The following is a 288,358-nucleotide window of genomic DNA, read 5'->3' as shown; positions in this document are numbered from 1 at the left end:
GGGATGTCGTATGTGTGCAGATTGTAAAGCCCTCTGAGGAAAATTTGTAATTTGTGATTTTAGGCTATACAAAATGAACTGAATTAATTGAATTGAATATAAATAGTATGCACACCTGGGATCAAATCTTAATACATAATACGATTTGATCAATGTTGCGTTTGCGTTCTCATGATCTCAGAGCACTGACGCCTGAGCATCACAAGTCTCTGTGTGTGTGTGTGTGTGATATGAGTGTGGTATCATCAAGTGTTCAGGTTCAGGTGTTCGCTGTACATTTATGGTTGCCTTGTAAGGCGCGTAAAAGCCTCGGTTGAACCAAACCCCACAGTGTTCACCCCTCTTAATGCGGTTCATTTGGTTTGGTGTAAACCATGCGGCAACCTCCGGTTCTGTCAAGTGAAGCCAATACTCTTGTATTAAAGCCTGCATTCTCTCTTCTGACCAGCAGGGTCAACTCCTCTGGTTGCAAAAATAAGTCTGATTCTATGGAAGTCTATGGAAAAATTATCCTACTGCTCACTTGATTTATTCCATTAGTAAACATTGTAAACATGAGTTTATGGTCTCACAATAGTTGTAATTCTTCTTCAATACAGCATGATGTTCATTTACTAAATTATATATTTAGAGTCAAATAAGAGAATGCTTTATGGTCTATTTATTATACATCACTCCTCCACATTCCATATATGGTCACTTACATTTATCGGTTACAAAAAACAAGGTGGTGAAGTACAAAGTCGTACCGTTTTAACCGAGCACTGGCCTGTTTGGCAGTTTATCTAGAACTGGTGTAGCTAGAAAGCTAGCTTTCATGCAAGCCTCTTAATAGAAATTTAACAACTTTCCTTTTACCCTTGTCACAGCAGAGATCATCCAGCTCGAGGCAACTGTTGAGTTGTACGAGCAGCAAACTTCATCACCAATAATCAAACAATATTTCCACCACATGATGCTCCATACTGAGCATTGTGACATAAGTTACAGACATATTGGATTGTGATCAATGATAAACAAATGACTGACAATTAAAGGGGGTGGCCACATCAAATGAGGTGTGTGTGTATGTGTGTGTGTGTGTGTGGGGGGGGGGGGGGCTTGATATTCAGGTCACGGTTGTGTGTGCATGGATGCCAGGGCCATATGGAGGGCACGGGCCATGTGGTTTCGGTGCAGGGCGCCAAAAAGGAAACCATAAACCATCATTGTTATGTCCAAAGGCCAGGGAGTCATGGATGGGTGAAGGGTATTATGGAGGTTATGAGGATCCAATGCGGTTCCACAATGTCATTTATAAATAAAATGACTGAAATGTTCTCACAAACAAGGAACTTGTCATAGCAGCATTGGACAATAACAGTAAACAATCAACAACAATCAACACAGTGCAAGAATTGAAACATTACATTAAAATTAGAATATAAAATCTACAATAAAGTGCACAGACAAACAGTACTTTCAACAGTGTAATGTAAGTGTAAGTTTAAGGTGACAAGTCTATTCACAATTAAGAATTAAGGGGTGCAGGTGAATGTAAACAAGGCTTTATATGCTGACTTAATTTGAGCACTTTCCAAATGTTTATCGCTTCAACATTTCATCTACCTTAATCGATACAGGCTGGAATACAATGTATCATCATAAAATGTGAATGAGTTTATAGCTAACGCTTGAACAGAAAAGTTATACTGTCCCTGTCAAATAATTAAATTAAGTCAAACAATTTAAACATTTTTGTAGAGATTAAACATTATAACATTAGGGAGCTTAAAGTGTTACCTATGGCAGGAGGCTAGCTGTCGGCCCTGAGTCTGAACACAAAGCTATAAAATTAGGGCAACGGTCACGTTTTCAAACACACAATGTAGGCATTTGCCTTGCAAGTCACAAGCATCTCTGATGGCCAATTATTGAATTATTTTCACATTGTTGCCACACGATCGTCAACCTCATTTTTGGACTTGCTCCGATGCTTAATTATGAGGTTTGGCGCCGTGCCAAATAACACGGCAGCTTGGCCCGCAGTGCGTTTTCTCCCATCAATCACTCTAGCCTCCCCACCTGATCGGCCTCCAGCAGTCTTGGTGTACACACACACACACACACACACACACACACACACACACACACACTGCAGTACCGCTTGAACAATGCCCCCCTTGTTTGTTAACAGTTGCCCATTGGAGCTGATTAAACTTTTGAAATATCATTTAATGGAAGCGTAATGTTGCTTCGATGCGTCCGTCATCAGCCTGACTGGGTGGGGGGGGTAAAGGGATACCTGGTAATCCTCCCGGTGTGTCACTCTGCCCGCTAAATTCTTCAGCTGCCTCGTCATCGCCCAGCGTGGGATGTGGTGATAAGAGTGAATATGACCTGGACTTAAAGGGGGCAGAGGGAACAGCTCCTCTGAACCTTTGTTTGACCCTCTCTCTGCTGCCAGAAGCCTCTCAAAGTGCTCGAGTAATAAAGCAAGGGAGGAACGGGGGACAGCCTGCAACACTGGGAGACCATTTCAGTTGAGCACAATGTCAGTGGCAGACAATGGCTCCTCTGTTTGCTTGTTTGTTAGGCGACCTTTAGCTGGGACTTAGCAACTGATAATGGTATTTGTCCCACACCAGTATTGGATTATGGGTATTCGTGTTGGGCAACATCCCATTCTTTAGAAAATTCCAGCAATCTGCCTTCGTCATGACTCTGAGAGCAGGGTCACATTTGCTCAGCATGTTGCCCCGAGTTCATTTGACGTCCTCTCGACACGCCGCTGAGTAGCAGAGTCACCTTCTGTCGTAAGCTGCCAGAAACACAGGTTTACTTCAGACCCTCCTGATGTGTAACACACTGCTTCCTGAAAGACAACTGAAAAACCAAAGTTGATATTTGAGTGCTGCCACCATATGTTCTCGTGACCTTTGAACTATGCAACTCCACTGTGCCAGCATCTCAAATCGCACTGAAACCGACTTCTCGCAACAGGACACACTATCACAGATAAAGGGACATTGTGTGTGTGGTAGGCTGTGTGCATTGCCATCCTGATCATTTTCTCTCCGCAGAGGGATGATCCACTCTCATCTTGTGGTGACTGTGGCTCAGTGGTGAGCAGGTTCGTCCTTCAATCAGAGGAACGGCGGTTCGCTCTATGCCGATGTCCTTGGGCAAGACATTTAGCACAAAATATATCTCGTAGCTGTGCCGAATGTGTGTATGAATGTTAGTTACTCCTGATGGGCAGGGGGAACCTTCGCCACTGCCATCAGTGTACGAATGTGTGTGAATGGTTGAATGATGACAAGTAGTGTTAAAGCGCTTTGAGTGGTGGGAAGACGAGATAATACAAGTACATGTACATTTACCACAACCATTTATCATCTTTCAGCAGAGGTTTGATTTACTACTTTTTAGATATCAAAAAGCAAGTAGTAGTTTTGTCGTATCAGTCCATTGATGTTTTAAACAAAGCAAAAGGTATCACATATGTGTGTGCGCATTCATCGCATTGTGCGTATTCTTCTAAAGCCAATGTGTGTCGACATGTGCGTGTGTGTGTGTGGGGGGGTCTTGATTGACAGCGAAAGAGCGGGTGCCTAGCTGTGCCTGTGGCTGAGGCAGGCTGCAGGAGACGGGAGGTGTTAAGTCGTCAGTATGAGGCATATGTCAGAGATCAGTGCTGGACCGTGGAGATCACTGCAATGAGAATGGAGAACGAGAGATAGAGATTACTGGCGGCTTGGTAGCTTGGCCATCGGCAGAATGGCTGCTCATCACACAAGCACACTTTCCCATCACCCTCATTGCATCTCCCTCAGAAGTAGTAGAAACACCTCTAGAGGGTGCATGAAAAGCCCCATGTTAAGAAGATTGTCTTCCTCTCCAGGTGGAAGTGTGCGACTCCTTTGTCTCCAGAATAATGACAGGTTCTTGAACTTCCTCAAGCTCTCAAGTGTCAGCGACTGAAGGGAAAAAGAGTGGTGGGGATTAGAGTCGGACCAAGGAGATGAGCCTGCGATAACATCCGTGCGGCTCAAACAAAAGCAGTGCTGAGGTCAATACGTGGGGAGAGGAGCGAATGTTTGATGCAAATGTGCACCCTGCTGAAATGCTTTTGAGCAAGGGACGAGAAGAAGCACCAAACGGAAGAACTTTAAGCGTTGACTCGCCTTTTAGCACTTTTTTGGTCTCCACCAATGCCGACTCTGTCTCTTTAGCTGCTAAATGCAATGTTCAAAAGACTTGCCAACTTTCAGTGTCTGCCGCTTGGTGCATTAGTTGGTTCGAGTACTCTGTGTTTAAACAGAGCTTTTTCAAAAACAAGCTGCATGCAACAAGGGCCGATAAGAACGGTGAGACTGAACAATCAAAACGAGAAGATAAAGCTTAAGAAATTGGGCTCTATTTATTATTGTACACATTATCTGATAACAGAATCTGGGTGGGCAGAATGGATGAAGATAAAGCCACTCCCTTAGCAGCTGTCCAATAGGCGCAAATCTATGAGTATAAAACAGTGCTGACAAAGTGCATGCATGCTCAAGAAAACAATGATCATTTTTATGAGTCAATACATGATAAACATTGCCCAGGATCACACCAGCAACCAATGTGTTTTTTGATCTAATCCGCTGTTGGATGGTGATTCCTATCGTCACTGCTCTCTTGTGTCTCGACATCACTGGGGGCGTTTGTTTGTTTCGTCCACACAAAAAAGAACGAGTAGGTAGCGATAAGAATAGCTGTTTTATTGTGTGCCACTGACTTGGCCCCGAATGCTGAATGTGTTATCTGAGGGTGCAACATGCCACACTAAGCTATGTGCACGTGACGCATGGCTGAGCAGCATTTCTCCTCCTGAGTGCATCGCAGGACAGGGATAGTAAAGCAGCCCGACTGCCAATGGAAATGGGAGAGGAGAGATGAAGGGAGGGAGCAGTAGCCTACCAGGAACATCTAGTGAAGTGGAATGAAGTACCTTTTGTTGCAGATAAGATCATTCTGCTTCCCTGGCCGGCGTCTCGAAAGTGATTTGAGCGCAACAAATGTGGTTTATTATGTTGTTGGCAGACCACAAAATCCCTTGCTGACATACAGATAGACATTTGTCCAAGGAAAAAGGGACTGGGATATTGCTTTTTTTTTTTACATTTTACTTTTATTTAAAAAAATAACACAGGGTCACTGTGTGTGCTCTGCTATTTGGGCTGAAAAGATCTAGGCCCCATGGGAATTGAATTCCAAAGAGAATGTCGCAGAAGAAGAGGCTAAATGACAGGTCTGTGGCCTCTGTCTTCAGGCGATGGCCCAACTTCCAGCAAGGTTTGTAGGCCCCTGGGCCTGGGGTCTTCTGTGGAATTAACATACAATGCACACACACAACATAGAAATATGTACAAAAAAAGGCAGGCCATTAGAGAAACATGGTATTTTCTTCACTTAATGTTGTAAACTTTAAATTGTAATCCAATATAAAGTAGGCTATTCAGAATATATGTTCTGAGGTGTTTTCTTTAATGCATTCTATTTTGTAATTAATAGTGTAATGTTTCAATTTACTTACAGGCTCTAATAAAATCATAATTTATCTCTTTAAAAGTTCACAAAATCCGTAATCCTTAAAATCCTTAATGAATTCAATTGAAACATGACTGAATTCACATTTTTACTCGCTCATCAAGAAATGTGGCTGCCATAATGCAGCTGAGAGGGTATGGAGCTAAATCTAAAGTACCGGACTTGTGGATTTAAAGCAGGAAGTGATGCCTTTTCCTGGTGTGGTATGTGGATTATAGTGGCCTTCCTCCTTCTAGAGATGGGAGCTATTATTGATTAACAGATTGAAGGATGGATTTTGTGATCAAGCCTCAATATGCTGTAAACCCAGTTCAGCAGGTAATCATTAGTATGTGTGTTTTGTAGTTATTTTTCAATTTGCTTTTTTTTTTTTAAACAAGAATATCTTTATACATTTATCAGTAGCATATAGCAAATAGTTTGGTTATTGAACAGAGCTTTGGTAAACCAACAAGTTAAAACCAACCCATGTGTAGCAGACAAAGCTTGGCATACAATCCCTTTTTGTATTTTTAAGTAGCTAGTTCGTTTCTCCTTCAGCATTATCTTCATTGAAAACCTCTGTTAGCACTTTTAGCTTTTAGCAAGTAGCTAATTTATTGGACAGATGTTTGGTGTTTAAAAACCACTGGATTGTAGCATGTAAACATGAGCACATAAACACAAATGTGATTTCCTCCCTTTAGTCAGGAAAGAAACAAGGAGATGCTTTCTTCTGTATTTGGGCAGTCAATTTTGTTCCCCCATCTAGTTGTTTTCTCAACATTTTCTTTATTAAATATGTCAGTCGATTGTAGCAATTAGCTTTTTTTCAATAACCCAGCTCCTTTGATTTAACAGTTAACGTGTGTACAATCTTAGTAATTTAGTGAAGGACACACGGAGAAAGAAGTGAGCAGAATGTCATGATTTTACCAGGTAACTTCATCACGTTATTTCGGATTAGTACAAGTAGCCTACCTTTGAAGAAAAAGGTATTGCTCTTCCAGAATAGAACATTGATACATTTATGTCCGTTGCAACTGCATTGAGAGCACGCTATCTTTGTCTTAAGTAACTTTTATTTTCCTGGGTGAGACCAAAGACCGTTTTCCTGCCTCTGCTGGACAATATACTGAGTCATACTGGACAGTATTCTATGAGGGATCCAATCAGATTAAACCCAATGATGATACAAAAATTATAATCACATACTACATTGTGACCTCTAACATTTTTAAAGCTGAATGAGAGTTAGATTCTTTTACCTTTGGACCTCATTCACTGAAACCCAAGTCATGTGAAAGATCCAGTGACAATATACAGCGGATCTATTTTTAGGCACCTAAGACCTTTGACATATCAATCATCTTCAAAGGCTTTTGCCTCTGTGTTTACCGGTTAGTCTCTGTCAGAACGTATCCTTCGCTCTCTCTCCTGGCCTTTTATGTCTCCTTTCCTCTTACCCACTAACACATGAACTGGTCTTAACCAGCAGCGTGCCACGTAGAAATAGCATCACCCCTCCTTATACCATCCTCCTCGGACTGTTTCACTGTCCCTGGACACAGCACTTCATTGTTTTAGCTGCTCTTTGATTTTGACAGAGGGAGGCAGGAAAATGTATTTCCCCTCTCCTCTGCTCCTTGGAAGGATGGCTGCTCCCGCTAATGCCATTTGATCCCTATCGGCAGTTATTCTCAATCCTTTGCAAACTGGCCTGTCGGGCCTCAGTGCGCTTGCCTAATGCTCCCAGAGGTGCTGATGCAGGTGTATTTCACGGGATAGTAAAACTCTCTCTTATACACAAGTGTGTGTGTGTGTGTGTGTGTGTGAGTTGGAGCCCAAAGCACCTGGCCTACTTTCCCAAAGTGGCGCGCAGCATGTTAGAAACGTTCTCCTGTGCGGCAGCGGAGCAGAGGTAACTGGCACATGCTGTGAATGTCTGTGAAAATTGACAACGTTGACCCGTTTTTGACTGGTGCGTCCAAGACATTAACGTCTTTAGGAATTATCCTCTGGGGACCATGGGGGGCCTGCTTTAAAGTTTTGTGGCAATCCATCCAATAGTTGTTGAGATATGTCTGGACCAAAGGGATGGGCTGACTAACAGTTTCTATCGTGTTGCAAATAGAAACGCCCAAATTTACTTAAAGGTTGAATCCCTTTGTGCTACAGCAAACAGAGAGGATATATAAATATCTGGGAAAATGACTGAATTCAAACAGACTTGAAGAGATGATTTGTTCCTTCCGAGCAGCATGTGCAGTCGATATGACAAAAAAGCTAACCGTGTAAATCTAGGACACACAGTGGCCCTGGATAGAGAAATGAAGTCACTTCAGAAAAACTAAAAATCTTTTTTTGTGTGTGTTCCCCAAACAGCTTAAGCTCACTGAAGGTAGCTTTTTTGGGGGGGGTGGGACTGTAAATCATTTTATTTCGGGGCTCAAACCTGAAATGATTTTCGTTTTCTGTCTGGGTGGAACAAGGGTTACCGGTCCAAGCCATTGGTTCAATTTCCACTTGATTATGATATGCGAATGTCTGCCCGCCCACAGGTCAGCTGTCTGAATTATCTGGGCTTTCGGTTGACTTCGATGCAGGATTTGTGTAGGTGCTTAACCTTTGACAATAAACTTGTCTAAGAGTCTGTGACACCACTAACAGCAGAAAAACTGCTCAACACTCAGCAGCTGCCAGCACGGCTCAAATATCCATCAGCTACCAGCATGAACACATGGCCGAGGCTGCAATGCTGCAATATGAACCAAAGCTGACTGGTCAGCCAGTGCGGTGCCATGCCGGCTCTCCGAAAGGGGCAAATGATACAATCGGACAGTCGGCGGGATCGGTTTTTCTTTGACCCTTGTGGTAGCTCGTGTTGAGCACCACATTCACATTCGGGTCACGGCTAAAAACCTAATGAAATGTATTGTATAATGAAGCCATTTTCTGGCGCCCTGGTGTTACACCCCCTAAATCCACCCTCTTTCCAAAAGAAGTCTATCTGTTTCAGGCCTGGAGCACCTTCACCTGAGAGACATCGCTCAATCAGTTTACTTCCAGATCCAGTGCTCCTTCTCTCTCTTTTCCTCGGAGCTGGGAACGGTTGGACCTGCATGTATGATGCAGGCTACCATTTGCAGCATTTCGGGGGAAGCTGTGTCGGGGTTCTCTGCCATTTGTGTTGTTTCTGTTTTCTCCGGTTTCTGGCTAGACTGGGAGCTCAGTATTGTTTTCTTTTTGTTCTTCTTTTTATGTTCTAGTTTGTGTGTTTTTTATTATTTATTGTGTTTTATACCTTGTTATATACCTTATTGTTAATCCATAAGTCTCAATAAATCATAATTATTGTTGCTTAAGTATTTCACCCAACTTATTGTTTTCCTCCTTTGTTCAACCCTTGCCAAGGCCGTATCTTTTATACATGTATGTTACACCCTGTATACTTCAAGGCACCCTGGATAGGCCATAACACATGGCGAGACTGAATGGTCAGAATAGCCTTGGTGACAAGATACTTACGGCAGGAAAGCTGATCCGCTGCACGCTGGACCGAAACATCACATGCCTGCAAGAAGAGGAGAGAAGTGAGAAAGCAAGGGGAGCAAGGGGGTGCTATCAAAATAAAAATAAAAGAAAGAACAGTGAGAAAAGAATAAGGCCATGCATGATCAGAGGCAGAGAAAATGCGCAAGCAGGTCGGTGATTGCTTCTCCATCTTTGATTCAGATGAGAGAGGGAAGTAGAAATAGTTAGGGGGGGGGAGGATTCAGCAATCAAGGGATGAATCATGGGTTGTTGGCTCCGCTATGATCTGAGAGTTTAAGAGAGACTGTTTGTCGAGTGCTTACTTGCAGGGAATCTTCTCCACCGGCTTCTTTGTCACACCGTAGTCGCACGTTGAAGTGTTTATATGCTGGGACAAGGTATACAGATAGAGAGGTGTTTAAATAGCTATGACATTATCAGCGTGAGTTTGTATGTGTGTTTTCTCTTGTCTTTTGTGAACACCAAACAGCTGGCTTGTGTTTCCAACACGTCTTCTGTTTTCAGTTAGTCCACTGCACGTGCGTTTTTAAGACTAACTGCTCTGTCATGCTGTGTCGATAAGTAAACACCCGAAGCTAAGGATCAAAGTGAATTGAGGTGGTGTAGAGGGCTATAAGTTAAGAGCACTTCATGCGATAGTCACTTGTACTATGGTTGCTTACCTTTTTGGGGCAAGTTATGGCACCAACTACAAGTGAGACCAACATACCAGGGCTCTCAAGTGTCACGCATTGAGCGTGACAGTCACGCATTTCGGTCTTTAGTCACGCACTCCCGCCACACATCGTATTTATCACGCTGAAAAAAAACTCTCGGCTATTTAATGTTTTAATGTGCCGCAGCGCGCAAACATGAGCTGGCCGCGCTGCCCTCACCGTGGAGGAATCAAGCGCTCCCCTGGAGTTCTGCTGTGAGGTGCCACTTATCAGCCAATCAAAAAAAAGAAATGGGCTACACAATAGCCAGTCAGAAAAAAACGTATCTGTTGTATCTGGGTAAGATTTAATCCGGCAACCAATGAAAATAAAGCATCCTGGAATTGCGCGCGACTGATATCCGAAAGTTTCGTTCTGGGGGTGATGATGGATATGTCACTCTTGCCTGTCTTCAAAACTTGAGAGCCCTGACATACAAATGGAGCAAATGTTTTGCAATTATGGGCTTATTACATTATCGTTTATGACATTATTGGATTTCGCCATCCTGTATGTTAGTTAAGAGGAATAGTTCAGTAATAGAAAGAACGGATGAGCTGTTTTCCCGCTGTTCGGCTCGTTTAAAATGGTGTACCCAGCTGTCCGGAAGTTGGCTTTGGTAGCTTTATTTCACCATGCAGCGGTTAGAGCAGGCAGCGCTGGGTCACTCCCCGATGCTACCGAGAAGGGCAAGCTACCTAGTTTACTTGTCGTTTAGTCGTTACTGCAAAACCTCAACCCAGTTGCTGTAAGTTGGTTTAATTTATATGGAAGTTTATATTAGTCTCCTTGTACTTTATCTGTGCTGGCTCAATGCTACATTACCACCAAACCCCTGAAGTTTAATTCCCAACACGATCAGTGCACAATAGTTATTTTGAAAAAAAAAAATTCAATGTATCTGAATAGTTTGGTGATTCCACATAAGGGTAGCATCTTTCTTCACATACGATTTATTGTGTAAATGTACAACAAACACACACACACGTACACACATGTCCCAGTTGTTCAGAGCGTGTTGATGCATCTCCACGTTTCACACAGAGTTGTTACCTTAATATATAAATCTGTTCTATCGCCACCAGCATGTGACCAGCTTTTTTCTTCTTTTTCTGGTGGCCCCATCCTGCACAGTACTCCTATCACTCGCTATCTGCTCCACCGAAAACCCAGTGACACCTGACCACCATTAGGACTGCGACTGTTACTATAGCAGCGACTATCGATACATTTTTCAACAAGCTGGCCTGGTAGAGGGCTGAATTTAGACATGCCGACTAGTTTGACAGAGTAAGACACAATGGGGTACACGTGGTACATATTGCAGTTAGTTTAGTTAGTTAGTCCTCCATTATCATCACGGAGGGGATACTGTGCATCATTTCTACCAAATATCAGGCGCTAGTGTCCGAACGAGCACCACCGATAAAAAGTCTGAAGTCCGGTTAAGGAAGCACATTAATTTGTCTCGTCCTGTAACCGGTGTAGCATGGTGGAATTAGCGCACAGCCGCCCTCTAGTTGGCGAGCTAGCGTATGCCCACCAAGCTGTAATGCTACACTGGTTACAGAACATAAGCCAAACAGTGGGCTGGTGTCACTCATACTTACCCTTGGAAACCCATTCAACTCAATCATCTACTTCTTTTGACTTACCTAGGCTGGAGTATGATGCACAAGCGCTCAAGGGTACTTAGTAAACCACCACTTTGTGTCGTCAGCTTTGGTGTACAAGCTGTTACTTAAGTGCATTTTGTAATGCTATGAATGTTTCAATGATCCACAGGGACCGCTGAACATGAATGGACAGCAAGCCACAAAACACTGCATCCCTTACTACTTCCAGTCAGACAGAAAAGTCACTTTAGAAAACACATTTTTTGTAGTTTAAACATTACAAAAGTGGAAGTTCTAACCCGCTGCATAGGATCAATGGCAGAATAAAAAGCAGCTAGCATAGAATTAACACAAGGCAGATCTGAGGTCCACAATAGAGCTTTATTTAGTCATTCAACAAAATAACAAACTTAGTATCTCTGCAAGCTACTGTAACAAACTCAATAATCAGAATAACAAAAACAATTCAACTAAAACAGGTACACCTCTATTTACACCATGGTTTCTGATCAATCCCCTGCACCTTGTAATTGGGGGCAAATGCCAAGTAAGACATGAGGCAGACAAGCTTCTACATGGCGCTGCACTAACAGTAGTAGACAACACATGGCCTATGCAGTCAGTAAGGGATCTGAACAGTAAATGCTAATTCAATGTCAAGTACCATTGTGTTCACTTAAAAATAGAGGCCGTTGATCCCACTCAGTGCTTTTTATTTTAATGACAATACAGATTTGATGAGCTTATCTGAACATTAAGAGGCATTGGCTGATGCTCCTCAGTGCTTTTGGAAATTAACAGGGGACAATTAAAAAAACAAGGTAAACATTTCATATGTATTATAAACAAGAAAAAAAGAGATCCTATCAAAAACGGAGCATCCTGTCCTCAATACAAAAATGGGAATTATTACAGGGTATACAAACTCAAGGATCCATTAGAACTTAGAAAACAAGACAATTTTCAAAACCGGGTAGATTGTAATTTTTATTGGAAAACAAAAATATACAACTTGGAATGGATTATTTGAGGCATGACCAGAAGTCATTAAAAAAAAAGAGTTGGTGAGTAAAACATTAAAAAGCATGGTAAGATTAGTCATTTTCTGGAATATAGAACAGCAGATACAAAAAGAGTTTGTACGAGTACCGAGGAGATACACCCGTGTCATTCTTTGCAGTAGTGCAATGCTGAGAGATTTCCATATATACTTTGTCCATAGTCCATGCAGAGTTTGAACTCCTCTACATTGTTTCCATGCCAACAGTGTTGCCAAGTGACAACTTGCTGACAAGTTTCCAATGTCGCCATGCGTGGACGGGCCCTGAGCACATAAGACGGGAAGATTTAAAGTTCTCCGACTCCCAGGGGCTTCCACAGGCATCTGGTTGTATGACCATTCTGTCACTCCAAAACACCATGACAGCAAAAGAAAAGGACATGGGACAAGAGCCTATGCAGTTTACATGCAGTTCCTTTGGACAGCAGAGGGGGCTATTAAGATTTTACAGATAAATTACACACAAAAAAAAAAAAAAAGGCAAATTATTTATATACGAAATTTGTACAAGACCTTCACTTTGCCGTCATCATTTGTACGAACTCTGCAGGGGCGAAAAAAGAAAATGGTGCGACTCAGTATCAGAAGATTGACCCCAATAAACTCATAATATGGAGCAATCACATATCAACTGACCTTCATAGTTGACCTGTCCATCTCCGTCAATGTCTGCTTCTCTGATCATCTCATCTACTTCTTCATCAGTCAGCTTCTCTCCAAGGTTTGTCATCACATGGCGCAGCTCAGCAGCACTGATGTATCCATTGCCATCCTGAAAGTGACAAGAAATTTTAGAACGTCTGTGACTTTTGTATAGATGTGCACCTGAGTGCAACAGCATTTACCTTGTCAAAGACACGAAATGCTTCTCTGATCTCCTCCTCGCTGTCTGTGTCCTTCATCTTCCTGGCCATCATAGTCAGGAACTCTGGAAAGTCTATCGTTCCATTTCCTGTAGACAAAAATAAATATAAATTGATGAGGGATTGCCATCTATATCATCAACTGTATTGTGTGCGTGTATGGTGTTTAGGCTCTCACCATCAGCATCCACTTCATTGATCATGTCTTGCAACTCTGCCTCTGTGGGGTTCTGGCCCAAAGAGCGCATGACTGTGCCCAGCTCTTTGGTGGTGATGGTGCCGTCTCCATCCTTGTCAAAGAGCGAAAATGCCTCCTTGAACTCTAAAAAAGTAGAGGGGCTTCTTCAGTTAGGCAGCAGTGATGCACCTACAGCTAGATATACAGACTGGCATTATAATAATGGCTGTGGCAATATAAAAACCTAGCAAGTCAGAATCTATGATAACAAGCATCGATTAAAAAGCCAGATGAATGCTGTTGGCCCAAACTGCATTAAAAACTTGTCCATATGTCTGTAAATCACATCGACCCAAACCCAGAATTGGCTCAAGACTAAAAGGGCATTGCAACACTTTTGTTTCAGTTATAAACTTGTTAGTTTTACAACTGAAACAAAGCTAAACAAGGGCAGCGATCATGAGGTTAGGCTACATCAGCAGCAAATTACATCCTGTGTGGTTTGGTAGAGCCGTGAGGGACGAGCAACCATCACACTCTAAAAGAATCATAATGCCGATGTGCGGAGTCATGCAGCAGCTCATCGTCATCATAAATCTACAACACATTCTACCACTTGGCGGGTCAATCATACAGGAGAACACCCTTTTTGTTATGAGAAACACTGGCTGTCTGCAGCAACTGTAGGAAATGCCGGGGTGGAGGTTCCTAAATCATTCGATACGGGCCATGAAAATGCCACATTACTGCAGTCGCTCACTGTGCTTTAAATTACTCTACATTTCCCAAGTCAGCAGAACATGATAGGGCCTGCTCATGTCATGTTGTTCATACAAACCGGCACTCAAAACACCGGTACCCTCAGCAAAACAGCAAGCAACTAAAAGTGGAAGCCATGTAATGTATAGCAAGAGAATGATCAGCAAATTGTGAAACCTGAGATCCAAGTAAACGGAGGCCAGAAATATATATATAATCAGGTAACCTGCTACAACTGTGCCACATTTTATACAGGCATGCGCACTACAGCAAGTGTGCCTACTGGCTGCAATGCCCTGACGCACACTCCTGCATGATTTAGATTACAGCATCTAGGTCTCATCTTACATCAGTATATTAGTTACACATTTCCATTGTTCCTGGATCAGTCCATCTAATAAACACACCCAGGGCAAAGGACACATTTGTGCACAATGTGTAAAATGTGACTGCCAACACCTCACCAGAATAAACAGTACTTCCAGATTACATCATTATATTCCATGGCAACCATGAAAATGCAAAGTTTTCCAGTCCTTCTGCACTCCAGAGCCAGCAAGCAACAGCAGTTTCATTCATTCCCGTTTTATGATCAGTGGGCTGCCCTGTGGAACGGAAGGCCTTAAAAGGAAAACATAAATCCACTGCAGGAGATGCAAGAATCCATAAAGCAGGCCACTCTACGGACTATGAGGTAAGACACAGCGATGTCTTACCAGCAATCTGCTCTTCTGTAAGCTGATCAGCCTGTAAAATACGAGGAAAAAATAAAGAGTTAGCGTTTCCATCACTGAACAACCTTGCCTCAAAGTAAGGACCGCCCATTAATGTCTAAATGGTGCAGGGACATCCTTATGCACTTTAAATTATACTCTAATTTACAATAGCTGTGTAACACCACGACTAACCTAAGAGGCGCTTGTGTCGGTGAGCAATCACACTTGTTAATTTAGAAGTCCGGAAGGGAAAAGAAAGTCAAGACGTGCCCGTACTTACATTTGTATGTTCGATGACGCCAACTTAAACACTGACAATGGACGACATACAATTCGGCGGTAAATGCTAGCTAGGAAGCGCCAAACTTAGCTAGCTACTCAACACCGGCACCTAGTCAGACCTGTACAGTTCAAGCAAAAAACACTGACGAATTCTGCAGTCGTTACAAGTAAGGCATCGGTTGTCGAATCGTCATTTTAACGACACCTAGTGTTTAGCATTAAGCTGGATAAATATTTCACATCGCGGGGACAACTGGTGGGCCACCGATCACAATTTAGTGACGCGAACATTGACATTAAAAGGATTGTGGATAGACTGGTATAAAAGTAACACTGCAAGGGTACGCAACTAACGTCAATAGCGCTGCATTGTTTCAAGTGTGACTGCAATAACAGTAGGAACACGGGTTGTATCGTACTAAAGCTATGTATTTATGCAGACCAACGAGTCATTAGCTAACGTTAGCTTTTCCAAACTAAAGCTAGCTAGCATCACCTAGCCACTAGCAAGCTGTCATTTATTCTGCCAGCACTGCGGTAACTTAGGGCACATGGATTCAGTTCAGGCACTGGTGACGTTACGTTTTTATTAACATTGATTTAGCACATAAAAACAACTACAACAGGAGGTTTGACTAACTGAAAACTGGAGTAAAAAAGGTGTTCTTACCATTTCGATGTAGATGGAGCCGCTGGTTCAGAGAAAATCCGTAACTAACCAAAGCCAACACAAAGACTGCACAGACTGAGAATCTCTATGAACACAATGAGGAGTCGGCAACTGGACTCGCCTTTAACGGCTATCCTAAACTCCTCCTCTTTTCAATATCACTCCGCCAACTTCCCTTTTCCTCAGTTATCAAATTAATCAAAAACGGTTTTGAATTCATTAATAGCTGCAAAAGTAAATCAAGAAACGTTCGCAACACAAATTAGGTACTACTGCGAATGTTTTTATGTCGATATCAAAATATTTATGATGTATTGCTGGGGGTCTACATCGCGGAGTATGAATACTTATTGCTAGTCTGTGATGGGGTTAGACATTGCTAAAAGAAATCGCGCTCTCTGATTGGTGGTTTTGTACCTGCAATGCGTCACTCCCATCGTCTGCGCTGCCGCTGCATCATGTCCGTAGACATCCCAGTCAGTGCCTCAAGCATCGCATATATGCTTCTTGCACAGTGTGTCTTTAGTGAGCTAGTAAGCTAGTTTTGAAGATATATTAGCTAAAAAAGAGCATAGTTTGTTACGTTTAACTGCTACATTACTGATCCAGTTTGTGCTTACATGGGTTTCTGTATTTGCTGTTGCTTCACATTTTTTACAACATTACTTGTTTTTTTATTAGCATATTTTTTTCGTTTTTCTTCAAATTGCTGTGACAAGGTTAACACAGGCCGTTCGAGAGTTCAGTGTGGCTCTGGACTTTCTTCCTCATCACTTGAATGTGCATAATATAATGCAGTGTCAGGGCCAAAGTGCTTGAATGGTATAGTTTGCAATAAGTAGCAGCCTGTGAATATGTTGTCTTGTGCGCAATGCCTGCCGAGCAGGGATGGATTAACCAATGGGCCTACCGGGCCCAGGCCCAGGGGCCCATGAGCTCAGGGGGCCCCTGGGCCTGAGCCTCCGCGCGTGACGTCGCTGTTATTAACATTGTATTGATATGAATATGATGATATGACACGATGCGCCGTAGCCGGTATATGCTAGGCTTAAGTCATTCATGTCAGTAACAGGGGCCCAATAGTCCTACTGAGGGATGGATTACCGAACGAGCCTACCGGCACCAGGGGCCCATGAGCTCAGGGGGCCTCTAAGCCAGAGCCTCTGCGTGAAGTCGCTGTTATTACCTTTGCATTGAAAATGCGGAAGGTTATGTTTTGATCGCCGTGGATTTATTTATTTATTTATTTGTATGCGTGTTACTCGCATAACACAAAAAGTATTAAACCGAATCGCATGAAATTCGGTGGGATGATTGGTTATTATCCGGGGACCATTTGATTAGATTTTGGGATCAATCGGGTCAAAGGTCAAGGTCATGAAAAGGTCAAGATCTTCTTTTTACCATAGCACGGTCAATTTCTATCCAATTGGCATGCAACTAATGCCAACATGTTCATAATTCAATGCCCAATCTAGTGATATGCGAAGGTATGCGCTCTACCGAGTGCCCATTCTAGTTAACTTTATATTGATATGATGATATGACACGATGCGCCATAGCCGGTATATGCTAGGCTTAAGTCATTCATGTCATGGTCATATAATTCGCGTTATGTTGTCTGCTCAGCTCCGGTATGTTATTTTTTATTTTGTAACTTTTTTTTTTAAGTCAAATTTTTATTTTATTTATTTTTTGCGCGGGGGGGCCTTGACACGTCCAGGCCCAGGGGCCCGTGGTTTCTTAATCCGTCCATGCTGCCGAGATGTGTGACTGTGTCTGGGGCGGGCGTTGCTGTCAGGTAACCGTGGACTCTCAGGTCGAGCCGGGATTGTGAGAAGCGCAACATCTCACACGTAGATGTAAGAAACGAGGATCCAAAGTGGATCCCACTTCCATCTGGGCTGTTTGCAGAGGTAACGCTGCCTGTGCCATGTGACCTGCTGAGCAGCTTTTGAATCAGTCAGGCCCCGGCCTAATCTGAAGCATATTGGATTATTTTCATATAAATCTGTTTTTCTGCAACAGGGTTTTTGTCTCTGTGTAATTATGTAATGCCAACCTGATAAGCTGGAGCATGTGGGACAGGGATGTCTATATGTAGCCTACAGATTGTAAAGCACTCTGAGACAAATTTCTAATTTGTGAAAATGGAATATACAAATAAACTGAATTGAATTGAATGGCATGAACAGGCATGTTGAGGTGTGTTTATTTGCCTTTTTTCCTCCCTGAAAGTACTTGGCAACGTAGTCACTGTAAGCACTTAACTGCATTTCTTCTGATATTTTAAATGTTTTGGACATTGTGATAGAACGTCTGGGGCGAACTGCTTACAATAAAAAAGGTTGTTGAGACACTGGTGTCGCCCTCCATCCAATTTGCACAATCAGCTGTTTGGTTGGTCGATGACATGCCCTTCAGCAGTCGTCAGGTTGCGTCGGACCTGCTTCAGGTCAAAGGTGATTTTAGGTTGGAGGATAATACGGATAGGGAATATTGAAGCCCATGAGACGTGACTTAATGAACTATAAAAACCTCAAACTAAACCCCATGACGTGAGACACAATGTGGAGTACAGTATGTGTTACAGTGTTTGTTTGTTTTTTGCTTTATCGATTTTGCATTATCGATGTTAGGAGTTGTGTTAACACATTTTTTACTACATTTTTTTAAAATTCTGATTAAAACATGTATGCATGCAGATGCCCACCACCCTCACCTCCTCTTTATCAGCTCTGTGAATGTGTAACTATCTCACATAATGCGTCCTTATCGGACAAACAGCCCAGCCCAGAGCGTTCTTTATAAGGAGGCAGCTTTCATATCTGTACCTGGGGTGAGGGAGGGATCAAAGGCCACCGTAGTTCAGCAATGGAAAGGCTGAAGTCACCTCTGTCTTCATTAACATCACCTCCCAATGGCCGATAACATCGCTCCTCCGCTGATAGCAGTTAGCATTGTTCACTTATGTGGAAAAAAACTAAACAAACCCTAGCATGTGGATCAGTTATATTTTTGGCAGTTTTGGAGGGGGCGGGTTGGCACAACGACAAGTGAGGCGAATTGCTGTGGTGGTACTGTGCATTGTAGCGGTAACGCACCATCACTCTCGAGAAATCAAGTCGCTTTCAGGCAAAAATTAAATGAAAAAGAGGCTAATTTGTTCTGGCTAAGCGGGGGCTTCGGAGGACTTTTGATGATAATGGGGTGGGGGGGCAACAAATATGAGATGTTTACCCGTTGTAACTGAAACACACGGACAACATCACTAATGAATGAGGGTTTTGTAATGCACCTGCTAGTCCCCTGCCAAGGGAATGGATCGCCTTTCATAGGAGAGGCCTGCGTGTTGTTTGGACGTGGAGACCAGGTGTGTGTGAAAAGGAGGCCTGCGTGTGTGTTTGCCTTTGTGTGTGTGAGATTAGCCTCTGTGCTAATGCATACCCTGCACTAATGGTAAACACTACATGGGGAAGGGTTCCTGTGCGCATATGTATTTTTTATGAATTAAGGGCTGCATCTGACTTCATGATTAATGCCTCCTAGCACGCATCGACCAAAGGTCCGCGCAAACGTTGACGTGAACATGAATGCTTTCTGTTTTTTTTTTCAGGGGTCCGACCGCAGGCTATGATCCAATCCAATTCTGGCCTACCTGTGGCTGAGAAAAGGACATGTTTCGCCAAAATTACATCACGAGGCAGAAATGATTAATGGCCTCAAATCGGATAAGAGGATTTGGTTGAGCCCCAGCTATTTCCAGCCTATTTCAGTCATGTCATGATGAAATGGATATGGTGTTAAGCATGCACTTTAGTTTGCCGTTTGCTCCTGTGGCGTGTTTCAGCGCGTGTCTGCCGGCACAAGATCACCAAGCATCTCCAAAAAATCTGCACGCCAGTTGTTTTATTTGAGGGGATCAAAATAGCTTACTGGCTGTCAAATAGATTCCCTGCTGTTGATTCTCTCTCTCTCTCTCTGTGTGTGTGTGTGTGTGTGTATGTGATGTGTGTGTGTGTGTGTGTGTGTGTGTGTGCGTGCATGATGATGATCTAACTCTCTCCTCTCCCTTACTGGCTTGCTTCGAGGGCGTCTGCTGCAGTCAACATAGAGTTGGAGTTCAAACGCCGCAGCCTTTAGCAACACATGAGTCGGGAGCGTTGTGCTTAATCTGTGGTAGTTTCCTCCTCAAGTCCTGTGCGTAGTGTTTGTGGTGTGATCCTGTGGGTCAAATCCTGTGGAAAGTGAAACCGCTGGAATGGAGAAGCGCCTCACAGGCTCTTTAGTGCTTAACTGCAATGAGGAAGTGACAGGGTGTGCTTTAGTGGCACCCCGTCCTTGACCACCCCCACCCCCACCCGGATGTAGCATAGGCCAGGTCTGTCTCTGCAGTGGCGGGGACCTGCAGCGCTGCCTCTCTCTGTGCGCCAACCCCCTCCTCTAAGATGATCTCATTCTGCAGTGGGGGCGGGGCCCCACCACGCGCCGCGGCCACTTCCATACGAAGGCTGCAGAGCAGGTGTCTGGTCGTCTGTGCAATGTGATTGGGGCTGTGAGAGTGCTGCGTTTCTGCTTTAACTCTGCTCATAAACAAATATGATTGATCTGGATTTTATGCGGGAGACTCAGCTGGGACACCTGGTGGCTGGAGAAGAAACCGCAGGGAGCCTTCAGAACAGTAGAACTGGAACGATGTGCTAAAAATAATGCTAATCACCGTGGATTTCCTCTTTAATAGTGCACACAGTTAGGGCTGAATCAGGGTTGACCTGGTCCAGCCCCTAGATATGCTTTGTAACTCCACGTCTCATAGGGTCCATTGGACCGGGCTATATCTGATGCCTCCTGCCTTCTCTCTCTACTTATGGATGAATTTGCATCTCTCCATTGCACATTACTAACTCTGCTTCTTCTCCGGAGTCCTTGTGACTTCACGTCTCATAGGATCCATTGGACCTGGCTGGGTCTGATGCCATGGCCGCTGATGCTCCGCCCACTCCTCCTCTCTACCTCCATCTGCCTGATGGATCACGGAGGTTTGGATCGTGGTCCATGCCTAGTACCAACTATTCATACACTCTGTCATCTGCATTAAATGTGTTGTTACCCTGTAGTGATTCCTGTTGTACATATGACATCTATTCTTCTGTCCATCTGGGGAGAGGGATCCTCATCTGTTGCTCTCCTGAAGGTTTCTTCCCTTTTTCTTTCCCCGTGAAAGGATTTTTTCGATCCGATGAGAGGTCTTTGGACAAGGATGCCGTATGTGTACAGATTGTAAAGCCCTTTAAGGTCTCCTCTCGACCTCCATCTGCCTGATTGATCATGGAGGTCTGGATCGTGGAATATGCATACTACCAACTATTCATACACTCTGTCATATTCATTGATTGTGTTGTTACTGTGTTTTAATTTGTGTATAACGATTCCTTCTGTACACATGGCATCTATTGCACATGTCCATCCTGGAGAGGGATCCTCCTCTGTTGCTCTCCTGAAGGTTTCTTCCCTTTTTTCCCTGTGAAGGGTTGTTTGGGAGTTTTTCCTGATCCGATGTGAGGTTCTGGGACAGGGATGTCTATATGTACAGATTGTAAAGCACTCTAAGACAAATTTGTAATTTGTGAAAATGGGCTATACAAATAAACTGAATTGAAAAATTTAATTAAGGCACATTTTCTGGATCGTGGACCATGCCTACGAACTAATCATACACTGTCATACTCATGGAATATGTTTATATAACTATGTAATGCTTCCTTCTATACATATGACATATATTGCTTGTGTCCATCCGGGGAGAGGAATCCTCCTCTATTGCTCTCCTTACAGTTTCTTCCCTTTTTTCCCCATTTTCTATTTTTTGGGGAGTTTTTCCTGATCCGATGTGAGGTCCTGGGACCGGGATATCGTATGAGTACAGATCTGTTATGTAGGACAAGGTGTAAATATCCCTTTCTGCATACTCGAGACTCCGTGGGCTGGTCGAATGATTGATGGCATCCTATGGGTTATCAAGTGGGCGCCCTACTTCTTCAATGTTTCGCTGATTGACCCACAACATCTTCAGAGGGTTCAGCAGTGAGGAGATCCGGCGTCCCGGGCTCACTCCCTAGATGTCATCACTCATCCGACAGCCCATGTGGAGTCCTTCCTCTTCGTCCACTGCCACTGACTTCCCTTTTCAGCAGCCCTAGAAAGGTCTTTGACTGCCTGCCTGTGGGCCTTCCCCTGCACTCCCATCTCTCGAAGAAGCCTGGATGTCGAGGTGGCTACAAATCCTCTGCAGCCTACTACAACTGGGCAGACCCTAGCTTTCAAGCCTTGTTGTTGTGCGTCTGCTGCAAGGTCCGCATACCTTATCTTCTTGCGCTCGTAGGCCTCCTCCACCGCACTCTCCCAGGGCACCGTGAGCTCGATGATATAAACTTGCTTGAGTGAGGCCGACCAAAGCACAAGGATGTGCTTTAGTGCAGCTGGAGTCGGGCAGAGGGAGCATGTGGGGTCTTCTCCCTACCACTGGCTAAGATTCTTGGGAGACGGCAGTACATCATAAGCGGCCCTGATGGTGAAGCTAGCCTTAAATGCCTCCATCTCCCACAGCTCTTGCCAGGAGATCTTCCTCTTCTCCACTCCCTCCCAATTCATCCATTGCCCCTGCCTTGCCTGTGAAACAGCTTTTGCACACCTTGCTGCCTCCTCTTGCTGACGTACCTCCTGGACCACCAGCTTGCGTCTCTGGAACGGAGTAGCCTTGTTCCAGGCCGGTGTACTGGCTCCGGCTCCAAGACCACTCCTCCCGTGCTGCACTCGGCCCACAATGTCCCTGTGCTTGAGTGCTGCCTTTGCCTGCTTGGTTGCTTCCAGTGGGGTCCACTTCCTCCCAGTAGCCAGGATGGGTGCAGCTTGGGCTACAAATGCATCACTCGAATCCAATAGCATCATTTCCAGTCTAACTTTGGCACGTTTATACTCCTCTGCTAGACTGGAAATGAGCAGTTCTAATACTCCTTTGCCATAGAGCCCTATACTGCAGAGGCACCTGGGAAGCCCAAGCCACTTCCTTGCATATGTGCTGACGAGTCTCTCCAGCTTTTCCACGTTTGAGATCGGGACTTCGTACATGGTAAGTGGCCATAAGAGGCGTGGAAGGAGCCCGAACTGCATACACCAGAGCTTCAACTTGCCAGGTAGTGCATTTCTGTCGATGTTCTCCCGGCCGCTGGCTACATCCTTCCTGAGCTGATCTACATCTTTCCTGAGCTGATCTACTTGCTCTTTGTCCTTAAGGGAGGCATCATACCATCGGCCAAGGCTCTTCACAGGTTTCTCAGAGACAGTTGGAATGGGCTCATCGCCAATGAGAAAGCGTTGGTCTGACAGCTTCCCCTTGACGATGGAGATGCTTCTGGACTTGCTTGGCTTGATCTTCATCCGAGCCAGCTCGATGTTATCTTGCAGCTTTCTCAGCAGCCGTACAGTGCAAGCCTTGGTTGTAGTGAGGGTGGTAAGGTCGTCCATGTAAGCTTTTACAGGCGGCAGCCTCAGGCCAGGTCTTATAAGCTGTCCTCCAACCACCCACCGAGATGCTCGAATTATCATCTCCATGGCCATTGTGAAGGCTAGCGGGGAGATGGTGCAGCCGGCCATAATTCCCACTTCTAGATGCTGCCATGCTGTGGTGTACTCTGCTGTTGACAAGCACACCTGCACGTCCTGGAAGTTGGCCTTGACAAGGCCTGTTAGGGCTGCAGTGACCCTGAAGAAGTCAAAGGCGGTCCAAAGGAGGTTGTGAGGGACTGAGCCAAAGGCGTTGGCGAGATCCAGGAACACCACGTAAAGATCTGTTCCCTCTCTCTTGGCAACTTTGATCTGATGCCAGATGATACTCGCATGTTCCAGACAACCGGATAAGCCAGAGATGCCTGCTTTCTGGATTGATGTGTCAATCAGATGGTTTCTTTGCAGGTATCCTGCCAGCCTGTGAGCAACCACACTGAAGAATATCTTCCACTCGACGTTTAGGAGGCTGATCTGGCAGAATTGGCCGATTTCTGAAGAGTCCTTTTCCTTTAGGATAAGGATTCCTCCAGCTCTCTGCCAGGATGCTGGTATCTCCTTTTGCCAGACAACCCTCATGAGCAGATTGTAAATCCCGCTGAGGCACATCGTAATTTGTGATATTGGGCTATATAAAATAAACTGAATTGAAAAAGATACAAGACATCTGATCAACAGAAAAAAAGTGTGTCTATATATAGAATTCAATGGCGTGCCGTGGGCCTGGGGCCTGGGCCTTCAGTGAGGTCCTACACAGTCCCACCCGAATTAATCCACCTCTTATTACTATCATTATGATGCCTTGGCTCTAGACACTATACAGTTAGACAGAGATGCAGTATAACCAGGCGTTGCGTCACCTTGAAATTGACATTTTTATTCAGAGAATTGCAGGGGAAGAGTATAATAAAGTACAGTTCAACTAATAGGCAAGAACATACTCGAGTGCAACAGAGTTATATTAATATTCTTCTTCTATCCATTTCTGGTCCACAAACTTTGAGCTTTAAGTCCAACTTTTTTTTACAGTGTGTTCACTAAACAGCGCATTGTCGCACCCAAAGCAGTTTCACCGTGATGATGAAGATGAAAGTTCCTGTTTACCCAAACACATGACACAATTAATGAGTCTTTTCAATATTTCCCTATTTTTCTTCACCTTTTCATTGTGCAGATCGGTTGCCCTGCCGCGTGTTCGTTGATCTGTAGATCCGCTCGGATGTCCCCAAAAGTTTTCAAAAGCACCGATGCTTGTAAGTGCCGAGCCGTACTTTGGTGTCTCGTTGCTGCCTCGGTTAGACAACTCAAGTTTGCAAAGCCAGTGTGGCTCCAAACACCAAATCGATCACTTGCAAATAATAGGCATTCCCAGCAGTCCGGTGTGCAGAGTTTCTCGGAGCCTGTGAGCCATTGATATCGCTCGTAGTTGGAACTTTGAAAGTGGCGAACGAACCCCTTCCCCGCCTGTGACGGGCTTTGTAGCGTCGGCGTCGGTCTTAAAGTTCGTCTTGAGAATGGCGTCATAATTATATCCTCGACCAAATCGATATCTTCTCCTCCTTCCGCCATTGTGGGTTGAAAAAATAGCTTAGTAGTACGCAAATTAATTCGTTTATCAAATTCAGTTTCCTAGTTCTGAGGTTCTGCATATACCTGCCCATAGGCCCCGCCTCTCAATATTGGTAATCCAATCAAAAGACGTGCAGCACTACGCCTGCTAGCTGGCTCCTGTGCCGGTTCCGGGGCCTTCTCGAAGGCCTAGAGGAGCCAACTCTAAAGCTGATTGGTTGACACAACATTTTCATTCCCATTCACTTTAAGCTACCAGCGCCCGCAATGTTGATTCTGAAGGCCTAAGGGCAGATTTTAGCCCCCTGGCAACACACGATGGCTGAATATGATTGGATAAAAGATATAACATAAAGACCAGCCCTCCAAATCTAAACCTGGGGCTGGAAGCAGTGCAACCAAGAGGAAAGCTATGAAATGAAGAGTATAACTCTTATTCTGGGGAATAATTGAATACATATTTGTGGGAACATCTATTTAAAAAAAAAATTATATTCTGATGATGTTTAGGCCAGCAGAGAAGGCCTTGCTGGCCCTGACGGCCCGCCACTGATAGAATTAGACCCACCTCTACAAGATGCACTATTAAAATGCTGCTTGTTAATGCATCAGTAAAAATCGTGCATCGTGATGTCATTTGATACTGAATGATTTTTGCTGATAATACTTCAGATATTTTACTGTGAGTAGAAGTTTATAATTGAATAGGGTAAATGATCTGAATACTTCTTTCAACAAGACTTGATTAAAAAAACACTGATTATCTTTAAAGATGATGAAGCATTTCGGTTGAAATATGCAAGATCACAATACAGTGTTAACGCTTTTCCACCCCTAAAATGGCACGATCACTTTAAATATATCAAGTCCTTACGTAATTTACGGAGACAGTCCCTAAAGAGGATGAGTTGGACACATTACTAACACCCAAGAAGCTAATGTTCACCACAGAACAGCGTGAACCTATTAATGATTTACATTACAAATTCATTTTGGGGGTGATTATGAGGGATGCATATATGAATGCATTATTGCGCATTTTGCCCTTGAACCACAACAAACTCCATGGCAGGAGCCCAACACCACATACTCTCACATATTCTGGCAGGAGATAATGTTGCTATAAAGGAGGCTTGTTGGCCTGGCATCAGCTGGAAACTGAAGACCGCTGCAGTGGTCTACTTTTCATCGGATTGTTGAGTTCTGCTGGGTCAGACTGTAAACTGTCGTCCTGGCAAAAAAAACTTGGAGCTCATACTTGGCAGGTCCATCGTTCCACAGAGAGGATTGGAAACGATTTACTTTAAAAGTCTCTCAGGTTTAATTACTTTCTGTTGTTGTTGTTGTTGTTGTTTTTTAACGATATAAATTAGTCATTTATCTTGTCTTCATAAAACATCGACAGTGGCTCAAAAATTGCTTGCACCACGCAAGCCTGTGCATTTCTGTTAGCACTTTTCTGTTTCTATTTAAAGGATTACTTTGACATTTTTCAATCTTTCCCATGTTTCTTTATCCAAGTGAATAATCCAGCAGTGAGGAAGAACACTGCAGAGGGCAGTTACTGAAAGGGCTGCAAAATGGCACAACTCTATTCGCTACTCACAAACTCAGATTGTTATTACCTTCGCATTGAAAATGCCGGAAGGTTATGTTTTGATCGCCGTGTATTTATTTATTTATTTATTTGTATGCGTGTTATTCGCAAAACTCAAAAAGTATTGAACCGAATCGCATGCAATTTGGTGGGATGATTGATTATTATCCGGGGACCAGTTGATTAGATTTTGGGATCGATCGGGTCAAAGGTCAAGGTCAAAGGTCATGAACAGGTCAAAATCTTTCGCAGAACTCAAAAAGTATTGAACCGAATCGCATGAAATTTGGTGGGATGATTGTTTATTATCCGGGGACCAGTTGATTAGATTTTGGGATCAATCGGGTCAAAGGTCAAGGTCAAAGGTCATGAACAGGTCAAATCTTCTTGAATCACATGGAATTTGGTGGGATGATTGGTTATTATCCGGGGACCATTTGATTAGATTTTGGGATCAATCGGGTCAAAGGTCAAGGTCATGGAAAGGTCAAAATCTTTTTTTTTTACCATAGCATGATAAATTTTTGTCCAATTGGCATGCAACTAATGCCAAACTGTTCATAATTCAATGCCCAATCTTGTGATATGCGAAGGTATGCGCTCTACCGAGTGCCCATTCTAGTTGTTATTAGTGTCCTTCAGACAAGTATATAGATTAAGTGGATTTCAACAATGTGGATGCAATGTGAGATTTCAGAACGAGTCTTCTCATAAAAGGTAAAGAAAAAGATTTGATATATTTGTAGAGTCCTATCTATAATTGACTCTATAAAGAAAACAATAATAATAAGCTAGGTCTGTCAGTGGCGAAAATATGCACATTTAGTGAAAGAACAATGAGGGTGAGGAGTTGCTGCGGGCACGCATCCTGTTTTGGCCAATTTCAAAAGTCAGTGTCCCGTTTGATCAGTAAGACACACAAAAATAAATGAATGGGTAAAAAAACACTGTGTTTAAATAACCTTTAAGTGATTTGTAATAATAATAATCCATTTCATTTATATAGCGCTTTTTAAGGTACTCAAAGACACTTTACATCAGGGCTATTAGTGGGCGAATAAGAAAAAAATAAGGGGTGTGTCACAGGTGAGGAATATTGAGTTGTTGTTGGGGGGGGGGGGGGGGGGGTGGGAGGCGCGCGAGAGAGCGCGCGATTAATGACGGGGGTGGCGGGTGAGGCGCGCGCGCGGAGAAGGATTTGTGACGGGACGGGACGGGGGTGCTAGTCGTCGGGCGGGAGTTAGTTTAAAAGCGGGCCGCTAGTTGAAGAGGCCTGCTTTACATCTTACATTTATACAGCATAGACACAGCTACAGGGATGAATTCAGGGTTAAGTGTCTTGCTTAAGGACACATCGAATAGGACAGGGATTGAACTGTTGATCCTCTGATTGAAAGACGGACCTGCTTACCACTGAACCACAGTTGCCCCGACCTATGTACTATTTGTAGCGTTGCCTGGGTGTGTAGTTGTCTAGGATCCGTGGGCTGCAGTGGGTCACGTAGTGCAGCGCAGGGTCGGAGTAGTTGAAGGGCGGAGGGTTGTACTGTTCCTGGATGTAGACTGGATGCAACGTGTGGGGCAGGCTGGAAGAAAACATAGAAGCCAATCAGAATGGAGGAGTGAACGAGAAATCACGACAGTCGACCTTTTTGGAGATGCTGTTAAGTGGCAAAAAAAATTGCCGTCCCTTGCACAGGAGTTACTGTCTCCATCTTGCACCGTTGGGTTTCATGTGTAAAACTGTATACTGGTGGTGATTTATCTCCATCAATGCCAGGAGTACCATTACAGCACATTTTGTACCTTTTGCAGTGAATCCCTGGCTCTGATAAGTGCTGCACACTCCGTCTTCTAGACAATCATTTTAGGCAATTTATGGACATTTCTGGATGGGCAGAGCACTCAGTGACTCATGAATATTCATGATAGCTCTAGCTTAGATATTCAGAGTGTTGAAAGATGCTGAACTCTGGAGGCTAAAGCTGATTAAAAACAGAAAACATACATCCCCAATGCGTCTCCAGACTTTGCATTTCAGATTTTTCGGATTGTATATCATTGTAGCTGCAAATATGTACTCTCAGACAATGAGGTACATATTGTGCAACTTGGTCTACCAGAAATCATTCTGTGAATAACCGAACACAGGCGGAAAAAATATACAATGACACCCTTCAAACCTTTGGTTTATGTGTGTTCTATGTTTTTGGTATCTAGCTCTGTTATGATGATTTTAATGTTTGTAAAGGGTCTTTGATCATTTTGAAAAGCGCTATATAGATGAAATGTATTATTAATATTGATTACAGTTAAGGTAGATTTTGTGTTAAATTTGTAAGCAATCAATTAATAAAATGCTTTGACAAAGAAGAAAGAAAACAATTCGGTACCTGTGGCTGTCGCATGACCTTTTAATTGGACTGAATGTAATAATTTGACGGGCTTCTTGCTTGTCTACCTACGCGCTTTGCGCATCTTCCACAAGCTGCTAGCTTTCAGCCGTGACCATGTGACAAAGTTAACCACTACCATGTCACAACGTTAACCAAGTGTTACAAAGTTAATCATCACCGTGTCACAAGGTTAACCTCGTGGTACAAAGTTAACCGAGTGTAACAAAGTTAACCACTACCTGTCACAATGTTAACCAAGTGTTACAAAGTTAACCACCACCGTCACAACATTAAAAGAGTGTTACAAAGTTAACCACCACCATGTCACAACGTCAACTCTGCTCCCTGTAGCTGCGTCTACGGTGTATGAATGTAACATAACTGTAAGTCGCTTTGGATAAAAGCATCAACTAAACTAGAATGGGCACTCGGTAGAGCGCATACCTTCGCATATCACAAGATTGGGCATTGAATTATGAACATTTTGGCATTAGTTGCATGCCAATTGGACAAAAATGTATCGTGCTATGGTAAAAAAAGAGTTTGACCTTTCCATGACCTTGACCTTGACCTTTGACCCGATTGATCCCAAAATCTAATCAAATGGTCCCCGGATAATAACCAATCATCCCACTAAATTTCAGGCGATTCAAGAACATTTTGACCTGTTCATGACCTTTGACCTTGACCTTTGACCCGATCGATCCCAAAATCTAGTCAACTGGTCCGGGATAATAAACAATCATCCCACCAAATTTCATGCGATTCGGTTCAATACTTTGAGTTCTGCGAAAGATTTTGACCTGTTCATGACCTTTGACCTTTGACCCGATCGATCCCAAAATCTAATCAACTGGTCCCCGGATAATAAACAATGATCCCACCAAATTTCATGCGATTCGGTTCAATACTTTTTGAGTTCTGCGAAAGATTTTGACCTGTTCATGACCTTTGACCTTTGACCTTTGACCCGATCGATCCCAAAATCTAATCAACTGGTCCCCGGATAATAAACAATCATCCCACCAAATTTCATGCGATTCGGTTCAATACTTTTTGAGATTTGCGAATAACACGCATACAAATAAATAAATAAATAAATAAATAAATACACGGCGATCAAAACATAACCTTCCGGCATTTTCAATGCGAAGGTAATGACATGTAATGTAATGGTCTGATTCTAAACATGACAAATACGTGTATTTTCAAACTATTCCTTGAATTTTTTTTTCATTGGATGATTTTATTGCTCTTTGATGCCTCCCCGCCTGGAGGGAATTTCTTCATATTTGGCACAAGCGTCAACCTTGACTCAATGATTAACATTTGGATTTCTAAGGTCAAAGATCAAGGTTACTGTGATATCACATTCGTCCCATTCTCATAAATGTGATAACCCTGGAATGCCTGGGGGGAATTTCTTCAACATTTGGATTCAAGGATGAACTGATTAGAATTTGGTGGTCAAAGGTCAAATGTTAATGTGGCCTCACAAAACACATTTAACCAAATAAATGATACGCTAATTGTGACAATTTCACGCAAATGTCAAATAGGATCAAATGAAGTGATGACATTTTAGACAGACATGGAGGTAAACTGCAACTTCACTTGTTGGCGGAGGCATATACAAGCTTGAGCCAGTAATTACCTTCGCATTGAAAATGCGGAAGGTAATGTTTTGATCGCCGTGTATTTATTTATTTATTTGTATGCGTGTTATTTGCAGAACTCAAAAAGTATTGAACCGAATCGCATGAACTTTGGTGGGATGATTGGTTATTATCCGGGGACCAGTTGATTAGATTTTGGGATCGATCGGGTCAAAGGTCAAGGTCAAAGGTCATGAACAGTTCAAAATCTTCTTGAATCGCATGAAATTTGGTGGGATGATTGGTTATTATTCGGGGACCATTTGATTAGATTTTGGGATCAATCAGGTCAAAGGTCAAGGTCAAGGTCATGGAAAGGTCAACATCTTTTTTATTTATTTACCATAGCCCGATACATTTTGGTCCAATTGGCATGCATCCAACACCACTGTAAAGAATCTTGGCGTTATCTTTGATCGGGACTTGTCCTTTAACTCCCACGTAAAGCAAATCTCAAGGACTGCATTCTTTCATCTACGTAATATTTCAAAAATCAGGCACATCTTGTCTCAAAAAGATGCAGAAAAATTGGTTCACGCGTTCGTTACTTCGAGACTGGATTACTGCAACTCCTTATTATCAGGCTGCTCTAATAAATCTCTTAGGTCCCTCCAGTTGATCCAGAATGCTGCAGCTCGTGTTCTCACTAAAACTAAGAAAAGAGATCACATCACTCCTGCACTAGCTGCTCTGCACTGGCTTCCAGTAAAATCAAGAATCACTTTTTAAATTCTTCTCTTAACGTACAAAGCCTTGATTGGTGATGCACCATCATATCTTAAGGAGCTTGTAGTACCATATTGCCCCACTAGAGAGCTACGCTCACTAAATGCGGGACTACTTGTAGTTCCTAGAGTCTTAAAAAGTAGAATGGGAGCCAGAGCCTTTAGTTATCAAGCTCCTCTTCTTTGGAACCAGCTTCCAATTTCAGTCCGGGAGGCAGACACAGCCACCTCGTTTAAGAGTAGACTGAAGACTTTCCTCTTTGACAGAGCTTATAGTTAGCGCTGAATCAGGTTCACCTGGTCCAGCCCCTTGATATGCTGCTTTAGGCTTATAGCTGCCGGGGGACGTTTTAGGATGCACTGAGTACCTATCTCCTCTTTTTTCTCTCCTTAAGGATGAATTTTCATCTCTCAATCACACGTTACTAACTCTGCTTTCTCCCCGGAGTCCTTGTGACTTCACGTCTCATGGGGTCATCGGACCCTATGAGACGGCATAGATCCTATCTGCCTGATGGATCGTCTGGGTCGTGGAATTCCTGCTCATGACTACGCCACTGTCCTGTTGAGACTCCGCCCACTGTTGAGACTCTGCCCACTCCTCCTCCCCACCGCCATCTGCCTGATGGATCGTGGAGGTCTCCATCGTGGAATATGCCTACTATGAACTATTCATACACTCTGTCATATTCATTGAATGTATTTAAACTCTAAATCTGTCCTTCTGTACACATTACATCTATTGCACCTGTCCATCCTGGAGAGGGATCCTCCTCTGTTGCTCTCCTGAAGGTTTCTTCCCTTTTTTTCCCCCTGAAGGGTTATTTGGGAGTTTTTCCTGGTCCGATGTGAGGTTTTGGGGCAGGGATGTCAATGTGTACAGATTGTAAAGCACTCCGAGACAAATTTGTAATTTGTGAAATTGGGCTATACAAATAAACTGAATTGAATTGAATTGAATTGAAATTGAATTGAACTAATGCCAAAATGTTCATAATTCAATGCCCAGTCTTGTGATATGCGAAGGTATGCACTCTACCGAGTGCCCATTCTAGTTTGGTGTGTGTTTATAACACTTTAGAAACAACGTTCTCAACTTCTTTTTTTTTAGAGATGTTTTCCGCACAACTTTCGTGCCTCCGGCAGCCGGTCCGGTTCCCAGCTGAATATACAACAGCCCGGGTAGAAATGGCACCGATAAAAGGCTGCAGTGTGGGAGTGTGTGGCACACTTGCCTCATTGAGGAACAATCACCGACACAATGTGATAGACACTGTCGTAAAAAGAAAGAAAAAAAGGGGTATTCCGCTGTGGGTTGAGTTTGAATGATTTTGGCAGCGTATTATGACTGAGCTGTTTGTGAGTGCTCCTGTTGGGTTTGTCTCACTTTTTTTAAAAAGTATTATTGCAATGCACCAGGATCAAGAACCACTTCTGCAGTATAATAGTCGTATTCAGCGTCAGAAATACCAGAGGGCAAAAGGTAAAACTGCCCTAAAGAAATATAATTTTGCTGATATCGGTAGGAGAGGGGCACAACATGCCCACGTAACTTCGATAAATTAAAAGTGTTTTGTTTTTGTTTTGTGTGTCCTATATGTATTGCCTGTACTAGATAGGTAGACAAAAAAAATTATAAATATAATTTTGAATTCTAAAAAAACTAATAAATAAGTTATAATTGTTTATAGTTGTTTAAAAAAAATTAATAACAACAAATAACCACAAAGAAATAAAAATACAATTGAAATATGATTGTCTAATTTATGTTTTCTGTTTGTTTTTTGTTCAAGAAATCTAAAAAAAAGACTTTGAATTTGTAGACTACAAAAAATAATAAATATACTTATTTAGGCTTACAGTATATGAGCAATTGTCATAAAAATGGCAATAAAAAGACTATTGCAATTTGTATGACAATTGCTCATATACTTTAAGCCTAAATAAGTATATTTATTATTTTTGATGAAAGGTTAAAGGTTATTTCACAAGTTTCAAAAATTGCCCCCAATTTATTTTTAAATGCCCCTGTATTTCAGTCAGTGGGGGACAAAATTACCCCCTAAAAAATATGTAAATGTCCTACCCTGGTCTTATTGGCAATAGAAGAAGCCGGTGTGTGAACACATGGGCCGGACCAGAGGAGGATCTGAATCAGCTGTTACTCAGTGCAGAAGGGTGGCAGTGTTTTACATTATTATTCTCACTTTAAATGAAAAACATATTGAAGTGATTATGGTGATATTTGTGCGTGGATCTGTACCAAACAAAGGCCAGTACTCTGCAGCACAACAATATGTATAATATAAACTGGTGTTTTGACACATTTCACAAATAATGCACCTCCTGCAATGAAGAAAATGCTGTAGGCCTTATTGTGTTTTAAATAAAATGTTGATTCATTTTTTTAGCCTTAATACCTTGCCAACATAGTGATATATTAATAACTTCCCTCTTTTATGGGATGGTTATTCTCTCTTGTCCTTCGTGTTGCATAATATATTGTCAAACATCCATGCAGCTGTAAACTTCTCCAGAGATGTCCACTTTGCAATCCCAGCTCTAGCTTTAGTGTTGAATACTGTATGTGTATTTTTAATTTTTATATACAGATATTTTTTTTTTTCTTAAACAAAAGACAATACATAGTCATAACAACTAGAGGACGATGAAACAGTGGACAAAAGTATTGAGAAAAATTAATTTAAATAAATAAATAAAAATGCATGTGCATGTGCGAGCTATTTAACATTTTTTAAAATTATTTAATTAAATTTTTTATTTAAAGAAACAAAATACATTGATGATGGCAGATGTGTATGCATGTACGTGGAATTGAATTGGCTTCCAGGCAAGGGGGAAGAAGAAGAAAAAAAGATGAATTAACTAATCAATAAGATGAGTGGTGTCATGCGAGTAAAAATATAGTGAATGATGACCAGGTGTATTGTGTATTTGTATATTTTCTTTGAAGTAAGGATGTTCAACAGGAGATAAACGTGAGGCAGCCATGCTTCCTTCTTTCTTCACATCTGAAAGAAAAGTGTTTTAGTTTTCTTTCTCAAACAATAAGTTCACGTGAACATTGGCGTGAGGCCATTCGACTTTTCACCTTTCATGTGAAAGGAAGCCGAGAACCAGACCCAAACCTACACTCTAAAAAGCCCAACTTCAAATTTGTTGTCCTAACACATTTTTTTAAGTTGAGTCAACAAATGCCTTTGAAAAAAGTTGAACAAACTCAAAATGTCAATTTCATTAATAAAGAGTGGAATCCACTTAACATGTTAAGTTGAGAAAACTTAATATAGTGGTTTGGGCATCTGCTGAGGTAACTAAGGCCACTGCGCATGTATGTCAGTAAACACACACACATATGTATATATATATATATATATATATATATATATACAAATACATATATAAATACATATATATGTAAATACATATGTATAAATACATATATATATACTACTTTAATCTTATATTTTAAATAATAAAATAATATAAAAATATTTTCTTTAGCCCCTGTTTAAAATACATTGGTTTTTGATACCATTGTTTGTTTATTATATTTAGATACCTTAGTTTTTCAGATTTCATTTGATTGACGTCTACTTTTTATACCTAAATCTTAATCTTAACCTGCTGAATGTCTGTCTGTTCACAATAAATGTTCAATAAAGAGAGAGAGAGAGAGAAAAAACCGCCAACCGCCGTAAAAGCAGAAGAAGAAGAAGAAGAAGAGAAGAATATCCGTCTACCACTGCGCATGTGCACTTCTGCATGAGATTTTTCGTGCCGGTCCACGCCACCTTAAGTGTTTCTGCAGAATGCCGTATACGTCCAGCACAACTTTTTAACATTTTAAGTTAAAAGTAAGTTCTCTCAACAAAACATTTTAAGTTAAAAGTAAGTTCTCTCAACAAAACATTTTAAGTTAAAAGTAAGTTCTCTCAACAAAACATTTCTCAACAAAAAATGTTAAGTGCTGTTGATGTATGTTTTGCATCTACAAGAACACACAATTTAAAGGGCGGCTGTAGCTCAGTGGGGTAAGAGGGCCGTCCTGCAACCCCAAGGTTGTAGGTTCGATCCCCGCTCTCCCCATTAGTTGCAAGTCGAAGTGTCCTTGAGCAAGGCACTGAACCCCCAGCTGCTTCCCGGGCGCATCACTGCAGACCACTGCTCCTTAATAACTAAGGATGGGTTAAATGCAGAGAACTAATTTCCCCTTGGGGATTAATAAAAGTGTATATATATATTTTTTTTTAAAGTTTCTCCAATTTAATATTTTAAGTGTTCTGAACTTAAGTACATGAGTAGATGTAACTATCAAATGCAATATTTTAAGTCGTGTTAACTTTAATACATAAGTACGTCTGAATAGTAATGTTACGTTTGACAAACTTAAGATATCACTTTGAGTGAACTTCTTATCATAAGTTGACATAACACATTAGCCCTTAGTTGAGTGAACTCAAAAAGGCTTTGCAGCTGGTTGCCTCACTTTTTAAAGTTGACTCAACTTTTTTTAATTTAGAGTGTAGCAATCTAACAGGGGTCGGCCATTGCCCCTGTAGTTGTACTACGGTTTGTGAATGTAGTCCTGATAGGCAGGTGCTGCGCTGATGGAGGTAGATCCTCCATCAGTGTGTAAGTGACGGTGTGTGAAACAAAGCGCTGTTCATGGGAAGACTCCCGGGCTCTGGTAGCCAATGTTGATGTGTCCTTGGGCAAGACACTCGACTCCAAATTGCCCCCGGCGCTGCGGCCGACTCCCTTTCCCCGTCGGGAGCCGGCCGCAACGCCGACGGGTCACGGGAGTCGGTCCCAGTGCCGACTCGTTCCCCGTAACCCGTCGGTCATCCGTCAGCGCGAAGGCCGACTCCCTTTCCCTCCCCGTGACCCGTCGGCGATGCGGCCGACTCCCTTTTCCCGTGACCTGTCGGCACTGCGGCCGACTCCCGTTCCCCGTCGAGAGCCGGTCCCAGTGCCGACTCGTTATAGTTGTTTTGCCTGTGAGCAAACAGCACCTCAAATCTGTGGATGCGGTACCCTCATCATTACTTTAGTTTATTGTTCATTCTATCTGCAAACATTCCTCTGTGTTACCCAACTGCAGTTTTGTAACTCGGTCCAAAGCTGTTAGTAGGAAGTGTTTTTGTTTAATATAGTAAGAGAGTGGGCAGTCTGTCCCCAAACCAAAAAACATAAAGAATAGCAGGCGAATGGTGCCAAAAGAAAAAAAGCCATGTTGAGAGGTAAAGTCTGTTTCTGGTATTTTTGGAGTCTCTACGTGTGTCCTCTGAGGACCCCATAGCCATTGTTTTACTGGGGTACCTCTAAGCATAGACAAACAGATGGCTTGTATTTAGCATGTCCTAGCAAAAATGTTGCTTATGGAAACAAAGGTTATGTTTTCACTGAAGAGAAATATGTGATTCTACTGGACTGGTTTAATAATGTATCTTTTATATTTCATCTCCAAAACTGGGGCATCGTGAAACCACCATTTCTTTTGAAAATCTAAGGTGTCCAAAGCTATTGATGTTTCAGAAACACCTTTCAAGCTTACAAGGATCGTTTGGTATTTCAAATGTAGTTTTCTGGGGTATTGCTTTACATTCCTTATCAGCCCAAAAAAGAAGAAGAATATCGTCACCGGGAGCTTCGATCAAACATAATATTGTATCAGCTAAACCATTAGTAGGTAAATACCCTAATCTTACAGTATTATGTCATTTCTGTCATGCACTAATGTCCACCACATTGTAGTAACCAAATAATGACCTTTCAAGTTAGTTTGGTTACCGGCATGTTTTTTAAATGTATTTCTATTTTTGGTTCTGCTTATCTTTTTTCCTGTTCTGTTTGTGAATATTACTATACAACTTGATATTACAAAATACAAAAAAACCTGCTAATCTTTAGAATTAAGCAGCCATGCATGTGGTAGTACGTTAAGTAAAAACTTAATATGCCCGTGATTTAACTCACTCTCGAATGACAGTCTTCTTGCAGCAGAAGAAGCAGGCCAGGATAGCCAGGAGCAGCAGCAAAAGCAGAGGGATGCCGATGCCCAGCACCAGGCCCAGAACAAGGTCTAGTTCAATATCATTCCCCTCGTCTCTGTCTGCAAAGGGTCAAGTCAAACCCAGTCACAGGATGTTTCACAGTGCGATAAAGTTTTAAATGAATATATATATAAAGTAATGATCTACAAGATGACGACAGTATTAAAAGACACATAAGGCCTTAATTTAATTACATGTTTCCCCCACAGGATGGATGTAAAGTGACGCTCGGATTCTCACTTAGTATGCAGGACTGGGTTTCATCCACGTCAGTTGTGCCATGACAAACACACCTGTAGCCCCCGTAAGTGTTGGAGCAGAGGGCGGGATGGACGCACATCGCCTCTTTGGCCTTACACTCATCCAGATCTGTCGGTGTGGACAGCCAAGTGGGAGAGATAAGTAGTCTTACCAACATGCGTAGCCTACCACCACATCACTTTGGCAAACTGAAATGTTCCAGTATATTACATTAGTTAGTTGATGTGCTGAAGTTGAACAAAAGTTTAAAGTATTGGTCGTTTACCTTCAACTTCTACGGTGCTGATGGAGTAGAGGCTGCTGACTCTAGCCAGGTAGTCTCTGACGTACCAGTGGGGTGTGTCGCTGGACACGTTGATGCGATACTCTGTCACACCTGAACCAGAGTCCTGCACACCATTCTTCTTGCTCGCGTTGTAGAATTTGTTTTGGAAGCCTATCGACAGAATGTCCACCAGCTGAGAGAAAATAGATTATCATGCGGTAGGAAAGAAAAAAAGAAAAAAAGATTTACTTTTATTTTTCCGAATACATGTTACCAATGAATGTGTCACCTGCCATCGCTGGCATACTCACATACTCATACACACCTGTTTCAGTCCATCAGATCTGCTCTTTGTCCAGTCCACAGAGACGTTGAACACGTTGCACCCTGCGGGTGCAGAACAGCAGCAACAGCTATGAGCTGACCTCTCATTACCATATATGGGCATGTTCATCACGCTGGCCACCGGAGGAAGATGCAAAGCTACGATAAAGCTAGTGGAGCCAAAGAGGGGGCCGCAGGAAGGGCTTACCTGAAGGATTGTCCGAATCCCCTGCAGAGAAACACATTCAGAACTGCATTTAATATACGGGTGACACATTGGACCAATCAAGGACCCACTAATATGTCCTCACCAATCACAGTCGTGTCATGTGGGAGTACCAGCAAGTACCCATTTTTTTACTGTTTTGTAGGTGGAGGGATTACTTAAAAAATAAATGTTGCACTGTTGTCCTTTGAGGACAAACGTGTCTGCGTCACAAAAATTCCTTGAATTATATATAAATATTATTTTTCACGTTCCAGTTAAAGAGATCCAGAGATCATAAATCTAACTTCAATCCTGATCCTGACTGATTAAATATTCATTTGTTTAAAAAAAGTTAACCCTTTAAATTGTATTATTACATAAAACCATTGTTGCTATGAAAAGGAAAGTGCAAATAATTCATTACTTTCAGTATACTAAATGCTTATGGTTGTTTGTTTATGCTTATTTGGTTTTCAGTTCTGACCAGAATGTAACCCCTCAAATGCCCTTTTTTGTAACCTAGTGTGTGCGATTAAAAGTTTGGGATTTGTTAGGTTGTCATAGTTTATTTTGATTCTGTAGTCTTGAGCTTTAAATTAATACATATAGAAAGATATTATAATAGGAAATATTAGGGAGAATATTGATATGAGTATTAACCCTTGTGTTGCCTTCGGGTCATTTTGACCCGATTCAATGTTTAATGTCGGTGTTCTTTCGGGAGTCAACAAACAAACATAAAGTACCTCACACTTAAACTTGGAAAACAATATTAATTCTAATAATTTTCTGGAGATTTTAATAGCTGGGGTCATATTGACCTCAAGGGTAAAATATGTTAGTAAATATAAAGGTAACAGGAGGGTGAAACATTGAATCGGGTCAAATTGACCCGAAGGCGACACAAGGGTTAATGTATTGCGAAGCATAGGGGTACTGTTTACTCTATGCAAATGTAAATGGCAAGAATGAATGTATGTTGCATGAGAGTGAATGTTTAGTTAGTATTTCAGAATTGTCGAAGCCGGTTGAAACCCGGACAATAACAGACGGGACTTTAATTGTGAAAATACTTGTCTAGCGACTTGACCGGAAGTGACGTTTTGACCCGGGGTTCATGACATTTGACCCCTCCATTTTGATAGCGGGACTTTGAGCCAACAGGAAGGTGTTAGAGGCTGAACTAAACCTTTGAGAGTGAGTGATTGGCTGATTTTGCGACTAATACTCTGTACTGGGAAAATATCTTTCTCTTTCGTCTTGACCCGTGTGCTTCGAGCTGGTTCCCGTGGCGCCCGTATCACCACGAAACCCACGATCGTGAGCCTTAATTGTTCGTTTACACTTCTTGCCATTAAATATTGTTAAAGTTAATTCACGCGCATCCAAAGCCTGATTTCCATCATCTGCGAAGTGCCCAGTTTCAGTTACTCTTATAGATTCAATGGGAAAAGTTTTGTCCTTATAGGTCTGGTGGTCTATTTTTTGCTCCACAATTTATTATAGACTGATTTACTATACGAACCGAGTTGTCTTTTTAATATTTGTGACCAATTTTGCAATCAAGCAGCCAACTTAATCAAGTGGTCCAATGACATGGAGTCTGACACTGTACGTAAATGCGGTATGTCCAGTACATTTTAGTCATACAGAGCCTCCAGATGGGTGGAGCCTAGTGTCTAAAGTAAATTAATATAACACAATCTAAATGTTTTGGAATATATTCTGTGTCTTTTGGACTTCTAGAACCTGTGAGCATATGTCAGCTGTTATGTTTAATAGCGAACGTGTAAGATTGTGCACATACCACATCTGTCCGTGTCCTTGGTCTTAATATATCTGCAAAAGCAGTCGACAGAGCCGGGCTTGTTCTTACACTCAAACTTGGCATTGGGGCAGGTTGTGAGCTCTGCACACTCGTCTATATCTACAATACAGACAAAGACCATTACAACTTTGTAACTTTTCATTCATCCTGAAGTCTTGAGTGTTCAGCACCTGTGCAGTTGCGTCCGTCCCCCGCGAAGCCCGGCTTACACGTGCAGGTGAAGTTTTGTCTCGTGCTGAGGCAGTCGGCATCTTTGTGGCAGGGGAAGGGGAAAGGAAGGTTGCACATGTCTGAGAAAAGAAGGAGATCAATTATATTGCGTGGCGGTTGATTTTTTGTTGTTGCTCCAAACCTGATCGTGGATTCGCATAAAAGCACTACGGACCGTGCTCAAAGCACTTGTATCCTGGTTTTCCTCCAGAGATGGCATTATCGGGACACTCCCCACAGGTGAACTGGCCGGGATCGGATGCTGACTGGCATCGCACTCCTCGGAAACAGACTTTGCCTCGACATATGTCTGCGGTGTCTCCACAGAACTTTCCACTGAATTCTTTGGGGCACAGGCACGCCACCACCTGGGAGGGACACATGACGAAGAGTACGGAAGAGGGACAAGATCAAAAACCTTTTAAAAAGACAGAAAATGTCCCAAGTTAGAAATCCTCCTTACAACAACTTGTGTCTGCTTATTCCACTCTATAGAAAGGGGAATTGTTGCAGTGAATAGGAGAGACAACATCAACAAAAAAGGCACCTGGAACATTCCCTGGTGGTGATTTTCAGTGATGCTGTCATACTGGCAGGAGCCTCCGTTGAGGCAGTTGCAGATGCGAAGGATGGGGGTGAATAAGGAGCTGGAGAGCTCGTCACTGACCCTGATGGTCAGCTGGACAGGCTGCGTGGTCAGGGGGGTCCACGTCAGGAAGCCATCGCCTGGGGCGGAAAGGGTCAGATCTCAGCACGGTGACGGATGCTTAAGAGGCCGTACTGTCTTTCTTCGTTTTAAATAAAAACAACTATTATACCAAAGAGATTTGAGAGAAAAGTGTACAAGTGTCTCACTGCTGCCTATGGATGACCGTGCAGGCCTGGGGTGGAGCAGTGAGTAGGTGACAAGGTCTCCATTTGGGTCCTGAGCGAGAATCTGAATGCTGACTTTCGAGTTGACCTGGCAGCGGATCAATGTGGGCTCTGTCACTATGGGAGGCATGTTACCTAGCAGACCACATCAAATAAATAAAATATAGTCAATAATGAAAACATGAAGACATTTCTTTTTTACCAAAACAAAATTGCCTTCTTACCAAAGATCAGAGAAATTTTTTCATATTGCTTCTCGGCCTCCAGACTCTGGAGGCCCAGGTCAGAGCTGCCAGTGGCTACAGTGTCGTGGATGCACTGCATGCTGCCTTTACAGGTTCTTCTCAGCTCCTCCAACTCAGCAGGACTGACATTGTCCAGCAGGCGCTCAGAGAGGGCCGGCTCCAGTGGAAACAATGGAGGTGAAGAGAACAACAGGCTCTCTGGGAGGGGGACTGTCCCTAGAAAACACACACACACACACAATCATACACACACACACATACACAATCACACACACAAATGAGGATGTTAGGCACAGGTGTAGCTGTGCAAAACACCTCAAAGATCATCTATTTCAGACTGGATTCAGGGAGCTGACTTACAACTTACACATTGTTTTGTATTAAAAGATAAAGTGTGTAGCATTTCGGAGAATCTATTGGCAGAATTTTAAAATAATAATTTTTAGTATGTGTTTTATATGATGATCTAAACATTTATTTTTTAGAATTAACCATTTACATACAGAGCGGGTCCTATCTCACCAAGTTTCTACAGAAAACAAGAAAAGACAATCCAAACTCTAGCGCTGGCCACTGATACCAAGCGCTAAAACTTTAAACAACTACACTACTTCTACACGCTTGTCACCTGAGAGTTTCACTTATTTGAAATCTGCTTCTCTACCGCTATATGTGGTCAACTCCTCGTGGAATGGGAAGAGGCCAAACGTTGTAGGCCTACAGTCATTGCCAATAAAACCCACATTTTTATAATAATAACAATGTACATTTTTATTTAGAATTTTAAAGCTGAAGAAAGCCCAGGGAGAAAACTCCTGAACTTGTCCTGCAAACTGACGGACTAAAGTCCACTCACAGGAGAGGCCAAAGGGGTGCAGTGTCTCCTCAGAGGGGGGGTTGAGGTCCGCTGAGAGGAGGAGCCGGCCGTCGGACATGAGGAAGTCGTCAGAGCGGTTGGAGCTCCAGAGACCCATGAGGCCAACAGTTCGGTTGAAGAAGATCTGTGGAACCTCCACCATGGCCGCAAGATGATTGTGGCCGACGACCCGCCACGCTACCAGGTGGAGACCACCGGCATACACCGCCGCGCAGCGATTCACTGACATACAGCGCACTGCAAAGCCCTCCCCCATGTGCACGACACCTGAAAGGAAATTCAAAGACACATTTGTCAAACATCTCCACATGCTTTTGTCTCATACAGCTTTTAGATTTTGAATACATGCTTCGGCACCATGGAGTCTCATCCGAAAAATAAAAATGTGTTATTGTATCTCAGAGGTGATTATTACCAACTGTGACTGGGACCTCAACATTGTCCACAAGAACCTGCAGCCCATCTCCATTTTCCACACATCTCCACTCAATCTGAAAATAAAAGATAGGTTAAAGAAGGATTGATACATTTGATCTAATATTTGTATTACTACTAATTTAGCTGCATGGCTTTAGAAACTAGATGGAAATCTTGTGTCATGCCAACTCATCTTGTAGGTTAAAAGAAATAGTCCAAAATATGAGTTCATTTAAGTCAATGGTCAACTTTCCATCCCAACTCACTTATTCCCCCAACACAAACATATACGATTATTGATGCAGTAATTTGCTCTCCTTCCCAGAGTTAGGTGAGAAGATTGATTTAAAGTGGGAGGCGATGAGCTTAGCCTTGCTTAGCATAAATAACCCCTAAAACCACAAGTAGCTGTTTTTATATTTCTGTTTGTGATAGATAAATCAATTGTTGTGTATCTTTGGAAAGAATCAGCCTAGCTATTTCTCCCTGCTTCTTTATGCCAAGTTAGACTTAATGCACAAACATGAGAGTCCCATTAATCTACTCCGGAAGCCCTGTGAGGCAAGTTAGGAAGGTTAGAAATGATCTGATCAAAAAAGGAACATGTTATTCCATATGTGAAAACATTTGGCAGGTGAAGAATATGTATTTTTGTCAGGAACACTTTTTGGTAGCCTACTAATGAAGCTTGATTCTATTTATTCCCCGGACTAATTATGGGCGATACTAATCTGAATTAAACTGTCAGTGGAGTCATAGACTCTATCAGCTGTTTAAAAAGCTGGACGTCAATAGCGCTGAGTCACACCCTCTTCGTTAGCCTATTAGCTGTCGTTGTCTCCTCTAAATGTGCTCTATTCCCGCCTCTAGTGTCTGTTGCTGTTCATGCGACCCTCCACACGAATCAACACTCCATCTGCATCTCCAGCCACCACAACCAGTGTCTGGACTCCTTCTGGGGATTTATATAATACAGGGAAAACACATCTCCTCATTAAGTTCAAGCGCCAAATAATTTCTTACATCTGGCATAACAAATGTTGACTAATCATTCACTTGTAGCTCCTGATTGAACTGATTTTGGCCACAAGAGGCCACAAAAGTTAATTATTTAATTTCTCCATGCACTTTAAACATAAGTACATTCTCTGTTAGTAAGTTATGTAAATACAAGCAGGTTTTACCTGGTAAAACCTTTTTTCACCCCTTTATCAAGTTAGATGAAACTTAGGAAAGGATCTCATAATTAGTTTTTCCTCACTTGCCTCTCAGGGCTTCCATAATATCCTCCTCTACCTCTAAAGAAGGTGAATAAGCTCTTTTCCAAAATGCACACTTGTAAGACACACACACATTATCTTGTCTCTCTCTGTGAAATACACCCACAGTCTCTACACAAACACACAAACACACACACACACAACCTGACCTTGCCAATGCCCTGGTGGAAGGCGGCCATGCGCACCACCACTGGGACCTCAACGATTCCCTTTGCGTCCGTGTGCAGCTTGTCAGTCTGTCCTTGCAGGGTGAAGATATTAGAGCCGGTGACGGAGGAGAGGCGCAATATCACAAATTCTCCCAGGGCCTTGAAGGAGTACTCGGTCCCGTCGAAGGTGATGAAATGGAGACTGCCGTACACTATCGCTGCAAAGGAAATTGGTAAGACAGGTTTTCTGGAAGATTCACCCTAATATAGTCCTCTTTGATTCAAGGCTTTCTGCATTTACTGGAAAGAATCACTCACCGACACCCTGCGTCGCCTTCTCGCCCTGAGTGTAGCCATAAGGGCTGTCCCAGCTGTAACCCTGGCAGCGGTCCACTGGTCTCATGTTGAGATAAAGGTGGCAGAGAGGGGACTCGACACAACACCACTGGAACGGCAGAAGATCGTCATCTGGAGAGAGAGCTTTGATTCAATAGTTAAACTTCACTTGGCACAGATTACTAGTCAATGAGCAGAAGGTTGCTTTGACGTGTTTTTTACTTACCTTGAGCAAGGCACGAACTTTTCGGACATATTTAAAACAACATTTATTGGTATTGGTATTACTGAATCCCCGTGCATCAATCACTAATCTGATGAGGGGTACAGTGAAAAGCTCTTTTCATGTTGCATTTGACCAAAAATAGAAAACCATGTGTATTACCGATATGTTTCTGCATGCTGCTTCCGGAGAAGTAGCGTTCGCTGTACCCTGCCAGCAGGGGACCATCTGGTTCGTACACGCATCTCTTCCCTGAACCATGCCTATTGGAGAGAATGGACTGGAAGATGTGCCCCCCCGGAACCCCCCACCGCTGACCCCTCAGTGTCTTCACCCTGGAACCCGCATCGGTAATGTCTTGCAGGAACGACAGGTCCTCCTGAGCCTGGGTGCGGGTGCAGGGACACGGAGACAGCTCCTTTGTCCACTCAGTGGGGTCAGGCTCCTTGGTCGCCCACGCCTGGCACCTGATGCCCGGATCCACATCCGACCCCGCCCGTCCCGCCAAGTCGTACACCAGCTGTCCTGGCTTTCCCATGACCCCTTTCACCTGCTGGGGCCTGTATCTGCCCCCAGGCCCGAAGAGGTTTCCTGGGGGCACGGTGGGTTCCCTGTGGGAGGAACTACCATCTGTGTAACCGATGAGAGCGTCGTGGTGCAGCCTGTGGCCTGGACCCCAGAGCATCTCCCCGTATCGCAGGAGGGCAAAAGAGCGCACTCCGTCCGTGGTCAGGACACACTGGAAAGTGTTAGTCTGAAAATGACAGTTATCGAGTTCAGTGAAAGCCCATATAAGCTCTCTTTAAAGAAATCTTGACATTAATTCTTTCATGAATTAAAATAATGATTTAAGGGGTCTATTAAGAGTCGTAAATGGAAATAATTAATCCTCAGTGTATTATCAAGAGCTCATACAATGCAAAAAACCGGACATTGCCTAGAGAAGACAGGTGGCTGCAGAGCTCATACACTCAAGCCCTGTAAGCGAAACAGCCCCAAGGTGGCACCAGAGTTAAACAAAAGAAAACTGACAGGTGAAGGATTCACATCACAGCGTAGCAATTAAAGCTTGTAAAGTCAGACAAGCATGCAAGCAAACAGCAACACTGCCTGCCATATCACATCTTCCACTGTGGCCGCTACTTCAATATTTAAGGGTTAGGTCGAGCTTAAGTCAGACTGAGTTTGATAAAACAATGATCTTTTTATATTCTTAATGATGTGTTTTAACCTTCTTATATACAGTCCATGGTTTTATCATATAGAGACTGCATGGGAATATGTATTATTCCATGCATGATATTTAGTAAGCTACTTTGTTCTTTCCAATTCATCCTCAATATGTACTATAGGATTGCACAAATACAATTGTGAGAGATAAGCCTCAAAATGAAGACAGAAAAACAAATAATTGCAAAAAGCATTCTTGTTAGGCATCGCATTGGTGTATATGGTTTAACATTTTTTTTTAAAGAAAGGTTTGAACCTCTGAGTAGTTGATCTTCTGGAAGGAGACGGGTACCACATGGTCCCAGGTGATCTTGAGAATCCACGCAGGCGTGAAGGCCAGCTTGCTTCTCCCCTCTTCAAACTTTGACACCTCGTCTGCCGTACGGTTGAACACTATCTGGGAGTAGACATCCGACATATCCAGCTCATGGTATTCCTGAAAGATTAGGAAAAAAAGTTCAGCAGGAATAATATAAGGCATATGTTGCTAAATAAAGCTCCAAAATGATAGTTAGAACAGCCTTGTTTGGAAATTGCATCTCTATGAAACAAAGACTTTTTCTTCTTCTTAATTTTTACAACTGTACAGAAATGGAAAAGCTAACTACGGCCAGACCATGACATCAAACCTGATAGAACAGCCGTCCATCCCCATCGGTGAGGTCAGCATCATCCCAAAACGCTGCCAAAAGAGACACATTCATGTTGTCGGGGAAACCGGTGGTGAAAGGCGCTGGGAGCAGGTGCTGCTCATTCTCAATGAGAGATTGAAACTGGACAAGGCCATTGTCAGAAAACTGAGAAAGGGAAAAGAAACACCATCATGATATCAGACTAAATGTCCCTTTTCTCTCTTTTAAATCTTGTGTTGTCATTTATTCTGTCCGGATCTGTATGAATTATTGCTAAATTATTTCATTGCTGGAAACACTCAAGCTAAACCTGTAAGCCGCACAGGGATCAGATATTGTATGGGCATTAGAAACTCACATAAATCCTGTCATACATTTTTCCCATGAAAGGGAAACCCATTGGTGGAATGATGTATGGAGAATTTCCATCTTCAGTGTCCATTCTCAATCCTTTATCACCAACCTCTACTCCAAAGGGGTAAAGACTGCTCTCTATTGTGGAGAAACAGACAGTTAAACTATAGCTACATTATATTGTCATTAACCAAACTAATCAGCTCACTTGTTACCAACATATGACCTGACGTTTTAAACTCTCACTTCCTCTTCAAAGTATTGAAAAAACTTTAAACTTTGGAATTGTTTTTATACTTAAAGTGTTGTCATCAGTTTAAATTCACAAACCTCAACAGGCCGGGTCGTTTGCACTGTGTATTTTCTACGTTATTTTGACCACAAATGGGACACACAACCAAAAACCAAGGCCATTTGTAGACCATTAAAACATTGATATCTTTTAAATACATGTTTTTCACTTAACAGTGATGTAACATTTCAAGAATGCATGAAACATTCAAAGAAAAAAGTAATAAGACATGCAACGAATTAAGAAAAAAAACATGATTAACAAAGGCATAACCAACCCTTCTGAGTCATCATTCTGCACACTGTGCTGTTTTTGAGACAGGAACAGTTGTAAGACCCCGGCAGATTGGTGCAGATCGTTTGCCCAGGACATGCCATGGGTGACACGCACTCATCCAAGTCCACACATCCGTTTTCCCCTCGACCGTTGTCTTTTGTAGCTTTCCAGCCCTGCCTACAAGAGCATTTGAAGCCTCCTGCATGGTTGGAGCAGGTTGCTGCAGGGTGGCATTGACCATTAGCCTGTTGGCACTCTTCAAAGTCTACACACAGAGGCCCGATACTCACAAAGCCGGGCTTACACACACATATAAATGACCCTGGGGTGTTGTGGCAACTAGCCAGAAGGTGGCACGGTTTGGTCAAGGCAATGCACTCATCCACGTCTTTGCACCAGGAGCCATTTCCGGCAAAGCCTAGAGAACAGTGGCATGAAAAGGAGCCAAGGGTGTTCCAACACCGCGCAAAGGGGTGGCACAGTGAATTCTTACATTCGTTGGTGTCAACACATGCCTGTTTCTTCTCTTGATACCCCAACGGACAAGAGCAGTTGTATGCTCCAGGGAGGTTGATGCACATCTGGTCAATGCGGCAGGTGGTGTTGTCCTTGCACTCGTCAATATCCTCACACCCCCCGCCAATGGATTTGTACCCAGGAGAACACAAGCAAAAGAAGGATCCTGCTGTGTTGTTGCACAATGAGTGCTCAGGACAAGGGGTGCCATCAGTGATGTTACACTCATCCTCATCCTGACACTCAGCGCCACTTAGAACAAACCCCTGATTGCAGGGGCAACGGTAAGACCCAGGTGTGTTGACACATGTTGAATGGTGCCTACACACTGAAGAGTTAAGGGAAACAGAGCATTCATCCACATCCACACACTCTGTCCCATTACTCCAGAATCCTTTGATGCATTCACAGTAATATGAGCCAATAGCGTTCATACAAGTGCCATTGGTGCAAAACTCGACCAGCTCTGCGTCACTGCATTCATCAATGTCCACACACAAGTCATCCACATGGGAGAATCCAATTTCGCAACGACATAAGTGGCTTCCATTCGTGTTGATGCATGTGCTATGTTCAGGGCATGTAGAATTGTCTCGGCACTCATCGATATCCCCGCAGTTAGTGTTGTTGCCTTGGTAACCTTCCCAGCACTCGCAGACCAAAGATCCAACTGTGTTGAGGCAGTTGGAGAATTTAGGGCACTGGATGAAGCCAAGGGAACACTCGTCGACATCCAAACACAAGGAGCCGTTGCCTGAGAAGCCTGGGTTACATGTACATGTGTAGCTCCCCTCTATGTTAGTACAAGTGTTGTTGTCAGGGCAGGTGAAGTTCCCCATCACACATTCATTCATGTCCTGACAATGTGTCCCATTGTTTTGAAACCCTTCCCAGCAGTCACAGATGTAGGAGCCAAAAGTGTTGATGCAGGAGGAGAAGGAAGGGCAGACTTGCAATTTGTCGCATTCATCCACATCCCAGCATTCGGTGCCATTTCCTTTATAACCATCTTTGCACTGGCAGTAGAAGGACCCCCGATGTTGGTGGCACTCAGCCAGTGGGCTGCAGCCGCTACTAGCATTCAGGCAGGTGTCCCCACTCACGCATGTGCCCTCGTCATACACCAAGCCAATGACACACCAACATGTGTAGGAACCAGGGGCGTTGTTGCATGTCATGTTCTCACTACAAGCCGTGCTTGCCTGCTGACATTCGTCGACATCCACACAAATAAAGCCGTCACCCTGGTATCCATCTTGGCACTGACAGATGTAGGACCCGTTTGTGTTGCGGCACAAAGCCTTGGCGCTACAGTTGTGTGGCAGGATGGAATTGTGCTCACATTCATTCACGTCCTGGCAGTGAAAGCCATTGCCCGCCATGCCAGGTGGGCAGGCACAGTAGAAAGATCCAGGCGTGTTAGTGCAACTGGCAACTGGATGGCATCCTCCATTTTGGACTTGGCATTCATCAAAGTCTATAATTTATCCAAAATGGGACAGTGTCAGGGAAACAGCCCCAAATGGTGCTCAAGGGGATTCAATTTATTGGGGCAAAAGAACCAACTGGTGCAATGGACATCAAATTATGAGGAATTGATACTTACCAGAGCAGTTCTTCCCGGCACCTGTGAAGCCGCTGAGACAGAAGCACAAATAGTTGCCCATTGTGTTGACACACCGTGCAAATTCACTACACTCCTGCTGTCCTGTTTCACACTCGTTCACATCTGTGGAGGGAGGTTGGTAGAAAGAGAGGGGGGGACATTTTAGAGGGCAATCCATTATCAGAGGGAATAATGTGTGTGTGTTGTTAAAGTTCTACACATCAACTTTTATTTTGAAGTAAAGGTACAACAAATGGCTTAGTTAGGTCTAGACGGACCAAAAGGAAACCATGTCAGAATTTGAGAAAAAGAGATACAACTCATTATTCTGATGTGTGTTAAATTGAAATGTGTAGAAACTCATCTGACTATTGTTCATTGATAGGATTATATACAGATGTACAGATGCAAACATGATAATATGTCAAAATGTGCTTTTACAATATTTTAAGTGTAATGTGACAGAACCTAATCCTTGTTTCATGGTTTATGTCACTTTTAATGCAATATTTTCAATTGTTTCCTGAACTTGCTTTTTGTTCAAAACTAGAATGAGCATTAACACTAAATGTTACAGACACAAGGGATAAACTAGTTTGTTTACCTAACAATGTTCTCAAATCTGTCTTCTGTTTGTCTTCATTGTCTGCTTTTTGATGTATGTGTATTGTAAAAGTGAAAACAATAAAAGATAATATAAGACAATAAAAGATAATATAATATATCAGTAGTATTTTTTAAATTCACATTGCCATTTTTGTTTCACTTACTTTACCTTAGTTATGATTGACTTATTCACTTAACATATCAAAGATGTCTACAGCAATTTGGAGGCTTGAAAACACTGTACACTCAATAGATTCATTTTAAAACAACGATAAAACAATCTTACCAAGACACAGTGTTCCATTGAGAGTGTAGCCTTTTTTGCAGACACAGGAAAACGATCCAGGGATATTAACACACTCCGTTTTATTTTGAGGACAAATGTTTTCACTCTGGCACTCATCTATGTCAGAGCAAGCCAGTCCGTCGCCCACATAACCCAGGTCACATACACACTGGTATCCGGCAGGTGATTGGTGGCACAGGCCGTGATTGTGGCAGGCAGGGTCACACAACAGACTGGGTGGCACACAGGTGCCAATAAAGGCAACTGTGCCATTCAAACATGAACAAACATGACTACCAGGGGAATTGATACACTTTGAGAAGGCCGGGCAAATGGTATCGGAGAGGGCGCATTCATCCACATCCTGACAGGAGAAGCCGTCACCTTTGAAACCTTGCTGACAGGAGCAGAAGAAGGCCCCAATGAAGTTGGTGCATAGCGCCCGTGGGTGACATGTGTCTCTCGCAGAACACTCATTTATATCGTCACACTGGGTGCCATTTGCTGAAAAGCCTCGCTTACAGGTGCAAGTGTGGGACCCAATGGTGTTGAGGCATGTGGCGTTGACATGGCACGAGTTGTCTTTACACTCGTCCATATCAATACAGTCCATGTTGCTGGCTGGGCGGTAGTAACCGACCCGACACGGGCATTCGTAAGATCCGTCGACGTTCTTGCACTCTTCATTCACTCGACATGGGTCGTTCTGCTCCTTACACTCATCTATATCTTGACAAAGAGTCCGGTTCACCAAGATGAAGCCTGACTGGCACAGGCAAGAGAAGGAACCCTGGTTGTTGACGCACAACGCTTTGTTTCTGCAACCTCCCCTATCCACCAGACACTCGTTCACATCTTTACACTGGATCACCCCATCTCCAGAATAACCAACCTGACAGGTGCAGTTGTAAGAGCCAGGGAGGTTCATGCAAAGGGCATTGAAATGGCACTGCGTAGCCAGTGAGCACTCATCCACATCCGCGCAAGCGAAGCCATCTCCCCTGTATCCTGATGTGCACTGACAAGAGAAGGAGCCAGGTGAGTTTGTGCAGGTTGCGTACGGGCTGCAGCGGCCTTCCATACATTCGTCCTGGTCATCGCACTTGGAGATGTTGAAGATGAAGCCGCTGCCACAGTCGCAGTCATACGACCCCGCAGAGTTGACGCAGGTCGTGGTTGCGGGGCAGACGTTGGGATCTGCACACTCGTCAATGTCTTCACACAGTCGACCGTCTCCTATGAAACCTCCCAAACATGAACACTCGTAGCTGCCGAGCCTGTTGATACAAGCGGCGATGGGGTCGCATCGATTGTTTCCGTTGCATTCATTTACATCTGCGCACGTGAGTCCATTTCCATCGAAACCGCTGTTGCAGGTACACTGGTATGACCCCATGGTGTTGATGCAGTCCGCATAAAGACTGCAGGTGTTGCTCGCACACTCGTCGATGTCCACACAGCTCTGCCCGTTACTCTCAAAGCCATTGTTGCACGTGCAGCTGTAGGTGCCGGGCAGGTTTTGACAGCCTTTGTAGCCGAGTGAAGAAGAACACACACGGGGAGTCTCTGAACATTCATCGATGTCAAGACACAGGTAGTTCCCGTTGCCCTTATAGCCAGCATTACAGATACACATGTAGGACCCTGGGTTGTTGGTGCAGGTGGCGTTCCAGTGGCAGATCCTTTGATCAGTGCATTCGTTAACATCCTTACACTGAAAGCCGTTGCCCGTGAAGCCATCTTGACACTTGCACTGTCGCCCACCCTCTGAGTTCGTGCAGAGGGCATTTGCATGGCAACCCCCATTGTCTTCTTGGCACTGGTTGATGTCCTTGCAGGTGGTGCCATCTCCGACAAATCCACTGAGGCAGACACAGCTGTAGCTGCCCACGGTGTTGTTGCAGCGGGCCTGCGAGTGACAGCCGTACAGGCCACTGAGGCATTCGTCAATGTCGTTGCACAGCAGCCCATCGCCCTGGTAGCCCATGCGGCACACGCAGGCGAAGTTGTTTCTGACTTTCAAACACTCGGCCTGAGTGTGGCACTCAAGGCCCGCTGCTGCACATTCCTTCGGGTCGGCAACTGAAAAGAACAAAAGGAAACACTGAATGTGATTATGTGCCAACACAATTTGAAAATATGTCTTGGGAGCATTTGTGGTGTCCTGCTGTCAATATGTCGAGTAAAGAATGCAGGTGACGGTAAGATACCTGCACAGCAGTATTCCAGCCCTGTCAGTAGATTTACAAGCAACAGGAGTGGAATCCTATGTGGGCAAAGAGAAGAATCATGAGAATGGTTGTTTTGTTTTTCAGAAACCTAGTGACCATAGAGTTAGTATTATTGAATCTGATCTTAATAAGCACAAGTGACATATGGGTAAAGAATAAAAAATGTTACATGCTATGTTTAAGAAAATAAAAAACACATCATGTAATTTTAAACAAATGAACTCTGAAATATCATCCAGCTCTGTTCGAGAAATAGGAATTAAAGTATTGATTTGACCAAAATGTAAAGTACTGTATACAGGCACGTGCACAGATAGACCCCTAGTGGTGCTCAAGCACCAGCCCTTTTGCCCTGGATGAGAAAAGTGCCCTTTTTGCTGGAGACACTTTTTTTTCATTTATCAGTATTAAAGAATAAAAGTTACTCTCTCTGTCATCAACTCCCCCCAAATGTTTTTAATATCTGACGGGGCATTTATTTGAGTTATTGTGAGAATTTCGCCCTGACATGCTCCGCGGCCCTCACGAACAATAAAAAACAAAAACTCAGAAATCCATGATTTCAAAGCCTTGCAGCTGTTTACTGACGTCATGTTTGAGATAGAGAGAGAGAGAGAATCTTTTTTGTGTTGTATAAATGCTGTTTAGACAATTTTGAAAGGATGTTTATAAATGTCACGAGAATCCACAGCTAGAAAATAGCAGCTAGACTATTCTAACTAGAACGGGCACTCGGGAGAGCGCATACCTTCGTTGCAGACACCTTTTTGGTACTTGACATGAGAGTGTGGGGAGCTTGATGTCATGTGAACATTTTGGCATTAGTTACATGCCAATTGGATAAAAAATTGACCTCGCTATGGTAAAAAGAAGATTTTGACCTTTTCATGACCTTGACCTTGATCTTTGACCCGATCAAAATCTAATCAAATGGTCCCCGGATAAGAACCAATCATCCCACCAAATTTCATGCGATTCGGTTTAATACTTTTTGAGATATGCGAATAACACACAAGCACACACACACACATACAAATAAATAAATAAATACACAGCGATCAAAACATAACCTTCCGCAGAATGCGAAGGTAACAATGCTAGCTCTCTGTGTCATGCCATCCTTGTGCCTCATTGTTTTATGTGTTATCTCTTTTTTTGTCTGTTCCAGTCTTACAACGATCAATCTTGTAGAAAACGGACAACACGGTTCAGCTAAAATAGTTTTAATTTACAGTAGAGTAACAACACAAGTGATTCAAACTATGGTTTTTAGCCTTCTTCACTTTCAAAAACACATTTTCGCTGCTTCTGAATTTCCTCTTGGCTGTTGATGTCTATCAATATCGCTCATTTTGAAAATGAGGTCAGAGGGCAATACGGATCTCTATCAGACCAGCGAGGAGGGCAATACGTGGCTGGCATGACGACCCATTATCCAATCAGAACACTTGTACTGTTGTTGCTATATAATAATTCATCTTTATTCATAAAGAGAATGTAAACTACCTGTCTAAACCTGCCCAGAGGAAACGCAGGTCGAGGACAGCATCATTGGTGTATTGCTGCTTATGCTTTTTTGGCAATGGGTGCCCTTTTTTTTAGGATTGAGCACCTGCCCCCCGAAATGTCTGTGCACGTGCCTGACTGTATATGTTAACTGTCTTACTGCACAGCCAGCTGTAATCCCACTGAACATACCCAACTGAACTGTTGGGTATATTGTCACAGTTGTTGTCTTATCTTGACTTACCACCAAAAGAGGTAATTTCCTGTCATTCTGCTCTTAAGTCAGAGCATGATAAGTATCCAACATTACAAGCTATTTGTACAAGATGAAGTATGCTGATTTCATATATATGTATACATTTTACAAGGTTTCAATTGTTTTGTCATTTATGAAATACCTGTTATTCATCAACCATATTATTTCACTGATTTGTTAGAGGCTCAATTAACACAGTCTGTAAAATATGCATATTTTCTTTAATGCCGGAAAATGTTTTATTATAAGCCACTACGGGAAAAACAGTGTCAATATTGAAATGTTGGGGCTATTTTTCTTCAATAAGATTGCGACTTTCAGACTAGTGGAAATAAAACATAAACGTTTACATCCATCCAATACACATTTAGGTATAAAATTAAAAAAAGTAAGTCTTTAGAATTCAGGAAAAGTCACCAAAGCATAGTCTTAGAAAATGCTTAATTTGCATATTTTAACGAAACATTTTAGAAAACTTCTTCATGTGAGTAATCAACTGTGAAGTTTTGTGGTGATAATATCAAAGCCTATATGTTTGGTTCTTTCTGATTGGGAATTGGGGATTAATTTTGGTCGGCTGTAGCTCATGTGGTCATCCCATAACAACAAGGTACCCGGTTCGATCCCCGCTTTCCCCATAGTTGCATGTTGAAGTGTCCTTGAGCAAGACACTGAACCCCCAGTTGCTGTTGGCATATCTCCCTCAAAAGCTATCTGTTTGTCGTGGCTTTTGATTTCTCATCTTTGTTTTTACAACACAACACCAAACACGCAATCCATATCCACATCCATGTTTTAAAGTTTTGAGCCAGAAATGTCCATTTCAGTAGTGCTCATTCAACAAACATTCCAGTTCCATCTCTAATCTAAAGGTCAACAAATCTGAGAAACAATCATTTTGAACCATATCCAATGTTCAGATTTCTGTTTTGGAAATCAATGCAAATTAGCACACATTTAATAAAATATTGTCAAATTTGCATAATGCAATTTCAGAAAAGGTTGCTGAACAAAAAGCGTTGAAGTTCTCGACTGAGGGAGTGTCATTGTGATATATAGTAATTAATATGTTTAGTCTATTTGCCTTGTGTTTTCCCCAAAATATTTAACATTTCCCATAGTTTCTAGGAAAAAAAAAAGAGTCAACATGCTCGAAACTTAACATGGTCCAAATTGTACAGTTTTGAAAGCCAAATGATTCAAAAGTCCAATATGAACAGTTCAATGGTAAATTCTCAAGGACTTTTGTGAAGTGTCCACAGCTTTTTTTGGGGAAAGAGCACAGCATGGGACTTTTTGGATCCAAGGTCTCATTATATAATTTAAGAACATGGGAAATAAAGCATGAATTGATTTTAACCCAGCTCAGTTCAACCCTTTTTGTATAAGTCATACCTTTCAAGACACTCCCTGCCACTACAATTTCTTCTGAGAAGACTGAAACAAAGCTGTTTTCAAGTTGTTGTTAAGTTGTAATAGTTTATTTTGATTTTGCACATGTACAGAGGAAGTCTTATGCTTTAAATTAATACATATAGAAAGATATTATAATAGGAAATATTAGGGAGAATATTATTCTGACTGTATAATGTGATTTATTGTAGAGCATAGGGAAAGACACTGCATTGACTGTATGTGATGTTCAAATGTGAATGGCAAGAGGTACTGTTTATATGTATGTGCATGGAATGAATGTTAGTTAGTATTTCAGAATTGTCGGAGCCGGTCAAAACCCGTGAAGTGATTCTTATCTGGAGAATAAAAGACATGGCTTTTATTGTGAAAATACTTTTAGAAGCTTGACCGAAAGTGATGTGTTGACCCAGGGTTCGTGATGTTTGACCCCTCCATTTTGATAGCGGACTTTGAGCCAACAGGAAGGTTTTAAAGGCTGAACTAACCTTTGAAGAGTAGGTTATTGTCTGGTTTTGCGACTAATACTCTTTGTACTGGGGGAAATCGCTCTTTCGTCTTGACCCGGGTTAGACAGCAACACTTGCTTCCTTCAAGCTTGTACCTGTGGAGCCTGGATCACCACGGAACCCACGGTCATGAGCTTTTGGTTATTTGTTCAACATTTGTTTATACTTCTTGCCATTAAATATCGTTAAATTGATTCATCGCATTCCAGTCCTGATTTCCATCGAGCGCGAGGGGCCTCATCATAACTCACTCTTTAGTGTTCAGTTTAGTTCAGTTTATTTTATATAGCCCAATATCACAAATTAACAATTGGCCTCGGTGGGCTTTACAATTTGTACACATATGACATCCCTGACTTTTGACCTCACATCGGATCAGGAAAAAAGACCCTTTACAGGGGAAAAAGGGAAGAAACCTTCAGCAGAGCAACAGAGGGTGATCCCTCTCCCCGGATGGACAAAATAAATGGATGTCATGTGTACAGAAGGAAGCATTACAGAGTTACATAAACACATTCAATGAGTATGTTAAAGGTTATCTGGTCACCAACCAGACACATCACAGAGATGTGTTATTTTTTTTTAAATCCCCAAAAGGCTCAAGGGAATAGTTGAGCGGGAAATATGAGAATAATGACACTCCCTAATCTGAACTCATCTATTATATGTTCTCTACCTGTGAGTGTAAATATCTTTTATGCAGTTTATTCTGTGTGAACATAGATAACTCTTTGCTGAAATCAGGACACCCAGCCCTGCATCTCTGTTTAGTTTATGAATTAAAAGAGCAAGATATAATGTGTTAATAAGTGAGCTTGAAAAATGCTTGTGTGTGTATTTTGTTTGGACAGATGATAGTTTTTTCCCAGAGTATATGCTAAGCTTAGCTAATCAACTTCTGGCTGCAGAATGTCTTTAGCCTATGACATGTTTTTGTTGAAACATCTGTCTAAGTATTCTTTTGATATTCAAGAACGATCCTGCTCCTATTTCATAAAAATAATCTCTAAATAACTGAGCAATTTTTCATGAGAATAAGACCGTAATGACAAAAAAGCAAATGTTTTAAATAATGACGATAACAAACATTGAACAACAACAAATAATACACAAGTTTCGAAGGGTTATTCTGACAAATAATATAGCAATGAATGCGCCGTAATAATTCGCTTCCAAATGAAGCTTTTATGTTTTAATCATGTTAAAATTGAAGTATGAAACAAAGATGAATACAAATACAAAGAAATATGTAAATTGGATCAGGGTCACATGTGTTGGATGAATGATAACTTCACAAAAGAATCTTGTTAAGTGTAAGGAGCCACTATTAAAAGGACACCCAAACAAGAAAAACATAATACAGAGATTAGCGCTCACCGCATATTTCCAAGTCTCCCGGTGGTCTTTGAGTCTTTTTTGGGGCAGAAAGTGCAAATTCCCTTTTCATGGATCTCTCTCCTTCTCTACGTCTTTCTCCGCAGAGTCGAACGCCCTCTCGCCCAAGTGGTTTCTTCCGCCTCCCTCTCTTCCACGTCTGTCGTGATACCTCCACCCCTGGGACACGCAACAATGGCCCCAGCCACACCATACAATGCACTGCCCTGACATCTTAAACCACTGGGAAGAGGAACACCCATATTCTCCTGCTTGTGTGTCAGCCCTCGCACAATAAGTGGACCAGTCCCCCGCGGCACTCGTTTTTGTCCTCCTCGCTGTAAGAAGACAGGACGCCAGAATGACTTCTCGTCACCCGTTCAACAAGGATTACTGATATTTCACTGCATGATTTCTCCAGTCTTTGTTGGTGTTTGTATTAAAGCTGCTTGTTTTGAGTTTAATCAAACCATTGAGATGTCATACCACTTGCAGCTTGCTTCTGGTGCAACCTCTACTTGGTAAAACATAACTGGGATATCTTCACATCAGTAAATCCTATAAACGTGTCATAAATTAACTTGCACATTCTTTGCAATCACTGCATTGTTCAGTGTGGCAAATCCCAATAATATGGTATGAGCATAAGACAACAGCGCTGCTATCCAGCCCTGTGTACAATACCCGACACACAGAGTCATAAATCCTTTTCAGAAGCTACTGCGGCGATAAGATGATACTGAGCTGGTTTATGAGTTACGTCCACAGGTGAGAGGGAGCATTTGTTTGTGACCTATTGTAAAGATTTCAGTATCTGATCACTCGGGGCCTGTGCAATTGCTTATCCTTGTTACACTTGACATTTAAGTCATACTCTCGACGGTCTGGGTTTTGTGTTGCTTATCAGTCTGTGGGCTGATTCTCCACTTTTTAAAGAAATGATAACAATGAACCCTATATGTCAAACAAATTCTCTCCCAGTGACACCTCTCTCTGGCAGACGAAAAGTAGCGGTTGGTGGTCATTCACCAACCGTTAATTTTCATCTGCCAGAGAGAGGCGTCACTGGGAGAGCATTTTCTTCACAGCGTCATGGAGTTTCCAAACTTCCACCTAGCTAACACCAGAGTATGGTAGTGACAAGGACTCTACAGCTATGCTCGTGGTCTATCGGGTACAGCAAAGCTTTAGCTAACATGCTCACAATAGATAGGTGAATTCCCTCCCTTTCCCGTGGACACCTATGGGACCCTATTTCGTAAAAAGAAAGAAATTTATGGTAGTCAGCGGCTAGAGGCATAATTGTCTCATCTCATTACCTTTGCATTGAAAATGCGGAAGGTAATGTTTTGATCGCCGTGTATTTATTTATTTATTTATTTGTATGCGTGTTATTCGCATAAGTCAAAAAGTATTAAACCGAATCGCATGAAATTTGGTGGGATGATTGGTTATTATCCGGGGACCATTTGATTAGATTTTGGGATCGATCGGGTCAAAGGTCATGGTCAAGGTCATGAAAAGGTCAACATCTTCTTTTTACCATAGCACGGTCAATTTATATCCAATTGGCATGCAAATAATGCCAAAATGTTCATAATTCAATGCCCAATCTTGTGATATGCGAAGGTATGCATTCTACCGAGTGCCCATTCTAGTTTTGTTATGTCATGAAAGTCTCATTTTGTTATAAAGCTGTTGGTGTTATAAAAAAAGGCTTAACACCCAAAAGCCACGGTCACGGATATCATAGCTTCAGTGAGAGACGCGTAAGCAATGTCTGAAAAGCTGCGATACCCGTGTGCACAACTGGTTCAATGGTCGAGCAGGCTCATCCTTCAATCAGAGAATCGTCAGTTAGATACCCGGCTCGTAACGTGCTCGTAATGTGTATGTATGTAATCCACTGTGCCAGCATCTTAAATCACACTGTTGGCATTGGCGACGTACGCTGTGCAAGACAGGAGCTGTAGTTACCTGAGCGGTTTCACACAAAACAAATGTTACTATGCGACAAACTACAACTTAAAATTGACAAACATCCTATGTGTACATGGCACAATTCTAACTCTGCCTTTTTTTCCCTCCTAAACAAGATCCAATGGGGGACACCGAAAGGGGCGGGACTTTGCCACTCTATGACAATAGGCTTGTTTGAGATAAGCCAGTCCTGCGCAGAATCAGTCACCGCCGATCCGATCTTGCTTGTTCTGACGTCATGCACACGTGGTTAACAATGATCTCATGAGAGCGAGGTGACCGCAGATTTTAGAGCCAGGCCCCTGCAGCTCTCCACCAACTGGGTGGCCCAGTGTATGATGGGAAAATGCCTGGCTGTCGCCACATCAAAGAACTGATTGGCTCTTAGATTTGACAGCAATTTATATATTGTTGTAATATTTAATGCTCAATTGTTGACAATGAGTCTAGGTTTAATCTTAAAAACATGTGGTTGATAATAATAAAAGCTTATTTATACAACACATATCCAAACAAGTTGCAATGTATTTCACAAGCTGACATAAACAGAACAAAGGATAGCATAAAATGCAAGTACACGCACATTTCTACACATAAATCTATTTATAAACAAATGTTTATAAATACAAACAAGGTCTGTGAACTACAATGAGCCGAAAGATCACAACTAACAGGAAGTAACCTTTTCTGTGACTTTCTGTGTGTTCTTTGAAGGAAGCTGAAAACTGTTTGACTTGACCGCAATTTTTTGTTTACACCCCCTGCTGCTACCGCCTGCTCTCGTCTACATTCAAGGCGAGGCTAGGTTTTCATGTTGATGTTTAGCAGGCATAAAGTTTGAATGCAAACATTTGATAACAAGCATAAAGAATAGCATGAGGCTGATGGGAATGTCATTAGTTCTGCATGTGTTAAATCATAGGTACTCTTACATTTGACCTGATGATAAACACCACCGTTATTGGATTCATCCTGAGGGTGACATGAATGTCGGAACCAACATTCAGTGGCTGTTTAAATGTTCAAGAAGAGCTCACTAAAAACCGAATGGCCTTTTGTCTTTCAGATGTATAAAGTGACAACATCAAGTATGTTTATATTTCAGTCTGTGCATTAAATCTACAAAAAAGAGAGAAGAAAAAAAACACCTGTTACTCTGGGTGTTTGTGCATTATTTTAAAATGGTTTCGGACTCTGCTGGCATGTATAGTCACAGGATTGCCTAAATTGACTCATTTTGCTAAAGTGGTGGTTGAGGTATGCAGACAGATTTAAATAAAGGCTGTCCCTGAAACATTTGTGGTAAGTGGGGGCAAGTGTGGTTCAGTCGTGAGCACTGACCGTGTTTACATGCATTCGAATAACTGGCTTAGTCGGACTGAAATCGAATTATCCGTTTGATGTAAACACCTTTGTTCGACTATGTGCGGTCCGACTACGATCCGATTAACACCCCTGGATAACTCGATCCAATCCGGTTGATAATTCGACTATCGCGGCATGTAACGGTGAATTGGATTAGGAACTGGACTTTGCGTCTTTGCGCATGCTTGAGATCCCGACGCCCTCCTCCCCCCTCCCTCCCATGTCGTGACCCGGAAGTCGGAAGAGACGATAAATTGTCACTGCCGGGAGCCTGGCCGGCAGAAAACAAACAAACAACGCCAATAGCGCCATTTGCATTCGCTGTACTCCTATTAATATCATGCAAGAATAGTAGAGGGATGTAGCTTCGCCTTGCTCTCTGTTCGCCATCTTTCTCGAAATGTTGATTTTGTTGTTGTTGGTTGTTGTTGGTAGTGGTGAAGAGGTCAAGCGGAAATGGCTGTATCACCACGAGTTGTAATGAAAACAGCGCCACCTATCGGATAGGACATGCTTTCGGCCAATGTTTCGAATTACTCACTGCCATGTATATTGGGATAACAGCAGATCCCCCAAAAGATAGCAGAGTCCGACTAAAGCAAGATTCTAATTATACCATCATGTAAACGCACTGAGTGTCATTCTTCAATCATCGGCAGTTCAATCCCCGGCTCCAAACCATGTCGATGTTTCCTTGGGCAAGACACTTGAAGCCCAATTACTCCTGTAACTATGCCAACTGTATTATAATTATTATTGTTAGCTACCTGATGGGCAGGTGGCACTTTGGCCACAGCCATCAGTATATGAATGGGGGTAAACGGGTGAATAAGTCGTGTTAACGCGCTATGAGTGGACGGGAAACTAGAAAAGCACAATATAAGTACAAGTCCATTTACCATTTACATGGAAGAACTCGCGAGGAAGAGTATACTACGCCTTGATGGGGTCAATTCTGAAAAAGATGTGCATGTACTTTAGTGTAAACAGATATGAATTATTTCCAGCAACCACAGAAAAGGTTTCGTAATACAACCGGTTTGGCCATCGGGGCACGGTGTATCATTTGTCATGTGTCACCATGAATTCTAATATTTTTTCAAAATCTGAATCATGTCTGGCCATAAAATGTGAGGTGAAGTATTATTTAAAGCTACACTGAAGAACTGTATTACAATGTTCAGTTGAATTTGCGGTCCCTGTCAACGCGAACGGTAATGTTTCCAAGCAGCATAATCCTTTTTAGGGAAACCATTTGCAGCAGGGAAACATTACCGCAGTCCATTTTGGGTTTTATGTACCTCTTTGCTCTTGAACGAGCCCAGCAATAAAAAAAAACATTGGTCTTTTTTTGTCGAAACTATTACTTACTTACCTGAGGCTGTGTCATCTGACAGAGCGTGACTCACAACCTGGGAAATGTTTTTCTTGCCTCTGGTTTCTGTCAGCTGAAGATACTTGCCTCGGATAGTTGACGATGTCACTGTGTCACAACATTTTGTATGCATATTCCTTTAAAGTTGTGCATTTTGCCCAGATATTGGGAGAGTTTAGGTGTAGGATATGAAATATGAAGTACATGAACACACAACTCTTAACATGGCTAAATGCTTAGAGTGCAGCACACATTTGGTAAATATGATGATTTAATAGCTGAGGGAACGCAGATTACGACGTGATAAGAATACACAGTGATATTATAATAGTACAGTATGACATAATGGGGATATATGAGTATCATCACAAGAGTGTAGTGTAAAACTATGGTTTAAACTGTCTAAAGTGATATCTGCATAATAACCCTACATTGAAACAATGAAGACCTTTACATGTAAAGAAAAATATGTTTTACATAATTGATGTAAACTTTTTTCGTTGTTGGTAGAGAGAGAGAGAGAGAGAGAGAGAGAGAGAGAGAGAGAGAGAGAGAGAGCGAGCGAGAGCGAGAGAGAGAGAGAGCGAGAGCGAGAGACCAAATATGGTCACGCCACACCGGAAGAAAGGTGCGCTTGACGAACCCCTCCTCCCCCTATCTTAATCGACGATGCAAATTGGAGTGACGTCGACAGACTACTTGTCTTATAAATGTACTTCATAACAGCTCGTCAGTCAGTTGGACAATAACCATCAACATCGGACATAATCAACAACCAGCTCTGTTGCGTCACTTTGGTGGTGCTCGTACTTTTGAATCGTTACCTTTTGTGTGCGCGTGCGCGTCGAGTTTCTCCCTCAAACAGGTTCGACCGCCGGGACACACCTGCAAGGAGAAAAAGAAGCACGCCTTGTTGTCCCCCGAACGCCATTCTTTAATCTCTCTCTGACCTCTGTGGAAGACGGAGGAACCGAACAGCGATTTGTTTTACAACAATAAGTCTTATTTGGGCTCGTTTTCATCATGACAATGTGGATTGTTCTCGTTCTCGTTGCCTTTGCGGCGAAAGCTGCGGCTGCCCCCTGTAAGTAGTTTGATTTATTCAGTCATTTAAATTAGAAAAAGTATTGTAACGCAGTTTAGGCTAACGCGTCTCCTAAATGTCACTGGCTGTTTTCTATTTCAAGTGTACTTTCTCTCCCCCTTTTTTCATCTTTTATTTCTAAAATGTGAAATGTTTGTTTTATTTGTAGTAGAAGTAGTGAGGAAACTCTGAAGTAGGCCTACGACCTGTTTTTTCGTCAAAACGCAGGCAGTTTAGTTGTCGAGTGGGGGTTGGGAGGATCTGTTCCGCTCTCCGGGGACTTGTCTTGTTTGGAGGAACCAACGCCCAGGTGTAAACCTGTTCGTCCACCTGCGCTCTGTTTATGGGGCTGTATAACCGCCAATGCAATAAGCCCTTCACGGGCCAGACTTTCACCCAGCCTATATGATACGTTTCGGGGGAGGTGGGGTTCGCTTCTGTCTACTTATGTTGCATATTGTAAAACGCAATACGCACTATAGAGGTGTTCAAAGTTGAGCCACAAATTGATATTTAACTTGCCGTGCACTTCTGGTACTTAAAGTTCTTGTATGGGGTTGCGTACATAATTTAATATTGATGGTATAACTTGTGTTGCTGACCTCCTTTTAAACGAATGTTTTTATTTATATAGGTGCTTGTGAAACTTTGAAGTGGGCCACCTGTGAAGAGCCATGCGATTGCACCGTTATGGTCGGCGTCAACCAGAAACAAAAGCTGAACTGCAAAGCATGTAAGTAAACATCATGAGGAAGTTATCACATCTGTTTTTCTGGCCTTTCGCAGGTGTTTGTTCTGTTGCCTGATCACAATTTACTTCCCCCTCCAACCCCATTCAGTGATCCCCAAGTGCTTCTTGATGAAGGCCGAGATGCACCTAATTAAAACGGGCAAGGACTCTCGCTCAATCGGTGGAAAGCCGACAGACACGGCCATTGTCGACAACGATGGCATCTACGACCCGGATTGCGAGACCGACGGCAAGTTCAGGGCCAAGCAGTGCAACAACACGGAGGAGTGCTGGTGCGTCAACAGTGCTGGCGTCCGTCGTTCCGACAAGGAAGACAAGAACATCAAGTGTGAGAAGCTCGTCGAGACCAAGTAAGTGTCGTCATCCTCATCGGCCCATCTGAATCGTGTCGGTGTCCGAGCGCTAAATGTCAACTTTCTTTCCCTCCAGCTGGGTCCGTCTTCAGCTGACCCACAAACCAGTGACCACTCTGTTGACCGCCAACAATCTGAAGGCGTGAGTACATTTAACAGCCCCTATTTCAAATTAATTAATAAACGAAACTACATTGTTGACATCAGTTTCGATGTTCCACAATTGTAATTCCTTTCGAAATGGTTTGTTTCCCCCTTAACGCAGTGCCTTTTCCGAAGCCATGAACAAACGTTACATGAACTTTAACAAGGACTTGGTGAAGAATGTTGAGGTGCGTGTCCAGTCTTTTGAAAACTCCAAAAACAAGATTTGTATTTCTTAAAATGGCATCACAAAAGAACCTGACTAACGATGCTTCCTGACTGTCGTGCTGCAGTACGACGCAGATGCCCGCATGATCGTAGTGGATGTGAAGAAGCCAAAGGGAGACCGCCAGAATGACCTGACCCAGATGGCCTACTATATGGAGAAAGATGTAATCTTATATTCAATTTTTATTTTATTTCTGGTGTTTAAATTGTTTGCATTTGGCTTAAAGAGGCCCCGGAGACTGACTCGTGTGTTTGCTCCCCTGCAGGTGAAGGTACTGCCCCTGTTCAAGAACCCGCTCAAGTTCGCACCCACTGTGAACGGCCAGAATGTGGAAATGGAGACCATCTTGGTGTACTACGTTGATGAGGAGCCGCCGACTTTCACCATGAAGCACCTGTCGGGCGGCATCATCGCCGTCATCGTGGTGGTGGTGCTGGCCGTGGTCGCCGGCCTGCTGGTCCTGGTGAGTGCGCGTTTACTTGAATGGCTGTCTGTCTATATTTTTTTTCATTCGCCCTAAATGCAGATTTTAGAGTACGATTATGTGTTCTAATATTCTTTTGTTGATGCAGTTCTTTGCCAGAAAGCGCCAGAATCAGAAATACAACAAAGCCCAGGTGAACTGCCTTTAACTATATAAAATAAATTTGAACTTTTTGCACAATATAATGTGTTTCTAACAACCTGTGTTTTATTTGATCTCATTCAGCAAAGAGAATTGGACCCGATGTAAAGTCTTCACTGCAACGGGACAAAGCATCTGCTTGTACATCACTTTTTGGACGTTCTTTGTGTTTAAAACTTTTTTTTTTTTTTTTTTACGATTTAATTGAGGAATACATATTGTAACAATCAATGTGGGGTTTTTTTCTCTTTTTTTCATGTTGCCAAAGCTGGTACCGCCATTTATTTATAAATCGTGTAAAGTCTTAATGCATTGTCCATCTATATGCCATAATGACCTGGGCTTTAAGCGTGCCTGGCACATGCTGCATTTTTAATGTTGGAACGCGTTGAGTGGCCTAAAATCTGTGTTGTAGATTGTACAGTTTCCTACCTAGTGTGTATCTGAATATTTTTAATAAAATCTTTTTAAAGACACTTTGTAGTGCAGGTTTCGTTTCTTCTGTGTTTTGTCTGGCCGCAGTGGGTTGGAGGAGGGGGTGAATGTATGAGGAAGGGGAACTACAGGTGCTTCTCTATTCCTAAATATAAAATGGTTCCTCTGATACTTAAAGTCGACCCAAACGCATGGTTACAGTGAGTGGCGTGTCCCTCTCGCATTCTTCTGACCTTCCTTTCTGTCTCTCACGGACAAGATGGCCGCTTTGCTTGTAAATGAGCCAGTTTGCATGGAGCAGGTTTCTTACTCGGATGAGTTTGACTGGGTGTGGAAGCTTTGTTTTGCATGTTTCACTATCCTGGTATGCTTTTTGTTTCTTTAAAGGAAACTTAATCTCATGGTTCCACCTGTTCACATTTGTTCAGCGTGTTTCAGGTGGTCAAATTTTTGTTTTTGTTTAAAGCTGTACATCCTGAAACTGTTCAACCGGTCAGTCTGGTTCCGGCTCATGCTAAGTCCAAATACTGGGTTTAAATGCAGGGTTTTATTCTAACTGAGCAATGACTGCTGCGATATAGGCAGTTGAACAATCTGTCAGTGAAATCGTAGTTTAAAAGAATAACGTGACACTGGGGCTTTCTGTCGGCTGAAGACCACGCCTTGTTGTCCCCGTTTAAAACCCTTTGTCAACGCTAAGGCCAACTGGAGGTCTTTATTTTTCGCAAGCGATACAAAGGCATCGCAGGGACAAAATGGACGCGAATGTAAAATGTTGCTTTACTTTGAAAGCGTATCCATGGGATTCAGACTTCCTGTTTCATTCTTCATTTACGGTTTCGATCAGCCACTTCTATTGGCCAGTTAATCATTTGTCAACATGTCGAGGTTCTCTTGCCTCACCCAGTTCCCCCTCCCCCACACACACACACACACACCTTTGTCTCCACAGAAACAAAAGCATGTCTCTAACTAGTTCAGACAGGTTGGGCATTGTATGTCCTCCCCCTCTTGTGAGACTGCAGGAATGAGGCGTGTCAGGCACCTGCTGCAGGTATCAACGCGTCAGTCCCATCCTCGCCAATGACGAGGCCAGAACGAATGTTTTTGTGGGGGGAAGGGAAGAAACTGCGGGAAGTGGGAAAATGTAAGTCTCTGACTGTTGTGGTTTCTATGGACTTCGGCAACATGGATTGCTTTCATTTATAAACATTCTACACTGAAACTAGCAGTTCCTGTAATTTACTTTATTCGAGCAGTTGACTGTAATTATAAGACTTATTCCAATGTATAACATAGCACAGGCTGGAGATAACACTAGGATGAGATATCACTCTTTTAACCAAAGTACCTTATGTAAAACAACCAAATAAGGCCGGTTCTTCCAGTTTGTCCTTTGATGACTGTATCTGATCCTTTAAAACTTCACATTATGTGTCACGCCAGGTAACAGACAGAACAGAGAACCCCCAGCAACTGAAATGCCCATCCGCCCACCTCAAACTTCTGTCCCATCCTCTTACTGCCTTCCTCTAAATCAATTTCTGCCGAAGCGTTTCATGTGGAAAACAGAGGAGTGGCTTCTCGCTGGGTCTCAGTCCACCAAAAAAAGACTTCCGGTATTTATGTGCATGATTGAAGTTTCACCGCTCTCCTGGCTATTCAGTAACTAAAGAGCACATGGGGTCCAAACTGGTGCCCTCTTACAACCTAGTTTCTATGTCTATTGCATTGTGCACCCAAGACGCAAGAATTGTCACTGCACTTCTTGAATGTTCTTCAGCTGCAGTTTTGCCTCTTGCTTTTTTCCTATCGATCCGTATCCTTCATGATACAACAAAGAAACACTGTGAGGCTTTTTTCATAATTATTCCTTAAAGTGTCATCGTCTCTTCTTCATTGTGCATGATGGTGCGTTCCTTTTTTTAAGAAGAGGAAAATAAATATTTTACTTCAAAGGGCATCTCTAAAAAATGGAAAAAAGTAACTGCACAGCCTGGATAGATTAATGAGATATTAGTGGGACATAAATGCACAAGCTCAGTCTTTCAATAAATAGTGTCTTTCAGGAGATGTCAGATGTGAACTGCTGCGACCTCAGCATAAAAAGTCTAAACTAAATCTAAACTCTTTTGGGAGACAGTGCTAATAACTTCCAGCAGGCATTGAAGTGACCCTCGCCCATGTGAGACATAACTATCGGATCGTAGTGACTAGAAAGAGGAGCTTGTGAATGAGTCTTGTATCTTCAAATGTATATGAGGCAAAAGGCAGGTCCGCTTCTGGAACCATTTCCAATTTGAGTCCAGGCAGACACAGTCACCTGGTTTAAGAGTTCCAGCCCCTTGATATAGGTCCATCGTGGAATATGCCTACTATTGAATATTTTAACTCTAAATCTGTCCTTCTGTACACATTACTCTCCCTCCAGGTTTCTTCCTTTTTTCCCCTGAAGGGTTATTTGGGAGTTTTCCTCCGATGTGAGGTTTTGGGGCAGGGATGTCTTGTACAGATAAAAAAAGCCGAGAGTAATTGTAATTTGTGAAATTGGGCTATACAAATAAACTGAATTGAATTGAATATGAGGCAAAAGGCAGGTCCGCTTCTGCGAAGATTTCCCAGAGTTTGAGTTTCCATGCTGTCACAGCAGCGTGGGGGTCTTGCTGGGGCGTCCCAGCGCTGGCGGGGATTTGCTCCTCAGCTCTTTGCTCTTCAGACTGATGGGATGCGCCGCCATCAGGGCCGGTGCTGAGAGGTGGTGGGCGGCGGCCTTCTGCTGATGGGCACTATTGACGTAATTGGAGACGAGAAGGGTGATCTCCCTTATCTGTTGACGAAACACGAGACAAAGGATGGGAGACTGTGACTTCGCTAAGACATCCCTAATGCGGTTCGTTTTAGCCAAAGATTGGCAATATAATTATGGCAGGAAATACCATTTTAATTTGAAAAAATGACCTTTAAGTCACCATCTATCAACGGAGGAGATGACACAGTGGTGATTGAGCCTGTGGCCCGCTGATATTATCTGTCTATAATATAATATTTATATTTTAGCAGTGCTATGAATTGGGTTTCTATAGCGACATGAGAGAGGAGAAAAGGCCGTTTTACAGTTCACTCCATTGAATGCACACAACCATACAAACACTTCTGAAAACTTGAAGCCAACCAAGGTTAAAAAATATGACAATCTATATCACTGTCTATTGTACAGAGAGTAACTCATTTATAAAATGTAAACTCATGTTTACAATGTTTACTGAGGGAATAAATGAGAAGTTGAGGCATTTTCTCATAGACTTCTATACAATCAGACCTCTTTTTGCAACCGGAGGAGCCCCCCCTGCTGGTCAGTAGAGAAGAATAGGCTGATAGACGTGTTTGTAATATTTTGTTATATTTAAAGTTAAACGTTTTCATGTTTTTGATGATTTCATTCACGCAAAACGGATCCAGCAAAACTGTTTTAAACCAGTAAGAAGAGGGTGGATAAAAAAAGGTCCATCTCTTACTAACCTTGGAGGCGTCTGTTGCAAACAGGTGTTTCTCTGTGGGTTTGTCTTTGCTGGTGTTGCCACCGATGTTTTGTCCGACGACCAGCATGAAGTCCTGCTTGCAGCCCCCGAACGTCATCAGGTTCTTGAACGAGTGGGATGCCAGCGGCTTCTGAACACACAGATCCACAGACATGTGACAATATTCTAATGAAGAAGGTAGAGCACAAACATGGAAACTAAATTCACGTGGCGGTTTTGAGTGTCAATTTAATTAAACTGGATCCGTTCAAGGGTCACAGAGTTTCCTAAATAAAACATTGCTATGCTTGCACAGCATTCAATGAGTCAGTTTGATATCCCGAACATTTCCCTCTCTGCTATTTGTGTGACTTGTGCTATAAATATGATCTCTGTAACGGTATCAGGTAATTATGCCTGGATAGTTGCAGGGAGGTCGAACACCAGAGATGCTTACAACAGAGTTGTGCTCCAGTACGCTGATACCATCTTCGTGCACAGCCAGCCAAACGCGTGCACCATGCTCTGGAGAGGGAGTGATGGTCTGAAAAAGGGCAGAGAGAGAGAGATCAATCTCTCGTTACATTTCTTAATATACTACAATATGATACAATGAGAGCAGTATGCTACACAACTATATTATAATGTTCTTGTTCCTCACCAAACGGGAGACACATGAAGTGGATGCATTGTATGCTGCATGAATGTTAGTGGAGCACAACAATGACTGACATTGAATCCTCCTGCAGCCGGTACTTAACACCGCTATGAACACACCACAGTCGCCGCTGCAACATCACTGTATGTTTTGTCAGCAACCAAAACAGAAATGGAAGCTCCGTGCATGAGCATAGTACAAACTGTTTTTGTCGACGCTGTGTCAGCGAGCTGCTAATTACAGTCCTATACGATGGTGTTTTCAACCCTGTGAGTAAAATGTGATCCTGGAGAAACCCATTGTAGCGGGGACTACAACAGAGGAGGTTTTGTACTATATATTTTAATATATTGTAATATACAGCTGTCACCAAACTTTAAAGTGTCATAAAAAATGAAGGAAAAGCACAATCGTGGTCACACTGTGGAATAACCACCTCAGTGTCCGTCACATGCTGCAACAGGGCTAAAAAAGACTTTTTCCCAAGAGACATCAATGGGAAAAAGATGTCTGTACCTCAGCGGATGAAGAAGACATAAATATTGTTGAAATCATTAGGTCAAAAAGTTGTAAAATTAACTAACAGGCAATTCCTTGTGAATGAGCCCGAGAATGAGCATGGACCAAGGGCCGGGAGGCGGGGTTAAAGGAAATGATAGTGTGCCTGCTCTATCATTTCCTATCATCTCTGTTAGAGCTTTCTATTTACTCTCTTTTATATGCTTTTAGTATCTCGGCTGATGATAAAATCCCCCCCCCCCCCCCCCCCCCCCACACACACACACACACACAAACTTACCTCTGTTTCAAATAATTTGGCACCAAAGAAAGGCCACTTTCTGGCAACGGTCAGGTAGATCCTCACACACTCGGAGGAACTTCGACCTCTCAGGGAGGCCCAGCGGGCGGAGAGGCGCTGCAGCAGTTGCCTAAGATTGAGGGTGGGGACACACATTTAATTGCTCCAGTAAATTATGCAACCGAGTTAATTTTGAAATTTGAAACTTCAGAGCATAATTTGCAATACTTTCTAATCAGACTGGATTTGTTTGAATGATGGAAAAACTGATAAGAGTTACTGTGTGATCAGAAGTATGACAGGAAATGAAACGATTAACTGCCACGAAACGACTTCCTGTGATGGAAACCTACACTTTATGACAGTGACAACATTTGATGACGTTATAACTGAGTTTACAGACAACATCACATTTAAATAAATAAAAAAATCCAAAAACAAAAGAAACACACACACACACACATACATAAGGGGGAAACGTGTGTAGACTGAGCCAGTCTTCAGTGTGTTCTGGTACCTGAGCTGCTCCTCAGACGTTGTCCTGCGGTAATGTTTCGGGTAGAATCTGTCCAGGACCTGCTTCAGGGTTAGGTTAGACTTGGTCTGGGCGGGTCCAGGGGCAGAGAAGGGGCGCTCAAAGTCCCCAAACTCGACCTGAACACAGACACAGTAACTGCATTCTTTGTTTTTTCCAGATGGGGTCTGGTCTAACAAACAATAATATGGGAAATATTTGTTTGTTTAAATGATGTATCCCATCCAAGCCAGGACATATTGTAAACATTTAAAAAAGCTAACAAAAAAGTCCATTTCAGACCTGGGCCAGCAGGGCAGCCATCTCCAGAGCCAGCTCCTTGTTCACAGGGAAGTGTCCCGCGGCGATGGCCTCATTCGTCTGATAAGCCAGCAGCAACCTCTCCCTATCGGACTCCCCCCTGACTTGGAGAGAGAAATACAGCCTATGGATGGAGAAAGAGGTCGTACAAAAGTCAAAAAGAGATGGAGATGATGAGGGAGGGAGGGAAATGGCTATGTCCTTCTCCACCTGTTTTTGTAGGTGAGGCGGACCGTCCTGGTGTTTTCAGACTTGCCAGTGTGCTGCTCCTTAGAGGCCTGCTCCCATTTGGAGATGATGTCACAAATCTGCGGGCGGTATGAAGATGACAGATTTACGCGTCAGTTAAATGGAACACAGTCTTTTTTTTTTTTAAATAAGCGTTGCGTGAATAGAAGGTGCACTTTGATGCTTCCTTGGAGGAAGTGTTCCAGCTCTCGTCCGGTGGGGTCATCGCTGTACAAGCTGAAACCTGATAATCCGGTTTTCCTTATGCCGGTGTCCTGGTTTAGGCGACACTGGAACTCGTCCACTGTGGTCGAAGCATCGAAGCTCACCACCTGAGGGAATGCAATGCAATTTATGACAATGACCGTGACAGTTAAGCTCCATGCTAACATGTTTACCATTTTAACCATTTTGAAAACTAATCGTGAACTAAACATTTATCCGACAGATCTAGAAAACTACACAACGAATCACACAAAAGCATCACGTTGATTTGTGTGTTTACCAGATATTTATATGTAAGTTCCTTTTAAGTAAATCATTCAGGATTAAAAAGGATAAAAAAGGACTAATCGAACTAAATATATCTCAGCCGAGTAACACAAGTCACTAAATCGACTCAGAAGGGCAGCCCTAATGCTAACGTGTGCTACACCAAACACAACGTACAGCTAAGTCTAATTGAAATCTTCGGAGGTTTAGAGCCCAAAGTATGAAAGGTGAATGACATGGTGGCATTTGAAGAGCTGTTTAGGGAACAACAGCATAATAACAATTCATCCTGAGGGACACTACTACATTGTATAGCAATCATGGAGCAATATAATATTTTATGCAGATTTACATCAGTCCAGAGCTGATACTATGATGTCATTGATTCCAGCAAGTATACACTGAGAGAGAGAGCAACAGGGAGTGACAAAAACAAACACTCCCTCAAGAGAAACCGTGACTCAGAGCATACAAGCAAAAGTGGTAAAGGGACTCTATCTTCCAGTGTTGTGTATACCTGGTAGGTGTTATTGAGGAAGTGGACAGGGACACTGAATGGCAGGGAGTGATGATAAGGGTTCCTCAGTAGGATCGACAGGATCTCCATACGGGACAGCCTGGCCTGCCTCTCGCCCTTCTGCTGGGTCCGCTCCATGGAGCGCTGGCAGTAGATGGCATACTTGCCCCCCTCCGTCCTGAGGACACAGTGGTATAAGAGTGGTACGCACAATGTTCACTGAATGATTACGATCAATCCAGTTCGTAATCCCCAAATAATACACTGATAAATGTTTGGAGATTAGTGCTAATGTATGCTCTTAAATGGGCACTTCAGTGATATGCTGCAGCGATAACAACGGATGGTTAAATGGCAGCAGCAGAAGTAGAGATATCCTGACTTTTATTCGCCAGTATGAGGTCAAGCTCCCGAACGGCTGAATCCTACTTTTCACGAAATGCAATTTAATAGCACCTTTAGTTCGGCCTCATCTGACTGGTAAACTCCCATGTTTTTTAAAGCTCTAATAGAAGTAGTAAAACATTTCTTAATCAGCATTAGAATGTATTTAGTTCCACCCTCTTGTATCCCTTCTAGTTGCAAAAAGCCAAAACGGCGCCGGACAAAAACAAGACGGCGATGGCCAAAATGTCAAAACGCAGTCAACAAACAAATGGCTGATGTCACAGTGACGATGTCCACTTCTTATACTGTGTATATTAACAAATCTCCTCCACTCTGTGGGAGATTTGTTACTGTATAGAGAGGACATTATTATATAGGGGACATTATACTTGTACTTTATATATGCTGAGTAGCTGTCCTTGTGATGAGGAAACGAATGTGTTCATATGTGTCAATGTAGTGCCCCTTTATTTGGATGGAATTTAAGTGATAATAATGGTACATAAAGAGCTATATTGCATATACCTGAGGCATATAAACTGGCTTCAAGTTGATGTATTCTTCACTATATCCCTGGAGGGAAGCTACCACAGATGTTTGTATAGCAAGATTTACTAACTGACTGTAAAAGGGCGGCTCCCATAATAAATTTCAGTCAACCGACAGAATATAAACTGACAATTTGTTAGCTCATCGATTTAATTCGTCTTCGGTCATTTTTCAAGGAAAAAACTCGAAACATTTGAGTTTTTTCCGCTCTGTGAAAATTAAATCAAAATCAAAAAAAGGCATTGGTTCTGGGAAACTACTTACATTTCTTTAGATAAAATTGACTAATGAGAAAATAATGGGGACATTAAGTACAAACAACATTTCCAGACTTGATCATGTTTTTTGTTTTGTTTGCGGTGCTTCTACGTGGTGCTTGCAAAAGTCCTGCTGCATGCTGACGTTCGTGGCCTGTAACAGGTTCTAGACGAGCACACTGAGTCACAGTCTGTAATGTACTTTATTTGGCTGCAGACTGTGCCTCTGCTCTCCACTCTCGTGCCTCCATCTCTATGCCACCTCATATCGGGTAGAGACACTAATCAGCTGATACTCTGCAGGTGAGGCCAATTAGGGCTACTCCGGGCACCTGTTCCCTGAGCCACTCCCCACATACATCCACAGCTGATCCGAACTCCACCCAGCCACCTCGGGGCCCCTGGGGTTTTCTCACCTGGAGTCTCCGTGTCTTTTGAGGTGAACCTGGAGCAGCCAGAGGAACGGATGCTGAGGCAGAAACAGTCCGACACACAGGGCTAGAAACTGCCAACCCTAAAGGATGACGCACAGCGTCAGAACAAACAGTCACAAATATGAGACAGAGAATCTGCAAAGAGCCTCAGTGCAACGTGTGATAGGTGCACTGGAAAACGGACACTTCTCCTTGTTGCATTTTTGGTTCTACTGTAAAACAGTTGTCGCTGGTTTTGATCCTGTTGATCCGACACTGAGTTCATTCATGTACGAGCTCACAAAGGAGCCACCAGATCCTGCTTGACATCTTTCTTTTTTTTCAAACAGGTAGTGCTTCCATTTCTGCCTTCTCGCTGGTGTTACTGGTATATCTGGTTATAGAGGCTATCGTAGATTACAGGAGGGCCATGGTCTTTTTCTTTTGAGCGATATAGCCTGAAATTGTTTGGATCTATGATTTTTCCACGCGCTTAAAGAAAACAAAACCCTTGAAGATTAAAAACGTTTTCAGACTTTCAAAGGTCTGTTTTTTTTACAGTAAATAACACAAGCCACGGCTGCCACCATGTGGTGAGTGTGCAAACCTGCAGGGGGGCCGGATGGCCGTGCGGCTGCCTCCTCTGAGTCTGCTTGATGAGCTGGCAGAAGAACTCGTTCTGAAGCTCTGGGTGGGCCAGACACACCTGCAAGGCACTCTGGGCCAGCGAGACGTGGTAGTCGATGGCTGGAGCGTCGATGGCCACGTTGATGAAAAGCTGACAAGTCTGAAGAAGGGTGAGTGTTAGAGTTTGAAAAGACAGACGCAGGAGGAGATATCACTTTTTGACTGGAAAAAAATAGCATAACAATGTTTGGTGTGTGTGTGTGTGTGTGTACCTTAAAGAGCTTAACGGCCTCGGTCTGCAGAGCTTGTGATGGCAGGGTGGTGAGAGGAGACAACAGGGCTTCCTTACTGAAACACAACATGGGATGTCTCCAGAACTGGGAGTCTGAGAGAGATAATAATGAGAACATGTCAATCATATACAATGTGCTCCATTCAAGAGGCAAAACATATTTAGAATCACTATGAATGAACAACAGTTAAGTGACAAAGTGGAGAAGACTTACTGCATGTACCCCCTAAACTCAATTCAATTCAGTTTATTTGTATAGCCCATATTCACAAATTTGAAATTTGTCTCAGATTATTTTATGGATTATTTTCTTTTACCAATACACTTTTCACCACATCTTGTTTTGACTGTTAAATTTGAAACAAAGTAAAAGAAAAAATTAAGTCACTGATTTGTATCTTAAAACTGTGGTTCACTCACAATCTCATCTAGTTTAGGGAGACAAAAGTCACTTTTGTATCAGGAAAACAAGCATGTTTACAAAGTGATTATTAACGCCCGTATGAATGTATTTTTTTCAAAATATATTTAATTCAGTCTACCGCATTTTATGTTTAAGTATGACATTTATTTTTTAAGTAAATCCAAAATGCAATCAGCTATTTATGGAAGACCATTTTCATGGGATAACTTTAAAAAATAGGTTTTTAAGATACTAAGTCGTAATTTCGAGACAGGTAATTATTTTAGTTATTTGGGTTTACTCATTGTTTTGTGATACTTAGTCATTTTTGCAATACCAAGTCATTACTTTGAGATACTAGTTATTATTTTGAAAATATTAAGACCCTTTTAAGATTTTAAGTTACTATATTGCGGTGTTAGATCATTAATATATTACTCTACACTTTTTATCAGAAGGCTGTTATAGGCTGTGAAGTTTTATCTTTTATTTTTGTGATGCTACAAAATGGGCTTCCACAGGCTATTAGCCAATGAAAGAAACAAAAAATAAATTCATTTTGCAAAAGATACTTACCTGGATCTCCATCCAGTTGGAAGAGTTTTCCCACCAGTTGTTCAAACTCAGTGCCAACTTTGCCCACTCTGGTGCCTGCTGCCAGAGACAGATGGTAGAGCCACGCATCCTACAGAGCCACAAACAATAACACAGGTGATATGAGAGGCACATTTTCATATTCTTATGAGAACAGATTCAGGTCAGGTTATATCACTTCTCAGTTGCAACTTATAAAGAGTCAAATTCTTTTCATTGGTTCTATAAATGAAATTGCCTTCACCCGACATGAGAGTGCAGAAAAAAACTTGGAGGAAAAAAAAGAAGAGGATATACAATGTTCTTCCGGAGCGACGCTGACCTTTTCGTGGAAGGACTCAATGAGCAGGTAGGTGGGCTCTTTCTCCTGTGGATGGAGAGCGATGGTGAAGGATGCCGCCTGTAAGCCCCGCCCACACGCCTTTGGGTCGTCCCTGGAGTCCCTCGAACGGTCCACCTCCTCAATCCGGGCCTCCCACAGCTTAATCTGACCTAGGGGGAACTGAGAGCACACACATGAAATAAAAGTATTTTGCATCGCACCTCTTTGAACCTTTTTTTAATTTTACAGATTTCTCACTGCGTTGCTGCATGTAAAACATCCGAAGAATTTACCCGACCAGTTCGTGACAGTTCTGTCATTCGAACACGCAAATTCCATGTTGAATCTCACCTTATCCTCCTCCTTGCTGCGGAAATAGTACAAGGTTTTGCCAATCAGAGCGCACCAAACCCGCTTGGAGTAGCCGTGCTTCACCTGCCATGGAGCAAAGACACAGTTCACTGAAGATGTAGAAATGTTTGTGAAAGTCATCTTCTGAGATGAGACTTGAAGGTTGGCAGACCTTGACGAGCAATCCCTTCATGCCTGGGCGAATATCCGGCTGGGTGAAGAGTGGACTGGCGGCCTTTACCCTGAGCACGCTCTGCAGCACCCGAAGCCACTCCTCCAGCAGGTTGGGGGAGTCGGCTTTTAGGTAATAGACACGCTTCCCTGTCACTACCTGTGGTGCACACAGCGACAAACAAAAAAAACACACCAGCCAAAGGTTGGTGAAGGATAGGTAATTTCTGTGGGAGTATATATTTGAGGATGGACAACAACAGAAAAGACTAGAATGGGCACTCGGTAGAGCACATACCTTCGCATATCACAAGATTGGGCATTGAATTATGAACATTTAGGCATTAGTTGCATGCCAATTGGATATAAATTGACCGAGCTATGGTAAAAAGAAGATTTTGACCTTTTCATGACCTTGACCTTGACCTTTGACCCGATCGATCCCAAAATCTAATCAAATGGTCCCCGGATAATAACCAATCATCCCACCAAATTTCATGCGATTCGGTTTAAAACTTTTTTTGTTACGCGAATAACACGCATACAAATAAATAAATACACGGCGATCAAAACATAACCTTCCGCATTTTCAATGCGAAGGTAAAAATACCTGCAAGACTTGTTTTCCCTCTTCACGGGCAATGCTGCTGGTCGCGTTGACCTCGATCTGACCCTGAGGTTTCCTGATCACGTCACTCTGTGAAAGGATAAGAAAGTCAACAGAATGGAAGATAAATACCACTTGTACCACATTTAATAGTGAGACACTAAAGATGTCAGAGACACAAATATATGAAAGATATAAAATGTTGTAAATGTAAAAAAAAAAGAAAAAGCACAAAATTGAATGATGTGACTTTCATAAAGTTTATGAAACCCACGGGCGAGTTGTAGTAGAGCAGCTCTCCGTCTTTGAGGATGAACCAGCGTCTCTTCCAAGTTTTTTTCCAAGTCTTCACCATTTTCAACAGGTAGCCTGACTTCTCCATTGGTTCCTGCAAGGACACAACACGGTTCAGTTCTATGTACGACGCCCCCATGACTCACTGAGATATCCAAATATCTCAAATATTACCATCTAGACGAGTCATTGTACTACTTTATTTTACGTTATGTTTAAATTACAGTATCTGTAGTTCTGTGATATGTAAAAAACTAAACAATGCCAAGCATAAAAAAGAATGTAAAGACAGAAAGGTACATCTGTATTGAGACAAGATGAGGGAACTGTTGTTTTATGCCTGAGAGGAGAAGGAGATAGATTAGTGGGGGTCAAGAAGTCACCACAATTTATTTTTTTGCCTTTAACTTTTAATGGCGGAAGGAGGAGAAGCGGACATGGTGGCGGATTCAATCTCGAAGCTTTTCGAGATTGAATTTTTTTTTTACAATCAAACACTTGAAATGATGAAGGCACTTGCAAATGACACGGTAGTACAACATGTAAACCATACTTTGGACGTAAAACGGAGGACGATTCAGGAAAAGAAGGACATTATATCCTACGGCCGCCCGACCCCACAGCTAGCTAGCTTGGACCAGCAATGTTCAGCCCTGAAACGGATTAAGCCATATTCCAGAAATGCAACTGGGGAGGTTCAACTTTCATCACTGGCATCCATGACCATCGAGAAGGAGCTGTTAGTGGACTTAAAACTCAACGACAAACTCTACGATCGCGTCATTGAGTTGAGTGTTGGCAAAGAGAGGAGGATGGACTTTAACTTTATGTGAACGTGAGTTGGTGGGTTGTGTTCTGCAGTAGCATTGTGTTCATTTGTCTCTGTTGATTTTATTATATGGTTATTTCTGATTCTATTGAGTATGAGGTGTTTTAGTGCCACAGTTCTGTCTGATTGTTTTGTCATGTTTTTAAATGTGACTGTCATTGTGTTTTATTTATTGTTTTTGTAGGTGTTGCCCTTTATGTAACTTTTTATTTCACTTGTGTCATGTGAATACGACTCACAACTCCTTTATTTCTGTCTCCTTCACAATAAAAGCCCTGCACTGGAACACTGGTGAACTAATATCTTACATTAGGTTGTTCAGCTGTAGTAAGACGGCATTGAGGGCCTAGGTAGAAAATGCACAGCGCGCCACTGGAACTCACCCAACATAAAACAATATCTGTGAGATAGAAAATGTTTCTTTCCGAATTTTTTTGTTTTAATGCTGAAAGAGCATTTCCCAGTCTATCTAATAAAATAATGCTTTGAAGGATACATCTGGTGGAACTACCGCCGTTCTGTTGGTGCGTCCAGCTAAGACCATAGACTCTATATAAGAAGTGAATGTAGTCATCGTCATGTCATCCACAGATTTGTGAATCGAGTTTGGCCATTCGTCGCCATCTTGGCTTTTTGCAACGTGAACGGAAGTGACCGTATTTGGATGTAGAGAGACGTACTAAGCTCTGGTAAGGTAGCGACCTGTCAAATGAACATCGTGCTGTCTTGAAGATGACTTACAATTAGAGATTAAGACCATAAACTCATGTTTACAATGTTTACTGAGGGAATAAATCGAGACAGAAGTAGAGTCATTTTCTCAGAGACTTCTATATGATCTGACTTCTTCTGGCAATCAAGAGAGTCGTCCCCTGCTGGCCAGTTGAGAGAATGCATGTTTAAGACACTTCGACTCAGTCAGAACTGGAGTTTGCCGCCTGGTTGAGTCGGTCAAGAGACCAGTCTCTCAAAGAACAACATTCAGGGATGTCAACTTGCTCACTCACGCTCTTGCCGTTGTCTCCGGCCGAAGAGCAGGTTTTTGAGAGCTTCTGGTCCGGTTCAGAGCACTCCGTATCGGTGGAGTAGGCATCGGGGGGGATGGCGTAGTCGCTCTCTGATGTCATCGAGGAAATGGACACAGCTGGAGAAGGAGGAAGAGCAAAGTTGATGAGGGAGCATGGGCCTTCGTTTTCAGCCTCACATGTCGCTAAACATCCTGGGACGTGCTGTAACCTCTCTTGAGGGAGCGTGGGCTTCCATCCTTGTGGGAGCTGGAGGAGGCACGGGAGCTGCAGAGGGAGCCGTCCTCCTCGCCCGAGCTGGACGACTCCTCGGAGCTGGACGACTCGTCCGAGAACGGGCTGCTGCTCAGCAGGGTGGCTTTCTGCGAGACGAGGGGGGGGGGGGTTCACAAACAGAACAGCAAACTGGTAGTGGCGTGTAAGCTGTACTCACCCCCTTCAGAGTGGTGTAAACTGGAGCGGTCATGTTCTTATAGACGAGGGACGTGTACATCACAAAGGCGGGGTAGGAGGACTGGAGGGAGTGGTCTGCAACGCACAGATCACAGGTCAGTTACTCAATGCTGTGAAAGGATTGCCTTCTCGCCCTTACCCGTCTCACCTTTGCTAGCAGGGTCCGTGCAGGACGTCTCAGACAGCCGGATTCCCGATTTCGCCACAGCATAGATGCGACTCTCCTGTGGGGAAAGAGAACAAATGATTTCTGAACTGTCCCCCAATAAGTTCTTCCAGTAGGAAAATATCCTCTGACTTATTGTGCTTTGTAACCTGCAGCTGGCCTTATTCTGTGATGTCGAAATCTTATGTCAAAAACAATATTTTCTGACAAACTAAAGTCATGAACTGACCTGTAAAACGTCCTCCAAGTCAAATTACGGATTACTTTTTTCAATGGAGTCTGGTGTGTTTGGAGAAGAGTGAAGATGGACAACACTTCAGTTTTAAAGGCAAACTAAATTTTCTATTCAATTCAGTTTATTTGTATAGCCCATTTTCACAAATTACAATTTGTCTTAGAGGGCTTTACAATCTGTACATATAGACATCCCTGTCTCAAAACCTCACATCGGATCAGGAAAAACTCCTCCTATTTGTACTAAATGAGTACAAATATTCTAAATAAAGCTCAAACTCAAATTATATTGATTTCTCTTTGGGGTCAAAAATAGGTTTTGATGCTGCCCCCATCCACAGCAGTACATTACTTTGCTTCCAGTTTTGGTACTATTGTTTCTCCACATTGGGGTCGTGCAAACAGTAGCCCATTTCACAGCGAGGAAATTATATACTGGAGGAAAACGTGTTGCTAAGAATTAGATCTGTATACAATTCAGTGGAGAGCTTCATGATGGTCTCAGTTTAGATAGATTGTCTTACCCAGGAGGGCAGCCTGTGTAACGGGGGTGTCGGGGGAGCTGAGATGTCAAAACAGATCTCCGGACTGGATTCCTGTGGACCAGGTACGGTCTGCAAGGCTGGAAACGCAGGCCCCGCTGTCCGTGAGCCTCGAGGAGGCGCGTCCCTGCCCATCTCCATGCCAACCTGCTGCTCCTGGTCCAGGTCCGTTTCCTGTGGCCGGAGCGGCCGCAGCATGCTGAGGGCGTTGCGCGTTCGCCCGCGCGCGGCCTCTGTGCTGACCGGAGGCTGGCTCAGATGTCTCTTGGCCCGAGCCGCATTCGTCGAGCCGAAGCTCATCGGGGTCCGCAGCCGGGGCTGTTTGGGCGAGGCGGGGTTATCTCTGGGGTCCTGGGGCAGGTTGGGTCGTTTCGGGGTGAGTGCTGATGCGAGGATGGGGCTGGGGGTGGTGGCTTCGCCCGACGAGGATGAGGAGTCGAGTCTCTGGGACTGGAAACGTTTGTTGAGCTCCTCTGAGGTTTGGTCCTCCTGCTTGGTCCTGGGTGCCCCCTCCTCCTCCTCCTCCTCCTCCTTACACCCTCCCAGCGACCCATCTGGTGACCCCAGCAGGCCGAAGCCGGGTTGCTCGGCACGCTGCATGTCGTCGTCGAACAGAGAGCTGCTGTCGTCTGAAGCAGTCAGGTAGTTCTCACTGCTGGGGCGGCTGAACTCCTGACCCCCAGCACCTCCTCCTTTTCCTCCTCCTCCTTCTCCGTCTGACGCAGCACTGGAAAGCACGGAGGAGACACCACACGACTCGGATCCGCACACACTCTCATCCAGGCTTTCAGATGCACTGTCGTCCTCCAGAGGTCCAGTCTGGTCCCGTCTCTGGACGTCACCGTTTGTCCCTGAGGAGGCTGTCTGCTTGTTGCCCTTCTCTGTCAAAGCAAACATGAAAATACATATCCAAAAGGTGTACCAAAAAAATGTCTTTCTTTTTTAGGAAACATTTTCCGTTTGTTGTTGTAATACTCAGTTTGTCCACAAGAGGCAAGTCCACAAGTGTACTGCCACCAGGTGAGTTTAATTTACATAACTTGCTGACTCACAATGCATGTAGCTTGTGTTTCAAGTGCATAGAGAAATTAAAACTCACTGAATCCTGTCAGTCCTGTTCAAAACACAGGAAAAAGAAAAGAAGAAAAAAACAGCCCAAACCTTATTTTTCTCAACGTTACAGACATAAACATTTTTTTTTACGGAAGTTAATAAATAATATCCTCGTCATAATCACAGGAGAGGAAACAATTGGAAGGTCAGACTTCACAAGAATCGCTAGAATGGTATATCAGGGCTTCTGTACTCTTACGTGAAATAAAAATAACTTTAACATTTCATTGAGTGGGACTACACCGATATGACCTCATGGCTAAAAAGGTATTCTGAGTCACTTTCCAGCGTCCTGTTTCGCCCACAATCCGTTTTCGAATCCAAAGCTTTGAATCTGTGGTGACTCACTGGTTGCGTCTCTGCCCTCCGCCCCCCCCTGGTTGCTGAGGGTCCTCTGGCAGGGTGCTGGTCCAGTCAGCACCTGGGGGCTCTTGCCCCTCACCTGGAAGCAGCCGAATGTCAGGCTGCTGAGGCGATGGGCCTCACCTGGTCGGCACAGGACGCCTCTCCCACCGCCACACTTCTGCTCAAAGGCTGCGGACAAACAAACAATAAAACAAATGAACTTTATTTTCATAATAATAATATCAAACCAGTTTGGACATTCAAAAAGACTGAAAACTCACACTGAACTTGTTTCTGCAACTCCCCAAGCTGAACCTCCTGCTGCTCGTTGGCTTCTCTCAACTCCGCGTTCTCCACCTCAAACTGAAAGAGAAACGTGTTTCAAAATAAATGCCCCTGCCTTGGTCTCAGAGATTTATCGAACAAATACCCGTGACACTAACTCCCCGCCGAGCTCACATTTGAGCCACATTTCTAACTGATAGAAGAAGCTTGTGAAACTTGAAATCTAACGGAGTCGTTTAATAATACCTCGGACAACTTCAGCATCACCCATTCCTTGATCTTAACTGCTTTCTCCTCCACTGTTTTGGCATCCTGAAGTCGACTCTGTTTCTGGTGAGAGAGGACGTAATGTAACAATCTGTCTGTGTGTGGCTTCGTGTCTGCCGACCAACCAACCTGTGTGCCGCATCTCCCTCTGCATTCTTTTGCATCTCGGCGTCCGCCAGCTTCGATGAAATTCCTGAAATTCCTGAAATTACCTGCTCCTCCAGCTGCTGCTCCAGCTGTGCGATGACGTTCTCCTTCTCTTGCACCACGGCCCGCAGCTCCTGGCACCGCCGGAACAGACGCACCTCCGAGTCTCCCGACTGACTGTCGGGCGCTTTCAGCTTCTCCTCCATCCACTGCACCTGGAAATCATACAAACACGCCGCAAATATAACACAAACACACACACACACACACACACAAAGTGAACGCGAACAAGTGAACAGACTGGAGTTTGGGTTCTGACCTGCTGGTGAGCGGTGAAGGCACGTTTTTCGGCATCGTTCGCCTGTGTCTCCAATTGTTGAATCTGGGAAACGAAGAACACCATTTTATTCTTTGTTTATTTGACAAATTTGTTTCATCTCAGCTTATGTTCACTCTCCATATTTTACGATCACTGAAATATCAAATCCACTTTAGTCCCCGAGCCAAACAGCAACAGATAAAGACAGATGCATTGCAGCTGGACTTCAGAAAGTTTATAATACAATTAGGATACTAAAAGTTATGCATCTGAAATGTGCATTGACACATTAGGCATTTCTTTTAACAACTTCCTCCTCATACGAAATCTCTTGCGAATAATTGCTCTCGTTAATAGTACAATCCACACATTTCTTTCAAGACAAACTCATAATGGCGTATTTCTGCTAAGGTTTGTGTTGTCCATGAGAGATCGTAGCGCAGGCCTTTTGATTTCTCATTATTTGTCACCACTGTACCATTTATATAAACTTTCATTATATGTACTTTCTTTACATAGAATAGGTAGTGTATGTCACATAAGTGGAGAACCCATTGAGTCGTGTTCATTGACATTCTGTGAAAAAGCACAGAAGGGAGGCAAACAGTACCTCTGCCTCAATGAAGATGTCCGAGATGTGCGAGAGCTCACAGGTCGGGTTTATGCTTGTTCTGCCGTTGCTTTTCTTCTACACTTTTAAAACTAAAAGAATATAAGGAGGACTTTTACTACAAAGTTACTGAGATGTTTGTCCAGAAGGATAGACGAAGGGACTTCATTTAGTGAAGATAAGACCATGCATGCATTGCGGTAGGCAATATAGCATATTTATTGTTTATTGAATGAGTATGAATTGTGCAATGTTGATTGCAGAGGAAATTAATTCTTTCTCTGAGCCGCTATAAATTAGTGGAATCAAATCCTCTCGCAAGGGCCTCTCCGCTGTAAACTGTTTCCTCGTCTAATACAGCCACATATTTTGAGATGACATTTTCACTCTCGGAAAAGTTTTTAAAAATGAGTGATGAAATATTTTCTCTAAACTTTATTTACACAATGGGCTTTACAGGAGGTTACGGAGGTGCTGTCTTTGAGCGCCACTTCCAATTTCTGTAAAAGTGCTGCACAGCGCCTTTAACCAGTTTCATAATAATGACGTAGGCATCAAATCTGTAAAGGCACAACCGGCTCTTTGTGTGCTCAGATCAGAGCCGAGCATGTGGAATGTGGTAGGAGTGTGTTAAAACTGCAGCAACACTTAAAAGGTCACACACACGTGGATGGACACTTGCGCGCAACAGGACTAACAGCTCAGAGGGAATTGAGGAGAGAGACGACTTCCTGAGCAGCATTCCTCTGAAATTCTTCAGCTCGGGAAAAGTCTCTCAACCCTCAGCGGCTTCATGGAGGCAACATGTGCGGGAATGACATTAAATAGCATTGACTCACATTGTGTTTTGTATTTGGACATATTTTTTGAGCTGCAGCATATAACAATAATTCCTGATTATGTAATCAATCATATTAACAAAACCTGTAGCTAAAAAACAATGAATACATGAATTAGTAAGAAAATGGATGCATGGCCTAACGAATAGAAAATATACTAAACCTCAAAAATATTGGGCTAACATCAACACATGATCCATAATGATTATCTTTTCATGTGGAAGGCCACATCATCAGGCAAAAATGTTGTCAAACAAAATGTAACAAATAAGTACAGAGACTGAAACACTGAAATGTTATTTATTGGAACAATAATAAATTGTACAAACATCAAGATCAACAATAATAAAAAATAATAAATTGACATAGAAACATTTTTAATGCAGCAACACTTCATTTTTATAAAATTTGATGTTAAACTTTAGTATAAAATAATGTCGGGCTGCAACCAACAATTGTTTTCATCATCGACTATTCTGCCAATTAGTTGTACAGATTAATCGCCACGGTCAATAAAATGTATATTTCAGCATATTTTATTGAAATCAAAAGTCTTTCAAATTTAAACATTTAAAGTTTAAATGTCTTATTTTCAGTCCAAACCCCAAAGAAATTCAGTTAAATGAAATCTAAAACATATAATATTGTTAAATATAATATAGGTAAATATAATAAAAAACATTATATATATATATATATATATAGATATAGATACATACACAACCATTATTGTTTGGTTGTGTAATTAATTAATTACATTTTAAGTTAATTTAAATTTATTAAAGAATACATCGTTTTTTTGCAGTTCCTCCATCCAACATTTCCTTAGAAATATGACTTGCTACAACGTTTTAAAAGTAGAATGGGACTTGCAGCCAGCATACAAATGTCAGCTGCCAGCTGCTTGGAGTCCAGGTGGTTCTGTTAAATGAACTGTAGAAAGTGTTCGGATTTACATAAGTGTGGAGCTGGAGCTGTGTTTTAGCTGCAGCCATGTTGCTCCAGCTTTTCCTCTGTGTCAATTTACTCCTGGAGAACCAGACCGGGAAAGCGTGGTCAAAAAAAGAAGCCACACCCTACCGCTCAGTGTTTCCACTGAACAGCGTTCTCTGGATCAAAGTGGAAGCGACGCCTTTACTGTTTCTCACTGTGATTTTTTTGTTCTACGGACAATGTGATATTTCCAGTCCAAGCACTTCAACACTAGTCACCCATTCTTACGGATTCAGACTGATTGGAGAAACTAACATTCACACATATTCACACACACCTTCTACGGGAGCAATTTTAGCCTCAAGTGTCTAGCCCAAGGACACACCGACATGGGCTAGCAGAACCGGGGATCGAACCGCCGATCCTCTGATTGAAGGACGACTCTGCTCACCACTGAGCCACAGGTTGCCCCTATGTCTCTGCATGTCCACGGAGATTCTTCACATGTGGTTTTGGCGATACTGTGTCCCAATTTACTCTTCTGTGCTGATGATAAAAAAGGTTGTACTCAACAGCTTAAAAACCAAGTGGTATTGAAACGTCTCCAGTCAAATGCCAAACAGAAATGTATCCTTTTTATACCCACAAGGTTGAGCTTGACGTATTTGACGGAGTCAGCGTGCCGCGATGACATCAAAGCCATCTGCACCGCAACATGATCAAAATGAGTTTGGCGGTGGCATGTCAAAAGCTCACGTTCACAAAGAGGAACGAAAAAAGGTATGAAATGAAGTTCTCTGGGAATTCTCCTGATCTGAATCACTCTCCGCTGAGTCTACTCCCATGGTGATCAAAAGCGGCAGTGGAGACGGTTTATATTACACAAGCACACTCCATTCTATCTTGATCCTCCACTGGGCCGCAAACGGGAAACCACGTCTCAACAGATATAGCATGTGGCGGAGAATAGCGCATTAATTATAAGGCTTTTTTGGAGCTGGAGACGACGCACACACAAACATACACCCACATACACGCGCACACACAAACTCATAAACTCATGTCTGATGATGATGATGATGATGATGGCCTGGGCCACACCCACGCAAGCACGCACCCACGTACGCACGCACGCACACACACGCACATTGAATATGCGGAAGGTTATGTTTTGATCGCCGTGTATTTATTTATTTATTTATTTGTATGCGTGTTATTCGCATAACAAAAACAGTTTTAAACCGAATCGCATGAAATTTGGTGGGATAATTGGTTATTATCCGGGGACCATTTGATTAGATTTTGGGATCGATCGGGTCAAAGTTCAAGGTCATGAAAAGGTCAACATCCTCTTGAATCGCATGACATTTGGTGGGATGATTGGTTATTATCCGGGACCATTTGATTAGATTTTGGGATTGATCGGGTCAAAGGTCAAGGTCATGAAAAGGTCAACATCCTCTTGAATCGCATGACATTTGGTGGGATGATTGGTTATTATCCGGGGACCATTTGATTCGATTTTGGGATCAATCGGGTCAAAGGTCAAGGTCAAGGATAGGTCAAAATCTTCTTTTTACCATAGCACGGTCAATTCTTATCCAATTGGCATGCAACTAATGCCAACATTTTCATAATTCAATGTCCAATCTTGTGATATGCGAAGGTATGCGCTCTACCGAGTGCCCATTCTAGTTCTCTATGTAACCTCCCAACGATGCTCTCTCTATCACATCCGCGTCGTATATTCCCTCGACTTCAGACTCAAACTCCAGCTCAACCTCCATTCCTGGAATTCCACAACTGGCGCTCTGTGGCCGACCTCCATCCCTCCTCCCTCCCTCCTCCTCCTCCATCGCTCCATCCGCAGCCAGCTCACAAAGCCTCCCTCTGTAGATGCTGCGAGTCACACTGTTGACCTGCAGGTTTTTATACCAAGAGGTATTACCGAATATAGTCGCAGTGTTTCTCAAGAGAACATGCTCAACAACACTGTAAAGCTCTAGTTCAGATGTATTCATTGTCAAAATGTGTCCAACAGAATTAAAACTGAGGCCAAACAGAGAGACAAACTCACCGAAAAGCAAGTCTCCTTTGTCACACAGGACACACTGTGCTTAGAGCAAGAAAAAGTCAGAATAGCTCAAGGTCGGTCGTAGGCATCTATGTGGTGGTGACTTGGCAGCTCTTGAGGTGTACATTTAAAGCAGATGTTTGTGTGGCTCGAACATATAGAAATGTCTTTATTTTTCAAAGAAAAGCACTGTTTTTCAATAAAGATAACATTAATCCAAATATTAATCATTATTTCTAACCTTGTCAATGTCTTGACTATATTTTCTATTCAATTTTCAATTCATTTGATAAATAAAAGTGAGTTTTCATGGAAGACAAACTTTTGAACGGTAGTGTATACTGTATATATATACCAAACATTATTAATAAATTGCATTGTATGTACATTGCACATTGTAGTTCAAGCACTAGATTTAGAAAAATATTTCTGTTTTTGTTTTGTTCGTTCCATCTTAATAGAAGGACTTACAGATTTACATCTTACATTTACATTGTAATCTTTGAAGTGGCTCCTTATAGGCCATAAATAGAAACCACATATTTGTCGATTTATGTCTGTTTTAATGTAACCTAACCAGATTTACACAGGACATCTTCATATTTTAAGTGGACACTAAGGTCACACACTGTATTGAAGTTTAAAAGTACTGAATTAATTTAAACTACATCAGAGAGTAGCATATATAAAATACTTACACCAATAAACACACCAATAAACCTTTGTAATGTCAAACGTTGTTTAACTGTTAGAAAATTAATGTTCTATGCCACTTGTTATATATTTATTGAAAACTACACATTCACTACAGGCTGACCTTTTAACTCCTAACATCTTTCTGTATTTCTGCCCCACCTCATACCCCCTGGTTTAATGTGTTTAATGACATTCATATTGACTGTGACTGAAACATGATTGATCCATATGGCCAGCAAACCCCACCTCCCACATCGGAGGATGTTTTGCAAATGTGGAATCAATCAGAATGGAGGCCCAAACTTGAATATAACACTCCACTCACTTGTAATGTCGGTGTGTGTGTCTGCTCTATGTACAGTATGGTTATGTGTGTGTGTGTGTGTGTGTGTGTTGTCGTCTGGTGGGTGTTTCCAAAGGATAAATATACATACTTTCTTTTTTTTCACTTATTGCCACCAAATTCCGTTAAAAGAGGCATATGAAGATAGCTGCAGCTAAAAATATTCCCCAACCAAAGGACCACTTCCTCTTTTTGAGTAATGTTTGCTAAAAACCCATAGTGCCCACCCGTTTAAAGAAATTATTTTATCTTTAAAAAAATTTAACTATATATTTGTTCCTCCTCATACACTATGCAGATGATACATAATTTATAGGGATGAGGTTCACTGTGTTTCTAAGGGAGATGGAATGAAAATGACCAGCGAGTGTGTTATGTTGAAAGGGAGGAGGGGATGGACTGACAGAAGATGTAACACACACGGCCTCTTTGTCTCTGTCGTGAGATGTGTAGCCGACTGTGACAGCAGACGACACATGTCCCTCTCAAATAGCTGCGTCCACACACGCAACGCAATTTTTACTCTCTGTAAAACACTTTTCATGAAGGACTTTGAATTGACCTTCTTGCATACATGGCACACAGAATATCTAGACTGCTTCAACTTGCATTCTCAGTTCTCGTGGAACACACACACACACACACACACACACACAAAACACACGCGTATTTACAAAAAGATTGAGCCTTGAATGGCTCAATCTTTTCCACAATGCCTCTCGTTCAGGCTTTCTAGGACTCCAGCAATTTTGTAGTGACGTACATGCGCCCCCGCACTGCTTTTAAAAACAACAAGCCCTGGCTCAGGAGGTGGGAGCCACAGTGGAGAGAAAAACACATCAGCAGGGCATGTTAACATGATGAGCTCACAGCATCGGCGGGTCAGGGAGCACAAAGTGATGGGTCATTCTACGACAAAACAAGTGAGTTAAATAGCCACATTGTGATCCATGATTCTGCATAACTTGGAAATATGTGTCTAAAAGTCTGATAGTGGACTGTCTTTTTCATTACCTTCGCATTGAAAATGCCGGAAGGTTATGTTTTGATCGCCGTGTATTTATTTATTTGTATGCGTGTTATTCGCAAAACTCAAAAAGTATTGAACCGAATCGCATGAAATTTGGTGGGATGATTGTTTATTATCCGGGGACCAGTTGATTAGATTTTGGGATCGATCGGGTCAAAGGTCAAGGTCAAAGGTCATGAACAGGTCAAAATCTTTCGCAGAACTCAAAAAGTATTGAACCGAATCGCATGAAATTTGGTGGGATGATTGTTTATTATCCGGGGACCAGTTGATTAGATTTTGGGATGGATCGGGTCAAAGGTCAAGGTCATGAACAGGTCAAATCTTCTTGAATCACATGGAATTTGGTGGGATGATTGGTTATTATCCGGGGACCATTTGATTAGATCTTGGGATCAATCGGGGCAAAGGTCAAGGTCAAGGTCATGGAAAGGTCAACATCTTTTTTTTACCATAGCACGATACATTTTTGTCCAATTGGCATGCAACTAATGCCAAAATGTTCATAATTCAATGCCCAATCTTGTGATATGCGAAGGTATGCGCTCTACCGAGTGCCCGTTCTAGTTCATCTCTGTTATAATGCAACTAGTTTGGGTTTACTGGAGAATTTACAGATGTATTGTTTTCATTCTAAAGTTATGCCATGCAGTTTAACTGCATTTTGGAATATTTTCAATTAATGGAAAGGAATCACTCTTAAAAATAAGATTGTTTTGAAAGTATAAAATGAAAGGAATGACGCTATTCTCTGTCAGATTTACGACAAACTCACAGGCCTCCTGTTACAGTGTACAGAAACCCAAAGTAGCATGAGAACTGGCACACGTTACTGAGTGCAAACCTGCTCAACTAACAGTCAACATAACTCAAGGAGAAGAAGTAAACTGGTGAAGCCAAGCTGAACTATAGAACAATTTGTGTGTGTAATGGTGGGTTTAATGGCATTGAGTAGAAAAGCCCTATAAACCGAGCTAAATTTGAAGCTGTCGAATAGGATGGATAAGAATAAAAAACATGCACGTGTGCTATGTGGGCTGCTAAAAACCCACCAGGGCCGATCTTTCTCCCAAGCCTCCACGGGAGTTTTGTTTTGCTTTCCGGCTGAGCTTACTTTAGACTCTGTAATCAATTGGAGCGGGTTCAGTCCCATCATGCAGTGCGTGGCGGAGCCATGTGGTCAGACTGCTGTTTACATTAGAGCTCTAATCAGCCTCCCTGGAGAGCGGCTTCAGATCTAGGCCACTGAGTGGTTTGGGCCGGCCCAGTTCAGGGAGGGACGGCCAGCCACACCACCACAACTCCCTATTTGAGGGTGGAGGACGATATTTTGGCAATATTTCTTAAAAAAATGCAGGATCCCTAAAGTTTCCATCTCAATGAGGACAAATTTATACCAGGAATCGCATGTTATTAAGAATCTGATGCGAAACAAAAAAACTGGTTCAGTATTTAAAATGTCTCTTATGGCTGCAGAAGATGCTTTACATTCAAATACTTATGGCTCCTCCTGTCCTCGCGCCCGTCTCCATGACTAAGGAGGTCCCGACCCCTGAAATGCATCTCGGAAGGAGACGAGGGCTGCGTTAAAAACCACATAGTAACATACTATTCACACTAAGTGTGACGTGAAATGTAGTCGGTTCCAACTGCGTAGTATCCAAGTTTTGTGGACGCATGACCCAGATTCGACTTCACTGCACCCTTTTGACCTGCAGTTAGCAGCTCCAGCGGGAAAAGGAGAGCTCAGGGCTCCTCAGAAGCATCTCCTTCTCGGGCCAGGAGCAGAGCCTCGCTGCTCGCCTGTCCTCTCCCAGAACCAACACCTACACCACGATGCTTGAGGCCCAGGCCGTATTATTGAGCCTGCTGGAGGAAAGGGAGGCACGGGAGAACCAGAACCAGGACTGCACGTAGCAAGCAGACTGTCAGACCCCTGCTGCAGTCAAATTAACTTTTTGAAAAGGGAGTCTGCTCCTCGGAAACACCACAGGGACCGTCAAAATCAACACAAAAAGAAAGTTCCTTGTTCCTTAAGGTACAAGTAGACGTTGTCATCGTTCAAAAGATTTGATTTGGATTTGATTTATTTCCACTCCATCAGTAAAACACGTTTGAATCGTCCGTTCCGCTAGCACTAAGACGATGAATAGATGATGAATACGTGAGCAGCTCTGCATCTCATTCCTCCTATCCCTGTACTTTTTTCATCACTCAAACGGGCGCCATGTGAATCAGCGACCACTTTCAGCAACAGGTTTACAGAATGACGTGTGCTCGAACCCACCTTGTCGCCGGTGAGCTCTCGAATCTTGATGATCTGCACTCTGAACTTCATGAGCAGTGCCTCCAGGACCACGCACTTCTCCTTCCAGTCCTCCTGGCTCATGGCCTCCTCGCCCTCTGCCATGCCCGGTCGACCCTGAGGAAGACCGACGTGCAGCTGTGACCTGTGATCAGCTGTGTGTCTTCAGTGGGAAATATATTTGACTATTTTATCGATTTGAGTCTGAGGATTTCTACTAAATTCACCAAAAGTCAGCATTAGATGAGGCCTCATTTGCATATTTAAACATAACATTTCAGAAAACACGTCATACAAAAAATTATTGTTAATGTCATGGTGATGTCTTATTAGTTGTTGTTTTTAGCGTGAATGGTTGTCTGTCTCCATGTGTGTGTTTCAAGGCTGTTTTCTGATCAAATTTGTTTTTTCTCCACAAGAAATCTTTAAAATGTTCTGTTTTATATCTCACTATTTTCTGAAGGGGGTTTGTTCCTATTTCATTCCTAAAAAAGAAAATCCCAAACTTTTTTTTCCTTCTGTTTGTTGACATGATGATACAAAGAGACATCCAAAATCCAATTGGCTCTAATATGTCAAGAACATTACATTAAGATGTTGAACCTGGCTTTATCTAATGTTCACATTTCTGTAAATGTATGCAAATCCTTTAATAGAAAATCATTTACAAATACATTTTCCAAAAACACAATTGTCAGTCCTCAACTGTGGAGGTTTCACGGCGGTTGTCATTAGTTATTCTTTTCAGCCTATTCACTTGGGGTGTCTCGCTTTAACAATTTGCATACCTAAGTTACTTATTGTTTTTCTCCAGAACACTTCTTGGAAACAGACCTGAAACTTATAAGTGCTTACTTTTGTCAATATTTAATTAGGGCAACAAGCATGTTGCATTTATTCTTTAAATAACATGAAATCAATTAAACATATCTGATTTGCTGGTGGAAGGCCAATGACGAAACAAATATATCTAGACTAGAACCGCCCCCTCCCACAAAAACAAAACAGACAGAGAGTTTGTTGTTCTTGTGCAGATGTTTTGCCACCAGCCAGCACCTGAAATATTCCATGGGTCGAGTCCAGCTGGACCAATGGGCGTATAGCTTTTAGGCAAGCAGAAAAAACAGGCGTTAAAATACGTAACATACACACAGAGAGAGAGAGAGAGAGAGAGAGCAATGAGATGAGAGGAGATGAGAGAAGAGGAGATGAGATGAGAGAAGAGGAGACGCAATTAGATTAGAGGAGAGGAGATCAGAGGAGGATATTTTGGAGGAGAAAGACGTTTTTTTACTGCTCCACCAAGTAGTAATCTATCATTACTGGCCTGGTTTGCTTGCAAAAAGACTGCAAACATGTATGGAAAAAAAGAAGCTTTCCACAAGCTTATTTCTGTTGCCTGTTTTGCTGCGGTGAACACTGAAGGCAAAGAGGACGGGAGTGGGCTCTCATCCCACAAAACCAAACAACATAAAGTCATCCACATGCAATATGTCATGTTAAAACATGACTAATTGCATGTGAATGCCAATTAAAGCGTTGTTAAGGAACCTGTTCTTACATTATAGCTATCTACTAAAAAAATAAAATTAAAATGATATTGTATTGTCATCTACCAACACTTTATATGACAGTTACACTTTAAACATTACAGTTTTTACTGGGAAGCCCAATTAAGTTATATTGGAAATTATAGGGAAGACCGCCCTCTTCATAATCTAGTTTATTGTTCAGGTTTTAGTTGAATGAGATATTTTTTTCTGATACAAATATGATATTGTGATAGTGCCTTTGTGTTGACTTTATTCACACCTCCTTGTGTGTCCCTGTTTTTGAGAATTTTATGAGATCCTGTAAGAATATTAGTAAATTGTCTGTCATGGAGGATGACACATGCACTTTTATTTTTCAAGCATCATTCCACAGCGATGATGAAAGGATGTGCCCAGTGGAAAACACTGAAGGCCATTTGACCCCTTAACCCTGACTCTGAGTTTCTTTTTGTCTCTGTGTCTCACTTCCTGTCGTGTAAAGTTGGCCTCGGTGTAAAGAGACAGTGGGCCCAGAATCTGCTGTCTACGCACTTCACTGTGATGTTGGGGTCTAGACTGGTGATGTAGTAGTGAGCTGTTAGAATTAACTGGAAGTAAAGCATCCTTATCACTGAATTATTATAAGATGCGTTTTACATTTTTTACATTTAAAAAAAATCCCCCCAAAAAAGGTCAAACTTGAAATAGTTTGTATTACTTAAATTGAATCGACTAATTCATTTATGCTTGTGGATTTTTGTTTCCTGTAAAGTCAAAGAAATATTTAGACATTTAAAAAACAAAAACAGTATATTTCATTTTATATAACACGAGTCAGCAAAAGACACAAATAGCAACACATATTTATCTAGCTTTAACAGTGGGTTTATGAGTAATGGCAACCAGTAAAGACTGCTGCATCCACATTCATGAGTGTCTTCGACTAAATCCCCAATTGTCCATCACTTGTTCTGCCAGATATAGCAGCGATCTGAGAAACCTGTCACGTTTTTCCTGCTAATTTGGTCTTTGTTGAGCTATAACAGTTCCATTAAAATAGAGAACTCTGTCGTTTCCTATTTCATAAAAAAGTGTACCTTTTAATCAAAATTTCTGGACTTACCCCTCGAGATTATCTGATGGATCGAAACTATGCGGCGAACTTCAGTCCGTGTCGACTCCAGCGTCTATACATTTTCTTGTTGATCCTGTGGAGAAAAATCCTGAATCATGAGTAAAACAGTGAATTTCTCTCTTGCCCCAGAGGATTTCATTATAGCTCTCGGGGAAAAAGTTGGAGACGGGTTGGATTTTTAAGAGGGTGTGGTTTAACACGACACGGCCAATCACGTCTTCGGTGGTCGTGCCTCGGTGCTGCAGAACCGCGACGCCCAGTGTTTGACCAGCAAGTGTTGTCGGCGAATGAGAATCCGAAGCGCTACTTCATGGACAGACCAACTTCTGAGGGCGGTGTGTGACAATTTGTCGGAAGTGACGTGTCTACATGTGCAGCATGGACCATAGGTATGTCAAACTTGCGGGAACGATACAGGAACAATGAATGTGTGTGGCGTTAGATAGATAGATAGATAGATAGATGTATACTTTATTAATCCCCAAGGGGAAATTTGTCGTCACAGTAGCAGCACCAATAAACTAAACACACAAGAATAAAGTCTAAAGTTGCACAACAGATATGTTTGGAGAAGTTGTTCAACATCACAGTTCGCAAAAAATATATATATTTTCAACAACATTAAATAAAATAAAGCACAAATATATCAACACAAAGTAGAAATAAATTGCATTTATTTTGTTTTGGACATCATATTTAAAGTTCGTTTTATTTTGAAAATATATAGCGGAAATGAGAGCTTTTTTCTATTCTCGAGCTTGACACGATTTACAGCTAACGTTAACAGCCGAAACAGAAGAGCTCCAAATACGAATCTCATGCTGAATTGAGGTGAATGCTAGCTACTGTTATTCAACTTTTAACTTGTTTAGCTGCTCTAACTCTTTGTGAGCTTTGCGTCGGTCTACTGCGTCAGTTGGTGTATCCCATTTGTGCTTTCCTTTTTCATATTGGACGCAAAGTCGGCTAATTTAGCAATAGTTGGCGAACAGTTGTGTCCGTGTGTGTGCGCGTGCGTGTGTATATATACACACATATATACAGCTATATATATATATATATATATATAAGTGTGTATGTGTATATATACACACGTACATTTATATCTATATATAAACATATATACACATGGTTATGTGTCATGAATAAAGACTATTTTGTTTTCATTTAGGAAGCGGTATTAAGATGACATTCGGTTAACATCACTGCATTTCAACCCTGTGGATGGGATACTTTGTATGCGAAGATCAGGTCAAGTCATGGTGGTGAAGAAGAAGACGACAGCCAAAGTGGAGGCTGTGGTTTTGGATCAGGAGAAACTACACATGCTGTTAGGTAATGTGACCACACTGCTATGATTGATTTCAAAACAAAGTAATTCATCCTTTTGTCTGTCATCCTGTCATCCATCCTATCAACCAATTGGGGACCCAGGGACAAAATCAAATGGGGGTCTGTTGACTAATTTGTGAGTTCAGAGTCCTTGGCTTGACAAAGTCTGGGAACCTATCTGCACTGCTGCATTGTATGTGTTTATATATCATACTGATTAATGTCTATTATTGTGTGATCTTTCCTAGTGTCCCTCTCTGTGGATGGAGGAGAGGATAGAGTTCGGCAGATCGCCCAGACTCTGCAGTCCTGCTTGGAGCTGTCCGAGCCGCTGCAGCAGATCCAGCTTGTTAAAAAGGTTGTTTGTGAGCAATGCAATATGTTATGAAAGAGTACATTCTAAAATGTCAACATGCAACATTATTTTGACTTTCTAGACGATGATACATTTATGATGGTTTGTCCTCCTCAAACAAGTGTAGAACATAATAATAGATAATATAAAAAAAGGCTTGATCAAAGATGTAGTGTAACACCAGGTTTAGTGCGTATTTACTTTCAATTATTTTACAAACTGTGTGGATGGAATGCAGTAGATGACCATTGTGTGTCCGTTCTGCACCAGGCAAGGTCCCAGCTGGAGGCGCTGGGTGAAGAGAACCCCGATGGAGCCCTTCTACAGGCCTGTCTACACACCCTGTCTCTGGTCTACACCTCCCTGCAGGCCAAGAACCAGGCCCTGCGACGAGCCATTGCCAGGTACACAGCTATCTATCTGTTCGAGTCGAAGAGATGGAAGACGATAAGATGGCCAGTTTAGCAGCGTCAATTTTAATTCTGTCTTCATATGGCAAACTGCAAGAATTGTTCCTTCTCTGTGGTGTGTGTGATCCTAGTCACACATGTAAATGCTGTATCAGAGTTCAAGTCGTAATTGTTGGGCAAATTGTCATCGCCTCTGAATTGTTCTAATATCGATAAACGTAAGGGTCCTCAACTAATTATTAGGATCTTCAAACTCTGTCAGTTAAAGGGACAGTGTGTGGGATTTGCTGGCATCTAGCTTTTGTTCTCTCTGTCTGTCTTGAAGGGCTTATTCTGTCACTAAAACACGTGATTCTACCTCATGAAAACATAGTTATGAATACTCTATTCCATTTCTGCTTCTGGATCCACCGAAATACTACATGTTGTGTCTGTTTAAGAGTTTAGGCCCCCCCCTCAAAATAAAACATCTCTGTGTTGCTTTCCTCAGTACCTTATCTTCAGTACCAGTCTGGCTGCAGGAGCACACTTTAAGCAATTTGTCTACCTGCTTGTCCGACTGTCTGTCCAACCCGACTTCAGAGCAGTACCCACATGTCATAGACACCGTCGCTGCCTGTCTGGACGGCTTCCCTCTTGGTGAGTGGGTGTATGCCTTATTCTACTTTTCATCACCACAGTTATCATACAAATGAGATTTGTTATTGAAGGATAACTACTATTTTACAATTGTCCTTTTCTCAAGGTGAGAAATGCATCAACAAACTGCTGCCTGAAGGTAAATATCCTGCTAACTTGTTTATAAAATAAAAAAACTAAGTGAGAAAAGCCTCTCATTGACTCTTCTCCTTCTCTTCTCTATGTAGTGTTGCAGTTTCTTCACAAGGGTTTGAGTGAATACCTGCACCAGAACAGGTAAACTAGTTGTGTCCCATATCTGCCTGTCAGTATCTGTTTATTACTCTAATTGTGTCTCAGTATCATACATTGAAAGTACATTTTAATAAAGTACAGTTCCACCAGCAAATTCACATTTTGATGAGACACATGATGGATTCTGGGAACACTGTAATAGTTCGTCATTGATCCGTGTGTCTCTGTCGCCCCCTGCTGTTTGGCCAAGTGGCCTGACAGGACGTCACATTGCCCAGGCCCAGTTGATGCAGTCATGCCTGGCTGCGGTGAAGACGTCCATGGTGGTGATCCAGAGGTCCCAGCAGACGATCAGCGCCGCCCTGAATCGCTGTGAGCTGGAGGACACACTGAGCGGCCTGCTGGGCTGCTACACGCACATCCTCACCGATGGTACAAAACACGACCAACACATTTAGAAACGACCCGGCATACAGAGCTGCTGGATGTAATCCTGTCGGCTCTGCCCTCGTTTGAATGCAGAAACATCCAGCAATAGCCATCCTGTGTCACTTACTCTGACAAGAAGTGTTCCATTTCAGGAACAAATGACACGCTGTTCCCGATGTCGCCAATAGTGTTAATGCTTTTCTTTACCCAAGAGTCTGTTTCATCATACCTAGACATAACCTTGAGATCATAGGTAAGAGATAATATATCATATGAGTCAGAGCTACACGTAGACATTGTGTATTTCTTTTTTTGTTGTAAAAAGGTTACCACGTTTTTACAGGATGTTGATGACTGATGAACACATTGTAAAGCCCTCTGAGGCAAATTTGTGATTTTGGGCCAAACAAAATATATTTAATTGAAGTTCCCAAATTGCTCCAGCACTTTGAACGAGGGCCATTTCTACTTTCTAATAGGACACCAATAACTGTGTCCACACTTTCCTCTCGCTCCTCTCCTCTCGTGTTTTCTTTTTACACTAGAGGAGTTTGTCCAGTCGGTCCAGAGCACAGCCGCCATGGCTGTAGTGTTATTGATCAGGTCCGTCATGGGTTGTGGGGATGGAGTTGCCGCCGTGGTGAGTAGGGAATTAAGAACTCCGTATTGTGCATATTACGCATGCATTTTTTATAACGTTTGACACGATTTGTAAACGAGACGGACTCTGGAAATGTTCTTGTTATTTGCAACAGGTGTGCAGTTTGCTGCGTAGTTCGGCGCCGGGTTTGGACTCGGCCCCTCGGTGGCTAAAGCAGCGGTGTGAGGGCCTGTGTCCCAGCGGTCGCCCACTGGGTGTATCCCTGTATCTGTGTCATGGGGCTCTGGCGATGCTGAGCTGGAAGGGCGCTCTTCCAGGGCCACAGTGGGAAAAGTTGCTGCTCTTGGTTCCGAACACTCTGCTGGATCTAGATGTCAGGTCAGTCTGCGGAACAAATCCCCATTCAGTTTGTACGACTCTAGGTAGCAATCCTGTCATTGTCGAAGAGTTCTCACAATTAGAAGTTGTCTCAGAAGTCCTTCATAAGCACAATACGTGATTCATAATCTCGGCATGTTGACGGCATGTCTGTTTTTTCTTCTTTGCCGCAGTATAAAGGAGTCCAGTACAGCGATGGTGGTGGCTCGTGTGCTGACCCTGTGGAGCAGCGCTGCCCTGGATTGCTTGCAGGCGGGGGGTCAGCCCTGCCCTCCCCGCCTTCAACGGTCCCTTCGTGGAGACTCTGAGCTACAGCGACATCTGCTGGAGCACATCTACTCCCACTGGGAGCACCCACTGGACGGGGTCCGCCACCAGACCCGCTCCCTGTTCCGCAACCTCCTCCTCCTCAATCAGCAGACCGGCCCGTCTGCCTACGAGCCGACCGAGGACCCCTACGTCGCAGGACTCACCCGCAGCCTGCTGGGGCTGGAGTGGCACATGCGGGGGAAATACGGCTCCTTGGGCTGCCTTGTGGAGCTCTACGGGGCGGGCCACCTGCTGGACATCCAGCCCCAGCTGCCCTCGTGCCTCCTGGGCCTGATGAACGACCAGACCCTGGCTCCTTACGCCAGCGACCTCTTGGAGAGGTTGTTTGTGAGCCACAAGGCGCAGCTGGTCAGTGAGGCGGGCGCAGCCGACGAGACAGCCACTCGAGACTGGATGGAGTGCTGGCACCAAACGTGGGTCAGCCCCCTGCTGCAGGTGCTGTGTCGCGCCAGGCTGGACCAGACCACGTACATCCTGGACTATTTCCTGCCCAAGCTGCTCCGCTGTAGCCCCTCCAGTCTGGCGCACATGGTGTGGGCCTTGCAGAACACAACGCCGCTGTGCAGCACAGGTAGAGGCTCAAACACACCCGACGTCTGCATATCAAACACACTTTTGAATGAATCGACAAGTCCCTTCTGGTTATTCTCATGATATCAATTCAATTCAATTCAGTTTATTTGTATAGCCCAATTTCACAAATTACAAATTTGTCTCGGAGTGCTTTACAATCTGTACACATAGACATCCCTGCCCCAAAACCTCACATCGGACCAGGAAAAACTCCCAAATAACCCTTCAGGGGGAAAAAAAGGGAAGAAACCTGGAGGAGAGCAACAGAGGAGGATCCCTCTCCTAGGATGGACAGATGCAATAGATGTAATGTGTACAGAAGGACAGATTTAGAGTTAAAATACATTCAATGAATATGACAGAGTGTATGAATAGTTCATAGTAGGCATATTCCACGATGGAGACCTCCACGATCCATCAGGCAGATGGCGGTGGGGAGGAGGAGGGCGGAGTCTCAACAGGACAGTGGCGTAGTCATGAGCAGGAATTCCACGACCCAGACGATCCATCAGGCAGATAGGATCTATGCCGTCTCATAGGGTCCGATGACCCCATGAGACGGAAAGTCAAAAGGACTTCCGGGAGAAAGCAGAGTTAGTAACGTGTGATTGAGAGATGAAAATTCATCCTTATGGAGAGAAAAAAGAGGAGATAGGTACTCAGTGCATCCTAAAACGTCCCTGGCAGCTATAAGCCTATAGCAGCATATCAAGGGGCTGGACCAGGGCAAACCTGATTCAGCCCTAACTATAAGCTCTGTCAAAGAGGAAGGTCTTAAGTCTACTCTTAAACGAGGTGACTGTGTCTGCCTCCCGGACTGAAATTGGAAGCTGGTTCCATAAAAGAGGAGCTTGATAACTAAAGGCTCTGGCTCCCATTCTACTTTTTAAGACTCTAGGAACTACAAGTAGTCCGCATTTAGTGAGCGTAGCTCTCTAGTGGGGCAATATGGTACGACAAGCTCCTTAAGATATGATGGAGCATCACCAATCAAGGCTTTGTAGGTTAAGAGAAGAATTTTAAAAGTGATTCTTGATTTTACTGGGAGCCAGTGCAGAGCAGCTAGTGCAGGAGTGATGTGATCTCTTTTCTTAGTTTTAGTGAGAACACGAGCTGCAGCATTCTGGATCAACTGGAGGGACCTAAGAGATTTATTAGAGCAGCCTGCTAATAAGGAGTTGCAGTAATCCAGTCTCAAGTAACGAACGTGAACCAATTTTTCTGCATCTTTTGAGACAAGATGTGCCTGATTTTTGAAATATTACGTAGATGAAAGAATGCAGTCCTTGAGATTTGCTTTACGTGGGAGTTAAAGGACAAGTCCCGATCAAAGATAACGCCAAGATTCTTTACAGTGGTGTTGGATGCCAGGGCAATGCCGTCTACAGAATCCACATCACCAGATAATTGATCTCTGAGGTGCTCAGGGCCGATTAAAATTACTTCGGTTTTGTCTGAGTTTAACATCAAGAAGTTGCAGGTCATCCATGTTTTATGTCTTTAAGACATGCTTGAATTTTACAGAGTTGGTTGCTCTCCTCTGGTTTTATCGATAAATATAGTTGAGTGTCATCTGCATAACAATGAAAGTTTATGGAGTGTTTCCTGATAATATTGCCCAAAGGAAGCATGTATAAGGTAAATAAAATTGGTCCAAGCACAGAACCTTGTGGAACTCCGTGATTAACGTTGGTGGTTATCGAGGCGTCATCGTTTACAAATACAAACTGAGATCGATCTGATAAATAGGATTTAAACCAAATTAGTGCCGTGCCTGAAATGCCAATCGACTGCTCCAGTCTCTGTAACAGGATGTCATGGTCAATGGTGTCGAATGCAGCACTAAGGTCTAACAAGACCAGGACAGAGAGGAGTCCTTTATCTGCTGCCATTAAGAGGTCATTTGTAATTTTCACCAGTGCCGTCTCGGTGCTGTGGTGTTTTCTAAATCCTGATTGAAATTTCTCAAATAAACTATTATGATGTAGAAAGTCGCACAACTGATTTGCGACCACTTTCTCAAGGATCTTGGAGAGGAAGGGAGGTTAGAGATCGGTCTGTAGTTAGCCAATACCTCTGGATCCAGAGTGGGCTTCTTCAGGAGAGGTTTAATAACAGCCACCTTGAAGGAGTGTGGTACGTGGCCTGTTAGCAGAGACACATTGATAATATCTAATAGAGAGCCGCCAATTAAAGGCAAAACGTCTTTAAGCAGCCTCGTCGGGATGGGGTCCAAGAGACAGGTAGGCGTGTTCAAGTAGAAACCGTTGAAAATAATTGGTCACGGTTGATAGGAGAAAACCCTCCAAATATACAAAAGGACATACAGCGGTTTACAAGGGCATTCCACTTGAGGACAGATTGGCACTGGTTATGGGCAAGAGATTATTAATCTTGTCCCTAATAGTTAAAATCTTTTCATTAAAGAAGTTCATAAAGTCATTACCACTAAGGTTTATAGGAATGCTCGGCTCCACAGAGCTGTGACTCTCTGTCAGCCTGGCTACAGTGCTGAAGAGAAACCTGGGGTTGTGTTTATTTTTCTATTATTGATGAGTAATAGGCTGCTCTGGCATTACGGAGGGCCTTCTTATATGTTTTAAGACTATCTCGCCAAACTAAGCGGGATTCTTCGAGATTAGTTGAACGCCATATGCGTTCAAGCTTTCGTGACGTGTGCTTCAGTTTGCGGGTCTGAGGGTTATACCAGGGAGCAAACCTCCTCTTCCTCACTGTCTTCTTCTTCAGAGGGGCTATCGAGTCCAGTGTCATTCTCAGAGAGCCTATGGTACTGTCAACAAGATGATCAATCTGGGACGGACTAAAGTTAGACCAGGAGTCCTCTGTTATATTGAGACGTGGTATCGAATCAAATACAGAAGGAATCGCTTCTTTAAATTTAGCTACAGCACTATCAGTTAGACATCTAGTGTAGAAACTTTTGACTAACGGAGTACACTCCGGTAGTATAAATTCAAAAGTTATGAGGTTGTGGTCTGACAGAAGAGGATTCTGTGGGAAGACGTTCAAATGCTCAATGTCAACGCCATAAGTAAGAACAAGATCAAGCGTGTGGCCAAAGCTGTGAGTGGGTTTCTGTACTCTCTGACAGAAGCCAATCGAGTCCAACAAGGAGATGAATGCAGCACTAAGGCAATCATTATCAACATCCACATGGATATTAAAATCTCCAACAATAATAACTTTATCGGTTTTAAGAACCAAACTTGATATAAATTCTGAGAATTCAGATATAAACTCTGAATATGGACCTGGTGGCCGGTACAGAATCACAAATCGAATTGGCTGTAGTGTTTTCCAGGTTGGATGTGAAAGACTAAGAACAAGGCTTTCAAATGAGGTGTAGTGTAATTTTGGTTGAGGATTAATTAATAGGCTCGATTCAAAGATGGCTGCTACTCCACCTCCTCGACCGGTGCCTCGAGGAATGTGAGTATTAATATGACTTGGAGGAGTCGATTCATTCAGGCAGACATATTCTTCATGGCTCAGCCAGGTTTCAGTTAGGCAACATAAATCAATGTGATTATCTGATATTAAATCATTCAGTAACACAGCTTTAGATGACAGAGATCGAATATTTAGGAGACCACATTTAATAGACCTATTTTGTTGCACTGCTGAAATAATTGTGTTAACTTGTATAAGGTTATTGTGTACGACTCCTCTTCTGCTTACTTTTGATTTATTTAATTGAAGTGGCCGTGGGACAGACACAGTCTCTACTCTAAAGTCAAGGGTGGGTAACTGCTCGAATGGAAGAGCAGAGAAGGGTGTTAAACTACAACTCTGCTCCCGGTTCCTGATCTGAACCCTGGGTTGTCATAGATTAAGTCCGGTGATCAACTTGGTCATATTCGCAGAAATGAGACGCGCTCCGTCCAACGTGGGATGAATGCCGTCTCTCCTCATCAGATCAGGTTTTCCCCAGAAAGTCTTCCAGTTGTCTACGTAGCCCACATTATTCGCTGGGCACCACCTCGACAGCCAGCGGTTGAAAGACGACATTCGGCTATACAATTCGTCTGTCTGCAAATTTCACTGCTGCACATTAATATCTCTCCACTCAACAAAGCATTCTGTTGTGGGAAGAAATCCTGTTAAAACATCTCCACAGTTTACAGACATAACGACATTTACAACCGCTCTATAAATGCTCTTGTTCGGTCCTCGTTAGGTCCTTCGGGCAGCAGGGGTGCACTGGGAGCTCTCATGACGTGCCTGCGGGCAGCGAGGGCACAGGGTGTTGTTCCATCCTCAAAGGAGGGTCTGTGGGGAGGACTGGTGCCCCTCTCACTGCTCCAACAAGCACTGGTTCACAAACACGATCAAGTGAGTGTCTGTGCCCTTGTGTTGTTTTCAGAATTGTTTGTGTTTTTATTCGGGCTGTCAGCGTTAACGCGTTAATCTATGCGATTAATTTGGCCGCGATTAACGCACTAAAATATTTTAACGCAATTAACGCAACTTTGTTTACTTCCGGTGTCGTTGAAGTTGTTGCACTCCTCTGAGTGTCAAGCCGCGGCAGTCCGCCTCCTTCCTCCCATCTGCTGCTCGATATTCACAGAGAAGCAGAGGGCGACGTGTCGGTGACGCGGGGCGGAAGGTGCAGGTGACTTTTTTTTTGTTGCTCCGCCCCGATGCGCGCGCAGACACGTCGGCATGGAGCTCTGCGGCGCGCGAGACGGAGAGCGGAGAAGAGTGACCGACACGTGGAGACAGAATGACATGCTGCTGTAGAGACGACCAACAACAGACGTTTAGTTTAATAAAAGAACAAAGACGTCTTTCAGGAAATAACCGTACATTACTTCTGCTGTGATCTGGCGCTATAGAGAACATTTCAGGGGGGCGGGGCCTCACCCTGATAGAATGGTGGGGGAAACACTGGGATGTGTCATATGCAAAAGCCTTTAAAAGGTGAATTTACATTTTTTTGTAAAATCGAGAAAATGAGCCCAGCCTCCAGAGGGTTAACATTACATATTTGTCAGTTTACCAAGGCCACTGGTTCTGCTATTGTTCAATGTTAAAGATGACAGGACCAATGGGGTCTCTAATACACCTTTTCTTACTAATCTGGATGTTTCACTGAAGAAACAATTTATCATCCACGATATTAAATACCTCGCTGGCACTTTATAGGTAGGAGCCTCTTTGAAAACACAGCTCTGTGTGAAGTTTTGTCTTTAAAAAAGAATACAATTAAACAAGTGTCTAAAATACACGCTGTCTGAAGTGATTAGTCGTTCATTTAGAAGATTTAGTCTTTAGAAGAAAAAAAAACTTTTAATCGCGATTAATGAATTTCAAAATGTGCGATTAATTATTAAATTTTTTTAATCGATTGACAGCCCTAGTTTTTATGTTTCCATACGATTTGATGTAGCATGACTTCCAATGTATCATCCAACCCTACCCACCAGGTGAGGATGGACGCTCTGGGGTTAGTGTGCGAGAGCCACCGCAGCACAGAGGCCGTGACCTCCCAGGAAATGGACCTGATCCGCCACTTCCTGCCGCCCAATCTCAACAGCCAGGCACCAGGTGTCAGACAGCAGACAGTCAGCTTGCTAAAAAAGGTCAGCCGTTTATCGCACATTGCTTTTTGGTGTCTAAAAAACGTTTTTTTATGCTTACTGTGCCAGCAACATTCTTTCTTTTTTTTTCTTCTCCTTTTCTGGATTTTATTTTCCAACTGAATTTGAAATGTTAAGTTGGTAAAAGTAGGCTTGTTGGCCTCGTAACAGTTTATACAAGGATTGGAACTAATTATCTTTGCCGGGTATCAGCCTGTTGGAAGATAATGCGGCCGTTTGTTTGTGTGTGTCTGTCCACGGCTAATCTAAACCATCAGCCTGATTTTTGTTTTTGTTTTACTCCTTTACAACCGTATGCTCAAGGACCTCTCTGGCTGCTGTGATTCATAATTTAAGAACAAATTATTTTATTGACTACTGTCTCGCTTCACTTAATCAGCTGTCAGGGGCCATCAACTCCGATGATCATCAACTGCTTTAGTAGCAAAAGGCATTTTGGGTAACTGGCTAGGTTACAAACAAACTTCACCTAAGTAACATCCTTGGATTCATTCCTTGAAATCCACTTCTATGCAGCTGCTTTGCAGAATGAAGGACAGCACTCTGCTGCTGCAGAAGAGACTGACCCAGGAGAGGGAGCAGGAGCAGAGGGAAGGGGACCAACACACACTCCATCTGTACAAGGTATACCACACTCACTGCAACGCAGAGTTCCTCCTCTGTCCTTTTGGGTTATACAACTGAACTGAAAGACTTGGTGTGTGTCTGTTTGTGATGTAGGAGTTCCTGTGCTGGCTGTGTGAGAAGCTGCTGGAGGTTTTGCTTCCCGGATCGTCTTTCTCCAAATGCATCATGTCTCTCCACCTGCTGTGTCTACTGGGCGAGCTCTTTACCTTTAGCACTGGTACACCTTCTGCTCATTCTTAAACTTAACAAACAGTACAGAATACAATATTTGATGTCACAATAAAAGCAGCTGAATCATTTTATCATTTTAATAATACCAGACATTTAAAATGTCTCTTCCAGGTAAAACAATATGCATAGTACATATACATGTTTCTAAAGTGGACCGAAGAGCTCAGAAGATGGTGTTGTTTTTGGGACTGTATCAAATGCGTGCAGTTGGCATTCTGTCATTCAGAGGATCAGGTTACACGAACATTATTAGTATTATACTATTTCGAGAATTATATTCGAGTGGTGGCTGCATGTAATCATATGCTGCTGCCTAAAAGCTATTTTCTCTCTTGCTGACTTCACACACTGAAAAGTTATATTCATTAAATACATGTTTTTTTTAAATTCAGGATTTAGTTTTTACGAATCTTTAATTTCTTTTTTCGGGTGATGACATAAAAAAAATATGACGACAGACATTCCAAACTACAGAATGAGTTCTGAATTTAAAACGATGACATTCGTTGCAGTCCTAGTCCAACACGCTCAGAGCAGTTTGGAGTTTGATGCTGTACTCGAGGACACCTCAGTGGCGACGCTTAGCACGTTCCATGTATCTCTCCATCACTGCCTGAACTAGCAAACCTGCGGCTGGCTCTGCGGTCACTCCCGTCCCTTACTGTCTCTTCGCTGTGTTTTCTTAACCTCCACTTCTCTGTCCTCCTCAGGGCCCGATGTGTTTTCCCTCGGCGAGGCCGTGACCTCTGCCCACGCTCAGAATGTCCTCTACTGCATTGCCAACAACTTTCTGGAAGTCAAACAGCTGACCTCCACATTGCTACGGCAAATCCCACCATCGGCCGTGGGACTTCAGGTTAATATAAAAAGTGATATTCTTTAGATGTGGCATCTTTTTGATTTTGTTTGATGCCACCACCATTGGTTTTTTATAGCAATAGATTAATGCTTTAGTATAATTTACGTTTATTTCATAATTAAAATGTTGTTTACATTACATGTTTTCATTTCTGTCATTTAAATCATCTTCTATTTCGAGCCATATCTCAGTCAGTCGCGTGTGTTCCAAGTTTTACTGACCTCACCGTGGGCCTTTATGGCGTTAGGTCCAGGAGAGGATGTGCGTTGTCCTTCAGGCTGCTCTGGACCTCAGCACCAGCACCAAGCCCTTTGACAGCGTCACGGCAGCCCACCTTCTTAACCTGCTTCTCCACCATTCGGACCTGCACCCAAACATGTTCCCTGCACTGCTGCACTGTGCTCAGGAGCGGGGCCTCGACTTTCGGCCTCCCTCCTCTTCACCAACGACCCAGCCCTCTGAAGCGGTCATCTTGGAGCTCAACGCGCTGGCTGGTAAGATCCAGACGCATAGCCTTAACTAGAATGGGCACTCGGTAGAGCGCATACCTTCGCATATCACAAGATTGGGCATTGAATTATGAACATTTTGGCATTAGTTGCATGCCAATTGGATAGAAATTGACCGCGCTATGGTAAAAAGAAGATTTTGACCTTTTCATGACATTGACCGTTGACCCGATCGATCCCAAAATCTAATCAAATGGTCCCCGGATAATAACCAATCATCCCACCAAATTTCATGCGATTCGGTATAATACTTTTTGAGTTAGGCGAATAACACGCATACAAATAAATACACGGCGATCAAAACATAACCTTCCGCATTTTCAATGCGAAGGTAATAAGTGTATGCGTCTGTCGGCACTGGATAAATTGGAAGAAATGCTTGCGTTTCTTTTCTCCTCAGTGGTTCAGTTCTTACTGCGCCTTCTGCAGCCGGAGGTGGCGAGGTCAAAGTCGTCTCTTTTGCAGGCAGCTGCTTCCTATCCGCTCTATGGCAGAGTCTACTGCATCACTGCTGTGCTGCAGCATCTAAACACGGAGTGAGCACATGAACGCATGCACATCGACTTCCATTTGAATCTGCTGCTTTCGCTGTTGTGTGTATTCAAACTGCAAACTCAGCCATGACCTTAGTTATAAACAGACTTGTTGACAGTACGTTTTGTGTGTTTAGGAGTTTGAGTCAGACGCTCCAGTGGCGACGAGTGGTGTCAGAGCTGGTTGCTGTGTGCTACAGTATATCTGACGTGGTTTCCCCTGTGGTCCAGAGCTCCTCCCCAGAAGGACTCATCCCAATGGACACTGGCTCAGGTATCAGACTTTTCAGCCTGGCCTGAGATCGAGGGCCGGGGAATTCTTTTTCCTGGGGAGCGACACATGAGAAACCCGGATTGCTGCTTGGGGCCAAACATTTTGTTATCAGTAACACCTTCACCTTCACTCCAAAACGGCATCGTATTAATACAATTACATTATCTGCAGCAGTTTTTGAACCTACAGTACTTGCTGTTATAGGTAAAAGTGTGTGCATTAATAAAACTAAACAACACTCTCCAAATTTTTTTCGCATGCAAACAAACAAATATACATGCTGGTAACCAAAATTACAATTAAGTACATCCCATGTACTCTCTACTGACCTATACACACATGCACATGTTATTTCCCCTGTCAATGCCAACATTTGTGGGGAGAAAAATGGACAACATTTTTTTTTATACACACGGCCAATTCAAACATGTAATATACATATACTTTCAAGGACACAATCATCATGTATTCCTGTTAATATCTTTGAAGAATAATCTGCTCACAAAACCCCCCCCACTAAAATGTATGTATATTTATTTCAGGGAAGATGGTGCTCCTCCCATGAGGAGATATTTTGAATATGAAGTGTTGTTTCTTGTGTTTGGACAGAGACGTCTGCAGGTCTGCAGAGGATCCTGCAGGAGATCCAGCCCAGAGACACCAATGACTTCTTCACAAGTGCCAGAGAGCTGGACACACACTGCGTTGATGACCGCACACCAACCCAGACCACACACATGCCCTCAGTGAACACAGGCAAGTCGGAGGTCGATGTGCTGATGTCATTACACAGAAGGATAGCTTTCCCAGCTCATTAGTCGAAACAGTCCAATGTTACAGTTGTGTGTGTGTGTGTGTGTGTGTGTGTGTGTGTGTGTGTGTGTGTGTCAGAGGAAGTAACATGAGGCAAAGATGCTGCGTGTGGTGACGAGAACATATTCCTTCTCATCACAACTCAGTCAAATTTGGACCAACAGATATGATGAAATGCACAAGTCACACAAAATCTACCAAAAGTAGTTGAAAACGGAAGTAAATGTTCATACTTTTAGTTTTTACTCGCAATCAAAGTATTCTATTGATGGTTGTACATCACACACAGAGATGGCTAATGGCACAGCAACATAATCTGTGATAAATTTATAGATTATTCGGATTAAAAAAAACCCCCATTAATTTCCAATCCTTTATTCCAAAACATTAACAGAGATAAGCCCCGCCCCCTCACCAACGTCATTCGCGTGGCTTTCCCAACGCAGCATTAAGATCTTTCCGCTCCGTGCTCAACTCAACTTTTTTAATACTCAAACATCTCCGCGACTTATTGAGTGACATAATAATTGTCCGACACAACCCATCGATAATGTATTTCATGATCGATTCATGCCAACTATTTTAATAATCGATTTTTTGTGATTTTATCGATTCATTGTTGCAGCCCTAATTAAATGATTACATTACTGTAACTTTATAGTGATACAAAAAATAAAATAGCTCTGTGCAATGTGTGTGTTGTATATGTAATATGAGTGACCCAAGGCAAAACGTCAACAGCAGGGACATGATATGGATTTCGAGGTCTCTTTGTTTCCATTGAGTGCAAACCTGTGTGATGCATGACACAACAAGACAAACCAATATTCAAGTTGTTGGGTAATAAACCCAAACATGAGCAACCTTTTTTTCCATGTCACTCTTTACACACGAGTCACTGTATCTGTGTGTTTGCTCCAGGGGATGAGGGCTACAGGGTGACAGCCCAGATGGTGCTGGTATGTTGCTGGCGAAGCATGAAGGAAGTGGCCATGCTGCTTGGACAGCTGTGTCAGAGCATGGCTTTGTGCAGCACCGCTGACCCACACTCCGGACTCATCACAGAAGAACAGGTGAGATCCCGACGGCATCGCATAGAGCTGCACTCGTGTGTGTGTGTGTGTGTGTGTGAGAAAACCAGAGTGATTATTACATTTAGTGAAACAGTCTGTCTGCTTTGTGTCATGCTGGTGAAGAATGTATGAACAGGATAGCATGTAAAGGCAAGAGGCTGGGTAAATAATGCTTCATTAAACATAGTCTTGTTTGGTCTGAGGCTATAAATATTGGAAGGACAAATGTAACCCCAACAAATAACGGCGACAGATAATTTGAAGGTTAGTTCGTTCGTGTGTGTCCGCGTCCGTCCTTTCGAGTTTCACGTTCTGGCGTCCGTCAATGGGACCATCAAGGTGGGACGAGTCTCTCCGTGTTCACATATGACCGTGCGTTGGTCCGTCCTTGTGTGAGTGACTGTGTGTCTGCATCAGAGTGTACAAACTAAATGTTTGGTCAAAAAAATTTGATGCGCTACGAGCATAATGCAGTAGTCCAAAACCTTGTATCTCATATACATAGACTACTTTATTGTCTTAATACAAGCCCTGTAAACTGAAGTGTCTGTCTCAGTCCGCTGAGATCTAGAAAGCTTTTTTACATTCGTAAGCACAAAAAAAAGAATTCTTTTAAAAATTGTATTGCATAATATAATGTGTGTATACGTACTGTAGCGCGGTAATCGTGTGTGTGCGGATATGCGTGTGTGTGTGTTGTGTTTGTGACACCACCCTGGCATGGTCCTCAATTAGCATCCGCCCTCGTTAGCGCCGCACTTTCATTTGAGGCTCGACCCCGCTGTTTTAACAGCCCCTTCCTTTCCACCGCATCCTTTGCAAATCACTTCCACCAGCAGCAGCAGGAAAATACTGAGTGTTTCAAACAACACACACACACACACGCACACGCACACACAAGACCAGGCTCTCACACACACACACAGGAATAGTTGTCTGAGCGGTTCAGCATGTAAACATCCATAATAACAAGGGTACCAGACATGGGGTTGTTTGTCTGCGTGAGGGTACAAAGTGTGTGTGCATGTTTTTTGGCCTGTATTTACCATCCTGAGAGAGAGAAAGGAGGAATTAACGTATTTTTGTTTTTGTTTTTTGTGATTTAGAGTATCGGGTATGTGTTTATCAGTCCGTTTACCACATTGTACCGTGTTATGTTTTGGCAAATGGCTTTTTACCTTCGCATTGAAAATGCGGAAGGTTATGTTTTGATTGCCGTGTATTTATTTATTTATTTGTATGCGTGTTATTCGCAAAACTAAAAAAGCATTGAACCGAATCGCATGAAATTTGGTGGGATGATTGTTTATTATCCGGGGACCAGTTGATTAGATTTTGGGATCGATCAGGTCAAAGGTCAAGGTCAAAGGTCATGAACAGGTCAAAATCTTTCGCAGAACTCAAAAAGTATTGAACCGAATCGCATGAAATTTGGTGGGTGGGATGATTGTTTATTATCCGGGGACCAGTTGATTAGATTTTGGGATCGATCGGGTCAAGGTCAAAGGTCATGAACAGGTCAAATCTTCTTGAATCACATGGAATTTGGTGGGATGATTGGTTATTATCCGGGGACCATTTGATTAGATTTTGGGATTAATTGGGTCAAAGGTCAAGGTCAAGGTCATGTATAGGTCAACATCTTCTTTTGACCATAGCACGGTCAATTTGTATCCAATTGGCATGCAACCAATGCCAAAATGTTCATAATTCAATGCCCAATGTTGTGATATGCGAAGGTATGCGCTCTACCGAGTGCACGTTCTAGTTCATTGATGTTTCCTGTAACTCACTCGGTAAACGTGAGTTCATGGTCTCACTCTCTAGTTTCAAGGCTTCTTCAATACAGCATGATGGGTATGATTCACAGTGGGGCTTCTTTGTGATTGACAGGTTGCTACCAGAACCGTAGAGGCTATCTTTCTGTCACTCCTTCGCAGTACAAACATGGCCACTTCCAATCACCGGTTGGAAGAAAAAGAAATGTTGCGACAGACAACATCCAAGACTGCAACGGCCGAAAGAACTTGAGGTTTCAACGACGTATGACTTAACATCAACTATGTCCATTTCTTATACACAATTTATGGTAATCTAGAAAAAGAGCTTAATCAGGTCAGAGGAATAGTTAAACATTTTGGGAAATGCACTTTCTTTCTCGATGGGAAGGTTCATATGTCTTTGTCTTTAAAGCTGCAGCTAGTTAGCTTAGCATAGCTCGTTAAGTGAGCTTTAGAGGTGCTGATTGGCAGGTTTTGTTTCCTTTTGAAGAGAGCAAGTCTCACGTTTCTAGTTTCAGTTCTAAGCGCCGCTATGTTAGTCGGCTGCTCATGGCAGCCCTGTGTATGCACGGTAAATACGAGGCGGAGTGGTATTGACCCTCAATCAGGGCCAGCATAGCTTACATGCTTCCAGCTAACGTAGAAAGGTATTCAACCCATGACGTAAAAATGGTTTTGACCTCCGTGTAAAGGCCTCAGTTTGGCACATGACAGTTGATCAACGACTTTTTCAATCATTCGTTGATGATCAGTTCCCGCAATATCTTGAGCACAATATTTAGCAAAGTGAAGTGAAGAAAGGAAGACAGAATGATGACGTTGGCTGATTGTAAATACAAATGGAGGAGGCGCATGTTGACATGCTGAAGCAAGCACACTTTACGAGTGGGGCGGACCACCAGAGTCGCTGGTCAGCTGGAGTTTGACAGCTCGGGTTGTTTATATGGCGTAACTCAGCCTGGAGCGGTCAGAGCCTTGGTTACTCGGAGGAGACAGACCATTTGTCTGGCCCCGCCGAAGCCAAGGGAGTGACACACACACACACACACACACACACACTACTCTCTGACCACAATAAGAATGCTTTGTCCCACATTTCTCTCTAGTGCACAATATTTTCTTCTCATCATTTTTTTTTCATTTATAAAAACTTGTATTGCCTCCAAAGATCTTCAAAGTGGCGGGGAAAAAAATGCAGTTTTATCAAAGAAAACTGCAAGGTGATGATGAATTAGTTCCCTCAGATCCAAATGAAGTCCCAACAATTACAGCTCGACTCGGGTGTCTGAGAATGCTGTGCGCTTATTGTTTAATCCCAAAAGATCTGAATCCTAACTTTGTATTGTCGGTACCATTTTTACAACCGGTGCTTCACGATGTTCTCCTGCATCCAACATCATCAGAGGGCTGTCTAGCCAACGGCCGTCAGGGGAAGAAGTCTGCTATTTGGGTCACTGTCCCGACCCATACGTGTAATTAGGCTTTGGGAAACTTCTCTCTCTCCAGACGCTTTTTCTGGGAAACGGGCACTTTGGCAAAACAGGAAGTTGACGTCTAAATGAAGGCCCCCCCCCCCCTCCCTCCTCGCACTCTCCAGGAAGCTCGCTTGTCCCTTTTTAACCAGTTACACAGCCGGGGAACCTCAGGGAGGGACACTTTAAGTAGGTGAAGCCGCGGCCCAGTTCGGCACCGCCGTGGTCTGGGCCCGGCAGCCACGAGGCCATCTAACGAGCGACTGCCATTTTTACCCTGGTGAGGTCAGGCCTTGTCCTTGGAGTCCACTCTGGCCAGCGATGTGATAAGTCACGGGGCTCGGCACCGTTGTGGTCGACTCAGTCCATACTTTTGGTGTTTTAAGTGGAGTCCACTTCAGGTCTGCACCATCAGATGAGTTTATTGTCCAGTTGTGGGGCCACAACAAAGGCTGAATAAACCTTTCATTTGTGTTGCGTTTATTCCTTTTACACATTTTTAAGCCATTCATCTTTTCTCTGTTCCAGCACGTTCTCCTGCTGCTTTTTTCCCGTGAACCCGTCCCTACGTGGCTTTCCGTAACACCAGGGTCCGTTGCACTCTTTTCGTCTGCGTCTGTGTTCGTTTCTCCCTATTCACACTCCCTATTTTCTTTTTTTTTGCATTGGTCCCAGTCCCGGTCAACCCCCCCCCCACCACCCCCACCCCGTGCCCTCTTTGCCACCCCTGACTAAGCCAAGGCCCGGGCCGCCTCTGCGGTGTCCGGGACACCACAGCCTAAATGACAGGGCACTGAAAGCTCCGTGTCCGCCTCGCCCTGCCGCCTCACCTGCAGCACACTCACCAGTTGTGTGTGTGTGTGTGTGTGTGTGTAATATTGTCGCAAACACTGTTACTAACTGGATGGTTTTACCAACAGTGGCCATTATGTGGAAGTTTCAGCATCCTTATTTGAACGCACTTGTTACGCCACTGACATGCTGCTCTCACGCTTGACATGCCCAATGCTGACTGGCTGAAAACTTAAGTGGCGTCTCTAAAAACAAGAGCGAGAGAGAAAGCTCGAGTGGAGCCAGCTTCTCTCTTCTTGCCAAGTAGAGAAAAGGCCATCGTGGGATCAGATGACGCAGTTCATCTCTAAACCTTTTCTTCACCCCTACTGCTTTGCTTTTAGTCAGATTTAACTTGAGGTTTGGGCCGGGGGAACGACAAGAGCATTTAATTTAGATCTCAGTGGAAGAATTCTCACCAAACTATTGTTTAGGCCAGTGGTTTTCAAACAAGTGGGGCGCCTAGGTATTACAGGGGGGGCAGTGTGAAGAACTTCACATATTACAAAAGTATGTGTAACTAGAACGGGCACTCGGTAGAGCGCATACCTTCGCATATCACAAGATTGGGCATTAAATTATGAACATGTTGGCATTAGTTGCATGCCAATTGGACAAAAATGTATCGTGCTATGGTAAAAAAAAGATTTTGACCTTTTCATGACCTTGACCTTTGACCCGATTGATCCCAAAATCTAATCAAATGGTCCCCGGATAATAACCAATCATCCCACCAAATTTCATGCGATTCAAGAAGATTTTGACCTATTCATGACCTTTGACCTTGACCTTTGACCCAATCGATCCCAAAATCTAATCAACTGGTCCTCGGATAATAACCAATCATCCCACCAAATTTCATGCGATTCGGTTCAATACTTTTTGAGTTTTGTGAATAACACGCATACAAATAAATAAATACACGGCGATCAAAACATAACCTTCCGCATTTTCAATGCAAAGGTAATAAATAAATAAATAAATAAATAAATACACGGCGATCAAAACATAACCGTCCGCATTTTCAATGCGAAGGTAAATATGTACATTACGGTTACGGCGTTAACGGCTTGCGCGACGTCCAAGCTCCTTTGCAACTCGCATGGAGCTCAGTAGTGTGACAACGAAGAGACGTTTGGTAGGAGGGAAAATAAAATAAACCGAGGCGATGCAGATGAGAGACCAGTCTGTTTTATGTCTGAACACTCAGTGGACAGTCAGAAAAGACATTTGGAGACGTTACACCCCACTCACGTAAACAAGCCACGGGAGTTCTTTCAGAGGAAACTTGGTAAATACGGCATGCAGGCAAATCGCTTTGTAAAAGTCGCATCAGCTGATCAGTTACATGACAGAACACGGGCTGATATGGAGAGTTGTGTGACTTTCTGCACAGATGGTGCAGTCGCTAATCAAGAGGGTCTCCAAATTTGGACACACTGTGTCATACAAAGAGAAGCGCTAGATGTGCCGTGAACGACACAAGGTTTTGACCGATGCTATCAGCGTGGTCAATTTCATAAAAACTAGGTCTCTGAAAGCACCACTGTTTTCACTCTGAGCCTTTAGCTGTTTCACATGAAGCTTGGTGGCTCGGAGACATTAAACATCCGTCATATGCTGACATGTCATACAATACAATAAAAATTGTACACATATTAACCCTTGTGTTGCCTTCGGGTCAATTTGACCCGATTCAATGTTTCACCCTCCTGTCGCCTTCGGGTCAATATGACCCGATTCAATGTTTAACCCTCCTGTTACCTTTATATTTACTAACATATTTTACCCTTGAGGTCAATATGACCTCAGCTATTAAAATCTCCAGAAAATTATTAGAATTAATATTGTTTTCCAAGTTTAAGTGTGAGGTACTTTATGTTTGTTTGTTGACTCCCGAAAGAACACCGACATTAAACATTGAATCGGGTCAAAATGACCCGAAGGCAACACAAGGGTTAACCATACACATATTATTCTTCAAAGATTAGGTGGACTCAGCTTATCATTTATTTTATCTTTAATATACTTTTTGGAGTTACATTTATTCATTCAATTATAATGATTAATTTGCATGCTCTCGATCAAGGGAATATTGATTCCTTTGAGAATCTGAAGAGAGAGTACATTTTAACTAATACTGATACAGCTCTTTATTAACAATTATTTGAACTTGGTTTTATTTTATTTTCACAGGTTGCACTAATTGTTATTATCTTTAAAGGATATCCAATGCCAAACATGTTAATTGCAGCCACAAAAAGCTTTTTGCCAAATATTAGTTATTTTTGTGATTACAATTTTCATTTAATTTTTTTCTGTTGGAGCAATCTGGTTTAATTAAAAGTGATTGCAATTTTCTTTCTTCTATTATTTGAAAAAGCACAGTCACAGGAGTCACACAAAGTTGTTTTTTAAAATACAAATTCAGCATTAATTACAATTTTGTATGTGTGGTGGGGCATGAACATTTGTCTTCCTCCAAAGTGGGGCGCAATAGAAAAAGTTTGAGAACCACTGTTTTTGGCTTTGGACCGATTTTGCAACAACAGAGTCTAGATGTGCTTTTCTTGTGAGGATTTTCCACCGTTAATTCGTTACGTGTCCACAGTAGCGCTTTGACACGTCACCCAATCGATTTCCAAGCTCAGCAATTCACATGTACATATTAGTTCTGACGCTTCACTCGGTAAAACATTGAAATAACTCTGCTCATATCACTAGTTATTAGGGCTGCAACACCGAATCGATACAAATTGATTATTAGAATAGTTGTCAACGATTTTCAATATCGATTCGTTGTGTCGCACGATTATTACGCCACTCAATAAGTCGCAAATATGTTTGAGTATTAAAAAAGAAAAGAAAATTGAGCGCAGAGCGGAGCAACACAAAAAAGAGCAGAGCGGAGGTAGAGGAAAGAACATAACGCTGGGAAAGCGAAAGACGCTCTGCCCGTCATCACTGACGTCATGACGTCGGTGAATCTAACTGGCTGCTGCTACTCTGGTAGCGGAAGTTATTCAGACATAGTCGCTGAAAGTTACTGAGCTGTTTGAAATTACGGGTGAAGTTATACTGTGTATATATACATAAATATATTTATTACCTTCGCATTAAAAATGCAGAAGGTTATGTTTTGATCGCCGTGTATTTATTTATTTGTATGCGTGTTATTCGCAGAACAAAAAGTTTTAAACCGAATCGCATGAAATTTGGTGGGATGATTGGTTATTATCCGGGGACCATTTGATTAGATTTTGGGATCAATCGGGTCAAAGGTCAAGGTCATGGATAGGTCAAAATCTTCTTTTTACCATAGCACGGTCAATTTTTATCCAATTGGCATGCAACTAATGCCAACATGTTCATAATTCAATGCCCAATCTTGTGATATGCGAAGGTATGCGCTCTACCGAGTGCCCATTCTAGTGATATTAATGTTATGAACCCGAACACGAGGGCGTTAGGTTTTCCAATATTTTCCACAACAAGTATAAAGCAGAAATAGTGGTTAATTCTTCCGTGGTGGATGGTGGAAATAGTAACCGTTTCCACGTAGCAAAGCAACAGAGATGAGCCACACCCCCTCTCAGGTGAGAATGAACCACAACGCGAGTAAAGCGCTGTCAGTTCTGTTATTGAATAAAGGGTTGGACTTTTTCCTTTTTTAAAATCAGATTCATCGATTAGAGTAGCAGCAGCCAGTTAGATTCACCGACGTCATGACGTCAGTGATGACGGGCTTTCCCAGCGTTATGTTCTTTCCTCTACCTCCACTCTGCTCTTTCTTTTTGACAGACTACACTATTAAAAATTTTTAAGTTGCTGCAGCCCTACTAGTTATATAGTTCTTCTAAAAAAAGGATTCGCTTCAAGGACGCCAACGAACGTTTCCGTATGACATTGGTACTAAATGGTTTGCTCGATGGTCTCTATGAAGGCCGAACAGAGGAGCCAATCGGATGGCGAAAAACACGCAAGATCGTTTCTGTCCACGCCGTGTTTCCACTACAGATGGTATGTCCTCAAACAGTGGGTTTGTGCAGGGTACCCCGCGTTGCGCCCTTGACACATCTCTCTGCGGTCTTTTTTTATAGTATCGGCTGAGCTCAGTTGGAATGTTGACTGAGGCGGTGCCAAGACTGGAGCAGTTCTGTTGGTACAATCCACAACTTTTTTCCCAATGGAAAATTAGAAATAACCGTTGGACTGGACTAGTTGGTGGAAACACGCAGAGAGAGAGGAATATGTTGTCTGCCAATAAGAAAACAAGTCGATTCATGATACTTACTTTACTTGTGCTTTTACTAATTACTAATAAACAATGTTGTCAAGACTAGATAATAATATGTAATTGAATGAGGTTAAAAATATCTTTAGATTTATGTTCGCTATCAGGAAGTAATTTGTAGATATCACCCTGGGCTCTGGGAAAATGTGTATTATTGTCCTATTTCTGACATTTTAAAGACTAAAGCTCATATACTTAATCAATGAAAGCAAGATATGTTATATAACTTCTGCAATTTGTCCGTCGCCATCTTAATTTTTTTTTTTTTTAAACGACTGAACAGAAGTTACCAAATTTGGACTGCAAGGGAGGGACTTAGAGAAGCCGTATATGGCTCTGGTAGAGGTGTCGCCACGTCAATCACAAGGTTGCCCCACCCTAAAAAATACTCTGCTTGATGCTCTATTTGTCTCAATGGATTTACATGGTATTGAAGAAGACTTGAAACTAGAGCTTGAGACCATCAACTCATGTTTACTCTAATAGACTTCCATACAATCAGATACTTTTTAGACACTTCCGCAATGGCTTTGCATGTCAGAACCGGAGGTTGTCTCCTGTGTGCAAACTTCCATGTGACATGATCATTTTCACTGCCATTAAGTCATTTAACTGGAACCGATTACATCAATTTCTGTTGGAGGCTGAAGCAACAGGTTTTACGGTCATGCATACATACCACACTGGCACACATATACACATGTCCAGGAAACCTAGACAGCAGTAGTGTCTTGTTATCGGTCTTTTTCTCTGTTTCAGGTGGAGGGTGTAGGCCTGTACTTCCGTCAGCAGCTCCTGCAGTCCCGTCACCGTGGCGCCTTTGAACTGGCTTATGTGGGCTTTGTACGCCTTACCGACATGCTCTGCAGGTGTGTAGGTGTGTGTGTGTGTGTGTGTGCGCCACACAAACCCGTCGCAGCGGGGTTGACTTTGAACCGCAGAGCATTTGAAACAAAACTCCCTTGTTTTGTTCTCGTGCAGAAACCAGTTGCGTTAACGCGGGCCAAAATCCTCGCGTTTGTGTGGAGGTGCGCGTGTGTTTTCAGAAGAGGAAGAGCAGTGTGTGGGCTGTATGCAGGCCGGGCGCTGGGTGATGGGGTGTTGATTACGGAGTGCTTCACCGCGGCCTTTTGATGCTCCGCCTCGGGATCTTGTGTGTTCTCATGTGTTTGCACTCTTCCTCTCTGTCTCTCCAGTTTTTTTTATTTGAAGTTTATTTTACATCTCTCTTCACTTTCTCTTTTTACCTTCGCATTGAAAATGCGGAAGGTTATGTTTTGATCGCCGTGTATTTATTTAGTTATTTATTTATTTGTATGCGAATTGCATGAAATTTGGTGGGATGATTGGTTATTATCCGGGGACCATTTGATTTGATTTTCGGGTCAAAGGTCAAGGTCATGGAAAGGTCACAATCTTCTTTTTACCATAGCACGGTCAATTTTTATCCAATTGGCATGCAACTAATGCCAAAATGTTCATAATTCAATGCCCAATCTTGTGATATGCGAAGGTATGCGCTCTACCGAGTGCCCGTTCTAGTTTGTCTCTTTTTTGTCTCTTTTTAACTGCGTTAAACATGAGCGTTTATATGAGTTGTTTACAGTGTTTCCCCAAATTTTTTTTAAGACAACCCCCTCACAGCTCCGATAAACTCAAGTCCCCCTTTATCAACACCAGCACCATGTTTCAAATGTATTGACTGCAATCTATCTTAACTAGCAATGACATTAAAGTGGAAATTGGAATGTTTTTTTAGTGCAATTTAACTCGTGTTTTGTAAAGTTTAGTACAACAGAGTTGCAGTAGCTGAACGCTGCAACATTTAATCCTTTATTTGAGCTATCTTTTTTTATCCATTACTTCATGCTAACTATGTAAACCATTTTATCCATTACTTTGAGATTTGATAACTATTTAAACCATTAATTAATTAATTTTAGCTTTTAATTTGAACTCTTCATCTGTTACTTTTTGAAAACTATTCTAATTAACAATTTAAACCCTTAATAAATGACTTTAAGATTGCTATTTATAACATTTATTCTGTGACTTAATAGGAATCAAGTCTTGACCGTGGATGAGGTGATAAAATATCTTTACAACTTCTAGTTTGTAGTATTTGAAAGGTAATCAAGTGCATTAAAGTTTGATCCTCATGTCATCCATTTCTGAACAATCGTTCCTTTTCAAGTAGAAAATATAAACATTTACAGTCGCATCTTAATTTGATGGTTCAGAGGATTGTTTCTTTGGGGTAGGACTCACCCTTTGTGTGTAAGATAAAATTCAACAAAATATGCAGCATAACTTTCCATCTTGAAAACAAGCTTACAAAAACAGCCAATGGGGATATTTGATATCACAACTGATAACTGTGTTGTGTATAGAACCTGGTAAATTAGAAATGGTGCACTATTGCTTTTCACAAAAGAAAAGTGTTAGCTGCTATCATGTCTCAAAACGAGTGAAAACTCGTATTACATAAGTAGATATGTAACTTGAACCAATGTTTGTAATGTAATCGTGATTCAGATGTAATCATTCTTAAAAAATGCATCCGTGTACAATTACTTAATCAAAAAGGTAAACCCCCTATTAATGCTATGTGTTTTTTTGTGTTTGTGCAAGGAGTGGAAGTCCGGCCCTGCAGCAGCTTCCGGCCCGCTGGCTGTCTGAGGTTCTGGAGGAGGTCAAATCCAGTGACCCGTCGTCCAAGCTGTGTGCCACACGACGCAGCGCTGGGATACCCTTCTACATCCAGGTGTGTAAGGACGGGTTTCAAACTAAGCACACCAACCAGGCTATTTGGTATATGTAATCAAAACATTATTGCACAAAGAGCAGTCAAAAGTCTGGGCAGAAGAAAGACAGAAGCTAAAAGTTGGAAATAAATAAGATATCGAAAATATGGACAATTTGGCAAAAATCCAAGTTCTACTCAACTCTGACGAGGTCATGTGACGGTTGAGGTTAAAAGTGGGTCAAAATGATATGGAATGTGCATGGAAGGTAATGGTTAGTGAATGAATGTTTGACAGTTCTCAGAGGTTTGGTAATAGTATATCTTGTGTGTAGGATTGTTTCGTTGGGCTGTTTACTCCTCAAAGTAGTGCAATCGGCAGTTCTTGGCATGCCACTGGAGCACTTCTGCTGGAATCCATCTGCCTATTTTTTTTTTTCTCACACACTAGTATAGTGTGTGTGTGTGTGTTAGGATTGTTCCTAACACACTCACACACGCACACATTGTCCTCTTGTCGACCCCTTGTAGTGGCCACTGGTCCTGCACAACTCTAACAGTGTGTCGTAATCTTCGCCTAACCTCCCTCAACACTTGACTGACTCGAACTCTGTTATTCAGCCGTGCCTCACTTCCGCTTGATTACTGATATTAAAACGAGACATGACAGAGTTCATGTTTTTATCCCAGAGGCGAGTTCTCTGTGGGGCCGCTCTTTGTGGATACGGGTGCGAGGCGCACCGCTGCACCGCCAATATCCCTGGTGCCCGACTTGATTTCTAAATTTTGAAAAGATAATTCACTCTCTCGCACGTTAAATACCGGGATAGCTTATGGTGAAGATACAGGGAGAGTGCAAGAAGACAGGAAGAGTTCAAGTAGAACATGCGTGGTCTAAGATGATGATGAGGAAGGGAGAAGACGAGATGAAGGAGGAAAAAGAGAGCTGAGGAGGTCCCGGGAGGAGCAGAATTCAACACCTTGGGAGAGCGGCGCTGGGCTGCATTCCTTTCACACGAAAAGACGGAGTCCGATACGGGGAGGCTCGCCCTCATGCTGGTCGGCATCAACCGGGACAGACTTCACAGGAACCAGACTAGCCCTCCTCTTCCTCTCCATATTCCCTTCATCCCCCCAAGAGTTCATAAGAGCCAGACTGTGCCTCCTTCCTCCATCTCTCCATCCCGCAGAGGCCTTACTCCTAACCAGAACCCAGGCCAGACACACAGCTGGCTCCCATCAGCTCCCACAGCAAGATAACTCCTTCCTCACGCAGCAGCCAATTGCTGTGTCACCTCCCAGCTCCCACATTCCCGACCTCCTCTCCCGGCACATGCACATGATGTCACTCAGTGAAGCCATCAGTATATTGTCAAACTGGTGTTAAGACATAGCCATGTCTTAATGTGATTTAGTGCCGCTGTATACAGTGATGGGCATCATTAAGTTAGTTATAAAAGGGTTTTCTGCGATAAGTTTTGACCACAAAACAAGTAGATGTAATTTTATCCAATTGATTTGAGCTGTGGCTCGCAGAAAGTTATATTATATTTCTTCTGCAGTCTTTTATTACATTTACATTAGATATACATTTCTATCTGCAATTCACGTTTGAGCCACATGGGGAAGCTATGTGTTCAAAGTCCCTCCCCTTCTGGTAGACAACCAAGGACCTTATTTTGGGAAGCAACATGCAGAGCAGCCGGCGGGGTAGGGACAAAAAGTGGAATAAGTGACTAATCTTGCTAAAGCTGTGATGCCCGGTACTGTAAATATTCTTTCCTTAATAAGGTCACATGGAGGCCACCGGAAGGGGTGGGACTTTGCCCCTCGATACAAAATGATGATAATAGGATTGAAATGGCATTAAAGATGTCGAGGAAGGTTCATTTACTCTTCTCATGATTTATAGATCAGGCCTCTTGGGAATTGGGTCCACAATGGTTTGTCTTAAAAAAAAGGCCCAAGTATGTCCAGAGGAAAAACATTTTTGCAAACACTGCCGACAGTGTAATTTAATGGCTACTTAACAGAGGGTATATGATATACAGTAAATTATCTTTGTTGTCTTTTTAAAAGAATAAATATAACATTGGTAAATAACATTGCGTCATTATATTGATTTTATATAAACAGTGTAGTTTTTAGGCTCTTTTTGCATTCGCCTGGGGAAAAAAAAGAGTATCTGAGCAAAAGTACATAATCTTACAATATGAATCCAATGTCAACACTTCATTTCTGCTGAAAACTATCATGCATAGTTCTTACTGCAGCTCTGATTCGAGGCAGCAGCGGTTGTGACTTGAGAATACGAATTTGGAAATGACAAAAAATGACACAAAGCTACATTGGAGGTGTCAACAGTCAGGATGCAGCGTGGGTAACGCAGGTACCAGATAAGGAAGCAGGAGACCTGGGTGGAAAATATTTTGGTTTTCTTTGAACAAAATTCTAAATCCACATGATGTAAAGATGTCGGTATCTCTGTTGTGCTGTTTTTACTCAGGCTCTGCTTTCCTCCGAGCCCAAGTCGTCCAGTTGCCGTCTGCTGAAAATGACCATGAGAGAGCTGATCGCTTTGGCCGTGCCCTCCGCCAACAGGACCATTGACAGCTTCAGCGTCCCTCAGGTTTGACCACTCGACAGCTTCACACACAGGTCCTGGTGACATCCAACCTGAGAGAGCACTTCACATTCCTGAGCTCTTTTATTCCAAAAGTTTAATGTTGGCAGAAAAAACTGATCATAAATCTCGGATCAATTGGAGGTAATCAAAGCTGTAGGCTGTCGGTGTATACCAATAGCCGCCAAATGGTGCTTTACTTGTGATGCTGCTGCTGCAGGTGAGTCTTTGTCATCTTTAGAAGGTCAATTTACATTCTAAAAATCCTATCAAGTTGTGCCTCTTTGAAGACGTTGTGTTCTCAAACATTCTCGTTCACGTTTTGGAGGAAGAGATTGTCCCCTTCTTTTGTCATTGTGGCATTTGCCGCGCAATGAGCTTTTAATGTGACCCCGCCGGATGGTTATACGTTGCCTGTTCTGTGTCGCCGCAGGTCCATGCTCTGAACATCCTCAGGGCTCTGTACAGGGACACGCGTCTGGGGGAAAACATCATTCCCTTCGTCTCGGATGGAATGCAGGCTGCCGTGCTGGGCTTCACTTCTCCTGTTTGGGCTGTGAGTTTCTACCTTTTTATTGTTGTCTGACTGATTGACAGTGCAGCGCACCAATGAGGGTTTGACCAAAAGGACAAAACACATCGTCTCTTGCTCACGGCCTTTTGTCCTCCTTCTGTTTTTGGTTTCCCAGGTTAGAAACTCCTCCACTCTTCTCTTCAGCACTCTGATCACAAGGATCTTTGGGGTGAAGAAGGGGAAAGACGAGCACTCGAAGAAGAACAGGTTGGCTGCTTCTCCCTCTCTCTAATGTTGTCCACCAAATCAGGTTCACTCTCATGTGCCTCGGGGCAGAATGAGATACTTCCATTTGAATGGAAAGTATCTATATAAGCTATATATATATATATATAAGTTTTGAAAGTGTCAAAGGGCGTAGAACATTATTGAAGTATATGATTATTCCCGGGCTCACTTTTTTCTCATCATTTGCTACCCAGAATTTACCACTAGAGAATTGACAAAAGAAAAAGAATCAACAAAACCGTGATACCTGAAGGATGACCGTAGAAAAAAAATCAATGCTGTGATTTGGGATAAAAAGCCTTTTGCATTTTTAGATTTCTGCCCGTCACTCTGGCAATGGCACATAAAAACATGTTTTTGTAGTACATCCCAACTCGTGTCCCCATACGCGAAATTACCAAGAAATCAAACAATTGAGGGGAATTAAAGCCAAAGTAAAAGGAGCATTTGTATGAAAGTGGTTGTTTCACAACAGCAGGGGTCACTGTCGCTACACCTGTCCGGCTAAAACACAGGTTACCCTTAAACCCACTGCTGGTCGGTACTTGTGGGGATGCAGGGCTCCACTGCTGCTGTTCCCGCAATAATGAATGAACACTGGAAATATGGAAATATATATATATGAGTCTCTTTCACATGGAGAAATTAAATAAAAACCTTTCAATGCTCATTATTGAAACACCTGGGACCATCCCATGGGTGCTGTATTTGGAAGGCTGTGTCTCGACCTTGAATCAGAGGGTCTGTGGAGAGGGTGTGTCCTTGGGCCCGTTGCTCTCATATCAAAAACACAGACAAACAATACTGTGCATGTTCGGATTATAGTCCATGCCTCATAACTATTCTACATATTCATTGGATGTGTTGTAACTCTGTAACACTGTCCATCTGTACACATGACATCTTTAGCTCCTGTCCATCTGGGGAGAGGGATCCTCCTCTGTTGCTCTCCTAAAGGGTTCTTCCTTTTTTTTTCCCTGTGAATTTTTTTTCTTCTTTTTCTTTGGGAGTTTTTCCTAATACGATGTGAGGTCCTGGGACAGGGATGTCGTATGTGTACAGATTTTACGTTTGTGATTTTGGACGATACAAAATCAACAAAATGTAATTGAATAGTTGCAATGAGGTCTACATTGAACCCAGAGGTGATTTGGTAAAGTTTTCACAGGGCGTGGCCCTTGTTCCAGGAAGCTCTGCTTGGCCCCCGTTACTGTATTTCTATTGGCTGCTTCTCTGAAGGCCCCCCAAATACTCGTTACCAAGCCAAGGCTGATCCTGTTTATCTGGTCTGTTTTCACTTGTTTTTTCAGTCTGCCATCTCTCCTTTTTGTATCGCCATCGGCAGCATTGTGCGTGTGTATTGTGTGTGTTTTAGGAAGACTGGTCTTCTCGCTGTCTGTGGAAACTTTAGCTGTGTAATTTTTACATATGTTACTTTAGACTCCAGACTTATTGTTTTCTTGTGGATTCGTCATCCCGTTGGGCTCAGGCTCCTCCGCTCTGGGATGGCGTATCGATGTCGATCCGACATGGTCACCGAGATAATTTTGCATCCGTAAACAAAGCTGACAGAGAGAAGATTGCTCCCTGCATTCCGGCCTCCACTCCTCCCTTTGCACTGCGTGTGCTCTTGTTCGTGCAGAGCTGTCCATATTAATGTTACTGAGAGGTTTTTCTCGGCTCCCTTATTTTCCTTCTTTTGAGTTAGCAAAAGTACCAACACATCGAACTGTGGCTCAGTGGTGAGAAGGGTCGTCCTTCAATCAGGGGATCCACGCTTTGATCCCCGGCTCCGCTCGTCCATGTTGGTGTTTCCTTGGGCAAGACACTTAACCCTGATTTGCCCCCACAGCCTGTTCCTGCGGTGTATGAATGTTACTTACTCCTGATGTGCAGGTGGCACCTTGTCATCAGTGTATGAATGGGTGAAGGATGTCATGTAGTGTTAAAACGCTTTGAGTGGTCGGAAGACTATAAAAGCGAGGTCCAGGTCCATTTAGCATTACTCCTTTTATACATTCCGCTCAAGTTAAAGAGCTTGTTGTGACTGCTTTATAGTCTCGTAGTTATATCCAGTTGTCACAGTGGATCTGCAACAAAAAATGATGGCTATATATATACAATGATTTGTATTACCTTTTTGGACTTGACCAGTTATTTATACGAGGCAGCAATCTCCGATTTGGAAGTGTGGAACCAATACTTAAGTGTATAAAACTTGCGTTTTCTCTACTGGGTCTCGAAGTCTGGTTGATTAGAAGTCCATGAGAAAATTACTCTACTTCTCACTTCATTTATTATCTCAGTAAACATTGCAAACATGAGTTTATTCTCAATCTCTAGTCTTCTTCAATACAGCATGATGTTCATTTAGTAAATTATGCTCCATTTGGAGTGCACACAAAACATTGTCCTTCAGTAAATGAAAATAGTTACACACACACACACACAGTCATTTTACTTTTACTTACCTGCCCAACCGAGGCAGATTTTGTCAATCGAAAAGGCTTTCACAGTATTAATGTGCAGGTACTTATGACATAATTTCCCTCAAATTATATTGCTAGAAAAAAAAATCATATGTCTTTGACAATAGGGGTCATGGACCTTGCAATTGTCCGATGTAGGCTAATCATGTACTGTAAAATACCCATGTAGTGTACAATACCCATGACATCTTAGATGATCTGTGACTCGACCGGCCTCTTCACAAATGTTGAGGCCAAATGGCCGGGCTCTGTCCACGACTTCAGAATTATGTAGAAAATGATTAAGGTGGACTCATGAGAAGAATAGGAAGAATCGCACAGTATTTCTTTTCACTGCTTCAATTGATTGAATTTCTGATTATGAATAATACAGTGCATCCTGAAAGTATTCACAGCGCTTCATTTTTTACACATTTTGTTATGTTACAGCCTTATTCCAAAATGGATTAAATTCATTATTTTCCTCAACATTCTACACACAAAAACCCATAATGACAAAGTGAAAACTGTTTTTTGCACATTTATTAAAAATAAAGAACGAAAACATAACATGTACATAAGTATTCACAGCCTTTGCTCAATACTTTGTTGAAGCACCTTTGGCAGCAATTACAGCCTCAAGTCTTCTTGGGTATGATTCCACAAGCGTGGCACACCTATTTCTGGGCAGTTTCTCCCATTCTTCTTTGCAGAACCTCTCAAGTTCCATCAGGTTGGATGGGGAGCGTCGGTGCACAGCCATTTTCAGATCTCTCCAGAGATGTTCAATCGGGTTCAAGTCAGGGCTCTGGCTGGGCCACTCAAGGACATTCACAGAGTTGTCCCGAAGCCACTCCTTTGTTATCTTGGCTGTGTGCTTCGGGTCGTTGTCCTGTTGGAAGATGAACCGTCGCCCCAGTCTGAGGTCCAGAGCGCTTTGGAGCATGTTTTCATCGAGGATGTCTCTGTACATTGCTGCATTCATCTTTCCCTCAATCCTGACTTTTCTCCCAGTTCCTCCTGCTGAAAAACATCCCCACAGCATGATGCTGCCACCACCATGCTTCACTGTAGGGATGGTGTTGGCCAGGTGATGAGCAGTGCCTGGTTTCCTCCAGACATGACGCTTGGCATTCAGGCCAAAGAGTTCAATCTTTGTTTCATCAGACCGGATCATTTAGTTTCTCATGGTCTGAGAGTCCTTCAGGTGCTTTTTTGCAAACTCTAGGCAGGCTGTCATGTGTTTTTTACTGAGGAGTGGCTTCCGTCTGGCCACTCTACCAAACAGGCCTGATTTGTGGAGTGCTGCAGAGATGGTTGTCCTTCTGGAAGGTTCTCCTCTCTTCATAGAACAACGCTGGAGCTCTGTCAGAGTGACCATCGGGTTCCTGGTCACATCCCTGACTAAGGCCCTTCTCCCCCGATCGCTCAGTCTGGCTGGGCGGCCAACTCTAGGAAGAGTCCTGGTGGTTCCAAACTTCTTCCATGTCCGGATGATGGAGGCCACTGTGCTCATTGGGACTTTCAATGCTGCAGAAATCTTTCTGTACCCTTCGCCAGATCTGTGCCTCGATACAATTCTGTCTCGGAGGTCTATAGATAATTCCTTGAACTTCATGGCTTGGTTTATGCTCTGATATGCACTGTCAACTGTGATACCTTATAGAGACAGGTGTGTGCCTTTCTCAATCATGTCCAATCAACTGAATTTAGCACAGGTGGACTCCAATCAAACATCTCAAGGATGATCAGTGGAAACAGGATGCACCTGAGCTACATGTTGAGTGTCCTGGCAAAGGCTGTGAATACTTATGTACATGTTATGTTTTCGTATGCTGCGTTCACACCAAAAGCGTTGCGAGTAGGTTTCATGCAAAGTCAATGCACCGACACGAATGGATGCGAATAAAGCAAATGTTCATGCAGTTATTCAGACGTAGTCGGTGAAAGTTACCGAGATGTGTGTGAGCCAACGGGTGATGTTGTGAACCCAGACATGAGAGAGTTTGATGTGTTCTTTTTTTCTTCTTCACAACAATTATAAAGCACAAATAGCGGTTATTTCTTTCTTCCCATAGTAAATTAAAATAATGACTCAAAATGTTGGAATTTGAACTTCAAATGTATTTGAGTAAAAAGATATGAACATCAGAACATCATCATAACAAATACATTAAATAATAATACACATTTAAGTGCAAATGTGCTTTAAAACTAAAGAAAAAGTACTAATAATGTTTTCAAAATAAGAATTAAGCCTATGTAAATGCAAAATAACTAAAGAATAACTGGGCTGCAAGTGACAGTCAAAGTCCAAAAGTAAAACAATAGTCCATCCTCCCCGACAATTAAAGTGCAAGAGTTTAAAAGTACATCAAAATGACTTATTGCAGTCCCACGTCTTGCTGTTCCCTCCTTCAGGGGAACACACACTTTACAAACGTTTTAAATTATGATGCTGAAACGTGAGCTGATGGACATGGAGTGAGGCTGCTTCTCTTCTTGGAGACAATGTTCCAGCGAGATAAGGTCTCATGTCATTGACATCATGTTGAGGATGCTCTGTCCAGACTCCTGCCATCTGAGGGTGCATGAGCCTCTTCAGGACAAACTCATCCACTCGCCTTTGCTTAGTTCTAAAAGAGAGAGAAAGACTCACACGGCTTGAATTATCATCTTGTAGGCCATAGTGTCGTAGTTTTATATTATTACCTTCGCATTGAAAATGAAAATGCCGGAAGGTTATGTTTTGATCGCCGTGTATTTATTTATTTATTTATTTATTTGTATGCGTGTTATTCGCAATACTCAAAAAGTATTGAACCGAATCGCATGAAATTTGGTGGGATGATTGTTTATTATCCGGGGACCAGTTGATTAGATTTTGGGATCAATCGGGTCAAAGGTCAAGGTCATGGAAAGGTCAAAATCTTTTTTTTTACCATAGCATGATACATTTTTGTCCAATTGGCATGCAACTAATGCCAAAATGTTCATAATTCAATGCCCAATCTTGTGATATGCGAAGGTATGCGCTCTACCGAGTGCCCGTTCTAGTTATACAATGAGTAGATCTCTCGTAATTGTGCCGATATGAAATTATATTTTCACACACTCTTTTGTCTGTAGAATGGTTAGTGGAGGAGGTTAACTCTTCAGAACGAACGAAGAGACAAGCTACTCTGATAATCACTGATTCACCACATTGCACTTGCAACATAACTGAAATTGAGTCAGCAAGCATCCTCCATGAGACGTTTGATTTTCCACCATGTAAACGTAACGATAAGTTAACAAGGCTAATGTTATGTTTAGTTAGCTCAAACTTACCGATCAGGAGAAGAAGTGGTGGCTCCAGGATGCTCGTGCGTGGTCGTCGTGCTGCCATGAAACCAATAACGTTCTGCAGATGCAACATTCTATGGTTTTGTTTGGCTTAGTATGCTCCCATACTTTTTATATTCTCAATTATGTCGAGTTATTGTCGCAGCCCTAGGTGGATGGCGGAAAATTATAACTGTTTCCACGGAGGTAAGCCGCGCCCCTCTCCAGCGCCAATTAAGCGAATGAATAAACCACAAATAGTCGGGCGAGTAAATTCACGCAAGTAAAGTTTTGCGAATATTCGTGTGAACGCAGACGCGTCTAACTTGTCTGATATGTTGCCATGCTTCTTGTCTCGCGGTGTTGGATGTTGTCATGATTATGGTCTGGAATTCCTCATCGGCGTTCGTGATCATCTCCTGCTCGTCAGCGGAGGAGAAAAAGAGGTTATTCCGTTTGAGATTATTTGCCTTTGCGCTGTTAGAAAATCATGGTTTCTGTGATCGACGCTTCCCCCTTTTGAAGCCGGAGGGACACACGCAACTATCCTGATTACTGAAGTCTGGTTCGAATTAACAAGATTGTTTGTTTGAGCACTGACCAGCCTTTGAGAAACCGAGATAGCCATCGGGTTAATTTAAGATGGCTAACAGGACATTTGATCGACTTAGTTGAACCACGTACGAGTGACAGGGCCCAGACTTCGTCCCTTCAGGACTTGATTTAGACAAGAGTTAAATAAAAAACTTTACTGACCCTGAGGCTGAATGGCGGTTATAACAAGTTTGATGTTTTATTGACTGTTGGCCGTGCATATGACGTAACACTACGGCCCATTGTATGTCCATGACCACACATGTGACCGGCTGCAGCAGGCAAAGTAAACAATGAGGCTGGGTTTGTTTATGTAGAGGTCTTTGGCACATGGCATGCTTTATCAGGATCTTCTCGCTCGCTCGCTCTTTCCGACTGTCTGTTCCCACTGATGTTCCTTTTGCATCACTGCATTGGGAACATACTAATTTATTCCAGACTGTCCGGCCATTTCATGAGTTGAAATTCAAGAAAATTAGTACTCCGGCTGTAATTCTGCTCTCTTTTGACAGTGATTCACGATGGCAGTTAGTTTGACCCTCTGCAGAGATGTGTTGCACTTTTACACAATCGACTTCTAGCTTCTTTCTAATAACGGTGTTGGTAATGCTTTTTTGGTTGTTTATTTCACATTACATACCACGTTTCGCCGCCTCTCATCCATGACTAGTTTACGTGTTGTCTCTCTACGTGGGTTTTGTTCTAAAGATCAAGCGCCACCATGAGGTCGACTTTTGTGTTTTTGTGTGAAAGGTTTCGAAATGGATTGTTAAGAAATGTGGTGCAGACATTCATGTCAGGGAGATAATGTCATACTTTTACTTCATTCGAATCTAAATTTAAAATGTTCTTTTTTTAATGTCTAAAAATAATTCTCATCCGTTTCAGATATTCTGTGTTTCGTGCTAATTAGCTAATTTAATTAGCATGCAAACTAAAATTGTGACCATGGTAAACATTGTACCTGCTAAACAGTATTTCACTATTCTCTTTATGAGCATGTTAGCATTTCGCATAGACTCCCAAAGCATGGTTGCGAAAATCATTTAATACAATTATTATAAAGTTCTTTAACCCTTGTGTTGCCTCAGGGTCATTTTGACCCGAATCAATATTACACCCTCCCCCCGCTTTAGGATTAATTTGACCCCATTCAATGTTTAATGTCGGTGTTCTTTCGGTAGTCAACAAACAAACATAAAGTGCCTCACACTTAAACTTGGAAAACAATATAATTCTAATAATTTTCTGGAGGTTTTAATTGCTGGCATCAAATTGAACCCAAAGGGTAAAATATGTTAGTAAATATAAAGGTAACAGGAGGGTGAAACATTGAATCGGGTCAAAATGACCCAAAGGCGGGGGGAGGGTGTAATATTGATTCGGGTCAAAATGACCCTAAGGCAACACAAGGGTTAAGCCGTAAAACTTAAGTGTGGAACCGCTACCATGAACTACAAAGTCCCAAAATCCGAGGGGCTATTTCAGCATCTTTAGTTCTGCGGCTTTATGCCGAGTGCCTACCTTCTTGTTGGTTCATACATTCATAATCCTTTCCGTCTCCTCATCAGGATGACGGGCCGAGAGTTCTTCACTCGCTTTCCGGCTCTCTATCCGTTCCTCCTGAACCAGCTGGAGGAGGCTGCAGCCACGGTGGAAAGGTGAGGTGGTCCTTTTTAATATTATTTGTATCTGCTGCAGCCTCATGCCGTTGAGGAAGGGGGGGGTGGGAGTGTTAGTGCAATTTGTCATCAGATTGTAGGAAAGCGAACTATGAACTAATCGAGTAGCATTGTGTTGGCCTTTTTTTCTTCCTCTCTCCAAAGTTTCACTTTCATAACTTTGCTCAAACAATAAGACTTTACGACCGAATAAAGTAGATGTCTCGTCGAGATTTAGTTTAGCTTCTCCCCCCACGGCTTTATCTTTGTCAACTCGATCCAATCTCCTTCTTCACCCATCCGGCAGCTCCCCAGGCGGCCTTAACTTAATAGGGATCCAATTAATTGAACGCTCCACGAGACCAGCTCTTTCACAATTCCCCTCACTCCCTTCGACCCCCTTGTTAAAAAACATTTACTTGATTTTCCCACGGAACCAGATCCCGGCTCTCCGACTGCCACATTATCTCGGCGCATCCCACCACCCAAACGGGTCAAAGTACGGTAATAACACACAGGAGACAGGAGAGCTGCTCTTAGTGGTTTGTGGAAGTCAAGAGTACAAGTGCATTCCCGGAATGGGTCACAATAAAAGGCTCATACTTGGTCTTGACCTCAAATTATTCTAAACTAAAACTAGTCTATTTACTCTGAATTCCAAGCAGTTTCAGGATGTTTTTGGTTGTTGTTGTTTTTTGCCTCTGTGCCGCTGCATTATGTGTACAGGTGTTCTGGTACGGACTTGAATGTAACTTGTGACTCTGGTTTGCTCCTGTTACATTTTACTCACTGTGGCTTTGTTTTTTCACAATAAGGCCTGCGTCGCTATTGAAACCACACGTCATGGCTAAAGAGTAGGGAGAAAAAAACTCAAATCGGAAATCATGGAATCTATCCAGCCAGCATTTCTCCAAGTGCCCACAAGTGTTCCCAATATGCTAAGCATCATAAACTATTTACAAACCTCTACTTAAGAGCCTCTCTAGTCCTCCCCCCTCTCGCTGCTCTTTGTTCAGCAGCCTGCAGTTCAGTTGACATTTCACTGAGACATTTAGAATTAAGTGTTTTTTTATTAAATATCAAGCTTCAAGCTTTTACGGTTTGCTTATGTTACAAAACAGAAGAGCTCCTCTTTGAAAGTTCTGCTTTGATAAAAAAGTTTATTTTGGTGATCAATTTTTTTAAAGAACCACACACACATTCCATTCATCCCCCAGACCTGCTTTTTGCTATAGTTTTTGTTTGTTATGTTTCTAAAACATTTTGCAAAAAGAAGGCACATTTGTGATTTTGGGCAATACAGAATAAACTGAATTAAATTGAAAATTGAACTTCCTTTCCTTTGACTCTCAAACTCCATTCGGTGGCCTCTAAGCATGCAGCTAAGGGGGCTTCTTGTTGTTGGAACACTCCAGATTCCTACTGTTATTATTTCATTGTACCAAACGTAAACAGGTTTATCTCTGAAACTACTTCAGTCAGTCAGTGCCCACATTTTAAACTGCCGTGCAGTGATTTGCTGCAGCGCCAACAGTCTTATCTGCCACTGCCTTCACATCCAAAGAAAACAGTTTCTCACATTATATCCAAAGTACCTTTCCGGAATTCCCTAAACATAACCGCTGATTTATTTGTCTGCCAGCTGACTAAATGGCAAACCTCAGCTTTGGTTTACTTCAGGGCTACTCTCTGAATGAGGAACACTTGAGGTCGGCGTTCTGTTTCCAAAACCAAATAGCCTTTAAATCTCTGACATCATATCCTATCCCATTGTGTTCGACGAAACACATCATACGGCTTACTAATTGGGCTGTGATTACATTTCTCAAATAGCCAATATATGTCAGTCCCGGCAGATTGTTCTCTGCGTGTGTGTGTGTGTTTGTGTTAGTTATTGTAAAATGGCGTAATGAGAAGCCCGGAGATGTTTTCCCCTTGTTATAGGATGATATTTTTTATTGTACACGCTGCTAAATTATTAACAATAAAATAAAGTGCTGCGGCAGATAGAAATCTTTGGATGTGTAGGAATTACGCCCTGTTATTATTTGGTTTGGAAATGTCATTATGCGTGATAGTTATGCACTCTTTCATTACACTAAATATTGTACTTTTTACTCCGCTACATTATACTTTTTACTCCAGTACATATCAGCTTTATTTACTTTTCACATGTCGGTTTTCAATCCCCTTCCTTTACAGTGAAAACCACATATATTCAGATGTGTTGATACTTTTACTTTTCACACTTTCAAGATATTTAGCTGATACTCTTTTCAAGTAAGGTTTGGAATGAAGGACTTTAACTTTGAAGGGAGCGTTATCACAGTGTGGTATTCAGAAAATAAACACTTGTGGTCATTTAAGGGACTTGTCTAATTCCACCTTAATACTTGATGTCTTTCTTTACAGGGCTTCTGTCAAGATAATAAAGTAGTCCATGATTATGAGATACGAGTTTACAGTTAATTACAATCGCTCCTTGCATTGTTGAAATTGGTTTATGGTGTTCTGCAAGTTGCATTCATGGTCTCCTTCCTTCTTTGCAATGCGATTTTGCTCCTACTCCTTTGGCGTTTCAGAAAATAATGCAACAAAATACATGGATACACTATTAATATCTGTCTGTCTGTGTGTTTAGTGACAGCGGTCAGGTGAAGCTTCACCCCAGTCTGTTCCTGCTCCTGCTAGTGCTCAGTCGACTCTACCCTTCCCCCATGGATGGATCCACCTCGCCTCTGGGACTCGCTCCTTTTATGCCCTTCATCATCAGGTGGGTGTCAGTGCTACACACATACACTTTTTTAGAAACACTATCACGCAAGAACGTTCTCTTGAAACCAAGAGGGTCACACACCTGCTCTCCCGGCAATGATAAACCTCCCAAAACATTGTTTCTCTGAGCCAGAACTTCTAAATATAAAGCAATCACCAAGACAAAACATCTGCAGTCAAAACATTCGTGTTTCTTTTTGATGGGGGGGGGGGGGGTGTTTGCACAGGTGCGTCTGAGTCTCTTACATGAATTGGTCTGTACTGTTTTTCTGTCCAGTTCATGCATCAGCATATTGGAAAACAGACTAAAAGTAAGATACTTTGTCTGTTTCTTCACACTTGAGTCTAAACACCTCGCTAGTCTTGGGTTTAGTCTCTCCCGGCAGTTTTCTGTTGTTGTTGTTGTTGTTGCCTGCGCCAGCTTGGGTCTCATCGGTGGATGAGATTGCGACTGGTGTTATCTGAACTTGCTGTTTGCTGGGGAGTAAAGCTTCCAGGCGAATGGGAAACCGTAGTGACAGGTTGGATTTTTAACATTCCGGAGAGGGAGGAGCCTATAAATATTATTGGTACATGTCCATCTGCTGCACCTGCAAATATAACTGGAGCTTGTGCCTCTTGCGTAGGGAAGGACCTTCATTGGCCGAATGCAAACTCAAACCTTTACCATCACAACTTATTTACTTTTAATCGTACCCCAAAAGCTCTTGAGGTCTAAAACATCGTAGTTAATATGTACAATTTATACTGTATACTTGTATGCACTATTATAGACAATATATGTGATAACATTAGGGATATCTGATCGGCGCCGATCCATATCGGCCGATATTCCCATTATTGGTTTTGATCGGCGTTCTCAAAACGACCGATCAGATGACGTAACATCTGCGAGAAAAACTATCAGAGACGTTTCAATCGCAGCGCACCGCAACAGAGACGATGCGCCCGGCGAGGGCCGGCAGAGGTCAGAGGTCCACGAGGGGATCCTCACGCACCGAGCGGCGTCCCCGTCCCCCGAGTTGAATCACTGGGTCAACTCAGCCGACTCTCACATGTCTGAGATAGACTGATGTTCACGGTAAACGCATTCGATCGGGAGCGCGCGAGGGTTTTAATAAAGTTAGCGGAAGGATTTAAGTGACAACATCCGGTTTTGCAACATTAGCAGAAAGAACCACGTGAAACAACATCCGTTTATCAAAATAAGATGACGACAAATCATACACTAACATATAAAAGTAAACAATGAACTGATTTTGTATCTTTATAGATCGTTTCTGAGATTTAGCTTAAATTATGCTAACATTAAAACATTTTTACTGTACCAAGGAAGAGTTTATAAAAATAAGTCAGACTTTTGTATGTTAAAAAAAGTCCTGTATATAGATTTCCCCAAGAGTTCCAGGAAATGAATAATGCAGATGTGTTCCATACATATCTGAAATCCCCTACAATAGCAATCAAACAATTTTAATGTATCAATTAGGACATTTTTCAAAGTAAAAGTCCTAAATGTTTCAAGAAATCGGTAATTTCTTTAATGTTTGAGTTGCTTTATATATGTATTTCCTCATAGTCCTCATAGCAATAATGCTTCACAATAAATAGAATGCTTCAATCAACACCGTGATCGGTGATCGGTATTATCGGATCGGCAGATACTGATTTCAGTGATCGGTGATCGGCACCCAAAAACCTGATCGGTGCATCTCTAGATAACATAGTGTCACACCATGTGTTTGGACATGTTCAAACAGAAAAAGCTTTCATGAGTGTATATAGTGCTCAATGCAGTGTTTTTTTTACACCCGGTGTGCGCTTATACCTTACGGTTGGAATGCTCTACCGACGCTTTGGATAACAGCAGTTGTGCATCTGCATTTGTTCATTCAATTCAATTCAGTTTATTTTGTATAGCCCATTCTTTCGTCCATCCGTGTATTTATGACTGACTGCGTTTGTGGTTGGTAAATGTAGGTGTATCAGCATATTATTGTAGTGTGCTTTGTGAGTAGCTATCACTTGGGTGTGCAGCTAACCGGTCGATAGCTTGAGCTCCGACTCGCTGGCTGACTCTTCCTGTCAGAGAAGGTATGCCGCACACACATCCACCCAAATTAAGCCCACATGTTGGAAATGTTAAATATAGACCCAGGCTCCCTATCCCCCCGACACATCTTCCCCCATGTGCGGACGTGTCCGACGAGGAGTACCGACGACCGTCCCCCCCCCGTCCCCCTCCTCTATCTCCTCATGTGATCTGACCCGCCACCTCCAAGGATCACATTTAGCTCCTCCAGTGACAGGAGGGAGCTTGGTGCCTCGTCATTCTTCCCCCTTTATCCATCACACTCCCATCACAATCCTACCACGCCACACAGCATTTTATCTTTAGATCATCCTCCACAAGATCTTTCACATTCTTTGATGTAATGCGTCACACCTGCACGAATCATGACCACGGTAGTGGAGATGATGACGACAGAGAAGGGGAGGATGATGGCAAGCAGACAGATTTGGTCTAATGTTTGATGTCTGCTTCAATCCAGACCGTGGCGTCTTAACAATTGGTCCTATCCCCTCCGATGTCTCTAATTCAGTATTTATTTCCCTCCTTCTCTCTCTGTCTTGACGTACAGTGCTGAGAGTTTCACAAGATTTATGTCCAGGCATCTCTCCTCGCCCTCCCTCCCTCACTCATTCCTTTCTTTTTCACTTCACGTCCTCACTGACTCGTATCTCATTTCTTGTGAAAGGGCACAGTGGTGCACATAAACCCAAGTTTGGCTTCACTGTCATTTCTTTCCCAACATTTCCATCCCAATATTAGCATTTTGCATGGACACAAATTATTAACATTTCAAAATACAAACTGTCGAATGGGCACCAACATTTAGAATAACTAACTGAATTCAGCTCGACACAGTATTGTTAAATAAGAAATCTCATCCAGTCTTGTTATCGTAGCCTCAAAGTTGTATTTATATTTGATTCCAACAGGTTTCACTTTTATATTTTTTAAGCTGAAATTTCATTCACTATTATAGATGCCAAAGGATCTATAAATTAGTCCAAATTAATGAAGAAGTCATTACTAAACCTAATGTGCTCAAAACTAACACAGATATTATACATATATTACATTGGGTGTCTCAACGTGGACACCTTGGGGTTGTGGACCAAAGACGGTATAAAAGAAGTGGAAGTGGTCGTCATGTCGGCCATTGGTTTTGTGAAACCAGTGAACAGAGGGGTACATACAGTATCTGGGCTGCGAATGAGAGACAATCAGACATCTGTTTGCAACGGGTGTGGATGACCTCGTTACCTTTTTCGAATCGAAGGTTACCAGCTGATGTGGACAGATAAAAAATAAATGAAATAGTGCATATGTTTTATACCACTACCGGGGTCTCCAAAGACATTCATATTCTAGACAAAGCTGTTTGACAGGAAACAAAACCATGAAATAAAATGACCATGCTCGGCTACATCCTGTCCATATGAATGAATGAATGAACGACGTAACCACTGCCCATCCTAACATCCCACAGAGCTCGGCTCACTGAGCCGGCATGCTACTGGCCTCTTCAGTGGAAATAGTTCTCCCAGCGCCCATAAATGAGGCGCAGATGAGTCTGGTCCATGCCATCAAGTCGGTCTGACTTTGACCCCGCAGGGGACGGCCCTGTTTCTAAAATTACACCCTTCCAAACTGTCATTTCCTTTTTATAAAAGTGTTTCAATGGGGACAAATTAGCGCGGATAGTTAACATATGGGCCCCAAATGGTCTCGGACGGGTTTGTAGGGCGAGGAATGGAAATAGTTGTTGGTCATTAAGCGTGTGTGTGCCAGAGAACGCTTGTGCACATAAATTCACTTGTACAGGCGCCCAGAGCTAAGAAATGCAAACTGTTGTCTGTGTTTAGTGCAGGGTTGTGTGTGTGTGTGTGTGTTTGCGTATGCATGTCATGCTCACAGCAGGTGAAAAAACATTTGTTGACAGTTGACTTGTTGCTCCAAACAGTCCTCTTTGTTGAAGTCAATATTGATTTCAAGCCTCTTGTCTGCCAACACAAACTTGGTTCTCTTTCGGCGTTATGCCCCCCCGCCACGTATGTGAGCGAAGTCTTTGCTGGGCCCCCATGTGATCTGTATTCAATGTCAGTCTGCCGAAGACAGTTCAGCCGCTGCCTGGCAGCACCTCAGGAGCTGGTACAGTGACAGCCATAATGGAGGCTCGGGTTATTCAGAGGAGTTGACCTTGAGCTCAAATGATTTCGGCAATTCTGCTGAGATCGCCTCCTTCCTTCATTTCATGGTCTCGGTCGTGTTCTTTCCCTCGTGTCAGCTATGGCACTGTTATGACATTGGATAAGGAAAGACTATCGGCTTGTAAACAAGTTTAATTTTAACCCGCACTTGTGGGTAGCTGGCCTTCGCCGATTGATCGGATAAATGGCGTTGTGCGACTTTGTGCGTGAGAAAAAAAGAAGAAAGAGGGGGAAAGAGAATCTATGTGGGGCAAAAGAACAATTGGGGAGAGAGGTTGTGTTACATAATGTATGCAGAAAAAAAGGCACCAACTGTCCAAATTAAATAAGTCCATATTATGTCATTTGTCTCATAAGTAATGTGGTAGTACAAAATAATAATAAAAAAATAATAGTAATTACACACAGTAATTACCTTCGCATTGAAAATGCGGAAGGTTATGTTTTGATCGCCGTGTATTTATTCATCACCTTCGCATTGAAAATGCGGAAGGTTATGTTTTGATCGCCGTGTATTTATTTATTTATTTATTTGTATGCGTGTTATTCGCAGAACTCAAAAAGTATTGAACCGAATCGCATGAAATTTGGTGGGATGATTGGTTATTATCCGGGGACCAGTTGATTAGATTTTGGGATCAATCAGGTCAAGGTCAAGGTCATGGAAAGGTAACACTCTTTTTTTAACCATAGCACGATATATGTTTGTCCAATTGGCATGCAACTAATGCCAAAATGTTCATTATTCAATGCCCAATCTTGTGATATGCGAAGGTATGCGCTCTACCGAGTGCCCATTCTAGTTCAAATATTTTTTGTTATGAAAACCGTATTACTTCTGCCAACTCAAATGTACGACATAATTCATGATAACACAATATGACAACAATGCAGCTATTCATTACTCCAGTATGTTAGTAACTTCCCATGATGTTAATGCTGCAGCCACATGCGCGTGTTTCCGTCTCCTGCAGATGCGGCCGCTCAGCTGTGTACCGGACCAGAGAGATGGCTGCCCGAGCCCTCGTTCCCTTCGTGCTGGTCACACAGGTCCCATCCACCGTCCACACGTTGCTGCAGGAGCTGCCCGCGCAGCCTGGACCCGGGATCCAGCACAACCACATCCACGGGACTCTGCTGCAGGTCTGCAACACACAGTCACCGTGACTCAATATGCGCGTTTGCCGTAACACTCAGTGGGGGGTGGTGGGGTATGTAATCACAAGTCCCTTAAATGACCACAAGTGTTTATTTAGTGGAATTAAACCTTGATTGTGTGTACAGGACTCTAAAGTATGATGCTCACATTTACTTAGCACACGCACTGTAACAGTTTAGCTCCACGCCTTCCTTTTTGTAATAGTTGTTTTCATCCTGTCACACCATCTCGTCAATCCAACTCCCCTCGCCTGCCTCTGATCACTCCCTCGTTAGTCCCTCATTCCCTTCACCTGGTCCTCACGCCCTTCTCACCTGCCTCTGATCACTCCCTCGTTAGTCCCTCATTCCCTTCACCTGGTCCTCACGCCCTTCTCACCTGCAGCCCAGCCCCTCATTAGTCCCTCACTATTTAGCTCCCTCACTTCCACTTGTCCTCTGCCAGATTGTCTTGTGTTTTCGTGCCAAGTTCTCCAGCGTTATTAGAGTATATTCCTGACCTGCCTGTTCTGACCCTGCCTGCCTGCCCTGACCTCTGATTCTTTGCCCCGCCCCTTTTTGGACTTGTTTGCTTCTTCGACTGATCTCCCGGTTTTGACCCAGCCTGTTTCTAACCAAAGACAGTATTCTTTGTTACTCCTGTCTGAGTCGTGCTTTTGGGTCCACTCTAATAGCACCGTGACACGCACACCATATAAAATATGAGGAATTGCTATGTTTTACTATTAAGCTAAAAAGTTTGTTTTTCTGCTTTTCTGACATTCAGTCTAAATAAAAATAAAAAACAATTTTCCTCTATCCAGAAGAGAAATCATAGGTGTGGCAGAAGTAGAAAGCTAACACTATGCTATAAAAGAGCTACACCACGGTCGCATTAGAGTGCGGGTATAAACACAAGGCTATAAAGGCGGACTTGGCTTGTCGTTTTTGTAGTCTCATTTAGCTACTTGAAACCGCCACGTTAAATCTTCAAAGTCCACAGAGAGGGGTATTTACTGGCGTACTTTACATTGTGGAACAAAACGTTAAAATCTCTTGAGCATATGTTGAACACAGACCTTATATCAGAGTGCATGAAATGCTGACACACACTCAGCTCTTCGAACCTGTACTTGCGCCACTCTTGACTACAAGTTTCTGACCAATACTATTGTGATAATAGTCATTTTTGTATCAAAATCATTTTTTAATACTATACCATTCTGTGGAGTAAAGTATCACAGGCAGAATATGTCTTTATTCCCACCATACTGGGGAAACCTTTAGTGGGGCTTTAATTCTGTGTTGTGTCGTATATACACTGTATACCAAAACACATTTGATTCAAGGGGGTTTTGAGAGTTAAGGAACATCGTCCAAATAGTGCTGCGTGTATCTGTCGTGGCCATCTGTAACCGGTCTATAGATAGCGTGTGTGTGGGTAAGGTGGGGGCACTAGCTGCATGCAGGTGAAGTGGTCTAAACATAGTAAAGCGGAGATAGTGGCCTTCAGCGTACGTGTGGAGGGGCAGCATCTGTGTGTTTGTGTGTGTGGTACATTGAGTTAGGCCTTGGGAGATGCCTCGTGTACTTGATGTGCTTCATTGTGAGTGTCTGTAACTGGTAGCAGATGTTTTTGCTTGAGGCAGGAATGACTTCCTCTGTTATTGTGAAAGAACAACTGTGAGTGGGCCAAGTGTGGAGCTGGGAACCATCACCAGCTACTGGGGCTCGCTGTCCACCCTGCTGACTTTCACACGCATACATCGAAGAGGTCTGATGACCACACAAGTGAATATTACCGGGCAGCCCCACTTCCCGCACCAGTGGTTTCTTCCTAATGTTGCTCTTCTGGGTTTTGATCTTAATTTCTAGTTTGAAGTGTTCTTTAATATAGAATGATATTCATTTCTTAAATGATGGTCCATGTAGAGTAAAATAGACCATAAAGCGGGGTATGCATTATGGCGGGGCTACCTTGTGATTGAAGGGTTACTGCCTAAGGTTCAAACCAATTGGTCACATTACACTGACGACGTCTGGAGAGGGATCCTCCTCTGTTGCTCTCCTCAAGGTTTCTTCCCTTTTTTCCCTGTGAAGGGTTGTTTGGGAGTTTTACCTGATCCGATGTGAGGTTCTGGGACAGGGATGTCTATATTTTCAGATTGTAAAGCACTCTGAGACAAATTTGTAATTTGTGAAAATGGGCTATACAAATGAACTGAATTGAATTGATCGTACGCTTCATAGATGCAGTCTGGTTCGAAGCAGCTGTAAAATTCAAGACATCTAATAGCGGTAAGATCATTCAAAAGAAAAGAAAATAACAAAAGACAAACAAACAACAACTTCTAAGCAGAAATACACATATTGATATATCAATACGATTTTCTAACAGGCAACGTTTTCCCATACCTGCAAATGAAGTTAGGTTTTTGGTTTGTTCGTCTGTTTTATTCCATTTTGGCCAATGCACTCCACCAAATCCTGCTCAAAAGCGATCGGCTAATACTACTTGGTTTGCAATCCAGAGCCCACTTCTGATACCAAAACTGTGTCCTATTGCCAGATTTAACATTTACAATGCAGATATGTGTTTATAGAGATTGCATCTGTGTGACAGTTTGTATTCTGGCAAGAGGACATTTACATAGAAGAGATGCTAACAGTCTTGGATGTGAAAGAATCATGTGGGCTTAATTTGTTGTCACGGTCAAATTAGTCGTATACATTTACGGACACAGACCCTGCAGTGCTGCCAGTGGGGGGAAAAAGACAATATTTGGCAATAGAACAGTTACTGTTGATTCTTTGTCAAACACAAGTTAATAACTAGAACAGGCACTCAGTAGAGCGCATACCTTCGCATATCACAAGATTGGGCATTGAATTATGAACATTTTGGCATTAGTTGCATGCCAATTGGACAAAAATGTATCGTGCTATGGTAAAAAAAAGATTGTGACCTTTCCATGACCTTGACCTTTGACCCGATTGATCCCAAAATCTAATAAAATGGTCCCCGGATAATAACCAATCATCCCACCAAATTCCATGCGATTCGGTTCAATAATTTTTGAGTTTTGCGAATAACACGCATACAAATAAATAAATAAATACACGGCGATCAAAACATAACCTTCCGGCATTTTCAATGCGAAGGTAATAACATAATCAACTAATAATCGGATTACACAACTGATTGATATCTGATTTTGAATGAAAGCCTGACTTTATTGGTTTAAATTGAGCCAGTCCCGTGGATGGCCTGAGCACAGCCCTTATCTTTGATAGCGTCTCTTGAAGCGCACTGGAGTCACTTCAATCGCTTCAGCGTACCCCAAACCTCTGTTGACGCAACCAGAAGCGAGCTGAACAAGCCTATCAGACGGGCGGCCCCAACCCGAAGCAGGACTCTACTCTCGACACGTGCCGGCAACAGCCCTGGCCCACGATGCCTGGTACTGGCCAGAAGTATTAAAGCTGTGGCCAACTAGACGGATCTAATCCTTTGTGTATTTCCACAACAGCTGCTGGCAGAGGAGGAGGCTTAAGAACTAGGAGTATCGCAGTTTCCCCTCCTCTTGCAGCAGTGATGTCGCTGTTTTACCTCAATGCATTGTTCCCTTTGGGTCTTATGACGGCTGACTTTGGCCAGTGGTTCGCCTGGGCTTCCTGAGAAAAAACCCTCAAGGTTAAACCAGTTAAAGAATGTGACCTAACGCAAAACCCAGTCGGCTTGATTTTAGTGACACGAGATGCGTCGACGGGAATCCCAGGTGTTTGATTCTGAAGTTGTGACATTGAAAAGTCATGGAGCCACATCGATGTGTTTACGGCTATGGATCCACACTTGGATGACTTCAGGATTGAACACTATGTATACAGTCCTCCTTCACATGGCACATTAACATGTTGTATTTATACATTATTTTAACTAATCACTTTTATCCTTTTGGTAATATTAATCTTATCATCATATGGACTTGAAAATACCATTTCTAATCCCAATTTCACTGGCCACCAGCAAATTCTTTGGCGAGTCAAGGACCCCCGGTTGAACCAATTTAGTTCATTCACAACAAAATGTTAACTCAAGGTCCACTTACTAGTGTTCCAACTAGACTGGAGTCTGTTGTAGTCATAACTGTTGTTTTAATTCTTGCTCTGGGTGTAACAATGGTACAAAGGCTCCGTCGTGATGAAGGAACTGAGAGAGAGTCACTCCTGGTTTCTAGCGGTGTCCTTGAAGTGGTTCACATTTTACTGCTATAGGAGCCACTTACGGTTACAAGTTGGCTGAGCTGAGTATCACCCTTCCACACAAACAACTAGAATGGGCACTCGGTAGAGCGCATACCTTCGCATATCACAAGATTGGGCATTGAATTATGAACATTTTGGCATTAGTTGCATGCCAATTGGACAAAAATGTATCGTGCTATGGTAAAAAAAGAGTTTGACCTTTCCATGACCTTGACCTTTGACCCGATTGATCCCAAAATCTAATCAAATGGTCCCCGGATAATAACCAATCATCCCACCAAATTTCATGCGATTCGGTTCAATACTTTTTGAGTTCTGCGAAGGATTTTGACCTGTTCATGACCTTTGACCCGAACGATCCCAAAATCTCATCAACTGGTCCCCGGATAATAAACAATCATCCCACCAAATTTCATGCGATTCGGTTCAATACTTTTTGAGTTTTGCGAATAACACGCATATAAATAAATAAATACACGGCGATCAAAACATAACCTTCCGGCATTTTCAATGCGAAGGTAATCATGTGTATGCACACCACTTGCGCGTCCCCGGACATAATGGAAACAATATTTTATCCCTTGCGCCTATTTGAGATGTAACTTCCGCCGAATTCGTAATAACACAGTTCTTGCACGCAACCAACCAAATGAGTTGGTCGTTGCGCCCGTGTGTACATGCGTGTCTGAGGTAGTTTGATTCTGTGTCTCGGGTGCATGTGCAAGCTTTGTTTGCGCACGGATATGACGATATGGAGCAAGAGAGTGTGTGTGTGTTTCCTTTTTATATTTAGCCTGTCTTTATTGGGATCTCTTTTTGCCTAATTGGGCCCAACCTCTATCTGGTTGTATGTGAATTCTGATTTATATGTTTCTTTGTGCATGAGTTTTACTGGACTGAGCCGTGTGTGCGTGTACTCAGTTCAGCGTGTGGTCAGTCTGGGGCTGCGGCAGTGGGAGGGACGGCAGGGCAGGCTGATAACAGAGTCTGAAGGGACCTCACATCCACCACCACTATTTTTACCGGAACCAAAAGAGGCGCAAGGCTTCTTGCAACACACACAGAGCAAGACGCACACAAGCGGTTAAAAGCCTCACTTGAAACCAAGGCGTGCAAATAGGATATTTTTTATATTTAGCACCGCCACACCAATGTTTATTTTGTAGTTTTTGCTCAAAGTTGCTCTAGAGGGGTGTTGATTGTGCCACTATGGTCATAAAGTAGAAATGCTATGAGGGAATTAATAACCCTCTTAAATGTAATTTACTTCTAACATGAGCTGTATAGCAGTTAGGTTTGAAAGGGCAATAATTCATGTGATACATTTTGTACAGGTGTAGTAGTTGTAGCCGTACGAAAGGAAGCTTGGTGCCTCTCTGTAGTACTCGGAACAAACACAAAGAGGGGAGGGGCGGGGATTCTAAATTTAAACAGTTGAGGAAAAAGAAAAAGTCCTGCAATTGAAAGAACATAAAATGAGACTACACCAGGTCTCTGTCCTGCGGTCTTAACGTTTCCCATTTATTTGAGCTTGATCCAATCCCAGCGTCTCATCCCACATGGGTTGTAGTTCTGCTCCGTCTTTCGGGAACAGGAACAGGGAGGCAACCTTTCTTTCTATAAATATTCCTTGTTTCTTCCATGCTGGGCTGGATCGAGCCGGTTGAGCATCCAGAGCAGGGACTTCCCCACCCGGTGGATGAGGTGTAGCTGTGGAGAAGGGACGAAGGGAGAGGGAGTGGAGACAGACTGACACTGGAACAGTGCCGTCCGTGCTTATGAATGACTCAACCAATTTCATAACTGGATGAAATAAAACTCAACAGAACCACAGAGAGCCTGTAAGCAACAAACACAAACCAAGTTAGACGATTCTGAGAAGCCAGAATCTTCCATGTCACCTCAAACACGATTGTTGTGGAGTTTAATGCCACATCAGACCGATTTATTGACCACCATGGTCAAATATAGACAGCCTTCACGTTAGAACAACCCCCAAGGCCGCATGTGACATAATTCCATGTTTGGTCATGTACCGGAAGGTTCAAGAGGCCAGAACCGTAAAGCCAAATGGATTTATAGGGTCCATTGGACCTGGCTGGGTCTGATGCCCCGCCCACTCCTCCTCTCTACCTCCATCTGCCTGATGGATCATGGAGGTCTGGATCGTGGTCCATGACTACTACCAACTATTCATACACTCTGTCATACTCATTGAATGTGTTGTTACTTTGTAATGTTTCCTTCAAGACACATGACATCTAATGCATCTGTCCATCCGGGGAGACGGATCCTCCACAGCGTGAAAAATATGCCTCATTCGCGCAACAACTTTGCCCGACGCTATTTTGCGAAAGCAAAATCAGTGTTGAGATGATGTTCTGACGTTTGTGGGATATACACAAGTATAAAGCAGAAAAAGTGATTAGTTCTTCCATGGTGGATGGTGGATGGCGGAAATGCTAACCGTTTCCACGGAGATGAGTCTCTTTGCCGCGAAAGAAGCTCATGACGCGAATAAACCAGGCGAGTGAACTCTCGCTGCGTTCACCCCAAAAGCGTTGAGAATTTTGGAAGCATAAAAGTCCAAGAAAATCTAAACAGTAATTTTCATCCAGTCTCCCTTCATCAAACAAACAGGGCGATGGGACATTTAATAGTCCATTGTCAAACACAAGATGCATGAAGTGATCATTGTTTAAATTAATAACATTGATAAAGTCTGACACAAAATCTGAGATGTGTACAATGAGAAGCATGGCAAATATTTTAAGTGTGACCCATCCTTAAGCAGTGTCACTTTGAAAGGTGCAATTATTGGTTTGTGAATCGGCTGCAGCCCCCTAGGTGGGAAAACCCCTCAGAGGGTCTCGTGGCTTTTTGCATGAGCCAGTGGGTGTCGCCTGGGTGTGGAGATGGCAGGAGAGAGCGAGAGAGAATGGGCAGGCCAGGACCCGATGGCCAGGCTTGGTGCTACGTGGTCGGCCTGGTTTTGTCCCCACGTTTCCTTCCCTGCGCTGCATAATGAATGGCTTCCTACTGGTCTGTGGCCATGGCCCCGGCTTAAAGAGTATACTTACCAAGGCCCAGAATACACACCCTAGCCAGCCAGCCTACGCGTCCTGGCCTCTTGAACACTCCCAGCCACCAGTCCACCTGCTACGAACTGGCTCCATCACACGCTGTCACATCTGCACCACGGAACAAAAAGACTGACTCCATCTTCAACGGGCGAAACATTCTTTTTTGGGGGGGTATTCTTTCCCACAGTTACACACCACACGGTTAGAGCCTGTGTCCGCCTTTTTTCTTCTTTTTAATTGTTCCCAATGAGGAGAGCGCATTATGTGGCCTCCTACAGCACCTCTTAGGGAAAAGCTGGTGACTGTCACTGCGGTAAACTGAGGAGAAACTTGTTTTGGCCACGTCCGTCCGTCTCAAACGTTATATTTTCGGATGGATGTAGTCCCAATAAAGAGCGAACCGGCCATTTGCGGGTGCATATCATTTGGGCAAACTGAATATTGCTGGTGAGCATTGTGCTTTTCTTACCTTGTTTTGCTCCGACGTTACAGCTGTGGATGTCTGACATCCACTGTTGGGTGCTCATGGTGAAATAACAATGTAAAATAAATGGATATTCGTAAAAGGAATCAACAGGGAGATCACCCTCCACACTGAAAGGCCCAAGCCATGGGCCTTTTTGCCTTGACGGTGACCAACAATGCCAAACTAATACACATGCTGCAGAAGCATCAACATGCCCTGTTGGTTCCACTTTCTGTCGATTGTGAACACACTTTTTTGTAATTTCTTTTTTCAAACATACACTACCGTTCAAAAGTTTGGGGTCATCCAGACAATTTTGTGTCTTCCATGAAAACTCACTTTTATTTATCAAATGAATTGAACATTTCATAGAACATATAGTCAAGACATTGACAAGGTTAGAAATAATGATTAATATTTGAAGTATTAATTTTGTTCTTCAAACTTCAAGCTCAAAGGAAGGCCAGTTGTATAGCTTATATCACCAGCATAACTGTTTTCAGCTGTGCTAACATAATTGCACAAGGGTTTTCTAATCAGATATTAGTCTTCTAAGGCGATTAGCAAACACAATGTACCATTAGAACACTGGAGTGATCGTTGATGGAAATGGGCCTCTATACACCTATGGAGATATGTCATTAGAAACCAGACGTTTCCACCTAGAATAGTCATTTACCACATTAACAATGTATAGTGTGTATTTTTGATTAATGTTATATTTATTGAAAAAACAGTGCTTTTCTTTGAAAAATAAAGACATTTCTAAGTGACCCCAAACTTTTGAACGGTAGTGTATATATATAATATTTATTTATGGACGATCACACAACCACAAATGGTGCTGACATGTGTATAAATGTGATGATAGCTCTCACATGTACGTCGGTTCAGGGGTGTGTGTGTATTTGTGTGTCCGCAGGTGCTGTTTCTGCTGCGCTCATACCAGACCGACTCCCACAGACCCCTGCCAGCAGGAAGCTGCATCACCGAAGGACTCTGTCGGCGCATGTGGCTCGCCTCTCGGTAATCCTAGAGACACACACACACACACATGCATAGATAAGCATCCCTCCCGCTCTCCCAACTCGGTTCACCAGAAGAATAGCTCCTTGTCTCTCCGTTCATCCCCTCCCCGACCGTGTCCGCTTCATGTCCTGCCCAGGCTTCAATTTCAAAGCGACTGCCTGCTGTCCCATCCGTAGACCCCTTCCTCCCCTCCGTCCCCCTCTTCTACCTTTGGTCCTCGCTCACCCGAGATCGAGGCCACAAGATGGGCTGCAGATTACCCCATTGGCCCCCTCCTGCCAGGCTGAGGTCAGTCTCCAGTCTCCCCCTGCGCTGCGGCCGCACAACAGATAGTGGCGGGGTCGCCGGGTTAGCAACACTAGCCCTGCTAGCTTCGCTTGGTTACACTAATGAGCCTTTATTAAGATGACGAGGCGGATTCTTGCTCGCCAGAGCGTGCCCACCCGCCCATCCGTTTGATCATGCTGAGCCCGGCGCCCAGATCTAAGGACTGCACAGGTCAGACACAGCGCTGTTTTTGGAAAAGAGAAGGAAAAAAAACACTCCTTTTCCATTCCAGGACACCACTAATTTGAAACGGCCACCGTCCAAAAAGGACGGAATGCATTGTTCAACTGCTCTGAGTCAGCGTTGAGTCTCTGTATTGTCATTTTGGTCTCTTTCTGCGACATAGCGATGACTACGGACTTGGGTTGCTGACTGCAGTAGGCTTTGTGGCGGCTGGAAGTTGGGTGGTATTTAAATTCCCCTCCTGAATATATTTCTAGAAGATAACCCAATGTATCCAAAATTATCATCCGAGAGACGGATGCATATGTTGCAATATCCACGTGGCCACAATCTTGAGGCAGTAAGTGCTATTTTATACAAGAGCATGTTGAGATTAAAAAAACATTTTTTAAAAATCGGATGGATCAACTGCTTTCAGACAGTCTTGCCACCGTTGACTGTTGCGTTTATATTTCATTTTGCTTCTCGATTGCGTACTTGAGTTTCCATCTTTAGTCCTGTGTTGTTTATCGCCCAGTTTACAAATCCCCTTGTTCACCTCCTTGGGCTCTCCTTTTTCGTTGGGTTTGAAATACGGCTGCTTCTAAAACAAAAAACCTACAATAATTTAATCAGTTAATATATAGATTTGTCTAAAGATTTTTGTATTTTAAATCCACCCAAGCATAGAGAAATGCCAAAGAAAAAGAGCGAGGGAGCATGCACAATTGGACAACAGTCCATCGTGGGATATTGATCATTCATTGTGGACACAGACGATATCGCGTTGAGAAAGAACCCTGTCATAATCGCCCACTTGCGTCTCCTTACTCCAAGTAACAACCTCTCAGAATGCAATCATATCTCCAATGTGAAATTATTCAGCCTGTTTTTATCTTGTTATCTCACTTTACAGGACTCTTCCATGCTCAGATAGGTTCTCACTTTGGCCACCGACAACAGACACACACTCTTCAAAACTTCTTGCCATGCTCCATCACGTGTATTGTGTGCGTTTGTGTGGAAGCGTGTGCCTTATTAATATCCGGGTGATGAAAATGTGACGTCAAGCTCACACACACTGTCTCTCTTGTTTTCTTAAACACACACACACTTTAAGCGCACTGAACACACACACACACACACACACACACACACACACACACACACTTTTCAACGGCCCACACATGCTTCTTCACGAAAGCCATAAGTATATAGAACACATTAATGTCAACACTCACAAATAATATGATTTTGATAATTCTACATTTTGACTGTACTGAATGTAAAGAGTTTAGGCTACATAAAAAAATCTATTATTTCTTTTCTGAACGCAGAGTAAATCTGTTTCCAGTCTGTTCCTTTTTTCTTTCTTTTTTCAAGCCTTTGCAAGTCTGTGAACAGCTGGGGGTATATCATGTGATATTTCCACATGCTGGGCTCCGATGATCCGCCACTGAATACAAAAACACACATCACTGTCATCTCCTGCGAGTTGTTGACCCAATAATACCAGCAACTTGTTGTTTGTCAATGACTCATCTATCAGTCAATCACGCCCCAATTTACAGGAATCATGCTGAAAGCATTATTTATTTTATCAACAACATTTAAAGAAAAAGTGTTTTGGCGTGTCATTTTTGTATGTATAATACAATAATCTTTATCAAACCAGATTTTGATCATAATTTAGATTAATATTTCGATTGTGATTATTTGTCACGAATATTCATTGATTATCATTATACATTAAATAAACAGAGCACAGCTTTCTCTTCCATGTTGCGCTACATTCTTGTTCTTATACAGTATTGGGGCTACACCATATTCGGCAGAAAACAACAAACAGATTTGAAAAAAAATTATATATGTATTGCGATATAAAGAAAAAAGACGGAGTATTCACCCTGGTGTTTGCGGGCTAAATTATTTTACTTTAATGCATCATTTTGGAGCACTTTAAGAACAAAATACAAGGTTTGATCAATAATTTTGTTTGAATGTTCTTGTAAACAATTCAATCACAAACGCATCAGTTGTATAGATGTGAATGATGACAAAAACAAGTCAAGTCACATCCAGTACTTGTTGACCCAACATCTTTGTCGGAGATGGCCTCATCTAACTCAATCAAATATGTAATACATTAAGAAACTCACAAGGGGGGGAAAAAGAACACTTAAAATATATTATTGCCCTATCACCTGGCTGCATGTAAATACACCTCATATTCTATCCGTCTGGGTTTAGGAATCGATAGTCAAGTTAAACTCACTAAATTGCACGCTAAAACCAGGTTGTGTGAAACGAGATACAACCACAAGACCCAATAGAATTGTGGGGCAAAAGCACCGGTAAGAAGCTAACAAATAAGGCTCAAGTTAAAAATCGATATTGTCGCATAGACTGGAAGCAACAAGAACAGATCTTATCAGGATAAGGAGAAATGACCGCAGCCCTTGAGATCACACCAAATCACAGACTAATAGATTCTATTGAGTTGCAAATGTCCGATGACCTAATTCAGCAACTTGTGGTAAGACATGAGCCCGTTTCTGGAGGAAGAAATCTCCGAAAATAGACAATCAATGACTGCAGTGTTAGCGCTTTAAATTGATTAACAGTTTGGGAAAGATTTTTTAGGGGCTTTGATTATAAAAGGGACTTTTTTCAGCGCACTGTGCTAGCTACAAGGATCTTTTTTGTGCCAAAGATACATTTGGTGAATTAAATGACATGAATATTTGTATTTTTTTCTTTCTTTGTAGACAAAATCCCTGTGAGGTGACCAGAGGAGCTTTTCTGGATGTGTTGTTGTGCCTGTGCGGGCCAAAGATCAGTCTTCTGGACGGTGAGTGGTCAACATGGGGTCGCTATGGCTCACTCAGGTATCAACCTGGAGGCAAGAACCAAAAACGACTCTTTTCAAAGTCTTTCGCCGTTTGTGTCACGTGGTTACCAGATGACCTTGCCTAACTATCGGGCAGCCACCTCTTTATGAAAAGGGAAGGGAAGCCAATGCGGAAGTGGTTTAAACTTGTATCCTCTCCACTAACCAGCAGAGGGCGACTCCTCCGGTTGCAAATAGAAGTCTGGTTGTATCGAAGGATTAAATTAATCAAAATGTACATTAGATTCATCAACAACAACAACACATATCTCTATAGGTACAGTCCTAGTTTGAGCCTGATTATCTTAAAAAATCATTAGTTAAGATATATTTTAGGGTAATTGTCCAATGCATTTCAATCATCCCAAAAAATTATCCTAATATAAAAACTAAATCATTAAAACATTAACTAATAACTTACTTAAACTTGATTTAATTTACTTTATCCAATCAAGAAATGTTTCTGTGTTTTATGTATCGCATTGAGTGTAAACCAGTTGAGTGGTGGTCTTGAACACGGTTGCTTTTGTTTCCACTCGTTTTAGACTTGATTGGGATTCAGATGATCTTTTTGCTGATGTCAGCCGCTTGCTGGAAAGTTGATCCGCTCAGCAAACGGCAACTGTGTCGTCCCCCCACCCCCCCCGCTGTTGCTGTCAACCGGACCGTGAATACTTTAAAGCCTTAACAGATCCCGCGAAGTTTGCCCGGCGAGGCTGTCTACCGCGTTCTCCATTTAGACTGATTGTTGACAGAAGTCAACTCTTCCCCGTGTGTGTGCGTAGACCGGCTGGGGGTCTCTCCACTGCGGAGGAATGTGAAACCAAAGGCGAGCGATCTTTGACAGATGGTGAGATTGTGCCTGTGACCCAGTTTGAGGGTAAAAAAAATGGATAGGAGGGAGGAGGCATTTATGTTTTCGGCCGACCATGTGCTGAACACATGTTAGTCTTGACAGTGAAAATACCGAAGATTTCTCAAAACAAGCCCGTTGATTGAGCTCCCGGCCCGGCTTGGCTGAACCCAACTTGGCTCAGCCCCTTACATAACTAAATAAGCACCCTGAAGCACACACATGCACATACACACACACACACACACAGACAGACATGCGCGCACACACACACACACTCCACTGCCTCTCTATTATTGTCACAAGTCACACTTTGGCCTCTTACCCTCCTTCGTTGGTCAGCCTTTCCATTTTGTCTTTCTTTCTTCTCCTGATTTCCTAAATTCCTCACCTTCTTTCCACTTGTCTAACTCCACTTTTCAAACAAATAAAAGTTTTACAAAATATATAAAAAATGTAAAAGCCGCAGGTTGGCCATGTTCATCCAAAAAGCAGCACCAGGGGTAAAGGAGGTGAACAATCAGGTTGCCCCCCCCCCCTTCATTATTACTGGCACCCTGCATGAAGTAGGAACTTTGAATTAACCAGCCAATTAATCTCAGGTGTATGTGTGTGTGTTACGGCCCTTTGATCCATGCAGGCTCATAAAAAATAAAAGAAACCACAGTACGCCGCTTTAGTTTGACCTCCGCCAGTCTTCTGTTTCTTTTCAGCCATGCCAGTTTTTTTTTTTAAAGGGAGATGAGCTAAACTTTTTAGTGTGAGGGAGGTAGGGGAAAGTAAGAAAAAAAGAAAAGGCATCTACATGATTTAAGTGTTAGTGACTTTTCTGCAATCCCACTTGATGTGATGGTAAAATATGATGTCAAATGAGTCACTGTTCCTCTGACTGAACATTTTTTTTAAAGCTTGCATTCCTCGTAATTGTCTTTGCTTAAGAAGACTAAAATGATGCTTCAATAAATGAATATTTAACTCTGAGTGATGTCACTTGAGTCGGTGTGGGTTTCAGGCTGAGGACTGCTAGTTAGCCACTGCTTCCGAACCACAGCCACAGACTGGAATTGGAAGGAGTCGTCATGACGTCACCTGTTGGTTTGTGGACTGCCGTTTTGAAGCCTCCAGTTCGGCTTTTTGGTCTTTGCCATCTTGGTTTTGTACAACCAGGGAAGGGAAGTGAAGATGATTCACTGAATTTGTTCCGGGGAGAAACAGGACCCGTTCCCGGATTTGGTGGATGAAAATTAATGGATGGAAAAAGACGGAATATAAAATTTTTTACATTTTTAATGAAACGCACACGCGCACATAAATGTGTTACCATAATTAGGCTTCTGGAAACTTTAACGCATGATTGATGTTGATCTTTGGCAGCTAGGTAAACGATTACAGTTCCATATTTACACACTGCTTTCACTTCACACGAACAATTCGATTGTCAAGTGAAGGAACTCCCATCAAATACTACAGGAAACGTCAGTCCACGCATTAAGCCCCCATGGGGTCCCAAAACAGTGATACAGGGATAGAATAGGGCAGGAAGATCACATAACATAAAAATAAATCCTCCCTTATAATCTAATATTATTCTTATATAATTAATAATTATAATATAATCCCCTTGATTGTTAGCCCGCTACATCTACTGCTGTCACGCTGCACGGTGTATTGATACTAACAAAGTACCCGTACGTTAAAAACGATATGACTGCATATTTTTAGCACCGATACTTCATTAAGAGAGCGCGTGATCAGAGCGCACGCGCTGTTCCGCTCCGTTAAATGCTGTCTTCACGCAATGCGCTTCGCAGCGCTCTCACAGTGAGTGGCGTTAAGTTGCGGAGCTTTTGAGACAGTCTTCGGCTTTAAAACATGTTTCTTATTTTATTACTACTGTAGATAAATATACCAGTATCGTATTTATGGTATTGTATTGAATTCTGGTATCGGTATCATGATATTTATGACAGGTATGTATAGAAGTTATAATTGTAGGATCATGACAACCAGATAGAGGAAGGAACAGACTCATGGAATAGGCTCATGAAACAGACACATGGAACAGAATCATGGAACAGGCTCATGAAACAGACTCATGGAACAGGCTCATGGAACAGAATCATGAAACAGAATCATGGAACAGAATCATGAACAGAATCATGGAACATAATCATGGAACAGACTCATGGAACAGACTCATGGAACAGACTCATGAACAGAATCATGGAACAGACTCATGGAACAGACTCATGGAACAGAATCATGGAACAGACTCATGGAACAGAATCATGGAACAGAATCATGGAACAGACTCATGAACAGAATCATGGAACATAATCATGGAACAGACTCATGGAACAGACTCATGGAACAGACTCATGAACAGAATCATGGAACAGACTCATGGAACAGATGCATGGAACAGACGCATGGAACAGAATCATGGAACAGAATCATGGAACAGAATCACGGAACAGGCTCACGAAACAGGCTCACGAAACAGACTCACGGAACAGAATCACGGAACAGGCTCATGGAACAGAATGGAACAGAATCATGGAACAGGCTCATGGAACAGACTCATGGAACAGACTCATGGAACAGACTCATGGAACAGAATCATGGAACAGACTCACGGAACAGAATCACGGAACAGAATCACGGAACAGGCTCATGGAACAGAATGGAACAGAATCATGGAACAGAATCATGAAACAGGCTCATGAAACAGAATCATGGAACAGAATCATGGAACAGAATCATGAAACAGACTCATGGAACAGACTCATGGAACAGAATCATGGAACAGAATCATGGAACAGACTCATGGAACAGACTCATGGAACAGAATCATGGAACAGAATCATGGAACAGACTCATGGAACAGACTCATGGAACAGACTCATGGAACAGACTCATGGAACAGAATCATGGAACAGGCTTATGGAACAGACTCAGGAACAGACTCACGGAACAGAATCATGGAACAGACTCGTGAACAGACTCAGGAAACAGAATCATGGAACAGGCTTATGGAACAGACTCAGGAACAGACTCATGAAACAGACTCATGGAACAGAATCATGGAACAGACTCATGGAACAGACTCATGGAACAGAATCATGGAACAGAATCATGGAACAGACTCACGGAACAGACTCACGGAACAGGCTTATGGAACAGGCTCATGAAACAGACTCATGAAACAGACTCACGGAACAGGCTTATGGAACAGGCTCATGAAACAGGCTCATGAAACAGGCTCATGGAACAGGCTCATGGAACAGAATCACGGAACAGACTCATGGAACAGACTCAAAGCTCAGCAGAGCACACAAGTCCAAAAAAAGGAAGGAGTCGTCATGACGTCACCTGTTGGTTTGTGGACTGCCGTTTTGAAGCCTCCAGTTCGGCTTTTTGGTCTTTGCCATCTTGGTTTTGTACAACCAGGGAAGGGAAGTGAAGATGATTCACTGAATTTGTTCCGGGGAGAAACAGGACCCGTTCCCGGATTTGGTGGATGAAAATTAATGGATGGAAAAAGACGGAATATAAAAAATTTTACATTTTTAATGAAACGCACATAAATGTGTTACCATAATTAGGCTTCTGGAAACTTTAACGCATGATTGATGTTGATCTTTGGCAGCTAGGTAAACGATTACAGTTCCATATTTACACACTGCTTTCACTTCACACGAACAATTCGATTGTCAAGTGAAGGAACTCCCATCAAATACTACAGGAAACGTCAGTCCACGCATTAAGCCCCCATGGGGTCCCAAAACAGTGATACAGGGATAGAATAGGGCAGGAAGATCACATAACATAAAAATAAATCCTCCCTTATAATCTAATATTATTCTTATATAATTAATAATTATAATATAATCCCCTTGATTGTTAGCCCGCTACATCTACTGCTGTCACGCTGCACGGTGTATTGATACTAACAAAGTACCCGTACGTTAAAAACGATATGACTGCATATTTTTAGCACCGATACTTCATTAAGAGAGCGCGTGATCAGAGCGCACGCGCTGTTCCGCTCCGTTAAATGCTGTCTTCACGCAATGCGCTTCGCAGCGCTCTCACAGTGAGTGGCGTTAAGTTGCGGAGCTTTTGAGACAGTCTTCGGCTTTAAAACATGTTTCTTATTTTATTACTACTGTAGATAAATATACCAGTATCGTATTTATGGTATTGTATTGAATTCTGGTATCGGTATCATGATATTTATGACAGGTATGTATAGAAGTTATAATTGTAGGATCATGACAACCAGATAGAGGAAGGAACAGACTCATGGAATAGGCTCATGAAACAGACACATGGAACAGAATCATGGAACAGGCTCATGAAACAGACTCATGGAACAGGCTCATGGAACAGAATCATGAAACAGAATCATGGAACAGAATCATGAACAGAATCATGGAACATAATCATGGAACAGACTCATGGAACAGACTCATGGAACAGACTCATGAACAGAATCATGGAACAGACTCATGGAACAGAATCATGGAACAGACTCATGGAACAGAATCATGGAACAGAATCATGGAACAGACTCATGAACAGAATCATGGAACATAATCATGGAACAGACTCATGGAACAGACTCATGGAACAGACTCATGAACAGAATCATGGAACAGACTCATGGAACAGATGCATGGAACAGACGCATGGAACAGAATCATGGAACAGAATCATGGAACAGAATCACGGAACAGGCTCACGAAACAGACTCACGGAACAGAATCACGGAACAGGCTCATGGAACAGAATGGAACAGAATCATGGAACAGGCTCATGGAACAGACTCATGGAACAGACTCATGGAACAGACTCATGGAACAGAATCATGGAACAGGCTCACGGAACAGAATCACGGAACAGAATCACGGAACAGGCTCATGGAACAGAATGGAACAGAATCATGGAACAGAATCATGAAACAGGCTCATGAAACAGAATCATGGAACAGAATCATGGAACAGAATCATGAAACAGACTCATGGAACAGACTCATGGAACAGACTCATGGAACAGAATCATGGAACAGACTCATGGAACAGACTCATGGAACAGACTCATGGAACAGACTCATGGAACAGAATCATGGAACAGGCTTATGGAACAGACTCAGGAACAGACTCACGGAACAGAATCATGGAACAGACTCGTGAACAGACTCAGGAAACAGAATCATGGAACATGCTTATGGAACAGACTCAGGAACAGACTCATGAAACAGACTCATGGAACAGAATCATGGAACAGAATCATGGAACAGAATCACGGAACAGACTCAGGAACAGACTCACGGAACAGGCTTATGGAACAGGCTCATGAAACAGACTCATGAAACAGACTCACGGAACAGGCTTATGGAACAGGCTCATGAAACAGACTCATGGAACAGGCTCATGGAACAGGCTCATGGAACAGAATCACGGAACAGACTCATGGAACAGACTCAAAGCTCAGCAGAGCACACAAGTCCAAAAAAAGGAAGTTGGTTCATGAATGACTCACCACGTTATATATAATGACAATGTAAAGTTGTTATTACTACTAGTGTAGGTAGAACTTTTTGACTTGGTCATTTTAAAAGTAGCTTGCAAGCCAAGAAAGTGCACACCCCTGATCTAGGTCGGGGATAAACATTTTTTGAAAGCAAATTTATATTTGTTTCTCTTACTTTTCTCCATACATTCTGAACCGCTTCAGATGATCAGACCTCTACTATTCAAAGGAAACTAAGGAGGGCAACGTCACTCTTTAGTTGACCTCACAGCTCATAGATGCATTCGGCCCAAACCACTCAATCCTTTCAAACACATTAGACAAAAGTATATCTAGCACTTATCTTTGACATCGATGCATTATTAATATTCTAGCAAATAAAAAATAAAAAAGCAGATCTTCAGTCTGGAGTTATCCACCAAAAAACGTTTCATTTGCACTTTATTTTCCCTCCTGTAGATGCATTGCTGTTGTCAGAATTGTTTGGCAGACCATCAGCAGTGATGTGGGCAGCGGGGTACTAAAACCTCCGCATGAATTTAGGAATCCGAAGCTACTGGGAGACAAAGACCTCATTATTCTATTTAATTTTTTAGATAGCTGTTAATTTTCTTTTGTGTGTGTGTAATTTTAGGGTAATTAGAGGGAGGGACCTCTGCAGATTGTAAAGCTCTATCGGCATGAGAAGGAGGTCAGCTGTCTCACACTGTGTGTCACACACACACACACACACACGTAGCGTCTGGGGCTTGTTTTTCACAGTTCGGGTAATGAAGGTGAAAGTTGATGTGAAATCCAGCTGTGTGCTTTGCGTGGGTGAGCCCGGCAAGTGGCCCGCCAACGTCCCAGCTTGACGCGGCGAGGCGTCTTTACTGCAGAACATTTAGCGGGCCGCGGACGCACTAAGGGGGAACCAGTAACACACCTACACCCAAGTACACATGCAGCACACTTTAGTTTTCGTGGTGCGTATCCATCCAAACACTTAGTTTACTCGGTACAACACATTGACACCTTGAACCACATGATCTGGCCATAGGACACGCATGGCCTTCCACTCTGTGTTTCTGAGGGACACTTCTTGAAAAGGGGTTGGGTTTGGTGCGCTGACCATCCATCCTCCATCCAAACGTGGTGCAGTGCCCATCTTACCCGACGCCGTCAACTGGCTGGGTTCATTTAAGCCAGATGTGCTAGCTACGTTTGGTTTAGTTGTTTGAGCGAAGCTGTAAGACGCGGGTTAGCTCGAATCTCCTCCAACACATGACCCACAAGTGAGGATATGAATAAAGTATCCCTTTTATTGGGTTTCTCCATTTTTTCACATCCCATCTGTCGGGTTATTTTCGCAGACTTCAAAGTCCTACTGTATTTACGATGTTGGCGTCCACATGGGCTAATAACAACGGGATCTTGGCCGGTTCCTTAAAGTCTCAAGTTTCTCAACTATAACTAAAACATGGCAACTGCACAGTGGAAATCAGTTGCAGGCCGCTGACTTCTTTCCGTTTTCTGATTCCTGGAAGGTTTGTGTGTTTGTGTTTGTCGAGAGCAGTGGTATTATTATCAATGAAGCTAGATTTCATGCATCAGTTTCCCTACTCTTTCTCTCTCGCTCACTCGCTTATTGCCACACATCCCTCTAGACGTGAATGTGACTCTCAACACGCTAACCATATTGGCGCTTTGATCAAATTACATCGCTGTAGAGTAAGGGATCTCTGTGTTTGTGTGTGAGTGTTTTTGCATATCTCGACAACCGTTCATCCACTTTACTTCACCAACTCTCATTACACACTGCAGTTGGTTTAGTTGTAGAAAATACTGCGGCGGAAGAAAAGCAATGGCAAAAAGATCGACAAAGTCGAACTGTTGCTCAGTAATGCGATAAGGAGGTGATGAATCAGGGAATGACGGGTCGTGACCAAGACCCAATGGAGCAATAAACGTGGGGCATCTACGCCATCGTTTCCAAACTCCTTCGTTTTCGCCTGTCAACTTGAACGTAACCCCTGGGATTTTCAAACCTATCCGTCCTCCGGAGCGTTTACAAACTCCTCGGTTTTCTCTGCACTAAAACTCCGGTGAAATGTGTTTTCAAATCGAATAGTAGTGTGGACATCGCCTCAGTCCTGAATGGGAACTCTCTCCAAAGGGACCACGACTCGAACTGGCAACGGAACTAGTCGGTAATGTCGGTAGTCGGTTTTACAGTTCTAGATGAAAGGTGGAGCTAACGGCAACTATTTTCCAGTTCATCCTCAGTGGAGTATGAATGCCTGCACCAATATACATATGGAAACTTCTCCACTGAGACCTGCACCTGTGTATTAGCGCTTCCCAATGGTTCACAGGCAGTGTCGCTAAGCCGGGCCTCATCCCAGTTTTTCCCCGAAACATGGAATAGTGACCGTGGCTTAGTATAATCTCCATTGTCCAGGTGCAGGTTTGCACACAAGCAGCATTAAGAGATGTGTTGTAGAGGCCAATTTAAATAAACACAGATGTGGGGGGAACAATAGGCATTCAAAATCACATTCACTTTCATTTGTGGAGGGAATGTCTCATTTCCCCCCTCTCTCTCTTCCCTCCAATCACATACACACACACTATTATAATAGAGGCCATCATAGAACAGTTTTGCATCACAACTAATTTCTTTTTAACTATTTCTTTTTATACTTCCCTCATTTGCCTCTTATTTTTTCTTTCTTTCGCTCTCCCTTTTCTTTTTTTCCCCTCCTATACCGAGTGCAAGTATTTGTTGGGTTAATGCATTATTATCCCCTTTTAGTGTTTTTTCTTCTTTTGAGCGGCTTTGAGAATTTTGTAAATGTTGTTGCGAGATGCACGCAAACGGGACCATGTTGCATACAAATGCATCAGTGTGTGACGATATAATGGGAGCATGCTGTTTCTTCAACCCTTTGACACACGCACACACACAGTCCCGCCCACCCTCTGCATTTCCCTCTCCTCCACCATGACAGACAGGCGTTTTCTCTTTGACACGCTCCCATTCTCCTTCAGTCATCTTTCTCCTCTTCTTCTTTCTCTCCTCCCTTCATCATCGGTGTCATTACTGTGGCCCCCCCCCCCCCACCCCCATTATAACCATTTGGATATGCTTGTTTGGCCCCGGACCCCCTTTGAGGATCAGGTTCCATAGTAACCTGGCCTCGTCTCCACGGTAACTCTGCCCATCTTTGGAGGAATGTGTGTGTGTGTGTGTGTGTGTGGGTGTGGGTGTGTGTGTGATTGAGTTGGCTGTCAAAGTGGAGTCTTGGAGCAATACTGTAGGTAGGCACACAGCTTTAGAATGGCATCGGGTCACTCCATAGTTGCCCTGCCTCTGGATTATACTTACAGTATATTTCAGAGAAAATGTGCATGTGTGTTTTGATTTACAAACAGCCATTCACGCAGCCCTTCCTATAAAAGTCCAAATAGAAAAGCAGATAGAGGGTACTGGCTGAATCAGTCTGGCCTGTTGTCAGTCAACGGTGTGTGTGTGTGTATCCCAGTGGCACACAGAGCCATGGGGACTTGTGTCACCGCGAGGACCAACAAATGAAGTTTAAAACAGTGTCTCGATACACCCTGTGCCGTTTTCTAGGAAGTCCTCATGAAAGGCATTTTCAAGACGCAAATCTGTGCGACTATGTATGAATGCGCCCCTAGAATTTACATAGAGTTCTGCAGTCCTCATCAGGTCAGTTGTTCTGGAAATGTGCATCGCTGTTGGTTCCCTCTTCTAACTTCTATTTTTTCAAAACTAGGCTTAAAGTTTTGGAATGCTTTTAAAACTTTTTAAACTAATCTTATCTCGGCAGGAGACATCACGCAAGAGGCCGGACCAATGAGGCCAGGCCTTTGCTAACTTTTCACTGCTAAAGTCTAAGATCAAGGTCAATGGGACCATCAAGGTGGGACGAGTCTCTCCGTGTGTCTGAGGTTGAAGTCTAAGAAAGTTCAGCCACAGGTAATATTTGATTAGACATGCTAGACGTTCTTTATGTATATGATGAGGTAGAATAGATTTTTTTTAAATGTGCTAAACCTTTTAATGGAAACAGGGACGATTTATTATAGTTTTCCTAGACACAACAACAACAACAAAAGATATCTGTAAGCTTGCTCTTCTGAAGATTTACATTACTGTAAATGGACATGTACTTGTATAGCGCTTTTCCATACTTCTAGCGCTTTAACACTGCATGACATAATTTGCCCATTCATACACGGATGGGAGGAGCTACCTCAAATTGGGAACAATTGTTGGGGTAAGTGTCTTGCCCAACAAACACATCGACATGGGTCAGCGGAGCCGGGGATCAAACTGCCGATCCACTGATTGATGTCACCACTGAGCCACAGTAATTTACTATTGTGACGGAATTCAGTTCAGTCATGAGCCTTAAGCATCGGGGAGAAGTTACACGTCACGGCCGAACCAGTTAGGACTGCAGTGGTCACTCGGGCTCATTCAAACCAAACCCAAGATTTAAAATTATGATATAATGTGAAGATAACATCATTTATACATATATTATTTTTGTCTTTAGATGTATGTGTGTGTGTGTGTATATATATATATATATATATATATTTATATGTATAAATGTGTGTGTATATGTATCATTTCCCTGTTTTATTTGTATTTTTTTAAATTTGTGTCTGACATTTTTGTATTTGTTTTATGTTAATATATCTAAACAATTACAAAATGTAAGTGACAAAAAAACAAAAACATAATTAATCATTTTTAGCAGCAATGCTAAAAAGTCTCTTAAGTGAGTCTTGATGTAACAGTCTATAATAATCTCTAAGGAGGCAAATGAGAACTATTTCTGGGGATCCATTTAATAAGTCTGAACTAAAATTTTATGTTATGTGTTCTAAAAATATATTTGTATATTTGTTATATATTTGTAATGCTGCGTTCACACCAAAAGTGTTGTGATTTTTTCGTGCGACAAGATCCCATGCAAAGTCAACGTACAGACTTGTGTCGTTGCGATGGACGCACGTTTTTGCCGGGCGGTGCATTTTAGGCGCCGTGAATTTCGCCTCATCTTTTGGCGAAAACTTTGCAACTCGGGCCAATCAGCCCCCGAGTTGCTCCGCGCGTCATCACTGTCCCGCCGTTGTTGAATCAGAACAAGATGGGAGGACACACTGATCGTTGCGGTTTGCGGGCTCCCAGAGCTCTTTACAACCTCTTAAGAGTACCGGAATCGCAGAGAATAAAACAGGCACCGGGGCTGTTATGTATAAATATATATATTTGATATTAATGTTTTGAACCCAAACACGAGGGCGTTGGATGTTCCGACGTTTGCTGTATGGCTAACGGCTTTCTATTTTTCTGATTCAGAGGTCGGTGCTCTGCGTCAGGAAGCTTTGTCCACCCTGATGGCCTCGGAACTCGTCACCTCCGACTCTTCCTCTCGCACCCTGGGGCTCGGCGGCACCCAATACCTTCTCAGCCTGGCCCGCGTGGCCCTCAGCGCCTCCGTGGACATCCCTGAGCTCTGGGGAGGGCCTCGGCCCGCAAGCCGGCTCCTGTGGTGTCTGCTGCAGCACCCTCAGTTCGAGGTGAGGGAGCTGGCCCTAGAGGGGGTCCTGAGGAGGCTGCAGGAGGAGGCGGAGGAAGAAGAAGAGGAGAAGAAGAGACCCGAGTGGCTGGACGCGGCCACCCTGTCGAACCTGACCAGCTTGGCTCTTCACGAGACACACCCCCGGTGTTTGGCCAAGGTGATACCACACACGCCACATCCTAGCCGTCACAGGACATTTGACAAATTGATTAAATGTTCAAATCCATCTTGCAGAGGCTTTCGTGAGAGGCTATTCGTTTGCCGCCGGGGGCCACGCCGAGCGCACGAGCGCAGTGGGCTGACTCGCACGCCCGTCCGCTCTCTCACTCACTTACACTCATGAGAGGTTTGGGACGCTTCCGCCCTATAACAAGTTTTGGAGGAGGTAAATGCAGCCTGTTTCTTGTTTGAGGACAGAAGGCTGTTTTCAGCGAGGACCAGCCGATGTGTGCCGTTACTCCTCGCCGTTAACGCTGCGTGACGCGGCGCGCGTGTGGGTTTTCATACGCGTCGCATTTCGGCTTTGCGCTTCTTTGTTTGCGTGCGTTTGGCCGCGCATTCTCTGCCAGGCGCTGCTTTACAGCCCAGCCGTTAATGTTTAAAGTACAGCGCCCCGTTAAGTGGTGGCCGAAGACACGCCAGCTTAAAATTGGCCGGTTGCCATGGCTTCCAATGAAGCATTCTGGGAGTGGAGCAGGAGCAGCGGTGGGCCAAGGACATTTTGTTGGTACGGCACCCTGCCCAGAGATCACGCTTCCAAAGTCGGTCATCTTCAGGCGTTATTGAAGACACATGTTGAAGGAATCGGCTGCATGAGAAGACTTGCATGGGACAGATGGTAGCCTCGTCACTCAGCCAATGAAATCAGGCGCTACTGTGCCACCAACTTCCTGTTGGCGTCGACGTTGCACGGGCTAGCTAGAAAGTAAGCTTTTGGGCTGTAAGAGAGCTGCAACCTCCACTTCCCATTTATCACACGGGATGCACGCAGCCCCACGCCATGGGTGTTTTTTTAAGCGGGCGCACATGCAGCGACGAGTCTCGCTGTTATTCGATTCAATGAATTTCATTTAAAAATCATAAAATTGCCTTCAAAGGGCTTTACTATCTGTACACGTTTGATATTCTCTGTCCTGGAACCGGTTCAGGAAAAACTCCCCTCAAAAGAATCCTTTTATTATCGAGAGTTATCAGCCCTCTGAGGCTGTTTGTGCGGTTTCTCGAGAAACTATCCCGTCAACAAAAGGGAAATTCTTATTCAAGTATAGAGCCCATTGGGGAAATAACACACAGAGTATTATCCAATACGTGAGTGACGTGTTTAAGGTAAACTGCTCACGGTGCATGTTAAGATCGCATGTGGATGTTTTTTAGGCGTGGTAGACATTCTTCTTTTACATTTCTTTAGGAATTGCTGATAAATATGAAAAGTTCCTGCTTTTACCATATATTCATATTATACAGCTTCTGCTGCTATACTGTGTGTGTATGTATGTGTATATGTATCTCTAAATATATATAGGTGTTTGGATTAAAAAAAGGTTTTGTCATTTCAGTAAAAGTCCTGTCATAAGATTTCACTCCTTTCTAGTTATTTACATCATTCTGCCCATCTTTCCACAATCATATTCACATATGTGTATATATATATATATATTTACATTTATAAATGTACATATATATATATCTATATATATTTACATTTATAAATGTACATATATGTATGTACATTTATATTTGTGTTTGCATATATATATATAGCGCAAAAATTTTGTCTATATAAATTATATATACATATATAAACATTTTTTGCTATATATATATATATATATATTAGTGCTGTGAAAAATAACGCGTTAACTCAGTTAATTCAATTACAGGTTTGACTAGTTTTTTTTTATTTAACGCATTTAACGCATGCGCAGAATGAGCTTCCAATCCGTCTGTTGTTGGTCGTCTCGAACCAGCAGCATGTCATTCTGTCTCTAGTGTCGCGTTAACACGACTCCGATCTCCGTCTCGCGAAAAAAAGTCACTTGCAAAATGAGCTTCCAATACACCACTTCAATCTGAACTCTGTCCGCTCTCATGCAGACGGTCTGTTCATCGGTAATGATCCTTCCGCAGGTTCACCTCCGGAAACCTTGTTACGACTTTTACTTCCTGTAGATCAGGGTCTCAACACGTCGATCGCGACCTGCCAGTCGATCGCGGCGTAGTGTCGGTAGATCGCATGACATTAAAAAGATTGGCCTGCCCCCTGACATGTTCTCTAGAGCACGTCTTTGTTCTTTTATTAAACTAAACGTCTGTTGTTGATTGTATCTCCACAGCAGCATGTCATTTCTGTCTCTTCGCGTTGCGTTAACACTTATCGATCTCCGTCTCGCTTGCCACAGAGCTCCGTGCGCGCGCATCGGGACTGAGCAAAAAAAAAGTCACTTGTCAATCTGTCCGTGTCCGGGCCGGTGAGGTTTCAGCTTTGCAGCGGTGTCCCCGCCGTCCCTTTCATCACGGCCCAGTTCATGAAGAAAACCCACACAGTCAGTTTGCCTCAGCAGCTGCTAGAGGAAGACTAGAGGCCTTTAGATTGTATCATGGTGGAGTTAATGGTTGACAAACAAGAGAAAAATGTTCTGTTTAACCCTCCTGTTACCTTTACATTTACTAACATATTTTACCCTCGTGGTCAATTTGACCCCAGCAATTAAAACCTCCAGTGAAAAACAGCCTGGGGTCAAATTGTCCCCAAAGAACACCGACATTAAACATTGAATGGGGTCAAATTGACCCCAAAGGTAACAGGAGGGTTAAACATTCTGTTTAGGATGAAGATGTATTCATGTTCCATATGGAAGAAAACTGCTAAATAACTGCTGAGTTGCAGCACCATTGTATAGAAGAATGTATAAATGTATATATCCGTCTTTTGTCATAAATCTCTATGTTCTCACAAAATATACCGAGAATATCGGTAATATGTGATTAATCATGATGAATCCACAAAAACCTGTGATTAACCCGATTAAAAATGGTAATCGTTTCACAGCCCTAATATATATATATATACAGGTTTTTTTGCGACCCGTAGACATTCAACATTGAATGAATTATTTTAAATTCGAATCAGTCAGAACAACAGACGAGCAGGTAGGTCTGCCTCGCTACCTTTTTATTTTATTTTTTATGCTCGCATGCACAAATATACGCAGATGTTTACAGCTAGACATCGCATGCACACCACACACAAATCTTATAAAACAAGATTTATTTTGAAGTTCTAATAACAGGCTGGGGTCCTCAAATGAAATAATAATCATGGAGATGTGCAGCGGGAATGTCAACATGTGTTCCCGGCTGGAGTGTGTGGGGTTTCACGCAGAGCGAAAACCACTTTCAACCTCCTCCTCACTCGGTCGGCTGCAACCCTAGCTGAAGAAATGAACGGGCAAAAAAGGAAAAAAAGTTATGGGAAGGATGAAGCAGGAAGTCAAGTGTAGAGGGTTAAGCTAAATTATGAGGAGCTTACTACTTCCTGAATGAATTCTTCGACTCATCTTTATCCATGTTGTATTTGTGTACAGTGGGTGTAAAGGGGAAAGTGAGGCATTCGTGTGCTCATGGTTAGGGTGTGAAAATACGGTTGGGGCAAAGTGCCAGCCGTGCCCAACAAACACACACACACACACCAGAAATGGACGGTTTCTGCGACACCGTTAAGCCTTTTCTATATGGGATCATATTGGAAGAGTGGTCATGTGAAAAAAATCTCCATCATGTACTGTATGGTTAACAACAAACTGGGAAGGAAAGAAAAAGAAAAACAAGTGACATAAGGTTGAAATCTACGACTACCAACCCTAAAATTAGTTTGAGGGCTGCCCCAGGACTATTTGCTCTTTGCAAGTTGTAATAAATAGTTTAATGTGAAGGACAGACACCTGAGAAATCCCTTGAACTTTTCCTCGTCCGGAACCATCCCACGTCTGGGTTTTTGTATTTGTTTATTTTTTTGTAATTGGGGGATGTTGAGCTGCTTCAAAACATTACGTACGTTTTACTGTTACAGGCAACATGGATACCAGGGAGGTAGAAGGATCCAGCTGTATTAGAGGGCAACACACACACACACACACACACACACACACACATATACAGAGAGACCCCTGAGCAACTTTTTATTCAACAATAAGAACACAGCTTTGAGTGTGTGAGACGACATAAATAACTAATTTCGTCCTCCTTCTGACAATGTCTTTGTCTCCTCCTCTCAGGTCCTCATGGTGTTGCGTGCGTTGAGCTTCAACAGAGCGCTCGAGTGGAGAGACGGCACTCAGATCTTGTCCCAGGAGGAGGCCCTGCTGCGCCTTCTGGCTCAGGATTCTGCTCTCAGGTGGGAGAAGACAAACTAGTGCAAATAGTCTTTATCTTTTATCCTGACCTTACGCCTGCCTGTTCTCTTGAGTTTGATATCTCGGGAACAGATTTCTTCGAGCCAAAACACGTTTTTGGCTCTAACTCAAGAATTCATACGCTGTCAATTTCTTCCAAATGTCTCAGAAGGGCAAAATGGTGACGTGATTTTAGACAGTCAGACATGGATGTAAACAGCAACATCACCTGTGTGTGCACAACAAAGATGCATTTGATTGTTTTTTTTTTGATTTATTTTTTTTTTTGGTCCTAAATTACATATTGCGAACAGTACAGTAGGCCCACACCAAATACCTGCAACTCCCAATTCATTTCAATGTACCGGTAAATGCGGAACACAAGCGGCGAACCGCATGACTCTAAAAAAAAACTTGGTGAAAACAACTCACTGTCAGAACGCAAAGTAAATCCAGACCGTCTTTTTAGCTGTGATGGGCGAAAGAGACATGAAACGCACGACACGGTGAGATGCAACCCAACTTCATTCAGAGCCAGGGTCCAAGGAGGAGGGACATCCAAGGATCACTGGCTGCACCTTAACCCTTCACCTGGATACACCTGGAGCTCACTGGCCCCTTTCTGCACGGGGGCTCGTCTGTCATTGCAGTATTTAGAGGATCCAATTGTCAGCCAGCAACAGAGATGGGAAGTTTAAATTGACAAAAAAAAGCAGATGAAAGTTGATATCGTGCTCTCAAAGGCTGTCATTAGAGCATTATTTCTACTTTAGATTATTCACACCTGTCATGCTGAAGCCATTATATTTTTGTGAGAGTTAAAGAGACCCCGTCCTCCTCTGACCGCAAAACTGATTCGGCACGTCGTGTTCCAGCAGTATTTGTGTGTGTGCCTTTGACGTGCATTGACAGACGCGCACGCCTTCCTTGACAGGCCGACGCTGTACTTTTCTCACCTCGACAAGAGAATACAGGCTTAAATAAGAATCGGATTACAAAGGCTTTTAGCCGCGTAAAGTTTTTTCCTGGCCACAATCTCTTGACCTCAGGATCCACTTTCCCCTTGGAGCGGCCTCAGGGTTTTGATTAGAGCGCAGAGACACAGGATTGGGTTGCTGGCCTCCTCGTCTGCCGCGCCATTGAATGGAACCATAGTGCAGTGGCGAGTACCCGCACTCTTCTTTTTGCGGGTTGTAAGTCAATACAGTTGAGCGATGTGCGCGTAGTTAATGGTTAGTTTCCACAGAATTACCTGAAGTATTGTATTCAAACCCATCTCCCTGCACTACTATATAAAACTAAACAGTTGTAAGGAAGAGTGAGTGGATTTGAAAGTCGATTTGGGTTACCTATGTATGTATGTTTGTGTATATATATATATATATATATAATTTGCTTTAAATGACCGCTCCAAATCACCCACCCCCTCAAAAAAGAGAACCACAGAGCAAAGATCCCTCTTCCAGGACAGACGTCAAAAATAATCTTACCAAAGTTATTCTTAGACATTTGGAAGCTGGTATCAGGTGTTGGATGTTGTGTTTCAGTGTGGAGCTCCACTGTGCTGCCCTGACCCTGGTCTCTCAGCTGGTGGTCCAATTGGTGAACTCTAACCCTCAGGTAAATATCACGACGACATATCCCTTAATCTTAGGTTGGCAGCCTTTTGTTGAAATTCGCAATTCCCAAATCCAAGATGCTGTTGGTTGAAACCGTTTGTGGTAGCTGAGGCTACATCCCCACTGATACTTTTGCTCTGAGTATGCCTGGCGAACCCCTAAAATGTAGACTTTTGAAAACGATGACGCAGACCTCCACGTTCCCTTCCTATTAGTCACGACCTGTCAGCCTCAACCATTAGTGGTTTATTTAACGTGACCAATGAATTACAGCCGTTGCTGACCTCATCATCTCCGCTGGCAGCTTTTGGTGCAGTTTAATTCTGCGTTTTACAAATCCACTGCTGCCTACATGCCTGGAGAGCAAGCTATCGCGGCAATTCCTGTGTCCAGCTGCGTTATTGACCTGCTTCCTGTTTACGTTGATACTGTATGTGCATGCCCAGTATACGTTAATGGTCATGTGATATGCATTCCCAGGCGTGTGTGTGTGTGTGCACTACAAAGGTTATTCTCGCTTTGAAATGCCGCTTTGAAAGGAAAATCTATTCATGTGGATATAGCCTTTGCTAGCATATATCATATCACTCCTTTCATTTTGATGATTCACAACTCTAATTTTGTGTGAAAAATATTGGCTAATCAATTTCAAAACCAATTAATCATTATACCCAGTCGTTATGTGGTGTGAGGCAATTTTTTTCCTTGTTCGTAGAGACTTCCCAAAAAAAATCAGCTGAACAAAAAAAATGCCTGTTCTTCCGATCAATCCTCCATCTAGGGTGTGAGTGCGGTTGCTTGTTTACCCGAGTGGGCGTCGCTGGTGTGCTCAAGCTGTGGCGAAGAGCAGCCCGTGGAGGTGAAGCTGGCAGCCGCCGAGGTGCTGGTCAGCTGTACAGTCCCCGTGCTGACCAGCACCCATCTGCCCCTGGGTGAGTCAAGACCAGTACGTGGATGGGAACAAATAAATGTGTTGCAAAAAATAGTAAAACGGGCAAAATATATCTGGAATACAGGCCTCAAGGTGTGTGTGTGTGTGTGTGTGTGTGTCTTTCAGGTCTGTCAACCTCACTGTCTCTGTGGAAGAGTCTGTTTATGCTGCTCCAGGATGAAGACCAGGATGTGCGAGATTCGGCTTCTGATTTCATCTCTAATGTCCCAGCACCTCTGCTCAGTACAGGTACACACACACTAACTTACATGTGCTGAGGGATGGGGTCCATTCCTGGAATAAAAGGCGCTGATTAGAGCTGTAAGAGTGCAAAAGTGTGTGTGTTATTGTTGGGTGAATGTCTGCTTTGCTCACAACTAATCCCCAGCCACACAATTCTCTCTCTCATACACACACACACAGCAGGAATGTAGCGCACAACACAGCAAGACAAAAACAAGGTGGCAAACTGAATGAGTGACTTGGCTCAGGAAAGTTGAATTTCTCACATAAATGAAAATCAACAGAGAAACTCTAAAATAAATCCAACGAAAACCTTCAATTGGAAAAATATGTCATCTTTCAGGTTTGAGATATCAAACAAATGATGTTTCTAAAGTTAGAAACACGACAGTGAGCTCGGAGGAAATGTTGTTGCTTAGAGAGCTAGGGCACGAGTGCCTGACCATGTTTGGGAGAACATGTCTGAGTGTTAAGGTCAATTTCAAGACTTTATCTTAATGTTCAATACTTTACCTTAACGCAAGTGTTTTGTTGTTGTTTTTTTACAAGCTTGAGTGACACATGGTAAAGTTCTGGTCCGCCAAGGCAAAGTCTTGCATTTCATACCGTTTGGCTTGGTGACCTGCACAATATCTGAACTAGGAAATGGAAATGGGATCGCCTGCCATATGGTACTCAACACCAGAGGTGTGTGTGTGTGGGTGTGGGTGTGGGTGTGGGTGTGTGTGTGTGTGTGTGTGTGTGTGTGTGTGTGTGTGTGTGTGTGTGTGTGTGTGTGTGTGTGGGTGTGTGTGTGTGAGTGTGAGTGAGAGACCTGCAGGCCAGCTCGTCTACCCATTGTGTGTCTTTTATGACCTGGGTATCTGAGGGTGTCGGCTGCTTCAGATGGAGGCGACGACTCCTCGCCCTTTGATATGGAGGACAGGCAGGGATGTGGGAACACAGACGAGTTCTGCAGCACACACACACAACAACAAAAGCCAACCCACCCCTCCCCCAGGAAGGAAATCAATTTAAATATAATTGGATAGTTTTAACTCTCTTTAATTGTTAATAATAACAATAGGCCTGGCACTGTCTAATATATCAATCTTGAAGCATTCTTTCAAAATGTTGGCCAAATGTCTAAAATTACTTTGAGGCCTTCAGGACAGTGTTGTTTTTTGTGAGCGTCTTTTCCCCAAAGTTAACAGGATAAAAACAGATTTTATTTCATCATTAAGAAAGAGTAAGACCAATATTTGCGTTTTGATAAAGTGTGTGATTCACATAAAACACAACCTTGGATTTTAAGCCAGGTGAAATCCAAATAAATCTGTTTGGCGTGTGGGAGAGAAGTTTATTTCAGATTCACCCCAGGTTTGTCAAATTCTCTTCTGTATACTACAGTGGAGACATTGTCCTGGACAGGAAGAGAAAATCTAATTTAACCCCATCCCACCCTCCAACACCCAAATACCTCCAGGCTAATTGAGTCTGAAATCAAACCCCATTCACCCTCACTGGCCTTCCAGCACTGTGGCGGACTCATGGCAGGAACAGAGGGTTCGATTTATATATATATATATCTCTTGCTAGGAGGGATTTGGATCGGAAGGCAGTGTGTTAGAGGTCACTGATTATAATTGTCATTGGGAAGACAAAAGGGAAACAAAAGCAGAGCTTAAACCGTCAAGTTTTTTCAAATAATTCATGCAAGACATTTATCCTTCAAAACATGAAGTTGACATGGTGAGAAAAGCAGAGAATAAAAGTCACGTATGTTGGACATCAGTTATTGATCTTTGACCAATCAGGCCCGTATAAATCCAACCTTAAAGGGGAAATTATGCGCCTTTTTATTTGGATGTCGAATCAGGGTTGACGCTAAACGTGACCGATTAAACAAATTGCTTCAAATGATGACATTTAACATCAACACCACATCGAACGTGCAGAATGTTCCCCTTTGAATCGTCTTAGCCCGTATCAACCAACAGTGGCACTCATTCAAAGGTAACTCCTCCAAAATACCTTCTGAAATATCAACTTCCTGCTCTTTACTCCATGCCGTCTTATCGATTAACCGTGAAGTCAACTTTTTCCTTTTTTCTTTACCAGTTTAGTCAAAACATTTGATCGCATGTTTGCTGTCTGGTTGGTGTTTTTATAGGATCTGTTTGACCTGTGATGCCTCAAACTCTGAATCCTGTGTTCCCGTGAGAGAGTCTGCATCTGTTTGGCAGCCATTGACTTGGCATTTAATCCTTTGACCGAACGAACCATTGACTGTTTCATGACAATCGCTCCTCCATTATTCCTATGGTAATGCTCACCATTCACTGAGTTTCGTCCCGTTATTTTCATGGTAATGTTTCCTGATGCTGCTGCTGCGCTTGTTCTAGTTTTCCGTGCCGTTTTCTCGCCAAGCACCAGAGGAAGTCAAGGCCGTAAAGTGTGTGTTTTTGTTTCGCACTTCTCTATCTCACACCTCTGCTTCCTGGTTTCCCGGCTCCAGGAGTCTGAGGATGAAAGCGTGCTTCTTTAAGCTTTCGAGAAGGTCGACATTGTTGGGCGGACATTTGTTAGCTGTGTCATCCCAAGACATTTTTTCAGAAGCTAGGCAGTCTCCTCGACTGTATGGAATAAAGATGTGACGGGAGCAGAGAAGAGTCTGGTTTAGGGACCAGAAAAGGGGTCCGTCGGGATGACTTATGGGCCCCTAGCCCCGAACCCATATCCTTAAGACGTGGATGTCTGAGCATAGAAATGAACTTCCCAGTACTGTGGGCATGATGACACCAGCGAATGGAATAGTTTGGGGCGGGAAGCGCTTTCTCTCATTTCACTTGTCCTGACAGCTCGTCGAATCGCCCACCCCTTATTCCCTCCCCATCTTCCTCCCCCGCTCAATGGGACATCTGACACCCCCTCCCTCAGCTGCAAGGGCTCAGGGAGGATTTACTGAACAGCGAAGTCTCTTCACTCTCTTGATTTAATTCAGTGACTTAAATGACAGAGCAGTTGAGCGAACACAGGGGTGCGGTGGGGTGCGAGACTGCGATGTTCAAAAACTGTTGTACTTTTGGAGTTCATGATCAGGAACCTACAATTCCTACAACAATGAAACAAATAATATGGATTTGCTTCTTCTATCTTATTTTTTTTACTGTGGACTATTTTGAAGTCAACCTACACAATACTTTAGTGCAATACATTCAGATAAGGACAGAGAGGGAAGTTAATTGGTACAATGCAAGATATAATTGTAAGCTTTATTTTTGTGTGAGACGGCTTCTTTTTTCTTTTTTCTTGGAGATCTGACAGTAAAGAGATGATGAGAAATAATGAGTGAGTGTAGTAAGGCAGCAGGCGTCTTCTGTGAGATTCCCCACACCTCTAGACAAACACTGCATCACGCCTTCTTCTGTAGTTTTCATTAAAATTTGTTTGGGGGAATTAGCTATCAATGTTTCGAGCCTGAATCCACGTCGGGGCAAAAGAAACCTGTATATTTCTGTGTTGCACTTTCATACTACAAACCGTTCTGATTTTATACAGTGTATTGTATTACTGCACTGCAGTAATTGTAAGAGTGTGCTGTATTTACTGTTGGTATACCAATCATTGTACATGAGTGAAATGCTGACTTTGGAATGCCACTTATCACTTAAACTTATGAGCCAAAGCTAAGTTTGTGTTTGACACGATTCTAACTCGAGGGGCTTTTCCCTGACCCGACCACATGGTCCTCATCAGCAGATGTAATACCTGGCGAAACGTCCGACAGCTGTGCTGAATTTAGTGATCGGCCGAGCCCAACTGGAAAAAAACACAATAATTGCTGGCTCGCAAACATGATGATGAAGGACTTGTTATGGTTGTTGGAAATTTACATAGAAAGCAATTAAAATAAAAAAAATCTTAGTTCAGTTTAAGGTGAAGAAAAAGAAAGAAAGAATCTCAGAATGGTACAAATGTTGTACTGTTTCCACAAGTGGCACAAGGTTAGGTTTTCCCCTTACACCGAGCCCTTCCCAGCTCAAATGTACTAAAAGAGTGCCAGTGGATGGAGTGTGCGCCAGTGGATGCCAATTACACAGACGCACACACACACACACACACACGCACAGCCTCACCACATTGTACATGGCACCCATTCATCCACCAACTGGCACCGATATTGACGAGATTGTCTTACATAAACTCAAACAATATCTTAACAGGACTAAACTCATGCCAGCGCACAAACACACACACAAACACACGCACGCCAGCAACAAAGTGAAAGGCAATCCCCTTGAGAAACTGAGCATTTTGCGCCAAAAGCTTGCAGAGGGGGAAATCGTATTAAACGACGTGTGAAACCGCCGAAGAAAAGCAGATAGATTGAATGCAGCTAAAATGTCCTTTTATGTCCCTTTTCAAGTGTTCGCAAGGGGAGGGCAGGAGGGGGGGGGGGGCTGTAAAGGCTTGACATCAGAGCCTGGGCTGACTCAGAGAGAGAGAGGCGGCTTCTCGCTAAAGAAAGGAATTTGTCACTCATGCTCCTAAACTCTTAAATCTCCTCTAATGCGGCACAATCAGCAGTTTGTAATGTTCACAGAGCGGGTTTCCCTCGCCGCGAAGACTTCAGGCTCTGCTCTGATTTTACGCCTCCTCTCTAAAGAGGAAAAAGTGTGTGTGTGTGTGTGTGTGTGTGTGTGTGTGTGTGTGTGTGTGTGTGTGTGTGTGTGTGTGTGTGTGTGTGTGTGTGTGTGTGTGTGTGTGTGTGTGTGTGTGTGTGTGTGTGTGTGTGTGTGTGTGTGTGTGTGTGTGTGTGTGTGTGTGTGTGTGTGTGTGTGTGTGTGTGTGTGTTGATCTGGGCTCTGTTTACCAGGGCTCCCTCCTCTCTTCCCATAGTGGTCGTGTCTTTGGCTAGCCCTTTGAAGTTTCTGGTGTTAGTGACAAGGTGGAAGAACAACACACACTCAAACAACCTCTGGAGTCGTTAAATGGAGGCATGCGACGTGTTTTTCCGTTGTAAGTGTGTGTCCTCGCACTTCCTCGGCTCTCGTATAGAACACTGCGAGCGTGTTCTCGGGCCTCCAAATATGTGCAGCGGCATTATGGCAACAGGGCTACGAAAATAGCTTTCTTCAACAACAAAAAAACATAATTAATTCAGTCGCTAAATGTAAAAAAACCACGTGAACGTCATACTTACACATTAATCCCGGCATCCATTCATTAGTGCGTCAACAGGAAATACGCATGTTGCATATTGGTTCAGCTCGTAGGATCCTTCTGAATCCACTTACATACGCTGATTGTTGAACTAAAATTATCTTCATGCAGGTGCTCAGTAATCTGATCTATATTTTTGCAATTTATATTTATTTATTTATTTCCCGCCGATCCACCTCTTGGAAGCCCAGCAAAGGTATTGTGCACCAACCCGAGTTTCAATTTGGGAAATAAAAATATTCTTTTGGCTCACATCCAGTAACCAGCCTAAGAATTTTTAAGAAGAGTCATACTAATACTATTGATGAATATACTATCAAGATAAAAAAGTTTATACTTAGCCGAGTCATTGCTAAGATGTAAGGATATCGTGTGTGTGTACAGGTTGTAAAGCCCTCTGAGGCAAATTTGCGATTTTGGGCTCTACAAAATATATTTAATTGAATGTTTCGCGAGAACTGAAGTATTATTGGTGCACCCTGATGTAAGTCACTCGTTGTTCCAACTATCTTGTACGTACTAAGAACTAAAGAAAGACTGCGTCTACATTTGCGTCGTTGTGGTTTTTAACCTGTTTTTAAGGCAGCAATGTGCTTCTTGTGCTCGTCTGCTGTAAACAAAGAAAGAAGGAAAGAAGAAGCAACACAAAGATGTATTTTCTTTCCACATTTTGTCCCAGTTCTGAACTCTGCATCTTCCTCAGTTCTTAACATTTTGCGGTTTCATTTATCTTTCTCTGTTGCATCCCTGCCCTCTTACCTCATTATGAGCTTTAGCACCACCTTAGATCCCAGAGCAGAAGTCCTCGCGTCACTCCGAAGCTGAACTTCAGACCAAAGGTCAAACGAGCCAGAAGTCCAACCACCACTTAGCTGACACCTCATGACAACAGAAGCCGACTACGGGTGGGAAAACTCCACAGTCACACGCACCCCATACACACTCGCTGTCGGTGATCGCTGCCAAAGATGCTCTTTGAACACGCTTGTTTAGACTGTTGCCTCGCGTGTCTCAAACGTTTATCCACCGTTTAGACGTGGCACAAACTTGTGTTCTTTCTCATCTGCCCCTCCAGATGTGACCGGTGCGTTGGTATGTCCTCCCGTGGCCCTGGACGCGGGCGTGGGGCTCCTGTGTCGCCTCTTCCATACGTGGGGCCAGGCGGCGGCGGGTGTCCTCGCTCTGACGGAGTGGCTTCTGGGAGACAAAGAAGCCGGCGAGGAGGCGGTTGCGGACGACGCCCCTGTTCCGGTGAGAAGCCGCTTGCGTGGCCTTCGAGGGCAACGTCGCCTCGACGACCTCGACTGACATCGCAAAGAGTGCACCGGAACACCGCGATGATGGCGGGCGACCATGAAGGGCTGCCACCGCTCCATTTGACGTGGCTGCACCCCGGGGCGAAAGAAAGAGGACATTATGCACCGAGTGGCACTTGGCCTGGGATTCGGGGTTGGTCTAAACTCCACGTCTGTGGGGATTACAGGGTCGGAAGGCACTTTATTTTATTTTCCTCAGCCCTCGTTTTATTCTGCTCACAGCAGTGCAGTCGTCAAAATGACTGAGAGCTTTGAGTCGCCATGGTTTCTGCTCTCTAGCCACTCGTTTTGTCTCTGGTTTCTACGCAAGAATTTCTACTCGAGGCGCCGCTGGCAAACAACTGGGAGGCCATTTAAAGTGACAGCGAGCATAGTTACAGATAATTGTGACTTGTTGCATGAATATCTTCAGCTGTAAGTTGCTGTCGTCTTAAAGCTGCTTTGGTTCATGTTTTTATACAAAATATGGGTCATGTGGTGTGTGTGCACATGTTTATTTTGGCATGTTTTTAAGTATTGCAATAGAGAAGCTGTATGGAAGCAGCAAACTTCGATGAAACTGCAAAAAAAAAGGGCATGTTTTGAAAACGCTTTGCCGGAAAAATTCCGATGTTGGGGACATTTGACTCATGACTGTCCAGCTGTTTCTTCTGTCAGGGTCTTCCCTGATATTCCCATCAGGGGAACATTTTTGTCTTCATCTCATTGGCTAAAACTCGTCGATATGAAAGAACAATTACAACTAGCACAAATTTAATCTAATTCAAATGTTATGCCGTTTTGTTTCTTGTACGTAACTTTTCCTCTTCTGATTATAGCTATACGTAGCATGTAGCGCCAACATCAGACCAAACTACACTGTATCTAAATAAGTCTGCTCTGACCAAATAATCGACATTTCAAAAATTTGGTTTGAAATCAGCTTTACATTTGAATGGAAACACGACCGTCACCTCAGTTCTGTTTTTGATCTCCACGTTTTGGTGAACAACTACAAACAAATGCATGTTGCTCTCCGCCTGTTTGATGTATACATGGTTGTTTGCTAAAATTCTTGTCATATCCAATCCATAATTGTTTTGTTTACAGCTTGTTCTGTTGCCAACGTGGCCACACAAAAAAAACTACAAAGACCACTGAATTAACCAGACTCCCATTTTGCTTGTTACCAGGACGAAGAGGATTTCCTGTTCGAGAAGGGGGATCTAAATCTGTGGGCTGAGCCGGTCCAGTGGCTGAAGCTGCTTCACAGACACATCAGCGCCCTCGTCCCGGCCGCCAAGCAGACCGGGGACTCGGGGATCGCGGGGCCGGACCGGGTCCGACAAATCGGTGTGCTGGTGACTCGGGCCCGAGCCCAGGCCCTCAGCGCCCAGCGGGCCCTGGACTGCCTCCCGACCCTGCCTCAGTTCTCCTCCCCCATGGAGCATGCCCGGCTGGTGCTGCGGCACCAAAGGACCACTCTGGCTCTAGATGTGCTGGAGAGGCTGAGGTAGCGGTGTTTGGCTTTTTCATTTGATTATTTTAGGGTACGAATTTAGTTAAGTCAAGGTTCTTAATATTGAAATGGAAGAAAAGTACCAGATAAATGCTTCAATGAACCAACGAATGAAGGAAACCTGATTAATTTGTATTTCTACTCTTTCCTTGTCTCCCACTTTGTCTTGCATAAGTTCATTGATTATCAAATGTGTTTTACATTTTTAGGTTTACCGTTTCTCGATGTCATCTTTTTTTTAAATAAACATTGTGTCTAACAATACTGCACTTTTGATTCCCAAGTCCTATTTGTTTTCCTTACTGCATGTGTGAACACCGTTTGAGTGTGCATTGGGGAAGCCATAACAACAACAACTCGCCGGAGCTCAGGCTTCTGTGCTACTTTCAGAGTATGTGTGTGTGTGTGGGGGGGAATGCGTCACATGTCACACGTCACACCCAACAAAATCCCTTCCAACAGTCTCAGCATTAAGCACACGGATACGTTCCGCTTCCTCCATGTCCATCAGGGATGTATAGGGTCGGCAACAAAAACAACGTACAACCAATGGCGTGGTTGTGCGCCACAGGATTGTGAAGGCCTACTCTTCTCTTGACACGTCACCAAAGTTGTGTTCCAGACTTCTACTGTATACAAGGTGTTATTTTCCGCCGATATTTCATTTACTACACGGACTGGGACTGGGTTTTATTTGTCCCTCTACTTTTCCTGGATATGTAATTAGGAGGACTGCACAATGGACTACTGTCCGCTGTGTGTGTGTGTGTTGCCCTCTAATACAGCTGGATCCTTCTACCTCCCTGGTAACCATGTTCCCTGTAACAGTAAAATGTACGTAATGTTTTGGAACAGCTCAACATCCCCCAATAACAAAAAAACAAACGGATAGAAAAACCCAGCCGTGGGATGGTTGTGGACATGAGGAAATGTTCAAGGGATTTCTCAGGAGCCTCGCCGTGTCTGTCCTTCACATAAACTATTTATTACAACTTGCAAAGCGCAAATAGTCCTGGGGCAGCCCTCAAACTAATTTTAGGGTTGGTAGTAGTAGATTTCAGCCTTATGTCACTTGTTTTTCGCTGGTTGCTATTTCCCTTCCCACTCTTCCAATATGATCTCATATATAAAAGGCTCAACGTTGTTGCAGAAACCGTCCGTTTCTGGTTATGTGTGTCGCACAGCATCTTTTTTTACACCTTCCTGTCTCGTTGGAGCGCTGATATATAAAGTCCCTTCCTGTGCTGCTCACACTGCAATCTTTCCACTGTGGTTTTTAACTTGACATAACTCCAAGAACGCAACGGAGTAGTTCGACATTTTCATGTGAACATTATGCCATCCTGAGAAGGTTACGTCACGCTGAGACAGGGGCAGCTTATTGTGACTGCACTGCACTCATTGACTTCAGAAGAGGGGGCTAGTGGGAGGGACTGTAGCGATTGGTTATGTTTAGGTTAAATTACCAAAAACATCCCTAAACATAGAATAGAATATACACTTTTATTAATCCCCAAGGGGAAATTAGTTCTCTCTACACCCATCCCTTAGTTATTGAGGGCAGCGTGAAGCGGCGCCCGAGGAAGCAGGGGGGGCAGTGCCTTGCCCAAGGACACAGACGACCAACCACTGGGGAGAGCGGGATCGAACCCACAAACCCACGGTTGCAGGGACGGCCTCTTACCCCATACTCAAGGGGAAATTAGTCTCATTTAACCCCATCCTAGTTTATTATGGAGCAGTGTGAAGTGAAAGCGCCGGAGGAAAACTGGGGTTCAGTGCTGCCTCATGACACTTTACTTGAAACTAATGGGGAGAGCGGGGATCGAACCCACAACCCTGCGGTTGCAGGACGGCCCTCTTACCCCACTGAGCTAAAGCCGCCCTGTCTGGAGCTCTACTCAAAAAAAAATTGACATCAAAAAGACCCTTTCTCTACCATAAGTGTGACAACTAAATGGGATCTGAATAGGCCTTGAAATTGTGATCCCACTCCGCCCAGCAGGGGGCGCCCCAGTCTTTTCCCCCCGCGCAGTTCTCACGTTGTCCTCATGGGGGCAGTGTTGCTCTTCGGCGCCACATTGAAAACACACATTCCTCCAGTCTGGGCTGAGATTGGTGCTTGTACTCAAATAGGGGCCACAAATATTTAACCAAAGCAAAAACGCGTTGGGTTAGAAGGATTCTGCGTGTTCGTCGGGAGTGATTTGTAATCTCGAGGTGTCAAACATATTGTTTACTTTTGAGACGATACAATAAAGTAGGTCGTGTGAGCCCGGTGGGCATGAACATGTGTAGTGGAACAGGATGCTTGTTGCGCCTTGGAAGTCGATTATGCAACCGGGTTCCTGCTAAAATGTTTGATCTCTCTCTCTCTCTCTCTCTCTCTCTCTCTCTCTCTCTCTCTCTCTCTCTCTCTCTCTCTCTCTCTCTCTCTCTCTCTCTCTCTCTCTCTCTCTCTCTCTCTCTCTCTCTCTCTCTCTCTCATATTGGAGATGGGTTGCCTTGTCACTAGTTTCTTTTCAACGTGCAACTCAGGTGGGAATGTGTGTGCGGTTAATGTTCCTGGAGAACCGCTAGCATGTCGAGGAGTAATATGTTTCTACATTCTTTATCAGCGAGTAAACCCAACAAAAGAAAAGCAAATCCAAATTCCACAAAATTGGTTGTGTGGTTAAAAAGTGTAGAGGAGGGAGGTTTTCTGGGTTGGATTTCAAGGCGTGGTGTTGGAGAATAGGCGGCCAACCAGTGAATGGAAGTTTTCTCCGGGAGGAGGGCAGTAGGCGGCTCCTTTCAAAACTTTGACTTCAGTTTGCCCCTCCCTGGCCAGCACCAGGCATTTATACCCATGCTTAAGGTTTGAGCGCACAGTGCAGCACTCTGGCTCAGCGCTTCTCGAGGGGGGACATAAAGCCACCTACGACTCAACAACACAAAACCTACCCCCCACCATCACCACAGCACCCATTTTGTTCTCTCTCCTCCTTCTTCTGCGGACTTAAACTGCTCAAACTTTTAAAAGCCACTTTTCCTTAAACCAAAACCAGTCGTGGCACGAACTAAAGCACGTCGCGTTCAAGGATCCTCGTCGGTCCTCTATGAAAGAGGGAGTGCAGCAGAAAACTTGGGGAAACGAGATGTCTGCGACCGTCTTGTCTGCGTTCTACGACATGGAAATGCTTTACAAGGTAAAAGTTTGACAAGATATGGAAGTTTTTGCATTAAGTGTGCAGCGCTAACATGAGCTGAACGAGCACGCTCCGACTTCTAAGCATGCAACAAGTTGTCACGTTGCAGGCAAATGCCGCCTTAAACGTACCATGTGGTCCACATATTAAGTAAACTGTGTTCCAGACGTGCATCCTTAACTCGTGTGTTTTCTCTCCTACAGCAAGATAAAAGCTTGAACATGAACGCTCTCCATATCAACAGCATGCTGGACAAGAAGGCGGTGGGGGCTCCGGTAACTACTCCGGGCTCTGGTGGCCCCTTCACGTCGGGATTTTTCCGCAGAAATTCGACCAGCGACTTGGAGGCGTTGAACAACGGCAACCAGTACTCGATGGGCTCCTTCGGCAGTCTGAAAGAGAACACGCCAGGCAGCAACAGCAGCGCCACGGCCCTTATGAACAAGGAGAACAAGTTCCGCGACCGCGCTTACAGCGACAACGGAGACCGAGGCGTGTTGCAGCAGAAGCCCGGCTCTCAGATCAACTCCACCCGCTACAAGACCGAGCTCTGTCGGCCCTTCGAGGAGAACGGGTCGTGCAAGTACGGGGAGAAATGTCAGTTCGCTCACGGCTACCACGAGTTGAGGAGCTTGTCCCGCCACCCGAAGTACAAAACCGAGCCGTGCCGCACCTTCCACACCATTGGTTTCTGTCCGTACGGTCCCCGGTGTCACTTTATCCACAACGCCGACGAGCGCCGGCCGTCTCCCGCCGCCAACGCTAACATGCAGGCGGGGGAGTCCAGGTCGCCTCGCGAGCTGTGCGGCTACAGCCAGAGGGAGATCCTGCCGCAGCAGCCTGGCTACACCCAGAGGGACAGACCAAAGCTTCACCACAGCCTCAGCTTCTCCGGCTTCTCCACCCACCACGGACTCGAGTCTCCCCTGCTCGACAGCCCCATGTCCCGGACTCCGCCGCCGCCCACCACCACCACCTCCTCCTGCACCTCCACGTCAAGCTTCTACGAGGACGTGCTCTCTCCCAACTCCATGTCCTGCATCAACAGTGCATTCAACTTTGCCGGACAGGACTTAAAAGCCTTACTGGCCCCACTGGCTGTGCACACCCCGAACGGGTACGTCAACAACCTCTCCACCAGTGCCTACTATGGGAACATGCAGAGCAGCGCGTGCCCGCCCTCCCCTCCGACGTACAACATGAGCCACTTGCAGGCGCTGCGCCGCCTCAACGAGTCGCCGGTGTTCGAGCCTCCTCCCAGCCCGCAAGACTCGCTCTCTGACCGGGAGAGCTATGCGAGCGGGTCTCTCAGCTCTTCCGGGAGTCTCAGCGGTTCCGAGTCCCCGAGTCTGGACGCTGCAAGGCGTCTGCCAATCTTCAGCAGGCTGTCGATTTCAGATGACTAATAGTTTTGTTTTAGTTTTTTTTCACATGGATTTATGGACTGGTCAGGCAGGGTCGTTTGAGGAGCCACGGGTGTTCAGTGAGTGAGGTAGACTGTCTTTAAAGAAGAGGATCCCGATTAAGCCCCCCCCCCCTTTGCCTGGGACCTCTACCCCCATTTCAACAGCAACCATCCTGCCGAAGTGCCTTTTGAGTAAGACACTGAATCCCTACCAGCTCCAGGGGAGCTGACCCTCCTCTGACCTCCCTGGAGGGGGGCCAGAGCAGAGAAGTTCACCCACAGGGATCAATAAAGCATCAAACATTTAAGTGTCCTTGACCTGGCATTAGTTTAGTTGTTTTCCCTCTCTTTGTATGTTATATAGCTGTATTAAAACTTAGATAGAAAACAGAAGGCATTCCATCAGTGCCTTGCCCAAGGGCTTCATGGCAGCCCCCCCCTCTCCTTTTTTTGCTCTATCTGGCAAGCCACACTTTTCCTGGGATTAGATGTGTGGGTTAACATGACTTGACTAGAACAAGAGACAGTAAGCGATTTCACATTTCCTCTCATCCTGCCAAGAATATGCCTTTTTATTAAAGTGTGTTTTCTTTTTCTTCTCTGAAAGCTTCAACTTCCATTCCAGACAGTCTTCTGCTAGCGCCACCCAGTGGTTCGTTTGTTTGTTCTAGTTCATTGCTTGGATAAAAAGTACTCTTGAATTGGGTTTGTTTGGGGAAATCACTGCTGATGGTTGAATATATTTTTTTTTAGCTGTTTTTTGAGTGATATACATAGCTGTGCATAACTGGCTATGGACTATTTAACTTATTTATTATCTTGTGAAAAAAGTATAGGCTACATTGGTAATTTGTGTCCATACTGTATTTATCAAGTATGATGAAGCAATAGATCTATATTCTTTTATGTTTAAATTATGGTCGCCATTATTAATCTGCATAAAGTGGAGTGTATGTTCTTTTCACATTAATATATATATTTTCGTTTTTTCCCTCCTTTTTTTGTAACTTCACTCGGTTATCTTTATTGTAAATGAGTAAAAAAATCTTAATTTAAGAGAACGTATGATATTTATTTCATTAATTTTGTTTCCTTGTTTACGTTTATTAAAAAAAAAAAAGTTTGCGTGATTGCTGTTTGCTCCTGAGGTTGTCAGTGCTGTGGAAGGCTTTTTTTATTTTTTAGAGGATCCCTATTTAGATGTTTCCGTAGAATGTATAAACAATGTGGTTGTACAGACCGTCCAAACCTTACTTTTTGTCGTTCTAGGCCAGACTTCAGTGACAAAGAACCCAAGTCAATAAATTAACCAAAAAGTATTTTTTATTTTTTCCCCCCTCTGTTTGCACGAGGTCACACTGTGATTCCAGCCACGTGCGAAAGAATGTAGCAATCCCTTGTGCCCCAGTATTATTGTGTAGTCCCTACATGGGGTTCACCATCTTGACATGCCTTAAAATTAACCAAATAAAGTATTTTTCCTACATGGCATCTTTTTACACCGTTTAAACTGAATGTAGTGTTGGATTCTGAATATCTTCTTTTTTTGTGTGGTTTGTTGCCCCTCAGACCAGACCCTCTGACAAAAACAACTGCAACCCTTCTAAATACCCGTTCCTCTTATGAGATTTCCCTTTGTTCTCTTTTTAAATTTTTAAATTTTTTTTAATCTAGTGTAGAGTCTTGAGTTTGCTGGAGAGGGAAGTGGATGAATTTGTTTGGTTTTGTACATAGTAGGTACAGGGGGATGCGCACTATGTACTTTTGACTACTTGATCAGAAGTAAAGCTTTTTGAATGTAAAAAAACGGATTAAAAAAAAGACGACGTTGTGGTATTTCTTTTGGGGAGTCAGTTCACTACAAATTGATTGTGAGTCTGTTAACGTTATACTGTACATTTTATTTTGTAGTTCTCCCAATAAAAATCATTTAAAAAATCAAGAACAAATCTTCAGGCTATGATTTCCTGCTGCAGCTGTTGGGGCCAAGATATCCGGACAGAAAACCCAAATTGCTCTGATCCCGTTCCTCACAGCAAACCCATCAGAGGTGACAGACCAGCTCTCCTCCGGTGGAAGAAAAAAAAGCCAGGAGGAACAGTGTGTCATGGGCTCAGAGGAACCCCATCTGTCTTGTGGCACTACTTGGAATGGGGCCCGTCCTCAGCATACGGTATAAACGCACTGGCTGAATAGACTACGGAGTATTACATCATCTGTGATGTTCTGCTGTAAACAGGTTGATGCGTCTGCACCATCTGAGGAAATGAAACGTGGAATTTAAAAATAGAAATTGTTTAGGAGCCCAGATCCACTGAAAAGTCCGTTGAATGTGTCAGTTGTTCTGGAGTGTTGCTTTTCATAGGTGGTGGTCGGGTGGGGCACAGTGACTATGACAAGCCTCAGGGAGAGCAAAACACTGTTTTTTATCATACATTTGATTCAGAAAATGTTTGAATACATTGTTGGAAAAAGTTCAGATTGAAACCACCCTGGAGATAGTGTTGGGTGTACCAACAGTCAAATGTATATTGTAACTTAATATTTACCAAAATATGTAAAAAGGACTTTTCTACCAACAATAACATCTTTTCTAAACTATCATCCCCACAATAGAGAACAATACTTTTGGCTTTGATATGTGTTCTTCTAGGTCTTGGTGATCCCCCCTGATCAAACAAATAAACATTGTCACCAACACAGATCAAACGCCACTCTGCTGGGGAAAAGCAGAACCACTCGGCGAAGACGGAGACCATGCCACAGTAAAATGGAATGTTTTCTCAAAAAGTTTCAAATTCCTCTTTGTGACCTTAGGATAATAAACCTTTAACTTGGTTTGTGACTATCATCCTTTTATTAATATAACTTCATTCTAAAGTGCATTACAAACTGTCTTCAAATTAGCATGTATACATGTCACGCAGAGCTGCAAATGAAACCCTCAAAAACGCCCCCAAATGTGGGGGAGACTCGAGGCTTTCTGCCGAACGTGAACACGAACTCTCACAAAGACAAACAAACCCGCAGGAGAGTTGTTGCCCCAATCTCAATCTTCACACCCACTGACTCACAGAATGAGAGGAGTCTGGAAGATATTCAATCCAGGTAGTATAAAGTACAAGGTTAATGTGGATAATAATATTAATAATAATATTTTTGACTGTTGCAGCGTATTGTCCCATTCGTATTTACACCCTTTCAAGCCCTCATACTCAACCCCTTAACACTTAACAGGTGACGTCAGTAAGTCCCTGAGGGTTCAGTATTAAGGCCCTCGGGGGACATTGGGATTACACACGTGGGATGTAAACCGTTGGCTGAAGTCCACTTGGGGCAAATAAAGTCATAACATGTCAAAATGCAAGTCAAAAAAGGGATAAAGTCAAACAATGAATTATCTTTCATTTATATTTGATATTGTTTTTGATTAATTATGATAATACAACTCAGCTTGTATGAAAGTGTGCTATTAACCGATTTATAAAATATATCTGTAGTCTATGGAATACCTCAAAGAGATAGACACACACACACGTCGTTCTAACACATTTTCACAGGAGTTGAGTAATTAAAACAATCAGCCATTAATCTATAAATAATCAATCTGTTGTCTTTAGAATTGGCAGAAACTCAGACCTAAAAAAGTAGAAATGTAAATACTCAAGTGAAGTACCTCAAAATCATACTGATTATATTAAGTACATGTCTTGAATTATTGACATGAGATGAAGGAGGGAATGATGACACGAAGCCGTGTGTCGTATTGTGTGATTGCTCCAGCTGTCGATGAGCCTCGATCCCATCCTCGATGCCGCTTCACTGATTGATCTTTCACAGTGAACTTTCCAGAACGCCGCTATGGCGAGCCATATCGCCGCTCTCCGAGGTCAGACGGGCCGAGATGGATGGGTCCGTCTGGGAACTCCACACCAGACATTGACCCATAACTGATTAACTCCGCAGCTGTAAATGTGTCACTGAAAAACAGGGAAAGTGGTGCCTGTAGCGGGGCCAAACACGGCCCTCGAGGGTGCTGTGGTCGGCCACGTCCAGACCAAATAAAAAGCCTGCATCTTCCTGTTGTTGTGCTGCTCCGATTTTCCATGGCCCTTTCAAAGAGGAAACTGTTTTATGCAGGCTATTCTGCAAAGTTGACAGCAGTGGCAAAGCTTTTAAGGAAATACAGGGCCCAGGAGTCATGCGGTGCATGAGAGTTCACGCCAAGATAAGGCAGGCTGATAAGGGCCCTCGGCAAATATTTACTGTGTCCTCAGGGTTTCATAATGAAGTGTTTATCAGAGCAGAGCCAAGCACAATGCGCCAGGCCCTGCCAAGTAGGATCTGCGATTCTGTGACTCAGTGTGTGTGTGTGGCTCAGCGTGTTAATCAACAAACCTATATTTAATGTTTGATTGTGTTACCGTTCATATATGTTATGTCTGTCAAAGATATGTCGATGAAACCTTTTTTTATATTAGGAAGTGTGCATAGTGGTGTTTCGTGTTTGTGGCTGTGTGTGTGTGTGTGTCTGGATGCAGGGATCTCGCTGGTTAATGGATCTGGAGCTCCTACAATGAAAGGAAACACTCTCTGACTTGTGATTAGGCCAGGAAGAGTCCCGCTTCCTGGCCACCACCCATTTCCACCTCTTCTTCGTCTCGCTTGTGTTTTTCCCTCCTCCTTCAGTTTCCCTTCTTCTCTGTAGTGGCGGCTTTCGAGAAGTTACTATTTGTGTTCCTCTGTCGCGCGGGGAAGGCCCGGCTCGTCCTGGTATTGTTTTGGCCCCCTAAGCCCAGACTCCCGGGTCAAGTAGTAACAGTGCGTGCCTTTTTAGACCTTGGTTTCAGCCCCCATGGGTGCCAGATGGGTGGCGTTCAGCCAAATAGGGAGTGTAGAGCAGAAGTTGTAACATCTTTTTTTGTGTCACAATACCCCACATTTTTCTTTCCATTTGAGCAAATCCAAAATCAGGTTTTGTTTTGGTTTATTAAGTAATGACGTAGACGATTACAGAAATCTAAGTGAAACCTATCTCCCTTTAATGAAATATATTTGCTGCTTATATTAAAAGTAAAAGTAAACAATGTCTTATTTTAGGAGGGATGGCCCCGCTAAAGGCCCATCCTGTTTCAAGAGTCACTGGTTTCATAAATCACTGAAGGACTTGTCAGAGTCTCCTCTGGATGCACATATGCTTTTCTGTGATTGTCAAATCTTATATGAAAAGGAGGAGTCATATGGGGCCTATAACATTCTTCCATCGGTCTGTTGTGGCCCACAACTTTACTGGTTATGTGACTGACTCTTATTAACCTGGTATTTACCATAACATTTGTGGAATGCTGTTTTGAAGTTTGTCATTTTGGCCATCGCAATCTTGGCTATTTGCAACCAGAATTGACGCAAAATCTGGAAACTGACTCCAACCGAACGCTAAACCAGACATTTTGAGGCAACCAAAAACCAAACATTTTACTTTTATGAGCTGAAAACACACTGTGAAAATGCGGACAACACCCAGAACGGACAATGCCATGGATTGACCTGTCAATCGCAAAATAGCCACACCCTCCACTGGTTTATAAAAGACGAGAGGGGGTACAGATGGGCAGGCTGGGCCGAGTTGGCCAAGTCGGGTCACGTGCGGCCGGCGCTGCTTGGTTCGCCATGTTCCTCTCTCCTCGACTTCTACCGAGCTGTAAATATTTACAAAGCATCTTGTGAGAGGCGTGTGTGTTTACCACCAACGGTTATGGCTTCACAGTGAGTGAGTGTGTGTGTGTGTGTGTGTGTCGGATGAGGTACTTCCCTCGGGCTCTCCACAGTTTACTAACAACCGCCCCCCTGGCGCTGAACAAGCGCCAGGGGGGCGGTTGTTAGTAATAGTGAGAGCTGGTGAGCAGAGAGGCATCTTACTTAGGCGCCATTCTCTGACCCCTGCAAATGAGAGACAGAGAGAGAGAGAGAGAGAGATGTTTGCCTCGCCCGCCCTGTATACGAGGCGGTGGCGCTGACATCATATCTTCGCGGGTGGAACATTCTCTTAAAACATGTTTTCGTTACTCCTTTTTCCAATGTAAATAATGCAGAGGGTGTAAATACCATTAAGGGCCCCGGGCAGGTCATTTTCTTAGGCAAGGAGCTCTGTATGAGGTTGCTTCCAGATTCATGCAGTGTGGAAGTTTGACTGTGGTTGTGGTGCACATAGAGTTGATAACTTGATAACCTTTTTCTCTGGCTGTTCTGTCTCTTAGAGGTCAGAATGTTCTGGTTGTCCATGAATTTGCAATAAAGATCACAAAAAAAAGTAACAATCCAGGAGAAGACACTCTTACGAAAACCTCTAAAAAACATGGACAAAAAGCTGATCGTCCGTTGACAAATGAAGGTTGTAAAAAAAACACAGAAAGGTGACAAATTACAGACAAATACCGTAATAAATGAGTGAAGAAACATGATGAATGCTTTCATTGCAGGATTTACTCATTCGTGGCAAGATACTCAGACCCGACCAAGCGAGGCTGTAGCTTCAACACCTCTGTAAAGGAGGAGGAAATTGTTACTTTTCTCGGATTTCTGTGAGCTTTTACCCCACAAACAAGCACATCAACCAATCACGTTGTGCGGGACAGACACATTCTGTTTGTCAGGTAAAAAACACTGAAGTTCCATGGTCCGAAGAGGAAAACTTTGATTACTCCTTTTGACCTTGACGAAGGCAGCACAGACCAGATCCACTATTTCCGCTTTTAGCTTTCACATTAAAAGCCAGAGAAATATAACTTGCCAAACTTCACTCAGAACATTTCCACAACAGAAAAACTGAATCAAATAGCGGACACTAGCTTAAGGATATACAACAGATTACTGCTTCTCTGTGTCACTCGGATCGTGAGTTGGTCCTCTGCCTGTATGAATCTATTCAAGCCTTTTATTGAAAAAGTGATGCAGCAAAAGTAAATTTGCATCACTTGACAGTAGGAATCTTTTAAAATATTTCACATTTTCATGATGTTTATTTATCCCATTCCCAGTGTGTAAAGGCAGCTGAGTGTACTGAACTGAGCAACGGTGCGTTTTGTTGCCCTTTAAAACGTACAGAGTTTCACATTAAGTTGAACCATGACGCCTTTTTAGAAAGTAGGTCAGTCTACAGGCTACATTATCTACGGTATCTATAGTATCTATAAAGTATCTATAGCAGTATCTCTATAGCATTGATTTGTCAGCCGGCGGCTTACAAAAGCAGATATGATCAGCAAACAGTTCAAGTGCCCACGTTAGTGAGGGACCTGGAAATAACAATTGCTATCTCTGTGCTAAATGTGTCATTCAGTTGGTCGCTATTGTTTCTCAGCCTCACATGCGGCAGTCTGAAACTCACACAAAGTGAGGAGGAGGAGCATATATACAAGTCTCAGGACAGCTGGAAAATGTAGCATGTCCTATCTAGTTCAGTAAGGGGGCTTTACTTAGACCAGGCATGGCCTCCGAACACGGGATCGGCAGCTGAGCTAGGAAGACGATAAGGAGGTATCTGTGTGGCGAGAGGGCGGGGCACCGCCCCCCCCGCTCCCCCTGAGGAGTGAATGCCTTGTTGACACTGTGCGCTTGCCCAAATGACCCGTTCTGACCAATGGCATTGGAGACAGAGAGAGACACACATGAGGCCTCGTGCCGCGATGAATGAAGCTCAGTGGTGTATAAAGTACCCAAAAGCAATACTTGAGTAAAAGTAAAGATACCTTACTCGAGAAGGACTCAAACTTAAAGTATCTGATATTTACTGTACTTAAGTATCAAACGTAATTTTCTGATATTAAATGTACTTAAGAGTTGAAAGTACAAGCACATGCTGTTAATAAAAAACCAAAGGGTCAGAATTTTTAGAGTTTTATTCTTGTGCTGTGGGAACGATGATCAAGGACAATGAGTTGTGTTGAAAATAATTGGGTTGGCAGTGATCCATCCAGGAGCAACAATGTTCCACATCATATATTGCACATAAGTGTATATTTGCATCAACTATAAACCTATCATCATAATTCTCAGAAAAGCAATATGACTATGTAATATGTTGTGTTTATAAGTATGCTCATTTAGACTCGAGGGTGTCGAGGGCAAATGCATAATATTGCGTTCAGCAAAAAATATCAACTTGATTCATCAGGTTAGTGTTTTGAGAAATGACACATGCCTTGTAAACTCCTATGAGCCTAATTTAAACACAGTAGACAAAGGTTTTGCTCAAGCTGAATCTTTCATGGGCGACTGCTACCATCATAACTCCATCTGATCATTCACAAAATGACTCAAATATTTAAACATGATCAATACTAAAGCAGCACCGAAAGTACCAGTCATTACTTGAAACTGAAAAATGTCCTGTTAATCATCAAAATAACTTTTTGGGCTGAAGACTCGTCCTGCGATGCTAAATAGCCTTTCACCGTCCGCTGAGGCTGGTAGAGGTGTGTATAGAGCTACATTAGAAGATCAGACACCCGATTAATTTTTTTCTTAAGAGACATTTGATTTTGTAGCGAGTAACAAAGGTTTTAGGGGAAATGTATCGGAGTCAAAGTATCAGTTTTCTTTGCAAAATTTAAAGTAAAAGTGAAAGTCTACAGAAATATAAATAGTAAAGTAAAGTACAGATATCCCCAAAAAAGACTTAAGTACAGTCACAACATATTTCTACTTTGTTTCTATACACCACTGATGAAGCTTCACGGCCGGTCGTTGCGGTTTGGGAGAGCAAGAGAGCGAGAGAGAGAAGGGAGTGAAATGATGGCAATAAGTGAGGAGAGCGACATGAGGATATTTAACGTGGGTGTTTGTTTAGAGAGCATCTTGGCAGTGAGCATTGCTCGTATTACTCAGGGAACACTTTTCAGCACGGAGGAGAATCCCCAAGGCCGCTGTGCTTCCGTCCGTCCATGGGTGTGTGTTTTATGAGTCAACGTGAGTGTCCATGCACCCGAGCTGCACCGGGTAATTACATATAATCATCCAAAATGTTTATACTGTACAAATAGCCTCAATATGCTGAGTGAGAGGCTGCGTTGGACAGGCATAGATAGGCACTGCGAATGAGCCGGTCGCCCTGGTGATTAACCAGGCTGAGGTCAAGGCTCAGTTGGTCGTGGAGCTGCACGACGGATGCCTGCTTACGACTGCCGTATCTATACCGCACTATGCAACATATATAACATAAAATCACGCGATATACACTACCGTTCAAAAGTTTGGGGTCACTTAGAAATGTCTTTATTTTTCAAAGAAAAGCACTGTTTTTTCAATTAAGATAACATTAATCAAAAATACACACTATACATTGTTAATGTGGTAAATTACTATTCTAGGTGGAAACGTCTGGTTTCTCATGAAATATCTCCATATGTGTATAGAGGCCCATTTCCATCAACTATCACTCCAGTGTTCTCATGGTACATTGTGTTTGCTAATCGCCTTAGAAGACTAATATCTGATTAGAAAACCCTTGTGCAATTATGTTAGCACAGCTGAAAACAGTTATGCTGGTGATATAAGCTATACAACTGGCCTTCCTTTGAGCTTGAAGTTTGAAGAACAAAATTAATACTTCAAATATTAATCATTATTTCTAACCTTGTCAATGTCTTGACTATATTTTCTATTCAATTTTCAATTCATTTGATAAATAAAAGTGAGTTTTCATGGAAGACACGAAATTGTCTGGATGACCCCAAACTTTTGAACGGTCATGTATATTGTGCTCACCATGCCTCATAACCATGCTTATACCAGAAGCCAGAGAAAGGAAATCTCCTATGTTCATTGCACATGAATACCTGTGCCGTGTCGAGCTCCCATCACAGCAGTTGTCTTCCCAATTAGACCGGTTACATTCTGCAACCTAATACAGTTGTTTAACTCATGCTTCTTATTAAACCTGGATTTGATATTCAATTTCAAACATCATCTCAACACTAATTTGGCTTTCGCAACACAGCGTTGGGCGTAGTTGTTGCACATTTTTCACGCCGTGTTGTTTGTGCTGCTCGGCGGATATCCGCTTTATTTGCATTCAATTCAATTCAGTTTATTTGATACAGCCCAACATCACAAATTACAAATTTGCCTGAGAGGGCTTTACGATCTGTACACATACAACATCGCTGTCCCAGGACCTCACATCGGATCAGGAAAAACTCCCAAGAAATAGAAAAACAACTTTCACAGGGGAAAAAAGGGAAGAAACCTTCAGGAGAGCAACAAGGAGGATCCCTCTCCCCGGATGGACAGAAGCATTAGATGTCATGTGTACAGAAGGAATCATTACAGAGTTACAACACATTCAATGAGTATGCTAGAGTGTATGAATAGTTGGTACTAGGCATGGACCACAATCCAGACCTCCATGATCCATCAGGCAGATGGAGGGAGAGAGGAGGAGTGGGCGGGGCATATCAGCAGGGCCATGGTATCAGACCCAGCCAGGTCCAATGGACCCTATAAGACGTGAAGTCAAAAGGACTCCTGGGAGAAAGCAGAGTTAATAATGTGCAAACGAGAGATGAAAATGAAAAAAGTAGAGAGAGAAGAGGTAATAGGTGCTCAGTGTATTCTAAAACGTCCCCCAGCAGTCTATAAGCCTATAATCCTATAGCAGCATATCAAGGCGCTGGACCAGGTGAACCTGATTCAGCCCTAACTATAAGACTATTAAAGAGGAAAGTCTTCAGTCTACTCTTAAATGAGGTGACTGTGTCTGCCTCCCGGACTGAAGGTGGAAGCTGGTTCCATAAAAGAGGAGCTTGATAACTGAAGGCTCTGGCTCCCATCCTACTTTTTAACAGTGGCGGACCAGGCATTTTCTACCGAGGCCTTCAATGCTGTCTTACTACACCTGAACAGCCTAATGTAAGATATTAGTTCACCAGTGTTCCGGTGTGGGGCTTTTTTTGTGTGAAGGAGGAGACGGAATGAGAGGAGTTGTGGAGAGAAGTGAGTGTTTTGGGATGAAGCAAATAAAGTTGCCATGTTTTTTGTGTTATTAAGTAACGTAAAACCCTCAGTTACACTCAACCTCATTATGCGACACAGCTACAAGTTATTATTGGTTTCGTGTAAACACCTAATTTTCACATATCACTGCAACAAGTGAAATAAAATGTTAAATGAAGCGCAACACCTACAAATACATAACTGCACAGTGTAGATACATAAATACATGCATTGTAGTCCATACCAGCGTATTAAACACTATACAATAAATGACAAGAACACATTTACAAGAAAGAGTCACATTTATATATAACATGACAAAACAATCAGACAGAACTGTGGCACTAAAATGCCTCACACTCAATAGAATCACAAAAAAACATATAAACAACAGAGACAAATGAACACAACAAGCAGCTAACCCACCAACTCGCGTTCACTTAAAGTTAAAGTCCATCCTCCTCTCTTTGCCAACAAACCACTCAATGACGCGATCGTAGAGTTTGTCGTTGAGCTTTAAGTCCACTAACAGCTCCTTCTCGATGGCCATGGACGTCAGTGATGAAAGTCGAGCCTCCCCAGTTGCGTTTCTGGATTAAGTCTTAATCCGTTTCAGGCCTGAAAGTTGCTGGCTCAAGCTAGTTAGCTGTGGTGTCGGGCGGCCGTTGGTTTTAATGTCCTTCTTTTTCTGAATTGTCCTCTTTGAGAAAGGCTTCGAGATTAAATCCGCCACCAAATCCGCTTCTCCTGCATGCGGACGGCTTGCCACTGCTTTTTAAGACTCTAGGAACCACAAGTAGCCCCGCATTTAGTGAGCGCAGCTCTCTAGTGGGGCAATATGGTACTACAAGCTCTTTAAGATATGATGGAGCATCACCAATCAAGGCTTTGTAGGTTAAGAGAAGAATTACAGTGCAGAGCAGCTAGTGCAGGAGTGATGTGATCTCTTTTCTTGGTTTTAGTGAGAACACGAGCTGCAGCATTCTGGATCAACTGGAGGGACCTAAGAGACTTATTAGAGCAGCCTGATAATAAGGAGTTGCAATAATCCAGTCTCGAAGTAACGAACGCGTGAACCAATTTTTCTGCATATTTTTGAGACAAGATGTGCCTGATTTTTGAAATATTACATAGATGAAAGAATGAAGTCCTTGAGATTTGCTTTACGTGGGAGTTAAAGAACAAGTCCCGATCAAAGATAACGCCAAGATTCTTTACAGTGTTGTTGGATGCTAGGGCAATGCCGTCTACAGAAACCACATCACCAGATAATTGATCTCTGAGGTGCTCAGGGCCGAGTAAAATTACTTCGGTTTTGTCTGAGTTTAACATCAAGAAGTTGCATGTCATCCATGTTTTTATGTCATTAAAACATGCTTGCATTTTACTGAGCTGTTTGGACTCCTCTGGTTTGATCGATAGATATAGTTGAGTATCATCTGCATAACAATGAAAGTTTATGGAGTGTTTCCTGATAATATTGCCCAAAAATGGCGCTGCTGGCGCTTTGTTGTTTTTTTTTTTTTTTTTTTTTTTTTTTTTTTTTTTATTTTTTTTTCTTTTTCTTTTTTTTTTTTCTTTTTTTTTTTGTTTTTCTGGACCATAACTACGGACAACGACTTTTCTATATTTTCTTTTTTTTCTTTTTGTTTTTTTTGTGTCGGAGAGCGAGTATCAGACGAGACACAGAGCCAAAGCAATGTGCGGGACCTGTCGCGCTGTCAGCTGAGCGCTGTGCAGGCTGAAGCATGCCTGCCTGCCTGAAAGACCTGTGGAGAGCGGGAGCTACGGAGAGGGGCTCGGGTTGCAGTCGGGTGGCGGAGGGCTAAAACGAGATACAAAACTCGGTGCCGTCGATCATAACGGAGGCGTGTTCTTTGGCGAATAACGGATGAGATCGCGCGCTGGCTGGTAATGTCTGAGAGGATCTTCCGAGAGAGAGTCTCTTGTCTCTTCACTGACGTGGGCTACGCGGCTACTTATCCGGATCACAGCGTCTTTGCCTTCTTCTTCAAGACTGTGTTGCTGACAGGACGCTACACAGGCGGTAAAGAAGGGGGGCGGAATGACGGTGCCACCACGACATGTGTGTGCGTGAAGAGAGGCGCTTCTTTACATGAAAATTGAACTCGCGGATGGCGATGCGCATTTGCCGCCGAGAGAGAGTTCACGCCCGCCATTGTGGTTGTCGGTTGTTGCCATCATCAGCACGCTTGAGGAGCTGTGGACACTGGAGCATTCATGGCTATCACTGGTGACTTTAACCACACCATTGAAAAGCTCTGCCAACAAAACTCTCTACTTGTGTATGCTTAATACTAGATACATACAGCGCCACTGCCCCCCCCTCGGGTCTGATGATCATGACCTGGTCCGCTGACACCCAGAAGCTGGTGACCACCACCAGACCTGTGGAGAGGTGGTCTGGAGGCTAACGGCCTACAGGAGGGCTTGCTTAGTCAACGGACTGGGGATGTGTGTGGTGGACCGCACGGGAGGACATCAATCACGGAAATACCATCAAGTGTGAACACCACACCATCATCATCACGACTGCTGCGCTGCTTCAACAACAGCCCTGATCACCAGGGACCTGGGCGGCGCTTAACATGAAGAAAGCTGAGGCCCAGCGCCTAACCTAGTGGTGCTCAGGAGGGAGGAGGACTACAGGGAGGAAGCTGGAGGCTAAACCCAGCTGAACAACACAAGGGTCTGGGTGTGGGCTGATGAAGCAGATAACTGGGAGGGAGGTGGAGGGCTCCCTGAGGGGGAGCAACCAAGCTGAACTGTTTTTTTCAGTTTTTCAATTCAGTTCCCTCTCACCCTCCTCTCTCACACCTCACATCACCACCTCCCCTCCCCTCCCCCCCCTCCCCTGCTGCACTGCCCATCCAGCCCTCCCAACAATGGGCTCTCCTCCCTCTCCTCTCTGTGACTGACTGACCAGAGAGAGAGACAGGAGAAACTACCACACCAGCGCAGAGCTGAAGGTCTGATGGCATCAGCAGGGGGGTCTAGAGACGCCGCCCAGCCATCTGGGTGTCCTGCAGCGCCTCTTCAACGGAAGTCCGTGCTGTGGGAAGACGTCGTGCCTGGTCTGTCCCCAAGAAGTCAACACCATCTGGCCTCAACGACTACCGACCGGTCGTGGAGGCTGGTCTTGGGCTCGGCCACCGCCGGTGAAGCCGTCGCTGGACTCTGCAATTTGCTACCAGCCTCATGTGGGAGGTGTGCCGCGCATCATCATACCTGCCTGTGAGCTCAGTCGCACCTGTGCAGTGGTCGGTAGGGGGTCGGGGGCGGGAGGAGGAGGAGGAGAGGAGGTGAGTGAGTGACTAAGTGGGCGAAGAGAACCACCCTGGAACGCTGGCCAAGACCAGAGAGAGAGTGGGTGGTGGTGGGACTTTCAGGAGGACAGCACACCTCTACACCTCCTGAGGTGAGTGGGGACGGGATGTGGAGGAGGACAGTACCTACTGGGCATCCACAGAGACAGCCCTGAACTGGAAGGCCACCAAACATCGCTGTGTAGAAGGGATGAGTCGACTTTTTTTTGAGAAAGCTTCGATCCTTCAACGGTGCAGCAAGATGCTGGAGTTATTCTACCAGTCGGTTGTGGCCAGTGTGCTGCACGCTGGGGAGCACATCGGAGCCGTGACACCAGCCCGTCTTAACAAACTGGTTAGGAAGCTGGCTCCATCATCGGCTGCCAGCTTGGTGGAGAGGAGGACGTTGAAGAAACTGCCACCCTCTCCCACACCTCCTACAGGGACAGAGGAGAGGACTTTCTCCAACTTTTCCCACGCTCCGCCTGCCACAAGGACAGACACAGAGAACATTCCTCTGCGTCGGCTATGAGGCTCTACAACAGTTCACCTCTTGCCAGATCACTTCTTATATTTGTGTTTTTTTATTTTTATTTTTATTCTTGTGTGTTGCTGCTACTGGCTCGACAAATTTCCCCTTGGGGATTAATAAAGTATATATCTATCTATCTATCTATCAAAGGAAGCATGTATAAGGTAAATAAAATGGGTCCAAGCACAGAACCTTGTGGAACTCCGTGATTAACGTTGGTGGTTATCGAGGCGTCATCGTTTACAAATACAAACTGAGATCGATCTGATGAATAGGATTTAAACCAACTTAGTGCGGTGCCTGAAATGCCAATCGACTGCTCCAGTCTCTGTAATAGGATGTCATGGTCAATGGTGTCGAATGCAGCACTAAGGTCTTACAAGACCAGGACAGAGAGGAGTCCTTTATCTGATGCCATTAAGAGGTCATTTGTAATTTTCACCAGTGCCGTCTCGGTGCTGTGGTGTTTTCTAAATCCTGACTGAAACTCCTCAAATAAACTATTATGATGCAGAAAGTCACACAACTGATTTGCAACCACTTTCTCAAGGATCTTGGAGAGGAAGGGGAGGTTAGAGATCGGTCTGTAGTTAGCCAACACCTCTGGATCCAGAGTGGGCTTCTTCAGGAGAGGTTTAATAACAGCCACTTTGAATGAGTGTGGTACGTGGCCTGTTAGCAGAGACACATTGATAATATCTAATAGAGAGCTGCCAATTAAAGGCAAAACGTCTTTAAGCAGCCTCGTCGGGATGGGGTCCAAGAGACAGGTAGACGTGTTAGAAGTAGAAACCGTTGAAGATTATTGGTCACGGTTGATGGGAGAAAAGCCCTCCAAATATACATTAGGGCATACAGTGGTTTCCAAGGCCATTCCACTTGAGGACAGATTGTCACTGGTTGAGGGCAAGAGAATATTAATCTTGCCTCTAATAGTTAAAATCTTTTCATTAAAGAAGTTCATAAAGTCATTACCACTGAGGTCTATAGGAATACTCGGCTCCTCAGAGCTGTGACTCTCTGTCAGCCTGGCTACAGTGCTAAAGAGAAACCTGGGGTTGTTCTTATTTTTTTCTATTACTGATGAGTAATAGGCTGCTCTGGCATTAAGGAGGGCCTTCTTATATGTTTTAAGACTATCTCCCCAAACTAAGCGGGATTCTTCCAGATTAGTTGAACGCCATATGCTTTCAAGCTTTCGTGACGTTTGCTTCAGTTTGCGGGTCTGAGGGTTATACCAGGGAGCAAACCTCCTCTTCCTCACTGTCTTCTTCTTCAGAGGGGCTATCGAGTCCAGTGTCATTCTCAGTGAGCCTGTGGCACTGTCAACAAGATGATCAATCTGGGACGGACTAATGTTAGACCAGGAGTCCTCTGTTATATTGAGACATGGTATTGAATCAAATGCAGAAATTTAAATTTAAATTTAGCTACAGCACTGTCAGTTAGACATCTGGTGTAGAAACTTTTGATGAACGGTGTACACTTCTATCAACTGTTATGGAGTGAATACACCTTGATACAGAATAGTTTGGTCAGAATTTGGCACTACAAGCTATGTATAGATCCATTATCCGCCAGTAAAGAGAGTTGAAGAAGTAGGTAGACGTTGCGACTTTTTAGTCTCCCGATCATTCAATGTGCTTCACACATTGATGGAAGGTACTAAGGTACCTGTCATCAGGAGTATTTAACATTAACACACACATCCATACACCTCAATGTGGGGTTAAGTGCCAAGGACACATTGACACGGCTAGCAGAGCCAGGGTTTCGAACCGCCGTTCCTATGATTTGTTAAGTTGTAATAGTTTATTTAGATTTTTGCACATGTACAGAGGAAGTCTTATGCTTTAAATTAATACATATAGAAAGATATTATAATAGGAAATATTAGGGAGAATATTATTCTGATTGTATTATGATTTATTGTAGAGCATTAGGGAAAGACACTGTATTTACTGTATGTGATGTTCAAATGTGAATGGCAAGAGGTACTGTTTATATGTATGTGCATGGAATGAATGTTAGTTAGTATTTCAGAATTGTCGGAGTCGGTTGAAGTGATTTTAATGCAGAGAATAACGGACAGGACTTTTATTGTGAAAATACTTTTTGTAACTTGATCGGAAGTGACGTTTTGACCCGGGGTTTGTGACGTTTGACCCCTCCATTTTGATTCCGGACTTTGAGCCAACAGGAAGGCTGAACTAACCTTTGAAGAGTAGGTGATTGGCTGGTTTGCAACTAATATTGTACTGGGGGAAATCGCTCTTTCGTCTTGACCCGGGTTAGACAGCAACACTTGCTTGCTTCGAACTTGTACCTGTGGAGCCTGGATCACCACGGAACCCACGATCGTGAGCTTTTAGTTATTTGTTCAACTTTTGTTTATACTTCTTGCCATTAAATATCGTTGAATTGATTCATCGCATTCCAGTCCTGATTTCCATCGAGCGCGAGGGGCCTCATCATAACTCACTCTTTAGATTGAAGGTTGACTCTGCTCACCACAGACCCATAGTTGCTATTCACATGACGAATGTACTTGGCATGTCAACCTTTTTGTTCGACAAAGGCAAAAAACACTTCAAGTTAGCGTAAAAACTATTTAGCATGTTTTAGCCAAAGTTCCTGTTTCCCAACAACGTTTCTAATGCAATACTTCAAAATAAGCAGAAAAACATAGAAATGGAAAACCAGCTAATATCAACTGTTCATACAAAGTGCAGGTCCCCACTTGATGATTATCGTACATATGATATCTGTAATCTTTTTGCATGTTGTGCATCACTTGGTTTACACAAGGCAGTATGAATACAATATGAATGCTCATTCGCATCTGAAATAATATCGTCTCTGGCTCTCAGGAGGTGGAGAGTTCAGAGCGTATTTGAGGTTTGACCTGCATCTGGCAGGAAAGTTAAAGGGGACCAAGGGTCACCTAGTCCAGGATGTGGCGCTGGCAAGGCCATGTGCGTGTCCATGTGTGTGTATGTATGTTCGCAGGGGAAGAGGGGTGTCGGTTAGTACTCCTTGGCCAAGTTGCAGCTCTCCTATTCACGTCCATATTTCATATCTGCGGCTTTCAAACAAAAGCCGTATGTTGACACAATCTGGAGGAAATGAATGTTTGTGTGCTCACTAATGACATTTTTATTTCGCTTTCTAATGCGATCCAGTTTTTTTCCACTGAGCTCATTAGATTACCTTGTCGTCTATTTCTCAACACAGCCACACATGTATTCTGCTTTGGCTGGAGAGTTTCGTCATAATCGCTTGATGATGATAGACAATCAGAGTTGAGTAAAATCCTGTCCTAGCATTCAGTGATGCATTTGTGACCGTGCACAGATGATGCTACCAGTAATATATAGCAGGAGCGACGATGCACAGGGCATTTGAAATGTGTCTGTATTGGCCATTAAAAAAACATTCTTTTGCAGGATAAACAAACCGGCGGTGGTTTTACACACCGGAGGTCTCGGCCATGTTTGTGCGCTGATGAAACACAGGTGTTCCTCGCAAACAAGTAGCTGGGATTGGTTCTGTACAGATCTCAGACCTGCTCCCAATCTCTTCTACCCTCAACAACCCACCCTCTCCGTCTATCCTCGACTGGGTCTAACCCGGTGGACGCAGGCCCTGGATCTGCAGCAGTCTGGCCCGTCCTCCCATCAATGCCTCCTTTAAGGGTCAGTGAAGCAGGGGCTGCAGCACAGACCACCTTTATCTAGCACTCTCAGGACACTCATTCATACACCAGAGAGGGGGAGCTATCTGCAGCAACACACACACACACACACACAAGCAAACACACAAACACTGAGCAAAGACTGCATGTACACCATCGGGGAGCAAGAAAACAAAACACACCTCCTGCACTTATTTTCAAACTCCATTCGTGCATTTGTGTCAGTTTTTCATTGGGGACTATTCTTGTATATATTTCAATGGGTTAGGGTTCTAATCCTAGCCATACAGGAGTTTAGTTTGTTGGCTGTTTCTCATGCAGTTTACCCGGCAACAGATTTCTCAATGGTTCATTTCACTCTTATAATAAAGAAATGAGTTATTTACTATCCATGCACTGTTCTTTTGGGTTGAACACACACACACACACACTTACCCACACAGTGTTTTTCTTAGTAGAACAAACCCAGATAATCTCTTGTTTAAAAAGTTGAGTCACCTAAACAGTCAGAATGGCTTTAAATCATCCCGAGTCCAAACAAAACAGGAAAGTGGACGTTATTAATAAAGGAGACATCTGTCCTAGAAAAATTGAAAGTGGATTTTATTAGAATTTTTTTAATGATCATAATAATATTTATAAACCAGAAACCAGTGCCACATGACTAGTAAGTTATGTGTGTCTGAACCCTAACTGATGCAATAATGAACATAATAACAGATGGTGAGTCATTAGGGCCTAAAACGTTTACACGATTGGGCCCTAAAATCACAATGTATCACGATAACACAATGCATCACTTATTATCCCAGACCATATGCAACATTTATTTCCAAGAGAGATTAGTTTGGATACTCCTTAACCCCATTTTTTGAAGGCAAGTCCTACACAATGTCACAAGCGTTCCATCAGAGACATTCAAAGAGAGTGAATGAATAGTTGTTTTCCCTTCTTTTATGTGATCAGGATTTACAAAAGTGCACATTTTGATTTTAAGAGGGAATTTCCTCTTCTTCCACTGAACCGCCCACCCTCTAGCCACACTTAGCTCTCTTATTAACCGGAAGCTAAGCCCACCTACCAGGCTTTTCTAGCTTTCCATTCTCCCAAGCCAAATATGCAGAGTATAATATTACCACTCAAAATTGCTAGTAATTGTTAAAACATGGGGTCCTTCGTTTTGCACAGAGGTAGACAAAAGCAAGTTTTTTTGTTTTTTAGCCTGCAACTGTCATTTTTGGTGGCTGAATTAACAGCTTTTAGGAATGGGACATGTATCAAAAATGTATTTCTGGGTCAATGGAGTGAAAACTCCTAAATTCCAAAAAATGGAGAGCAGAAAGCTGAGATATATTAAATATATCTCTTGTTCTGCCTGTTTTGTGATATTCATGCCTAAAAGGTGCCTAATATTTCTAGACTGAAATAATATCGACATTATAATTATTATAACTATGATGATTTTTTTAGTTGCCTATTTTGTGGTGCCCCCTCAGGACTTGGTGCCCTACGCAAATGCGCTTTATGGGAGCGGCGGCGCTGACCACTCCAAGCCTGCCGTGCCTATTTAAACTTGATCAGCTTTTTTCTACCTCTGTCCAAAATGAGAACCTGTTCTCAATCATATATTTCTGTAATATAATATTGATGGGAGAGCACATCATCTGTACTTCTAGCCTCAGATCCACAAAGAAATCCCCAAGGACTCGTGTTTTCCAGAGGAAATGAGTGGTTTGAGATCTCTCTCAAACCTGTCACTGTGTGTTAGTGGCACACTCTTTCTGCTTCCCAGCCGTCAACCAAGCCAGGATTTCCAATTTAAGTCATTTTCCTCTGCTGCTGCTTATTAGAGGAGCATTGGATAAACTGTAAAAATGAAAGTTATTTTCCTCTTTTCCCACTCGCAGAGTAGTGTATGAAGTCATTCATTACCGGTCAGTGTACTGGTGTGTTTTAGCCTCTCTTTGGACTTTGCATTAATTCCTTGGCATTCCTTGGTCATATTCATTGAAGTAAAGTTTCCAGCAGCAAGGGTGAAATTTACTGACGGGTTATTTAACATCCTTGTAACAGCTTTTCCGGAAGAGTTCAGGTTGTCCGAAGCAACTGAGGCCAAGACCTAAAATGTGTGAAGACTTTGTGCGAGGTAAGAGGGGACAACCAAAGTAATTACCACTAGTTTAAGTTTCATGTCAGATTCCATAATACAGATGTATTATACTGTATTAATGTATTTTACTTACTTACAGTTGCCAGAAATGTAAACAAATTCGTGGAACTTAATAAAAAGTTTTCATCATAATTTCCAGATTTGGTGAAACATTTTGATCAACAATATGATCAGGACAATGTTTCCAGAGTTTCAGGTAATTGTGATCTGGAAAAGGTCATACCAAAGAAGATTTCTGTGCTCAGAGACCAAACTGAACTGGCAGACCAATGCTTAGAATGTGGAGAAGACTGTGGTAATCAGATCCTCTTTCTCGAAGAAGTTTAGAAGTGTGCAGCAGTCTGTTGTGGCCAGTGCACTGTGCTTCACTGTAAGCTGCTGGGGGAGCGGCACTGGAGCCCGTGACACCAACAGACTTAATAAACCGATTGAGAAGGCTGGCTGCAAACCAGACGCCTTCGAAGTTGAAAGTGCAGAGGAGGACACTGAACAAACTCCCGACCACCCTTCTCCACCACGTCAACAAGAAAGACAGCAGAGTACTTTCTCCAACAGACTGATTCAGCTTCGCTGTCACAAGGACCGTTGCAGGAAATTGTTTCTGCCCAAAGCAATAACCCTCCACAACAACATCTTTGTCTAACAGAGATCTCTCTGCTTTATACTTTCTGTCTCAACTACACTCCGCTCTTTTTTGCAAGTCAAGTGTATTTGCAAATCTCAATATCCCATGTATTTCTCAATGGGCTTGCATGGCCACAATAATAAAATCAAGAATGACATTAAAAATTATTTTCCTCACCTACAAAGCCTTGATTGGTGATGAACTATCGTATCTTAAGGTGCTTGTAGTACCATAGTGCCCCACTAGAGAGATGCGCTCACTAAATGCGGGGCTACTTATGGTTCCTAGAGTCCTAACTAGTAGGATGGGAGCCAGATCCTTCAGTTATCAAGCTCCTCCTAAGAGTAGACTTAAGACTTTCCTCTTTAATAGCGCTTATAGTTAGGTCTGACTCAGGTTAGCATTGGTCCAGCCCTCAGATATGCTGCTATAGGCCTATAGGCTGCTGGGGAACGTTTTCAGACACACAGAGCTCCTATCTCCTTCGCTCTCTCTCCTTTCCTTGGCTGTGTCTGAAGGTGGTACTTGCTCCTGGGCCCTGACTCCTTTCACCTGCTTCCTGCATCCAGCCTCTGGCCTAGACCTGGCCTCTTTCCCAATGGCTCTGCCTCCTTCTCTGTGCCTCCTGCCTCGAAAGCCTGGCCTCATGCCTCATTGGTCCAGCCTCTTTCGTGATGCCTCCTGCCTCTGTGTCCCTGCCCCCTGCCATGGCCCTGCTGATGCCCCCTCGCCTCTCCTCTCTTTCTCCTTCTGTTTCATGGATTGTGGAAGTCTGGATCATGGTCCATGCCTACTAATTATTCATAAATGTCTGTCATATTCATTGAATGTGTTGTAACTCTGTCACGCCGATCATCTGTACACATGACATCTATTGCTTCTGTCCATCCGGGGAGAGGGATCCTCCTCTGTTGCTCTCCTGAAGGTTTCTTACCTTTTTTCCCCATGAAAAGTTTTTTTCAGTTTTTTTGGGAGTTTTTCATAATCCGATGTGAGGTCCTGAGACAGTATGTGTACAGATTGCAAAACCCTCTTCGGCAGATTTGTAATTGTTGATTTTGGGATGTACAAAGTAAACTGAATTGAATTGAATTGAAGAGCAGTTGAGCATTTTGGCCACTCTTGACCATCGTCATCTTGTTTTTTGCTAACATTTAAATTAAGTTTGGTTTGCGAAGGAGTGACGGCACAGAACAGAAACAGCCTACAGCTCCTGTAGCAATCTTTCAATCACAAGGTAGCCCCGCCCATTAAGCATTTCTATGGTCTATTTCTCTCAGAATGGGGCCATAATTTATAAACAAAAAAATTATTTGTGAACATCATGCTGTATTGAAGAAATTAGCAATTGACCATGAAGTAATGTTCACTGATAAATCAACTGAGAAAAAGGTTCCATTACTCATAGACTTTCATACAATCAAACTTCTTTAAAAAAAACTTTTTGCTTTGAGTCAGCCCCATATGGCCAGTAGAGAGAATGCAAGTTTATTCAGCATTTTAAATTTAATCTGGACTTTAAACATAAATACTGATTAGACGGCCTGAGGTGCAAAAGGAACTCATGTCAGGGTCTCACATGAAACGGAAGTAGTAGGAGCTGATGTAAGAAATGAAAGAATTAGAAACAATTTCTAATAGCAGCTTTCAGACAAATATATTACATATTATACTTAATATTTGAAAAAGATTACGGCTTATTGCTTAAAGACTGAAAAATAAGAATTTTCAAAACACACAAAACACACAACAAACGGATCCCTAGCAGTGAGACAGCATGCTAAAGCTTTTTAAATTCCTTGCTCTAGCCTCACCGGGTCTCTCAGGCCCGTCTAATATAACAGAGTTGTGTTTGTACGACTCCTGACCACTCAACGGTTGCTTTTCACATTACTGTACATTCCTCCGAATTGTGAACACATCCCGCACGCACCCACGCACGCACCCACGAACGCACGCACGCAGATGCTGGAATACTACTGTTTGTGCGTGTTGGCGCACGATACATTGAGTGTGCAAATGAGTGCTTATGAGCATGTGTGTGTGTGTGTGTGTTGTGTGTCATTAGCGCTAAACACCGCCCACCTCGCCATTGGAGCCTGGTATAACAGCTGGAACCAGGCATCAAACATCTGTCAGTCGCGTCGGTCCCACACACCTACTGTCTCTACACTTTCTGTGTGTATGTGTGTGTCTTTAGAGAGGGGTTGTATGACTGCACAGCCGCCAGTGAGTCAGTGTGAGACCAAAAGATATACCTCAAGAGATTTATTTGAGTGTGTATGTTCCTGAAGCAACTAAGTCGCACTTGTGAGCCAACTGATTATCCATTTTGGCAGATGACAAAAAAGTCCATCTACGTGCATCACATGCTGGTTCACACAGCCAAGTGATCTCACGGCCTGGACCACGTCACTGTTAATTCAGCCGCTCTCCGAGAAAACAAACACCGCATCCATTCAGTCTTTATAAGTTCATCAGCAGTCAGACAGTCATGGCTTTCCCTGTCGTGCTCTCATTTCACTCCCTTTTCAAGGTTCTATATAGTACTGAAATATACAGCCCTTTTGGTCTTTGGTATGCGAAAGAATCTTCTTTTTAGAAATGGCTACATTTTACACGTTATTTATTTGATTTCCCTTTGTTTTTTTGCTCCTTTCGAAATGCTCACAAAAAACCTCTTTCTATCCTGGAGAGACATTTCTGGCATTTAGAAAAACAGTTTCTGGTTTGTTTTTAGTAGCCTAGGACATGTCAGGAGATACAGGATATAAGTTGCTTTTTGCTACCCTACTATTTTTAACCAATGTATGTGTCTATGTGATTTTCGATCAACAATTTTTCACTTATTTTTTTGTTTGACAGGGAGGAAACGTGTGTTTGCTTTGTGTGGTTTTCCTCCGTCTGTGGCATGTCGCTGAGTTGCGAAAGCCAATCAGTGCTGAGATGCTCCGCCCGTCATCATTGACGTCCTGCTGTTGTTGAATCAAACTGGCTATTGGTGACTGACCAAGCTATTCAGACGCAGTTCCTGGAGAAGTCGGTGAAATTCACCAAGCTGTGTGCGGCTACGGTTAATGAAGTCTAGCGTGAATGAAGCGAATAAAGCAAATTTCGCAATGCTTAGGGTTTGAACACACCTTACCAGTCCGCAGGCTAGCAATCAGTTTGCGTAATGCAGGAAATGAAAATGTTAAATGACAGAGGAAACAACATTATCGTCAGACATAAAATTCAGAAGAAAAACTCTGTAAAACTAAAATTATAATATATAATATATATAAATATATATTTTTGGTATGTATGTTGAGTCTTTTTTCGACCATGGTAAACATTACCCGATTTGAATGCAGCATAATTAAATTAGACTTTAAGCCATATTAGCACATATATTGTCAAATTGTGGTACGGTAATAGTAATGGTTTTGCTAATTACTAGCTAACGTATTTAGTAGATGCTAGCTGTACGCATTGCGAAGCACTACCCCGAGCCATGTTTACAGCACACTAGCTATGATATGAAATGCTAATAAAATAAATTGGCTTTTTTCTTTTTCCTACACAAAAAAAAACGATTCAAGCCCTTTTTAGAGGTGACACATTGAAATATTGTTTGATACATTTAAATAAATCAATTACAAAAATATATATATTTATATTTAATGGGTGTAACACAAAATGTTTGAATACTTTCATTTATTAGATTTATTTAGGTTAGATGGTGCGCATATCAACTAAAAATAAATGTGTTTCATTGAGGACTACCCTTTGCGCATGCGCCAGCTGAAAATCAGTTGTTTACATGAGGTGGAGATATTTTCAGGGCTGTACGGTGGTGTAGTGGCTAGCACTGTCGCCTCAAAGCCAGAGGTCTGTGGGTTCAATTCCCAGTCTGGGTGTTCCTTCTGTGTGGAGTTTACATATTTTGTTAGTTAATTAGTTTATATTTTGAGTTGGACAAACACAAATTAATTTAATTTAATGAATATCGTTATTTTATTTTAGATGTATTTGATACAAATGAGTTGGACTAACTTAATTACATTTTATTGCACTGATGTGCTAAATTTGAGTTGGAGTTGCATATAATTATTGGATGGAAAACCTGACAACAATTTAATTGAGTTCATCCAATGAGTCATTTCTTTGAGTGTACTAGCTAGTTAGCTAACAAAGCACCAAGTCAGTGATAAATTCTAAACCCCAATGTTGGTGTTTCTAGATTTGTGATACCGTGTCTAACCTCTATACAACCAAAATATGATAATGTGTGATATTATAGTTGCTGCTATATTGCTTTGGCAACACGTTTGTGGTCTAAAAATGAAAGCAGGTGATAAATCCAGAGCTTGACTCCTGTGGGAAAAGGTATTGCAAACTGCAAATCTAAGTGTCAACCATCATTGACTTCCATTTTAAGTTGTATTTGAAATCAAAGGCACATTTTGTGGCCATTGAACACTCAAACTTTGTTGGGTGGCAACAGGGTTAAACATTTGCTATATGACAGAGGGAGAGCTAGGCCTCGAACAGGTTTAGGGTGACTGAGATGACACACAGTCACTCCCAGCAGGTGGGAAAGGCCTGTTGTGTTTGTGCCTCTGCATGTGCGTGTGTGTTAGGGGTCGGCGAGGTCAGTGGGGGGTTGCCTGGATTCCATCATGCTAGTATTTAGCTACACTGCTGCGGACCCTGTGTTTTTAACTATGACATCTGGTAATCTCTTGCGCCGACGGCCCTCTGACAACCTGACTGACAGGAAATAGAGGTGTGGGTGGGTATGCGTATGTGCATGTGAAATGTTGTCCTTCAAATATGCTTGAACATGAAATAAGTAAGCTGACACAGCAAAGTGCTCTTCAATAGCTCAGGGGTATATTTGGTTTCCCGTTAGGATAGCCATAAGACTGACCCATTATGTGAACTAATGTCAACAAAGGGAAAAATACACAAAACACATGATAACTATCTTACATGATGCTTGCTCTACAGCTGCAGAGAGTTTGCCTCATAAGCTGTGGAGGTCAATGCATTCCTTTATGGAGACATACACAGTTTATCCATTTTCAGAATGGGAAGCATTTTAACAAATAAATATGGGATACTGAGTTATATCCGGTATTCAACATTCGGTGAAATCAAATTTAAGTAGACCGTGGAGCAGGAATGAGTCCTAAAACCAATTGAATTCAATTAAAATCCTGGCTTATTCTGTTGATTACTGGGCTTGCTTCATATTCAAATGAATTTGTATGTTTCCCGACTTCAACGTGTTTTTTGGTCTGTTTTCACGAGACGGTGCAGGTAGCACCATATATGAACTCCTTCGCTGGTGCTTTGTTTACGTGGGTTTTCAACATCAACATGCTCGAGGTTAAGTCGCCAGCTGAGAGACACGAGACTTGGCCCTTACAGGGATAATGCATCACTTGTTTCTTGAACAATATCTGAGTTCCCTGGCGAGCATCCAAATGAAAACTTACAGATTCAACTCACCCACTTTGTGTGCCACGACATAGTCAGGACTCTTATTCCAGCTCTTTGCCCACAATTCAGTTTTGTATGTATGTGCTTTGTTTGGCAAAGAACTTAATGACAGCTTAGTCGTGTATGTGTATACTCCTCTCCCGCAGTCTCACTGTTACTGTGGCTCTATTTGACGTGCCTGAGCGAGTGACATGAGTAAGGGTGACTGAGTTCCCAGTGACTGAGTGTGTGTGTGTGTGTTAGAAAGAGAGAGAGAGACGGAGGAAGGTGGAGATAGACAGAATAACCAGGGTCGGCTGACCACAGAGGAATTCTCCCTGCAGGCTTCAGGGCCCCACAGCTGATCGCAGCACATGGTAATTAGTTTACCTCAGTGTACACACACATACACACACAAGAACACTACCACACACTTACATAGCAAAAGCAAATTTTACACACGTTTATATTTAAAGACCTTGTGTGTGTGCGCGAGTGTGTGTGACAGAGACAGGTCACACATGCACACACACACTGTCGGTCTGTCTCTGCGCTCGGGAACATGGCGGTGCAGTCAAATGACAGGTCTTTGTCACACACATGGCATTGCAGTGTGGAAGTGGGTCATGTCGTATTTGCAAAGCATGCAATATCTGTTTTCAAGTATGTGGAGTGGAGTCGGCCAAAACCAGGGGCAGCGGGTGTCAACCTCGGTCAGTGTTAGAAAAGTACACTTCGTCAAGGACGTCTTGCTTGGAAAAGCAGTGCATGTGTTGAGATATGAAGCTTTGCCCATCAACAAAAGCATGTATGTGTGTCGGAAAAAAACGGAAAACATAATTTTCTGCAAAGCATATTCATTTCAATTACAGTTTCATACTATAGACCGTACACGATTAATACCAAGAATGTTGAATATTTACATGATCTAATCTGGTGGATATTTTTTTAATGATAAATAGAGAAGGAAATATGTATATATATATTATATATATATATATTGTTACAATTTCTGAGAGTCCAAAGTGTCTTCAAGTGTCATATTATTTCATAAAAGAAATTGATTAGAACAGGATTTAAAAGAAAATGTGACTCACTGACTTTAACGATGTTAAGTCAATTCAATTGAGTTTGTTTTTGTATATTTGTTTTGTAAAGCCAAAAATCACGAATTACAAATCTGCCCTTAGAGGGCTTTACAATCTGTACACATACGACATTCCTGTCCCAGGACCTCACGTCGGATCAGGAATAACTCCCCGAAAAACAGTAAAAATCTTTCACGGGGAAAAAGGGAAGAAACCTTCAGGTTATCAGATTATTTTAATGTACTGCATGTGCTGACACTAGAACGTGTGTACCTCTCTGTGTGACACGCAATGTGTGGTATTGAGGTGTTGACCATCATGAGACCGGATCCCTGCCCTATAAAAACACAACCACATGACACACACACACACACACACACACACACACATACACAGGTCTGATAAGATACATCACACCACCTCTCTCTTGGCCACACCCGCCTATCCAAATGGCAATTCTTGACGAGTTGGACGTCACAGCCACCTCGACTCCTCCCCCCTCTCCTCATAATGTAAACTAAATGATCACACTCTAAAAAAAAAAAAGTTGAGTCAACTTAATAAAGTGAGGCAACCAGCTGCAAAGCCTTTTTGAGTTCACTCAACTAAGGGCTAATGTGTTGTGTCAATTTATGATAAGAAGTTCACTCAAAGTGATATCTTAAGTTTGTCAAACGTAACATTACTATTCAGACGTACTTATGTATTTAAGTTAACACTACTTAAAATATTGCATTTGATAGTTACATCTACTCGTGTTCAGAACACTTAAAATATTAAATTGGAGAAACTTTAAATTGTGTGTTCTTGTGGATTAAAAACATACATCAACAGCACTTAACATTTTTTGTTGAGAAATGTTTTGTTGAGAGAACTTACTTTTAACTTAAAATGTTTTGTTGAGAGAACTTACTATTAACTTAAAATGTTTTGTTACTAAATTTCACTGCCCATTATTTGAGTACACTCAACATTCTTTGCAACGTTGCCTTCATTTAAATTAATTAAAAATGTACACCGTTTTCTTTGAAAGTCAGTTAAAAAAAACAAACTTCTTCAAACACAAAATGTTTATTAACAATAACTAAACATTTGTTTGCATAACTATATGAATTCCAGGTGTCAACACTTGAACATAGACAGCAGAGGGTCAACATCCTTAAAAATCAAAATGGCTGCATAAAGAAAAAAAAGAAAAAATTATGTTTTGTGAATCCAAAATCAAGGCCTTGAAACAAGCTTTGGAACATGGTTGTGACACGTGTGTAGCAAATCACGCAATCGTCCCCCGAAAGCACCAATAAGCAACAAGTAGCCAGAGGGATATTCGGTAATAAGGTTTATTCCGACAGCAGACTGTGTCTCTGCTCTCCACGCTCCTCTCGTCTCCTGTCTGTCCAGCTCCTTTATGGAGACAGACTCAGATAACCAACACAGATCGTCATCAGCTGGACTGATTACCAATCTGATTACCAATCAGTCCAGCTGATGACAATCAGACACCGTTCCCTGAACCACACCCCGCTCCACCCACTCTGTAGTATTCCCAGTTCAACTCCTTTCACATAAGATTCCTCCGTGTCTGTATTCTACACAAAAACAAGCATACAGACTATAATAAATATTCACCGCCTCTTTTAAATTTTAATTTTTTTTCTTCCCATTCTGTAACAATACAATTTAAAAGTCAAAAGACATTTTTATGCAGATAAAAAAATATATACAGGACTGTCTCAGAAAATTAGAATATTGTGATAAAGTTCTTTATTTTCTGTAATGCAATTAAAAAAACAAAAATGTCATGCATTCTGGATTCATTACAAATCAACTGAAATATTGCAAGCCTTTTATTCTTTTAATATTGCTGATTATGGCTTACAGCTTAAGAAAACTCTAAAATCCTATCTCATAAAATTTGAATATTTCCTCAGACCAAGTAAAAAAAAAGATTTATAACAGCAAAACAAAATCAAACATTTGAAAATGTGTTTCCAGGTGTTTCGAGTTAATTAGACGATTCAAGTGATTTGTTTAATACCCTACTAGTATACTTTTTCATGATATTCTAATATTTAGAGATAGGATATTTGAGTTTTCTTAAGCTGTAAGCCATAATCAGCAATATTAAAAGAATAAAAGGCTTGCAATATTTCAGTTGATTTGTAATGAATCCAGAATGCATGACATTTTTGTTTTTTTAATTGCATTACAGAAAATAAAGAACTTTATCACAATATTCTAATTTTCTGAGACAGTCCTGTATATACCACTTTCATACAAGAGTCACCTCCTACACATTAGTATTATTGTATTTCAATCTTCATAGTCTGTTAAATTAAATAAATAAATTGAGCAAAATACAGGGAAACATTTGCTCTCACGGTACAGGCTACCTTTAATTCAATAAGTGACAAAAACCTGAACTGGAGCAAATCTGCCATTAAACAATGGACAATATCCTTCCAAATCTAATCCATATCTAAATATAATAAACAAACAATGGTATCAAAAACCAATGTATTTTAAACAGGGGCTAAAGAAAATATTTTAATATTATTTAAAATATAAGATTAAAGTAGTATATATATGTATTTACATATATATATGTATTTATATATGTATTTGTATATATATATATATATATATATATATATATATATATATATATATATATATATATGTGTGTGTGTTTACTGACATACATGCGCAGTGGCCTTAGTTACCTCAGCAGATGCCCAAACCACTATATTAAGTTTTCTCAACTTAACATTTTAAGTGGATTCCACTCTTTATTAATGAAATTGACATTTTGAGTTTGTTCAACTTTTTTCAAAGGCATTTGTTGACTCAACTTAAAAAAATGTGTTAGGACAACAAATTTGAAGTTGGGCTTTTTAGAGTGCATGAGACTATGGCAACACATAAGAGATAAAAGAAAAGAGAGGGTAGAGAAAGAAGAAGAGATGGAGACACACATAAAAAAAAGAAACACGTAAACTGACATAGTAAAGGAGTCAAAGAGAGAAGCAAAAGGTCACCACTTAGGGGTTGAGTTAATTTATGCTTATTGAATAACTATTGACCTTTACAATTAAAATTACTGTTAAAAGCCAATGAAAATGAGAAATGCCTTCTTTGTGTGCCCGTGTATGTGTCATGTGCATAACTGAGGATTTCTGAGAAAAGTTTATGAATTAAACATTTTAATTGATAAAATGTCATAACAATAATGTGACGCCTGTGGCCTCTCAACAACAGATGTTTTTTTTCTGCGGCTCCCAACCAAGGGAGAAAAACAACAACACGGTCATCAGTGCCTTTCCTTGTGACCTGCAGCTCTATATACCATGCTTGCGCGTACAGTACATTGTAAATCCTACCTTTTGTAGCAGTGGGAAACTTATGACACAGTATTGTATTATTGTATTGTAAATAAGAGGGATTGTCGAAGGCACACAGACAAATGCTAAAATCACAATTGTAAATACTAGAGGCACTTTGTTAGAAAAAGTACTTTGTCTTAATTTAGCACCAACAAACCAGAAGAACATAAACCCGGTTGGTCAAACATAAAAAAAGCTTTTATTTTGATAGAAAAAATGTCTCATTAAAAAATATATAATTTGACTTATCTGGACATATGAGGTGAAACACACAACATACTGTTGCGTAAGGTTCCATTTCTGAAACTTTGCAAATAAAGTTATATATGGGCAAAAAAGCACACTGGCAAAGGAATAGCTTATTGGAAATGCAATTAACCTGTTTTGCACTGGATACATTTTTTGGTAGTTTTTCCAGATTTTTGGGAGTTTCTCCTGATCCGATGTGAGGTCCTGGGACAGGGAGGTCGTATGTGTACAGATTGTAAATTTTTAATTTATGATAATGTGCTATATAAAATAAACTGAATTGAATTAAATATCTTTTCAAGATAATAACAATAAGTGCAACCTGTGAAAAACTAAACAAAACAAGTTCAAATATCTGACAATAAAAAGTTTTACACATATAGTTTCAAAACAATAATGCACAACCTGTGCAAAACAAAATTAGAGCAGTGTGTCAAGTGTTATTAGTATTAGTGGCTGCAATGAGCCTGCTTTCCATTACTAATCTTTTATAAACAGGGCTGCAGGCTTAATACGGCTTTCAATTCACGCTCAATGTTGAACTTTTGTTTTGAAGGGCAACAGCATAAAATCCGATCTCACAGGAAATGGCATTTGGCAAAACACCAAGAATCAGCGAGTTGTCAAGAATCTTGGCCGTCGCGCAAGCGTAGCTGTTAATGATGTGACGTAAACATTTACACGAAGGTACAGGCATTTCAACATGTATTTATAATGACTTAGTTTTATGTCCGTGTACTTTGAGGTCTTTCTGCATTTCCTCCTGCACCGCACCTGTAGTACCACTACACTCCACTAGAGGGTTTAAGAACCACTGCCTTCGAATGAGCGGCGGCTCTATTCACACATGGACTTGATAGGACATTTCAGGGACACTGTCTGGTGGGTCAAAGTCTCTTTAATGTTCGGTCCAACTGATTGGGACATTTGCCATCTCACACACAGCTCCTCCTAGTGTAATGTTTCGAAATTGTCAAGGTTCAAAGGGGGCTTTGGAGACGGATAACCCAAAACCATGGCAAACAAAATGTTAATGTATACCCAACAGCATTTAAGATAAATATTCTAACTCCTAAAGGAAATACTAAAATGACCAATATTAAGTCAATAGGGATAACCAAATCTGTATTTTTCATTATAAAGTTTGAATGCATTATTGCTAACAGCAGCTAATGTATGAGCAAAGCACTTTAATATATCACTGCTCTTTTTCCCCCATGAATGTGACTAAAAGCCACAAAACCATGCCTAATCAAATAACCCACACCCGATAACCAAAGTCTGTCTTCAACAACCTGTATTCTTTGTAATATCACCACAACACGAACATAACCCCTCAAATGGGAAACTTATTACCTTCGCATTGAAAATGCCGGAAGGTTATGTTTTGATCGCCGTGTATTTATTTATTTATTTATTTGTATGCGTGTTATTCGCAAAACTCAAAAAGTATTGAACCGAATCGCATGAAATTTGGTGGGATGATTGTTTATTATCCGGGGACCAGTTGATTAGATTTTGGGATCGATCGGGTCAAAGGTCAAGGTCAAAGGTCATGAACAGGTCAAATCTTCTTGAATCACATGGAATTTGGTGGGATGATTGGTTATCCGGGGACCATTTGATTAGATTTTGGGATCAATCGGGTCAAAGGTCAAGGTCATGGAAAGGTCAAAATCTTTTTTTTACCATAGCACGATACATTTTTGTCCAATTGGCATGCAACTAATGCCAAAATGTTCATAATTCAATGCCCAATCTTGTGATATGCGAAGGTATGCGCTCTACCGAGTGCCCATTCTAGTTACACTGTGTAACAATCTGGACGTTCACATTACTCTCATTACAGTCATGCTCACCCTTAGGTCAGTATGGCGACTTTTTTTTAACCTACAGACTACTCTGCTACTCACATGACGTGGGTGTGATTGTCAGGCTGGACTGTCCACGGGCTGCTCAGCCAAAATATTAGCTTGCTCTAGCCAGTTTTGAGGCATATTCACTATGAGTGTGCAACTAGTTTCTCGTTTTTGTTTGTGTGCGAATCACTGCAAAGTGTTTCCTCAACCCTTCATACTTTGCTTAACCTGACATCTATGTCAATTTGAACTACTTCCAAATGGACCGGCTCACCAGTATTTTCATACATGTGGCCCAGTTTGTGATGTCCCACATTCACATCTGAAACCTCGTAGGGACTGGCGGTGCGGTTTAACCCTCAAAGCACTGACTTATATTAGCCAACCAGGGAGCTATAGCTTCATGATGACTTCTAATGCTAAGATGTTGCATTGTAGTTCTTTTCTCGGGAGACTCAAACCGGATTTATTTGAAACTGTATTGAGATTAGAGTGAAACTGGAAAGTGCCTTCCTCATATCTGCCCCATGATGAACCTGCTCTCTGACTCAGATCCTGGTTCCTCACTCATTCGCATCTGCACGCAACAATGCATAGTGATTATCCTTGTCCAAGCAGATGGCTTGTCTATGTTTTTTAATGTTTTTTTGCGTAATTGAAAACATCCTTGTTATTCCTAAACAGACTCAGGAGAGAAAACTATGAAGATAATACCAAAGCTTTGTAACAAAGGGGTTGTGTTTGGATGGAGATTAACGATAATACTGGTGATTAATAATAACACAGAACATACAAAATATGCTTGGGACTAGCCATAGCATATGTCACAAGAAATAATTACTGAATACAGTGATTATGACTGATAACATTTAGCTAATCCGGAATTGAGTCATAACTTTAGTTAAAAACATTTACATAGCAATTCATACTTAAGGTATAGGTTTTTTAACATAAGCTTACACAAGCTACTGGTCATACCAGACCAAGTAAGGCTGTAGCAACAAAACCTCTGAGTTAAGCTAGTTTAAGCTAAATTAGCAGCAACATTAAATCATTAGGAACTCCAAATTGATTTTCCTTCAATTTCTTTCCTGTAATTGTAACGCGCTGTGTCTATTGTGTTTTGTGTCTCTGTGTCTCTTCTGTGTCTCCTCTGTCTTGATTGTTTCATTCCCTGCACCTGCCCTCAGCCACTCTTGTCTCGTTACTGTCTGATGCCGTACACCTGTTTCGCCCCCTTTATATTGTGTCAGTCTTTCCCTTGCTGCTTGCTGGATTGCTGTCTATAGTTCTTGTCTTCTGCTCACACTTAAATTAGTAATATCAATAAGTAATATTTATATTGTACATATAACATTTCAAAATCACACATTATGAAAGTAAGTATTGCTACATTAATGAGTATAATTGTGTCGCTTATCTCTACTACGCTACTCTTGTTTGATGTGACTATCACATGTGGGTAAACGTGCACACAGTCCAGTTCCATTCTGACTGTATGAAGTTTGAAGTTGTGTAAAGAATACTGATGTTAATGGAGAAACTGTATCTGTAGAGAGATGAAAAGGACTGAAGATGAGTAAACACTGTATTACTCATATGGAGAAGATAAGACATAAATCACATTTACAAAATGACTGCATGTGGTGACATCGGCTCTTCACATAATACGGCTGAAGGGGTAATACCCTTTGAGCTGACTGTTTTTCGAGATACTTGCCAAACTACGTGACACCACGTTACAAAGTAACAGATTTGTGGATGTGATGAAGCATAGAAACATGTGCACCCTGTAGCGGTAAAGGGTTATGAGACAATACTCTGTCCAACGCTATTTTCTATGGCGAGCAGCTGTCTGTCTTGGCGTCTACCTGCCTGTCTCTCGGTCTGCGTCTAATATTACATCTTTTTTTACATCTGGTGCTGCATACCTGCCTGTTTATGGAAACTCTAACCTCCCTGATGTGATTGCTTCTTCGTCTCAGGCCTCCCCAGTCATGCCTGACTCATTTTATGAGCCGTCCCCGCAGACAAATAGGCATTCATGCTTCACGTAACACTATGTGTGTGTGTGTATTAATTTGTACTTAATTGTTTGTGAATGTGCACCTGAGCACGTCCTGCGGTTTGGAAAAGTGTTTTTGTTTCATTCGTCAGTGTTACATATTTCTTATGTTTTTAGAGCTTTTTGCACAGAGCACATGCATGTATACTTATCCAGATGTCTCACAGTCCAGTATGTAGGTCAGCTGATAAGAGCCATTGCGGTAGATAAAGTAGTTATCAGACAAATATATGGTGGTTGGGGCGACAGTTATACACTCTGTAAAGCTCTCATCATGTGAATTATTATGACCAGGCAGCTAGTTTCTCAACTTACAATGTGATTAAGTGACCCGGGCCAGTACCGTAGAGCTCAAGTTAGCTGTAAAAGGCGAGTCAAATACAGTCAAGAGTCCAGGGCTGATATGAGAAGAAATGAGGGCCTGGTTTAGTTTTTTAACCATAGGAAAAAAATCAGATTATACAGTAATATAAGCCCTAGCTCACCACTTCAACATGGAGTCATATGCACATAAAAATGATTTGCCCTTGTGATATCTTTTTGCAGTTTCTCAGACTTGGGTACACACGAGCACGTAGTGGTCTCAGTTAAAATCTAACCGACAACCTTTGCAATGTCAGCTTCCATCCGTTTCATTGTTGTAAACAGCAGAGGGCCTAATGAAGAGAAATTCATCAATATCACCATAAGCTCCTCTCAGAATTTCAATTCAGTTTTATTTGTATAGCCCAACATTTACAAATGACAAATTTGCTTCTTGTATCATGCTATATTCTGAGCCCACTCACTTTTTAGCCATCCAATCAAATGCAATAGATTTGATTTAAACCCCTCTTGGAGTCAGAGTACATGATGATGATGATGATATTCCTTTATTTGTCCCACAGTGGGGAAATTTCAAAAATCACAGCAGTGGTGCACATCAGAGCATCAATGAAAATAAATATAAAACACGAAACACAATAACAATAAAAAAAATCTTAATACTAAATACTAAATATTCAGGGGGAAAATAAAGTAACGTGTTGAGTTTGCCAGGATCGCCAGCGATCTACTGCAGTGTGTTGTGCAGCCTGACAGCAGCAGGAAGGAAGGACTTGTGCTACCTCTCCCTCAGACACCAGGGAGGAATCAGCCGGTGGCTGAAGGAGCTGTGCAGAGCTGCGAGAGTATCATGCATGGGGTGGGAGGTGTGATTCATCAGGGACGATTGCTTTGCCATCATCCTCCCGTCCCCCACCACCTCCACAGTATCCAGAGGACACCCCAGCACGCTGCTGGCCTTCTTTATCAGCTTGTTCAGCCTCTTCCTGTCAGCTGCTGCCATGCTGCTGCTCCAGAAGACCACTCCATAAAATAAAAATACATGAAGCTCAGGATGCTCTGACTTTAAATTCACTGGGACCTTGACCTTTTTGAGAGTTTAATTGTTTGTACAACTTGGGTTGAGGCAGAAACCACTGCTTGTCAATTCAATTCAGTTTATTTTGTATAGCCCACAATCGCAAATTTTCCTCAGAGTGCTTTACAATCTGTATACGACATCCCTGTCCCAGGACCTCACATCAGATCAGAATAAAACTCCCCATAAATAGAAAACACCCTTTTACAGGGAAAAAAGAGAAGAAACCTTTGGAAGAGCAACCGAGCAGAAATCATTTACTTATACACTTTTAGATGACAAAGATCTAATTTTTAGGAGTCCAAATTGCATTCTCCTGTTTTTTTTGCACGGCTGAAATATATGGAGGACTTAAAATGACTTAAGTATAAATAAATAAATAAATGTTTAAATAAACACACACAATTCAAAATAAAATAATTATGTTAAGAATAATGAAAAAAGCAGGGTTGTCATATTTTGTTTGACTGTAAAAAATAATTTACAGTGAATAATTGGAGTAAACTCATGAGCAAGAACAGCTGATGTGGTCATCAAGTAAGCTGCTGTTCCAATCGCAGAAAGACCGTCCTCCCGTCCTTCGGAGTCTGGACTCCCAAGACCAGACTCCAAAAGAACACAAGTCTGTACTCGGTGTACTTGGAATTGAGAAGCGGCTTTTGTGTCTTGCCATTATATTTTGAAGTCCCCATCTCTCGTGTCCTCTGTTTCCCTGCACTTCCTTTGATTGTCTGTCCTGTGCCTGATTGTTTCCACCTGTCTATTCACCGGCACCCTCCCTGTGTATCTATTCTGTGTCCACCCCTTGTTCAGGGCCAGTTTGTCGCCTGAAGTAAAGACTTCTTTTTTTTTAATCTGACTATCTCGTCTTGAGTCCTGCTACCCCATCGGTCCCAGCCTTCCTATCACAGACACAATTGCTTTTCAGTGAAGGACTATTACTGACATGTTGGCTGTGCTCACTCATGATTTAGCTTCCAAATAAAGTGTAACTGGCTCAACAGTTTAGTTTACAACCATTTTTATTATGCTGTCTGGCTTTGTTGCACCAATTTCACCATTGTCTATGATTACAGCAATTCTTTGGGCAAGTCTAATATCATCATGAAGGTAAAAAATAAATTTAAACCCGTTGTAATAAACAAGAATTTAACCTACACCAGAAACATGAAAAGTATGCTAAATGGGATCACGGAGAGCAAACCTCACCTGATCTAACCTCGTCCTCCATTACGCAGCAGCACTGCCACTCCATCCAGTATTCAGAACCATCTGTTGTCAGCTGTCGGACCTGGCAGCAGGCAGAGCACGAGTTAGTTAATATGGAAATACTGGCTAGATGCATTTATGAGGAATGGAAAAAGATAGAGTGTGGGGGCAGAAAGGACAAAGATGGAATACATCAAGTTCGAAAAAGTGAGAAAGATGATAACGCTAGCAAATTGTAGGTTTAATGGTGTCCTTTGATTCAGAGGGCAGCAAGGAAGAAGAGATGAAGACAGAGGAAGTGACATCACTGGAGAAGGCCATTTCACACCTGTCAGTTACCCAGACCAGACCGACTCCAATCATTTAAGTGTGTGTGGGATAGTGAAAAACACTGCCAGTTACCCCGCGGCTGGGCCTGTGGGTTAAATATACAGCCCTGAATACCTTTAAATTAAAGCTGACCAATATTATTATATGAAGAAAGGTCTATTTGTCTTTCAGGTCATTCATTTGGTTTGATGGCTGGCAGCTTTACTGTTTTGTTACATCCTCGTCAATACGTGATTAGCCCACTGGACGATAACTGCTCAGCATCAAACAGCACACAGAAAAAGTTACCAGCTGGTAAACATAATGGGACATGGGTAAAATTCCCTCAACACTACCCTACATTCTTGTATCCTGTGTGATATCTAATCCAAACGCAGCAGCAGGAGGGAGGAACCTCCACTGCATCGGACATAAATGATGGCTTTTCCCACCTTTATTGCAAACCAATATATTTGTTATTTGTGGAACAATGCTATTGTTATCCAGGGTGTTCTGCGTGATGACAAAAGTGAACTCAAACCTTATTTATGGATGTAAAGACGTGTTCTGTGGAGAGATGAGGGTTCATTTTGTGGTAAAAACAAAACAAAACCGATGTTAAGCGACATTTACATGGAAAAGGTGGACATCTGATCCCAGTGGTAGCCTGATTGACCTGATCTGTGTGTCACCCACCCAGCCAGTGAGACAGCCAACAGTCTTTCCATATCTGTCACATCCTGTTATGAGGAAGAACACATGCACCCACTGAAATGCACTGTACACATTCATGAAACTCTTAGCATGTCAACGTTTGTAATCTGTGTTTTGTCGAATCTCTCGTTGATTTGTCTTCTTGGCCTATTTTCATGGGATCTTTCAGTAATTATGTCAATTATTTTGCATAAAAGACTGCTTAAACTAATACTGCACACGTCATTGCATGCTGTCATCCACAACTGTCCTGGAGTCGACGATGGAGCGGAAGGATCGAAAAGAAAGAGAGAATGAGGAATGAGGACGAGGGAGATGACAGATGTTAAGGACATCACCCCTGACTCACGGGAGGAGACGGACAAGCCAGAGACTGACTGGTGTCCAGTTGAGAAGGGAGGTCTACTCTCTTTTCACCAAATTTCCACATAAGGTGAAGCTCACGGAGTGTAAGGACTTTAGCAAAACAATGTGAGGGAGGAATGATGCAGATAACTGGCTTCAATGTTGGGGTGAGAAAACCAGGGGGCTCCCTGGAGAGGGCCAACAAGCTAAACTGCCCCTCTGTCTCCCTTGGTGAGCTGCACAAAGGCTCCTTCCACCCTCCCCCTCCCCTCTCTGTGACGACTGACCAGGTGAGAAGACAGCTGGAGAGACTCCACCAAGGCAACACTGCAGGATCCGATGGCATCAGCCCCAGGATCCTGAAGACCTGCACTATCCAGCTGTCGGATGTTCTGCAGCACCTCGACAACCGGAGCCTAAGACCTGGAAGACCTGGAGCTGTGGAAGACGTTGTGCCTCGTTCTTGTTCCAAAGAAGTTCATCTGACTTTGAGGACTTCCGGTCCTTGTCGTCACATCCCATGTGATGAAGGTGCATGCCAACTAATTATTCATAATGTATTTAATATGAATTGAATGTGTTGTATCTCTGTAACACTGTTTATCTGTACACATCATATTTATTGTTTCTGTCCAGCTGGGGAGAGGAATCCTCCTCTGTGTCTCTCCTGAAGGTTTCTTCGCCTTTTTCCCCGGTGAAAGGGCTTTTTCTATTTTTCTTGGGAGTTTTCCGATGGGACAGGGGCGTTGTATGCGTGCGTACAGATTGTAAAGCCCTCTGAGGATCATTTGTAATTTGTGATTTTGGGCTATAAAAAAGAAACTAAATCGAACTAAACTGGTGAAGAAGGCCGGCTCCATCATGAGCTGCAAACAGGACCATCCGGAACAGTTGGTGGAGATGAGGACACTGAAGAAATTCTTGTCCATATTGGATATCCCGGACCACCCTCTCCACCACCGACAGCAGGGACAGCGGAGAACGTTCTCCAACAGGCTGCTTCAGCTCTGCTGTCACAAGGACAGTTGCATCTCTCTGTCTATCTATCTATCTATCTATTCCCATTCCATTTTCATTTGTCATGCTTTTCGGGGAGAGAGAGCGGAACTGTCGCTTAACTGAAGGTCGCTCTATTATTTCACCCTCGGAGTTTTATCTTGCCTGTTTATCTCTCGCACCTTCACCTCTGCCCTCGGATAGCACAATGTACAATAAGAAATACTGATAGTATTGTAAAGTGGGCCATTGTGGCCAAGGATATCCGTCATAATAAACACTTAACAGCATGAAATGGTGTTACGTACATTGGTAGCCCGATGACGATATCGCTGCAGAGATACGTGGCGGTGTTGTTTGAATGAGGAGATAGTGTCGCCTAGAGAAACTAATCTCAGCCTGTCATCCATTCTGCATATAACCGTATGTGTGTATTTTACCGTGGGCCCTCCCTCGGGCAAGTGATGAAATCTATATTGATGTCTAACAAACTTCACTTGCGGGTTTTTATTCCTTCATGATATCGCTGTTGGTTGTGAAGTGTGTCAGTGTGTAAGGCAGCTTAGCATTTTCTAAAACCTTGCGCCCTAACAACGTTTCCTTGCCAGGGACGCTATGTGCTCAGGAGGGAACCCAGAGTGAGAGAGAGAGAGCGTAAAGTCTAGGTCGGCTAGAAATAGGCTACATAAATGCAGCCTGTTTATTACACAGTTAGGATTCATCTTGAAGCGTTAATTCGCTAGTGTGGTATTTTGAGGATGGCTGACTACTTGCTAGGAGAGAGGTGACATTGTAGTGAAGTCTGTTTCTGTTTGGAGTGCAGCCCAAATGTCTGAGAGGCCATCTGCATTCAAGATTGAACTGTCGTACCTGTGAATGATCTACAGCCTTCTGGAATCTAACACACACACACACACACACACACACACACACACACACACACACAGTAATAAGTACTAACCTGTAGCATACAAACTGCACACTAACATGCTTCAACAAGCACACCCACACACCCTGCTGATAATATCTGTGACCTTCACCACAGCGGCAGACATGTACATGCAAATACATGTATCTTGAACAGCGGGAAGAGAGGAACTTCAAACAGGTACTGACCATACTTCTAATGAATGATTATTCCAAAACCCCAAAAATATGAGAAATTTTCCATTAGACCGAAAGCCAATTTGTCTGACATCGCATTACCCCAAAAACAAAGGCCCAAGAGAATGCACACTCTCCTTGCAACAAACAGATGCGAATACATTGTGGTTGGCTAAACATTGCTAATTATTTAGCAAAACGACATCATCAGACCATCGAGATTTTTATGCCTCTGATTGGCTAAGACTTTGTTTTTTGGGGTTGGTTAGGTTTTGGCATAATAAGTGAGATTGGTTAATGTTCAAAATATATATTATATCATAGATATAGCAACTGGGAAGGTTTGATGATGTCATTCCGCATAATTGTTAGTCATGTGCTTCCATTTTCAGGGCAATGGACACAAACTACGGCAGGTCAGGGATAAAAACATCACTGGGAGGGTCAGAGGAGGAGGAAGACAAAGAAGATGAGAAGAACAGAATGGTAAGATAGAGGGAGGACTGAGGAGGTAAACAAGAGAAACAAAGGAGTGTGGTACGCAAGGAGGAGCACGACACACTTCATTAACACGGCTGAGTCAACGGTGTTAGTCCTTGAAGTCGTTTGTAGGGTCACAAATTTGTATTTCTTGGTGCATGTTTTGTGTGTGTAGAAGCGTTGCTCGTCCCTAATGGTATTTGATGTATTGGTGTGTGTGTGTGTGTGTGTGTGTGTGTGTGTGTGTGAGTGTGTGACAGAGAGTGAGAAAGAGAGAGAGAGAGAGATAGAGCAACAGACACATAGCAGCTAACTAAACAACAGCAAAAGGGCAAAGCTGAATAGAAGTGCAGCTCTGCTCTAGAAATAGCAAACGGCTTCCAAGTGGAGAAACCAGATGGATGGCACACAAACATGGACTGTTGTTTGTGCAGGTTGTGGTTTGATGGATACACTGATTATTGCCATTTGAGGACCCAGATAACGCTGTCCACAAAAAACTTTAATTTGAACACAGTGTAGGTAGGCGCACTGAAACCATGTGTGCGCTTGTGTGTGTATATTTGTGCGGAAGGTGCCTCAGTGGTCATTTTTGGCAGACACAGTGGCACTTTGCATCCCCACCGCATGCAGATAGAAGGCTCAGCCAGACGTCATTTCTAAACATAAGCATTGCAATATGTAATATAGACTGTTTAGGAATGGAGTTGTGACATTATGAGTGTATATAATATATACAGACGGCCAAAGACAAATAATATGTGTTTTTGGCCATCTGTTCAGTTTCAAGGACAGGTTAAACACTGCTGTCTTTTTATAGCACCAGCAATTCAGCCAGTGTGTGTGTGTGTGTGTGTGTGTGATAGTGAGGAACTTAGCGAATCAGAGAAATACATTTGTATGGTTGTGCGTAAAAACAAGCATTGGAAGATACTTACTATCAGTCCTGTGATGGAGAGAACATTTTAGGGTGGTGGTGGTATAGTTGTGTGTTTGCATCTAAAAGCATGTACACTCCTGCATGTCCTTGGGCCTTTCAGCACAGCTTTGTGCCCTGCTGTCAGGGCAGTCATAAATGCGCTTGAGTCAGCACATGAGTGTGTTTTTGCTTGCACACACACACACACACACACACACACACACACACACACACACACACACACACACACACACACACACGCATGCGCACACACAACTACACACACACGGGACCCCCCCCCACACACGTTTTTCAATTAGAGTGTGAAAAAAAAGACATTGTTGTCAGAAAAAAAGAAGATCATTCACCAGACCTGCATTTCTCTCACCGACCACTCCCTGCCTCTTCTCTGCCAGCAGCCCTCGCTCGGACTGACTTCATAGCCCACACAGATTAGGGAAGCAGGGTCCCCCCAAGAGTCGTCTGCCGGGTGTGGAACCTGTATGGCCCCTCCAGCCTGAGAATAGCCAGAACTAGGGTTGGGTACCGAAATCCGTTGCCAATGTGGCACCGGTTCCTTTACAACCGGTGCCACCCGGACCGAAGCGCAATGCACATTTCGGTGCTTCCTTTCGGTGCGTGAGCCGATTTTTTTTTGTTTTTTTTGTTGAACTTCTCTGGCGACTCTGCCCTGTCAGCAGGTTACGATAGCTTATCATTTAACTTTGAAAGGAGGCATGCACTGTGTTTGACCGGGTAAACGCAAGCGGAGCACATCAGCGTCAGGCTGGGCGTGATGGGGAGACCGTCACCGGTCCCCCTGAAAACGTGGAGACCGATGATGACAAAAGCAGCCTGAACTCAGACAGGCCATAGTAACGTAACGTTGATTGCAAGTCTTGCATTCATATAAGTAGGCAAACAAATAAATAAATTAGCCATCATAATTATGTTTCTGCTAGCGCTAGCTACGAGCTACGAGCGTGACAGTCTGTGTTAGCAGATGTGTCGGATGTACAGCGATCCTGGCTGTATACCCAGTGTTACCGGGAATATAATTATGGAGGAATAAAAAACGTGGGCCATAACTTTGTTTCAGTGGAACTCTCGCTCTCAGAAGCAAAACTTTATTTGTCACGTCATCTTCAGTACCTCTAATTGGTTGTTCTCTTTGCCCATCAAAACAGTGATATGATTAACCCTATAAGGTCTGCACATGACAATATATATATATATATATATACACTACCGTTCAAAAGTTTGGGATCACTTAGAAATGTCCTTATTTTTCAAAGAAAAGCATTTTTTTTTCAATGAAGATAACATTAAATCAATCAGAAATACACTCTATTCATTGTTAATGTGGTAAATGACTATTCTAGGTGGAAACGTCTGGTTTCTAATGAAATATCTCCATAGGTGTATAGAGGCCCATTTCCAGCAACGATCAATCCAGTGTTCTAATGGTACATTGTGTTTGCTAATCGCCTTAGAAGACTAATGGATGATTAGAAAACCCTTGAGCAATTATGTTAGCACAGCTGAAAACTGTTTTGCTGATGAGAGAAGCTATCAAACTGGCCTTCCTTTGAGCTAGTTGATTATCTGGAGCATCACATGTGTGGGTTCGATAAGACTCTCAAAATGGCCAGAAAAAAAGAAGTTTCCCGTGAAACTCGCCAGTCTATTCTTGTTCTTAGAAATGAAGGCTATTCCATGCGAGAAATTGCAAAGAAACTGAAAATTTCCTACAGCGGTGTGTACTACTCCCTTCAGAGAACAGCACAAACGGGCTCTAACCAGAGCAGAAAGAGAAGTGGAGGCCCCGTGCACAACTCAGCAAGAAGACAAGTACATTAGAGTCTCTAGTTTGAGAAATAGATGCCTCACAGGTCCTCAACTGGCAGCTTCTTTAAATGGTACCATAAACGCCAGTGTCAACGTCGACAGTGAAGAGGCGACTCCGGGATGCTGGCCTTCTAGGCAGAGTGGCAAAGAAAAAGCGATATCTGACACTGGCCAATAAAAAGAAAAGATTGGTATGGGCAAAAGAACACAGGCATTGGACAGAGGAAGATTGGAAAAAGGTGTTCTGGACAGATGAATCCAAGTTTGAGGTGTTTGGATCACACAGAAGAACATTTGTGAGACGCAGAACAGGTGAAAAGATGCTGGAAGAGTGCCTGACACCATCTGTCAAGCATGGTGGAGGTAATGTGATGGTCTGGGGCTGCTTTGGTGCTGGTAAGGTGGGAGATTTGTACCAGGTAAAAGGGGTTTTAAATAAGGAAGGCTATCACTCCATTTTGCAACGCCATGCCATACCCTGTGGGCAGCGCTTGATTGGAGCCAATTTCCTCCTCCAACAGGACAATGACCCAAAGCACACCTCCAAATTGTGCAAGAACTATTAAGGGAAGAAGCAGGCAGCTGGTATGCTGTCTGTAATGGAGTGGCCAGCACAGTCACCAGATCTCAACCCCATTGAGCTGTTGTGGGAGCAGCTTGACCGTATGGTCCGCAAGAAGTGCCCATCAAGCCAATCCAACTTGTGGCAGGTGCTTCAGGAAGCGTGGGGTGACATTTCAACAGATTACCTCAACAAATTAACAGCTAGAATGCCAAAGGTCTGCAATGCTGTAATTGCTGCAAAAGGAGCATTCTTTGACGAAAGCAAAGTTTGAAGAAAAAAAGTAATACTTCAAATACAAATCATTATTTCTAACCTTGTCAATGTCTTGACTATATTTTCTATACATTTTGCAACTCATTTGATAAATAAAAGTGTGAGTTTTCATGGAAAACACGAAATTGTCTGGGTGATCCCAAACTTTTGAACGGTAGTGTATGTGTGCCTTGGCCTTGAGCACCTGAGGGCGGGCCTCTCGGCAATGCCATTCATGAACTGCGGCATCATGCCTTATGCAGTTAGAGCCGCTAAATTGGAACACCTGGAGGTGGGGTTGACCTCCCCCTGTCAGGATAGCTGGATCCAACCCAACCGACCCGTTACAAACGCTGGCTCCCAGGAGCTATAGGGGCTCACCCGAAGAAAGATAAATCTGGCATGCTAGCTTTTAGAGTAAATTAGCTGACTCCAGAACTAGCTCAGAGGAAGTCCATTCTCCTGACCCTCAACTCTAGTGCAGGGAGGACTGAAGTATCGGATCCACCAACGGCTGATCCGTTCCCAGGGGAGGACTGAAGTATCGGATCCACCAACGGCTGATCCGTTCCCAGGGGAGGACATTATCTCAGTGGCGGAGGACATTATCTCAGTGACAGCGTCCACCAATCTCTTTACTGTATACAGTGACGAGCGGCCCACCCATGCTTCTGGGCCTGGTTCCCATCCCTCAGACCATAGTCTTTCGTATAGGGGGCAGTCGACAGCTCCATCGGGTCTGTCATTCTCATGGCTCTGGCACGCCTGCAGCTGGATATACAGCAGCCAGAACCCCCACTTGCTAATGCGTTCTTCAGGCGCATTCCCGCCCCTGCCACCTTTTCTGTCCATCCATTCAAAGATTATCTGAGCGAGTTGTACGCAGCAGGACGCAGCCAAATGTGGCCTTAGAACCATGACATCATTGAGCTGACTATCACATCCATAGTGTTTTTCCCCAAGGAACTCTGAGGGCCCATGGCCGGTACCCTTGAGCCCAATCGGTTCACAGACGACCATTTCCCCGTGCTTACAACACGGCAACTCCCCCTCCAATGTTATACTTTGCCTTCTCTGCAGCCGGCTACTATCGGCACGACTGCCACAAGCCTCATTGATGCTTCACTGCAGGCGTTTGCACTTATGTCACGGGAACCTGGGCGCCTAAAGCCCAACATGGTTCAGTTCAGCGGTTTGGCTGGCGCAGGCACCCTTGTTGGAGACATGTAGGAGGATCCTCCATACTGTCCCAGTCAAATCAGGTGAGCTGCTCTACAGGTGCAGCAGCGCACTGTCTGAGGTGGAACTCAGATGGCTTGGGTTCTCACATTGTGACCTAATGCATTGTTTTCTCCCAAAGATGCTGGCATGCTCGGTCTCAACCAGCCTATCCAGCCTGCACAGTTTGACCCCAACCATAACTGTTAGTCGGTTATGGTGGATCTAAGAAGTGCTATGCCCTTGCAAAACAGCGCCTGTCCCACTGAAGAGTGGATGCCATTGCCTGTGCATACAGAGTGAACGTCCATACTCTGCCATTCAGAGTAGAGGGCTGTTCTACCAACAGTTTTCTCACATCTGGGGCGACCCGTGGGGAATATATGGGCTGCAGTCTCAGGGGCATTGCCGAGCACATTCACCAGAGACAAACAGAGTGAACGTTGCTACCCTCCATCGACTGGAGGTGGTTCTTCGTCCAAATTCCTCTGCTTGAGTCACACGAGGTATAGGGTCCTTGGGATTCCTTGTGACTCTGTTTATATAAGTCAACCAGTGCTAAGCACACGCTCTGGCTGTCAGGAAGGATAAAATAGAATGAAACATCCGTATGTAACTATGATTCTATGAATCCTGGATGACTGCAGAGTTCTTGGTCACTCGGAATCTCGTGATAATGCGATAAAATTCCGTAGGACTGATCTTGGGATGACACCGGAACTTATACCCACGGCGGCTCACCCAAGGTTATAGGTGACTTTGTTATTATTAATACTCAACCTGCGTGTGTGCGAGACGGAAGACATCCAGTGCTAAGCACCGCCTTTGGCGGTCATCCAGGATTCATATAACCATAGTTACGTATGTAACTTGCGTTTTACTTTCTGCAGCTTGGAAAAAAACACCACCGGTTCAGAGCTCTGCTGTCTTTGCTATGCCTGGAATGACATAAATGGCTGGTAGTCAGTCAACTGAGTCACTGCACCCGTTTCGTTGGGCACTAATTAAGCCTTCAGACACGGACTGTGATGTCAAAAATAACATTACATCTTCATGTTGTTTTTCTCCAGTTGAATCTTCAGTTATCTTTATTATGGATTTTAGGGGACAGCTGTGTTTTTATTGTCTTTGTTTCCTTGTTGAATGTTATTCATAATAATAATCTCAACGGCTGTTTGAAAAAAAATAGCTTTGACGTGTGGATCACAGGTTCTTACTGATTTATGGCTGTGTGACACCTTTGCCGTGAAAGACTCAAGCACTGTGTGTGATTAAACCGAATAATACTAATCAAACACAGCCAACCACAAGTTGATACATGCAGCTAGAAATACACACCCATTCTGTGCTTTTCAAGTCTGTCTCAAAACACTGCCATCTGCTCCATGTTTTGTCTTGTAGATTCTAGGTCTTGGCTAAGTAGAGACCTCGGATATTGTTACGGGGATGAAATAAGAGCAGCTAAAGGTATGATCCTATTAAGGTTTGGTGGTGTTAGTGAACACAATGTTTATTAAGTTAGCCTGGAATGAAAAGAAAAACAAACCCTATTACCTAACACTGTCAAGTGTTTTTTGGGGTGTTTTTGCTATCCACATGTAGTTAAAGATGTAGAGTAATGGCGAGATGTTGTATAAATCCTACCTCAACCACAGTGAGTTAATAAAAGTTACTTTTGTAGCTAGTAAATTGCATGTATTGCACTTATGTTTATTTTGGAGGTACACTTTTATGATAATTTCTACTTCTATTCCACAAAAAACATTTTAATTACATTTAAACCTGTAGTTGTCGGTATTTGATTATTTTACAAAATATAATCAACTAATAAAGGAAAATGTATTGCTTAAGATTGAGCTTCAATTAACACCACTTTTAAGAACTTTGAAACGTGAAGGCAATCGTCAGTAGCATAAAGCTAACGAAAGAGGAAATGTTCAGCATGATGATGTTTTGTCGTCTCATTTCGCCACTTCTTAGCAGACACGTAAAAGCTTAATTGACAAGTATTTTAAACAAAATGTTAAAATCTCTTAAAGAAAGAAATTGATTTCAAGACAAGGAAACCTCATGTTGCATATTCTGACATCTCAGCAATGACTTTGGTGGCTACAATGTTCAAAAAACTGATCTGAAGCTATTAAAATAAAATCAATGTTGCACTAAACCATAGTTTTCTTTTAAGCACCACTATAGTGACTTATTACCTTCACACTGAACAAAAAGTAACAGACTGGGAAATTGTTGTTTGATTCACCCTTTGAACAATAGCAAAGCCAGGCATGTCTGAGAGTCATGGGTAAGATGTATTTGAGAATAAATAAAATATATCCGTCGTACCTAATCTTTAAAAAGCAACTTTACTCTGATAAAAGAGAGCAACTCTGTCATGGAACCCTTTACGGTCTTGTGAACTGATGCTGGTGTATGGTGGATGTGGAAGTTATTACATGACTTTCATACCAATCCGTCTTTTTCTCCCTACTACTACTCCCAAACCCACACCTTGTAGAGACTGGCAAGTTGGCACTGAACTCTTCACATAATCACAGTCACAAACTGCACACCTACACAAACAAAACAAAAAACACACTTGCACACACACACACTTTGTATGTGGCCAGTGTTGCATACCAGTGAAAAAAATGACGGTTTTATCAGAAGCAGGCGGGAGCTAACCTATCCTTGATATGACAAGAGCAATAGCAAAGCCGATCACATTACTCCTGTATTCATTAACTACTTGAAGTCCACTTTGTGTGTGTGTGTGTTTTTGTGGGTGTGCGTGGTATTGTGTCTGTGTTTATGTGTCGGACCATGTGTGGTTGTCTCAGTCAATCACTCAGTCCCGCCAGGCTTTCTGATGCAACAGGTCATCGCTTTGGTTGACTAATGACCTTATCCAGCCTCTGTACACAATGATGTCATTCCCAGGTGTGTGTTCCGAGTGGTGGTGGATGTCTGGTTTACTTTAGATTGGGGGCTATTGATGAGTGCTGGAGGGTGATAACAAACTGTATCTTTTCGTCGCCATCTTTGCTTTTCACAACAAGACAGACACAAGAGGGTGGAGCTAAGTACAACCAAACTGATTGTGATGTTCTTCTGTGCTTTCAGTAAAAACAGTTCTTAAACCCATGCACGCCTGGATGTCCTATGTGTCCAAATGTGCAACACATACATACCAATTATTAATTACCACCCTCCCCCTATAGGTGACACCCTCCCCATAGCCCTCCAGATATTAAAACGGAATGTATTATATTTTGATACAATTACATATATTGTTGGTTTGTGCTAATATGATAAGACACTTTTTTCTTTAACACCATGTATTCTAGCTATAGAAAGTTCTATGTTAACAACATCAAGATAGCTAGCTAGCTAACCACTGGGGTTTCAGACTCAAATATCGGATAAATATTGGATACATTTGGGGAATTTATGACATATATCCAAAGGATGAATCACAGTGACTTTAGTGATCACCATCCTTTCCGTCCAGCGCTACTAGCAGGTCAAAGCTTTCACTTATCCAGGGAAATATCTTATATATACCAGACAGACATTTGAACAGATAATCCTGAATGCCACATTTGTGGTTTTAAGAGAAATACCTCAACACCTATTGGATTCATGCTAATTCATTCAGGAATGAAAGTTATAGCTTTGATTGATCCTTTAATATTTCATGGAGGTAACAGTTTTCAATTTGTCCATTTTGGTTTCGGACCAAATGGCGGCAACAATAATGGTAGTCCTATCAGCCTCAGCTGTGCTCGGTGCTAATTATAAATTCTTAGCATGCTAATGTTTTATCTATTATACCTACTAAACATCAATTCTTCCTTGTGGGCATGGTAGCATGATGATTGGCATTGGATGTAAATTGTGTGCTGCGGAATACAATCCAATGTTGTTTTTACCTGAATACCGGATTTCACTAATAGATTTAAAGGGCGGTATTAACGATCATGTGCTCTTACAGCAGCTTTAGCTGGCATTGAAAGAGTTAAGCGCAAGCCTCTCGATTATGCACGAGTTATTTTTTATCCACTTACCGATATGTGGCATCTGATTAACCTGCTGTATTTGAATCTGTCTAATGTTAGTCTTAGAGCAGCTGCCCAACTTTGTTAAACTTCTCAGTCAAACACCAGCTCGGTAGCGCATGCAAACACACCCACTTTCAAAAATTCCACCACACCTTTGATTGTTTTCATTCCACCTGCCTTTTTACTAACTTTCCTGTTATTTCAGATTCTCCCACAGCCTCAGCTCTCATTCCCCTCACCTAGTCCTCCTCCCCACCTCACCTGCAGCACATCCCCTCATCGGTCCCTCAGTACATAAGCCCTCTACTCACATCTGTTCTCTGCCAGATTGTCCTGTGTGTTTTTTTGCAGAGTGTGCCAGCCCTGTTGTCATATCTAATCTGCCCGTTTTGACCCTGGATTCCTGCCTGCCCCCTTTTTGGACTTGTTTTCCTTGATACCCGATATCCCTGTTTTGGCCCCCTCCTTAATAAAGTAAAGGAATTATCCTTACTGTCTTGTGGTTATGCTTTTGGGTTCAGTTCACAGTCCTTGTAATCCTTACACACTCATGCACACTGTCTCTTTCTTGACAAATGCAGATACTCAGGACAAATAAAACTCTGAGATGCCAAAAGATTCCTTGCTAATTGTCGAGCTCAGGTAAATTTACTATGTCAAAGTGCCAACCAATTTCTCTCTCTCTCTCTCTACCCGTCTGTCTGTCTCAGTGTTTGACTTTTCTTGGCCTCCATTCAGTTCCGACGTAACTGTTTTGGTGAGAACCTGCTGGCTGTTCAAACAGGTCGGCATCACAGGGGATTAAAAGTGCTGACAGGTACAACCCACATACTGAGATACTTTTCTGCAGGTAGCTGTCAGCCAGTCCCCCACACCCGCTCTAATACACACACAAACACCGATACTGTATGGGCTCTCATACATGCTCACACAGATGAATCTGCTCCTGTCATATTTGAGGATCAGGGCGCTACATACTAGATGATAAATGGCTGCCAGCGGTTGAACAGGTGACTGCAGCACCACATGTATTACTGTGAAACCTGTATCAAGGCCATGGAAAGCCTCCTCTTTTGTTTGTGCCGTGATTCAGTTCAGATAAGTGGCAGATTTTTGAATTGCCTTGTGCTGCTCCTATAAGGGTGGTTTATTCTATTAAAAAAATACCAAAACAAATGTTTTCATACTGTAGATGGAAATTTTCAAAAACCTGTCATTCAAATGACATATTCAAATGTCATTTGTTACCTTCGCATTGAAAATGCGGAAGGTTCTGTTTTGATCGCCGTGTATTTATTTATTTATTTGTATGAGTGTTATTCGCGTAACAAAAAAAGTTGTAAACCGAATCGCATGAAATTTGGTGGGATGATTGGTTATTATCCGGGGACCATTTGATTAGATTTTGTGATTGATCAGGTCAAAGGTCAAGGTCAAGGTCATGAAAGGGTCAAAATCTTCTTTTTACCATTGCACGGTCAATTTTTATCCAATTGGCATGCAACTAATGCCAACATGTTCATAATTCAATGCCCAATCTTGTGATCGGCAAAGGTATGCGCTCTACCGAGTGCCCATTCTAGTTTAAATAGTGTTTATCATCATGGCAAGCAATTAAAATAATTAATGAACATCAATAAGCCCGATTAAACTGTCACATTCAATTACAGTAAATAAAATGCATACATTGAAAATAATAACTTACAATGGCATTCTTAGTCTTGCTATTATTGAATATCAGTAAATCAGCTCCAAATATCAGGAATTGTAATTATATGTGTCCAACCCGAACAACGTAACAAACAGACATGTTAACAAAATGCAGGAGTCCTATAGTGTGTATTTGTGCTCTCTGTGTAACCCTGCCCAGGAAGCCAGCTGAGTTATGCTTTGCCACACAGTGCCATAGAGTTTAGACAACCACAGGTTGTCTGTGTGTACTTCTCTCTGATTTCCAGCTTCATTGACAATAGCTTCATGATCCAGCTGCAACTGACTCCACCCAGCCGCTGCTTCAGGCAGTGCAGAACATAATGTGAACTCAGATCTAAGGACACACACACATGAAGTGGGCCAATCCTGGTTCATCCCCTCAAACCGTCGCCGTGACAATGTGCGCCCATCGCTTCGTAACCACGACGATTGGAGAGTGGTACACAAGCACTTATAGAGCCCAGAGTCACATTGATCACGTCTACATGAGGATTGTTTAGCTGTAACTTTAACACTGCCACATGTGCAAGTACCTCTTGGCTAATACAAAATTAAATCACTTGAGTTGATTTTAGCACGACCAACCATGGACCCTGTGGTTTGCTGGTCCTTTGTTGGTATTATGTGCAACTATACCCTCAGACAAAGATGCACAGACATACAAAATAACATCGGCTAACACGATATAAAACAAATGCATACCCCACAGTAAGATCACTATCATTTGTAGGTAGATTTGTGGCGTATGTGTGTGTGAACTCTACAGATAGTGAGCATGGAGATTTTGCGTCACACGCGCGCCGAGCACAGACTGACCGAGCTTAGTGCACCCTCTTCACTGCGGGTCTGACTCACCATGCTGTTATTCTTGTTGTTGCTCATGGGCTCTCTGTCATTCCACCACCTTCACCTTTGCCCTACTGTTTCTTCTTGGGGTGAGCAAGCATCTCTGTGTACTCCCTTCTCTCTCTCTCTCCGTATTTCCGTTGTGTTTTTTGCTCTTGTTTCCTCTTATCTTGAGTCGGAGCGGGCTTCCTGTCTAACAATTGGAGGAACCCTGCAGTCAGAGGTGTCATGCTCCCTCATTTCGCTGTATCTCTGTCACATGCACAGATAGAGCACACACGCATACACACATGACGGGCAGCTGGCGAGATGAGGGAGTTCTGCATGGTGAGCCTGTTTCCGTTGGGGAGTTCATGGATGATGACCATTTCAATTGGGGATTCAGTGTGTGTAGGTGGTCAAGTGACTTCAGAGCAAAGAGTTTTTGGAAAATAATGCTGTGCCCATTCGAATGTGTGCGAATCTTGTCTTCATTAATGAAAGCAGATTGTTTTTATTTGCTTTCATTATTTACACAATTGAGAGCCATATTTCGCCCTGACAAAAATGTTTTAGCTAGATTAGAAATGTGAAATCACTTGAGAGAAAAATAATTGTCTCAAACAAAGTTACTTGTCTCCTGATTTGTGTGTTTGAGAAAAATACCATTTTAGTTTTACAATTCGGAAGATATGTGGCTTATGAAAAATGATACCTACTACTCATTATTCATAATTCATAATTTCTGCCATAGTCATTGAATGTCTAACTCTCAAACGCTGTTCATCTGTCCACGTTCCATCTATTGCTCTTATCCATCCGGGTAGAGGGATCCTCCTCTGTTGCTCTCCTGAAGGCTTCTTCTCTTTTTTCAGTTTTTTGGGGGAGTTTTTCCTGATCCGATGTGAGGTCCTGGGACAGGGATGTCGTATGTCTACAGATTGTAAAGCCCTTTGAGGCAAATTTGTAATTTGTGATTTTGGGCGATACAAAAAAAACTGAACTGAATGTAATTGAATGTATTACCGATAGAAGAGTTAAACAAACAGAGATAGAAAAAGGCCTGAGCTTCTATGAAGGTAGATATGTGTCTTACGCAAACAAAAAACAAAAAAATTAATTGTTAGTTTTGCTTATGAAACTGGAATGTGTTGCTACAAATCAAAAACCTTTGCTCTAAAAAAGACGTTGCTCTCAAAAGAAAGGAAAATCGCTCTCAAAACAAAAAGCTACCAATTGAGTTTGGACGTAGTGGGATGAATCAGAGATAAGGAGGTATACGGTGCAAGTTTTTCTGCAGTTTTTCCCATAACCGACCCAAAAAAGCCATCCCGTAGTCTCTAAGTTTGAAGGATGCCTGGATATATTTAATAAATATGATCACATTAATACACTGCTGAATGAGTGAGTTTTTATTTTGAGAGCAAATATTTTTATTTGCAGCAACACATTCTAGTTTCATTAGCAACATTAACAATTAATTTATTTACAAACGAGAAATTAGCTCTCAAGAACATGTTTTGGGGTTTGCGTAATAAAGACATATATAAAGACACAATGTCATAAGCTTCCACTGTATTTTCAGATGGTTGAGGTGAGGGGAAATTCTAAGGCCAGGCTATTGGACGGCACTTTGTTGATCAGCTACATTTTCTACCACATTCTGTAGCGGTCATGGTGACTGTGTAAAGTTTGTCTTTTCTAACTTGCGGGTAGCCAAGTCCCGAATGACTGAAACGCTTTCTGTGCTGGTGTGTGGATGTCTGGGATGCCATACGGGATTATACTGTGTTGTAAAAGGCCAAATATGCTTTCAAATAATGATTTAATTTGAAAACAGAATAGTAACAACTCATGACTGACCTTAGCTAACACAGTCACACAGAATCAGCACACAGACTACACACACACACACTGGAAAACAGTTGGAGGTTGCACTAGGTCCAGTGGTCCGCTGTGTTGATTGACGGGTGCTATAATTTGCCGTGATAGGCTCTAATCTCACCTGCAATGGGCCGACTGCTGATCGCAGTCTGTGGTAGCACACATTAATCCAGTCGTGCATGCGCCCACCTACCTAACCCCCTGCCTCTCTTCACAAACAATACCCCCTCAATGTCTCAAACTGTGTTTCTCCGAATCTTGTCCATCCCACGTTCATTTGGGAATGAAGACATTCTGTTTGATCTGCATAGGAATTTCCTCAAACAGAGGGAGAGAGTCGCACAATGTATGAGTTAAAAAGACTTGGTTGCCATTGAAACTGGGCCCTCTAAACTCCCCGCAGAGCCTCAGGGGCCCCCATTACGGTTCTGGCCTCTATAGAAGGAGATGCGGACGCTGAACACTGGGCCTCCTTGTATTCTCCCGGTGCCCCAGCCGAGATCTATTGACAAGCCCCACAATGTCCCGAGCGCTCCTTTACAGTAGAGAAGGGCTCTTTTCTCTAAAGGGTGGCTCGGGACTCCCGAGAGGGGGACCTACTTTTTTCACAAGGAGCCCTCTCCAAAAGAGGCATCTGCAATCTGTTGCTTGCCCGAAACCCGGTCCAGCCCCTTCTCCCCTTCAGCTCCTTTTTTTTATTATTGCAAAGCGGCCGCAAACAAGGACAAATCAACCATGAATTCCTCAGCGCCTGGCAGGCACTGCCCGCTCCCTTTCTCTTGTACTCTCTCTGAGCATTCAATCTCCCTCCTTTGCTCTCTAACTCTGTCTTTTGTTTTCACAAAAAAAAGGCCCTGAAGTCCTGTTTTTTCTTTTCTTTCCAAGACCATTTTACTTCTCTTCCCGCTCCCGCCTCATGTGTATCTTTCAACTGCTTCTCTCTCTGAGAGGGCTAACGAACAAAGTTCCCAATAAAAGGCCTTTATGTATGGTGAATGGAAATCTGTTTTACAGGGCATCCACCCATCTACCGGCAAGCCTGTCCAATCCCATACTGTCATATTCATTGAATGTGTTGGAACTCTGTAACGCTGTTCATTCTGTACACATGACATCTAATGCTTCTGTCCATCCGGGGAGAGGGATCCTCCTCTGTTGCTCTCCTGAAGGTTTCTTCACTTTTTTCCCCTTGAATGTTATTTTTAGTTTTTTGGGGGAGTTTTTTCTGATCCGATGTGAGGTCCTGGGAGAGGAATGTCGTATGTGTACAGATTGTAAAGTCCTCTGAGGCAAATTTGGGATTTTGGGATATACAAAATAAAAAAAATGTCTCTATTGAAGGTAAAATAAAGTACAAGTCTGTTATGCTGTCAATGAGTGTCTATTAGTACGTCTGTCCCTCCCTACCTGTCTGTATAGGAACTTACATGTTGTGGTTTAGCGACAGAGGGTCACATAATAGCGGCTGTATAATAGGACCACCGGCTCAAAAGAGGCTCAGTCGAGCCAGAACAGCATTTAAACCCACCTGTTTTCCTCCTACTCCTCCTCCTCCTCCTCCTCCTCCTCCTCCTCACATCCTTCCTTTACAGAGGAGCGGGGTGTAGTTCAAGTGCTGTATAGCTGGCTGTATGGCCTCTGATCACAGACAGAAAACTGGATGTTTAACATCAAAGCTGACATGCAATGAGTCCAAATATAGCAGCTATATATATTTGAAGTTGTTCCAGCCTAGCTGTCTAAGCTTTTGAGACAATCTAACAACCTACCATGGTCCTGCTGACGACCCCCCTTCTCGATTTCCTTCTGTATGAATTCAATTCAATTCAATTCAGTTTATTTGTATAGCCCAATTTCACAAATTACAAATTAGTCTCGGAGTGCTTTACAATCTGTACACATAGACATCCCTGCCCCAAAACCTCACATCGGATCAGGAAAAACTCCCAAATAACCCTTCAGGGGGAAAAAAGGGAAGAAACCTTCAGGAGAGCAACAGAGGAGGATCCCTCTCCAGGATGGACAAGTGCAATAGATGGCATGTGTACAGAAGGACAGATTTAGAGTTAAAATACATTAAATGAATATGACAGAGTGTATGAATTAATGCATAATACTCACGTTGCTCCTTTTCCGGAGTCTTTGTGCCTTGTCGCCTCACAGGTTTAAATGCATAGTGGTTATATCTACTGCTATTATATCTACTGATATTATCATTATTATAATAATGTACACTTTATTAATCCCACAGTGGGGTGCGGAAATTCTTCTCTGCATTCAACCCATCCTTGGTTATTAAGTGGAGCAACTGGGGTTTCAGTATCTTGCTCAAGGACACTTCAAAATGCAACTATGGGGAGTAAGCAACCGGGTTACTTACGGTTATGGGATGAGCACTCTCCCCATGAGTTACAGCTGACCCCAATATTATCATTAGTTGCATTGCAATTAGCATTGCCAATACCATTGCCATTACTAACTACTCTCATTATATGAATCATTTCTCACATATGCATTGAATGTGTTGTAACTCAGTTATTTATTTTTTGGAGTAGTTTTGTAAGCTTCACTTTGATGAATTTTGCTCGAAGTGGAAAAGGTGGACCAGTCGGCTTGATGACGTTTTGTCGTCTCACTTCGCCAAGTGTTTGTAACCGCCTTACATGAAAACTCAAAATTCACAAAGGTGGTATTTACTCACGCATTTTACTAACACAGAACAAACCATTAATATGACTGAAGCTTATGTTTACCACATACCTTTTTTTCAGTCAGCCAATCAAAGAACCCATTGAGTTTGAGATGAGGGAACTGTAAATGCAAAAATGCAGACTCATTTCTGGGGTTTGGGACTCATTCATGCATCACTTTATTCGGCTACAAGAGAAGGATTAATCCCAATGAATAATATGGAGAGCTCATGTCATGGAAACACATCCAAACTCAACACACTTGTGTATGTAAGAACCCACATGGGCACCCACAGTAAACATAAGCTCTCCCGAAACACAGGACCTTGGTCACACAAGCTCTCTGTCAAGGCCACTCTAATCTTTCCTCCTCCCTCGCCCTCTGTAAACCCAGGGGATCCAGTCATCCAAGGCCACTCTCCTCTGTGCACATCTGCTGTGCTGGACAGCCAGGCTGGCAGGCGAGGCGAGGGGACGATTTGGGGCCCGGCAGTCAGGGTACTTTGCTTTGGAAAGGCTTGGGGTGCTGGCGGCTAGATGGGGGGGGGGGGGGGGGGGGAGATGCCTCAGAGCAGTGTGCAGGCAACCATGGAGATACTGTCTTACAGTGTTTACAACCTCCCAATAGCGTGTCCGACCTCTCCTCCCATCCCACTATTCCTCCACAGGCCCACTGTGTCCTTCCTCTTCTAATGTAAATGTTGGGGGCTGGCAGGCTGATGAGTGTGTGTGTGTATGTGTGTGTGTGTGTGTTATTTGGGGATTCTCTGCCTTCCCTCTCTATTGGAGTGGTGCTTTACGGTGTCGCCCTTTCATTTCATTACTCTCTCTCTATCTTTTCTCTTTCAGAAGAGGTTCTGTTCGTCCAGGCCTGCTGCCCACCAAAAGCTGGTCCTTGGTGCCATCAGGCATTCACACCCACCACCCATTAAAGAGAGTGAAAGGTGGTAGGGCTTAATAGTGCTGTCTGGCCCTGAGCACTGGGCACCTGGCAGTGTCCATGTGCCAGCCTGGACACCAGGCTCAAAACATCCATCTGACCAAGTCAATTACTCTAGAAATGGGTCCGAATAACCTTATATTCCTTTAGAAAAGTCTAAATAATCTGTTACGGATGTGGAATTATTTTATAATTATTAAAAGTGAAGTTGTCATAACATAACAGTTTGTCATGTCAAATGAGCTAAAAGGTCATAAAGCAAGCATTTAAATCTGCTCAAATGGTATACATAAACAAGATAAACTTGATATTATCCTCATTTTTGTTAAGAAATATATGCGACACTGTTAACTTCCCACCAGATGCTCCTTTCCTGCATTATAGAAGGAAGAAGTGCTAACTAGTGTTAGCAGTCTCTTTTTCATGGGTCCTCTCTCTTTCAAGCACACCATTCAGGAAGTGAGACAACTAGCAGACTGGTGATTGATTTCTCTGGGTACGAACAGAAGCACCTGATCATTAGTGCAGAATGAGGGGCGGGGCCCGAACAGAGGGGCTTTTTACAAGCCCAATGTGAGTGACAACAACACCAGGGAGCTGTGTGTGTGTTTGTGTGTGTGTTTGTGTGACAGAGGGGGAATCTGGAGGCGCTTGTATTTGTCTGTGTGGGAGTATGTGTGCACTTGCAGTGTGTGTGGGAAAGAAAAGAGAAAAAGAAAAAAACTTTTCCTGTGTGCATGTGTGTGTGTGTGTGTATTTATGGTTTGTGTACTTTACGGGGGAGAGGAGGAGGCCCTCATCATTCCCATCAATCCAGCTGTGCCTCTTTTTATCCATATTTCCGTAGCCCATCAAGTTCGCTTTTTCACGGCCCCCAACACACACACACAAACACACACACACACACACACACACACACACTCTTTCCCACCGGTGCACTTGACAGAATCTTGTTCTACCGTTGCACATCAAAGGCGGAGTGTGGAGAAACAGCCTTGTTGAAGGAGGGAAGGAGAGGAGAACTCCCCCTCCTCCTTCCCCCATCTCAGGACCCCCGCTCACTTCTTTTGTTCTGTCACTTTTTATTTTCTCCCGCCAATCCTTCATTCTTTTTTCCCTAGCTATTCATTTTGTTCATAAAAAAAAAAAAAAGGAGACGATTGCCAAGTTCATAGGGCCCCAACCCTGGTTAGGGGTCCATTGTGAAACGAGGAAGGAGGTTGTGGTCTTGGTGGTGGTGTAAAAATCAATATGCCCGCACATTGTGTGCACATTGTGCACTTTCTGGTGCAAGGGGAATAGTGCGAGGAAATATGAAGGAATGGAAAGGGGAAACCAGGTGAAACGTCATTTTCAAACCTTCTGTAGCGGATGGCTTTTTTTTTTTAAACAAACATTTGCAGATCATCTATAATTTATAGGCTTACTCGTCCTTTTAGTGTCTACTTTAAGAAACAATAAATGGCTAATATTAAAGAGTAACAGCACACTTAAACTTGTTTAAGCTGTAATACTTATCTATATCATGAAATGAAAGAATGTTAAATTACACTGGGGAAACTGTGTTAATGATTGTTGCTCTCCTACACTTTGACAAGAGTGGGTAAATGAAGCATTAAGTTGTTGAATTTGTCTCATTTAGCTGGTGGCTAGTTAGCAAGCTAATGTTGTCTCATTCAGCACCATGTCTGAATGTGACGGAGGACTCCTTTGCTAACTTTAGTCCGAACCAGATTGATCATCCTGTCGATAGTGCCACAGGCTCACTGAAAATGACTAACACTCCATCCTGGAAATACACAACACCGTCGTTCTTGGGTTCGTGATAGATTTATTGGATTTGCGCACACTTCAGTCAACCAGCATCTCTATCCACCTTCATAATCCACAGTCGAACTGTACAAATACATTTAACAACGGTTGGCGTTCACATTACATAAAAACAGTTTGGACAGAATTATGCGCGACGAAAACATTAACATAAAACATAAAGAACTCACCTCACTGGCTGCACACAACCAAGAGGGAATGGGTCCACTTTGAAATACTTATCTTGCACTTACTTACACTTCTTACAAATACCGCTACCACATGTCTTTTTGAGATGAGACAAAGAATAATATGCAACCAAACTTATTATGTATGACATAAATAATATTTATGACAGTTAAAATGACATTAGACTCGATAGCCCCTCTGAAGAAGAAGACGGTGAGGCAGAGGAGGTTTGCTCCCTGGTATAACCCTCAGACCCGCAAACTGAAGCAAACGTCACGAAAGCTTGAAAGCATATGGCGTTCAACTAATCTGGAAGAATCCCGCTTAGTTTGGCATGATGGTCATAACACATATAAGAAGGCACTCCGTAACGCCAGAGCAGCCTATTACTCATCAGTAATAGAGAAAAATAAGAACAACCCCAGGTTTCTCTTCAGCACTTTAGCCAGGCTGACAGAGAGTCACAGCTCTGTGGAGCCGAGTATTCCTATAGACCTCAGTAGTCATGACTTCATGAACTTCTTCAATGAAAAGATCTGAACTATTTGAGGCAAGATTGATGATCTCTTGCCCTCAAACAGTGCCGATTTGTCCTCAAGTGGAGTGGTCTCAGAAACAGCTGTACACCCTGGTGTATATTGGATTGGATTCAATCTATTGTCATTGCACAGGTACACATGCAACAAAATGTGTTCTCGCTCAAGGACACTTCGACTTGCAACTAATGGGGAGAGCGGGGATCGAACCGACAACCTTGGGGTTGCAGGATGACCCCCTTACCCCAATGAGCTACAGCCACCCTATATATATATATGTATATTTGGATGGCTATTCTCCCATTAACCTTGACCAATTGTCTTCAACTTCTAAACCGTCTACCTGTCTCTTGGACCCCATCCCGACTAAGCTGCTAGACTGGATCAGTTGATTAGCATTTCAGGCACTAAGTTCGTTTAAATCCTATTCATCAGATCACTCTCAATTTGTATTTGTAAATGATGAAGCCTCAATGATCACTAACGTTATTTACGGAGTACCACAAGGTTCTGTGCTTGGACATTTTTTATTTACCCTTTATATGCTTCCTTTGACAATATTATCAGGAAACACTCCATAAACTGTAATTGTTATGCAGATGATACTCAATTATATATATCGATCAAGCCAGAAGAGACAAACCAGCTCACTAAACTTTAAAGCATGTCTTAAAAACACAATAACATGGATGACCTGCAAATTCCTGTACAATCAAGAATCACATTTAAAATTATTCTCCTCTACTGCACTATCATATCTTAAGGAGCTTATAGTACCATATTGTCCCACTAGACAATATGTCCCTCTACACTAAATGTAGGGCTACTTGTGGTTCCTCGAGTCCTACAAATTAGGATGGGAGCCAGAGCCCATGTTATCAATATCCTCTTTTATGGAACCAACCAGCTTCCCCTTCAGTCCGGGGGGCAGATACAGACACAACATTTAAGACTCGACTTAATACTTTCCTCTTTAACAGCGCTTATAGTGAGGGATGGCTCAGGTTGCCCTTGGTCCAGCCCTTATGTATGCTGTTATCGGCTTATAGGCTGCTGAGGGACCTTTTAGGATACACTGAGCACCTCTCTCCTCTTCTCTCTCCTCTTTATGTCTGTTCATTGCATATTACAAACTCTACTTCTTCCACAGAGTCTTTGTGCCTTCTCGCTTCATGGACTGTGGAATTCTGGATTGTTATCCACACGTCCTCTTTGCCCTCCTCAAGGTTTCTTGCCTTTTCTTTCCCCGTGAAAAGTTTTTTTATGTATTTTTGGGAGTTTTTCCTAATCCAATTCCCACCATGTTTTCATGCTAACTTTACTGGTTCTGGTTACAGAAAAGCAGCATGAGTCGGTGACTGGTGCAGCAGTGCTGGTACGGCTTGCCACTCTGGATTTAGTTTAGTTTCCTAGTATGAACACATTTTAATTCCTCTGAGTGATGAAAGTTAGACTCCTTCTAATAAATAATTGTTTAACAAATATCCACAACTGTATGGAATGAAATAAGACACAGCTCAGAAACATCACCTTTGGACTTAGTATGGCCATAATGCATAAAAACACAACGTGGTCCCATTTTGTATGAAAAAAAGTGTCTTTACTGTAACAGAACTAAGCTGTGCTTGTCTGGAAGCTATTAGTTGAGTTCATGGTATTCATTTTTTATCTCTGAGAAGAAAAGCTGATGATTTATCATGAATGACTGACTCAACCTATTCCGAAAAATGAAGCGTTGGAGTCAGTAAAGGATGTTTTCGCCCTGTGTGCCGATATTCAAAACAATGGTTTCAGCGCCTTCATGAGCTGCAGTGCAGGGTGTTTATTTGAAATAAATTTAGGAAACCGTGAACTTTTGCGTTTGATGTTTTCTGTCTCTTTCAAAAAAAATCACCGCATCACCGTCGCCCAACAGCTTGTGCAAATCACGTGTGGTGTTTTGGTCCCCGTGCTGTAGGAGGAAACCTCTTCAAAACACGTCCGGTTGGGCCTGTGCAATGCATGCCTGTGCTTGCAACTGCTTGTGCAAGAAATATGGTGGGAGTGAGTGACAAGGTTGACGGAAAATAGAAGCAGCGACAGAAAGAGAGAAACTCTTAGGATCCCATTGCAAAAGGAACTTATATAATCATGAAATAAATGGGAAATATTAAATCAACATTCTCAATTGAAGGAAGAACATCAGAGGAATCATTCTAAGAAATTAAACAAAACCAGACATGTGATTCTGTTATTATTCATTATTGAGTGGCACACTGAGGATAATAAACCACCCACACAGGATAATTATTCCAAAACACTTAACAGAATCACTATGTTGTCATGTCTAAGTCTGTTTGTTTATAGGAAATGTACACAATTACTGTTGTGATTATGGAGAGAGAACACAAGAAAGGGAAATAGAAAGAGATGAAGATGGCTTTCGATAACATCAGAACACTTAGTTCTTTTATGTTGGTATGTCTGGCTGCCAAGCAGAATGATTGGAAGCCTATGTGCACAGTTGAAGCCACATCTCACACACACACACACAGACACACACACACACAAACATACGAATGCCGGCATCTTAGTGCTGTGGTGCAGCAGGAAGGGTGCGCACGGCCTCGGCATTCACAAAACACACGCTGCAATGCTCCCCCTCTGCACGCGCTCTTCACCTGACAGATGATGTGGAAAAGAACACAATGAGCACATGCACAACCACACCCACACGTACAAACACACACACGCACACACATGGGCCTGCACTGGGCTTATAAGATTATGCTGATACCCCGCTGTGTACAAAACCGCGCTGTTTGCACAAAACACTACAAATGCAGGCACACTTCCTGTACCTGCAGTGGCAAGGCAGAGAGATCACTCAGAATCGTGTGTGTGTGCAGACTGTGTATCCATTCCAAGGTGTGTGTGCGTGTGTCTATGTCCCCGTCTGTGCGGGTGTATATTCTTTTCTTTTTATCTTCGCATTGAAAATGCGGAAGGTTATGTTTTGATCGCCGTGTATTTATTTATTTATTTATTTGTATGCGTGTTACTCGCATAACTAAAAAAGTATAAAACCGAATCGCATGAAATTTGGTGGGATGATTGGTTATTATCCGGGGACCATTTGATTAGATTTTGGGATCGATCGGGTCAAAGGTCAAGGTCAAGGTCATGAAAAGGTCAACATCTTCTTTTTACCATAGCGCGGTCAATTTTTATCCAATTGGCATGCAACTAATGCCAAAATGTTCATAATTCAATGCCCAATCTTGTGATATGCGAAGGTATGCGCTCTACCGAGTGCCCATTCTAGTTTATCTCTGCATCACTGTGTTTGGTGTACATGATGTTTCTGTGGTTGTGTCTGGGAAATGCACACGTCAAATACATAACATAAATGTGTACGTGGCTGGCGCTTGGGTGCACAGTGTCGATTGCACAGGCTCAGTGTGGGCAAACAGAGCCCAGATCTATAGAATGATGAGTTGATTAAGCTGATGGAGATGGGAGGTGGAGGGGTGCATAACAGCAACATGAATGAACCGAAGGCATAGAGACATACATTATTTAAATGAGACATCAGCAAGATGATAAACTAACCATGTCATTGTTTCATTGTCCTTATTGGATGGAGGAGACCAGCTGATCTACACAGTTGTTGTCATGTTTGACAGACCCGAATAATGACAGGAAGTAAACAATGAGTGAGCATGTGTGAGAAATGATAGGCAGATGTATGAGAAATAAATGGCGGGCTTGCAAGAGTATGGTCTTCTGACTGAACTGAGCATACTTATTTTAACCCAAACCAAGACCAAACTAAATGGGTTTCTTGTGTGAGTAAACCTAAATACTAAGTAAACGTATTTTGGAAGTCTATTTTGCAAGGGCTGATATTGATGGCCGTCCCTGACACTTCCCAAACTGAGGCTAAAGGGGAACTTAGAGTGCCCTAGCTTGATGTTTTATCTAATAATATAGGGTGACCAGACGTCCTCTTTTCCCCGGACATGTCCTCTTTTTGAGACCTAAAAAATGCGTCCGGCAGGGATTCCAAAAACGTCCGGGATTTTGCTTCGTCGGATATTTGTGTTTCTCTGGGTCTCTCACAAACTAGTATTTACCCCTTATAAGTTTTGGAAATGGTATCTCCCTTTGGTTCCACCTTCTTGCGCGAGCTCTGACTGTATAGAGAACAGCATTGGTCGACCGATCTCAGTGTTGCCAGATACACGAAAATGATCCTCCTTTTAGGCATGTATATCACAAAACAGGCAGTAAAAGAGAGATGTTTCATCGCTCAGCACCCGCCCCCCCCCGTCGACGCTGCTCGCCGTGGGAGCCCTTTCCTATCTCATCATTGAGGAGTTATGCTTAGGGCACCAACATGGCCAGCGACAGCACTGACTACTACCCCCCCCCCCCCCCCCCCAGACGAAGTGTCCTCTTTTTCACAAACTCAAATCTGGTCACCCTAAATAGAACACTTTGATTTTGCAGGTGAAGCAGCACTCTTTTATGACGAGGACACTGATTTTAATGTGAAGACCAGTGAAATTCTCTTTAAAGCTTCAATCAGGGGCGACACAGACATGTAGTTTTAAGTCACATGTCCATGCAAAGTGGGCAAAACATCATGTGCCAAGTACTCCTCGTTAGCTAAGACATATGACACGTGCACACACTAACAAAAATAGATGACAGACAGACCCCCCCCCCCCCCCCCCCAAACACACACACAAACACACGTTGCTGAAGGTGTGGAAAGATGCTTTCATGTATATTTTTGATCTAGTTTGATTGCATGTGCGTATGTGTCAGGGACGTGTGGTCAGGGAAGGCAGGTGAGGCCTCACCTGTCATCATGAGTAAAAAAAGTAAAAAAATATAAAATAATGATAACATCAAATTTATATTAATATTTGTCCACCGATCTTTCTGTATGACTAATTTCGAACATTTTATAGTCAAAATCGCTGAATTTGCCTATTTCCTGTTTAAATACAGGATGAAACGAGAGTTGAGGCGACGAGTCGAGCCTAACCTCTGATTGCGCAATCCATCACAAGCTAAGTTGGGTTGATGCATGCAATTGGCCCGTGCGGGTTGCCGTATCTCTGCATGTCGCCAATATAATGTTTGCAGATATGTTTATTTGCCCTGATTTTCCACAGTCTGGCTAAGGTCTTTAACCATTACCGTTTAATGTTTGTAAGTGACATATTTAGCTTTGCTGATGGGAAATAAAACCGCAGTGACAAGGCGCAGGGTGAGGCAGATAATACTCTGCCTCACGGAAGGGGGCGCTAATGAGCCAACAGGTACTTGTTGCTGCTTCTTCTACGCAGAGGCGCCAGGCGAGTCAAGTCCATTTGTTTTTGTATTTTGCTACGTCAGACTGCCAACATGGAAGAGGATTATATATCTAAGCTTAAGAGTGTCTCAAAACTGGACTTTCAGTCAAAAGTGGACATGATTAACACAGGTAGACCAACGCCGGAGCTAAAAGGTTTGCTTCAAACTTTTTCTTACCTTTACGTATTTGTAATATGTACCGTGTGCGCGTGTGTGTTGTGTGAAGAATGCTGATGAGACATGAAATAACCAGGAGCCAATTGAATAAGATACCCTTTTGGGTTTATATATTTGTAAATCTGACACTAAAGGAGTCAGTGCCTCACCAACCATGAACCTCACCGCACGTCACTGGTGTGTGTACAATACAGCTGGTGTGCTAATTGTATCTTCTGATCACCCTCACATCAGCACACTCCACCTGCATGTGTACCTGTCTGCTTTCTTACGCACACTGTGGTTTTCTCAACCAGTCCTGCAGTGCGCTGGCAGCTACAGATAGACGTTGATCTCACAACGGTTGCTTCCTCTTCAGCATACACGCTTCGTCGCTGCATCTCTACCCCTTCTTCTCATCTCATGTCGACGCGACCCCCGAGTACTGATGGTGTTGGCGCTGGTGGTGTGAACGCTGTCACACACCCGAGGGCCACAAGCAACTGCCAGGTTGTCATGAATGACCAGTGCATCGCATCGACAAGCAGCCTCAGGAAACACGCTTAAAGAGAGAGATGCATGAAAGGAATCCTCTTACACAACGTCCCTGAGGTTACGCTGCTATCACTATTGCTATATGTTATTTTACAGAAAACAAATATAGACGTTAAGAAGAAAACAATTGGGGCAAGGAAGACCAAGTGGACCTGTGTCAACAACTCATTTACTGTGTAACGCCTTTAAAGTATATAGTGGGACTATTGATTCCATCTGAAATTTGGCAGAATATCAGTGTAAGCACTTACCTGTTCTAGCATGTAGTTTTGACATTGAGTATTTGGAGGTCTTCCCACAGAACACTCTTCTGTCGGGCCATCGCCTCATAACTTTTGAGTTTATACTACTGGAGTGTACACCGTTTGTCAAAAGTTTCTCTACCAGATGTCTAGTGCTGGAGCTAAATTTAAAGAAGCGATTCCTTCTGTATTTGATTAAATACCACGTCTTATTTTGAAGGAGGACTCCTGTGCTAACTTTAGTCCGTCCCAGATTGATTATCTTGTCAATTGTGCTACAGGCTCACTGAGAAGAATGACACTAGATTCGATAGCCCCTCTGAAGAAGAAGACGTTGAGGCAAAGAAGGTTTGCTCCATGGTATAACCCTCAGACCCGCAAACAAAAGCAAACATCACGTAAGCTTGAAAACATATGGCGTTCCACAAATTTGGAAAAATCCCTCTTAGTTTGGCGAAATAGTCTTAAAACATATAAGAAGGCCCTCCGTAATGCCAGAGCAGCCAATTCCTCATCAGTAATAGAGAATATAAGAACAACCCCAGGTTTCTCTTTAGCACTTGTAGCCAGACTGACAGAGAGTCACAGCTCTGTGGAGCCGTGTATTCCTATAGACCTCAGTAGTAATGACTTGATGAACTTCTTCAATGAAAATATTAACTATTCGAGGCAAGATTGATAATCTCTGGCCCTCAACCAGTGCCCATCTGTCCTTAAATAAAGTGGCCTTGGAAACGGCTGTATACCCTGCTGTATATTTGGATGATTTTCTTCCATCAACATTGACCAATTTTCTTTAACAGTTTCTACTTTTAAACCGTCTACCTGTCTCTTGGACCCCATCCCGACGAGGCTCCTTAAAGATGTTTTGCCTTTAATTGGCAGCTCTATATTAGATATTATCAATGTGTCTTTGTTAACAGGCCACATACCACATTCCTTCAAAGTAGCTGTAAATAAACCTCTCCTAAAGAAGTCCACTCTTGATCAAGAGGTGTTGGAAAATTACAAATGACCTGATGGCGTCAGATAAAGGACTCATCTCTGTACTTGTTTCATTAGATCTTAGTGCTGCATTCGACAACATTGACCATGACATCCTATGACAGAGACTGGATCAGTCGATTGGCATTTTAGGAACCGCACTAAGTTGGTATTCATTAGTGGTTCTCAAACTATGGGACCCGACCCTCTAGTCGGGCGCCAAGGCATTACAGGTGGGACGCGAGGGGAAATGCAGATTTTTTTATTTCAAGACCTTTATTGAGAACTTCACATATTACAAAGTACACAGACATAAAACTAAGTGATTAGTAAATAAAGAGCGAAATGCTTGTACTTAAATATTCACCTTACGGCGTTAACAGGTGACGCTGCGCATGCATGACGGCCGGGATTATTCTTGGCCGAAGAACCTCTCTTAGAGTAAGATGCCAAGCGAAGTTTGGTTGTAAAAGAAAAGTTCTAGTTCTTGTGATTTAACTTCAGACAATTCCAACAAAATGTTGCACTAATCTTTAGGCAGTTTTGTAAAATTCCAAAATATGGCATGACCCTGGTGAAGGCCACAAGCCTGCAACGTGTTGCTCTGACAATAAAGAAAGAAAAGGAAAGTGAAATGGGAGAAAAATGAGGGGGAGATTGAGGGGCCGGGTGAAGAGAAAACGTCCGTTAAAAGGATGGTGGGAGCGATGGTGTGAGAGAGCACCTGTCCCAATGTAGTCTGGTCCGTTTGTCGTTAACCAGAGTTGGCAGCACGTCAGCTTGACCTTGTCCCCATTATCCCGCCACTCCCCTCTGATCCCATTAGGGGCCAGGCACCATGGCAAGACCCCCTAACACACACAAACACACACACACACACACACATATACACACACACACACACACACTTTCACAACCATCCTCTCTGGGCGTCCCCCTCCCGCAACCTTTACCCCATCTTGGGCTGGTCTTGCCCTGATGAGGGGGCCCAGGACAAACACCGAGCCTGTGGAACAAACAGGCCACTAATGTGAGCAGACAGGACAGATAATTAGAACCAAGCACACGCTGTACGTGAGTGTGCATGGGCCTGAAAATGGACACATGGGCACATAAAGAAATTAGCACATGTGCTAGATGTCCTGAATTTAAGCTACCAAGGCACATTTTGGGAGCAGGTATCAGACCTTTTCCACTTGCTGCATTATCATGAATACCTGTCAAGCAAATTCCTCCTTTGAATTCAGTTTTTATTTTATTTGTATAGCCCATTTTCACAAATTACAAATTTGTCTCAGAGGGCTTTACAGTCTGTACACATAGACATCCCTGTCCCAAAACCTCACATCGGATCAGGAAAAACTCCCAAACAACCCTTCACAGGGGAAAAAAAGGGAAGAAACCTTCAGGAGAGCAACAGAGTAGGATCCCTCTCTAAGATTTGTAGGCTTTCGTATTATAAGGGGATGTAGTTTTTTGCGATTTCCCCCATTTATGGACTGACATTTTGATGCTATGAATACTGCATTTTGACCATCGGCATCTTGGATTCGGACCGTCGTCATCTTGAAGTTTTGCAACCATTGAACGGAGGTGACTATCTGGACTGCTGAGTGGTGACTGCCGTTTTGGCATTTTGGTAGTCGCCAACTTGGCTTTTTGCAATCACAAGCGGAACAAGAGAAAGAAGAAGACAGAAGGGACCAAGAGGTAACGATGAACTTTCAAAATCTGAAAAGGACAGATAACTCCCAAACAGTGGTATCGACCTGTCAATCACAAGGTATCCCCACCCTTTAAAGTAGACCCTGCTTTATAGTCTAGTTGACTTTAAATTGAAGCATTATTTACTGAATGAATGTTATGCTGTATTGAAACTTTGCAAGTAGGACCATAAACTCAGCAATATTTACGGTAGTAATACATCAAGTGAGAAGTAGGCTCATTTTCCCAACTCCCAACTTCTATACAATCTGACTTATTTTCGTACCCAGAGGAGTGGCTCCCTGTTGTCCATTAGAAAGAATGCAAGTTCAAGACACTTCTTCATTGGCTTTACTTATCCGTACCGTAGGTTGCAGTCTGCTGCCAAACCATTCTTACATTCCTCTTGTGTCCTCTTCTGAACGTAGGGTCCTGACCTCTTATTGTACCTCCTCACTTTCTCTGCATCCGCTGCAGCACTGCCAGAAAATGTTCTCACAAACACATTAAAGCGGTCCCAATTGTGCATGCACAAGCAGAAATTTCAAGAAGTCAGTCACCCACATCAGAGATTCTTAAGCGCTTTCTCATCAGGCCCTAAATTTGAAGGAAGCCACAATATCGTGACCTAGATATAGGCAATTCATAATGGCCCTCTTCCTGTGAGCCTCCCCGAATGAGCATACCAGACAAAGGAGTTCAATATCAAGATTGCCAAAGGCACATGGTGGAGCTTATTCAGCAGAAGAAAGAAATATTCTATGAAGGCATGGAATAATATTCCCCCACATTGCATTTTGTTCTTCTTAAGAACCTTGTCAGGATTTCCCCATTAACCAGTTTTTGATTTGGTTAAAAAACTCTGACCTAGTTGGCTGATTATGTAAGACTGAGCGAAGTGGAGGCCACACAAAAAAGGCATCCCTTTCATAAATTACATGCATAAACCTTAAAATATACAGTGTATATGTGCATGTGTCTCCTCCTTGAAGCCATGAGCTTGTCTTTGCATTTGCCAGAACAAAACAAAAAACCCAATCTGTGCATTTGTGGTCTTTGGCATGAACACAATATGCTGAAGTTAGCATCCGTCTGAGAGCTTGGCATGGCCCGAGCTCTGTAACCGTGGACTCAAATACATTCAGCCACACACATCCGTTGCGCAAGCAGTGTAATCCCATCCTTTGAGGGTCCTGGTGTGGGCTGCAAAGGATTGTGAGTATGGCGTGGAAAGGAAAAAGACACTTGGAAAAGAAGGAGAGGAAGAACGGTGCGTTGGTGACCTTTTCTGCCGTTGAGCTTAGAGGAGATGGGTATGCAAGGAGAGTTGGTTTACTGATTGGCTCCTGTTTGATCCCAAGATGACTGGCAGATAGTAAAGGCACATGTATGCAGTTATACACTCTAATATGGTAAATTAGCTGCATAAATCAGTGGCGTAAGGTCGTTAAAATAAGCCTCAAGGCAAACTATTATGACACCAACGTATCGTCTCTTCAAATGGAGACTTGGCATTAGTATACATATTGCCCAGCAATCATCATTGCATTTCCCTATGACAAAAATACCAAAGGAATTAGGAAATTAGTCTTTTAATTCAATCATTCTTTATAGTTTATTTGTGGTTTTTACAGTTTATGTCGAATATTTCTATTTTACAGCTAAAAATGAAAACCATGATCATTGTGAAGCACCTTTTTAGGTTTTAATGCTCCATTTTATTTTAAACACAGTTATAGTAACACTGTGAGAAACACATTCCATGTAGTCCCAATGCAACTGTTTATAAGTAGTCCCCCTACCACAAATACAAATACACAATCCAAAATTGACATTAAAGGAAAACAGTTCAAGTTAGCCTGGTCCTACAACTCGCTCACTGATTGTTACTTGGCCTCCATTCAAATACACACATACACATGCACACACACACAAATGCACACACACACACACATTCACACTCACACCTACACACAGACGGGTCGAAGCCTGTTGCCCACAAATCAGACTGCCTTCCCCTTTGGCAAGTCAGCCATCACATCCTCACGTAAACAGATCTGTGTGCTTGCACACATTGACATAAAACATATATAAGAAGGCAGGCATGTAGCCACACATTCTGTACAAACACACACACACACACACACACAGACACACACTCACACACACTTCCCAATGCAGTGCAGACTGACAGGCTGGTGCATGCCAACACAGCTTCAGTTGACAGTGAGGAATACATACGAGATTAAAGAAATGAATGGGATCGATGGTGTCGCTATGTGACTAAAACAACTCCTTGCTGTTATGATCAATGAGAAATAGTAGAGGCATGGATTTAGACACATTAAAGAATAAATAATAAGAAGAACTAAAGCAGCCTCAAACACATCAGCAGCATGGGAGAGGAATTTAATGAATGAACCACAAGGAACCCGGTTCGATCCCCGCTCTCAACATAGTTGCATGTCAAAGTGTCCTTGAGCAAAACACTGAACCCCCAGTTGCTCCCTGGGCACTTCACTGCAGCCCACTGCTCCTCAATAACTAAGGATGGGTCAAATGCAGAGAACAATTTACCCATGGGGATGAAAAAAAAGTCTACATTTATTTAAAATGGCAGTGTGGTTAACACAGCGCATGTGAGTAGAAACAGAAACAAACTATATATTGGGCCGGATCCAAGATATTTTGTATACTATTATTTCAAATAAAAACAGAAATTTATTTGGGTAAGATTGAACTCACAACCAATGGAAAAACACAGTTTTATAATATATATTTATGTGAACGCGCTGTTTAGATTGCGTTAAAGTTAAACTTATTTCCACTTATTAAGGACTTATAATAAGCAGGGGACATCTGTGGTGCTTTGATGATGTCATTTGATTTCTAAAATTATTCTTAAATTTGATTTTGTTGGAAAATTGGAAATATTTTAATTTTAATTATCTAAAAAATAACGCCATTTAGAAACTCAAAAATAGAGTGTCTTTATCTAAGACGTGTGAGTTGAACAGCAATCTATTTTCTAGCACTTGATTTTACACTTATCTATAAATGATCCAAAGGAAGTTCCCTTTGGAAATGCTCCTGTCCTTACACCAAAATAACCACTGGTCTGTAACTGCTGCTGCCACGCCTCCATGAAACTAAACGAGGTTTTCCCTTTAGGTCAGCTCCCACTTCAAAGGCCAACAGTGAGCTTTGTCGCCGGGCTGCGGGCAGTGAGCTTGACCGTCCTGGGGCTCCTGCTCCCTCACACAGTAATTGGATTACGGCTTCCACAGAGCAGATTAAGGGGCTCCAGGTCCCACCCTGTTCCCCCGTTGGCCAAGGTAATTCCCATCCGCTGCATCTGACGTCCTGGCAATGGCAGAGAGGGAATGCTCCTGCTCTTATGGGAGAGTTTGCACTCAAATCTCTGCTTTTTTGTGTTTGTATTTCATGACGTACCAATACATGACATGGCATAACATAACATGACATGACATAACATACTGTAGCATAACATGACATGATGTAACATATCATAACATAACTTTGCATGGCATAACAATATTACACATAATGTAACACAACACATAACACGGCATGACTTGACATAACATACTGTGACATTCAATTACAATTCAGTTTATTTCGTATGGTCCAAAATAACCAATTACAAACTTGCCTCAGAGGGCTTTACAATCCGTACACATACGACCATTGACCTCACCTCGGATCAGGAAAAACTGCCCAAAAAACATAAAAAAGGGAAGAAACCATCAGGAGAGCAACATAGGAGGATCCCTGTCCCCAGGTGGACAGAAGGAATAATTCAGTTCAATTCAATTCAGTTTATTTTGTATAGCCCATTATCAAAAATTACTAATTTGCCTCAGACGCGTTTACAATCTGTACACATACGACATCCCTATCCCAGGACCTCATATTGGATCAGGAAAAATTCCCCAAAAATAGAAAGAAACCTTTCACAGGGAAAAAATGGAAGAAACCTTTAGGAGAGCAACAGCGGGGGATCCCTCTCCCCGGATGGACAGGTGCAGTCCATGTCATGTGTACAGAATGAATCATTACAGAGTTACAACACATTCAATGAGTATGACAGAGTGTATGAATAGTTGGTACTAGGCATGGACCACGATCCAGACCTCCATGATCCATCAGCCAGATGGAGGTAGAGAGGAGGAGTGGGCGGAGCATCAGCGGCCATAGCATCAGACCCAGCCAGGTCCAATGGATCCTATGAGACGTGAAGTCACGAAGACTCCGGAGAGGAAGCAGAATTAATAATGTGCAATGGAGAGATGAACATTCATCCGGAGAGAGAGAAGAGGAGATAGGTACTCCACTTGAGGACAAATCGTCACTATTTGAGGGCAAGAGGTCATCAATCTTGCCTCTAATAGTTAGAATCTTTTCATAGAGTCATTACTCGTGAGGTCTATAGGAATACTCGGCTCCACAGAGCTGTGGCTCTCTGTCAGCCTGGCTACAGTGCCAAGGAGAAACCTGGGGTTGTTCTTCTTTTTCTCAATTACTGATGAGTAATCGGCTGCTCTGCCATTACGCAGGGCCTTCTTATATGTTTTAAGCCTTCTTGCAAATGGGTGGAATGCCATATGCTTTCAAGCTTAGGCCTACGTGATGTTTGCTTTAGTTTGCGGGTCTGAGGGTTATACCTCCTTTGCCTCAACGTCTTCTTCTTCACAGGGACTATCGAGTCTAGTGTCATTCTCAGTGAGCCTGTATAACAATCGACAAGACATAAGACTTGAGATAACACGACAAAATATGACATCACATAAAACACTGTAACATGACATAAAATACCATATATACAACATACTGCAACATGACAGGACATGATGTGACAAAATATGACTTGACATTGCATGACATGGTGACAACATGAAATGACAAATGATTTATTGCAACATGACATGATGCAATATTATACTGTAACTTTACATGACTTTAACATGACATGGGGAGGGGGGGGGGGGGTTGTGACAGATTAGGCTGATGTGGATGTCATGAATTGGTCATTTTAAACAAAGGCAGTCCAAAGTAGATGCAGTTATGACTACGCAAAGCATGCACAGACATGCTTGACCAGGTTTAAATCTACACTTAGTGTGCAAACGCAGACTATCACACAACCACATGCCCATTTCTAGCCATGCAGCCATACCAACAATTTGATTACACTGACTGAAAACTAAAAGTTTGAGAGACACAATCACTCATGGTATCTTTAGCTGTTTAGTTTGTTTTTGCAATGCATTCCAGGGTAGGCTGAGGACACAAATATCCTAATTTAAAAAATAAAAGAGAATAATAGAAAACGCATAGACAATACTGGGCCAAATGCTTCTCCCTGCCAGGGCCATGGCTGTTAGTTTGGCCCTGCAGTAACAGAGCAGAGAGCCAGTCTGACATGTGGGGATGGATGATGGGTGGTGGTGCATGGCGGAGCTCCCACTCTGTTTACTCGCAGGAACACTGACCCCTGGTGTTTGTCAGAAGGTTTTTCAGGGAGAAAAAAAGGGACATTTCTAAGCTCTTTATTGCTCTCTAAAACTTAAAAAATAGGAAAGAAATTGCCAAATATATTAAGATATCATGAGAACATATTAGTTAAGCTATCAGACAATTCAACAGAATTGTTCCCACACTTGATACGCACTGTGTTGAGCCAGAGCGTACTCTTCTTTGTTTATAATTACATTTACTTTGTATTCAAAGACACTAAAGCATAATGATGCACAAGAGTGTCTGTGTTTCATCTTCCTGTTCACTCTTCGTTCTCTCTTGCTCTCTATCTGCACTTTTCTCTAATTGTGTGTTTTTAGCTCCATAATCTAATTTGGTACGAAGCATCAGTATACACACACACACACACACACACACACAGACACACACACACACACACACAATCCTGGGCCGCAGTGTGTCTCGCAGTGTTTCCCTCCAGGCCCAGCTGGCAGAAGTTACAGCGGGACAACAATGTGCCTGCAGGATGGGCCAGGACAGGGTCCGGGACTGGGGCCCCGCTGAAAGGCTGCTATTGTCCGGCCCCACCTCCATCAGGGACCATTAATTATGGGCCGTGGAGCAGTCAGAAAAACTCCAACACACACACACACACACACACACACACACACACACAGACAGACACAAACACACACACGGCTTGGCTCCCCTCCTCCTCTTCCTCCCCCCTGGTACAGCATAAACACACTGATGAGGCTTAGGAGAACCAGCTCCTCCTCCCCTCCATTCCATCTACCCCTTCGGAGAGCCATTACAGATTAATTTTTTTCTCAAGAATTTACACTTGAGCCCTGCAGGGGCTGAGGTGAAAAGGAAAGATGGGAAATCATTTTTTTTATTTCTCTCTCTCCTTTCACTTTCTCTAAGGGATTTGATATCTAGGTGGCTTCATTGCCCCCTTAATCCTCCATTGTATCTATTTCTCCAGAAGATTGGCAAGGGTCAACCGATGTTGGATGCGATAAGAAAGGCAAAGATGAGCATGAGTCATGACTGTGTGTGTATGACTACTGAACTCTGAACTGTAAAGCGACTTCGAGTGTCTAGAGAAGCGCTATATAAAAAATAAAATAAAAAAATGATTATTATTATAGAAGTTCATATGTCCTCAGCAAACGCGGCCATCTCCCACGTGAAGTGGATTATGATTACACACAAAAGATAAAGATACAAAAATCATTGACCGCAGCCACTCCACATTCCACGATCAGAAAGGTAGTAGTGGGCACACATTTTGACCAAAGATTCACAATATTCAATATTAGAAAATTTCAGTCGTCTCCAGAAATAAGTTTCCATCATCTCTATGACTATTTCTTTGTACAATTTGTTGAGCAACAATCATGCAAGATCTACTTCAATCAAGACCAAGAGCATCAAATACAGAATCTGTTTTATAAAAAGGTAAACTATATGAGGTTATGACATCATCTGGTTTCATTATTACAGTGTGCTGTTCAACACATTGCGTAACACATCCATCTGTTATATGACGCCACCCAAGAGCATTTATTCAACACAGAACCACATTTTGATGTGGACAATAACCTGTGGTATAACTGTAGCCAACAGAACCAACCCCCCCATTTATAGTAACTTTAACACATTCACATCATAAAGGACTTGCGGAACACAAAGCCTGAAATACAAACACAAAAAAGCAGATATTTTAGTAAATTGCTTTTGACAGAACGTATAAGGCTGAAGGTCAAATGTGTATCTCATTCAAAAATAGATTCTTCAGAGAAAATCATTACTAAGTGCTGACAATTTATGAGGTCCGAGAGGAGCTCCTGTTTATCATGTGGTACACCTCACTAAATATAAATAGGTCGCCACACTAAAACTGGTTGTTACGTAGAGAAACACTATTTCAAGACATTTTTAGGTATATGCTTTAACCCAAAAATGTTACATGACGAAGTGCTTATATCGGAATGATATGTGTCGAGGTGTTTATAGAAAGCATTGAGAGAGCAGCAGATAAGGAAATTGTGTTGATACATGAATGAGGGAAGGCAGAACCAGAGAGGGAAGTAGGCCGCTGAAAGTTGTGCATACTCAGAACTCAGAAAACAGGGAAAACAAGTGAGGAAAGTTGTTTCCCTCTCTTTTTTTCCTCACTCGTGACATTCCAACTTTCTTCTTCTCCTTTTCTCTTGGTCTGACCGTCGCCTCTCTTTTTTCCCATGGAGGAGGTTACATAACATATTTCCAGGCAACCCAACACACACAGACACCCACACACACACACACACAGACAAAACACACTACACACACACAAATACTAGCTACACGTCATCAGTTCCTGTCCCTCATTTCCACACACACACAAAGACATGCGCACACACACACACACACAGCTGTGAAATGTGCCCAGCAGATCTCTTCTGCTGGACATTGAACAGACCCTTGAACGTGTTGAGAACCTTCTCATGCCCTGATTCTTCTCTCTCCCTCACTTTCTACATTCTCGTTCACCCACCTCCCCTTTTCTCCCCTTTCATCTCTCAAACAAACACCCTGCTGCATTGATCTGTTTTGTTTTTACTCCGCACCCTGCCACCCTGCCAATAGCTCTGTTTTACATCACTGATTGGGGATATACCCCCCCCCCCCCACCCACACACACAGACATTAAACACACACTTAACCTCTTTTCTCTCTCTCTCTCTCTCTCTGTGTTTCCCATCATGCAGCGGTCACATAAAAGCATCTTGGTGAAGGGGTTGCAGGCTCAGACCCCGGGTGGGGGTTGGAGGTTGGGGGTGAGGAGGTGACACCAAGGTTAGCCACGTCAGATCTGGGGCGGAGGGTGGGTGTGGGGCGTGGTGGATGGACAATAGGCCTCCCTGACACCCGGAGAGAAAAAATGCTTGGCGAAGAACCCGGGTATCAATAAGTGGTTTGACACAGCCTTTTGTATAATCTACTTTTCCGCCCAGGTTTTTTTTCTTTTTTCTTTTTCATTGTTGTATTGAGGCATGATGTGCTGGGAGACTTTTCGAAGCATGACAAAATTAGCAATATATTTGAGGATAATATTGTACCAAAATACATTTATCTGACAACTTTAGTTAACATTATTTATTTATTTGATGTGATGTTCAACGTTTTTGAATTTTTATTATAAAACCCAACCCTGATCTGTACCAGAACTGTATTCCTCAAATGTTTGGAGAGCTCCTTGGACTAGTTGGTCCCCCTTTGTCAGAGGTGTTGCAGGCCTTTAGGACCAGGTGTTGGGACCAGTGCAAGCTGGAAGTTATTTTTGAGTCCGAACTGACCAAACTTGTGTAGTCCTGCTTTGCTCAACCGAGACCAGCTAAACAAAGAAACCGCATTTTTTTTGTCATTCCTTTCATCTGCACACCTAGAAAGAGTCATTCTTGTTTTTTTCCAGACTTCAATTCTGCAATGCACTATATTTTGGCAGGAGCGGGAGAAACATAACTGGTTACCTGTGAGTTTTAGAGTTGGTTTGAAGATTTCACTGCCTTCAGCAGCCTGCTTCCTTCCTATATCTCTGATCTGCAATCTATGTGACTGACGGTACTTGTTGTCTGTGCAATTTTGCTCCACTTTTGTTTTCCACCTCTTGGGATTCTGGATTTTAGTTTCTCATGTGTTTTATTGTGAATCAATTTGTAGCTCCCGTGAGTTCGCTTCATTTATCCTGGCCGGAGTTTACATGCCGCAGGGAAACGTGCACGAGGCACAGCGGACCCTCGCCGAACAGATACGGCGTGTGGAGCGGACCTTCCCGGACTCTTTAGTTATTGTACTCGGGGATTTTAACAAAGGAAACCTCAGCCACGAACTCCTAAATATAGACAGTTAATTAAATGCCCTACCAGAGAGAAGAGCATTCTGGACCACTGCTACACAACAATCAGCAGGGCCTATCACGCCGTCCTCGAGCTGCACTGGGAAACTCTGACCACGTCATGGTTCATCTGATTCCTCATACAGGCAGAGACTAAAGCTCTGCAAACCTGTGGTGAGGAAGGTCAAGGAGTGGACCAGTGAGGCTCTGGAGGATCTAGCGGCGTGCTTTGACTGTACTGACTGGGATGTCTTCAGGACTGCTACCAACAGCCTGGATGAGTACACAGAGGCTGTAACTTCCTACATCAGCTTCTGTGAGGACAGCTGTATTCCATCCAGCTCCAGGGTGAGTTATAACAACGACAAACCCTGGTTCACAGCGGAGCTCAGGAAGCTAAGACTGCAGAAGGACCAGGCATTCAGGAGTGGGGACAGGACCTGTACACAGAGTCCAAATACAGGTTTAGCAAGGCGGTGAGAGATGCAAAGGGACTGTTCTCTGAGAAACTGCAACAGCAGCTCTCAGCAAACGACTCTGCTTCTGTCTGGAGAGGCTCAGGCAGATCACCAACTACAAGCCCAAATCACCCCACTCCATGAACAATGTGCTTCTGGCAGACAGGCTAAACGAGTTCTACTGCCGCTTTGAAAGACAATGGAGCAGTCCTGAGACAATCCCCACAGCCCCACCAACAAGCCACAGACCATCAGCCCACCCTCCCGCAGCCCATCAGGGGCTCACACCTCTGGAGCACCCACCATCAACTCAGCGACGCCTCGTCATCCTGGAGAGCCGTCAACAGGCTGTTTAAAAGCAGAACCCCATAAAGCAGCGGGCGGACTCGTCTCCCCTCCACCCTGAAGCACTGTGCTGACCAGCTGTCTCCGGTGTTCACCGACATCTTCAACACCTCCTGGAGACATGCCACGTTCCAGCCTGCTTCAAGGCCTCCACCATCATCCCGTCCCAAAAACCCAAGATCACAGGACTCAATGACTACAGGCCCGTCGCCCTGACCTCTGTGGTCATGAAGTCCTTTGAACGCTGGTCCTGTCACACCTCAAGACCATCACCGACCCACTCCTGGACCCCGTGCAGTTCGCCTACAGAGCCAACAGGTCTGCAGACGATGCAGTCAACATGGCCCTTCACTACATCCTCCAGCATCTGGACTCCCGAGGAACCTACGCCAGGATCCTGTTTGTGGACTTCAGCTCTGCCTTCAATTCCATCATCCCGTCCCTGCTGCAGGACAAGCTCTCCCAGCTGCACGTGCCCGACTCCACCTGCAGGTGGATCACAGACTTCCTGACCGACAGGAAGCAGCACGTGAGGCTGGGGAAACACGTCTCAGGCTCCCGGACCACCAGCACGGGTTCCCCAAGGCTGTGTTCTCTCCCTCTGCTGTTCTCCCTGTACACCAACAGCTGCACCTCCAGTCACCAGTCCGTCAAGCTCCTAAAGTTCGCGGATGACACCACCCTCATTGGACTCATCTCGGGCGGGGACGAGACCGCCTACAGGTGGGAGACTGACCACCTGGTGACCTGGTGCAGCCAGAACAACCTGGAGCTCAACGCTCTGAAGACAGTGGAGATGGTTGTGGATTTCAGGAGGAATGCAGCCCCACTCGCCCCTCTCATCCTGTGTGACTCCCCCGTCGACGCTGTGGAGTCCTACCGCTTCCTGGGCTCCATCATCTCCCAGGACCTCAAGTGGGAGCTGAACATCGGCTCCATCTCCAAGAAGGCCCAGCAGAGGATGTTCTTCCTGAGGCAGCTGAGGAAATTCAACCTGCCAGGAAGATGATGGTACAGTTCTACACGGCCATCGTTGAGTCCATCATCTGCTCCTCCATCACCGTCTGGCACCCTGCAGCCACAGCCAAAGACAAGCGCAGGCTGCAGAGCATCATCCGCTCGGCCGAGAGGTTTATCGGCTGCAATCTGCCTTCCCTCCAGGTCCTGTTCACTTCCAGGTCACTGAAGCGGGCCAGAAAGATTGTCGCCGACCTCCCACCCTGGACACTCCTGTTCGAGTCCCTCCTCGGGAGGAGGCTGCAGTCCATCATGACCACGACCTCCCGCCACACCAATAGCTTTTTCCGACGGCGGTCGGGCTCATCAATGGACCCCGGGACTGACTGACTGTCACCCCCAGGACTACCACCTCTTCTTCCACCTTCCTCTCTCCTCCTTCTTCCCGCTCCTTCCTCTTCCTCCTCCTCCCTCTTCCTCCCACTCCTCCTCCCTCCTTGCGTTGATTGTTGTTTGTCATGTCCAAATGTGCACCTTCCACCAAAAAAAATTCCTCGTTTGTTTGTGAAAACATTCATTCTTTGGCAATAAACCTGTTTCTGATTCTGATTCTGATTCTGAGAAACACTATTTCAAGACATTTTTAGGTATATGCTTTAACCCAAAAATGTTACATGACGAAGTGCTTATATCGGAATGATATGTGTCGAGGTGTTTATAGAAAGCATTGAGAGAGCAGCAGATAAGGAAATTGTGTTGATACATGAATGAGGGAAGGCAGAACCAGAGAGGGAAGTAGGCCGCTGAAAGTTGTGCATACTCAGAACTCAGAAAACAGGGAAAACAAGTGAGGAAAGTTGTTTCCCTCTCTTTTTTTCCTCACTCGTGACATTCCAACTTTCTTCTTCTCCTTTTCTCTTGGTCTGACCGTCGCCTCTCTGTTTTCCCATGGAGGAGGTTACATAACATATTTCCAGGCAACCCAACACACACAGACACACACACACACACACACACACACAGACAAACACACCCGTACACACACAAATACCAGCTACACGTCATCAGTTCCTGTCCCTCATTTCCACACACACACAAAGACATGCGCACACACACACACACACAGCTGTGAAATGTGCCCAGCAGATCTCTTCTGCTGGACATTGAACAGACCCTTGAACGTGTTGAGAACCTTCTCATGCCCTGATTCTTCTCTCTCCCTCACTTTCTACATTCTCGTTCACCCACCTCCCCTTTTCTCCCTTCATCTCTCAAACAAACACCCTGCTGCATTGATCTGTTTTGTTTTTACTCCGCACCCTGCCACCCTGCCAATAGCTCTGTTTTACATCACTGATTGGGGATATACCCCCCCCCCCCCACCCACACACACAGACATTAAACACACACTTAACCTCTTTTCTCTCTCTCTCTCTCTCTGTGTTTCCCATCATGCAGCGGTCACATAAAAGCATCTTGGTGAAGGGGTTGCAGGCTCAGACCCCGGGTGGGGGTTGGAGGTTGGGGGTGAGGAGGTGACACCAAGGTTAGCCACGTCAGATCTGGGGCGGAGGGTGGGTGTGGGGCGTGGTGGATGGACAATAGGCCTCCCTGACACCCGGAGAGAAAAAATGCTTGGCGAAGAACCCGGGTATCAATAAGTGGTTTGACACAGCCTTTTGTATAATCTACTTTTCCGCCCAGGTTTTTTTTATTTTTTCTTTTTCATTGTTGTATTGAGGCATGATGTGCTGGGAGACTTTTCGAAGCATGACAAAATTAGCAATATATTTGAGGATAATATTGTACCAAAATACATTTATCTGACAGCTTTAGTTAACATTCTTTATTTATTTGATGTGATGTTCAACGTTTTTGAAATTTTATTATAAAACCCAACCCTGATCTGTACCAGAACTGTATTCCTCAAATGTTTGGAGAGCTCCTTGGACTAGTTGGTCCCCCTTTGTCAGAGGTGTTGCAGGCCTTTAGGACCAGGTGTTGGGACCAGTGCAAGCTGGAAGTTATTTTTGAGTCCGAACTGACCAAACTTGTGTAGTCCTGCTTTGCTCAACCGAGACCAGCTAAACAAAGAAACCGCATTTTTTTTGTCATTCCTTTCATCTGCACACCTAGAAAGAGTCATTCTTGTTTTTTTCCAGACTTCAATTCTGCAATGCACTATATTTTGGCAGGAGCGGGAGAAACATAACTGGTTACCTGTGAGTTTTAGAGTTGGTTTGAAGATTTCACTGCCTTCAGCAGCCTGCTTCCTTCCTATATCTCTGATCTGCAATCTATGTGACTGACGGTACTTGTTGTCTGTGCAATTTTGCTCCACTTTTGTTTTCCACCTCTTGGGATTCTGGATTTTAGTTTCTCATGTGTTTTTATTGTGAATCAATTTGTAGCTTTGTTTGTACAAAGGTGCTGTACAGATACAATTATGATGTACACACAAACACACACTTAATTAAAACACAGGTGGAATTCGTAATGTTTACACTGGTTATTCACACAGTTACCCCAAAGTAGGAGAAAGTTAAGATGAGAAAAGGAAAATGTTCCTGCAGAAGACCCGTGAAACATCCTTCTAAGAGACATTATTTGTTAACTCAAACTAAAATATAATGGGGAATTCACTGTTTAATCCAGGGCGTTATTGTCAAGTTATTGAATTTAATAATTTAAATAATATTTTAGTTACATCATATGTCATTATTGTTGTTACAAGGGGATATGTGACCAGCATATTGTGTGTGTATGTGTGTGTGTGTGTGTGTGTGTGTGCACATGTACTAAGCAAGTTTTTCCCATGCCTCATTTGATGGTCATCATGGGTTTAGCTAAGCCTTTTGGAAAATCTCAACAAAGCCAAGCCGTGATGGCTTTGTTAGGTGTTTTCGGATGAATCAAACTCTGTGGCAGACCAAGGTGCCGAGGCTGAAATCGCCTGAGAGCCCCCTGTGACTTGAGCGGCGCGCCCAATGGCTCGGAAGGCTTCGTGTCTCATCAACGCGTTTTGATTGAGCCAACTCTCAGGCTTTGGCAATGGAATCAGAGGGGTAGAATTCCTCCAACCTGGGGGAGAGATGGGTGAAGGAGGGGGCCTAAGAGGTAGCAAAGATAGGTGAATGAAAGGCTCAGCTCCAAAAGAAAAAGAGATTCTGGTAATGTGTGGCGGGACCCGGGGCGTCATGCTAATGAGAGCATGCTATTAGAGCGACATAGTGAGCCACCGATGGAGTAGGGCAGAGGGTGGGAAGAGTGGATGCGAGAGGTGTCTATTGGCTCTTAATGAGAAGTGAAGGACCCACTACCTTCCCAGCAGTTTTTTTAGGCTGTGCTGCAGAATAATGATACTAGAGAGGTGGTGGTGGCAAGGAGGGTTAATGAAGACAAAAGTTAAGCTGTGGAAAAAATGCTGATTCACCATTGGTGTGGCGGTGTGTGTGTGGTGTGTGTGTGGGTGTGGGTGTGCGTGGGTGGGTGGATGTTTGTGGGGGGTGAGTTGGCGATGACAAAAGGCAGGGGGTAGAGGTGGAACGAAATGCAAGGGTGTAGTGCGAGAGATATTTTAGGAAGGGAGCTTAGAGTATATGTGTGTGTGTGTGTGTGTGTGTGTGTAGGTGTGTGTGTTTGTGTGTGTACGTAAAGGCTGGAAACAAAAGACAGGTCGCAAGGCCCTCGGAACCCTGGAGGCCGACGGCGCAGAGAAACTCAACCCCCCTGTTGCGTGCTCTGATTTAGAGCCTAAAAGCCCACGATGGATTTAACCCAGAGACTGTCGGACAGTGACATAAATACTCCTCTAAAAGGTCCAATATGTAAGTGCTGGCAGGGCCCCCGCTTTGAAACGCATGGGCCAAATTATGATTGATTAAAAAAATACAGAGATTGAACTGTTCATGTAAAAGTAAGATGACTATCGGGTGAACACTCTGCTATCGGTCTAGGTTTCCCAGGAGCCTCTTGAAATAATGCAGGAAAGATAATAATTACTCTGTTCATTTAGAATGGTGATGCCTTCTCTCCTGTGCCTATCCTGTTAGATTGAATAATTTAAGTGTATGGCCCTCTGATGATGCTAAGTATTAAACAGTGCAACAGGTTGTGTTACGACTTCCCCACCTTCATAGTTGTATTCATCCTGCCTGCCTGCTTGATTAACTCTCCTGTCATTCCAGATCCGGTCATCCTCACCTGATTGTCTCTCATTCCCTTCACCTGGTCCTCACGCCCTTCTCACCTGCCTCTGATCACCTCGTTAGTCCCTCATTCCCTTCACCTGGTCCTCACGCCCTTCTCACCAGCAGCCCATCTCCTCATATAGCCCCTCATTATTTAGCACCCTCACTTCCAGTTGTCCTCTGCCAGATTGTCTTGTGTGTTCCAAATATTGATTCTGAGCTGCCTGTTCTGACCCTGTTTGTAACTTGGACAGTGATGTACAGGACAGGGGACATTTTATTCATTTTTATTCAGAAATAACAGTTTCTCAACAGTTTTTGGGTTTCAAGCATTTCCTTTTTTTTGACACAACCTCTCCGGCCTTTGAAAACACCCTTTCACAGGATACAGAAGATGCTGGCGTGCACACAAACGCAAGAGCAAGTCTATATACATTTTAATACAGGAATTGTTGCCTCTCCCAGTACTCTGTTATAGAATATACACTTTTATTAATCCCCAAGGGGAAATTAGTTCTCTGCATTTAACCCATCCTTAGTTATTAAGGAGCAGTGGGCTGCGGTGAAGCACCCGGGAAGCAACTGGGGGTTCAGTGCCTTGCTCAAGGACACTTCGACTTGCAACTAATGGGGAGAGCGGGGATCGAACCCACAACCCTGCGGTTGCAGGACGGCCCTCTTACCCCACTGAGCTAAAGCCACCCCAAAACCTGTCTTTATTTGCACAATAAACAAAAGTGAACAGGGAAAAATTGTGATGGTGCATTTGTAATATTGTAATGACTTACCATGGCTGGGTGAAGCTCCAGTTTCCTCCTTATTCTCATGCAAGGCACGGTAATGCCTTAGCATGGATGAGGTGGAGCACAATAAACACCTCAACTTTGAATGAAATAAGAAACTGTGAAAAATACAGTTTTTGATAAGCAAACCTAATGTGTCTGAAATAGAGTTAGATTTAGATTACTTTATTAGGAGTTATCAAATCAAAGTGTTCCCACACAGGGGAAATCCACCTCTTCCTAGCTGGCTCCATCTTATCACCTATCCTTCTCTCCTCACTCTCCTAGCTCTCCAAACTATCTCTCTCTCTCTAAACTCTCCAAACTCTCAACCAACAACCCACATTTTGAATGGAGCCTGAGGGGTTTATATTGCTGTCAAACCTCCCGGCAAAATCTGAACCACTTCCCGAAGCAGCCAAGTCAGCGAGGCTTCGGACGTCATCATTTTTGGCTCCTCCCCTTAATGAAGCAAGCCTCGATACGCGCTTCGAGGAAACGCCCCCTCCATTACTCGACACACGCTTTGAAGCGTCGGCACATCTCGTAACAACACTAGGTATCAGCATGCTTTCAGCGCGGGAAGCGGACTACATGCATGACTTTTTCATGTGACCAACATATTACAATTATCTTTTATTTGCTGAAAACACACAGTGAAAGGGTTAAAGTTCTAAAACAAAAGCAAGGGGGACTTGCCAATCACAAGGTATTCCCACCCAAAAGCATACCCTGCTTGATGTTCTATTTAAATGAAGCATATTGTAATTCAATTCAATTTATTTTGTATAGCCCAAAGTCACAATTTGCCTCATAGGGCCTTTATTACGATTGCTGTATTGAAGAATACTTTGAACTAGAGTGAGAATAAACTTGTCTTTACAATGTTAACTGAGTCATTTTCTCAAACTTCTATACACCCAGACTTATTTTTGCAACCAGAGGAGCGGCCCCCTGCTGGCCATAATAAGTAATGCAAGTTTAACATACTTCCGCATTAGCTTCTTTTTAAGAGCCAGAGGTTGCCACCTGCTTGGCGGTAGAGCAGATTAATGACTCAATCATCCTTTTGGGAGACACACACAGAAACAGAGAGGTACGCGCTGGGGTCCTAGTGCAATACCAGAAAGAAACAATTTTGCAGGGTAAAATCACTGATGCAAACCTGCCTTCCAACGCTGTTTGACCTAGACGGTCAAACCTTTGGTCTTTATATGGCTGTATAGTGCACAGATGTATGAAGAAAACTTGGATATCACTTTCAAAGATGGGGTCCCATTAATTTATATGAAAATTGCCTGCATACAATATGCTAAAAATTCCTTTTTATGGGCCCAAGGAGGAAAGTCCAGTTTCTCTTTTACTCGTTCAGCTACTTTACTTCTTAAATATTGTCCTCACGAAATTCTGATAAAGACAAACAAAATGTTTTTTTAAAACTCTGACATAGAGCAGCATGAGTCCTAACAGATACCCACGCAACCAGAGGAACAGGAGGTGGTCTTTCATGGCCAGCTGCTTTCAGGTAGTTCCAGCATGTGGTTTGACCCACTTTCCCTCATAGTCTGCTGGGCTGGATAGCGCTGTGGTCTAGCATCGGCCAGAGTTCACACCCTGGGAATAGCTGGTAGCCACGGAGGGAGGGGTAAATGGAGGAGCAGCGGACTGCTGGAAGAGTGTGATTAACGAGCGGGTGTTATGGCAGCACGGCGGAGAACAAAGAGACTAATCTACAGCACATGGAGAGTGGAAAACAGTGTGCATAACAGTGGGTGGGTCTAAAAAAGTCACTCAGGTCTTTTGGTTGGTAAAAGAGCTGAGCTGAGGGCACCAGCTGTGGACATGAGGAAGGGGAATACCTGTTGATGTTGTGTTGCATAATGAATGCAGCACAGGATGTTCCTGAAGCCTCAAATCGTAAGGAAAGGGACCCACTGGAAGTTAGGACGGGGATCTGTGGGTAAAATGAGTGTGCACGCAAGTGTGTGTGTCGGGCATTGATGAATGTCCCGAGTACCATGACATTGTTAATCTGGTGGGCTCAGGCGTCTGTCCCCTTTACTGTGTGTGACAGGTGTGTGTGTGTGTGTGTGTGCTCGCCTCACCCATAATTCACACACTAGGGCTAATTGATTCAGCTTGAGTTCTTATGCCGCTTCCCCACCAAATCCTTAAAAGAGGCTGCTTTTTAACAGAGTGTTGGGTTCTGTTATCCACGCTGCCATACATTGCTTATGCTCTATTCAAAAGGCTGCACAGAGAGGTGGCTGATTTTTGACTCCCGTGGTCACCATCTATAGAAACCCTCTACGGCAGTGTTTCTTAACCCCAAAACAATTTTATGTTTTGAATCCGTGGACCTAGGTTATCAATTGAAGACAACAGAGATATTCCTGTTATCCATGAAACGCTCAGTTGCAATATAGCTTCCCACCACTTGGTAGTGGTAATGCGTCAGTCAGTTGTTTAACAAGCTTGAATAAGCAGAAGAAGACAGCCAGCTGCTAGCTAGCCTGAATTAAAAGTCATGGATAAATATTTAAAAAGACAAAATGAAGATGATAGTGCTGCCAACCCCCCCAAAAATAGTCCAAACGTTTGCTTAAATACAATCCTGACTTTATTAAGTACGGCTTTGTGAACGAAGGTAATGAGAAGAGCCGAGAGCCCAGTGTGTGGCGTGTGAGTCAACACTCTCAAACGACGCACTGAATGAAGCCTTCAAAATGAAAGCGCCATCTGGAAACTAAACATCCAATGCTTGTAGTGCCAGTGGAATTGTTTTGTCTCCCTACTGACTGGCAACTCGGAGCCAGATGTGTGGCACAAAGTAAGAAACCTTTTGCCATTGTGGAGGAGTTCTGCCTGCAGCTGTGGAGATGTGCCGTGAGATGGTTGGAGAGGCCGCTGCAAAGAAGCTGCGGACCATCCCACTCTCAAACGACACAGTAAGTCACCATATCGTGGACTGACCTGGTACATACACCATCAGCTTCTGGAAAGCCACTTCTCCTCGCGATGGCAGACTCGGTCGTAGACCTCATCGATGCCGACTTGAACGATTCGGCCTCCTTCGCGTCTACAACCCTGCGCAGCACTCGGATCGCATGAATCCGGCTCCGTGTTTAAGCTCTTCAAAGCTCTTCTGTACTTTACTACTAATATTTCTGTTGACTATTACTTTTACTTCACTACATTTTGCAATGAAAACTTGTACTTTTACCCACCATGCATTCAAGCAGGTCACACAGCCCATTAGTCACCGCCGGACACATCAGTCATCACAGCCGGATGCACATTCCCCAACTCCAGCCAACCATCAGTCATCGCGGAGTACACTAGCCCTTTAGCCACTCGAACAGATACGATGTGTGGAGCGGACCTACCCGGACTCTTTAGTTATTGTACTCGGGGATTTTAACAAAGGAAACCTCAGCCACGAACTTCCTAAATCTAGACAGTCAATTAAATGCCCTACTAGAGAGAAGAGCATTCTGGACCACTGCTACACAACAATCAGCAGGGCCTATCACGCCGTCCCTCGAGCTGCACTGGGAAAATCTGACCACGTCATGGTTCATCTGATTCCCTCATACAGGCAGAGACTAAAGCTCTGCAAACCTGTGGTGAGGAAGTTCAAGAAGTGGACCAGTGAGGCTCTGGAGGATCTACGGGCGTGCTTGGACTGTACTGACTGGGATGTCTTCAGGACTGCTACCAACAGCCTGGATGAGTACACAGAGGCTGTAACTTCCTACATCTGCTTCTGTGAGGACAGCTGTATTCCATCCAGCTCCAGGGTGAGTTATAACAACGACAAACCCTGGTTCACAGCGGAGCTCAGGAAGCTAAGACTGCAGAAGGACCAGGCATTCAGGAGTGGGGACAAGGACCTGTACACAGAGTCAAAATACAGGTTTAGCAAGGCGGTGAGAGATGCTAAACGACTGTACTCTGAGAAACTGCAACAGCAGCTCTCAGCAAACGACTCTGCTTCTGTCTGGAGAGGGCTCAGGCAGATCACCAACTACAGGCCCAAATCACCCCACTCCATGAACAATGTGCTTCTGGCAGACGAGCTCAATGAGTTCTACTGCCGCTTTGAAAGACAATGGAGCAGTCCTGAGGCCATCCCCCACAGCACCATCAACAACCCATCAGGGGCTCACACCTCTGTAGCACCCTCCACCTCCCCAGCGACGACCCTCGTCATCCTGGAGAGAGACGTCAACAGGCTGTTTAAAAAGCAGAACCCCCGCAAAGCAGCGGGCCCGGAGTCCGTCTCCCCCTCCACCCTGAAGCACTGTGCTGACCAGCTGTCTCCGGTGTTCACCGACATCTTCAACACCTCCCTGGAGACATGCCACGTTCCAGCCTGCTTCAAGGCCTCCACCATCATCCCGTCCCAAAAACCCAAGATCACAGGACTCAATGACTACAGGCCCGTCGCCCTGACCTCTGTGGTCATGAAGTCCTTTGAACGCTTGGTCCTGTCACACCTCAAGACCATCACCGACCCACTCCTGGACCCCCTGCAGTTCGCCTACAGAGCCAACAGGTCTGCAGACGACACAGTCAACATGGCCCTTCACTACATCCTCCAGCATCTGGACTCCCCAGGAACCTACGCCAGGATCCTGTTTGTGGACTTCAGCTCTGCTTTCAATACCATTATCCGCTCTCCCAGCTGCACGTGCCCGACTCCACCTGCAGGTGGATCACAGACTTCCTGACCGACAGGAAGCAGCACGTGAGGCTGGGGAAACACGTCTCAGGCTCCCGGACCACCAGCACAGGTTCCCCCCAAGGCTGTGTTCTTTCCCCTCTGCTGTTCTCCCTGTACACCAACAGCTGCACCTCCAGTCACCAGTCCGTCAAGCTCCTGAAGTTTGCGGATGACACCACCCTCATTGGACTCATCTCTGGTGGGGACGAGACCGCCTACAGGTGGGAGACTGACCACCTGGTGACCTGGTGCAGCCAGAACAACCTGGAGCTCAACGCTCTAAAGACAGTGGAGATGGTTGTGGATTACAGGAAGAATGCAGCCCCACCCGCCCCTCTCATCCTGTGTGACTCCCCCGTCGACGCTGTGGAGTCCTTCCGCTTCCTGGGCTCCATCATCACCCAGGACCTCAAGTGGGAGCTGCACATCGGCTCCATCACCAAGAAGGCCCAGCAGAGGATGTTCTTCCTGAGGCAGCTGAGGAAATTCAAACTGCCAGGGAAAATGATGGTACAATTCTACACGGCCATCGTTGAGTCCATCATCTGCTCCTCCATCACCGTCTGGCACCCTGCAGCCACGGCCAAAGACAAGTGCAGGCTGCAGAGCATCATCCGCTCGGCCGAGAGGGTTATCGGCTGCAATCTGCCTTCCCTCCAGGTCCTGTTCACTTCCAGGTCACTGAAGCGGGCCAGAAAGATTGTCGCTGACCCCTCGTCACTCCCTGTTCGAGTCCCTCCCCTCTGGAAGGAGGCTGCGGTCCATCAGGACAAAGACCTCCCGCCACACCAAAATCTTTTTCCCGTCGGCAGTCGGGCTCATCAATGGAGCCCGGGTCCCCCACTGACTGACTCTGTCACCCCCAGGACTCGTGTTGATTGTTGTTTGTCATGTCTGTCATGTCTAAATGTTGCACCTTCCGCCAAAAAAAATTCCTCGTTTGTGTAAACATTCCTGGCAATAAACCTGTTTCTGATTCTGATTCTGATTCTGAACTACCATACAAAACGAGTCCCAACCCAGAGCATTCTCGCAATTGTACCAGGTAAGTGGTGCCATGACTTCACCTACTGTATAACTACTGTACTCTATCTCATCACTGAGCAGCCAACCGGCGTCAAACCACAGCTCAGTAAGTAATACCTTCTTTTGGGGGGGAACAGATCGCTGTGTTACCCTTCTCACTTTTGGGGATTCATTTATTGCAGCCCATCAGGGCAAACACAGCGCGATCTCAAATCCCCCCACCGAGTTCTGTGCCAAATTAATTCAGCGTAACCGATGTACACATCATCCAGCATTGTAATAAACGTTAACTACTAATCATTCACTTGTCTCTCGTGATTGAAATTAAGCTCTAGTGTAAGTTCAGACAGGAAGACCATCCCCTCACACCAGGCTTGCAGGCCTCCACCTGTATGGCTCCATCACCAGCAGCTCATACCCTACACCGTCAGAGGATTAATGAGTCCATTAGCTGATCAACAGCTGGTCGCCCGAGCCAATAGCGCAGAGGCACGCCCTGGGAGCTAGCCTATCAGCTGCCGCCATTTCACTTAAATGTGATGTATCCCTGCTCTAGTGCCTGCTGCTGCTTCCATGCGACGCTCCGCCTCCCCAGCACCATCGGCCTCCTCAGATTCAGCAACCCATCGCATCTTCAACCAACTCCAGAAGAACCTCCAGCTACTATCACCAGTGTCTGCATTCATCGGGGGGATTCATTTATTGCTGCCTCTCATGGCAAATGCAGCGCAATCTCAAATCCCCCCACCGAGTTCAAGCCCTAAAATTAATTCAGCGTAACCGATTATCACATCATCCAGCATTGTAATAAACGTTAACTACTCATCATTCACTTGTCTCTCCTGATTGAAACACATTGAAGTAGCAGTCAACCTCGGACTCCCGAAATGTTGGCACTACAGCGATGTTTTTGCTTACATCAAAACCTGGTTGGTTGTGGCTTGTACGAGAAAGTGCAGAGATGTAACCTGCATACCTCTAATTGAAGACTAGTCTGCTTTCCGGACCATTTCCTTTTCATGAGCCTCTAGCTGAAGGTGGGCTAGGCAAATCTCCAACCTGGCATCGCCACTGAATCCACGGAAATCTGGGAAAAAGGCTTAAAAACGTGGTAAAGTTGCAGGAGGAGCATCATGTTCAAACTTTTCACTCAAAGCTGTAGCGGGTGTACCCTTGCTATTTCTAACAGAGGAAGTTTCCGGATTGACTAAGACCCTTAACTCTACCAGCTTCTCTAATACTTTGTTTTTCAATTCTTGTTCAACACCATACTTTTGTACTGTTCTGTTAAAGTTAACTACCTCTATGAAAAGAAACAAATAAAATTGCTTCACCTGCTTCGAACAAAGTGTTCATCAAAGCAAGACAGAGGGAGCACCAACCAATAGTCTAATGTTGATAGACACAAAGTACCTACATGAGTGCACAAATGTACAAGGTACCCCAAACTTATCTATTGTGCGCAACCTGCCACCACAAACCTTCACACCTAGCAGTGTATGTGTATACATTCCACAAATAAAATCCACCCCTGAACTTCTTCTTCTTTATTGTTTAATGGCGGATAGGAACCAACTTTCCAAGGTGCATACCGCCACCGACTGAACCGGAGTGTGCAGAAACATGTACAACTGTTCACCTAACTAGCCCTAACCCACCTACACCCTAGTCCCGTTTCCCATATGAAACATAACAGAGCCCTGTAACAGTCCCGCCCCTCCTGCTCTGCCACCGGCACTCCGTCAAAGCTCCACCTCAGTCCCATCTGACAAACCATGGACCTCAATCTTTTCCTTTATGCTTGGAACTTTAGGCACTTCATTATGACATGCTCTACATCTTCTCTCTCTCCACACACACTGCACCTTTCTGTGCCCACCTTTGCCGTTAAAAACAATGTTGCGTTCAGCCCTGTGTGCCAGAATCTCAATCTTGAAATGATTATCTCCTCCCTTCGACACCTCCCTTTAAATTATCCTAAATTTATTGATTTCTGAATGTTGTGATAGTGTCATCCTTTTCCGTTGTTGTCCCACTCCCGGGGCCATACCTCCCTCACTGCCTCTCTTATGATTGATCTTGCTTCCCCTTTGCCATAAGGAATGTTCCAAATGGCCTCTTCATTTTGTAGCAAAGCTCTCTTAGCGATCCTATCAGCTCTCTCGTTTCCCTCCACCCGAGTGAGCAGGTACCAAGAAAAAATATGTACACTGATGCTTAGTGTTTGGATTCTTAACATTATCATGGTAATTTCTAGTACCAAATCGTCTCGCTCGGATTTATTTTTTTGTATACCGTTTAGTGCAGCCGCAGAGTCTGAACAGATGACCACTCTGTCGGGCCTGACCTCTTCAACTCATTGCAGTGAAGACAGATAAGTCTGTAATTGATTATTTTCCCTATAGCTCTACTAAATTCGGTATTGTATACATCTGCTCCCACGTTTTTATTCCAGCTGTCTTTTGACCCATCAGTGTATTCAAGATAGTTAGTGTAATTTGTCTTTCATCAGATGCCCAATGTCAGCGTTTTTCCCAACCATTTGTTCCCTTGCTCTATAAGTGACAAATCCACATTGTAAGCAGGTCGAATCCACGGAGGAACATTTCCCCACGTTACATTGGGCCCAAACTCAATTCAATTCAATTCAGTTTATTTGTATAGCCCAATTTCACAAATTACAAATTTGTCTCGGAGTGCTTTACAATCTGTACACATAGACATCCCTGTCCCAGGACCTCACATCGGATCAGGAAAAACTCCCAAATAACCCTTCAGGGGGAAAAAAAGGGAAGAAACCTTCAGGAGAGCAACAGAGGAGGATCCCTCTCCAGGATGGACAGGTGCAATAGATGTAATGTGTACAGAAGGACAGATTTAGAGTTTAAATACATTCAATGAATGTGACAGAGTGTATGAATAGTTCATAGTAGGCATATTCCACGATGGAGACCTCCACGATCCATCAGGCAGATGGCGGTGGGGACTAGGAGTGGGCGGAGTCTCAACAGTCGGCGGAGTCTCAACAGTGGGCGGAGTCTCAACAGGACAGTGGCGTAGTCAGGAGCAGGAATTCCACGACCCAGACCTCAATGATCCATCAGCAGATAGGATCTATGCCGTCTCATAGGGTCCGATGACCCCATGAGACGTGAAGTCAAAAGGACTCCGGGGAGAAAGCAGAGTTAGTAACGTGTGATTGAGAGATGAAAATTCATCCTTAAGGTGAGAAAAAAGAGGAGATAGGTACTCAGTGCATCCTAAACGTCCCCGGCAGCTATAAGCCTATAGCAGCATATCAAGGGGCTGGACCAGGTGAACCTGATTCAGCCCTAACTATAAGCTCTGTCAAAGAGGAAAGTCTTAAGTCAACTCTTAAACGAGGTGACTGTGTCTGCCTCCCGGACTGAAGGTGGAAGCTGGTTCCATAAAAGAGGAGCTTGATAACTAAAGGCTCTGGCTCCCATTCTACTTTTTAAGACTCTAGGAACTACAAGTAGTCCCGCATTTAGTGAGCGCAGCTCTCTAGTGGGGCAATATGGTACTACAAGCTCCTTAAGATATGATGGTGCATCACCAATCAAGGCTTTGTACGTTAAGAGAAGAATTTTAAAAGTGATTCTTGATTTTATGGGTAGCCAGTGCAGAGCAGCTAGTGCAGGAGTGATGTGATCTCTTTTCTTAGTTTTAGTGAGAACACGAGCTGCAGCATTCTGGATCAACTGGAGGGACCTAAGAGACTTATTAGAGCAGCCTGATAATAAGGAGTTGCAGTAATCATACCCATTGATACCAACCTCTTTTACCATTGAACTGATGTTCCACCCAAACCCTTTTCCTTTATTACTTTTGTTGCAGGAAGTTCCTCCCCAGATCTCTTTAGTTTCACCCAATATGCCATAGCCAGCTTTGCCCGTCTTAAGCTTAATGGCAGCTTGTCAGCTTCCACCAACAGGGCGTTGTTTGGTGTATATTTAATAGCACCTGTGCTAAGTCTTAGTGCTCTGAACTGAATTCGGTCTAATATTTCCAATGTACTTTTAGCAGCTGCTCTATACATCATACACCCATACAAGACTGTACAATGGCCCTATAGTTAACTAATAATGACCGGTTATCTGCCCCACATTCATGACCGGAAACAGCTCTCATCACATTAATCTTCTTTTTAGAATTTGGTTTCAATATGCTTGATATACCTGCACAAACATTTTTCATCAAACCACAGGCCTAAGTATTTAAACTCTGCCACCCTCTCCATGCTTTGTTCAGATAATTTAGAACACATCTTGTTTATCTTTCTCATTCGGGTAAATAGCATGTAGCGAGACTTAGCAACTGACATCTTAAACCCCCAGTCATATGACCACTTTTCAACATTAACTATATCCTTTTGGATGCTACTGATCACATGCCCAGTATTCTTTCCCTTTTTTTCATATCGCACCATCATCCGCATAAAGCAATGAGCCAATATCTCTTCCAACTTCCATGAGTATCATTTATCATAATATTAAATAGTATAGGACTAATAACACTACCTTGCGGAATCCCATTTACGACACCGCCATCCCCCAACTTTTACCTTGTTATACATCCTTCCACCAATACTCATTTTATTCATTTTAAATCAACAGGCCCTCTCTCCACATGGAGTCATATGCTTTCTCTATATTAAAGTAAACTATAGTCATAAACTCCTTCACACTTATTGCTTTCTCTGCTTCATTGCTAACTTTTATTAAAGCGTCAATTGTTGATCTACCTTTCCGAAACCCATTCTGAGATTTATTTAGCAAGTGTCTTTGCTCTAAAAAAGTATCTTTCCCATCCACTTGCACAAGTGAGATGTCAGCGCTTTTGGTCTGTAATTGTCTGCATTCGCTGGATCTTTGCCAAGTTTAACAAAAGGTAGAATCAAACCACTCTTCCAGCTGCTTGGCATTACTCCTCTCTAAATCCTATTAAGAGTTTAAGAATCATTTTCAAGGCTTCCTCTGGTAACTGTCTGAACATAGCGTAGCATAATTTGTCTTGCCCTGGTGCAGTATACCCATGTCCCTCTATTGCTGTTTCCAGCTCCTGTATTGTAAACTCCATATCAAGAGGTGTACCTTTATTGACCTTATTCTTTTTAACTTCCGAATGTACTGCTAAAATTGTATCTTTTCTCTGTCTCTGCATCTCATATAAATGACTTCCGCTGTGAACATTTGCAAACTTTTTCCCCAATAATGCAGCTTTCTCCTTATTTGTAATTGCCCGATATTCTCCATCCCTATCAACAATGGGATTATTAAAAAAAATGTCCCACTCATCTTTTTGATCATTGCCCAGACATCAGGCAGTTCTATTTCTCTTCCAATTGATGAACATAATTGCCTCCATGCATTCCTCTTGGATGACTTACTCATTCAAATTATCTGAAATAAAATATAATTATTAGTTATTTTTGTGTTAATAAGCCTAGCTTGAGCCTTAAGATGTTTTTTTGTAGTAGCTTGATTTGTTTAATTCATTGCAGGTTTATATACAGATATTACATGTCTTTGTGATGATCACATTGCATCAGGTTTTTGCTTGTTAAACTGGAAGTGAATTTTTTATTGAATACAAATCCCACCAAGGGTGAGACGTTGTTAATATTTGAATGGGACAAGGGCCACTTTGTACTTGGAAACTTGGGCCCCGAGGTTCAAAGAGTTAAAGAACCCCTGCTTTCCAGTGGTATTCTATATTCTTTTAGATTGTATTTCACCGTCTGTGGAGCAAGATGCAAATTGGATTTTTGTATTGTAGAGAAATGAAGGAGAACTAACAGCTGCCTTGAATAGTAAAACATGTATTTAGATTTGGAAAACGCAGAACATGGTTTTCAAAGTGATTACCGGTGATGTAGTATAGGTATATAATTATTTGTGATTTCTAATACATAGGCCAAAACTACTAGTGTGGTCCTTTTAGACCATGTCTCTTGCTTGGTAACATTATATGATTTGCTTTCAGGTTTTCTCTGGCTGACTCTGTTTGTCTTTCTCTCCTCTGGACTTGTTTTTTGTCTGTGGTTCCAGTTGGAAGCAATCAGCAAGCTGGCAGTGAATGAAAGAGCCTCCTGGTTCATCCCCAATGCTCCCCAGCCGCCGTCCGGCTGACTCGCTCCGTGGGGCCTCTGTCTCCAGCCCTCCCCGGTGTGATGTGGGCTGCCCAAATAAATGCCAACGCTATCTGGATTCCCAGCACCAGCTTCCCCCTGAGTCTTTATCTTTCACAGCGTTGGCTGAGACTGAGGACTGACAGATAATTAGGTTCCCCTCAGCTCACTCAGACTGTCGCGGCAAAGTAATGTGTGGAGGGAACTGAAGCAGCGAGAGAAGTGTGTGTCTTTAGTGTCTTAATAAAAAAACAGATCCCAAATTGTCTTAAATACTCCGGGTTTAACATTAAAGGTTAGAGGGCATAAGCCAGACTGTGACACCTTTTCTCTAAAGAGCACATTACTTTTCTGCAGAGGCACTGAAGGTCTCTGGTTTAACCTGATGACAGCTATGAACGCGCCTGAGCATGTAGGTGCAATATTTAGGGCTGTCAATCGATTAAAAAAAATTCACTAATTAATCGCACATTTTGAAATTCATTAATCGCAATTAAAAGTTAAAAGTTAAAAGTTCATTCTTTTTAAAGACCAAACTTCACACATAGCTGTGTTTTCAAAGAGGCTCCTACCTTTAAAGTGCCAGCGAGGTATTTAATATTGTGGATGATAAATTGTTTCTTCAGTGAAACATCAGATTAGTAAAAAAAAAAATATATTGAGACCCCATTGGTCCTGTCATCTTTAACACTGAACAGCAGAACCAGTGGCCTTGGTAACTGACTGACATTCAAATATGTCACGTTAACCCTCTGGAGGCTGGGGGCATTTTATACATTTTACAACAACAAAAAAATGCACCTTTTAAAGGTGTTTGCATGTGACACACCTCCACGTGTTCTACATCAAACATTCCAGAACAATCTCAGCTCTCTATTCAATGAGGCTCAGGTGTTCTCTGCTCTCTGACTAACAGGCTGCTAAATGAGCCTCACCTGTGAGGTGGGAGGTCCTTGTGATTTACTGAGTGTTCATTGGTTGTTTTTCCCCAAAATGTTGACAGACAAACGGATTGACCAATCACGGTGAAGGTTTCATGTGACGAGTTCTTTCCGCGCCGCGTCCCCCGACTCGTCGCCCCTCCGTTCCTCTGTGTATCAGAGGGGGAGACGGGAGGAAGGAGGAGCAGGAGGAAACCCGACTGATTCATCCACCAGTTAAAACTGATTTCTGCTCCTTATTTTCGCGGAGAAATAATTGTTTTAAAAACGGAAACAGTGTTAAACCGTACTGCCGCGGTTTGACACTCGGTTTGAGTGTAAAAACTTCAACGAACACCGGAAGTAAACAAAGTTGCGTTAATTGCGTTAAAATATTGTAGTGCGTTAACGCCGCCAAATTAATCGCATAGATTAACGCGTTAACGCTGACAGCCCTAGCAATATTACATATGTTTTTGTTTACTTCGACACAACAGCTGAAACCTCTAAAAGCCTTATATAACACCTTACACACAGTAAAAGATGATCATGCAGTCTGAGTTAATCTACAGTACAAACACGGACACAGAAATAGGTGTGTGCACAAACAAAAATCTACCCTGGGTCGAGATTAACCATGCGTGCAAACACGCACGTGCACATATGAAAAGGACACACATGGGCAAACATTTTACAATTTAAACTATGATCAGACTCGTATACAAAGACATTGATGCACCACACGTCCTTGCGGCGGTGAAGCTGTTTTTCCATCGGCATGCTCTTCGCATGACATCGTGATCCAAACAGTGAAATATTACATGGGCCTGGGTTATTAAAACTGTTATTAGAATGGTCAATTAGGGCTAAACAGGACCTGACTGTCACCCTAATGACAGGGTGGCTCAGGGCTGGGAAAAGAGGGGGAGGTGGGCCGCTGAAACCTCCCACCGTCATCGACCAAATGGCCACAGTGGATTTCCCACCACCAGCAACCCTTTACCCTTTGTATGCTTCTGACTCTCTGGACCCTCTGCATGAGACAATTACTACTGCAGTACTGACATGCAAAGCCGCAGATAGACACAGACACAGAGATAGAAAGATAAAACGGACACTTTGACAAAAATAGATACCGAAACATGGTTGCACAACGATGCATATAAAGTGTAAATCTCATACAAATAAACAAGTTTATTGATTAAAAAAACCAAGGGTTGTCTATTCAATTTCCAGTACATTTGCATTATTGGCATGACCATACGAGAAGGGTATTCAGAGAGCGCAGACCTCCAGCAAGGCCAAAGGTCAAATCTAGCAATGTTTAACAAAAGCAAAACAGTATGTGTGTATCCGCCCCGTAATTTGGATCCGCTACAAAATTCAATGGCTTCTTCTTTGGCCCATGCAACACCATCCCAAAAAAGTGTTATGAAAATCGGGGAAGTAGTTATTACCATATTAACGCTGACGAACAGACAATCAAGCTGAACTGAAAGCATGACCCCCTATGGTGGTGGTGATAAAGACTACAATAACAAGGGGTGCTCTGGTGGGTTAGCAGTTAATATGCGTCCCATATAACTGCAACATCTCTGGTTCCTACTTCCCTCTATCTCCCTACATTTATTGTCTATATCATCACTGTCACCATCAAATAAAGGCAATAATGTGCTAAAAAAAGAAGAGGAATAGACCTTTCTGGCTTGCCTCAGGTCTCTGTTGTTTCCACATGATGACTATTTTGCCCAACCCTGCAATCTTTTACTTCCCCTTTTTCCACCAATAAAAATTTAAAATAATAACATGAAAGGACGTCCAAAAATTGCCAACGTGTATTTACACAAATCGTCCAAAAGCCAAAAAGCACATATCAAATATCTCTTTCCTTGAACTCAGCTCCAGAATCTTCGTCTCTGCTCCCCCGTCTTTTTCCTCGCAGACTGATCCCTGCAGTAAACCAACAGAATATCTTTACACAACATAGCTGTTAGCCCAGCGGTGGCCATGCTGACCAGCGACAATGGGGTTCAGCTGGAGCCATAGAGACCACTGTGGTTATCAACAAGTCTAAGTATCCAAAACAGAGTCATGCTAACCCCCTTACCCCTCCCTCTGATCCTCCGCCGAGGCAAATCCATTTAATTATCCTAACACACAGCGGATATCAAAAGTCACCCTCAAACATTCTGGTTAATTTTATTGCCTTGAAGCATAAAAAACAAAGACTTCCCTTGGACTCAAAGTAAGAAACAGTGGAATCATACTTACAACTGTGAAAAACAGGAAATCAAAAGGCCATAACACAACACATTTGTAACAAATATGCGCAGTTTCACCAAATGGCATATGCATGTCACACGTTAATGTGTAAGTCATT

At 43.0% G+C, this 288,358-nt stretch overlaps 6 protein-coding genes and 1 long non-coding RNA gene across 12 annotated transcripts; 3 read left to right on the top strand and 4 right to left on the bottom strand.

Annotated features, from left to right (window-relative positions):
• Positions 1-4,377: 4,377 nt before the first annotated feature.
• Positions 4,378-10,041, bottom strand: stpg4 (sperm-tail PG-rich repeat containing 4). The gene is made up of 4 exons (XM_056435267.1): positions 9,771-10,041; positions 9,411-9,475; positions 9,082-9,127; positions 4,378-5,347 (listed from the first exon to the last, which is right to left on the bottom strand). Exons 1-4 carry the CDS (start codon positions 9,858-9,860, stop codon positions 5,156-5,158), a joined length of 393 nt encoding a protein of 130 aa, XP_056291242.1. The 5' UTR covers positions 9,861-10,041; the 3' UTR covers positions 4,378-5,155.
• A 1,740-nt stretch (positions 10,042-11,781) lies between these two features.
• calm2a (calmodulin 2a (phosphorylase kinase, delta)) lies at positions 11,782-16,026 on the bottom strand. 2 transcript variants are annotated; one of them, XM_056435266.1, is made up of 7 exons: positions 15,948-16,026; positions 14,996-15,026; positions 13,521-13,664; positions 13,325-13,431; positions 13,116-13,251; positions 12,993-13,023; positions 11,782-12,743 (listed from the first exon to the last, which is right to left on the bottom strand). In XM_056435266.1, exons 1-6 carry the CDS (start codon positions 15,948-15,950, stop codon positions 12,995-12,997), a joined length of 450 nt encoding a protein of 149 aa, XP_056291241.1. In that variant the 5' UTR covers positions 15,951-16,026; the 3' UTR covers positions 11,782-12,743; positions 12,993-12,994. The 2 variants fall into 2 exon arrangements, with proteins under 2 accessions (XP_056291241.1, XP_056291240.1); XM_056435265.1 differs by having other exon boundaries at positions 11,782-13,023.
• A 47,524-nt stretch (positions 16,027-63,550) lies between these two features.
• epcam (epithelial cell adhesion molecule) lies at positions 63,551-66,494 on the top strand. Its single transcript, XM_056435261.1, has 9 exons — positions 63,551-63,916; positions 64,551-64,649; positions 64,756-65,017; positions 65,097-65,162; positions 65,286-65,352; positions 65,458-65,556; positions 65,659-65,856; positions 65,966-66,010; positions 66,103-66,494. Exons 1-9 carry the CDS (start codon positions 63,856-63,858, stop codon positions 66,124-66,126), a joined length of 921 nt encoding a protein of 306 aa, XP_056291236.1. The 5' UTR covers positions 63,551-63,855; the 3' UTR covers positions 66,127-66,494.
• A 2,500-nt stretch (positions 66,495-68,994) lies between these two features.
• plekhh2 (pleckstrin homology domain containing, family H (with MyTH4 domain) member 2) lies at positions 68,995-96,235 on the bottom strand. Its single transcript, XM_056435257.1, has 30 exons — positions 95,978-96,235; positions 93,305-93,439; positions 84,493-84,555; positions 84,239-84,388; positions 84,006-84,089; positions 83,756-83,837; positions 83,478-83,663; positions 81,999-82,897; positions 81,223-81,298; positions 81,055-81,149; positions 80,833-80,983; positions 80,604-80,740; positions 78,748-78,861; positions 78,477-78,563; positions 77,868-78,026; positions 77,696-77,779; positions 77,345-77,524; positions 77,005-77,113; positions 76,006-76,118; positions 75,714-75,893; positions 75,110-75,207; positions 73,501-73,678; positions 72,668-72,823; positions 72,474-72,571; positions 72,246-72,387; positions 71,946-72,082; positions 71,429-71,558; positions 70,429-70,515; positions 69,973-70,122; positions 68,995-69,280 (listed from the first exon to the last, which is right to left on the bottom strand). Exons 2-30 carry the CDS (start codon positions 93,425-93,427, stop codon positions 69,095-69,097), a joined length of 4,434 nt encoding a protein of 1,477 aa, XP_056291232.1. The 5' UTR covers positions 93,428-93,439; positions 95,978-96,235; the 3' UTR covers positions 68,995-69,094.
• Positions 96,236-96,775: 540 nt separating this feature from the next.
• thada (THADA armadillo repeat containing) lies at positions 96,776-182,276 on the top strand. Of its 5 annotated transcripts, none has more exons than XM_056435253.1 (38): positions 96,776-96,820; positions 97,161-97,324; positions 97,570-97,679; positions 97,947-98,080; positions 98,577-98,725; positions 98,832-98,864; positions 98,953-99,001; positions 99,210-99,391; positions 99,934-100,028; positions 100,144-100,367; positions 100,541-101,268; positions 105,469-105,623; positions 106,718-106,873; positions 107,408-107,515; positions 107,612-107,735; positions 108,460-108,605; positions 108,862-109,102; positions 109,518-109,653; positions 109,788-109,924; positions 110,534-110,680; positions 111,659-111,810; positions 120,948-121,057; positions 122,820-122,952; positions 125,438-125,560; positions 125,988-126,110; positions 126,244-126,335; positions 134,314-134,403; positions 137,045-137,176; positions 142,431-142,599; positions 151,331-151,434; positions 154,695-154,777; positions 166,582-166,961; positions 171,079-171,197; positions 172,743-172,815; positions 173,596-173,746; positions 173,872-173,994; positions 180,269-180,444; positions 181,682-182,276. In XM_056435253.1, the coding sequence occupies exons 2-38, from the start codon at positions 97,228-97,230 to the stop codon at positions 182,003-182,005; spliced, it is 5,808 nt and encodes a 1,935-aa protein (XP_056291228.1). In that variant the 5' UTR covers positions 96,776-96,820; positions 97,161-97,227; the 3' UTR covers positions 182,006-182,276. The 5 variants fall into 5 exon arrangements, with proteins under 5 accessions (XP_056291228.1, XP_056291227.1, XP_056291231.1 ...); XM_056435252.1 differs by having other exon boundaries at positions 108,856-109,102; XM_056435256.1 differs by lacking the exons at positions 166,582-166,961; positions 173,872-173,994; positions 180,269-180,444; positions 181,682-182,276 and having other exon boundaries at positions 108,856-109,102; positions 173,596-173,684.
• A 2,594-nt stretch (positions 182,277-184,870) lies between these two features.
• Positions 184,871-188,549, top strand: zfp36l2 (zinc finger protein 36, C3H type-like 2). Its single transcript, XM_056435260.1, has 2 exons — positions 184,871-185,195; positions 185,399-188,549. Exons 1-2 carry the CDS (start codon positions 185,106-185,108, stop codon positions 186,599-186,601), a joined length of 1,293 nt encoding a protein of 430 aa, XP_056291235.1. The 5' UTR covers positions 184,871-185,105; the 3' UTR covers positions 186,602-188,549.
• Positions 188,550-196,051: 7,502 nt separating this feature from the next.
• Positions 196,052-230,143, bottom strand: LOC130206964 (uncharacterized). Its single transcript, XR_008834215.1, has 3 exons — positions 229,901-230,143; positions 224,661-224,742; positions 196,052-197,124 (listed from the first exon to the last, which is right to left on the bottom strand). It is a non-coding gene; the product is annotated as an uncharacterized LOC130206964 (long non-coding RNA).
• Positions 230,144-288,358: the final 58,215 nt, after the last annotated feature.

This window comes from Pseudoliparis swirei, chromosome 17 (genome assembly GCF_029220125.1).
Source record: "Pseudoliparis swirei isolate HS2019 ecotype Mariana Trench chromosome 17, NWPU_hadal_v1, whole genome shotgun sequence".
NCBI classification, from domain to species: domain Eukaryota; kingdom Metazoa; phylum Chordata; class Actinopteri; order Perciformes; family Liparidae; genus Pseudoliparis; species Pseudoliparis swirei.
This window is presented reverse-complemented; position numbering and strand designations above follow the sequence as displayed.

Coding starts and splice junctions, on each gene's coding strand:
- stpg4 (XM_056435267.1), bottom strand. CDS start 9,860: ATGCGTGACTGTCACGCTCAATGCGTGACACTTGAGAGCCCTGGTATG. Junction 9,128..9,410: donor GTGGAGAAGATTCCCTGCAA/GTAAGCACTCGA, acceptor CTCTTCTTGCAG/GCATGTGATGTTTCGGTCCA. Junction 5,348..9,081: donor AGCGGATCAGCTTTCCTGCC/GTAAGTATCTTG, acceptor TTAATTCCACAG/AAGACCCCAGGCCCAGGGGC.
- calm2a (XM_056435265.1), bottom strand. Junction 13,432..13,520: donor CAATGAAGTGGATGCTGATG/GTGAGAGCCTAA, acceptor TTTTGTCTACAG/GAAATGGAACGATAGACTTT. Junction 13,252..13,324: donor CATTTCGTGTCTTTGACAAG/GTAAATGCTGTT, acceptor TGTCACTTTCAG/GATGGCAATGGATACATCAG.
- epcam (XM_056435261.1), top strand. CDS start 63,856: ATGACAATGTGGATTGTTCTCGTTCTCGTTGCCTTTGCGGCGAAAGCT. Junction 65,557..65,658: donor CCTACTATATGGAGAAAGAT/GTAATCTTATAT, acceptor GCTCCCCTGCAG/GTGAAGGTACTGCCCCTGTT. Junction 66,011..66,102: donor AGAAATACAACAAAGCCCAG/GTGAACTGCCTT, acceptor GATCTCATTCAG/CAAAGAGAATTGGACCCGAT.
- plekhh2 (XM_056435257.1), bottom strand. CDS start 93,427: ATGGCAGAGGGCGAGGAGGCCATGAGCCAGGAGGACTGGAAGGAGAAG. Junction 81,150..81,222: donor CACGGACCCTGCTAGCAAAG/GTGAGACGGGTA, acceptor TGTGCGTTGCAG/ACCACTCCCTCCAGTCCTCC. Junction 72,388..72,473: donor CGCCTCACCTACAAAAACAG/GTGGAGAAGGAC, acceptor CTCCATCCATAG/GCTGTATTTCTCTCTCCAAG.
- thada (XM_056435252.1), top strand. CDS start 97,228: ATGCGAAGATCAGGTCAAGTCATGGTGGTGAAGAAGAAGACGACAGCC. Junction 107,736..108,459: donor GCTCTTTACCTTTAGCACTG/GTACACCTTCTG, acceptor TGTCCTCCTCAG/GGCCCGATGTGTTTTCCCTC. Junction 108,606..108,855: donor CATCGGCCGTGGGACTTCAG/GTTAATATAAAA, acceptor TTATGGCGTTAG/GTCCAGGAGAGGATGTGCGT.
- zfp36l2 (XM_056435260.1), top strand. CDS start 185,106: ATGAAAGAGGGAGTGCAGCAGAAAACTTGGGGAAACGAGATGTCTGCG. Junction 185,196..185,398: donor ACATGGAAATGCTTTACAAG/GTAAAAGTTTGA, acceptor TCTCTCCTACAG/CAAGATAAAAGCTTGAACAT.